This window comes from Lycorma delicatula, chromosome 10 (genome assembly GCF_047948215.1).
Source record: "Lycorma delicatula isolate Av1 chromosome 10, ASM4794821v1, whole genome shotgun sequence".
Taxonomy (NCBI): domain Eukaryota; kingdom Metazoa; phylum Arthropoda; class Insecta; order Hemiptera; family Fulgoridae; genus Lycorma; species Lycorma delicatula.
The window spans coordinates 84,571,677-84,860,034 of record NC_134464.1 but is presented as its reverse complement, the minus strand read 5'-3'; the positions used below and the strand labels follow the sequence as shown (position 1 = coordinate 84,860,034).

The 288,358-nt window shown below is 29.2% G+C and overlaps 2 protein-coding genes and 1 long non-coding RNA gene across 3 annotated transcripts; 1 reads left to right on the top strand and 2 right to left on the bottom strand.

The window, feature by feature from the left end:
* The first annotated feature begins 91,095 nt into the window (after positions 1-91,095).
* LOC142331546 (uncharacterized) lies at positions 91,096-281,682 on the top strand. Its single transcript, XR_012758034.1, has 4 exons — positions 91,096-91,238; positions 99,122-99,214; positions 242,099-242,189; positions 281,331-281,682. It is a non-coding gene; the product is annotated as an uncharacterized LOC142331546 (long non-coding RNA).
* LOC142331544 (uncharacterized) lies at positions 98,968-114,285 on the bottom strand. The gene is made up of 4 exons (XM_075377531.1): positions 114,240-114,285; positions 105,492-106,022; positions 101,410-101,678; positions 98,968-99,221 (listed from the first exon to the last, which is right to left on the bottom strand). Exons 1-3 carry the CDS (start codon positions 114,270-114,272, stop codon positions 101,424-101,426), a joined length of 819 nt encoding a protein of 272 aa, XP_075233646.1. The 5' UTR covers positions 114,273-114,285; the 3' UTR covers positions 98,968-99,221; positions 101,410-101,423.
* Positions 139,124-235,127, bottom strand: LOC142331618 (uncharacterized). Its single transcript, XM_075377647.1, has 7 exons — positions 235,098-235,127; positions 233,374-233,537; positions 232,208-232,559; positions 230,717-230,936; positions 153,658-153,725; positions 141,635-142,162; positions 139,124-139,369 (listed from the first exon to the last, which is right to left on the bottom strand). The coding sequence occupies exons 1-7, from the start codon at positions 235,125-235,127 to the stop codon at positions 139,175-139,177; spliced, it is 1,557 nt and encodes a 518-aa protein (XP_075233762.1). The 3' UTR covers positions 139,124-139,174.
* Positions 281,683-288,358: the final 6,676 nt, after the last annotated feature.

Genomic DNA, 288,358 nt, shown 5'->3' with positions numbered 1-288,358 from the left:
TTTCTATTATCAAAACCTGTTATTAATTTATAATTTTCTTTAAAAGAAGATACATGTTAAATATATGTAATAGACAATAGATATACAATAATAGATAATAAACAATGTTTAAGCGTTCCATATAATAAAAAAAAATTAAAATTTGTTACAAAACTCTTACCGGCCTGACTTCATTTATTAAACAACGAATAATCATTAGAATTGTATTATTTCTGTAAATTTTATATGTATTACAAATAAATGAAATAGGGCCAGTAAGAGTTTTGTAATTGTATTTTAAATTGAATTGTTTTTTGTTGATAGTCATATCATTCACTTCATACCATATTTTTTCTTTTATAATAAAACTAGTTTAATGACCTTTACGAATCAAAAATCCGTGATGTAATTTTGAACTTATTACTTTGTAAGTGTAACCCTGGATTTTTATCGTTAAATTCGATTTTACCAATCGAATTTATTTCTGTTTTATTTATACATTTTTTTAATAAAATTAGTATAATCTCTTGTAAACTAATATTTTTATTTATTTATTTATTTTTTTTTTTTAAGAAGTGGTTGGAGAAAAAAAGTTTGTTTCATCTTCAGTACTTTCATTTACATAAGAGCATTTACCATTAAAAAAAGCTTAGTATATTTATTTTAAATTTTATTGTTTCAAGTACATTAAGTTTTTGTACGCTATCCAATACTATCAAGTACTGCTATCTAGCGGCGCGGTTTGTAAAGGTACATTAAAAAAATGACATATTCTAGTCCCGCGGTTTATCAAATGGAAATAAAAAATGTTGTCTAAAAAAGGTCGAGGTATTTTTTAGAAGTATTCTTTATTAGTAATCTAATTGAACTGAAATATATAATTCTTTTACGCTTATTTTTTTCCCAATTTTCATTTCACTGTTGAGTTAGGTCATGTTTAGATCTGTAAACGTAGTTCGTTGACTTCGTCGCCTCTTATCGACGATGTTCTAATGAACTCAGTGATAAACCAGAAAATTCTAGCTTTGCTAAACATACATTAGGTAATAATGGTCATACATACAACCCTAATACATTTATGAACATTTTAGGCATTTCGTATAATTATTATGATACATTTAATTTAGAAAAATATTCATTCACAGTAATCATAAAAAGCTAATTAATAAGCAAAAATATTTTGAAAATGATAAATTGTGCAAACGTGCTCTGAATATATATATATAATAATTTAAATAAATAAAATATCATTCTTACAACACGGTTACTGTTAATTTCATTCTATTCCACCAGATTACACTTTACATTTCAACTCACCGTACTGATAATTAGCAGACAGTGATGACTGCTTAATTATTTTTATTGTTTAACTTTATTTTATTATTCTGACGATAGTCTAAGGACTGAAAGATCTTGAGAGACACATTTAATTTGCTGGTAAGGTGGATTTTCACTTTTAATTTATTAAACATATCAGCGGTAACCATGTTTGAGAAATTTACACAATAACGGTTTACCGTACGTCTTAAATAATTGTTCGACAGTCAAACAACAAAAAATTTAATTTATGAAATACTCTTACCTTAAAACATTCTATTTTTTATGCATGAGAACTCTATTTGTGGGGCTACTGCAGACCACTAGCAATAAAAAATATTAAATCGTCACTATTTTGATTAATTATACCAAGGAACGAAATATTTGTTGTCAAAATTTATTTAAAATGTACTTTAAAATGATGCGTCACACCCTACGCTTTACATCTAAAGTTTTATAGTTTCCACCATGGTGCTTTGCGGGTATAATAAAGTCGTACCAAAAAAAAAAAAAAAGTAGGTTGTCTTAAAATAGTAGGATCTGCCAAATTTCATTTATGCATATTAATTGTTGAACTGTTTTTAGAATTGAGTGGCTTTTTAAGTAAAATCGTTTTGTAATAAATTAAAGTCCTTTTTTTAACTCGCTTTAGGAATAATCAAATCTTGCAACTGCTATATTTTTTGATCTATCGTATGAAAATCAATGAAATTTGGTACACGTATGTAACGTCGATGACAATACAGCACTACGGTGTCGGAATTTGATATGAACCAACCCCTACACCCCCCACGCACTACCCCCTACGCTAAATTCATGCATTTAGTTGAAAATTTTCATTTCTTATGACCTATCGTATGAAAATGATTGAAATTTTGTACACGTATGTAACTTCAATATGTAAAAATAAATATTTTTACTTTTTTTAGTCTTAAAAAAAAAAATTACAAAAATATATTTGATTACATATAAATAATTATTTTTTAAAAAAGCTTTTATTTATCTAATATTAATATTAACATTAATAAAAAAAGGAAACAAATTAGAAAAACTCTCTAAAAAGTAAAAAAAATAAGAATTAAATCAGATTGTGAATTTAAAAAAAAAGAAATAATATATTAACAAATATAAAAATGCATTGAAAAGTAAAAAATAAATTATATAAATATCTAATAAATAACCAATAAATAAATGTAATAATTATTAAATTTTACAATTAAAAGTAATGAAAATGTTTAGTTAAATAAAACCGTGGCGCAGTTTTTATAACAATCTTTTCGAATATTTATAGACATTTGCTGTATTTTAAAACATATTTTTTGTTTAATGAGGTTGTTTAGTATATGTATATACTTTATTTATCTGTAATAAAATAACTCAGGTATTAATTCTTTGATGGTTCAAATTTGCACCGAAATGACCTTTAAGGGTTAATAAGATTAAAAATAAAAAATAAAATTTAGAAATCTTGCACAAAGTTATTACATTTTGACGGTAATCTGAAAAATTATTAATTGTTATCATTATTATAATTTTAATCGTAATTATGAATTCGTTAAATAAAAATTCATAATTAATTAAAATTAAACTTTTAGCAGAAAGAGTGCGTTCAATTTGGCTTAGATTACAAGCAGAATTCGAAGAAGAACTTCAACTATGTGAGAACACGTTCAAAGAAAGCGATTGGGTTCATTTTCCCAGATTAATTGTTGTAAAAATAAATGTTGTGTTGTTTTAAATAAATTATTAAAACTGCGCCACGCTTTTATTTAACTAAATATTTTCATTACTTTTAATTTTAAAATTTAATAATTATTACATTTATTTTTTTTTTTATTGGTTATTTATTAGATTTTTTATATAATTTATTTTTTACTTTTCAATGGATTTTTATATTTGTTAATATATTATTTCTTTTTTTTTTAAATTCACAATCTGATTTAATTCTTATTTTTTTACTTTTTAGAGGGTTTTTCTAATTTGTTTCCTTTTTTTATTAATGTTAATATTAATATTAGTTAAATAACGGTTTTTTAAAAAAATAATGTTTTTTATAATGAAGGTATTTTTTTAAACACGTTTAAACAAACTTCACGTCAACGACAAGTGCTTCTGATATCGCTGATGAACATGACATTCCCATCATTGAAGAACACTGCTATCTGTTCTGTTGATTCCATCAGAACATGTTTATTATAGTTTAATGGAAATCGTCATCGATTTCTATGCGTTTTGTACTCAAAATCCCCTTTAATTTCGGAAACAGATGATGATTTTGCCTGTACTGGTGTTGGTCTAATACATCCCATGGAAATTTTTTCAACTGTTCTGTCGTATTTAAAGCTACGTGAGGATGTAACTCCAAAGGAGAAATCGTGAAACGAAACCCCTCCCCTTAATAACAGGCTACGACGGCTTACATAGCGTCGTAACTTTTTAAAGTTTGCGGTATCTTAGTGTTGATGTTCTCTTTTAAAAGCGGATAATAAATTAGAGGAATAGCTTTGCGGTTTCAAAAACAAAATCCGATGATGACAGATAGACATCAGATTTCATAATTCAATATTCAGATTTGGCACGTTCCCTACCCTTCCATACAATTTCGATGAATTTCAATCGGGTGAATATTTCCGCATTTAAGAAACGATCATATTTCGCAATCTGATAGACTGACGATCGACACAATTAATGAAATGATACTACAAAGTAATATCTTTGATTACAAAAGATTTCAGTAAATGACAGTCCCAAACAAGTTAAGTAAGACTCGTTCCTGACCGGGTTGCATTCCGAAGAGTCAATGTATGTTATTACATGCAAATAAATCTTGCTTAAAAAGTGACCATCCTATGTTAATAACAAGTTACTTTCATCGTAATGTAAACAACCAGCACACTTAAACTCGCCAAGAGGTCCTGAGAAGCTCAAAAAGTTTATTTTAAATTGAGAAATCATCGTAAAATTTCTCTTAAGATTATAAATTAAGTAACAGGGAAAATTGTGTAAATTTGTGAGAACAATGAACGAACGAATTAACCAACGTAATGAAAAACTTTAAATCAAACCGTTACACTATTTAAAATTTAAATATATCAGACGATAAGTTAAATCAACTTATCGTTAAACGTACGATGGAAAAACGTGAGGGACGTTTTACCTTTTAATGTAATATGTAACTTCAAAAACAACTTGAATTTTATTTTTTATCGGTACTTAAAGAATGTAGTCTGACCACTAAGTAGCAAATTTATCAGAAAACAAGTGTGTGTGTGTGTATCTGTGTGTATGCATGCGCGTGCGAGCGCGTGCGTATATATATATATATATATATATATATATATATATATATATGTGTGTGTGTGTGTGTGTGTGTGTGTGTGTGTGTGTGTGTGTGTGTTTGTGTGTTTGGTCATTGCCGCATATTTTTTTATTGTAAATCCTTTTGTTTAATTCCAACCATTTTTTGGAATGGAACACATAACTATATGTTCATTTTAACTAAAAATCTTTTGATTTTAAATTGTATAGTGATATAAAATAACTAAAATATCCGTCGCGGCTTCGCCCGCGTAATATATTTACTTGCGTTTATTGTTGCCGTCAATTCTTTTTAAAGTCCATAAATTTTATATTCTTCAATTTTATATCTTTTTAATCAAGTAACCGGATGCAGGTGCAGCCAGTCGTGTCGCACATACAGTAACAGTGGCAGTGGCTGTGTTGGTTGAATCGCCGCGTCGTACAATGTTGCACCCCTTAAAAGATCGAAATTCAGAAAAACCCCAAAATGACTTATTTCTCAAAAGCCCCAATCTATGGAATATCTCTTTAGTTTAACCGGAAATGGAGAATATTTGCAATCATTGATCAACATTTTTTTTACTTTTTTCACCTCTTTCAAGGTCGCATTTCGAAAAATTTAGAAATTATTCATTTTAGAAATTCACATTAAGTTTACATACAATAAAAATAAAGTTGATATCTTCATTTGAATCTAAGAAAAGACAAAAGATAGTAAATTTCATTGTTACACCAATATTAGTATCTATTAACCCTTAATAGGAATTAAAAAAATCCTTTCTTAATTTGTATACAAATTTTGTATACACGTTCATTTTTAGTAGTATTTTCTGGGCGTTGATTATGAACCACTCACAACATGTTTTGTGACAGATAGATAGATGTTTAAGATAATATCATATAATAAAAAGAAAAATATTAATAACAAAAAAAATAAAATTATAACTAAATAGTAATCTCGTTAAAGAGAAATGAATCTAAACAAAAATAAATAATAGAAATCTTAAGAAATACGTAATTTTTACGTTTACAAACTGATGATACTATCGTAGATTGATGAAAGGGTGGATGAGTGTCCAATGAGGAGGTGCTAAGGAGGTCGATGTTGCGAAGCTTTGTCTCTTAAATATTTTAAAGTAAAGAAGAAACAAATGGGTTGATCATTTGTTAAGGCGTGATGGGTTAATTAAAACAATAATAGAAGCTATTGTGAAGGGAAAAACGCTAGAGGTAAGCCAAGACTGGGGTGTATCAACATTACGGGTGACATGACCACTCTCCACTGTATCTAGTGACGATGATGGTATAACAATTGAAATGCAAACCTAGTTAAATATTTTAATTTTTTTTAATATTTTCTCATTACGATAAAATAAGATTTATTTAATTTAACTTCCATAGTTCAGTGGTTGTAATAATTAAAGTCGCATGTAATTTATTTGATTTTATTAAAACAGAAACATAATTAAACAAACATATTTAAAAACAACATTCTTACTAAAAAAAAATTATTCAACAATATATTTATAACAACAATATTTGTAACAAAATAATATTTACTTTATCGTCTTTTTATTAACATCGGAAAATTCTTTGAATATTTCTTATATACATAAATAATTTTTTTTTTTTTACTTGTAGTTTCTAGCAAAATATCTTGGTGTTATATTTTTGTTTTTTAACTAATTCACTCTTATACATCACAAATACAACATTACACAAACTTAGCTAGACACGGATGTCTCACTAACATATTTTACTGCATTATACATTAGTTTTAAGTAACATTTTAATCGTATTTCTAACTAACAAACTGTCGATCTGGATTAATAAAATAGTACTAACAAATCCTACAAACTATCTGAAACAACCTTCGAGTAAAAATATTACAAAGCAAGGCTAGGTAGTAAAAATATTACATCTAAATTTATTGTCTTTGTTGGGATAGTCATTAGGCCGTAGCGTATAAAGTCGTTTTTAATTATACATTATCAGCTGGTGTTATTGTATTTCTACTACTATGAATAAAATCTAATGAAATTAAAAAAAAAATAATTTTTTTAGTAAAATTCTATAACTATATTCCACCGTTTTCGCCTACGTTTTATGCAATACTGTTTCTGTGTACTGTATGGCTAGTTGCCTATATCCAGGAGTAATATTTAATTTTAATCTGTAATAAAATTATATTTTTTTTACTGTCTATTAAAAGCAGTATTGTATTTTGTTTATTTCTTACTTTAATTTTTATTTGCTTATTTATTTAAATACCTAGTTAATATTTATTTATTTTTTCGTTTAATTTTTATATATAAATATATATTTTTTTAATTTTAATTATTTTTTACACACTTTCGAATAAAGGTAATTTTTAACTTTCGTTATTTATTACACTATGATTTGTTAAGTAACATTGATAAATTGACCTCCGCACTTAGAAAGATTAGAGAAATGTAAAAAAAAACAATAATGGGAAATAATATTTTTAACAGGATTTGTAGATTTTATTATTATGTAAAAAAAAACAATTCAATTTGATATAACGGGTTTATATTGAACCCCATTTCGTTTTGAAGTCCCCCATATATTACAGAACATTAGGTGCTAAGTGTTAATAAACTACAAAGGCGTGTAGGTATAACATTACTTTTGACATATATATCCGAAATAAATAATTTTACGTTCAGGGATAAATATTGAACCATTTTAACTACGAATGATACGTATATATATCATAATCATTGTATTCTATTAGCCCGAAACTTCTTCTAATCGGATTATAATTATGAAAAGAAAAAGTAATTCTTGGCAAGTAGAGAAACAAATGAGAAGAGTAAAATATTACTCGGTTCAAAACTGGCATAAGAAGATTCAAAAACTGGCGTGATTATTTATTTATTTACTTGTACAGTAACAACAGACTTCGCTCACTTACAGTTACTAATGGATGATAATGAACTTTGCAATCTATGAAAATTCCCATGCCTGACCGGGATTCAAACCAGAAACCTCCGGATGAAAGGCCGAGACGCTACCACTACGCCGCGGAGATCGACAATTATTGATGTATCTCCACTTGGTTATTTTGTTGGAGAATCTCAAAATAGCAACAGAACGAATAAAGGTACAGGGCGAAAAAACAACAGGTTTATTAATATCTTTTGGAAAAACAAAATATGACAAAAATCAAGAAGTTTTAAAAGACCAGGTATGAAAAAATATAAAGAGTAAAACAATTTAAATATCTCGGAGGCACTAAATAATGGAACGGTCAACAAAAATGAGGTGAACAAAATGGAATTGACCTAACTTCTAACACAATACGTACAAAAATCTATTTCTGTAACTACAACATTAAGGTATTTGAATACGGTGATTCATCCAGAATCCTTATACATTGCAGAATGTTTGAGAATGATTGATATATGGACTTTTTAAATGAAATCGAAAAGAAAGTAAACAGATTTTTAAGGAAAATATTTCGTCCTATAAATGAAAATACACCTTTTATATATATTATAAAAATATATATATAAAACTCTGTACCTAAAAAGTAAAATGTCTTACCAGAAATTAAAGAAATAACAATTAAAAGAATAACAGAAATAATGCATATGAGGAGATTAGCCATATTTTAAGGATTAATGATAATAAAAGTAAAAAAAAAAATTCTCCTCTTTTATGTGGGAAAGAAATTTATCTTGTGAAGTTAAGAAAGACTTAAACATTACAGGAATAGAAATTCCGGACTTCAAAAATCGGGATGATGAAAGAAATAAAATAAATTTAAAATAGAAGAGTCTTGTGGCAAAGAAAGAGCTCGAAAAAAGAAAAAAGCCTTGTAGTAACAGAAAAATTCAGGAAATTACCTTGAGAGAATTAAAAAATACTGTCAGAAAAAAATGAAGAAGAATGCTAAGAAAAGTGTTAAATGTGCCACTTGTAGTCCAAAACAAAAAATTGGAACTTAGTTATTATTTTTTTATAGTAATATTTAAACGAAAATGACAGTGAAGTGTAATGTTCAGTTATAAAAGTATAATGTAATATGATGAACAAAAATTAACGGAATCGATGAGATGTAAGAAGTTTCGACTTCTTATTATTTTATAAATGACACCAATGTAATTATATAGTAATTACAATAAAATTTATTTTTATTACTTATAATTAAATTGTAATATATGATTTTATGATATTCAATTTTTTATAGATTTTTATAGAAATTTTTTGTTCATTTATTATTTTTTTATAGCAGATATGCGAATTCAGTATTTTAATTCCAATTAATTTCACTTAATACAATACTAGAGCACGACAATAGCACTACCAATCAAATAAGTTCTGAAAACTTCACTTATCGAAAATACTCGAACATTTTTTATTTTTTTTGGATATCAGTATATTAGATATACATATAATGATTGTAAATATTTGTATATATTTCTTTCTATATATTTACTAAACTGTAATTTTATGTAGAAAAATTATAAAAAATCAAAAGATATTTAAATATTAAATTATACTATAAACGTTTACTTTTAATAGTCAACATATGATAAATAAATAAAAAATAATAATAATTAAAAAAAAAACCAGTAGGTTTCATAGTTTAATCTGCATCATCAAACTGAAAAATATTGCAAAAAAATAAATATGTACAATATTATTTTGTTAATAAGCGTATATGAAGTATTTATATTCTACATTTATAATAGATTTTTTATTTAATGTTAAATGACTTAATATGAAACAAAGGAAAACATATTTCACTTATTTAAAAAAATAATTAACCTGATGATGCAATTTAAAAAATTCAAAACGCGTTGGTTTAAAAATAATGTACTTATAACATCCTGATCTCCGTAGGGGAAGACACACCCGCCTTATGACGATCCCGGTCGCCAGACCATCCCCTCCGTTCATAGTTCTGAGATGGGCTTTACCGTAGGTCGTCATTCAGACCTTCTAAACTTGACAACACAACACAATACAGTCATCAGCTTGGTCTCTGTCAAGATGCCACTCGATGCAAATGCTTCGGCAGACATTTCCATCAGTGTATTTACACAACCTACTATCGCCTTCGCATGGCTTCTGACAACAAGATCTTCTACCATAACTTACAACCCTCAACTATCAAATTAACAGATTAGCGGAAGTGCGATCCCCGCGCCACCATCTAACACCGAGGGTTTTAAACAAAAACTCTTCCTATATCTAAATTCAATTAGACTAAGCACACAGATCATTATTTGAATCTTTAAACTTCAAAAATATTATCCTCATATTAACAAAACAAGTGTTGATCGAACATCCCAACCCCGTAGGGGAAGACACCCGCCAGTGCCGGTCGCCACCCCCTCCCCCGTTCATTGCCCTGTTGGGCTTTAACGGGAGGTTAATCACAACAACGATAATTTTGCCCTAAAATTCAATTTGCTCAAGATCCTTTTGATTTACTTAAAAAATGAAGATATAAATTTACAAATTTAATAAACCTCTAATGAATAGATACCCTATGTTGTTTTATGTACTTAAATCAATTTTAATGCTTAAATATAAGTTATTTTGTATAATTTTATTTATAGACTATATTTTTCTATATTTCTAATTATCTAAATTATGCCTCGCCTTATGTATATAATTAATTACATTACAACTTAAACGGTTAACAGAAAAATTTAATTTTTGCTTACATAAATGTTTGTATAGCATTTTAAAATATAGTGCGAGTTTTTACATTTTAAAAGTTTGATATATCATTTATTTATAAATTATAATTTTATGGTATTATGCTAAAATTATGAAAAAAATTAGTTTCAGTGTAAATTTATAATAGTTATATAAATAATTATTTGGTTATAATCGTTAAGGTCTAATAGTTACATTTACTCGTGCTCTACAGCGTAATTAACATCAGTTTTTTTTTCAACATAGTCAGTTTAAAAGAATAATACAGAGTAACCGGTAATTTTTTTTCTTTTAATATAGAAATCCAAAGATATAACAATCTAACTTAAGCTTGCTTACTATAAGATTACGGATTTAATACACTTATACAACTTACCCGCGGAAACTTCTTTCCCTTTCTTTTTCCTGTTTAGCCTCCGGTAACTACCGTTTAGATAATACTTCAGAGGATGATATGTATATGAGTGTAAATGAAGTGTAGTCTTGTACATTCTCAGTTCGACCATTCCTGAGATGTGTGGTTAATTGAAACCCAACCACCAAAGAACACCGGTATCCACGATCTAGTATTCAAATCCGTGTAAAAATATCTAGCTTTACTAGGACTTGAACGCTGTAACTCTCGACTTCCAAATCAGCTGATTTGGGAAGACGCGTTCACCACTAGACCAACCCGGTGGGTTACCCGCGGAAACTTCTAGAATATGTTAGCAATCCATTATTATTATTTATTTATTTATTTTTTAATTATTATATTACAAATCTAATTGTAAATTAAGAACTTTTAGTTTAAAAAAAAATTGTACATTGATTTTGTTTTCTTTGGCATATAGAGAAACTTTAGATAAATTGATTTATTATACATTTATTAATAATAACAATTACAATGTATAATAATTATCATTGTAATCAGTAATAATGTATAAGGAAATGTAAGATCATATCGCTTGACCGATTATATTATTATTATGCTAAGAAAAGAATTACATGTAACGTATTTTGTATCTATAAAAATTATAAAATAAAAGCTATAATGGAAAAAAATGTTAGAATATTGTATGAAGTTTCGAAATCAATACAAATTCTAGAAAATAAAATAACAGTTAGAAGAGATAATGATTTGAACTCATTTCACTTAAAATAACTAAAAAAATAAAAATTAAATCTGTATTTAAATTAGTATTTTTAATACTAAATTAACACAAATTACTTTTGTGTATTATTATTATTTTTTTTAATATTTATTATTATTATTATTATTATATTAATAATAAATTTTTTTTAAATTAATTTATATCTACTTATAAAAAAACGATTTAATGTATAAGTTTTGCAAGTGCTAAAGATTGCATTAATGAATGTTGGTCGTGTGCAGTTAAATGTCCCATGTGATTATTTGCTTTAGGTAAATAATTTAGTAAAGTATGATATTCTAGTGAAGAATGCCCTCCGTATAAACCTAAACCATATTCTAGGCCGGCTGCTGCTGCTGCTGCATCGACTAACACTGGTACCGGATAAGGTCTAGGTACTGCAACACGTACTGCTACTGGTACTCCCACTGGTACACCGACAGGTTTAGGAATACCGACTGGATATGGTCTTGGTACTGGTACGTGAACTGGCACTGGAATCGGTACGACGTTTGCACCCACATGTTGACTACGAACAAAAAATAATAAAATTAAATTTATATATTGTATCTTTGTTACGTAAATTTATTAATGCGATGTACATTACCTATTTTTCATAAATAATTTAGTTTTTATGTTACAGTGACGCCTGTAAAGCACTTGAAATACAACCCTCACCAGTCGCAATTGCTTTCTCTGAGGCAAGATGTCCCTGTCGATGGCAAAGTGAAGGGGCATCCTGTATCCCTGTATCCGGTTGACATTGCGTGTTGATATCTACTTTATACCGATTTTCTCGAGTCCACCAAATAAAATTTTATCACCAATAACTTAATTTCGAAATTTGTTATATGTAATACATAATACTGTAATACTTTTTTTTAATTTTATTATTATACCGGGTGATTAAAAAAAGAATTCACAAATTTAAAATAATATAAAAGTTTATTGAGATAACCTACAGATTCGGTTGAGTTCTCATTTCATAGAAAAACACATCAGCTTTGTCACCCAACATTCACTTTCGTTCCATATGGCTCCAAATTGTAATGCGATATACATCCCACCTGAAGTCGATTTCATTCCAGACTGTAACCAGCAAGTCGTTCGTTATTTCGAAGTCTTAGCTCAACAAGATCAGCAGCCAAACGTGGTACATAAACCTTGATCTTTAATGTAACCTTACAAGAAAAACTCTATCGGGCTCAAATATGGGGAGCAAACAGAAGCCAAACTGATGACTATTGTGTTATCAATTTTAAAGGATCTAAAAGAAGACCTCCGGCAAAACCCATCAGGACTAGGATAGATAGGGATGGTGTGGCGATCGAGATCGTCACAAGGCGGTTGTCAGGTTGTCCAAAAGTGTTTTTCTTAATGAGAAAACGAAGCAGATCCCGTTCACTATCTTAAGCTGTATCTCATTAACCAGTACAAGTGCAGGAAGTTTAACATTAAAGCTGTATTTATTAATAAGCTGTATTTATTAATCGGGCATTAATAATAAATTCCCCCTTATTTGATGACAAATACCTTTTGAATTAGTTTTTATTCTTACGTGTCCAGCTTTTGGGAATTACTATTGTGCGATACTTAACTTCAAAATTTTTGAACGCTTTTTACCAAGATCATTTTTCACAGTTTCAAAACTCCGAGTTTATAGTAACAAATACGTTTTTGGAGGCCCTAAATTTCTTAAAGTAAATCAAGAAATATTTGATCACCGAGAAGTATCAGTGATGGCTACATTAGTATCCGAATTATTTGGCACTGTATTTGTTAAGACAGTTAAATAACTTGTTTTTAATACAGCAACCCTGCCGGCCACCGTGGCGTGAGTGATAACGTCTCGGCCTTTCATCTGCAGGTCCCGGGTTCGAATCCCGGTCAGGCATGGCATTTTCACATCCTACAAAAATTGTCATTCATCTCATCCTCTGAAGCAATACCTAACTGTGATCCCGGAGGTTAAAAAAAAAAAAAATAGTAACTCTAATAATGTCTTGATTTAACGCACAAATTTCCCGATTTTATGTAATTCTTGTTGTTTTTAAATCTCTCACGCGCGCACGTTTGCATGATGAGTTTAAATGCCTGATAAATTTTATTCTTCTTCAGTTAATAATCAAAAGATTAAAAAATATTGAATATATATTAATTTCTAATAGTTAACTTCTAGTTCAACTATTTTTATTAAACTGTCTGTTTAATTTTGAACACAGGTGATTTTTTAGATTAAAAGCAAAAGAGTATTTTATATTTTCGTTTTGAAAATAGTTGTATCTTTAAAAGGGAGTAGCACACTGACAAATATCTTTTTAAATCAGGAATCCTAATAATTATTAAGATTTAAATCGTATAAGTTCTTACCTTTAATTATAATAAATTCATTCATAACTTTTTTAAATTTTTATGTTGTTCACGCGTAAATGAAAAAAAAATTCAAATCAATCAAGTTTTCCTTTAGTTTTGTATGAAATGTAAAGATAACATGAAAATAATTTATTCAATTTAATAACATTATTTTAATAATATATATATAGTCTACAGAAAACCCTGGCTAATAAAACTTATGTTATTTGCCTTCCTACTATAATTTTGATGTAAAAAAATATCTATGATTATTTCTACATTTTATTTATCTATTTACCCTTTTACAATAACATCATAATCCTGATATATCCAAATATGTACAAAATTTTAATAAAGGATGATTAATTATATATAAAAGTACAAGGAGATAAATTATCGTAGAATTTGGAGGTGCAAAAACCAATTCTCAAAAAAGGCGCTCTAAGTTACAAACTATGTTACAATGAATTCATATATAACCCGATTTTTGTTATGAAAGAGCGGGCATAAACACCTGTTGTCGTTAGTCAGGTGGAAATTGGTAGGATATGAAAAATTCCATGCCTGACTGGGAGTCGAACCCGGGACCTCCGCACGAAATTCTCAGATGCTGCCTACTCAGCCTTAGAGGTCGGCACATTCTTCGATTTAAACGCAGTTAAAGTGCTTAGAATTATACATATATTAACATATTTTATATCTTTAAACAAATACCCTATTTTTTTTTAATGATTTTTGAGTTTGATGGAAATAATATATATAATACATATTGGAAGGTAATTTAGTAAAAACTTAAAATATTAATAGATGAAAAATGTTGCTCTGGGATTAAGCTTTACTTCCTACTCAATAATGGAGTTACGGCTCAAGTTGTGCTCAAATTTTAAATTATTAGAAGAATCATTCAAATTGATTCAGTGGTTCTTGAGTTTTAAACGATTATTTGTACGAACATATTTTATAAATCCAGAAAGAGAACCTTAATTTCTATATATAAAGATAATATATAATTAAAGAGCATGTTTTTTTTTTTCAAAAAAATTATTCCACTGAAAAATTATAAACAGGAAGAATTTATTGAAATGATTTTACTGTTACTATCTTCACAATAGATTTATTAACTTGTTCGTAATATATTTCCGGCATTATATGTGTTAACTGAACAGCGTAGAAGAATATCTTCTTTGTAATCATTAGACCATAAAACAGAAAGTAATCTTAGTTTAAATATAAGAAAAAAAAATCTAATAAAAGTTTAAGCATTGGGTTTACACTATATTAATCACCTCAATGTAATTATATGGCATATACAATTTAACGAGCTTGTAAGATAATTTGAGACATTTACAGCTTGTAAATTGCAAATCAATTAATTTAGTCACATTTAACAACTGACTTTCTTTTTCTTTTTATTATTTCCGTTAAGAGTAGATTTTATCTTTTAGTAAACTTGGAAAAAAATTTATCCATATGTAAGGAGTGATTCAGATAGAATTTAAAAAACTTTCAAGACATGTTCTACTGGTGAACATTAACACTGGTTTAGAAATGCTTCTTTAGTGAGTGACGTCTTGCGAAATATTTCACCCGATTTCTGCGCCATCGGTAAAATTAAGCCAGACTTTTTTTTAGGACCTAAATTAAGGGATAAATTTGGAGGCTTTTACATGAAATTTGACCAGAAAAATTTTAAAAAATAAATAAATATATCCTAGAAGTATTTTTTGTAGTTTTCAAAAAAATTAGGTAAATGGCAAAAATTGGTGTCGAAAATCATATTTTATATTTGGCGTAATATAAAATTACAAAATGGATAATAAACAATAAAAATTTTAAACATAACGTGTATGGTACTTGATTCTGAATAAAATGGAATGTACTAAGTTCAGAGAAACGAAATACAAACGTAAGAATTTCGAAGTTTATTAAAAACAAAATATAACACGGTGTGACAGATATTTACTATGTATTAAACGAAACAAACTTTTCAATATTAAAAAACAGAAGAATTAAATATTTTATAAAAATAAATAATCAAAACTTTAAAAAAAAATCTGATGGCACTACATGACTTCCTTGTACGCCTATTAAATTGCACATACACATTTTTTTAAAATGAAAAATACATAAATTTTTATTTCATTAATAACTTCTATATAACTATAACTTCTATATTTTTTCGTGTTTTTTTTTTTTTTTTTTTTTTTTTTTTTTTTTTTTTTTTTTTTGTTATTTATCGTCATTTGTTTTTACAATCTGAGGTTAATTATTAAGAAATCAGTATATTTAAATTTTAAAAAAAGTCGGATTCGAACCGATGTGCTTTCCCCTTTTAAGATCCAAATATTTCATTAATTAAACTTTTATTTGGGTATAACTCTGGAACCAATGAAAATAAGAACCACTTATGAATATCGTTGAAAAGCTCTCAATGAGGGCTTATTACTGCAGTTAAGGAAAAGTCAAAAATCAATTTTTATTTTTTTTTTATTTTGGGCTTTTTTGGACACTTTTTGTCCAGTCGATTGCAATCAAAAGGAGAGGTGCCAACTAGATGTTACAACAATCCTAAATCCAAAATTTCAACATCCTACGGCTAATCGTCTTTGAGTTTGCGAATGCGTACGTACGTACGTACAGACGTCACGCCGAAACTAGTCAAAATGGATTCAGGGATGGTCAAAATGGATATTTCCGTTGAAATCTGAAAACCGAAATTTTTCGCGATTATAATGTAAAAATTAAAAATCAAATAAAACAACACATCAGTAAAATAATTTTACAAATCTTTAAAGCTATTTAAATTTAATTTTATCCTACTTGTTTACAATAATTTATTTGTAAGTTGGACATACTAACAACTGATTTCAACAATTTTGTTTTTTGTATTGCAATTTTACAGGAATAAATATACTCGTACGTAAGCATCGAAATACCGAAGCAAAAATTATATGACCTGGCATTCAGCTATTCTAACATCATTGATATTATTCTAGCTGTGTAGGTGTATGAAATAATATTATTGATTAATAATAACAATTAAAATCGGCCACATTTTGATATGATTTGTTTTCAATAAACTTCGAAATTTTTACATTTGTATTTAGTTTCTGTTGACTTTCTTTATACCATATTACTCAAAATCCAATAAAATACAAGTTTTATTTAAACCTTTACGTGTTTATTATTCTTTAACAAAGTTATTTTACGCAAAACATACAACAGTGTTTTCGACTCCAATATTTCTTCTTTTACACCAAATCTCTCGAAATATATTAAAAGTACATTTCTGCGACTTTTTTTTTCAATTTTTCACGTTAGTATAAAACTTTACATTAATCCCCTTAATTTGGGTTTGAAGAAATACAGACTGGCTTAACTTTACCGAAGGCGCAAAAATCAGGGCGAAATCTTAGCTCTGCCGACATTCGCTAAGAGTCTCCGAACCTACATTTATATGAACTTTTTCTTTATTTTCACCAAAAAAACATGTCCTAAAAGTTAGTTATATTCTTTGTGAATCATTCTGTATATTTTATGTAAATTCAATTTTTATAATAATTACCTCTGAACAGTTTCTACAATACTAGCGACGCCTCTTTTTCCTTTGTTTAAATCATTTTGATTTACGTTAATATAATTCGGTAAATCTGGTGTATAGTCGTTGGCTCTTATCTCCTGTAAACAAAAAATAGAACTCAAATAAGTTTTTCAACCATTGAACGTAGAAAAATTAAATATTTAGTTTCTACTTCGGAACGGCGTATTTTTTGGAATCAGAGCATCACACTCTAATTGAGCCCCTAGAGAAGCAACTCAGAAATTTCTAATGTAAATTTTGGTCCTGTTACACGTCATTATAGATGGCATTGAAAAAATATTTTAGTGTAAAATATTTCCAAAATATGGTGAGCATTTAATGTTTTTCGCTGCTAGTTTTAAAACTAACCTGCAATATCCCCTACATATTTGTCTCATACCCACTAATCGTTTTGTGGAGGAGCATTTGCTAAATTTTAGTATTTCAGTATATAACTTTATATGCTCAGCCTAGCTTCGCGGGTTTCACAGACAGGCATCGCTTTTCTCTGCTCTTTGGGGCGTATAAGGAGATCCAGTTTTTGAAAACTGATATATTTATCATAGTCTTGTAAAAATACATAAATTTAACTTTAGTTATAAAATTCACTAAAATTTATAATAATAATTGTTACTATTTTTCATACAACCCATGAGGTACAGCCAAATTTGCGTTTTTTTTAATAGTCTTGAAATTGTTTTCAAGGAACATTAACTACGTATAACGAAAAATTACTGTAATTAAAAAATGTTTACTATTTGTTTTTTCAGTACTTTAATTATTCATTTCGATTTCTTATTTTTATTACATAATTTTAACTTTAGTCCTTGTACTGCTAGCAGATACGCTGTTTGAATTTTTAAAGTTGGTCATACCGTTCCGGAGATATAAGTAGGTTCAGAAAATAACGGATAACCGAATAATCGAATGATCTCTTCTTTCTTTTCTTGTTTAGCCTCCGGTAACTACCGTTCAGATAATTCTTCAGAGGATAATATGTATGAGTGTAAATAAAGTGTAGTCTTGTACATTCTCAGTTCGACCATTCCTGAAATGTGTGGTTAATTGAAACCCAACTACCAAAAGAACACCGGTATCCACGATCTAGTATTCAAATCCGTGTAAAAATAACTGGCTTTACTAGGACTTGAACGCTGGAACTCTCGATTTCCAAATCAGCTGATTTGTGAAGACGCGTTCACTACTAGACCAACTAGGTGGGTTAATCGAATGATCTAGCTACATTTATTTTATGCAAACGTTAGCACTTAACGTGGTAAAAAAATAAGGCGTTTAATTTTTTTAAATTGGTTATGCTGTCTCATAGATATAACTGAATTTCGGAATAAGATAACGTCCGGATAACCGGATAATAGACAGTATAAAAGAAGAACATAAAAACCAACCTTGCAATAAATAGAAACTTTTTGGCGAATTAGAATTTTTTGTATACCTATTGGGTCCTTAACCTTGAATTTCAAAGAGATCAGCTCCTTTTTTATATATATAGATTACTGTGATCATTCTTTTAGATTATTTAGGAGCAAGTATGACTTTATCTACATGAAACTCTCTATGAATAATTCTATCTTCAACTCTACACAAAAAATGAAACAAAACACATTACGTCAAGATTAATCTTTCATTTCATAATTTTCCTACTACATGAAATTTCTTTTATATTTCAATATAAGACATTTTTTTCTGTATACAACTCTATGAGCTAATGTTTTTTGCAAACTTATTTTATATACTAAATCTCAAGGAAAGAGATGTGGTGAACAAAATGTATCACAATTTATTTTTAAATAGTATTCTTAATAGTGTTTCATATCTTACTAAATTTATCCTGTAGAAATCGTAGGATAAAAGCAATATATCTCGTATTAAAATGGCATCACTGTAGCAAAAAAAGGAATCGACCAAGTAACTCACTTCGATACTCCATTTATTTTCAATTGAAAACATGCAGGACTTTGACCATACTTGAGCGGTCTTAATTATTATTTAACAAGTATATACCTGACCAGCGCGAGACAAATACTAGCGAATCAGGATTTTCCGCTACTAATCGGGACATTCCGGTCTAAGCTAAGGGGGTCTGACACACACACAGATAGACACATATACAAAAATACCCTTTAGTAGAATAGGATTTATGAGTTATTATAGATAAGTTTTTAAACTAACTAAAAAACAATTTTTTTAATTTAGGATTAATTTTTTTTAGGATCTTTGTATCTTGATATTTCTTAAATAAAAAATTTTGTTCTTTTGTACAATTATGATGCGTGTAAAGTACAAAAAAGTTACCAATCTTGATTGCTTTCTCTGAGAGTAATGTGTTTACTATACAGCCTATCCTTCTGATAATTGGATTATAGCTCTCCGCTTGGCTTTGTGTTTGTTTTGATATCTGCCTTGATTTATCCGTTATATATAATTTTATATTGAAATTACCAAGATTCTGTTACATCTGATAAGTGTCGCGTCCTGTATTAATATTTCATCTTTCATTATAATTCCTTTCAATCATATTTTATTGCTTTTTTTAGTCTTTTTTTATTTTCAAACTGAATTTCTTTTCTAATAATAAATCTTAACTATAAAACATAATATAATAATAAATCTTGCAAATAAATAATAACTATTACACTAATATCTTCTTTATATTTACTGTAACAATTACATAAACGACTAGTTTTAGTTACTTTCGATTAGTTTTTGTTTTTCATTTTATGCAACGTAACATTTTTTAATCAATAAAAACTTTAATTTTATTATTGTTGTTAATTTAATTATTATTGTTTAAAATGTTATGACATTTTATTCAGTTAAAAAAGTAGTTTTTTTTTCACTTTATAATTACGTTTTGTTATACATCTCGATAGTTTATTTTGAAACCGCTGTAAGATTTAAAAAAAAAAAATTGATCAGATTTAAAATGGGTCAATTTCTGATTAAAATAACGTTCATTAAAATACATACATGAGTAATTCTAACCTCCGTAGGGGAAGACACCACTGCCTTGTGACGATACCGGTCGCCACATCTATTCTCCGTTCTTAGCCTTGGTGGGCTTTACGGAGGTCGTCTTTTAGCCCCTCTAAACTTGGTAACACAACACAGTCATAAGTTTGGCCTCTTTCAGGATGCTGTCAATACAAATGCCTCGACAGACATTTCCATCAGTGTATTTACACAACTTATTATCGCCTTTGTATGGACTCTTCCAGCACGACTACCTACCATAACTTACAAACAACCCTCACCTATCAAATTAACCGATTTGCGGAAGCGCGATCTCCCCGTCTTCCTTTAACACTGAAGGTTTCACACAAACCTGCATCTATATTCAATTAGACTATGCATTCAAACAATACTCAAAACATACAAAAATAAATAAATAGTAGAATTCTTATAATGGTATTACTTGAAATAAAGTGTAAACCTTTCCGTGAAATGGAAAATAAAATGAAAAACATATCCTACCACTTATTAAATGCCGTTCTTGATAAAAATTTCATTACGATTTTCTTTGATTCGTCCAGGTAAATACTGGGGCATTTACTTATTTTTTCACTCGTGGAATAGCATACCTATCAGTTCCTCATTATTTTTTTCTGGTAAATTTACTTTGGTTTTACAATTAACCGGAACCATAAGTAAAATTCATTACAATAAACAAATGAAATGCAAAGAGGCATATATATATATACATATTATACAATATACACTCAAATATATAATAAAGATAAACGATTAAATAGACTGATGAGTCCAAAGAACATTGATTAAGTCCGTATTATAAAAAGAAAACAATGAAAACACCAAGAAATATATCTTATAGTTACACAAAATCGCAAAAAATAGACAGAGAAAAAAGATTAAAATAAATAGTTAAAAAGAAATAAAACTAAATAGCATAATAAAACGAGATATTTTGACGTCATACAATATCCCAATGTAGTGGAATCACCCAAATCTCGAAGAACCTTACAAATCCAACACGTGTAGTCGCTTTAGGTGCTTAAAGTCCTCGCTATTGTCCAAGAGGTTAGATGCGAGCCAGCTCACGTGACTGTTTACTCGTATTTGGTACTGAATCGTATCCTCTTTCGAACGCGCAGCACTCCCTGATAACCATGTATTTTATTGTTTCTTGTAACCAACGGCGTCTATGTTATAATTCTCAAAAACTTATTCTAATATCGCTGAAAGATATAATGTTACTCTCGCTTGTAGTATCCCGCAGTTGGATCCCGTAGGTCCAAATATTTTTCAGGATTGTTGTATACAACAAATGTTTCTTAGATATTGATAATTGCAACCCTTATCTGGCAACCAGTACATCTGTGAAATTAATCCTAAGATGTATCCGTTTTTTCGTGACGTGAGTCCTTCACGTCAGACCAGTGCAGACCAGTTCTTCACGTCTTCCAGGTGCAGCTCCACATAGATACAGATCCAATTCCTCTTATGATCTAATTTTATTACTTTGCATCGTCAAAAATAAGGGGTTATTTTTATTTATTATCTACTGATTTTATTTACTTGAAAGGTTTTGTGTCCTAGATTACTTACAAAAATCGTGATGCAATAGAAATCTTTTATGAAATTTGAAATATCTAGAGAAATTTTATTTTTAGTAAATGAAATAAAAAATAAAATTCAGTTAATTTTCTAAATTTCACTTCCGGTAACCGTAAACGATCTTTCATTGAACGAGATTTAGTTAGCGATTCGAAACATTTCTATCTTAAAAATTATAATATGTAAAATACAACGCGTCCTCTGTTTAAGCTTTATTGCTTGCTTAAAAATAGTATTATCTGGATAAATTTATCATAATTTACTATTATCATAATTCAATAAAAGTTTTGATAAAAGAATTATTTAAATCTATTCAGTGGTTTGAAAGTTTTAGACAAACGATTGAACGTACACATGAAAAATGTACATCCATACGTACATTTTTATTTATATACAATTTAAAAATAATGCATATTTATTTAATTAAATGTAAAATAACCTACCGGGTTGGTCTAGTGGCAAACTCGTCTTCGTAAATCAGTTGATTTCAAAGTCGAAGTTCTCAGGTTCAAATCCTAATAAAGTTTTATTCGAATTTGAAAACAAGATCGTGGATACCGGTGTTCTTTGGTGATTGGATTTCAATTAACTACACGTCTCAGAAGTAGTCGACCTGAGTTTGTTCAAGACTACAAATTTACCGGTACAGTTAAATTATATTGATTGATAAGTCGCTAATTACTTTAATTGTTGATGCGGCTATAAATAAAAGCATTAAAAAAATAAAAATAAAATATTTATTAAATTTATACATACCTCAAAAACAATAGCTAATAAAAATGCGTACGAGAAATAAATCTTTACCATGGTTAACCAACAGATTTCGTTAGTATAAAAGACTCTTCAAAACTGATAGTTCCTTAACCATCATAGGTATTTATATATCCTTCCTATAATCGGATTTTTACTTCCTCTTTTAATAGAATATTATTTTAATTAAAATAACAACAAAATAAGAAAAACAAAAAACCAATTAATAAATCTTGATATAATTTAATATGAATTAATGTATTTAATTATAATTGGTATTATTAATATAAATCCTTACACGGTATCATTAATTTAAAACACATAGATGGAAGTTAAAATTAATTTTAGTTAAGTGTAGACGTGCTTGAAAGTATCAAATAAAAACACTGAGTGATATATTTTAATAAAAGTAAAAACACAATTCTTTTTGTTTTACTTTCATTGAGATTAGACATATAAATATAATTATGATCGTTTTTTATTATTGATTTTAATTTCAATTTAATGTAATTTATATTATAATGTTTGTGCAGTAAATTTGTCTATTTAACTCTCATTTATATTTAGGTAATAGCTTAGTTGTAAACATTGATCAGACATAGATATATAAGCATTCCGTCGCGGTCAGATGATGTTTGGCCGACCAGAGATCGTTTCGGTCACCCTTCTCGTCCAGCCAAAGGATTCTAACATCTGGACCCTCCAGTTTCTATTAAACTCATGCTTGTGAAAATAATAATGATAAGTAAAAATTAAAGCCTGTTCAGTTTGTAAAATGTATCAGTGTATTGTAATTTCTTCGCAGTAACAGTTTAGTCAGTACAGGCATTAACTTTGAGTAATCTAAGAATGTGTATAACACACACCAGTTACAGTAAGTACTACACACCCGACAAACACCACTAAGAAGTGACCGTACTTCGTTCCTCTTTTAAAAAAAAAAAAAAATTACGTTTAAATTACGTCTTTTGTTTTTTAGTCAAGTAACCGGAGGTTGATGCAGCAAGTCGCGTCGTAAATAGTTAGCAGTGTTGGTTGAGGCGACGCTCCGTACAGCGTCACAACCCTTAAAAAATCATCGAAATTAAAAAAAAACCAAAGACGGTTTTAAGATATTTATCTGAAGAGTATTTAAAAACCCCAGTCTAGTGAATATCTAGATTATTATAATCGGAATTGAGGAAACTTTTTCTGCATTGTTCAAATATTTTTACCTTGCTTCACCGCTTTTAAGGTCAAATTTCGAAAAATCTGAAAGTAGTTTTAGATATTCACTTGAAAATTACACGCACCAGAAATCAGGTTGAAGTCTTTATTTCAAAAAATAGTAAATTTCAATGTTAATCTATTTTAACCCTTTAAATTCAAAATTTTTAAAATCTCTACCGGGCACAAATCTTAAACGTTGACGAATCTTGATGAGATGATATAAACTTATTGGAAATAGAATCCTATTAATTTTAAAGATACAGGAAATGCAGTTAATGACAAAAATTCGGTTTTTGGGTACGTTTTCAAGGTTTTTATATTGTAACTTGAAGGGTGACGTGTTAGAAAGCCAAAATAGATTCTTGCGAGAACCACAGAGTAATCTGTGTGGTATATTATTAGCAGATGAAACATTTATCTTATTTTTATCTTATTTATTGTAGTTGATTAAATTTGAATTTTTTTTTGTATTTAAAAAAGTTTTTAAGTTGGGTGACAAAATATGAACTAGAAATTATAATTAGTAGAAATATTTGTTCGTAATTTGGTATCGGTATTGGAAAATCGAATATAAAGAACAATTTAGTAGTATTTCTTCTTTATTAAACTATATGTTTTCAATTAGGTGTCGTCCGTAGATTCCACGTAATGAGCTGCTCCCCAATTGTCCCATCATTTATGAATTCTTGCTCGAGATTTATTTTGGTTTCTTTGGGATCGTAGACTTTTCATCAATTTCAGTGCTTATTTAATGGCACAATGCATATATACAGAGTGATTCAAAGAAACGGGAAATATTAAAAATTAAATAACGTTAATGAAAAATTTTTTTTTAGAAAATGAATTTTATTTCATGTAATTGTACAAATGTTGCCATTTTAGGATACATACATTTTAGTTTATTTTTTAAAGTTGACATCTTCCAGGTGACCTCCTCTTCTACATAAACACTCACGAAGTCTCTTCGTTAAATTGTTCATGGTTTGACGTAACATCTCAACTGGAATTTCCGCAATTGCTTCTCGGATCTTTGCCTTCAGTTCTTCCGTTGTAGCAGGTCTACTGTAAAACACTTTACTTTTAAGGTGACCCCTCAAAAAGTAATCGCAAGCTGACAGATCAGGCGATCTGGAAGGCCATCTAATGTCACCATTTCGTGAAATGACACGTTGTCCAAATAATAGGCGTACAGCTGCCATCGATATTCGTGCAGTATGTGACGTTGCTCCGTCTTGTTGAAACCAGGCTGTGTTAAGAATTGGTGGAAATCTCTTTTGTTGTTCCACAACAAAGGATTCAAGCATGGCTACGTAACAAGCCGACGTCACTGTAATCGCAAGACCGTTGTCATCCTCAAAAAAATAAGGCCTATAACACAGTAAGATGACATAGCACACCACACGATCACTTTCTGGCTGTGCAACGGACGCTGGTGTAGCTGCGTAGGATTTTCTTGTGCCCAGTATCTGAGATTTTGCTTGTTAACAAATCCACTGAGGTGGAAATACGCTTCGTCTGACATCCAGAGTTCGTGAACAAACTCTTCGTTATCGTTTATCTTCTGAAGCATTACATTACAGAATTGTGCTCGCACAACTGCATCGTTCGGTTTCAGTTCCTGGACGATCTGCAACTTGTACGGATGGTATTGCAAGTCCTTCACTAACATTCTTCGAACACTTGAACTATGCAGATGTAAAGATGCTGAGAGACGACAGATTGACCGATGTGGACTTCGTGTGACAGCATCTTATAAAGCTTGAACATTCTGTGGTGTACGGACGGTTCGCTCCCGGCCTGGAGGTTTCTTTTTCATTGCCGAACCAGTTTCCTCAAAATTAGATATCCATGTTTTAATTGCATGTGCTGATGGAACACGGTCGTGCCGTTCCAGATTAAAGGGGCGAAATTCTCTACGTGCTCCCTCCACACTGTCATTGTTTTTGTAAAACGCTTTGACAGCAAATGCACGTTGCATCCACTCCAAGGATCCATGACAACTAAATGGCAGGTTAGGTTAGAGAGGCTGGCTCCACTTATCAAGTGGTAACAATCGCCCACGGCTACCAACACAACTTTCAAAATTTCCCGTTTCTTTGAATCACTCTGTATATGCATAATATATATATATAAAAAACTGTATAATACAAAGTGTTGTTGAAATACGGAAAGCCACCAAAAAAATTATTCGTCGGGCAGAGAGCTGTATCCACGATGGCGGAGGACATATTCTGCATTTTATAAAATTATTTCTAGCTTTGTTTTATTGTTTGTGTTTATATTTGGTATTTTTTCTAAAATATTTCATTGTTTAGTTTTGTAATATTGAAAATTTTGTTCCTTTAATACCTAATTAAAAACTACCAAATTGATATGTTTGATTATAATAAACTTCATAATTCTTAGATTTATATTTATTTTATGTAAACTAAATTCATATAATTTTACTCAGAATCAAATTCTCTACAAGTTTTGTTTCAAACTTTATGTGCTTATCCATTTAACAAAGCTATTTTACACCAAACATAAAATGATTTTTTCTCGATACCCAGTCTTTTGTTTTTTGCCCTAAATTTCTCAAAAACCACAAAAAATACAGTTCTGGAACCTATATCTTTTTCACTTTGAAAAAACTCAAATACGACTAAACAATAGGCACCGAAATAGGATACTGATCCTACCAAACAAATACGATAAAAAATACTTCAATGATAATTCACATACATACATTCATATCGCAAATGACACTTCAAGTTTTACGCCTCCGCAGATTACGTCAGTAACCAACAAATCAGAATGCCGTATTTTTCTAACCAATCACAAGTAAGAATATGATTGACCAATCTAAATGTCACTTCTACACACCAATCACAACTGTCAAAAGAACTGAAAAATTGTAAGGTAATAAATTCCAGTCAATCACAATCCCTGTGTTTTAACCAATCGTAAGGTGTGAGTCAAAATTACCAGATGGATTACAACAAATTTTGATCGATAAAATAAGTACAGTCCCTCAATACTGATAACAATACACTTGTATACATTCAAAAAAATTTTAATTTAATCAGACCAAGACTGAGAACCATCCAGACTACAAATAATATTGACCAACCACATGAGGGAGAATTACTATTATCACCATAACCTAATCCGATAATCATTAAAAAAAAATATTTTTAGCCAATCCAAATTTCTATTTAGTATGTGATACAATGTCTTTGTATAAGTCTATTACTTTTTGAGAGATGGAAACAGTAAACTGATTACAGGCAATTGATTAACGTGTAAACAGTTGAAGTTTTATGTACCTTTAGCAGCAATAGCCGTACATTTAACACTGAAAATGAAGGGAGTGTGTTTTCTCTGAACAGGGAATTAAATTTACAAATTGATAGTAGTTCATTTCATATATTATTTTTTCGAGTTGACAACCTAATGGCATACAGCAGTGCTTCTGTTTTTACTGCTCACCGGAAACAATGTTGGTCGATACATGAGGTGATTTCACAAAAAAGTAATTTTTGACGATTTTACACAATGACACGTCGGAGTGTTTAGGTTTTACTAATGAATCGCGATAAGTACGAAATAGATCCGGGAAATTGTTCATTAAAGCAGTAAACACAGCCTAACTGATTGATCACTAGTCTCGGTACGTTTTTAAATAAGGACCTTCAGTATTGAAATAAAGTCTCACTCGGTTATAAGGAATAGTAGGTAACTATTCCAATATAATAACGAAATTAATTACCTTATTAGAAAACTTACTTTACAACATTTTAAAAATAATTTGGGACTTCTGTTTATCCAGTGTATAAGATTTTAATATATCAGTTTGTGTAGACAAATATGTATGTCGTTCGGTTTTTAAATTTCAGTTTTTGTTTTTCCAGTGATTAATAGGAATCTATATTATATCTTTGGTAGGTAAATTTTCGAATTCGCAATAAATAAATGTGGACTGTTTATATTTTTTTGAGTGTAAAAAATGTTTGGTAAATAAATAATTTACGGTAATCGAATTTAATAATCTTCATAATTTCATTTTTGCAATTTTTCGTTTTAGTTATATTTAACTTTTCAAATGCAAGTTTATTTTTACGGGTTATGGTAAAAATACTTGTATGCAAAGGTTAGAATTTTTTAATGATATTTTATATAGGTTGAAACTGAAGTAAAAATATGAATAAGATTAAGGTAGTAACTTTCAATTATTTTATAAATAGTGCAATTTTTGAAAAAAAAATTATCTGTTTTACCTACATAACAGTCACATACCGTACGTAGAAAGATTAAAGCAAAAATAAAGCATCACCCAAACACGATTCTAATCCTCCCAAAGCAAAGACGATAAAAAATAAACCAGTGACGATACACATTCGCCCCGGCATATCGCAGATTATACTTAATATACTACGCTCTCATAGATTACGCAAGGAACCATTTAATCAGAATTTCGTAATTTCCTAACAAATCATAAGTACGATTACGATTGACCAACCAAAAAATGACTGCTTCCTACCAATCACAATTATAAAAGAAACTGACCAATTATAAGGCAGTAAATTGCAACCAATTATAATCCTTGTTTGTGTGTGTGTGTGTACGAGTATCTGACGAAACTGACGAACGAATTAGACAATCTGAAATCCTAATCCTAATCTGAAGTCCTAACAAATCCATATCCCGTCAAAGCCTCGAGTTAGATATTCCGAAAACAACAATCACAAAGTTTTACACAAAAAGTTAAAATTAAACGCATATAAATCCAGTTACTGTAGGAATTGAAATCTGATGATGTAGAAAAACGTTTCCATTCGCTGTTGAAATTTTCCACAAAACTAATAAAAATAAATCATTTTTAGATGACGAAGTTTTTACTAATGAATCTACATTTCATATTAACGGGTGGTGTGTTAACAGATAAAATTCACGAATATGGGTATCTGAAAACCCACACGTAATTTTTTAGAAACGATATGATACGCTTAAAGTTAATTTTTGGTGTGGTGGGCTGAAAAATCGTGTAACCGGACCTTTTTTCTTCGCTCCAAACACTATTAATGAAAATATTTTATCTCGATATGTAAAATAATTACTACTTCTCTCAACCGGATGAACTCGAAAATTTACAACGTATAAATTTCCAACATGGCACACCTTGAATGCATTCGTCAGCCAGGGTTTGAATGGAAAAATTGGTCATTGATGGATAGGCCGGCAATTACCTTACCTTGGCTTCCAAGGATTCCAGACTTGACAATCTGTAATTTTTTCTTGTGGAGGTACACAGAAAACATCGTTTACTCGCAAAAATAAGCGACTTACGTCACTTAAAGGAAAGTATTAACGAAGCAATTGTAACCATTACATATGTTAATTCGGATATAGGCAGCAACTGATATCGATTGGACATTTGCCGAGCGATTAATGGTGCACTTATTGAAATTTATTAGTTACGTAATAAAACTGTTTGAGATGAAAAATTTTATAAATAAAAAACATCAGTTGTATTTTTTTTTTCATTTAATCCATGTTCAAAACCACACCATTCTTTATGAAGGTCCTGTACATAAATTAAAAATGTTGATTGATTTCTATTTCTAATTAAGAAACAAAAAAAAATGCAATTAATAAATAATATTGTTAAAGTTAAATCGATATTGATGTAATAAAAAATAATTTAAATAATTTTTTTAACCACCTTACCAGCAAAAAATTGATGTTGATATTGATGTAAAAAACCATTGATTGATATTGATATAATTCGCTTAATACCTTTTAAAAGTATCCTGCAAGTTACATAAATATCTAACGTATTGTTTTGGATTACAATCTACAGAAAACTTTCTTTTTTTCTGTTTTATTAAGGATAATCCTAATTTATTTTATATTACTGGAAAATTATTAAATACAATTGGGTGTGTTATAAAAAATTATAGTACTTGAAAACAGAATTAAAGGGTAAAAAATAAGCATAATGAAAGAAAGTAAGGAAGTATAAACGTTCTACACTATATATAAAAACGAAAATCAGATAAAGAAGAGCAACATAACGAATAAAAAAAATAATAAATTTATATAAAGAGAAATGTTACAGGCAACTTAATATCTTTTACAAAATACTATTATACGTAAATTACCTAATATAATTTAATAGGTCGTGTTTTTTTTTTGTTTTAAATGATATAATTTTACAGACTAGGTTATCTATAATAATTACGCATTATTGTTTTTGTATAATATATATTTCAAATTAATTATATAACTATAATGAAAAGATAAAAAAGAAAATAACAGATGGTGACCGATTTATTCTATAAAAGATGATGAGGAAGTAGGAATAAAGACAAGCAATATTTTCGTAATATTATAAGAGGTATGTACTCGTATTTTATAAGGAACTAACCACCAACTACATGTCGGTATCGATATATATTTAAGTTCAGACATAGAAGTCAAATATCATCAGGTACTCCATTTTAATATCTACTAGTGAAAGGAAAATAAGTTCTTGGATCGTAACATTAATTCTTTATAAAGAAAACATCGGCATATTATAATAGGTTTTACTTATATGATTAATTTTTTGTGTTATAAACGTGTTCAGGTTACTGTACATCCGTGCTAATAATACACTTAGGGTTTGTTTTTAATATTACAATCAGGGGTGGGTGGAAAGTGAAAGGTTTTAACTATAATTAATTTGATTTTAGACATTAGTTTTGTCGTTAATGAACCTAGGATAATAAAAATAGATTATTTATACTTTTAATATTTACGTTTCCTTATACTGGTTTGTTGTAAATATTATACGCTAGTTTAATCCAATCGTAATGGGAAGTGAGTTAATGCAATTTGTTTATTAAATTTTTATATTTCCCCAATAAGGTTTGTTGTTACTATATATGTTCCCGATATATGTCGGGAAAGTGTAACGGAAGTTATCGAACAAAATTTTGGATATTAAAATTTTTGAAAATATCGACGTATCCCCTCGTAATTTTAAAAATAGAAAAAATATGACAACAAATTTATTATACTCCCCTGGCATTGGTTATTATTTATTCTTATATACTGAAAAATAATTATGTATGAAAATAAATTTTCGTAAGATTCCTTTTTATTGGTGAGTGGGGGTAATTTTAATCATGAAGTTTTATTGTAAAATTATCATTATAAGTGTAAATAAACAAAAAACCTTTAGGAATTCAAAATATTGGTATTTTTTTCTACTTATCTAAAAAATTTTAGATGATTAGTTTCCCATCCAAAAAAATCACTTTCAAATTTTTTTTCTACTAATAGGTTAAATTGAAAAAATTAATAAATTTAAAAAAAAATCTACTAAAAATTGTAGAACCAATAAAGATTTCTTATTGGTGATAAGGAGGATGAATTTTTCTGAAATTTCATTCTAAGTTTAAATAAACTAAAAAATTTTTAAAAATCGATAGTTTTAAAGCCCCCACCCAAATATTACCCACAAAGTGTTGTTTTTCGGTTGGGATTGCTTGTGCTATTTTTATGCTTAGGAAGACATTTTAAAAAAGGTTAAAAATATGCAATAAATAAAGATAATTTTTTTTCAATTTTTAGGAAAGGAGAATTTTGAGCCAAAACCTTTTTAAAATTGTTATAAATGCATGCTTGAACTGAACTTAATATAAAATGGGGTTATTTTTGCGAAATTAGGGAAAAAATGATCCCAAAAACCTGTCTAACCCCCTGGAGATATGGCCAGAATAACTATATTAAAGGGGAAAGTATGGTGATTATGTCAGAATTTGGGTATTGGGTTTTTTTGTAAATCATTATGTTTTATCATTACCTTTTGGCTTTTTTATCTCGGAACTGATCAAACCGATTTTCTTCAAATTTTGCTAGAGTATATCTATCTATATGTGGGACATTGATAATTTTTTCTTCAAAATTCGTTATCGTGGTTATGGATATCGCGAAAAAAACAATTTCGAATTTCTTCAGACGTTTTAGAAAAAGCTGCAAATGGTGTTATATGTCTTGACCGGTGTACCAGGAAGAGTTATGCAATACTTTACCAGTTTTTATTTATGTATAGGAATGGCACACTGAATAGCTATGCTATTGATCATGACTTTTTGAATATTTTTTAATTTACCTGATCAAAATTTCTTTATTTGTATATGATCATTCCTGACCACAAAACGGCTGATAAATAAAAATATTTTGGTCCTGAAACGTCCATATTACCCTAAGGGAACAAGTAAATATTAGTTATGAACGTATATGTGTTAGTTACAACAGTCAATAAAGTCTAAATCGTATATTTTTGGAAGAGGTAAATCTAAACTTAAACTAAAATGTTGTTCAGAAAAAATATTTTTCTTCTAAGAAGAAAACAGGTTTGTTTTTTATGACAAATTTTGATAATAAATGTGAACATAAGAGCATTTGCTAATAAAAAAGCTGTAGTATGTATATTTTATTATTTCAAGTACATTATAAAGTTTTTGTACGCTACCTAGTACGAGCAAGTACTGCTACCTAGCGGCGCGTTTTGTAAACCTACCTTTTTGAGGAAAAAGTCCCACGGTTCATCAAATGGAAGAAAAAAAAGATTACTATTTATTATTTGGACGCTAAAATGATTGGGGACTTTGTTAGAAAAAAATGGGAGTAATACGAAAATTGCAGTTTGAAAACAGTTAATTGTGAAAAGAATGTTGTATAAGTATTTGTTCCTAACCCATCGGGTTGGTCTAGTGGTGAACTCGTCTTCCCAAATCAGCTGATTTGGAAATCGTGAGTTCCAGCGTTCAAGTTCTAGTAAAGTCAATTATTTTTATACGGATTTGAATACTAGATCTTGGATGCCGGTGTTCTTTGGCGGTTGGGTTTCAATTAACCACACATCTCAGGAATGGGTCGAACTGAGACTGTACTAGACTACACTCATGCATATCTTCCTCATTCATCCTCTGAAGTATTATCTGAAAGGTAATTACCGGAGGCTAAACAGGAAAAAATAAGAAGTATTTGTTCCTGCTGAACGCGTATTGTATGGTATGTATCCATATTATCATTTACTATTTTTTTTTTGTTAGATCCGATCAAGAGATCAATATCTCATATAGTAAAATTTCTCGTTATTAATCTGAATATTTTGATCTCGATAAATAATAAGGTACTTACGTATTAACGCCACCGCAGCTACAGCTTTATTTAAAAACAAAGTAGTCAATCGGATTTCGGTGGAAAATGGGCCGATATAGAGTTTAACATAAATAAATAAATATTTATTTTATAAATATAATTTAACCAAACTTAACCTACGCTCGCTAACCGTGAATAATTAACAGAAGTGTTTTGATTATTTAAATAATAAATAATTGCAATAATTACTGAATTTATTAAATAAATACTCAGAAAAATTAACGGTGTTAATTAGTCAAGGTTAGCGAGCGTAGGTTATGTTTGGTTAAATTATATTTATAAAATAAATAAATATAAATAACCATTTATTAAAATGAATAAAGAGACTGTTCATTTTACACCGAAATCCTATTAACTACTTTGTTTTTAAATAAAGCTGTAGCTGCGGTGGCGTTAATACGTAAGTACCTTCTTATTTATCGAGATCAAAATATCCAGATTAATAACGAGAAATTTTACTAGATGAGATACTGATCTCTTGATCGGATCTAACAAAAAAAAATTAGAAAATGGTAATATGGACTTTCCCCTGTAATTTTAGAAATTATTTGATATTTCCCAAGAAAATTGCAGAATTTTTCGCAAAAAAATACCGTACTGACGTCAAAGAAGAAAAACTTCTCGGATTACGGAATTATACAAAGTAAAGTTGGTAATTATTTTCAAATAAGTTTAAATTTCGAATATCCTCTTTGAAAATTTAGCTTACAACACTGCAATTTTGTAAATCGCAAATTTTGTTAATTTTATAAATTTTACGTATAAAATTATTATTTAATTTTTAATTGACTTCTCAAAGAAACGTACGGTATTACTTTCGGTCGCATTGTGGAAGTGGAAAGTGAAAATCAATTTCTTTTACGTTTTAACTTATGAGGAGTACGAAAATAACTTATAACACTTAAATTTAATTTTTACTTTAATAAAAAGTGTTATTAAATAACTTTAATAACATTTAGCTATGTATTTCCTTATACATTTATAAGCCTAAGTATAAAATTTTATGGCTAGTAAACCAAAACTACTAGATCGATTTCATTTAAATTTTGATTTGCGGGAATGTATTTGAAAGCGTGCATCTGAAAATTGGTTGAATAGTTCTTGTATGACGTTCAGTTTAATACTGAGAGAATTTGAGGTTATGTTGAACGTGTTGTGGTGTATTTTTCGTACGCGCTTATGCAGGAGTCATAGAGAGTGGTAAGTGAGTTGAAACTTGATGCTTGTGTGTATGGTCTGCTGGGTAATCGAACGTATATAGTGCGTTGTACTCAGAAAATCAGTGCGTTTTTATCTGCGACATAGTGTGGGCGTAAGTCAAAAACAAAAGTCTTCTTGCGTAGAACTGCACAAGAGTTTTTTCTGTTTCTTTTCTGAAAACAAAGTCTAACAATATAGCTGTGTTTATCAGTTACAAAATCAACAAGTAACTTCTTAATAGCCATATTTTACTTAGTTTTTATTTTATAGTAATATCATTTCTGTAAACAGAAGATATTTGGTACAGAAAAATTTAATTAAAATAATTGTTTTATTCTGTTCTTAAAGCGACTTTTCTTACTTATAGCTAGTATTAAGATCAAGTTAGGTTTAAGAAATTGGTTAAATGTAAGCTTTCCACGTAAAGGTTAGAAATTTAAAACCATTTTTAAGTAAACAAAAAAAAAATATAAGAAATATTTTACTGAATGATTCCAAATAGAACTGGTGTTAATTTCATTAGTAGTGGATTTAACATGGTCTGTCTCGATGTTAATTAATTATTAACACCATTCCCCCGTGAAATTATTTAACCGAAATTATGTAATCGAACCTTCTTTTTCTTTATATACGTATCTCTTTATAGGGTAGAAAGGTTTTGGTTCCGGAGATTATTTTATACGACTACACTTATCATATCGTTATTTGTATTCAGGCTAGCGTGTACACCGTTAAATATGTACAACTCTTATTTCCTGATTTTAAGTAATACCGTCTATACTGCCTGATAAACTATGAGAAATTAAAGTCTTGATATAAAAAAAAAAAAATACAAACAAATGTTTATTTATTCATTCAACCAACAATTTTACCACAGTAAATTGACTGTAATGCAGTAATTTTTTTTTCTAAGTTTTTATGTACCTTCTTTTTACACATCCTATAGCAATCCTTTGTAAATAACTTCCTTTATAAATATAAATTATTTCATTGTACAAAGGTGAAATATTTAACTATTCATAATTATTGTAAATGTGAAGAAAACTTTCTCTGTATGCCATAAAGTGATAGTATTTGTTAGAAATTCTTTAAACGAAGCCGAGACAGTTTTACTAACCGATATTTAACGAATGTAATTATTTAATTTTCTAATTTATTATAACAGTTCTTTAGTTGTGATTAAAATCTTTATATTTTCATTGTAATAAACGAAAAAGAGATCTATAATTATAATTAATTAAACGTTGAGTTTTATCATTTGATGAGAGTTCATTTTAATAAATAATTAATCAAGTGCTGCTATTTCTTTTGAGGTTATAGATGGCACAAGGGTCGCTGGTCAAGTAACAGGCAGAATGAAGATTGTGCCGTAGTCAAGTTTACAGTGAATTGTAATTAAAAAATTTTTAAATCAAATGTTGATGGTAATTTTTAAATGCCGTCTTCGCTAGCAAAGTGAAATCCTTTACATCCTAAACATTTTGGGGTTCAATTATACAAATAGATTGTATATTAACCTACATATTTTGTAAGGTGAATAAATAAAAAATAAAGCTGATTTTTAAGGATATTCAGGATAAATTCGTGTTATTCAAGGGAAGGTTTTAAGCTATAGATCGAGGCCCTAGACCCATTTGGGGCGAATATTTGAATTTTGCTTCTTGGGCGACGACCTAATATATTTTTTATTAGGTTTTTCAACGTCGAGATAATACACTATACGCTATAAGCTTTCATCAACAGCTCTCTTCCTTGACCCCTTCCGAGATATAGGGAAGTTTAGGATAATGGAAAATTGAAGCAAAAGGGATATGTTCATCTACAACAGAAGCGTATCAAAGCTTCTATATCAAAAACAAGGGAAACGTTGGAAGAAAAGAAAGATTTTCAGGCTTTAATTGTTATTTATTAGTATTTTCTCACAACCATAAGGATAACGAACACAAAGGGTTCAAGGGAGTGAAGCCCTCTGATTAGATGGGAAGGACGAGCTAACCGAACCTTGACCGGCTAGTACATATATAAAACGTGTACTTATGAACCGGATGCCTTTGCATTTAATAAAAATTATTAATAATTGTTGATGTGAAATGGTTAAAATGATTTAGATGATTAATGCAAATGGCGGTAGGATACTACTCAAAGATCTTTGATTTACTTTGGCTAATTGGCCGTTATATATATATATATATATATATATATGAAGATTTCTGGATCCACTGATATTTAATTACAGTTTGTCCAATCTTGTATACGCATGGTAATTAACTGTGCCCAATAGAATCATCAAACTATTCCCACCAATACCTGCGTGATAGATTATTCAACTTAATTGGATTTAGATTGTTCCAGGGGGCTGAGCCCCCTGGACCTACCTGTGTTCATTAAAATCATGCTTTTGAGGATATCATGGTAAATAAAATTAATGCCTGCTCAATTTTAAAAAGTGAACTGCGTATTGTAATTTCTTCAGAGCAACAGTTTGGTCAGGACTGGACTCAAAACTTTGAGTGACCTGAAGTATGCGGGTTTCAAAATAGCCGTCCTTCGTACGTGTAAAAATGTATATGCTTTTGTTCTTAATATTACCAGACAAGCATTACTATGAGGTGATTTTACTTCGTTTCTCATCGTCTTTTTTAATTTTATGTTTTTAAATCAAGTAATCCGGAGGCAGGATCTGAATACTAGATCGTGGATACCGGTGTTGTTTGGTGGTTGGGTTTCAATTAACCACACATCTCAGATTGGTCGACCTGAGACTGTACAATACTACACTACATTTACATTCATACAAGTCATCCTCATTCATCCTCTGTAGTAATACCTTAAGGTGGTTCCAAAGGTTAAACAGAAAAAGAGAGGGAAGGTGCAGCCAGTTTCACCGCACATACAGTAACAGCAGTGATTATGGTGGTTGAGCCGCCGCGCCGTACACCGTCGCATCTCTTAAAAACTCGAAATTAAAAAAAAATGTTTTTTATATATTTTTCTAAAGAGTGTTGACAAGCCGAAATTAAATGAATATCTCATTTAGTATAGTCGTATTCTAAGAATTGGAAATGGGGAAAATATTTAGTCATTCTTCAAATATTTTTTATGTTTCACCACTTTCAAAGTCGAATTTAAAAAATCTAGAAATGGGTTTATAGATATTCATATGAAGGTTGCACTCATCAAAAATCATGTTGATATCTTCATTTGTTCCTGAGAGAAAAATAAAATAGTTAAATTTAATTTTACCCCATTTCAACCCTTTAAAATCGAAATTTCAAAAAAACCTTCTTAAAGTGCACTTAAACCGTAAGAAGGCCATGTATATAAATTCGGATCAATTTATATTCAGTAGTTTTTGCTGGGTATTGGTTATGAACCAGTCGGGACATCTGGTTTTATAGTTTCTATATATAGTTTCTGGACATGTACTGGTGAAAATAGTGAAGATAATTGATATATATAAATAGGTTCGGAGACATAATAGGATGGCGAAAACCTTCGCCCTGATTTCAGCGTGTTCGGTAAAATTAAGTTAGATTGTAATTCTTGGAATCCAAATTAGGGTGTAAGTTTATTGGTTTTATGTAAATTTGACCTGAACAATTGCAAAAAATAAGTTCCAGAAATATATTTTAGTGGTTTTCGAGAAAAGTGGGATGAAATACAAAAAATTGGGGTCGTAAACATACGGCTTTATATCTGGCGAAAAATGGAACTGTTAAATGGATAATAAACACAAAAAATTTTTAAACAATACTTGTAGAGGAATTTGATTCTGAGTAAAATGGCACGAATAAAATTCAAAGAAATTAAATTCAAACGTAAGAATTTCGAAGATTATTAGAAACAATATGTATAAAAGCAATATATATTTTGGTCAGTTTTTATAATTATTTTTTTCATTTTTGAATACATATGTTTGATAATAAACGGTTAATCAATTGTAAGTTTGGTTTTTATAGCTTAATAAAGGAGGGATGCTTTTTTTCAGGTTAATTTACAAAAGAGGGCGAAAACGAAAAAATTAGTTATTCAAGAAGGTTCCAACTGGAAAAATCCACTTTAATAAATCGCGACAAAAAAAAAGTTTGGCGTTAATACTCCAAGGAGTGGAATAGGTAGTTATTTTGGGTCAATTCTCTTAAATTTTATGAACCTAACCCTACTTTATATTGCGCTCAGTGCATGCGTGCATGCTAATGTTACTATTTCTTTTCTTTTAATTTACCTAAAAATTCCTCCTACCCTAAAACATGGAAAAAAGTTATCTTTTTATTTATTACATAATTCTCAACCTATTTTTACTTCAGGTACAAGGAAGTATACTAATCGCGAAAAATTTTGGTTTTTAGATTTGAACGGAAATATTCATTCTGACCATCCCTGAATTCATTTTGACTAGTTTCGTCATGACGTCTATACGTATATACGTATGTATCTCCTATAACTCAAAAACGATCAGCCGTACGATGTTGAAATTTTGGTTTTAGGATTGTTGTAATTTCTAGTTGTGAAACTTCCCTTTTGATTGCAATCGACTGAATGAAAAGTGTCAAATAGCCCAAAATCCAAAATATTTTGATTTTGGACTTTTTCTTAACTGAAGTAATAAGCCTTCATTGAGAGCTTTTCAACGATATAATAAGTGTTATTTATTTTCATTGGTTCAAGAGTTATAGCCAAATGAAATTTTAATTAATGAAATATTTTTATCTTAAAAGGGATGGTACATCGGTTCGAATCTGGCTTCATCTCCTTTTTTTTAACTTTTTATTTTTTTTAAATTTAAATATATTGATTTATTAATAATTATTAACCTCTGATTGTAAAAACAAAATGTACAATGAATAATTATTCAGTAATAACAATAAAAAAGAATTTGAAAAAATCAGAAGTTATTAGTGAAATAAATCTCATTTAAAAAAAAAATATATATATATATATATATATTTATGTAATTCAATAGGTGTACAAGGAAGTCATCTGGTGTTCACATCAGAAATTTTTTCTAATGTCTTCCTAGGCATAGTACTAGTGTAAGCGTCCTAACAGAAAATAATACTTTTCGGGCAGTATTGACTGTGGGGGAGCAGATCAAAGTTTAATAATATCGATTTTTTAATATTCTTAATTAATTTTTTGTTCAGTTGAATTCATTTAAGTTTCTTCCATTTAATATAGTTAATGTAGAAATATCAAAAAACTTTCTTGAAAGGTGATTTTGAAAGGTGTATTTTTCCATTATATTCGAATAATATAATGGAATAATATAATGAAAGTTTTTATAGCTTCATTGGTTTATTTAAATACTAAATTTTTAGTAATAAGAAATTATAACATTACATCATAATTCACCCTCCGCCCACCAAAAATAAATCTTAGGTAACTTTTTATTTTTTGTTCAGTTGAATTCTTTTTAGTTTCTTCCATTTAATATAGTTAATGTAGAAAGATCAAAAAACTTTCTTGAAAGGTGATTTTGGAAGTGGGAGAGTAGAAAAAAATACCGATTTTCAAAAAACGTTTAAATCCTTTTTAAAGATATAATGATAATTTTATTATGAAACTTCATCTTTAATTTAAAACCACCAAAAAAAGAAATCCTAGGTAACTTTTTTCATGTATTTTTCCATTATATTCGTATAAATAATCATTGCCAGGAAAGTATATAATTTTGTTTTCAGCTTGTTTTTAATACATTGGTAAATGTTTCAACAGTTTTGTTATTCGCGTACTTTCCTTTCATGATTACTTTTTTTATAGTTTAATAATAACAAGGAGAAGGAAAAAGATGGTTTTATTTTAATAGTTACTCGTTGAACAAGTGTCAAGGTCATGGAAGTCACGTGATAAAATTATAACGGTATGCGGTAGTTTAATCTTTGTTACAGTAAAAAAACCGGCTGATCGCATGTTATTCACCCAGAGATTCACTCGGTAACTTGTTCGGTTGAAAGACCTTTTACTGGTCGTTGTAGTGCATATACCCTCCATTATCCCCTTCTCCTCATTCTCTCTCTGTTACAGTGTTGTACTAAAATACGACTGCCGCTAGGTCAATGCTATAGAAAGCGAAGTGGAATCTTCAAGCCGAACTCCTCTTGATATAAAACAAGTACATTACCGCCTACTATTCATTTACTTATCGTTGTTTACTCTCACTACTTGCACTTATTTCTCTGGTTCATGCCATTAAGTATTTTAGGAGACTTTTAACGTCAATATCTCTTCATCATCATGGTGTCTATTTACGAGGTTAGTAAATCATATTTCTGTGTAATTATACTTATTTTATATATTATCCTTTTTTTTTAAATTAAATTTTAATAACTAAAAATTTTTTTTTAATTCTCTTCTATTAATTTTAATTGACAGAAAATTTTCCTAACTGATCATAAAGATTATGTAAAAATTATTCGTTTTATGTATTTTTTTTTAATTAATCTTTTTTGTATAATTAAATTATAATAAATAATTTTTATATTATTTTTTTCTTAATGAATTAATTTACCACAGAAGCTTGAAGCTTATCCGTAGGAATATGGAAATGGAATTTTGTAGCGCATGAATAATGGTATACCTGAGCGGGATTCAAACCCGGGACTTCCAGGTGAAAGGCGGAGATGCTATTACTCCGCTACGAAGATGGGCGGATTTAATTAATAGATTATGGTTTTTATACAAATTCCTCAGATTCAGTGATGATTGTTTAACATTTGAATTGGTTGTACAGTTTTAACATTTTATATACATTTTTTGTAAACAGTTTTTGAACATTTTCTTCTTTTGAATTTATTTCAATTAATAACGCTCATTATTAATTTATTCATAAAATTAATTATGTTCAAAAAAATTAAGGAAAGGTTTGGTTTTTTTTAATATACTGTGAAATATAAGGAAATAATCAGATAAAAAATTTATTTGAATCTGATGTGGACTCCACATGATTTCCTTGTGCGTCTATTAAATTACATATACACATTCATTTTAATGAAAAAACACATAAAATTTTATTTATTTCACTAATAACTTCTGATTTAATTTTTTTTTTATTGTTATTATTGAATTATTATTCCTTATAATTTTTTTTTACAATTTGTGGTTAATAGTTATTAATAAATCAATATATTTAAATTTTAAAAAAAAAGTTAAAAAAAAAGAGATGAAGTCCGATTAGAACCGATGTGCCGTCCCCTTGATAAATTCAAATATTTCATTAATTAATGGCTACAACTATTTGGCTATAACTATGGAACCAATGAAAATAAGTACCACTTATGATATATCGCTGAAAAGCTCTAAATGAAAGTGTAATTGCAGTTAATAAAAAGTCGAAAATCCAGATTTTTTGGGTTTTGGACTTTTTTGGACACTTTTGTTAAATTCGATTGCAATCAAAAGAGAGGAGGTTCATAACTAGATGTTACAACAGTCCTAAAACCAAAAGTACTACATTTTACGGCTAATATTTTTGAGTTTTGCGAAATAAATAAGTACGCACATACGTATAAACGTCACGCCGAAACTAGTCAAAATAGATTCAGGAATGGTCATAATGGATATTTCCATTGTAATTTGAAAACCGACATTTTTCGCGATCACGATTTTTCCTTTACTTCATACAAGGAAGTAAAAATGTAAACTTCTGGACTTGAAAAAATGAACAGCTTGATGTTTAATCTATGTATGTTAATTCATTTTTTAATTAATAGTAGAAATTATTGAGAGTTTTTTCTAATCTATTCATAAAATTAACCAATTAAAAGAGGTAAAACATATTCTCACTACTAAACACAACTGTATATTTTTAACAAATTTCTTTTACAAACACAGCCTCTTATTTTATTATTTTAGTCATATTCTTTGATTTATGGTCACGTAGGTGTGGGTTTCATGGTATTATTAGGCGCGACCGCTATCAATAAATGGTTTTGGGGAGTATCGTTTAATTTTATGTTCTTTAATCCAGTGATTCCCAAAGTGTGCACCTCGGGGTCCCGGGAAGCCGCGACCTCCTCACAAGGAAGAGATAGTACAAAATTTACCTAGTCTTATTTCCATTTTCAATTCAATATGCGGCATCTAACGAAGCCTAAGACTTCTAACGAAGTCTATTTTTGTGATCTAGAATATGTTTTATTTATTTTTATTTAATCCTTACAAAACATTATTTGCTATTTCGTAAAGTGTACTTGTTAGAATGAAGGCGCCTTAGAAAAATTTTGATTCAGCAAGGGCGCCGAGAATTGAAAACTTTTGTAACCACTGCCCAATAAAGTTCGCAATTTTTACTTTATATATATATATATATATATATTTTTTTTTTGTTTTTCTTTTCTCGATTTAGGTCATCTATGGACTGCGTGAACAAGTTTACGTATGATATTTAATCTTATTATTACATTAATTATTCGTTTTTTTGAGAATCAACTGTTTTCTCTTCTCAAACCAAGCCAATTTTTATTGACTTGTTCTGTTAGTTATTGAAACCCATTGAAATTCTTAATTGTGTCTTGAAATATATTCCTATCTTGTTTCTTTATCGGTGATATTTATTTCTATTGTTCTTTTGAGTTTTGATGTACGTGTAGATAGATTTTGTATGTCATATATCATTCATAAGAGTAATGTTGTTCTTATATTATTTATGAAATATGTTCATAAATAATATATTGTTTATTTAAAAAATTTAAGATCAAATTTACGTACCGATCAATAAATTAAACCATTTAATTTTATCTTATACATTAATCGAATTTAAAAGAAATATATATACGCTCGCGCGCATACATACACACATACATATGTGAAAATTTCATATTATATGAAAATTTCCATAAAACTAATTTCACTCGTAATTTAAACTGTATTTACGAGCATAGTTAAGTTACTATATATTTGGCATTTTACCGTTATGAATAAATTTGCATACTTAAATTCTTTTCTTTAAAATTAAAATCATAATAATTAAAAAAATAAAATGTTAAAAATAAGGATTAACAGTAATGCAAACCTAGAATTATTATTTTAATGAAAATTCTCAATCCAGTTCTTTATGAAAAAAATAATTTTCGAAGTTAAAAAATTATAATTTAGACTCAATGTTTTTGTTTACACACACACACACACACACACACACACATGCACATATATATATGTTTATTTTTTGGGGAAAGGGCTATTTTTTTTGTCTGCTCGGCTATTAAAAAACTATATAAATATAAAATGTCTTAACTAAAGTCAAACTAGTTGTTTACTCTATACATTGTTATAAAGTTTTACTTTATCTTCAATTAAAATATAAAATGATTAATAATAATATATATTAGATAAGTAAACCTGATTTTATTGGATTAAATAAAGATTCTAATGATAATAACTTAACCTAGCTCGTATCTAATTCATATAACACTAAAAAAAGTATATATAAATAAATAAGTGTTTTATTTGGTTTCAATTTTAAATTTTACATTATAGTAATACATAAATAACACAAATGCACAAAATACCCCAATTCCTATCTTAATATCAGTTTTAAGTCCATCCTTCACTTTTCTTAATTTGTAATTTATTTATACAATTTTTAATTTACATTTTAAAAATAGTTTGAAAATTTGTAAAAAAATTCTAAAATTACAAAAAAAACGATGCTGACAAGCATTGCTCTTTAATATAGGATAATTAAAGCGCGTGTGAGTGACAATTTTGTATATAGTATAATTTTGTTTTCGAATTTTGACTAGTTTCGGCGTGACGTCTGTACGTACTTACGTACGTATGTATCTCACGTAATTAAAAAATGAATAGCCGTAGAATGTTGTAATTTTGGATTTAGGACTGTTGAAACATCTAGTTGAGCACCTTCCCTTTTGATTGCAATCTACTTGACCAAAATTGTCCAAAAAAGTCCAAAATCCAAAAAAGAAAATGGGTTTTAGACTTTTTCTTAACTGCAGTTACGGACAAAAAGCTCTGCATTGAGAGCTTTTCAACGATATATCTTAAGTGGTACTTATTTTTAATGATTCCAGAATTATAGCCAAATAAAATTTTAATCAATGAAATATTTGGATCTTACAAGGGGAAGGCACATCGGTTCGAATCAGACTTCAGTTTCGTTTTTTTTTTTTTTTTACTTTTTTTAATTTAAATATATTGATTTATTAATAATTATTAACCTCTGATTATAAAAAAGAAATTACAATAAATAATAACAATAAAAAAAAAAGAAATATGAAAAAAATCTGAAGTTATTAGTGAAATAAAATTTTATATACTTTTCATTTTAAAAAAATTGTTAATGTAATTTAATAGGCGTACAAGGAAGTCATTTGGCGTCCATATCAGATTTTTTATATGTTGTACAATAATGGTGCTTGAAGATTGTCTGTCTTAAAAAAAATGGTGTACAATCGACTTCTCTACTAATAAATATTTACCACTTTATTTAAGATTAAAATTTGTTAAGAAATACAAATTTGATTTAAATTTATTTTATAAAAAAAGGATATTTTGTATAAAAAATTTACCAAGTATTTTGCTGTGTTTATAAATGGTTAAGAGATTGTAGCTAACACTTTGAGTAGGTTGGTCTAGAGATAAAATCGGCGTCACGGATCAGCTGTTTAACAGCTAATTTTAGAAGTTGAAGTTGTTATGACATAAATCTTAATAAAAGTAAGTTACCTTTAGACGGATTTAAATACTAGACAATGGATACTAGTGTATTGTGTTTGTTCGAGTTCAATTAATTATCATCTCAGGAATGGTTGGTCTGATTCTGTACTAGACTGCAATTCATTTAATTGTAACCTTATTAATTTACAATAAAAATTGAGTTTTAAATTTCTAATAAATTGGAAATTTTACTAAACCAAAATAAAACAAGATTTTTTTGGGGTTTAGATAAATTGTTTCGAAATTACTGGAAGTACAATTCTGGAGGCCAGTTTTTTTTCAAATCTCATGTAAGGTAGCTAATAAATACATTAATTTTACTTAAATAATTTGTGTCCGTTTAGTTGTAGTCCAGAATTATCTGACCTTTAGAAGAGAAATCCGGGTGAAAGTTTTCATTAGCCGTAACTCGAAAACAGATCGTTTTTATATCTATGTTTATATGAATTCTTTTCATTTTTTGATAACAGGAATGCGCAAAAAATGTTCAGAAGAACTTCATTTAGCAACCGTTATGTGTAATTATTTATGTATGATAACTGCCAAAAAATTAATGATTGTAAGCGACCTGATTTGTGTAACAAATAATTATTGAGAACAACAAAACCATTCCCAAGAATAACAACCATTCTGTGCCAGGATTACTAAGGAAAGTGTAGAGTGTAATGGTTTCATGTTGCCTTCTTCACTGATCTAAACATTCTGTTTCATATTGGCGTGAAAAGTCCGCTGAAACACAGGTGAAACTCAGCTTAAAAAAAGACATCTTCAGTCTGTTAACTCACGGATCAAATGTAAAATAAACATCATTTCTCTTCGAGAAAGCAATTTTGATTAGTTTTTTTTATACCTCAATTGCTTTATGCAGAGTGATTTAGGAGGAAAGGGAAATAACTTGAGGACTGATTCTAGAGCTTGAAATAACGAAAGAAGTTCTTTCAAACATACTTCCGAAAACGTTTTGTTATTAAGTTATGGATAGAGAAACGTTACGCCCAGATTTCAGTGAAATCCCCGTGAAATGAGGTCATACTGAAATTTCTAAGGCGTTACATAAGCGATAAGCTTGATGGTTTCTTATTTTACCTGAAAAATCTAATAAAATAGGTCCTATAACTGTTTTCCCGTAGTTTTCATGATATCCAACATAAACAGAAAGATCTGTTACGAAAAACACGTTTTTTAGGTTTGAAGTTCAATAGCTTTGTTAAATGGCTAATAAATGCGTAAATTAATTATCAAAATTTGTACCGAATTTAGTTCTGAGAAAATTGGTGTAATAAAATATATGAAAAAAAAAAAAGTCAACTATTATCATTAAAAACAAAATAGAACAAAACTTAACAGAAAAATAAATGAATTTTTAAAAATAAAAACATCTCATTTTAATACAATATTAAATTTAGACTTTTGAATTTTTAATAATCTTTGTGAGAATAACCTAATAATTAATAATTGTGATAATAATCTTTGTACACTTCCTAGCGCACACGTTTTATTTGAATGTCAACCGGTACATGGTGATGAAAAAGAAAACATTCTTCAGCTGATACAGTTTAGTCCTACAACGAGCACACGAAGAATTTCTACACTCAGCCTTCCACAAAGTAAGGAATGGAGAAGGTTACAAGCCCACGGACTGCGTTCTTGTCACGTTGAGAAAGTTCAATGCCTCCAGCTTCGTGACCATGCCAGAAGACTGCCAATAGTTTAACAGTAATTACCACTTAATTCCGTTCATACTAGTTTAATCAAATTTCCAGCAACGATTTTCGGTGTGTCATGATCGACAACCAATTAACAGGCTCTTTCATACTAAGAAAACGTGTCATGGGGAGAAATTGACTAAAATTTTTAAATAATTAATTTCTTACACCGCGTAAAAATTTCTCATTGGTGAAACGAACTGAAATGTACTATCAACTTCATGGGAGCACCAACACATTTCACAAATGAAGTAAGACAAATCTTACATAAAAAATTTACTGGTGAATCGATTAGACGTAAAGGACCGGTAAATTATCACCTAGATCGTCAGAAATTAGTCCCTTAGTTTACTGTTTATGGGGACGGATGATGTGCGAGGTGTACAAGCAAAAAGTAGAAACACTGGATGAACTGATCGCTCACATCCTTAATACTGCGGTGCTCATCGAGGAACGGGAAGATATTATTACGTTGGCGACAAAATTTAAGGAAACGAAAAGTGAATCGATGTCAGTGGAAGAAGTTTTTAACATTTATTGAAAATTAATCAGTATAAACGAGTGTGTATATTTTTTTTTTTTTTTTTTTTTTTTTTTTTTTTTTTTTTAAATAAATTAAGAGTAAGGTATAAGTTTATTGTTCCTTGGTAGAAGTTTATAACTTCCTTGTTCTAAGTATTTTTTTTTCTTGTTTAGCCTCCGGTAACTACCGTTTTGATAATTCTTCAGAGGATGAATGAGGATGATATGTATGAGTGTGATATAAATGAAGTGTAGTCTTGTTTGTACATTCTCAGTTCGACCATTCCGGAAATGTGTGGTTAATTGAAACCCAACCACCAAAGAACACCGGTATCCACGATCTAGTATTCAAATCCGTGTAAAAAGAACAGGTTTTACTAGGACTTGAACGCTGTAACTCTCGACTTCCAAATCAGCTGATTTGGAAAGACGCGTTAACCACTAGACCAACCCGGTGGGTTAATTGTTCGAAGTATTGTAATCACGAAAAATCACGGTTTTCAGATTTCAACGAAAATATCCATTTTGACCATCCCTGAATCCGTTTTGACTAGTTTCGGCTTGACTTCTGTACGTACATATCTCGCATAACTGAAAAACGATTAGCCGTAGAATGTTGAAATTTTGGATTTAGGACTGTTGTAACATTTAGTTTTGTACCTCCCCTTTGGATTGCAATCGACAAACCAAAAGTGTCCAAAAAAAACCCAATTTAAAAAAAAAGATGATATTGGACTTTTTCTTAACTGCAATAAAAAGCCCTCATTGAGAGCTTTACAACGATATATCATAAGTCGTGCTTATTTTCATTGGTTCCAGAGTTTAAACCAAATTAAATTTTAATTAATGAAATTTTTGGATCTTACAAGGGGAAGGCACATCGGTTCGAATCCGACTTCATTTCGTTAATGATTTATTGATCATTATTGATTTATTAATAATTATTAACCTGTGATTGTAAAATTATTTTTACAATAAATAATATTCAATTATAACAATAAATTAAAAAAAAAAAAAAATGAATAAATCATAAGTTGTTAGTGAAATAAAATGTTATGTATTTTTAAAAATGTGTATGTGTTGTTATTTAATAGACGTACAAGGAAATCATGTAGTGATCACGCAAGATTTTTTTGTTTTTTTTACAAATTCATAACATTTTTCTGTCAAGTTTTGTTCTATTTTGTTTTTAATTATAAATTAATTTTTTTTCATACAATTTATTACATCACTTTTCTCAAAATTTAATTCTCTACGAATTTTCATAAAATTTTACCATTATTTATCATTAAACTAAGTTATTGAACTTCAAACCAAAATAGAACTTGTTTTTTGTCACCGAATCTTTGTTTTTTTTTTATTGGATATCATGAAAACTACGGGAGATGCAGTTCTGGGAATGTTTTAATGGATTTTCAGTTTTAAAAACGTTTGCAACCATCAAGTTTACACCTTATACAAGGCCTTAAAAATTTCAGTATGATCTCATATTCGGGAGAACTGAAATCCGGGCGAAATTTTTCTGTAAATGCAACTCTATAACAAAGTGTTTTCAGACATAACTTCATGCAAACATATGTAGCATGAAGTTTTTTCCTTAGTTCAAGCTCTAGAATCAGTTTCAAAATCATTTCCCTTTCCTCCTGAATTACTCTGTTTGTACTTAAATATCAAACTCCCAATAGATTGGAACAGAGAATATAAGGAAATAAACTAATATACCTTTCCTAATATGAAACAATGCATTTTATACATTCGCACATCTCAGTAGGGGAATTCTATAAGATAAAATTCTAAAACAAGACCTGTATTCTCAATAATTTTTATGTACAAATAAACACTTCATTTTATTAAACAATACGTAAGTATGTCTTTAGTGACACAATTGTAACAGTGATGAAAAAATCCCTTAACAATAACAAGGATCATGACTAATTTACTAGAAAAGTTAGGATTATAGTGGTTTCCAGTATACCGTTGCATATTAACATTTCAAAATAATAATATTGTTTATTTTTATAGTAGAGTTCACGAGAATTAAATGTGAAAATATCGGTAATACAAAAATTATTTTTACGATTTGAAATGTATTCAAATCTGATTGTTTTATTTATTTATTTTTTTATTTTTTGAAAAAGTAACGGTGAAAATAAATAGTTTAATGTAATATTTATACAAATATCAATTTTTTTTATTTGTTTTTTTTTTTAATTTCTTGTTCATTGTGTAATAGTTTTAACATTATAAAGCGAAAGTAGTTTTTGTAAAGAAAGTAATAAATTGTTTTATTAGTAAACTATTTAATTCTTTTTGTTCTATTGTTATTTTTTCACTATAAAAACTTACCCTATTAATTAAATTGTTCTGGTTGTAGAGATAAAAAAAAGAAAAAATCTAAGAATATTTGTATTTATCGTACTAACAGGTTTCATCTAACATAATTAAACACATTTTCTTAATTAATTTATCTAAAGGAAGTTATATTTTTTCCTCTAAAAGATTCTACTAATCAAAAAAAGGATTTAAATAGATTATTTGTTTTGTTCTTTTTTTTATAATAAATTAGTTAACATTTAGTTTCTATATATATATATATATATATATATATATATATATAAAGAGAGAGAGAGAGAGAGAGAGCGAGAGGGAGTATTTAGACTTAACATTTATTGTCTGCTCATTTAGATTATTTGTATAAATGAATAAACAAATAATTATCATTACTAATAGTAGGTAACTCCCTAGAATAGCCAGTTTGGATGGTTTGTAAAATAGTATAAATTTGTACAAATTTATATTTTGTATTAAGGTGTATGCGAAGTAATTATGCTTTACGCAGCACCTGTTTAGGCGAACAGAATGAGGTGAAAAAGCTTCCGCGATATTCTGTTGAGGGTTCAGCGTTTCCTGTTACTGTTACGGAGCGCTATAGGACTATTTCACGTGAGGCAGTTCTAGTTGTCACGGTTGTTAAACCAATTAATGTCCTTGCATCGGAATGCCAGTTAGTTACGTTACGCTGCGATAAAATCGGGTGAACTGACTGCGCAGCGTATTTGGGAAGTAGAAGAAAAAGGTTTTGGTATTTTTCAGAACAGGTGAGATAAGACAGCAGATGAGCGTTATATGTATGGTCTCTTTCCATTTGTAAGGCTGTTAAGAGTCTCATCATGTATTTCTCCGAATCGATAAGTTACCCATTTTCTTTTGGGGGACGGCATATTTCGATAGGCTGGATCGATTTGGCTTGCCTGACTCGGGTCGGTGTCCCCAATGCTTAGTATCGGATGGATGATGCACATCAAGTGCTGTACGTCTGTTCAAGACATTAGTTTAGAAATGAAGAAGTTTGGGAGCTTGAAAATATATGCTTGAGTTTAGATCTGTAGGTGAATTGGAAAGTTAGAGATGAGTGGCGCATTATTGAAAGATTTTTAAGGTCTTTGGCGCTGGAAAGGACTTCAGAGGGTGTTTAGTGAATAGTAAGAGCCTGGGTGGTTAGAACTGGTTTGGATGGTTTTTCGTCGGTTTTTCGAGTATGCGCTTTTTTGTGTAATTGTGTTCAATTTTTTTTAGGTATGTTCGTGAGTTAATTGGTAATTTTAGTATTTTAGGTTAAAATTGCGATGTCGCGAACAATTTTTGTGGGTAGAGATAAAATTTTTGTTCAAAAGCTCAATTTATAAATTCTTAGTGGTTATTAATATTTTGATGTGGTTTAGTTGAGTTAGAAAAATATCTTTTGTTAGTTGATGGGTTTTTAACGCCGATGGAAGTGTTTTTGGAGGCATTTTCAACGATGGCATCCTGATAGAGGCAGCATTGATGACTGAAATATATGTAATCAGATACTGAGGGTCTAGAAGATGACCTCCGGTAAAGCCCATCAGCTCTAGGAACGGAGGTGGTTGTGTGGCGACCAGGATCTTCACAAAGCGAATGTCTTCCCTTACTGGATTAGGATTTTGTAAAATGGTATAAAAATTATTTTATCTACCTGTGAAGAGAAAAGTAAAATTTAATTTTGTTATGCTTTTTATCAAACTTTCTAAAGAGATTGATGAGAAATTTAAAACCGAACTGTTACAGACTGAACACAGTTATGGTATTTTATAAATAAAATGATAAACTGAAAATGTAAATTAAATTCTGTATTTACATTAGCAAAAATTATCATATTTATATTTTTACAAAAGATATTCGAGAAAGCACCCTGCGCGACAATTTATTTTTACTCGTGTGGTTAGGGTTCAAATGTAGGGAAATATTTTCATATTCTTTGACTTTTAATCTGATTTACTTCATATAGTATATTGCACATACAATAATTGTCATCTCTGATTACTGCATGTCAAATAATCTTCTATATTAAAATAAATTGGGCTGAAAACCTACTTCTAGTCCACGTGGGCGTTCTACTGGACGGATCTGGCTGATTTTTTGTATTCTGCTCAGAATGATCCACAAATACAGGGTCATTCACGGGAACCGGATGTTTTTAAAATAATCAAAGTGATGTCCATTTTGGGCAATACATTTTTGTAGCCTTTCACGGTAACTGGCCTCAATTCTTTGCAGCATGTCTACATCAGTCTGGGTGACATGATGACGAATTGCGATCTTTAGGTCCTCCAATGTACGCGGTTTGTTGCCGTACACACGCGATTTCAGAAACCCCCACAGAAAAAAATCACAACTACTTAAGTCGGGGGGGACCGAGGGGGCCAAGGAATGTCGCCGAATCTGAAAACGATCCGTCCCGGAAACAAGTAACGGAGAACAGCCATCATTGCCCTCGCTGTGTGCGCTGTAACTCCATCCTGCTGGAATAACACATTTTGAAAATCGATTCCCCGGTTTCGTAACTGAAAAACGTATCCAACATCGCAATGTAACGATCAGCTATTAAAGTTACGACAGCGGCATTTTCTTCAAAAAAATATGGTCCAATAACACCGACCTTTCCTATTGTACACCAGACAGTCACCTTTGGGCTATGAAGTGGTCTCTCGTGAAGCGGATGTGGGTTTCTTTCTGCCAAATACCGGCAATTCTGTTTGTTGACGAAGCCATTCAGATGAAAATGGGCTTCGTCACTCATTAACAATGATTTTCAATGAATTTTAAATGATAATCAATGATTTTAGTCTGACAATGGCTTGCCTTACTCGTTCGATGTTCTCCGGAGTGCTAGCAGTTCGTCGGGGACCCGGTGGTTTTTTCTTCAATATTGAACAACTAGTTCGAAGGTTGTTTACCCATCGCAATATTGTGTTACGAGAAGGGACACTTGCATTACGATGGATATTAAACTGACTGTTCAGCGGAAATCTCGCTGAACAGCAGTTACGGATTCGTCATTTCGCACAAAACTGTCATACGCGTACAGGCGTTGGTCTAGCATCCATGGCTCCATCTCAACGACTAAAATGTAAATGCTATGAACAAAGGAAACGTCAGACATCAGCCACGTGCCCATCCCACCACGAACGCCCGAGTACAACCCACTTCAAAAACATCCGGTTCCCGTGAATGAACCTGTATATCATCATGCGTTATAGGATCTCAAATATGATTCTCCTTTGAGAGATCCTCAAAAAAACCCTCATTTATTGCATAATTGAAAAACTTTCCGAATTTATTACTCAGGAAAATCACTTAGAAGGTCTGTCGATGCTTGATGACATATCTGTGGGCCATACCGAACAGAGTAAAAATATATCCGTCCAGTAGAACGTTTGGACGGACTGGAAGTAGGTTTTGAGCACGCATTTTACCTATGGTAGGAAAGGAAAGAAAAATTCAAGTAGGTTTAGAACCTTTGACTTGTTCGTAAATGGAATAGATTTATAAGCAGATTTAAAAAAATATATAATATTACTTTGTAATCAGAACGCTGTGGAACAGCAAGGGGCCACTAGTAATAATCATAATAGTGATAGGCTTAATGTTCTTTGTTTTTCCCTCATTAATTTGTACCTTCTAAAACTTTGTATTATATTATTGTGTTTTTTATTAATGGGAATTTTTTTTAAACACAAAACTTTTATTAAACAAATATATATTTTTTTTAATTAAACGTAAATTTTTCCTTCTAAAACCATTTTTACATGGTTCAATTTTTTTTGGAGGGGGATGAAGAGAAAATTTGCCGAGAGCTTTTACTGCCGCACGTTTTTGAGACGGTAAAAGATGTATCTAAATTATAGACACTTAAAAAAGGTTTCCGGTCGATGGCGATAAATTTATCAAATCATTCCAAATTTTTATATTTATAATACGAATTCGATAATTTTAATATTATTACGAAAGAGAATTGAAGAAAAAAGGAATAGACCTATTATAATCGTTCGGTCAATAGGCTTCTTAATTCTGGAACAGATTGTTTTTGAGTTGTTTTAGGTAATTACATGTAATTGTTGTGACTTAATGTAGTATTATATAACAGGAAAGTATTGTTAATCTTCTCTGTAACTATGAGTTTGCTGTAACTAATTCATTTTCTATTTGACACAATTCTATCAACTCATTGTACAGCCTGTAGCCTAATGTTTTTGTTAAAATACACTCATCTCTCACTCTTTCATTCCCTCTCACTCTTACTCTCTCGTTCTCTCTCACTCACTCTCACTCGCTCTCTCTCTCTCTCTCTCTCACTCTCTCTCTCTCTCTCTCTCTCTCTCTCTCTCTCTCTCTCTCTCTCTATCTCTCACTCACTCTCTCTCTCTCTCTCTCTCTCTCTCTCTATCCTCCCTTTCCCACATTGCTTCTATCTTTTCTTCCTATTAGACTATAAAAAAATTCTGACAAATTGTTTAATAAAATATTTTTGAAACTTAAATAAATAAAATATACATATCCTCTTACCAAAATAGACGAGAGTAAAAATTTTACTGAGTTTTAAGATTGTATATTACTTAACTATAATAGACGAGTTATCATTTGTAAAACCTACAAACGTGTGAGATACTATTTAATTTATTTTAATTCATCTCATAAAATAAATAAATTAAAAAAGGTTTTTTTGTTTACTTTTATGAGTGCCTAGACTTTAACATCCCGTCACCACGAAATTCTTTAATTTTTTTTTATTTCAAGTTTTTAAATTTTACGGTCTTTGAATTAATCCCGTAATTTTTTTAATTAAAAAAAATTGTATTTTAATTAAAAGTAAATCATTTTTTTCTACGATGTTACAAATATTTGAAAAAAATCTGTAATGTTAATGATCATATTTTAATGGTTTAAGCAAACGGAAATGAAACAGCAGTCACTTCAAAAAGGGGTACAGATACTTTAATGAATAAACATACCATTCCAGACTTGAAAAGGAAAGTAAAAAAGTAAAGTAGTTTCCTGTTTTGTAATTTACTAAGCCGAATTCATTTATTCAAATCATTTATGAATGAAGCGTGACAAACCACGCTTAAATTAACAAATTCCATTTGTGTTTTAAACATTCTATTACACGTTAAAAAACATTTAAGCACAAATCAGTACATAATATCAATAGTGATACACTTTACTACCTTATATTGCTATTCAAATAATCACGTTCTTTTCCTATATACAATTCATTACTTCCTGTTAGGTTTTTTTTATACTTTATTTCGAGTTTTTTATTTATTTTGTAAAATTTTAGTAATAAGCCGCATTTTTATACATATTAATTCATTTATTCTATTTAATTCAATTAAAATAAATTAAACTTTTACTTCAGTTTTTTTAAATTTTAATCGTTTTTCAAGAAAGTGTTGTGAAACAAATTTATTACTATGCAATAGCGTTTTTTATCTTTAAAAAGTTGTTATAATATTAAGAAGAAAGTATTTATGTAGGGCTACCACAAAAAAGGGTTTAAAATAATTTTGTTTTTTTAAATATTTGGAAAGTAGTAAGCGTAAGTTAAAACAAAATTGTAACATTTTTATTTAATTTTTTAATTCAATAAAATTCCTAAATTTGTTTTTTAGGATATACCTTATTGTTTTAACATTGTAAAACAAAATATGTTAAATTTATCCTTAACCAAAATTTAGATTATTTTTTACGTTAAAATTGATTTTAAACAAATTTATTGATTTGGAAACGAGAAAAATTTTGGGTCACATGTAAAAAAATCAGTATTTTCATATATTTTTGTTAAGCTTGTATGTTAGTTGCCGTAACCAAACAGTTATAAGCGTCCTAAATAAGTTACCATTCACTACTAGAAATGATTTTTAACCATTCTCAAGAATTACAAGCGTCCAATGCCAAGCTTACTAGTTGAAACGGAAAATGAGGAGTGAAATAGTTTCCTGCTCATCTTCATCATGTGGAATAAGCTTTGTATGTTGGCAACCCAATCTAAGAAATGAAGATGATGACATCTATAACACCTTCACTGTGCTCATTCCAAAGACGGGGTGTATATTGAAAATCAGAGAAAGTAAATGAATTCTTTTTTATCTTCTGATACTTTTTATGTATTATATAAATTATGTGTAGTAACGAATCTATTTATTCCTTGCTGTTGAAAATAATTATATAATTATGGGGTGGCCCAAAAATAATTCCAGTTTTAAAACTTAAACTAAACGCAGAATTTATTCGAAAATGTACAGCATTTTTATGTATACTCGTAGGCATATTATCCGGTTATGAGTGGAATATAATGTCTGAGAAATGTCCTCCAAGATTCTGCTGCCATATCGTCATTCTTTACCTGAAGTTTGTCATTACTTTCAAACATAGGTCTGGTTCGATTTCTGCAGTTACTCGTCGAATTTTTTCCTTTAGTTCAGGAATTTTTTGTAGAGTTTTCATAAACCTTAGACTACAAAAATCCGCAAAATAATCTAATGGTGACAGATTGCATGATCGCAGTAGCCTATTTTGGTGAGCATTATGCGGGTTGATTACACGGGAATTTCTCATGTAACAAATCGAGTGTTTCTCCCGAAATGTGGCATATTGCACCCCCTTGTTAAAACCACACGTTATTGTTGCTAATTGAATCTAATAATGGTCAAAAAGATTCAGCTGCGGCAACGTTCACTTTTAACCATTTCCTACCTCATCCTCGAAAGTATATAGGTAGATAACTCCACCCAACCAAAATCCATGCCAAATAGTGAATGTCAGTGGATATAACTGAACCTCATGAAGTGCTCGAGGATTCTCTGTACCCCAAATTCGAAAATTTTACTGTATACTGCTTGACGCTGCAAAATAAAATTAGCAAACTCTCGGCGCTTAAAATGATCCCTTGGCTTAAGTTATTGTGTTAATACGCATGATTAAGAAAAAAATATTCATAGGCCTTAATTCTGTATATATGTCTGTTAACAGAATTTTAAACAGAGAATGAATGGTACTATTAAATAACTTTTAAACAGTAAAACATAGAAATGTGAAATTTAGCAAATTCTTCTATTTCGAAATGATCTATTATCAGTATGAAACCAATAGGAGAACAAAGCACTCAGGAGCGGGGAAGCAACCCAAAAATGTTAAATGAAAAGGATAGGTTGTGATACATCATTTTAAAGAATATTGAAAAACAAACAAAAATTACGTAAAAAATTTAGATAATCCTATTCAAAAAAATGGTGGTCAATTATTATTTCTCATAGATAATTTGAACACTACCTCTTTAAATAACTGTTTAACGGTTAAACACTAAAAAAGAAATAGATAATAACTGCTTTTTCCTTACAACTACACAACCTACCCTTTCCATTTAACATTTTTGGGTTGCCTCTCCCCTCTTGAGTGCTTTGTTCTCCTATATTGGTTTCATACTGATAATAGATCATTTCGAAATAGAAGAATTAATTAAATTTCACTTTTCTATGTTATACTGTTAAAAAGTTATTTAATAGTACCATTTATTCTTTGTTTAAGTTTCTTAACAGACATATATACAGAATTAAGACCTATGAATATTTTTTTCTTAAATTGAAATTCTTTAAATCTGTAGAAAATTTTAATTTAAAATAATACTAGAATTTTTATGTACAAAAATAATGATTGAAGAAATTTCCTGTCTTTTTCTTTAAGCTGCTCTATTTCTGTGGACAAGTTTCCAGTTAGACGACTGTAAATAATAAAAAAGGTGGTATGATTTAAACAAATTTTCTATTAATTTTATTTGTACAAAACAATTAATACTATAATTTGTAGTATAATGCTGTGATTTTTTTCCCAAATAAACTCAATTTGCCGTAGGCAACAAAACTTTGGTATAACTTTTCCTTTAAATTATAGTATACATTTTTGAAAAATAAAATTAAAATAAAAAATACGGAAAATTAATTAAAAAGTTATAAAATTAAATCCGTATGCTATTAAATATTAAATTACATTCTACTATAATACGTAACGTTAAGTATAATGTAAGACTTTTTATAGCTTATGCTTGCTAAAGGAAATAAGAACTGAAGTTATTTTTCTCACTGAATTATACATACTTTAGCAAATCATCATGCTAATTCCATGGAAATGCAACGACACCTTTTCTTTCCTTTTTTCACTAAAGGTTTAATAGTAACAAAAATAAAATAAACATAATTACTCTTAGATGAAGTACTTTTAACATTACCAATTATATCTCAGATGTTTTACATGCTTTACAACTATAAAAAATGGTAGAATATTTAGTTTGAAGCAAAAAATTAATTAATCTACTTATTTCGGTGGAAAAACGTCTTATATATACAGTTTCTTCACTTAGCAAAGGAAAATGATAATATTATAGTAGTGGGTTGAACTTTTATTAGAATGACCAATCATAGAGCTTGATACGTTGTATGATATTCATGAATAGCCAATCAATCATATTATAGATTTAACATAATGTGTAACAGTTTGTAACCGTGTAATAGTTTTTTATTCATCTTTTATGTTCATTATAGGATGGTTGACTAAAAATGCTGAGTGAGTAGATGATTGTAATACATCACATTGTATTCACTTCTCATTGATTTTTCTTAATCAAAGGAAGTTTTGGGTAGAGTAGAGTAATAAAATGTTTTTTAAGATGATATTTTCCGTCTAAATTACTTTTTTTTTTTGTTTTTGTGTACATTATAAAATATAGTAATTTATTTTTATTAATTTGTTTATTTTCGCTTTCTTTCAGATGTACATTTTTATATTCATTATGATGTTCACCAGTAACATTGAAGGAGGAATCATATATCAAAACGAACAACCATCACATTTATTATCACCATTTGTTAAAGAATACAACGCATTTCCGGTAAAATTGGTAAAAGTAACAAATACAGTTGCTGTCCCGGTACCATATCCGATACATTTAACTAAAAATGTACCGTATCCAGTAACTGTAACAAAACCACTACCGTATCCTGTACCGCACCCGGTACCAGTACAAATAACTAAACCTATACTGATACAACACGCTGTACCGTTACCGCTTATAAAGCCGGTTCCTCTTCCCCAACCGGTTATACCGACTAATTCAATATCATCTTTAGGACCGACAAATAATAATTACTTACATCATCTCAACCATCGAAATCAACAAAATCAAAATAAATTTCCAGAAACAATAAAACATGTTGGTCATTCAAACACAGCTACAAATGGGAATACAGATTATCATGAATCGGGCAGTGATGAAAACGATTTCGATTCGTATTCTCCACATTATTACGATTATGGTTCTAATAATTTTTATAATAACGGAAAAATAAACGATTACGGTATACCATCACAAGATTTTCTTCCTCCATCATCTTCAGCCGAATTCGGATCTGATGAGTTCGGAATACCTGAAGCGGATGACGACGAACACAGTCATGAATTCGGTAATGCTGAAGCAGCTACTGATCAAGGGAATCAGGAATCATCAGAGAAGAAAGTGCTTGCCAATCCACCCAGACAATGATAAATTTTAAATTAAAAATTAATTCCTTATTTATCGATAAATGAGAGTTGATGTAAGCAAATGAAATTATTTTGCGTTGAATTCTAAAGTCTATTGATTAGAACAAGGTGTTTACAAATCCTTTTTTTCTGAATTTAAACATTCCACTACTTGAAGGAAATCAATTAAAATATAAATGCCAAAACTAAAAAAAAATTTCTTTTTTTTTTTTTGAACGTAAAATTTTTTATATTTTACTCCGGCAATATTACAATTGTTACATTGGAGAGATGTTAAATGAACATAATTGAAAGTTTGATAAAACATTAAAAAACTTAACTTTACGGAACTTCACAAAATTTAACCTTTTCCTTTTTCCCTTTTTCAATTTTCCCTTTTTCTCTTTTTGCCTTTATCCTTTTTCCAGCGCATAAATCGGCCCAGTAGTTTTTTAGTCTACAGCGGACGCACATACGAACATTGCCTTTTATGTATATAGAAGAAGAAAGTCTGTTTGCATATTTGTTTGTTTGTTTGTTTCGCAAATACTTCGATACCGGCGCCACCTAGCGGGTATAGTTTTGCATTTTTTTTCATGTAACTAATGTATATTCTGAATATCAGCCAAATAGATTATAAATTCAATTTTTCCAAATATCTCAACCCCCAGCGCCAACTACAGGTCCATTTTTTTGGAGAGGTACTTCTTTCCAAGTAAGTAACAGATATTCTGAATACGAGCCAAATCGCACCATAAATACAATTTTTCGAAATATATCGACCCTAGCGCCACCTACCGGGTCCAAACTAATTCAGAAACTTTCGCGGGCGTGCTCACAACTCGCCAAAGTTTCATTTCAATCGGATGAATGGAAAAGGATCGCATACTGGACGGACAAACAAACAATCAAACATTCATTTATATATATAAGATTATAGCTAAGTCCTTGCAATAAATTTTTTATAAATTTTGAATGTTTCTTCTTTTTTTCTCCTTATTTTATATCTTTCGTTGGTCAGCGGATTATAGAACTCCATTTTTGTTTTATATCCTCCACCACTTCTTCGATATAATCTTTTCAACTCTCTACCACTATTTGTAATGTCGTTTTTAACATTTTTGTTTGGTCATCATGCTGGACCTCTTTTCAATTACCTTCTCGTTCAACACTTTAAATACTAATCCGTCTTACCACATTCTTGTAACATCTCCAAATCATCTGGGTTTTTTATGTCTATGCTATGCCCACTACATATTGTGTATTTGTAAAAACTCTTTCTTTTACTTTCATCATACAATCCCTTTTGTTTTACTTAATATGCTTTTGACAAATTCAATATATTCATATGCGGCGTTTGTAGTCTATTTTCTTTCTCTCCTTTTTTTAACCCATGTATTTGCGTTTTTATCAAACACAAGTTATGTAATATTTCGTTACATTTGTTTGGAACTTTGTCCATAAAAATCATTCTATTCTTTTATAAAAATTTATTGAACACTGTATACTCTGTGTTCTTCTTCGGTTCAAGAATTTTGTTTTTTTCTTTTTTTTAACTTTTTATCCTTTTAATTTTCTTACCCTTGCTGTAATAATACAAAATATCAATGATTTTTTGAAGTTCATTTGTAAATAACTATTGCTAATAAGATAATATTAATTGATAAATATATCAGGTTTGTGATTCTCTAAGGCCGGGCTTATCTGAAATAATTTGATGGTGGTACGACTAAGATACTACAACATGTTTTTTGAAAGATGTAGAATCATGAAAAGCGTGTCATAAATGTCAAAAGCGTGTCAAAGGTCATAAAGGCACCGCCACCGCGTGTCAAAACTCAGCTCCACCGATTTGATGCAACAAGCAAATTTTTATCAAGAATCGTATCTTTGTAGTAAAAGTGCAGCATGTTCCACTTTTGTTTGTTGTTAATGAATTGTTTATTTGGTAACTGAGCATACTTTTTTTTTTTTATAAGTTTCTTTGTTTATTACTGTGTTCGTACGAGTAAAATATAGATAATAAAATAAATGAAAAAAATATAAAAACTAACAATTTGCATATTTTAAACAACATTCTTAATTAATACGATTAAATGACGTACGATTACAACAAAAATTACGTGTTTAAGAATACTGAACGCACTTTTCTGGTTCATATTTTCTCTCCAATATGGATTCACTTAAAAGCGTCGTTTTCTGTCATCCCTATCGTTAATATTTGTCAGGTTTAACAATGCTACAACATCATAGTCATTACCAGAAGACGAGCTCGACGAAATTCTCGTAAATACAGACATACAGATATCAATTCATTAGGTTTGTTGTTAGTAATAATAACGTTGCAACGTTGAAGTGCATTCATATCAATTCCTGCTCGCTTTTGGTGGATGCTCTTGCTAAATGAAAAATATTATAGATATTAATAGCACATCTCATTATCAACCAATATAAAAATTCTCATTTGATTACATCTATCATTGTTTGTGAATAAGGTATGTATAGGATTTTGTTTATTTTAATTCTTCTTTAAACAAAATATTTTGAGATGAATTATTTACAATGTTTGGCCAGTAGTTTTATAATAGTTACTGCTATATTGGAAGGATTAAAATTCATGAAACAATTCCAGTCCTTATGTTTTGTTTAGTTCTGATAACAAGAAAAATCACAAGATATATTTATTTTTTTGTCAATATTCTCTTGATTTTCAGCCAGATTATAAATGTTCGGCCTGGGCGATAACGCGAAAACGTTTTTAGCCCAGAAAAATTCAGACCAAAAAGAGGAGGTATAAACAAAATATTATTCAGATAATGAATATTTTTACTTAAGTTTGAAAATTAATAATTCGTTTCATTGTATTACTAATTAAATTAAACAATTTCGTATCAGATTTTTTTTTTATGTTAATTATGTTTAAAATGTATCGTTTTTATGACTAATTTGTTTTAATAATACTTTTTTGTTCGTAAGTTAAACGTATAAAAAAATTATATATATATATATATATATATATATATATATATATATATAAATTTTTTTTGTCTTCATTCATTTGACTGGTTTGATGCAGCTCTCCAAGATTCTCTGTCTAATGCTAGTCGTTTCATTTCGGTATACCTCGTACATCCTACATTCCTAACAATTTGTTTTACATATCCCAAACGTTACCTTCCTCTGCACAATTGTTTCCTTCTACCTGTCCCTCCAATATTAAAGCGTCTATTCTAGAAGACCTTAATGCGTGGTCTTAATATAAGTCTGTCTCTTCTTTTAACTATATTTTTCCAAATGCTTCTTTGTTCATTGACTTGCCGTAATACCTCTTCATTTGTCACTTTATCCGCCCATCTGATGTTTAACATTCTCCTATAGTACCAAATTTCAAAAGCTTCTAATCTTTTCTTCTCAAATACTCCGATCGTCCAAATTTCACTTCCATATAAAGCGACACTCCAAACATATACTTTCAAAAATCTTTTCCTGATGTTTAAATTAATGTTTGGTGTAAACAAATTATATTTCTGGCTGAAGGTTCAAAAAGTTCGTTTCGCCTGTGCTATTCGACATTTTATATCGCTCCTGCTTCGTCTATCTATAGTAATTTTTCTTCCAAATAACAAAATTTTTCTACCTCCATAATCTTTTCTCTTCCCACATATTTTTACATTCAGTAGTCCATCTTCATTATTTCTGCTACATTTCATTACTTTCGTTTTGTTATTGTTTATTTTCACGCGGTATTTCTTGCGTAGGACTTTATCCATGCCATTCATTATTTCTTCTAAATCTTTTTTACTCTAGCTGGAATTAATATATCATCAGTAAATCGTAGCATCTTTATCTTTTCACCTTGCACTGTTATTCCGGATCTCAATTGTTCTTAACATATTAACTGCTAGTTCTTTGTAAAGATTAAAAAGTAACAGTGATAGGGAAATGCCTTTTCTAGGCTTTTATATAGACCTAGAAAAGGCATTCGATTAACGTTTTGGAGTCTCTTCAATACGATTCTGTAATGTTCATGTACAAATGTATGTATAAACATTTTTCGTTCGCTCTACCGAATACACATCTTAACTGATTTTGACGAAACTTGGTGGGGTGATGTGAATCTGTTGAAAATAGATAATAGCCCTATTGATATTCAAGCGAAACGGTTCGCAGGAACCAGAGTTAGAGCCAAAAAACTGGATTTTTGGATACGTTTTCAAGGTTAACTAAATCTGGAAATCCACCCTAATGACGCGCTTGCAGCGACAAAAATTTTAGTTATTGACCATTTTTCAAGTAATTTTATTTCAGTCTGAATAATAATTTAAAAAATAATTATAATAAATAAATATATTTCTCTAATTTTTAGCTTAAACCTAAAATATAATTACTAATACCTTAGTAATATAATGAAATTACAAATTTTTAGTATAAAAGGAAAGAGTAAGTTTAAGTACAATAGGATTTGATTTGACCATTCAGGTTTTTCTATGTCAACTGATTCAATTAATCCTTAATATTCTGAAAATCTTTTTAATACCCGAATATCTTCTACACTTATATTAAAATGGAGTTCTTAAGAAATTGCGTACCTTATTCGTATTCCTATAACATATTACATTTATAAATTATTAATCAGAATGTTTCCTTAATTAGACCGTAACAGAATTGTGTTCAAGTGATAATAGTGATATAATTGTTCCGGTGAGATCTCGATTTATTATTGGTTTTCACTTGGAAATTCAGAATTTAACATTTCTGAGCCATCCCGTTACATGTTTATGTTAAATTTTAACTTATTAAACTTGAAATTAGTAAGAAAGTCTATTTTATTTCATTTGTATAAATATAAAATATTTTTAATTTAATACAGTAAAACCTCAGTTAACGGTACCTGGATTTAACGGAATCCTGTCTAGAACGGAAAATTATCCTGGTTCCATGAATTTTTCCGAACATATGTTGTTAATTTTCCTTGAAATAACAAAATCCTGGCTGACACGGAAACGGAAAAAATCTCACGAGTTAACGGAAACGCTTTTTGAGAAACATGTAAAGTACTGTATTTATGCAAAAAAAAATCCGTATACCCACTTAATGCTATACATAAAGTACAGTACTAAATTTTCCCACGATATAAAATAGAATACGTAAATTGTACAGTACTTTACATGTTATGTCAGTACATTACATACAGTACACTACGCGTACAGACGGTACTTACGGTATTACGTACATACAGAACGCTATGTTACAAATTATACTGCATAAACGAAAATAAAAATTAGTCGTGTCAGAGTTGTAACTAATAAATTCGCATTTAGCACTACATAAATATTCACATTTTCAGTAACTCGTCGCCAGTGATAATAAGCGAACCCACTAGGTTGGTCTAGTGGTAAACGCGTCTTCCCAAATCAGCTGATTTGGAAGTCGAGAGTTCCAGCGTTCAAGTCCTAGTAAAGCCAGATTTTTACACGGATTTGAATACTAGATCGTGGATACTGGTGTTCTTTGGTGGTTGGGTTTCAATTAACCACATATCTCAGGAATGGTCGAACTGAGAATGTACAAGACTACACTTCATTTACACTCATTACATATCATCATCATTCATTCTCTGAAGAATTATCTTAACGGTAGTTACCGAAGGCTAAACAGGAAAAAAAGAAAAAGTCATAATAAGCGACGACAGACAGACTGTTAAAACCTTGTACAGGCGATGGCACACAGTCATCGTTGTTTTGGCTTACAGTAAACTAGCCTTTATGCCTACTGCCCTGTGAATCATAACTTAACACACTCTCATCATTCGTTACCTCGAATCACAATTTTTGTTTAAATTACACTATGCCACTATACGTAACTTATCCATGTTCGTTTTTTGTTCATTACAATAAATTCTTCTTTATTGTGCGTGTGTGTTGTGTTTGTTTTCCATTCATTTGCTGAATTTGTCATTTTAATTTTAATTTCTTTTATTAATACCCATCCTTACAGTTCATTACCTAAGTACAAAACTGAACAGTGCAATTGATAGTTTAATGTTCTTCCGGATACTGTATATTAGGAAGAACATATTGTATGGCATCGAAAAAAGGAGTTGTGTTGGACTTAAATACAAAAATCAACGTAATCGGAACCAGCGAAAAAACAGACTGTCCGTTAAAAATTAGTCGAAAAATTTGCATAGGTAAGACTCAAATCTATGAAATTTTAACAAATAAAAACGAGTTAAAAACTGAATGGTTAAAAGGGTGCTGTTCAACTATAAAAGGCATATACGAAAAATTGACAACGAAGAAATTAACAAAATTGTTTGGAAGTGTTTTGTGAATGCGAGGGCAAGAAAGTTACCGATTTCAGGAGTAATTGTACAACACCAAACAAAGGAAATTTCAGAGAAATTAGGTAGCACCAAATTCAGCGCTTCAGTTGGTTGCTTGGAAAGTTTTAAAAAGCGGCATCAAATTGTGTAAAGGAGTATGTGGCGAGGCTGGAGATGTATGTGACGAGACAATAACTAACTGGAAAACAAAACCGATGAGCGTTCAGGAAGACCATCAACAAGCGCAACACCGGAAAACATCGCGAAAGTGCGAGAGGCTATTGTTGCAGATCGTAGACAAACAATCCATGATGTTTGTGCAATCGTACAAGTGTCATATGGGTCCGTGCAACGCATCTTGTCGAACAATTTGAACATGAGACGCATTGCTGAAAAATTCGTACCGAGACTGTTGAACAGCGACCAGAAACAAAATCGCGTAGCTGTCTGTAGTGAATTGAAAAATTCAGCAAGAGATGACCCTAACTTCATCTCCAACATCATAACCGGTGATGAGACATGGATATACGGGTATGACCCTGAAACTAAATAGCAGTCATCGCAGTGGAAGTCGCCAAGTTCACCGCGGCCAAAAAAAGCAGCGAAGTGAAGTCCATGATGATTGTTTTTCTCGACATTAAAGGCATTATCGATAAGGAATTTGTTCCTCTTGGTCAAACTGTCAATGGGATGTTCTACTGTGAAGTTTTGTAGCGGTTACGTGAAAGCATTAGGCGCAAATGTTCAGCTCTGTGGAGTAACAACAGCTGGGTTCTGCACTATGACAACACGCCCGCGCACACATCGCTAGCCGTTCGGAATTTCTTGGCTTCCAAAAAAAAAGTAGTGATTCCCCACCCACCCTATTCGCCTGACCTTCACGCGTGCGACTTTTTTCTCTTTCCAAAAGTAAAATTTCAATTGAAAGGCAGTCGTTTTAACACAATTGAGGAGATTCAGGAAGAAGCGCAGAACGTGCTTCGAACACTTATACCTGCAGACTTCCAGCGATGCATGGAATCATGGGAAAAACGCTAGGATCCGGTATCAATGCCCAAGGGGATTACTTTGAAGGAGACAGTGGAAATTATAAGTTATGGTAAGCTATTTTATTTTTATGGTAAAATTCCCCGAACTGTTGGGTAGCACCTCGTTTTACATCAATGCTATAATATATAAAACTACAAGTTTTACGTATACCTAAACCTGAACCTGAATATTCATTTGTGCCATAGCTTTTAACACCGCTATGGATAGTAGAAGCTACATTTAAAATTTCGGCTTGATTCGTGTGGCCTTTTCTGAGATATCGCTATACAAACAAAATTTTTACCAAATTATAAAATGAAAAATAAATATTTTTGAAGTCCATATTAATTACTTGAATACAAACACATCGGAATCAATCTACCTACCGGAGTAATGGCGACTCGGCCTTTCATTCTGAGCTCTCAGGATCGAATCCCGGTCAGGCATGTCATTTTTCGAACGCTACAAAACTCAATTTCCATATTCTCAGGTATAAGCTTCTGTTTTAACAGGTAAAAAAAAATGAAATAATGTGAAGGTAAGTACAATAAAACAAAAAATCTGGCAGTGTATTGCATGACTTTCCCGGGTGTTAATAAAAATTAAAAGATTAGAGCCCTCAAAAAAAAAAAAATTATAGGTGGGGAATAATTTAAGAATAATTTTTCTAGATATATTCACATATATATTTTAAACTTTACAAATTTTCTTAAATAAAGTTTTCTCTAAATCCAAAACCCTCTCCAAGAAGAGCTAAAAAAATAAAAAGTAAATTTTAAAGAATTTTTTCTATATTTTAGGTAAGTTTATAAAATGCTTCTTCTATAATTAAAAAAAGAAAATTGTAGACATTCGATAGCTATATATGAAATATAACGTTTCAAAATATTTTGAAAAATATTTAAACCGAACGGAGATACGGCAAAAGAACAAAAAACCATATGCTTCAACTTTACGAGGCGGAGAATGATCTTTTTTAAATTATGTATCCATTGTAGGTAAAAAATTCGCTTCAATAAAATTCCTCTGAAGAAATTCGAAATAATGTTTTGCCGCGATATGACCAACCCTGTTAACGAATTTTGTTTTTTAAATTAATATGTTCAATGTTCCTTGTATAGAAATACCTGAACAAATTTGAAAGAAATCGGTTAGGTCAATCCCGAGATATACTCGTGAGGCTAAAGTAAATGCGACATATATACGTACCTACATCCATACATATACATGTATTTTTTGTCTAGGTGAACTAGTTGAACCCTAAAACGTAAAGATATACAAAAAAAATCGATCCCCATTTTTGACAATTCACCATACTTTGGTGATCTTTAATATACCTTTAATATCCCTTTAGTATCCCTTTAATATAATTATTCTTGGTTTATTCGCCGAGAAATTAAAAAAATTACTACACAATAATTCACGATTCACGAGCCAGTTGAAAATAATTTGGGCATATAATTTATGTACACGTTGAACAGGATAAATCGATTTTATTTTTTAATTAATATTATTGATACCTGGTTGTATGAATGCAGAGTGTATCACAAAGTTCTCCCGGGACTATCATAACTTATTCTACTCGTGAAAATAATTGAAAAAGTTAATATAAACATATGTCCTAAAATGCTTCGTTTGCGAGTTACGGCTAGTGAAAAATTTCGCTTGAATTGAAGTTACCCCGGTAAAATGAGTTCGTACTGAAATTTTTAGAACATTAATTAAGGGGCAAAACTAGTGATTTCTTATGGTTTTTAATCTGAAAAATCGAATAAAATTGGTACTGAAACCGTATCTGCAGTATGTTTTGAGAAATTTGGGGTAAAAAACAGTAAATTGGGGTAAAAACATGTTTTTTATGTTTGACGTACAATAATTTTGTTAAATGGGTGATAAACACATAAAACTTTTCAACAAACTTCTACAGAATTTAATTCTGAACAAACTAGATAAGTTGAATAAAGCAAAGAAATGTTTGAAAAATTTGAATTTTATTTAGAAATACACTAGACCAAATTGCATTGTACGTACCAGTTTGTAATAAATGTTCAAAAATGAGAACGCTGTTTTCACCACATTTCTTGATACACTTCTATACTGCTCCTTTTTTTCTCTTTTTAGTTCTTTAGGGCTTTAAATTGTTCAGCCGCATCCATAATGCAGACAATTAATTCCTTACAAGAATGTATTTGTGTTCTGTATAAAATATTTCTCATCCATCCCCAGAAGCAAAAATCTAAAGGTGTTAGATCAGGCGATCTTGGTTGCCAGAAATGTAGATCTCCACAATCGGTCCATTTCTCAGGGAAATGATGATATAAGTGTACTTTGCGTCTCTGCATTAGAGGAACATCTTCAAGCAGCAGCGGCAATTCCTCTTGAAAAAAAGTGCAAGTAGACCTCAGCATTTAAGCGGCCAGGTAATATGAACGATCCAAAGAGCTGATTGTGAGAAGGTCGTCCAACCATATATTGACGCTAAATCAATGATGACATTTATTTTCCATTATTCCATTCTATTTTATTCCATTATTTTCACGAATAGAAAAAGTTATGAAAATCCCGGAAGAACTTCGTGATACACTCTTTATATATTTCCCCCATCTAACTTGCTTAAGGTAGTATGTAATGTTCATTCAGTTTATTTTAACATAAGCTTCAAATAACCATATCTGTTGTTATTTTGCATATTTTTCTGACATTTTCATGTATCTTCTTATAATATAACGTTACGAATACTTGAAAAGCGTCTATTCTTTTCATTTTTTCCCCTATTTCCAATGTTTTACAATGAACTATCATTACAGTTTATTCGTATAAATATTTTCAAGAATTTTTTGTAAATCTACTTTTATATATACGGTTAATTTACATTATAAAAGCTCTTTCTTTACTTGTGTTAATCCTCTTTTAATATCTCCATTAATTAGTTAATCCTTTGTAATTTTAAAGCTTTAATAATATTAATATTCTACAATATAATGATATGATACATTTACCTATTTTAAAATTAAATTTCTCATTATTTTCCTTTTTTTCATTTCATTTCTCTCTCATTTATTTTGAGATTGAAGTTTTCTAGTGCTAATTATCTTTAGGTATTTCTTCTAATCCTTTTTTTATTTCTGAATTTTGTAGATTTAACTTTATAATCAAAACAGTTTTATTTCGTAACTTAATCTTTTTAACTAAAAAAAAACGAGAAGTACCTTTTTACAACTTCAAATTAACATGACTTTACGCTTGTGTGAAACATATAAAAATAATTCTACAAATATTTCACATTAACAAATTAAATGTAACTAATGACGGTAATTGACAGTAATGCCCATTTTGCAAATATATTTACGAAGAATTATTTTTTAAAACTGGTTTTTTTCGTTTTGATAACCTGAATTATAAAATATGTTTGCACACATTTTACATATCAAACTAAAATTAATGTTCGTAATACGTTTAAAATAATTAAATGTTTAAGTAATAAGCTTAATTTATAATTAAATTAGAAATTTAATTATATATTGTAATTTAATTACATATCAGCTTATTTAATATAAGAACATTTATTCAGTATATTCTACGAAAATATGATTTTTAAAGTAAATATTAAACACTTATTAGAAGAAGGTGTAAAAGAGCAAGAAAGATAGGTGTTAGATGGTGTAATAAAAGGTTAAGGAAGAATGAAATGCAGAAGGTTTTCGAAGAATAACAGAGAACTTCTTACTGTTAGCTCGACCTAAACATTACATAAACTGGACGAGTGATAATGAAGTAATAAAGATTATAATTGTATTATAAAAACATTTTTAATACAGTACATTAATAAAAACAAAAAAATATGAACAGGATTTGATTGCTTGAAATAAATTAAAGTATCTTAATTAAATACTAGGGAATGGTAAATCACGAACTACAGTGTAAAAATAATATATATTGCTACATAATGGCACTTTATAAACGTTTCTATTTTAATTATCGCTTACTTGAATTATATTTTTATTAATTTTTTTGAATATGTAGTTCTTTCGTGTTATTATATAGACTGAGATTAAATTTTTAATTATATTAAGTAATTAAAGGCTAAAGGTAATTAATATTAAATAAGAAAAAGTGAACTGTAAAAATGATATAATAAAACTGTTTCGTATTACTTTTTATTGTAATTAATAATAAAAATCTTTCAATAAATATATTAAAAAATTAATGATAATTTTATAGGTTTCTATATTCAGTAGAAAAAAATAATAAAAAATTAATTAAATATAACATAAACATTTAATTAATTACTCTTTAACACGTCATGAAAATAAAAAAATAAAAATTTAAAGAAAGAAAATTTATTTTATTAAAAAAGTATAATAATTAATATATTAATTAAAAATTAAATTAACCTAGTGGCTCCTTGCTGCTCTAACGTTTTACCACAAAATAATGTTATGTATTTCAAAAATCGGCTAAAAGTATAGTGGACCTGTGCTGCTTCACAGCGTTATTATTACAAAGTAATATTATATATTTAAAAGAATCGGCTAAAAACCTATTCCATTTACAGTATATCTCACCCCCACCCACTTGTTTATCTCTTTCTCTTTCTTTCAGGCAAAATGCGTATCAAAGTCTATTTCCAGTCCGTTCAATCGTTCTACTGAATAGATCGGCTGATGTTTTTTTATTCTGATCGGAATGGCCAGCAAATATGTCATCAAGCATCGACAGACCTTCAAGATCGTAAAACTTTACGACCGATCGAGAAAATTATTTTTCTCACAAGGAAATTGAGTAATAAACTCGGAAAGTTCCTCAATTAAATAATAAATGAGGACGTTTTGAGGATTTCACAGAAGAGACTAAAGTTTGAGATCCACTTGATGACATATTCTGAGCAGAATAAAATTAATCAGCCGATCCATCCAATAGAACGCTAGACAGACTGGAAATCGATTTTCATCCCTATTTTTTAACATATAAGATTATTGATCTCCGTGACGGGATTTCGAACCCGGGATCCTCCCGGGTTCGAATCCCGGTCAGGTATAGTATTTTTAATAAGCTACAAAATTAAATTTTCATATTCCCAAACACAAGCTTCAAAACTTTTCCGGTGAGTTAATGAATTAATTAATTCATCAAGATCTGTCACCGAAATTAACCAGTTAATAAGTAATGTATACAAAGTTAAAGAAAAAAAATGATATAAACATATTTTAAGGATGAAGAGGGAAAAAACTAATTTCAAATACAATAAATAAAAATATAAAAACAATAGATAAAAGTAGACTGTGTTTCGTAAATATTTAATGGTTGCATCTCACAACAAAAAAAAAAACAAAAAAAACACCAGTATTTTATTACAAAGGAATCGGAAATCATTTCATTCATTCACGCATGAAATTTAACGTAACTAAGATGTCAGTAATTTCTTAAGAAATTAGGGCAACTATTTTGTGGGCTAGTCTAGCCTTCATCTATTCAGTCTAAATTGTTCAGTAATACAGCTAAAAGAATTGCGTATCATAACAACTTGATATAGTTGTTAATAGCCTAAAAAAAAATCTTACAAATAATTTGATTTGTATCATACTTTTCATTCTTATTTATTTAATAGTAGAGCTACAATAAATTGTTTATTATATTTGCCAGTGAATTAGAGATTTAATTACTTGATCTACAATAACTGTAATCAAGGATTAATTTATTTTAGTGTAGTCAATCTTTTTAAATAAATATGTGCAATCATTTCATTAATGAAATTTTTTCAGAAAACTAAATAAAATTCCCTTTGTTTGATTATTTTTAACATACCTTGACTTTGAGCTCGTGTGAAACTCCCAAAAGAAAAATTATAAAAAAGTGCCTTATAAATTATCGGTTTTCCAATTATTGCCTTTTTTTAACTGACAATTTTTTTCGTTTTAAGAAATTAAAAAAAAAAAATATTTTTTATTTATTTTATATTTATAACCTGAAGAGGAATATGTACATTTTAAATAAAAATACACATTACTGAACCGAAATTATATTTGAAAAAATCTTATAACTGTAAGGTGAATTATTGAGTTAAGAAGCGTTTATCAAGTTTTAATTCAATTTAATTTCTTCTAACCGAAAATTTAAGTTCTCTAACCAATCAAAATATTTTTAGCGATCTGAAAAATAGATCTTGTGATCGATAATTTTTGTATAAATCCTATATACCATCAAAAACTTTAATGCTTTTTGTTTAAATTACTGTAAGCATTTTGCCATACTCTAAAATTATTTTACACTACTTCAAATTATTGCTTAAATCTAGCACGGGCGTATCCTGGGTGGGCACGGGGACCATGGCCCCCGTGACCCACCCTGGATTTTGAAAACCCAGTTAAAAAGAATTGAATCATTTTACCAATACTGTATTGTTAAAACAACCAGTTGCAAGTTGCAACTCTGTAATAACGTTAATATATATTTTTCTTATTGGTAATTCTGAGAGACGACGTCACTTGGTCTAATGTACATTCATGACGATATGTAGATTGATATAGATCGCGTTATCGATCGGTGTGCTAAGATTTGTAATAATCGAGATGAATTTATTTTGTAAATTAATATTATTATTATTATTGTGTGAAATAAAAGTTAAAATTTTGGTTTGTAATGGATTAATTATAAATATTGAAATAAATGAACAAATAAAAATTTATTTAATTTAAATCTTCATCTTATTTTTTATCCCATCTTATATTATTATATATTTTTGATTGTTTGCTTGACAGTTTTGGTTAAGTTGTTAGGACTCTACAGTCCGAGTTTAAAGTTAATTTAGCTTCTGGATTCCCCGTGAAGGTTACTTCGAATATCTTACATCTTATTTTTTATAAATCGAAATAAAATTGATGAAATTCAAGTAGTGTTTTGGTTATGCTGAAACCGTCCATTTTGCCTCTTTTGCAGCAATTGCTTAAACGTTTTTTCATGTTTAAGAATAATTTAGAATATAGTATGTATCCGATAAAAGTTGATTAAATATTATACACCTAACCCAATTAGAAAGGAGTATGAAAATGCGACCACTTGCCATCAGTGACCCTTATCTAGTAATTAGCTGATTTATATACACAGAGTTTCATAATGTTGAGTTTCAAAAATTCATTAACAAAAAAGTATTTTACTCATAAGAATAAAACAAGTACTGTACGAAAGAGTACTTGAAATAGTTTTACCCACATATACTAGGCAGTTAGTAAACCATTTGATCGCTAGGCGTCGACAGTAGAGAAAATGAAGTCGTTTTGTGTGTTAGAATTTCACTTGTCAAAGTCAGTAATTTCTGTGCAACGTGCGTTTCGGTTGAAATTTCATAAGGAGCCACCAAGTGACAATTCAGTTCGTGCATCGTATAAAAAATTCAGTGAAACTGGTTGCTTGTGCAAGCGAAAATCAACTGGTCGTCCATCAACCTCACAAGTCACTGTCGAACGTGTGCGTACAAGTTTCGTTTGCAGCCCGTCAAAATCGACTGCGGCTGTAGGCAGAGAATTATGCAAACGTTTATTATGCAAACGTAAACGTTTGTTATGCAAACCGTACCGTCTTCAATTAATCCAGCGTCTTTCTGATGGAGATAAAACACGTAGGCTCGATTTTGTTTACAGTTACAGGAAAAAATGTTGTTAGATGAAGGTTTTCTAAACAAGATAATTTTCAGCAATGAAGCTACTTTCCATATCAGTTAGAAGGGCTGTTGTCGTCGAATGGCTTCGATGGTTCGTAATTCATAACCTTATGGTGGCCCTGAAAAGGGCCGCTTTTGTCGTTGATTGACTTCGACAGCTCATTATAATTGCTAACCTTACGGTAGCCCTGAGCAGGGCTGTTGTCGTCGAATGGATTCAACGATTCGTAATTCATAACCTTGTGTAGCCCTGAAAATGGCCGTTTTTTGCGTTAGCTCTGAGAGGAGCTGTTGGGTCCAGAAGCTGGTCTCCGGCGAAGTCGGGGAGTTGCGGCTCGTCCACTGAAGTCCGACCGGGCTTTCCATCAGCGGCAGCTGGGTCCCCACTACAGCGTGGCAGTGGTGGCCCCTGAAGTCCCGCAGTGTCGGTCGTCCTTCGCCGGCGCGGTTCTCCCCGAGCGATCCCACGCTGGGCCGGCTCCTGCTGCTGAGTCCGCCGGCCAGAGCGATTGAAGCCCGGCGCGCTGGAGCTGGAACGGGATGGTAGCGTCCGCGTAAACAACTGATTTCTGACAACGAGTTAACTATTAGACCAGCTCAAAAATGGCTTAAACCTTTTCTATATATAATATATTGATAACATTAAATTTTGAACAAAATTAAAAATATGAGACCGTAGTTTTCGCATTTTGAATTTGTATGTTTTTATATTGTGGTCGTGGAAAATTGAGGTTTAGTAGAAAGAAAGTACTTATTAAGTAGTTTAAAATTCCAGAATTTTAAGTCAGCCGGATTCAGGAATAGGGTATATTCAACATTATCTCAACTCTAGAAAACCCGTTGACTAAAAAGAGTTGAAATTTTGTAATATATATGAGATCTTTAACTTTATTTTTGACCCCATCAGTTAAGGGAACACTACAACGTTCATTATTTTCTTGTTTTAATAAACTATAAGTTTTTTTTTAAATGTTTTAGCCTTGTTAAATAATATTTTGTCAAATCACTTGACTTATAATTAAACTTATAATTAAGTAAATAATTTCTTCAATAAATAGAATTTTAAGCCTTTTAAAACTAGTGTGCTGAACAAAACCTGTACTTAAAAATATCAATCTTTTTAAAATTTTTATATTGAAAATTGAACCATATCTAGTATTGTAGAGAACATAGGTAACTTTTAGAATAAGAGGATCCAATGGGACCAAAATTAAGAATTCAAAATTATTTTTTTTTAAATTTATGTATAAAATCTATGGCTCGAAAATCTCCAAAACTATTCGATCAATCTCATTGAAATTTAGATATCCTGTACTACTACTGTATGTGAAGTTGTACATTTGAGAATTTGATGAAGATTGTTTCAATCGTTCTTGAGTTACGCTTAATTTAAGATCGAAAGCAATTTAAGTTATGTTGACTGTATAGTGGTGTATTTTTCATACGCGCTTATGTAATGAGTCACAGTGGTAAGCGAATTGAAACATGATGCTTCTGTGTAGGGTGTACTGATTAATCAAACTTGCGTTATACTCTGAAAATCATGTGTTTCTGACAGCGAAATAGTGAGGACGTCAGAAACGAAAAGTCGGTCTTCTTGCGAAGGATTGAGCAAAAGGTTTTTTGTTATTATACTTTAAGGTTTATTTATTAGTTAAATTACGTTTTTCAATTATTTGAATATTTCTGGAAATGTCAATAATATTGTCAAATAGAAAAATGATCGGAGAATGAAATCCATGATTTGTTATTATATATAAATATTTAGGTTCAAACTCATATGCAAAGATATAAAGAGACACCTTTGTCTCTCTCTCTTTCTTTTCTACTATTTTTTTTTTTTACAACAAACTATAGACAGCCGTTGTAGTTAAATATTATTATAGTGTTCCTGTTTGTAATTAATTAGTTATTGTAATCTTCCTATTTCCTGTTAAGCACCGTGAATTACCGTTCATATCAGGTATTACTTCAGAGGATGATATGTATGAATGTAAATGAAGTGTAGTCTTGTACAGTCCCAGTTAGACCATTCCTGAAATGTGTGGTTAATTGAAACCCAACCACCAAAGAACACCGGCATCCACGATATAGTATTTAAATCAGTATAAAAGTGGCTACACTTTTATACTGCCGCAAAAATGGCCGCACTAGAACTTGAAATCTGAACTCTCACCTTCCAAATCAGCTGATTTGGGGAGACGCGTTTACCACAAGACCAACCCAGTGGGTCTATTCTAATCTTACTTTTGATTTATTTAACTATTCTTCTTCAGTTATTTTGGGACATACTTTTTGTAAATTTTTACGTATTTGTTGACTATTTCGTGGAATGGACCAAGAAAACATTTTTTTTTTTTAATTTTGAAATAAATTTCATGTTTTTTTATGAAAGTGAATTTAAATCTGGCTTATTGTTGAAGTTTGTAATTATTATTATTTTTTATTATTCTTTGTTATTTCTATTCTATTTTATATATAGATGGTAATTTGACATATACATTATTAAAGTTATGCCATACTGTAGTCAGTTATATAATAGTTATTATATATAAGTAATACAGAATCGGATAGCCTACTGTGAAAAGTGGAATAGGACTCGCGTTAGAAAAAGAAACGAAATTATAAAATAAAGAGGAGGAAAAAGGAATCGTACAATAAATCACTGTATAGAAGATTCAGTTGTTATTGTAATAGTTTCAGCTTATTTGGTGACACAATATAACATTAGTTTTATTATTATTTTATAAAAATTCTCCGGTATTACAGCTATCTAGTAGAATACAAGCCTCGTAATCGACACACATGTCCATTTTAAAATTACGTAGCCGCTACAAATCAAAATAACAGTGTATTTATCATCCGCGCTGCGTTGATACTACAGAATTACTTTTGAAAGGCTTTATAAATGGAATAAAACCATGAAATGATAGAAGTTTTTATTTTTTATCCGAACGAGAAGGTTGTTCTTATACCGGTATTGCACTGAAGATTTTTTAACTATTTATTTTTTGTTAACAAGAGAAATGTGGTTTTCATTATTTTTATTAATAATACCGGTAAGTAATATTTGTTTATAATTATGTATAAGTAAATTATAAAAAGTTTTATTAATAAAAAAATAAAATATTCGTTTAATAATGGATTACTTTGTTTTTTCATTCGATCAAGTCAGTTGAGTGTTCTTGGATTACAGATTGTGTCTTTAATTATTACAGTCTTTTTAAAATGTTTATGTAAGGGATTATAACAGATAATGAATTTATAATCTTTATATTAGTACTTCTCAAATGTTGCAATATTGTCGTTTTTACTTGCCTGGCATCGTATATCTAGAGCTATACTGCAAAAAAAAAGAGTATGGTAATCCGGCAAAAAAAAATTAGAAATATATCTTATGCATTTCTCGATGTTTCATGACCCAGGGACCTCCATAAAACAAATAAAAGTGGGGGAGGATAATAAATACATTTGTAAGTGGTGTTGGTGAGTTTGAAGCTTTATAAATTTTGATCGGATAAACAGATTTTCATGAAATTTGGCACAGAGTTTTTGTATATGGTGACAATTTTTCGGTAAATGTTTGGGGTTAATATCTCTAAGGGATGGGATAGATAGTTTTTGAGATCAATGTTCTCAAACATTTGCTTTATATTAGTCTCAATACACGCGTGCATGTTTATCTTAGCATTATAAAATATTTCACCCAAAATTTTTCCCTTTTCCAAAAAACGCAAAATCTATCTTTTAATTTATTGCATATTTGTTAACCGACCTTTTTTGCCTTCCTAGGCCTAATAGTTGTACAAGTGTTCAAAAAAAAAAATACTTTGGGGGCAATATTGGAATTGAAGAAGCCGATCAAAACTTAAAAATATCGATTTTTGCAATAAAAAAAATTTTTTTTTTATTTAAATTTTTTTAACTTTTATGTATCAGGTAATCAGGACACATTTTCATGTGTCATTTTTCCAATATATAAGAATAAAAAACTAATACCAGAAAAATATTACAACTTTGTTGTCAACTTTTTTTGTTAAAATTCAGTTCTTTATGTTACGTAGGAAAAAATATTTGTATTTTGAAAAATAAATAACTTACATTAAATAAGTTTAAAATTGAAATATTAACGACAAAATATTCAAATAGATTGGAACGCCGATTATGCGGATTGAACTTTAAAAGGTCGAATAATCAGCAAATCCATAATTAAAAGATTAATAAAGTTTACCATACGTACTACACATATTATTCTAATGTTTAATGGATATTACACTTAATAAAAAGACGAAAATATAAACAAAAATAAATTTATTTCGGTAAAATTAAAAAGATACGCACAGTGCAATAAAAAAAAAATCCCTTTCGGCTCGCCGGAAGGCGGAGGTAGATTTCACCGGTTCTAAGTGGGTGATAAAAAATATTTCCACCTTAAAGTTAAGAAAAAGTTCAAATTCACTGAATACGACAATTGCATGTGAAAATTTTTTCACATGTTTAGCATACAAGCCCCATCATCTTAGAACTCTAGCAAAATTTTAGTCATTCCTAGCCGTAAGGGTTGCTCATATCAAAAATTGTTTCAGACAAATTTTTAGGTAATGTTTAGAGGAATAACGATCACTTTAAACCCATTTGACATTGTGCCTATTAAGGGAGGTATGATTTTTTATGTCGTCGAAACCCCACTTTTTTCACCCCCTGGGCCAATGGTTGGTGATATCAAAAAACTTTAGTTTGATAAGATTTAGGCCCTTATCAAAAAAATAGTAGGAACTTTAAACAAATGTTTAATTTCGAAAAAGCCCCCATTTCCACCCCGATGGTCCATTAACAAACTCGACCGAGATTTTGGGACCAGTTATTTTTAAGAAACAATTTGAAAGTGATTGGCGCAAAATTACAGCAGTTATAGTGTCGACAAGAAAGCGAAATAAATATATATAAATGTATATATAAACTTTTGAGTTGACGGTGGTTTTGTGGTCTGGAGGATGTGAAACGCGAAGATATGTCGAAATTTTCCGGAAGTCGTGTCATGGCACCTATTACAATAGATAGCTTTCTTATGAAATCTACGTAAAAACAGATACTGTAATATGTTACAAAAAATTCAATAATAGAAAGTTGTTAATAAAAAAAAATCAGAATTTACAAAGCTACCTGAAAGAAATTAACATTTACTATCCTACTGTTGTATAAAAAATGTATTTAAAAACTTAATAAAAATGTGTAAAAAAAGATGAACTGAGTTAAGTTACGATGTGTTATAAAAATTTCATTTCTTAAAAATTACAAAAATTCTAAAAATTACATTACGTTTAGTAGAATGAACTTATTTACAATCAATGATTAAAATATACCTTTAAAACACTATATCTCTTCTTTTAAAACATTTTTAATATGTACTTGCTTTAATGTTGATCTTCATTTACGAACTGCAAGATCATTTAATCGTTGTAATTAAAGAATCTGTATAGAATAGCATTCATTTTGCAGCTCAAGCCAGTGGGCTTTCCATGGCCCGCCTTTTTTACATTTTCGTTACAATAATGTTACATGTTTTATATTTTATTACACATGATTTTGTTAATTTTTTTATCAACTGTAACTAAATAACGTTCATGAATTTAGCATGCTAACACAGCGCAGCAGTCTGGCGCATCACGTGGTTCACTCGGCGCCAATAGCAGCTAAAATAAAAATGTGAAAACGTACATCAAACAAACACACTCACGCACTATCCTTTTCACTTTCTTGTACGAAGCAAAGGAAGTATTGTGATCGCGAAAAATTTCGGTTTTCAGATTTTAACGGAGATATCCATTTTGACTAGTTTCGGTGTGACGTTCATACGTATGTATCTCGCATAAGTCAAAAAGAATTAGCCGAAGGCTGTTGAAATATTTTGATTTAGAACTGTTGTAACATCTAGTTGTGCAACTCCCCTTTTGATTGCAATCGACTGGACGAAAAGTGAACAAACAACCCCAAATTTTTTCAAATGTTTTGAAAATGTTTTTGGGATTTTGGACTTTTTCTTAACTGCAGTAATAAGCCCTCATAGAGAGCTTTTCATTTATCATAAGTGGTACTTATTTTCATTGATTCCAGAGTTATAGCCAAATAAATTTTAATTTATGAAATATTCGGATCTTATAAGGGGAATGCACATCGGTTCGAATCAGACTTCATCTCCTTTTTTTTTTTAATTTAAATATATTGATTTATTAATAATTACTAACCTCTGATTGTAAAAAAAATTACAATAAATAATAATTCAATAATAACAATAGAAAAAAAGAAAAAGTATCAGAAGTTATAAATGAAAAAAAATTTTATGTACTTTTCATTTTAAAAAAAAATGTATATATGTAATTTAATAGGCGTCCAAGAAGTCATGTGGGTCCCGATCAGGGTTTTATAGGAAACAATATTTAAGTAAGATTGTCACATTTTTTCAGCTTTATTGTAATATATTGTAGAAATAATTGGTATTAAAAATAAAATAGTCAAGACTTTCATTAAAATTTTTTATTAAAAAATAAATAAAAGTATTTTTTGTTTATTTCGAAAAATATTGAAGTTAAAATAAAATATATTTATTTATAAAAAACTAAATGTGATTTGTTTTTTTGTTTTTCTTTTTAGGTTTTAATAACAGAGATAAACGCTGGATATAATAACGATCCAAAACCAGACGTCGGTAAACGAGGAGCAACAAGCTTTACAAATGTATATCATGGAGAATATTCCCACCCACAACATTTTCCGGTAGTCGTACCTGTACACGGCGGACCAAGATATTACAATTACAATCATCATCCGTACAAAACAATAACAGTTACAAAAGAAGTACCCGTTCCAGTACCGCATCCGTATCCGGTTACCGTCGAAAAACACATAGCCGTACCGGTTAAGGTCGCTATACCGGTACCTATCGATAGACCGATCGCAGTGCACATACCGAAACCTTATCCGGTACCCGTTGAAAATCCGGTACCGTATCCGGTTAAAGTACCAGTTAAAGTTCCTGTTGCACATCCGGTACCTGTACCCGTACCGACGCCGGTCCCAGTACCGGTTTATGTTAAAGCGACGCCGATATTGAGCCCACATCATGGATATCATGGTTACCATGGTTACCACGGTTACGAACCGTACTTAGATTATCATGATGCTGCGTATAAGAGAGAAAGTGGTGAAAGCGGTAATGAAAAAAGCAAAGAGAGCGAAAGTAGGGAAACTTAATCGTAAAATATCATTTTAAATATGTGTTAATAAATAAAAAGTGATATTAAATTTATTTAAATAATATAATTTTTTAATTGTATAAATTGTGATATATTATCATAACACAATAATTAATTTTTACTTTTTATTCTATTTTTTGATTAATCATCTAATAAATAGTGGTAAGTATATTTAATTAAAAAATACAGTCAAACCTCCCTAAATAGAACTTCCTTAATTCGAATAACTACATAAATCGAATATTTCCTTTTTCCCTTGAAAAATCCTCTTTAAATCGAATTAAATCACCTTCTTTATTCGAAAATTTCGAGAACTTGATACACGTATTGTTTCTTTGATGAAACAATTTTTTTAAACATAACGAATTTAGATACTGAACACGTTTCCAAAGAAGCATAGATAACAGTAAATTCAGTTTAATAGTGTATAAAATCAAGACGAATTAGTAGACTCTTTTTCAATTTCAGAGGAAGAATGGAGTGTACTTTTTAAAAACTTTAACATTAGAATTGACGAAATTTCATTTGACTTGTTAGCACATTTTGATGATGATATTGAAGTTAGTGCCACTCCAACCGATGATGATATCATCGCATCTGCGTCACATTCAACCATTGGTAAAGATTCCGATGAAGAAGACAAAACAGGACAAATAGAAATTACAATTATTGAAAAAGACGCGATCTCGGCAATAAATAACCTTCGAACATTCTTCGAAAGTTCAAGCGAAATAGAAGATGGTGTATTTAGTGCATTAGTGGAGATTGAAAATGCACTTGATTTTTAAATCTGCCAGAAGAAAACTCAAAAATAATTTACAGACTTTTTTCAAGAAATAATTAAAGGTATTGTACTGTATTTCTTTTTTTTTCTATAATACTGTACACATTTTATCTTTTTAACGTGATTTAGAACTATAGGATATTATTATAGATTAACAATTTTTATTAAATTATGAAACTCTTCTGTACAATATTTGAGTTTCATTTTTTGCCTCTCTAAATAGAAAACTCCCTAAATCGAAAAAAATTTTGGTCCCTTGCGATTCGAATTAGAGAGGTTTGACTGTCTATAAATTAAAGTATTCTTGGTTTTAATTCTTGGATATTACCTTTTTTAAATCTTTTGTTATAAATTTAAAAATATATTGAAATCCGGTTAATGTGATCACCGGTTATTCGGAACAGTCGTTCCATTGGAACAGTAATGTAAAATGTAAAAACAGAAATATATTTATATAATTCAGGTAAAATTACGCTGGTTACACAGCCAAAAATTCCGCTTATAATGCATATTAGTTCATGTTTTTCTTTATTTTATTACTAATGTAAGTCATTTAACCGTCGTTTAAACGCTACAAGGAAGGATGCAAATTTTTCTTTACTACGTAAGAGTAAAATTTTGTACGTATTTGTTTTCGCAGCATCTAATTTTTTCAAGGTACGTGGAAGTAATGACGAAATGATCTAAGATATTTTTCAAAAACTGGACGAAGTTGAAAGTGATGCACACCAAAAGAGGGCTTTTCTTTTATGCAAGAAAGAAGCCCTCTAACAGAATTAAAAATTTGTGCAAAATTTGTAGAACACCAGGTAATGAAAGGGAGACAACAGAGAAAGTTTTTTAAAGAAGTTTAACCAAGTAAAAGACATTAAATACCAAAGAAGGCAGTCATTATTTTGACTTTTGTTTATTATCAAGCTTTGTTTTTTATTAATAATGTAAAACTAAAAAAAAAAAAACAGTTTAATAATTTTGTAATTTAATAATGTTGTTATGTAATTTTAATAATGTATTACGTGTAGAAATAAAATTCCGAATAAAAAGAAGTTAAATTGTGTTAATTAGTTTGCATTGTATTATATTTGTGTATAACTCCTCATTTTTTGTTAATATCGCTTAATAGAACCATACGGTTCCGATCCAGAAGTGTTACAATTATCCGGAATCCATTGTGTAATCATTAAATTACAAATTTTGAAAATATCTTTAAATTTCTTAACCTTAAATTTTTTTTATTATTTATTAAATCATTTAAAACAGTTTTATGAAATATTATTTTTACTTTGTTATAACAATCTAGATTGTGAATATTTTTCAAATTTTTTTATCATTAAAACGATATCTTTACATAAATAAAAAAATCCTTTCTGAAAATAGGTAATATTTTGAAAAAAAGCCAAAATAGGGAAGTGATAATAAAAAAAATAATTAGTTGTTAAGCTCTTAATAGCATACTTGTAGAATTTTTTCGCGTTATACATACGTATTAAATGTGGTTAAGACAAAATGAGACGAAAACGGGTAATTTTCTTTAGTTTTTGTTTTAATTTTTACCCGACTTCGTGGAGTGATAATATATTTAACTGTTATGCATGCTTGTTCCCTTCCGTAATTTCACTGATCCAACCAATTATGAAAGCGGGGATGAATTCACCATTTTTACGCCATTAATCGCCCGCTTATACAGAAGTAGAGTAGTATGAATATTCAATTGTTACTAAGCGTGTAGATATTCTTAGAAAATCCACCAGTACAATTCATTCTACTTTATTATTTGTCATGTAGCTTGTAATAACAATTGTAACAATATTGTAGCTTGTAACAATACCTTCATAATTTATAAAGCAGAGTTAAGATATTATTATCGAATCATTAATAAACAATTATTATTACTATTATTATATATATATATAATTTTTTTTTTTTGTATTATTTTCTAAGAAAAAATGTTCTGCTGAATTATTAAAATCAATTTGTTAAATTATTATGAGCTATCAGCTTGGTTTCTTCGATTATAAAATCTGTTCTAATAGAGGATATTTGTTTTAAAAAGCAAGCCATTTAAAAAAAATATGACATTCTATATTAAATGCGATTAGTTATAAAATATTACAATTATTTGTGCAAAACAATATTGAGATCAAATTTTTTTATTAAAAAACATTAAATGTTGAAAATTTCCACCATTTTCATCAATGCTATCCTTTACCTTATTTTCATATTCCATTCAACCGTTCGAAGTTCACCTCTTACAATTTCTTGTAATTCTAGTTTTCAGTTCTTCATTAGTGTGTGGATTATTTTTGAATACACAACCTTTTAAATATCACCAGAAAAAAAATTTGCGCAGAAAGATCAGGTGACTTAGCTAGCCATAAGCCAGTCGATATTATTTTTTTACTAAAGAGATTTCTCCATTATTTCTCTTGCCGTTATTGAGATTATATGTGTAATGTAAATTAATGAACCAGTCTATGAATGAATCAATCTGAAAGTATGAATCTGTTACATACAAAACATATACGCAGTTGGTGTGCTCTGCGCGCGCGGATATTTATATACTTTTAACTAGGAAATTGTGAAAATTATTGCAGTGGTTTATGTTATTGCTATGATGTTAACAAGCTGATCTTTATTTCGTATTTTGAAGAATTAATTCATCATTACATTAATCACGACCAGGATTTGAACTAGAGAACCCTGGATTAAATGCCGGATGAAATCTACCACTGCGTCACAGAGACCGGGAATTTTAATTTACAAGTATTATTTTCCCGGTGAATATAGCTAGAATAGCTGTATTCTAGCTACTTACAGTTACCGATAGATAATAATAAGTTTTGTAGCGTGTGAAAAATGCTATTTATGACGGGGATTCGAACCCGATATATTAAAGGTGATAGTATGATGAACATGCCAAAACAGGAATAACGGATTTTTTTTCAAATCATTACGTTTTAGAGTCCAATAGTTCAAATAAACTAAAAAAAAAAAAAGTATGTGTGTCGCACCGCCTTTGGGCTTATATCTCGGAATAGACCGAACCGATTTTCTTCAAATCTGGTTCAAATATTTCTATTTTGGGGAAGTTATCATATTATTTTTTTTTCAAAACTCGTTAGGGGGTGGGGAACCGTGAAATAACCAATTTCGATTTTCTTCAGTGGCATTTTAGAGATAATTTTATTAAATCAAATTTTGTTAGTTCAATGTACTATATATAAATAATCCAAAAAAATATTTTTTTCAAAAATTTACCCTCCCTTCTTAAAATTGAAATATACGTTTTTTGTTTATTTACCCTACCCTCCTTGGTTTAAATATTCTTTTGAAAGTTGTAAACTTTTTTTGAAAGTTTATACTTTATATATAGAACTATCAAGAAATGTCTACAATTTTTTTTTTTATCTTCAGTCATTTGACTGGTTTGATGCAGCTCTCCAAGATTCCCTATCTAGTGCTAGTCGTTTCATTTCGGTATACCCTCTACATCCTACATCCCTAAAATGCAGAAAAAGGTTTTTTTACAGACCCTAAAATGCTGAATAAAATGTTAGGAATGAAAAAACTGTGCAAGCTGGGTATTGTATGATGACCGGCGTAGCCGGGAAGGTATTTTATAACGTAAGTTTTTCACTATTTTTAAAAACATGTTTATATGAGATTGGATAATTTGTAGTCCGAATATGTATCTGTCATTAAAATAAAACCCTTGTTAATTTTTTTATTCATATTCAACTATTAAATTTAATTTTTATTTACGTTTTAATTTCATTATCCTTTATCTATTTCAAATTTATCTTTAAATTAAATTTTATAAAAGTGATTTTTCAATCGTATTCCATGAATACGAACCCGTGTCAGTTTTTTTAAATTATAATTAGTTTATCTTTTACTGGTCTATTTCAAATAAATAACAGGTCGACAGATAACATGACAGATATTTTTAATTAAAAAAAAAAAAAAGAAATTAAAATTGCACCGTTTCGTTTATTATAAATAACACCCATAAACACAAAACGTGGACAGACTTTAAATTTGTATTTTTTTGTAATAATATAGACATAAAATAGTGTTTATACTCATAGTTAATACCTGGCTAACATGCAATTATCATGCTTGATACTCATTAATTTTTGCTAGATTCTACTGTTACGATCACGTTTTCTTCATTATTCCAGTTTTTTAGCTCGTGAAAAAAGAGATTTATTAAGCATTAACCTTTAAGTAACTAACGAGTAAAACCATTTTACCCATAATTAGAAATATCATAAATAAAAAATAAAAAAATATTGGTTTACTAAAAGTTAAACTTCATCCTATCTTTTTATCAATTACCAGAAGGGAAATTTTAATAGAAAAAAAGTTTTTTATTTTTACAAAAGTTAACATTGATATAATTTAAAAATTATGTCATAAAAATTAAGAAAAAATTGTATTTTACAAAGTAATATAATATTTCGTTTGGTTTAATATTTATTTCTTCCCTGTAGTTTTTTTACAGAGTTTTCGAAGATATGTACGGTATTGCTTTCGGTCATATGGCGGGAATTGGATTGGGGTGGGGGGTGTTGAGATATGATTAGGAAAATACCATTCACATAAATTAAGGTTACTTTATATATAAAATTGTGTGTGTGTGTTGTATGTGAGTGCGCGCGCGCGCGGCGGATGTGTGTGAGTGAGATGTAGATAGATAGAGAGAGTGAGTGAGAGAGAATCAGAGAGAGCGAGAGAGAGAGTGGGCTAGTGTGTGAAGTTTTGTGCTTAGTAAATCTCCAAAACAACTTGAGCAATTTCATTTTAATGTAGATAAGCTGTAGTGGTGTTTGTTAGAATTTGATGATTGGTTCAGTTATTTTTGAGTTACGCTCAGTTTAAGGTTAGAAAAAATTTGAGGTGTCAAGTTAGAAGCGTGGTTTATCATGATGCCGCAACTTGGAACGTTGACGTTTCTTTATCTGCGGTATCTATTGTTGGCAGTATTAAACCAAATCAAAAAAAAAAAAAAAATTAAAATGTTAAAACTAAATTAAATTAACGAAGTCCGGTCTTCTTGCGTAGAATTGCGCAAGATTTTTTTTTGTCATAAAATACCTCCGATTAGTGGTTAAATTATGATTAAATAATAAAGGTCGTTATAAGAAAGTAAATTTACGATTTAATAAATAAATAAATAATGAGAGAGATTATGTAACTATGATAAATATTAATATTTATGCTATATATGAATCGTTGGAAAGTTCTGTAACATTTTACGTACTTTTTCAACTGGTTTGTATTTCTACCACGGTCATTTTTCTTTCATATGTAAAAGAGCGATAATTATTTAGGAGAAACGATTCAACAGAATGGATTAGACAAAAATATGATCCATAAAAGAATCGGGAAAAATGAAAAAACCTACCAGAATAACTAAAAAGAATAATAAAAAAAGCCTTTCCATAAATCCAAAAATAAAACATTACATGATGCATAAACATTATATTACACTAATTAAACCTTGAAGTCTTCACATACTGGCATTTTTAAACCTGAATAGTAGAGAAGAAATAAAAAAAAAAAAACTGAAACAAAGCTGTAATACTATTCTGACTATGATTATTTATTCTTATGTAGTGGAAAAGTAAATTTATACATGAAAAAAGATAAGATTTTTTTTTTTTTGGGAGTAACTTTTGATGAAGTTTTATTTTAAAATTATCATTATGTGTTGAAATAAACCCATTAAAGTTTTAAAAAATCCGTGGTTTTTTACATTTTTTTCTGCTCTTCCAACTCCAAAATAACCTCCCAAGAATATATTTTCTTTCTGCTTTTACTTTGTTAAATGGAAGTATTGAAAATTTCCAAAAATCGATATCTACTTTTGAACTTTGATCGGTTGCCGATCATTTGGATGTTTTGTACTAGGAAGAAAGAATAAATCTAGGAAGACAAAAAGAGATTGGTTAAAAAATATGGAATAAAGAAAAACATTTATTTTTTAGATTTTTAGGGAAGGGGGAATTTAGGAGCAAAACTTTTTGAAAAATGGTAAAAGTATGAACGCATGTATTGAGATTAATATAAAGTGGAGTTTGTTTGAAAAATTTTGAAAAATTGACCAATAAAATCAGGTTGGGCTGTGTCGGAACGCATGGTCTAACGTGAAACGTTACACATCTTGGATAAAGTTCCTCCGAGCTGTAGACCAACCAACGAAGAGTTAAAAGAGACAGCCACCTTTTTGAACAGAACTGAAAATCCCCAATAGAAAATTTTATTTCCTTCATTTGGCCAACTCTACAGATAAACTGATCGGTCTGTATGTCAGCGAGTCACTTTTAGTATATTGGATTGAAATAAAAACGAGACATTGACTGCGTACTAAATTTAATTTTAGCATAAAACAGACGACGCTAAATTACCATTTAGTGCTACTAAAGTACCACTAAATTGGTACATGATATTTATTTCGACTAATATTCGATGACAATTTTGTTCGACATTGATCTCTGATATAAGAAGTAAAAGACTTAATAAGGCTTAATAAAAAGCGGTAGAGGTGCTTCCCGGTCGGCGTCGTTCACTGAGCGCGCCGAGCCAGCTTTGCGACGCTCCCGAAACATCGTTCGGCATCGGATATTGGGGTACCTGTGTATGGCCCATAACCTCCCGTTTCCAACGATATGCGTAATTTATATTTCCTGCTGGTTTTTGCGCGAGCAAAAGCTGACATATTGAATTTTTATACTTTTTTACATGTTTACTTTAATTTTTTATACATAAATATTGTTCAAAATACACTTATTATTACTTAAATCGATCTATGTCAACAAAATTTAAACACAAACACACGAATCACCGCGCTATCACGTCTAAGTCGTGAGCTACACTGAATGGAAATGAGCGAGAACACCAGTTTTGGCCGATTTGCGCTACGCCCTCTCACTGCCAACCCGCTTGCAACTGAAGCAGACTCATTTTTGCTGTTTGGGGCTATTATTAAGTGACTAAGAAATTTAACATGAAACATGAGTTACTCCTCATATTTACAAAATAATTTCAAACAATACCAATAATTCCGTGAAAGGGATTCGTCAAGAAAATAAAAAATTAATCTTCTATTCTGATCGGTACAAAATACAATATATAAATCACGTCAGAAATGGATAGTTATGATACTGTCGATAAAATGTTTATTGATCCAGCATTTTCCTAGATAAATTTAGGGAAATCAAGTTTGTCTTGATTTGTTTGTTCTCACATCACACGAGAACCACCCGACCGATTGTTTTCAGATTTGTAGGATACATTCTTCAAAGTCATTTAAACGTCAAAGGTGTGTGTAGTTTAGTTACCATAGTAACTAAACTACATTATTAAGTGACTAAACTACAGTAATGTAGTTTAGTTACCATAGTAACTAAACTACATTACTGTAACTACAGTACTGTCATTTGTAATTTAGTTTCTTTTTCAGGTTTCTATAAAGTCTGAATATTTTAACTGTTATTTATCAATATTATTATCATAAAAATGAGGGGTAACGAACATTGCGGGGATCCAGGGTTCGGGGTCACCTGACAAGACGGTAATGGCGAACTAAGCGAGCTCTGCGACCCTGGGGTAGGCCCAGTGGCTCTAGGAGGCTCCGGGGTTGATCCCGGTGTCGGCTCCGGGGTTCGGCCCAGGTGAACCCCGGAGCCTCCTAGGTTAGGTTAAGTTAGCTGCGCATAAATTAGAATTCGCCTAGGCCGACCTAGCCCCGGCTAGACAGCCAATCAGGTTGATCAAGTGGTAAACACGTGTTCCCAAATCAGCTGATTTGGAAGTCGAAAGTTATATGAACGCTGTAACTCCCGACTTCCAAATCCAAGTCCTAGTAAAGGCAGTTACTTTAATACGGATTTGAATACTAAAACGAGGATACCGGTGTTGTTTGGTGGTTGGGTTTCAATTAACCACACAATGATCGAACTGAGATCGAACTAGATTACACTTCATTTACACTCCTACCTATCATCCTCATTCATCCTCTGAAGTAATACCTGAACGGTAATTCCCGGAGGCTAAACAGGAAAAGAAAAAATGCCCCGGCTAGACAAGTTCTTTTAAATAAATCGGTATGAAGAATTTTTAAATGATTCGGTATTTTATTAAAAATGTTATTACCATTATCACTTCAAGGGCTCCTTAGTTTCTAATAATCTGTGTTTAATTAGAAACAGTTTTTATTGTTATGTAATTATAATTAAACGACTTAAAATTTGTGTTGTGTTGAATTATTTTAAAAGATAAGGAGTGAAGTGGTTTCCCATTGCTTCTTCAAGTAAGTAAGTAAATAGCTTATCAACAGACTAACATCAATTTGCAAATGATATTCAAGCTTTATTATTTATATTTTATTTTTGTTCACTACGAATACCAGCTATTTAATGAATATCATTACTTGAGAAAGTAATTATAAATTTTACTCGTAATACATCAAGTGGCTTTATATAAATTTTACCCACAAGAAATAATAAGAAACATAATGACTGTAAAGTTAAAAAATGAATATAATAATTATGTTGTGAAGAAAAAAAAATCACACAATACAAAAAATAATAATATATACCTTAAAACTTTTAATTAAATAACTCATTTGTGAAAATTGTTATTTTTCCATAATATTTTTACTAATTTTTGTATCATTTGATTTATTATGCATTTAAACGTCATTGTCTAAAAGACTTGTGTGTAGTGCTTATGAACATATAGATAAAAATTTATATTTAAAAAAAATTAATATGGAAAATAATGAATTATTTAAATAAACTCTCGTTTAAACAAAAGTTTATTGAAAAATAGAAGCGGCGATAGTTAAATTTTTTTTTGTATTGTACGCAAGATAAGATGGATGATTCGTTGTAATTGAAAAGGGATGGACTCGGTTGTTGTTTTGGCTACATTAGTTAAAACTGCGCATAAACGTAAAGAGCGAGTCTGCGGTCTTCGCATTACAACTGCTTCCTTCCTAGTGACGCATTGTTTTGACTACACAGTGTAATGTATTGGTGCTTGTTTTATTTTTATATAACAATTATTTAAAAGTAATTGTGTTCTTTATTTGGAAACTTTATTGCTTGTAAGTAGAAGTTTTTATTTTGTTGTATCATATATAATGTGTTAAATAGTATTGTTAGTTAACATTTTAAAATATGTTTTGCTTAAATGCAAATTCGTTTTGTCTTGTTTTTAATCGTTTCAGTTGTACAGAAATCTGTATAGGCGTAACCCATGATTTATTTTTAACTTTTTTGTCTAAATCTTTAACGTCAACAGGTTCTTTTAAATTTTTTTAGTTATTTTGTAACGTGAATATATATATATATATATATATATATATATATTCTACTACTGATAAATTGTTTTCTAATCGTGACTATTGCACAACCCATTATTTTACGTAAACAACAATGTTTTTAAATTAAATTCTTTTTTTTTGTATTTAATTGTTGACCAGTATTTTTAACACTTAACACCCAATTAATCAGTTCATTTTGGATTTTTTAATGAAGTATTCATTTTTAATAAAATTTTCTGTTGTAAATGTAACATAAAACATCAAACTATAAAATCATACACGCCTAATTCATTATTCGTAATATTCTACATTACTATAATAAATAAAACGGAATTAAATTATTTTTCCTTGTAGTATTTCAATTCAAATAAAAACTTAATTTTATTTTCACTCAGTGGAAGAAGTTGTAAATTAACACATTGTATAGAAAGAATAAATTTTACATTAAATTGCGGTTATACATTTGCTCCTCCACTCCAGATTTTCTTGTGATGCATGTAAAATAAATTCATGCAATCGACATTACCAACATTTTGATGGATTTAATATGTTGATATGCAACCATACATTTGGTTAGATAAAAAAAAAGCAGGAAACCAGTTTATAATAGCATAATTGTTATGCTTTAAAGGCGTTTATGTCATTTACACCAGCATAAAAGTGGTAACTGCCTTTACCAGGATTTTAACCTTCGTAGTCAAGAGTTCTAAAATTCAGATTCTAGTAAAGTTATTTTTACACGGATTTGAATACTAGATCGTGAATATTGGTGTTCTTTGGTAGTTGGGTTTCAATTAACCACACTTCTGAAGAATGGTCGACCTTCTTTTTTTCCTGTTTAGCCTCGGGAATTACCGTTCAGATATTACTTCAGAGGATGAAATGTATGAGTAGTATAAATAAAGTGTAGTCTTGTACAGTCTCAGTTCAACCCAACCACCAAAGAACACCTATATCCACGATCTAGTATTCAAATCCGTATAAAAGTAACTGCCGTTACTAGGACTTGAACGCTGGAACTCTCAACTTCGAAATCAGCTGATTTGGGAAGACGTGTTCACTACTAGACCAACCCGGTTAGGTTAAGGATGGTCGACCTGAGAGTGTACAAGACTACACTTCATTTCAATTCACACATATCATCCTTATTCATCTTCTGAAATAATACCTTACGGTGGTTCCAGAGACTGAAACAGAAAAATAAAGTTCACACCAAGAGCCATTATATTTAATATACATTGACTTTGTAAATTGAAATTTTACTTGCTTAAATGTTATGGTACATAACAGAAGGAACATAATTTATATTGGTAAAAAAAAAATTACTCCAGCCAAATTTTTATACATCTCAATACTTTGGCTCCATGAATGTAAAAAAAAATTTAACATTTTATTTTTTGATCAGCGTAACAAAATAAGATAACGCTTCTTTTTCCTCAATTTATTAACAATTCTCTTTAGTATGCAGCCAAATAAAATATTTAAATTATTTATATATTTATGATTGTCATATAGTTTAAGTATGTTTAACGTGTAAAATTTAGATTTTATTCTCATATGCCCTATTCGGTAATTCTAGAAGAGATATATATATATATATATATATATATATATGTGTGTGTGTGTGTGTGTGTGTGTGTGTGTGTGTGTGTGTGTGTGTGTGTGTGTGTGTGTGATGTGCAACAGTGTCCCACTTAGGCAGTGTTCTACTTAGGCAGTTAGCAGTTTAATCTTTTTTTTTATTAAAAAGACAGTAATAGGTTTTATCATAGTTCTGCCTCGATTTTATTGTTTCTAAATTAAAAATTACAGATTATGTAAAGTTAGTGAATTTTACTGAAATTTTTTTAGCTATAACAGTGGTGTTTTAATGTTTTCAAATAATCCAAAAGGATATCATCATAAGTTTCTTTCACTTACCAGATATTCCCCTTTTTTTTTTCTTCAGTCATTTGACTGGTTTGATGCAGCTCTCCCAGAATCCATAACTAGTGCTAGTCATTTCATTTCGGTATACCCCCTACATCCTACATCCCTAATAATTTGTTTTACATATTCCAAACGTGGCCTGCCTACACAATTTTTTCCTTCCAATATTAAAGCGACTATTCCAGATGCCTTAGTATGTGGCCCATAAGACTGTCTCTTCGTTTAGCTTTATTTTTCCAAATGCTTCTTCCTTCATCTATTTCCAGCAACACCTCTTAATTTGTCACTGTATCCACCCATCTGATTTTTAGCATTATCCTGTAGCACCACATTTCAAAAGCTTCTAATCTTTTCCTCTCAGATACTACGATTGTCCAAGTTTCACTTCCATATAAAGCGACACTCCAAACATATACTTTCAAAAATCTTTTCTTGATCTTTAAATTAATTTTTGATATAAACAAATTATATTTCTGACTGAGGGCTCGTTTCGCTTGTGCTATTTGGCATTTTATATTGCTCCTGCTTCGTCCATCTATAGTAATTCTACTTCTCAAATAACAAAATTCTTCTACCTCCATATTCTTTTCTTCTCCTACTTTCACATTCAGTGGTCCATCTTTGTTATTTCTACTACATTTCATTACTTTTGTTTTGTTCTTGTTTATTTTCATGTGATAGTTCTTGCATAGGACTTTATCTATGCCATTCATTGTTTCTTCTAAATTCTTTCTACTCTCAGCTAGAATTACTATATCATCAGCAATTCATAGCATCTTTATCTTTTCACCTTGTACTGTTACTCCGAATCTTATCTCCAAATGTTAAAATTGTTCTTTAACATCATTAACTGCTAGTTCCATGTAAAGATTAAAAAGCAACGGTGATAGGGGACATCCTTGTTGGACTCCCTTTCTTATTACGGCTTCTTTCTTATGTTTCTTCAATTATTACTGTTGCTCTTTGGTTCCTGTAAATGTTAGCAATTGTTCTTCTATCTCTGTATTTGAACCTTAATTTTTTTGAAATGTTGAACATTTTATCCCAGCCTACGTTATCGAATGCCTTTTCTAGATCTATAAATGCCAAGTATGTTGGTTTGAGATTTATACCCACACAAAGGATAATCTATGTTAAACTGTTATTAAAAAAAAATTGCCAAGATAAACTCACACTTACAGAATCATTTAAAAAAATTAAAATCATATTTTAATTGTTTAACAATCATTATTAGTCAATCTAATACAACTATAAAATTAGTTAAAACATAAAATAAATATGCATAAATACATAAGAAGCTAACATAATTGTACTTAGAATTCATACTGCATTAATCAGTTACCGTAAACTTCCATCATCCTTAGTTATTATCTGTTTAAATTTTCTTATCTTTGTTTTTGTTTACTGTTTTTAATGTAAACATTTTCTTTTAAATTGAAAAGAAAATGTTTACTTGATTAGATAATTGAGTTATCTAATGTATGATTTACCAGCATTGTCCTATTTTCAAGTTTCGAAGACAAATATTTCCCCCTCCTGAGATTTCAATTTAGTTTTGAAATACAAAAATCATCAACGTTACAGCAAATAAATGAAACAAAAAAAAAATCAATTTAACCCAGAAATTTTCTCAAACAGACAGTTGTACAATTTGAACACACCTGTGGAACAGAAAAAGTTCATTTACGGGAAATTAACTGAAGGAAAAATATCAAATCAGAACAGATGAAAATAAAAAAAAATTATAATTTGGTATTTAATATCTAATCATTTCTAATTTTCTCACTTCATCCAGTCTTTTTAAATATTCCTGTACCATCACATTTCAGTAGTGTTCGTTTTTTTTATTTTTCTGGTTCCACATTCTCCATCTTTACTACCTTTAATTGTTAAACTACTTATAAAAATTTGTTTATAATTCTTAAATTCATATTTCATATAAACCTGGTTTTGATAATTTGCCTACTTTATGTTTCTATTTAATTTTTCTAGCTGAACAAATATTCTGGTTTAAATCCTTGTAAAACATTTCAAGGACCTAAAAAGTAATGTAATCCTTTACAAGGATTACATTAGTAATATAATCCTTGTATTAGTAATGTAATCCTTTACAAGGATTACATTACTTTTATATGGATTTGTATGCTAGATTGTGGATACCAGTGTTCTTTGATGGTTAGATATCAGTTGAACACATATATCAGGAGTGTTCGACCTGATTTTGTTCAAAACTACATGTTATCTGACAGCACATTTACACTTACATTGCACTAGATCTGTAGCTACAACAGGCTTGGATAGCCAGTAATAGTAATTGCATTTGCCTATAAAAATGAACACACACACACCCAGACCTGACAATAGCTGGGAACCTGGATGGAGAAATTTATATATATATTTATATATTTGTATTTATTTATGTTTCGTTTTTTCTTTGTGAATAGACCATCAAAGGACCACATAAATATCATAGTCTTTCTTTCTTCCCAGAATTTCTTCATCTGTTCTGATTTGATCTATTTACTTTCTTCAGTCAATTTTCTTAACTGGGATTTTTCTCTTTGTACAAGAACTTTCTTTCTTTCTTTTTCCTGTTAAGCATCCAGTAATTACCTTTCAGATAATACTTCAGAGGATGAATGAGGATGATATGTATAAATGTAAATGAAGTGTAGGCTTGTACAATTTCAAATCGATTATTCCTGAGATGTTTGGTTAATTGAAACCCAACCACCAAAGAACATCGGTATCCACGATCTAATATTCAAATCCGTGTAAAAATAACTGACTTTATTAGGATTTGAACGCTGGAACTGTCGACTGCCAAATCAGCTGATTTGGGAAGACGCGTCCACCACTAGACCAACCTGGTGGGTGTACAATAACTCTCTATGTTTGAGTAACTTTACTAAGTTGAATTGAAATTTTTCATTTCTGTTTTTATGTGTTTGATTTAACCTTGATGGTTTTTGTATTTCTAAATTTTGTGGAGGATTTTTTATTTGATCTAGATTTATTCATCCTATCATATCTCCAAGAAATTTTAATGTGCTTTTTTTTTACATCTGTTTCAAGTGTATTGATATTTTGATAACTTTCTTTATTTGATTTTCATTTATAGGAATCTCCATCCTTGTCAGTTCTACAAAATTTTCTGAGTACTATCTGATGTCAATTCCCATGTCTAATTTTGGTATTGACATAGTTTTTTTTTCTTGTTATAGACATTTTTAGTTAAAAATGCTTTATTTTCTAATTTTACTGGTTTGATTTGTAAGGAATTTTTATCTGGTTCATTATTGCTGATTATTTTTCTTAAATATCTTAGTTGTTTTTTCATTTCCAATTTGATACGGATTATTTTCTTGTTGAAATTTTTAATATTTACCATGATTTGTTAAAATAAATTTGTAAACCAGCCTGTTCAGCTATTATTTTTTGTTCTTTAATTTGGGTAACTCATTAGTGAATACTGAATATTTAACTGTTATCCCTCTTTTTTTTGGTGCCCAATCTTATTTTTTTATTTTGTATTTATTTCTGTTCTTTGTTATTCCTTAGTCTGTATTTATTGTTTTGTGTTAATATTTTTTTATTTCTTTTCATTTATATTATATTTTTTTACTTACACTAACGATTATTGTCTATATATTGAAATGATCCTTTGTTTATACAGGTTTTTACCTTTTGTGGATAGTTTTTTTAGTTTTATTTGCTATTTTATGTCTACATACACTGTGCATGACAACTGCAATTACAATATTTATTAATGTGAGCTTTGAAAAATTTGTTGATATGATTTTTATTAAATCTAAGCCCTGTTGTCAAACTATATCTTGATAAATAATTTTTTTTGTTTCTATTTAATCTTTGTAACAAATTTTTCTACAAGTTTTTCAAACTGTAATGTACAGTTACAAAATTTCTAAAAATTAATGAATAGCCAGATTTTATAAATGAGGCTGAGTAGATTTTCTAAATTACTTAATTTTTATCTATTTTTGCCACCAAAATTACAAATGTTTATTGTTAAATGGGTTTTATAATAATTAACAAATTTAATTAACAATAATAGATTGTCATAAAAATTTAGTTACTTAAAAATAATTTTATTTTCCTTATATTTGATGAACAATTAATAATTTAAATTTAATTCAGTTGAGTGTTTTCCCACGCCACAATGTGCTTGGGTGGCCAAGAGAATATGTTTGGATGTTTATTTGAATAGTTAACGCAACAGTTAACTCTTTCTATTCTGTGTAAAGATATTCTAGACTTTTGAGGGAATATGAATAGAATGAATGCTCTGGAAGAACCCAAGGTACTCTATTGGATAAAGCTTTTCACCTCATTCCACAGTCCTTCTTTGAATAGATCATGTAGTCCCCCCTTAACTTTAATGTTTTCCTTTGGGTAAACCATCAGGAAGAATCTGGGAATTTCTTTGAGTTATTATGGCATTCGTATTTATGCGATTTGATGGGGACAGCTCAATGTACCATCCTATCCATAAAATGCTGTTTCCTATCTGCTGAATGTACAAAAACCCAATACTGAAACTGAGAAACTTATTTTGTAATATCAGTATGTATAACAACCCTTCCTAAAGAAAAATATAAATATCGTTTAAAAATGCTTTATGTGAAGTTAATTAGTTGAATAACATTTTTTATGTTTTTTCCAATCATTTTATATTATTTTATCCATTTTCAAATGTTCTACAGCAAATAAAAGTACGTTAATATAGCTAAAATTGTTATGTTTTGATGGATTTATGTATATGATCCTTAAAATACATACAGTTTTTTATTTTGACATTCATTAATTCTTTTATCTAATTATTTTGGATGGTATAATAATTTTGGACAAAGCTGATAGCTGTGACCTAGTGATATCTTGAAGTTCTGGGTTCAAGTCCTGATCAACCATGATATTAACCATCTGCTAAAAATGTTATACCATATTCCCTTTTGTATGTTGGCAACCAACCATTAAAATTCTGCCGTATTTCACTTAACCAATCCCTGAACTTTGGGAAAATAGATGTAAAAAAGATTAAAAAAATTTTTGGACAAGCTAATAATCTTTTATTGAATAGATTGAATTCTCTTTGAGCGATTATGGGCAGGAAATTTATTTAAGATTGGATTGAAGATTTTTTGCTAGAGCGATTACGGGCAGGAAATTTATTTAAGATTGGATTGAAGATTTTTTGCTAGTTTCTCAGGCTTTAATGAAAACCATGTATTCTGTTTACTTGCATTATTTGAGCTTCTAATGATATGACAAAAAAAGTTTTTAGAAATTTCTTTAAGTAAATTTTCTTCAGAGGGAGATCATATTATAATAAAGGGTATAAATATTACATTTGCACACAAAATAAAAGTTTTGTTAAATTATACATTTTAAACTCAAATTAATTTTTGCTCAGTTTTGATGTTAGCTTAACATATAAGTTATTATGTGATGGAGTCATTTTGTTTTCTTAATGAAGTACTAATTTTATTATTTAAGACTACTTTTTTATTTAAGTAAATATTTATAAAAATAATTTTGGCAAAAAATTATTTTAGCATTACTGTACATTAATTAATTATTTTACATTAACTAAGTTACAAAATATTTACAAAAAACAATATTATATGAGGCAAAAATATTACAAACATCATAATTTAATAAGTTACAGTTTTTTTTATACCCAAATATTTTAATTCAGTGTTTCATAACGTTTACAGCAGCACGAGGTAGACAACGGCGCTATCTATGATGAAATATAAGAAACTGTTAAATCCTTGACTTTGCTACTGGAATGCGCCACTGCAGCATAGGTTCGTACTGTAAAACATACAAAATTATAGATCATGTCAAGTTACTGGATACCCTGAAATGGTTATATATGTAACTACACACACACACACACACACACACACACATACACATGTATTTTTTAACAGTATTTCATATGTAGTTTTGTATCACATTAACCACACTTCTCAGGAGTGGTCAACTTGAGTCTGTCAAGACTACATGTTTACCGGTTCATTTACCCTTACACTGCAGACCTGGCAAGTCGGTAGCGGTAATTGCATTTGCTTATACACACACACCCAGACCCGGTAATAGCTGGAAAACTGGTTACAGATTTAGTCGAAGTAATGTTACATTGTTACAGTGATATTAACAGTTATGTTTTAGTGTGCAATATCTGTCACAAATGATGTTAATATTAATAATTAATTTCCAATAGTGTTGAACTGTTCTGTCGTCCATGCTTTTGGAAATTCCAGCCCTTCCCCCGTACTTAAAATTTATTGATTTAATTATTTTATTTACTTTGCTAATTACGGATTTTTTGTCACTTTTTTATTTTCTCTGAAACCAAAAACACGGAAAAAATTAATTATTTGCATATATGTAATTATATGATACGTTGGCATCTATTTCATACTTTTTCGTAAATTTTAGTCTGAAATAAATTGTTAGATTTGTTGGTAAGTCCTACGGACATATGGATGTTTTAAATTTTTGAAAAGAAAAAAGAGGGTTTTAAGGTAATATTTCTATTTATTATTTTTATCGATATCAAGTATTCATTTAATTATGGCGTTAGAAGAGATTTAAGGTAGCGTATGAAAAATGCCATGCGTGAACGGTATTCAAACTCAGAACCTTACAGTAATTCTACAAAGAGGTTGGGCGAGAAGACTTAAAATTTTAATTTGTTTCTGGTTTTTAATTCAACCAGAAGTAACATCAACAAAACGATATAATAGTATAGTATTTAAAAAAAAAAAAATATATATATATATAAATATATTTTTTTCGGAAACCTGTGCAATATATATATTACACTGAAATCATGTGTAATGTGACCATCATTCCATTTAAAAAATAAAATTGAACTCAATATGGCAGATCTAAGATGGCTGACTATAATTTCGAACACAACTCAGAGTAGTTTCTTTGATATAATAAACAAATAAATTCATTTTGGGAACTTAGTCACACTCAGTTTTCTATAATTAATTAAGCCGTTTTCAGACTTTCGGACACTGTGTGTGTGTGTGTGTGTATATATATATATATATATATGTGATATAAACACACACAGGTGTTTCTAAATAGGGCTGGCTACACTTTTACGGATTCTAATTGTAAAACTAAATAAACATTAAGGATACTAAGGATAAATTGACATTTATCCTTAGGATAAATGGCAATTTCTCCTTCGTTCTCCTACTGTCCGCAATTTCGTAATTTTTATTTCAAGTTCGGATAGACACGTGTGGACAACACGGATAAATCCACATGTGGATTAATCCACATTAATATTTGGTAAGCCTCGTGGTAATAAAGTTTTAAAAATCGGCAAAAAATCAGGGCTTAAATACCTTCGCAAATTACAAAATGGCGGCCATGTTAATTTTTCAATCCGTTATATTCCCATAAATATTATATAAAATTTATGTTATTTCTAAAATATTAAGCTTTTTATTTTGAACAAAATTACATTTTATTTTTTAAAATCAGTTCACAAATAGTCAAGTTATAGGGGAAAATTGATGTTAATTTTGTGTCGTAATTATTATGTCTATTATTGTGAGAAAATTATTACTTAATTTTATACTAATTTACAATACTAGAATTAACAATAAATAAAAATAATTAATATTTAATCGAATTGACCATAAAGTGGAGGACATGAAAACAGACACAAAATTACATCAATTTTTTTAAGAAAGTATTACAACTTTATCGGCAATTTTTATGCTGTTCTCATTAAATTTTCATTGATTTTTCCTGGGGCTAGTTTTTCTCTTATCCGTTGATGTATACTTCCCTATTTTGTCGTAATTATGTATTGTAATATTATGAACAGATTTAAGTAAGTTTATGTTAGTTTGACAAACTTAAAAGGTGATGTAAATAGTATTTATTTAATGTAAATACTAAATTCTACTTTAAATTTTAAAAAGCGTACATTGTTTAAATAACTGATATCTGCCCTTTAAATTTTTCTTACCTTATTATTTTTGATTATCTCTTATGTTCAGAAAATTGATTTTCATCATGATCTGCATTTATGGAATCCGCCTTTGTATAACCAAAATAATTATTTACAAATGCTTTGTACGGTAAGACTGATGATGCTGAATTTATATAATGATACGGTAAAGCATACGATCCCACTGATCCTAATTGATATTCTAGTCGATTGTTCCCGTTAGGAATAGAATATAATTTTGGCACTTCATTACCAAAACTTCTTTGCAATGGAACCTTGTAAAAAACCTGTAAAAAGTAATTTGTTATAAAAATGTTCAATCAATTAATTCATTCTCTCTCACACACACACACTCTCTCTCTCTCTCTCTCTCTCTCTCTCTCTCTCTCTGTGTGTGTGTGTGTGTGCGTGTGTGTGAAAAATAAATTTAAAAACCTACAGACTTCACAAAACTGAACTAAAAACTGAATGATAATCCTTTTTCACTTCATTAAATCTCCAATTTTAGAAGTCTTTTCAAAGTTTTCTTAATTAAATTTAAAAAATGAAATTTTTAACGTTCTCTATTTATAATGATTTGCTATTAGTAACAATAAAGAGAATGCTCAAATACCCCAAAAAAAGTTTTAGCATTTAAATAAAAAAGATATGTACATTGTTTTTTTGTTGTATTTTTACAAAAGACAATAGAAATGAGAAAAAATTAATAAATATTAATATTTATCAATATAAATATTCCTTATTAATGTATTTGAGCTTCAGAAAAATTAAACAACTGTAAAAAAGGAATTAAGTAAACCTTTGTATAAGACACAAATAGTTACTACAAATCGAAATTCGATTATTATAATTTAGCAATTGTAGATTTTATTCCGTATGGCTTATAGACAGAGGAGAACCGGTATATTCAACGTGGTATGGTCGTTGGCTATGGCTCATAGACAATACGAGCGTTCTCTAAAATTCCTTAATTTGCATTGGGTTTAGGGAAGCTTGACATTAACGACGGTACCGCACATCCCATCTCAGCCGATCAAGCCAACCCTGTTCGGACTGTGATAAAATGACAGAAAGGGCATTGCACTTATCAGCACTTATCATTCGTTATGGAAAAAAAATGTTTTTAAGCATATTCTAGATGTTGCGACAACGCTTAAGTACGTAAATCCGCCTTTAGAGGCACAAAAATTTTAAAAAGAGAAGAAAACCTGGTCCTACAATTTAAATCAAAGAAAGAATTAATTATATACTATAATTAGATTTTGAAATTCTGTTAACTTGTATTTGTCATTAAACTTTGTCTTCTATTATCCATTCAAGATGTATTTGCCATGTATTCTAAAGTTTTATTAATAGACAGTATCCCCGTCACGACTTCACCCGCGCTATTTGATTACTTGCGTTTCCCGTCGCGGTCAAGTAATGTTCAGAAAGGGAGCTCTGCCCCCTGACCCCTTTGTGTTCATTAAACTCATGCTTGTGAGAATAATAATGATAGTAAAAATTAAAGCTTGTTCAATTTATATATATATATATATATATATATATATATATATATATATATATACTTATTAATTATATTCATTTATATTATACATAAACAATATATAATATTATTGATTTTATTATACATTTATTTTTTTATTCCGGCTTCGCTCGCAAAATACATAATCAGAATTACAAATATTAATTACCATGATAATGTTATGAAATCTCATAAAGATTGATTCAATAGCTGTCGCATGAAACAGCAAAAATGTAAAAAACAATTTATGTATTTTTTTACCCCTTAAAATATTAAAAAACCGAAAATTATTTTTAGATATTCATGTGAATTAAATTTGCAAGCCCAAAAAAAGTGAATAATCTCGTTTAATATATTAAGAAATGGGGAAAATTTGCAATCTTTATTCAACATTTTTTAACTCTCTTCATCCCTTTCAGAGGTCGAAAAAGTCATCCCTTTCAAAGGTCCCTTTGAAGTTGATTTCTTCATTTGTTACAAAGAAATCAAATCACGAGTAAAATTTGATGTTATTCCATTTTAACTCTTAAAGGTTGGAATTTCATACAATTTAGAAATAGATTTTTAGATATTCATATGAAGGTTACAGATACCAAAAATCAAGTTGCTATCTAGGCGTACATTTTTTACCGAGAAATTCAAAACATAGTAAATTACATCTTAACCCTTTAAACTCAGAATTACAAAAACTCCTTATTTAGTGTGGACTTATACAGTAAGAAGAACTTGTATACAAATTTTTATCAATTTATTTTCAGTCGTTTTTGCTGAGCGTTGAATATGTCAGTCACTAGATGGTGTTTTTAATGTGTATAGATAAATAGTTTATTTCATAACAAGTGTATGATTATAGTAAATAGTAAATAAAATGACAGCTGTGGGACGATTTCAATTTCATTTGACGCTGCTGGGTGAGGTTGCGGCATGTTTGAATTAATGTTATAATAAATGTATACAATAATTATCTTGTTAGCCGGTTCCCGTCTAGGCAGGGAGCTCTACTACCTGGACTTCGACACGTTCGTTATCCTAATGGAAGGAAGAAGAAAAATTAATAATGAAAAGAACGTTATGTACAAAAAAGAGAAGAGTAAACAATGAAGAAAGAAGTACACAGATTTTACTAACACTTAAAAAAAAACTTAACTACAGAAGATTAAATATTTTACAGATATTCATAATTGAAAAATTAAAAAGTCATTTTACTTCATTATATTTCTGTTACCATGGTGACAGACATATAATGAACTAAATGGATTAATTCTTGTTATATGACTGCGCAAAAAGGAGTGTAATGTATTTAGGATGTATGTGTGTACGTACATATGTATGTATGTCTGTCTCTCTGCCTGTCTGTATGTATGTTCCACCGTAGCATCTCAACGGCTGAAACGATCTATATGTATGACCCCGCGTTGGAATTCTTACTTTACCGGGAGTGTCGTAGGCTGTAGGCTACATATACATAAAAATATATATGTAATAGTGGAGATTTGCCGGTTGAAGCGCAAACTTTGTATTAATGAACTGTGAGGCTCTATCACTGTGTGAGCTGGGTTTCAACTGAATGATTCGAATCAATCCAATGAATAAATTACATTCTTAATACAAAATGAATGAAAATTCATTCATACAGAATTATTATTATGAATGAATTTATCCTTATTATAAAATTATAAAAGTAAATTAACGTTAAATAAAATAATATTAAATAAATTTAAAAAAATTTCTGTTTAACGATAATAATTGACTTCTTGTATGGATTGCGTATGAGGTAAGATGATGCGAGCACCTCGTTCGAGACTAGACCAATCATCACATCAACTAGTAACAAACCGGGTGTCCCTGGGGTACTATTTTGGGAGGTGTAATGGGGTGCTCTTATAATTATCTCTGCAACCAAACTCCCAATTTTCAAAATTGAAACGGGGCATTTGCTAATGTAATACAAAATCACGATAGAACCAAACCAGAACAAAAAAGCAGTCGTGTTTTTTTCATTTTTAATATTTATCTGTTGTTTCTTTAACGAATATCTTTAATTAACAATTTGATCCCCAAGGGGAATACGGCGTCGATATATGACTTTAAATCTCCCCTGGGATAACACGAATGTATCTGAAAATCCGAAGGCAATCAGTCAGTTGGGGTTTTCGCTTGATACTGTTGGAAACAAACTTTCGCATTTATATAAAATTATTAAAATGAAAGTTAAAACTTTTATATTTTCGACTTTTTGAAAACGACGCAAAATTAAAGCATTTAAGTTGTTTATACTTATTTTACTTTGATTTAGCACTGACTTGTCAAAATTTAAAAACGGATTGAAATAGTATTTTTTTTTTTTAATTTTTGTTTTTAAAGTTGATATTATTGGTATTTTCTTAAATTATTTTTTTGATATTTACTTTATTTTCGTTCACTGTCTCCATATCCTCTTTAAATTATCTCTAACGTTTTGTCTCTCTATATGAATAATTTTTTTCTATTGATGCCGTTTAGCGAATGAATATACTATTTATATTTTAATTATTTCTTATAAATATTAATAAAAAATGTTTAATCATTGACTTACCTGTATAGGTACAGAGTACTGTTTATCTGAATAAGTATCATACGCCGGTCTAAATAACGGTAATGGGTATGATAAAGCCTTATTACTGTTTGAATGTAACGCATTCGTTCTGCTACGTACGTAATCATCTTTAACTGCTAACACTGGTTTTGCGGTTACGTAAATCGGACCGAAGTATGGTTCTTTTGTCGGCTCGTAATAATTACCGGTATCATAATCATCTTCATCCGATGATTTCATACCCGGTGTTTGTGCAAGAGAATTATAATCGTTATCGTTTGTATTAAGATAATCATCGGAATATAATATATCTGATCCTGGTGCACGTATCACTTTTCTAACGGGTCCGTGATTTTGTATAACGTGCGTGTAACTAAACGCTGTTCCATCATCATTTCCTATATCATATTGTCCATCTAATTCTCTTTTACCATTGGATTTCTTTTCTGTAGGCCTGTAACTACGTTTATCCGTTAATTTCTTTTGCTTATTCTCATTTTTATTTTCACCATCTACGTATGCTATGATAACCTGTATTAAAAAAAAGGTTAAAAAACATATATAATTAATGTATTTTAAGGTGTTCATTATTAAACCTAGATTACGTTATGTACGTACATATAATTACATTTTTAACATAAGGAGCCTATCTATATCCCAAGACCCACCGGGTTGGTCTAGTGGTGAACGCGTCTTCCCAAATCAGCTGATTTAGAAGTCGAGAGTTCCAGCGTTCAAGTCCTAGTAAAGTCAGTTATTTTTACACCGATCGTGGATACCGGTGTCCTTTGGTGGTTGGGTTTCAATTAACCACACATCTCAGGAATAGTCTTAACTGAGACTGTACAAGACTACACCACTTCATTTACACTCATACATATCATCCTCATTCATCCTGTGAAGTATTATCTAAAAGGTAATTACCGGAGGCTAAAAACAGGAAAAAGAAAGATCTATATCCCAAGAAAATAACAATTCAAATAAAAATGCATGTATCAAAGGAAAATGTATGTATTTTAATAGTCAGCACTATTTAAATCATAAATCTTGACATGAAGATTGATTTTCTTAACTATATGTATATATGTAACTATATTGTGTATATATATATATATATATATATATAGTAACTGATAATATCGCTGTTTTGCCCACGCGGTAGAACTTCAAAAATTGGTAGTTTTTTAATAGGTATGTATGGGGTACACACTCTCATCGCTATTCAAAACTTACCAGATAGAACTAAATTGTTAGATTACAATTTTGTTCACAAAATCAAATTTTTAATGAAATCAGGAACATATTGATTGAAGTTGTTCAAAAACTACTTTGTTCCCAGCAAATCAAAGTCCAGAAGTTTCGTCATTTCAATTTTCTCATTGCAATAATTACATATTTTAATCAAGTTACTTATTTAATTATCTTTCAAATTCAGATAATCGGTTACAGGGTGATTAATAGATTCTATTTTTTTTTTTAAATGTTTGATTCGATTTGGTGGATAAAAAATGATGGAAAAATATTTCAAACGCATATGTCGTTATATATGACGTTCGTCTATATGAATGATTCTTTTTCTTGTTTGCTGCATTCAATGAACTTTATAGAAGAAGGAAAATGATAGACGTAATGGTATCCAATTAACGTTGTTACTGTATGAGCAGTAAAATTAAAACTGAAAGCGTATCGTATTTTAATAGTTATCATTCGAGTAATATTTTAAAGGCTAACCAATTCACGTTCTCCAAGAGTTAGTTATATGATACTCGCATAAGGAATTTAAAACTTTACATTGAAATTTCTTTTCACTAATATTTAATCCAATGTTTTCATTTCTTTTGATTTCTATTCTTTTTTTTTAGCATGCGTTTCACAGAACTTTAAATATGCGTGCGTTTCATAGAACTTTAAATATATTTAACATTTTTTTTTTTTTGTTTTTATTTCATATGTGGTTTCCATTTTCTATCTTAAAGGGTACTCATAATGTGCTTTACTGGTAGCTCAAAGTTATTAAAACAGTATGTTGAGAGTGATATTATACAATAAAATGCCGTTTGTAGTGTATTCGATTTTTAGACAGTTTTATTTAATTATGAATTACGCATCCAAAATACTTCGAGAATTATTTTCATAATTCCGTAGGAGTTATATAAATGTATTCAATATTTATTTTATATGAATGTAATTATATGTTTTATCCTTACATTTAAGTCGGCGTGACGCCTTAAAATCATTCTAATAACTTAATTGATAACATCAAAATTCAAAGTTAGCTAATGGTAATTATTCGTTATAAAAAGTAACTAGATTTAAAACTTATCCTGCAATATGACAGAGTAATTATTTGAAATTATAGCTGATTAGTTATCATGTAAACAACTTATTCCAATTGTCTATTTTGAATGTTTGGTGGTAAATTCATATTTAATTAATATAATGTTTTGATTAAATATGTTGTATTGAATTGTTAATATTTGTTAACTGTATAATTATTATCCTGTAAACTAGCTTTTTAGGTTTCAATTAACAGCACTGCTCGCACTCTAGTGATTGGTATGTATACCGATCTAAACAATCTAAACAATGCTTGCTCAGATAATAACTTATTGTAATTAGGCCTGTTTTGTTACTAATTTTGTTAGATACTTAAAAATTTTAGAGAGTATTCAAACAATACAAACATGTATAGTATTCAAACAATTCTTTTTCGAAATTGATTCAGGGAAGGGAAACCAATTAAAATATCATTAAAACCTCTGTTAACTTATTAATTTTTCTTTATATAGTGAAAATAGATTTTATATGAATTACTGGCAGACCCGTCAATGCTTCGCTGTTGCTAGACTTGAGGACGTATTAAATAAACACAATTGAAAGTTTGATAAAACATTAAGAAACTGAATATTACGGAACTTTACAAAATTTAGAATGTAAACAAATTCAACTGTCAAAACAACACTACTACCTATCGGATTTAAACTATTCTCTTAACATAGTAGTCGGTTCAAAATATCCCTAACTTTCTTTCTACTGATCAGATCGAAGATTTCAATAGCTTTAAATCTTCTCCGCACAACCATTATGAAAAAAACAGCGTGTAAATCGGTCCAGCAACTTTTTAGTCTATAACGGACACACATACCAACATTGGCTTTTATATATATAGAAGAATAAAGTCTTTTTGTATGTTTGCTTGTTTCGTAAATATTTCGACATCGGCGCCTCCTAGCGGGTATAATTCTTACAAAAATCTTTCTTTTCTCGTAGATAATATACATTATATTCTGAATTTGAGCCAAATCGGTCCATAAATACAATTTTTCAAAATATCTCGACTAAGCGTTACCTAACGGGTCCATTTTTTTTTTGCAAAAATATTTCTTTTAATATACATTCTGAATATGAGCCAAATCGATCCATAAATAAACTTTTTCGAAATATCTCGACCCCCAACTCCGCCTAGCGAGTCCAAACTAATTCAGGAACCTTTGCGGACGTGTACATGACACCTCAGAAAAGTTTTATCGCAATCGGATGAATGGTATAGGTATATATATATATATATATAGATTTCTTCACTTGTACTCCACACACCCGTGCACGCGCACACAAACACAATCAGTTCTCTAAGTGGTCACTTAGAGAAAGAGATTTTGTATCCTTTTATTATTAATACGCTCTAATTAAGTTGAACCTTAATGGCAGTACGTTGTAATCAGCATAAAATATTAACTTTTACTATTATTAACAAACTGGAAACAAATTACTTAATACTTATTTCAGAAACCTAAGAACAGAGGCAACATCGAATAGGTTATTCAATCGTGATAATATTAGACCAGTTTCCGTAATATTAATAAAAGTAGGTTTTCCTAATATCTCTCCCCATATCAATAGGTTTCTTTTATTGATTTTATAATTACCAAAATAAGATTTAAGCATCAAATATCCCAAATTTTGAATAAAACGTTTTCGATTTTAGGGGCTTCCTTACATTGAAGGGAAAATTTAGAAAAGGTGTTTATTTATAAAGAAGTGATCACTAACAAAAAAGTAAAAGAGAATTGTTTAAAAAGATTGTCAAAATAAAAAAGTTTATGAAAGTAATGAAAAAAATTGCTACTCATTTTGAGTCCGAAATATTGCTAAAGCTAATTTAATTTTAATAGCCCTTTATGTGATTAAGAAAAATACAAAAAAAAATGTTTTAATAATTATAAGAGTTAGAGCTAAAAACAAAAAAAAAGATATATTTTTTAGAGAGGGAAATAGATTTATAAAAAGGTTTCTAAATATTTTCAAACAAAAGTTAAGCTTAACAAATTGGCTTAAGTCAATTTTTCTGTAAATCTTAGACCCCCTCCAGTAAAAAAAAAACGTAAAAATTTACATAAAAACCTTTCTTTGTTTAAATTATGGGGTATATAATTTTGGAACATTTAGATATTTTTTGATATCCCTACATGATGAATAAAATACCGAAAAAGAAATTAAATATTAAAACTGAAAGGGGGTTTTTTAAGAGAATTTTAAGAGATGAGGGTTGATTAAAAAAAAAAAGATTGGATTATTTATGCCTTATAGGTAAAAAAGCCACCAACAAAGTCTTTTTCTAAAGTGCCTTTGAAGAAAATGTAATTTGTTTTTTCGTTATATCCTCCATCTCCTGAACGAATTTCGAAAAAAAAATTAGTACGATCGAAACATATTAATTTATAACATTAATAAAAAATATTAATATTAATAAGATTAACACGATAGAAATATTTGAGCCAAATTTGAAGAAAATTTGTTCAGTCTATCCTGAGATATAAGGCTAAAAGCAGTACGACACATAGGTACGCACACACATATTTATGTTTTTTTTTTCTATCTACGAGAAGATGAACTTGTTGGACCCTAAAACGTAAAAGTTTGTAAAAAAAAACTCTATACCCAGTTTTTGCCATGATCACCAACCATACTTTCCCCTGTAATATAGATAGCTACATTAGCTATATTCACCGGAAGTTAAAAACGATTTAAAAAATAAAATAAAAAATAAAGTTAAATGCAATGTTTGATAAATAGTACTACAGTAATAATCGCGAAATCTTTTGTGGAATCATGTGATCATTACTACTTCTCTTTTTCTTAATTTTTTAATTTTCCAAAATATATTAATTCCCATTTTACTTTCCCGGCTATACATATAAGAAAAAAAAATGAAAGTAAGTTAAAAAAGTCAATTAAGGAGTATTTGTACGTTCAATAATTTACACCGTCATTAAGAAATATAAAACATTTTTTCCGCATCGCATAGTATGTATGTAATACTGTATATTGTAATTATGGATTTAAATGGATTGTATAAATATGTAATACTGATTTTACTAAATACTTTCGGATTGGATGAACTTGCTTTTTCCTGTTTAGCCTCCGGTAATTACCTTTCAGATAATACTTCAGAGGATGACATGTATGAGTGGTAAAGCTGATTTGGGAAGACGCATTCACCACTTGACCAACCCGGTGGATTAGACTGGATTAACTGATTTTGTTCAAACTCACCATACTTACTATACTTAAAACTTAAACTCCCTATAATTACTACAGTTTACCAGATTATATTCAACATATCATCAACTTTACACCTCATCCTGTATCCTATATCTTCAGAGTACCAGGCTGATCGATTCTTTCAGATGCTCGATGGATTTAATCTTTGGATTAGCTGTGGTGATGAATGTAAAGCTATGTAGCGAAATAGTAAAATATTAAGGTACTACCAATTCTTTAATACATTATAATCAACCATTATAATACATTATTATCAAGCTCACTACAACTTATTTAAAACCTAAGTTATTCATTACAATTCAAATAATTCGTCGGAAATGCCTTTCATCTGAGTTATTGTATATAATTATGGACTCAACCTAACAATTTAACCTAACATCTAAGGTTAACTAGACAAAGTTACCGGGCGAAGCGAGCGTTAGGTTTTGTTAATATCGTACGAAGTTCAGTACACGGAATCGTTGGTTAAAACTAACCAAAAATAACCTTTACCTAACTTTCACCTAAGCCTAATGTAACTTAATTTAGTCTCGGGTATGGTCGACCTCAGTCTGCACAAGACTATATCTCATTCACACGTCACGAACAAGGGACGGGGCTGCATACGGGCCCTGAATACATAAAGCTGCATGTGATATCTGGAGATTACCGGAATATTAATAAGAAATGAATAAATTTAGTCTTAAGTGAGTATAATCACATTGTTAACCTAATTAATAAATTTAACCAAATTATTTAATCCAAAAGTAATGTATATTACATTACATTTGTACCTTACTAGGTACTTTTTCGTTTCTTCCCTTTCAAAGATTTGCAAGTTTCTCACCTGGAGATAATTGAAAATATCAGGAAATATTGATATTAACAATAACCAGGTTGGAGATATAATCCGATAACACACTTACTTGATCCTTTATTCCGGTCATTTTAAACATTCTCCATATTAACATACTTTACATATTAAAAATATAAGCATTATTGCTTATAATTATAATATAATCAACCAAACTTAACCTACTCTCACTTCGATCGCTAACCTCGACTAAATAAGGTAATGCTTTGATTATTTAAATAATAAATAATTACAATAATTACTGAATTTTTTTCCTGTTTAGCCTCCGGGAATCACCTTCAGATATTACTTCAGAGGATGATGAGATTGATATGTATGAGTGTAAATGAAGTGTAATCTTGTACAGTCTCAGGTTGACCATTTCTGATATGTGTGGTTAATTGAAACCCAACCACGAAAGAACACCGGTATCCACGATCTAGTATTCAAATCCGTAAAAATTTAACTGCTTTTACTATGATTTGAACGTTGGAACTCTCGACTTCGAAATCAGCTGATTTGCGAACACGCGTTCACCACTGGATTTTAAATACTCATGATAATACTGTTAATTAATAGAGGTTATCGAGTGTAGGTTAAGTTTGGTTAGATTATATTTGTAATTTTATTTATTTATTTTCTTATTTCAATAAGGCGTATTTGTGGCTCCATCTAAGAACTAACTAACGGTCGCTTTGTGGGCATATAATGAATTTAAACTTCATTACTGAAAAAAATTTAAGAAATGCAATTCTATAGTGGTCCTTTATTTATTTATTATTTTTTTTTATTACCTCAACCGGCATAAACCCATTATTTAATTTAAAAATAATAGTAAAATATTTTTTTTTTATAATAGATTTTAAATTAAATCATAATTTTTAAAAGAAAATAGCTGTTAAGTATTTTGAAATAGTTCAAGATAACCAGTTTTAGAAATATAGTTTCAATCTCTCAAAGCTGGGAGTAGTGAACAAACCTTGTTGCCAGTTTTTTTATTAATATGCTTACAATCTTTCTTTTTCATTAATTTTTGCCTTCCTGATCGAAAATATGAAATAGACGATGTCAATAAGTAAAGATTGCAGACTTCTATTTGAAAATTAAATTAATTACATAATTTATATATATATATTAGTTTTATTTCTGTTTTGATTTGGAAAAGGATCTTTTATCAATTTTAAATGTCAATTTTAATTTTAATCTCTAATTTGCAACGAAAGATTTGAAAAATTATAGAGCAACTGATGATGCGAGGTACTCGCGAATGCACTTTTGCTTGGATTATGGAATAAGGCTTGGATTATGTCATCCTATTTTATTTTATTAATTACGTACTTAGGTTGATCGGATTAATATATATATATATATATATTTATATATATTATTCAAGATCAGTTGTTATGACTATATTGATTGATTTTACTTACAAACTTTATTTATACTTTATATTTCAATATTAATTTATATGAAGAATTATCCTGCTGAAGATGGATGAGTAGCTGAAAACATTAGAGGAAATATACTAATTAACTGATAAGGTGATTTCAATATTATATTTAAATTTTGTATTTCATTTACCAACGGTGTCACGTTTACAAAATTCATAATATTGGCTTTAATAATCATTTGAGGTCACAGTTTTCAGAGTTACACAGCTATTCTGTCTATTCTTCTAAATAGTTACTTTCCGAATTTTAATGAATTTTATGAACTATTATTACATTTTTTTTTTTTTACGGACTTTTCAAAGAAAAGAACAGTATTTCTTTCGGTCGCATATTGGGGGTGAAAATAGATTTTCTTTACATTTTGAAGTATGAGTAGTACAGCAATACCATTCACTTAAATTGGGGTTTCCTTTATAGGCCTATGTATACAATTTTGTGGCTCAAAAATTAACAAAACTACCTGATAAATTTCATTGAAATTTATATATCCTGTAGTAGTTTATTTAAAGTTGTGTATGTGAAAATTTGATGAAGATTGGTTGAGTCGTTGTTGAGTTTATTCAATTTAATATTGAAAAAAATTGAGCGGGGCAACTTAAAAGCGTGGTTCGTTATGCTGCAAGTTAGAACTTTGAAAAACTTTAAAAAATATTTTTTTTTATTTATTAAAAAAAATTAAAACCAAGCTTCAATGCTCATTTTATTTTAATGAGTTTAAATGAAAAATTTTCATTCTCTTTTAATTAAAATTTAAAGTGTTAAATATTAAAATTTATGAAATCAAACAGTAATAAAGTTATACCTATCATTAACAGTAAAATATTTATATTTTATTTAGTATAATATTATAATATTTGTAACTGAAACAATGAAATACGATAAATAATTTATGTTATAACTTACCAGTAACGACAGTAATAAAATATGATACCTCATGGCGCTGCAGATAGAAACAGTGAAGTGTGTGATAATAGTTAAGTGGGGATATTTTTATATACAACATTTCCCACTTTCCCCATTTTCAACAACAATCAAATAACAAAAAGCATCGGAAATAGCGGAACGTATTACATAAAATTATTATTATTGTCTTCCTATTAAATGCGCGTGTTTATTGTTCATATTTTTACAGTATTATTAGTGTTATGTGTAACATGTTGCCTATTCGAAATTTATTTTTGAGAATTTAACCTTAAATTTTATTTATTATTTTTTTTTTTTTAATTTAACAGCTGCCTCTGTAAATAAGTAACACAATTATTATTATTCATGATTAATAATTAAAAAAAAATACATATAACCAGCTGATTATGAGATTGACGTTTATAATCGAGCGAACACTTTTGAAATTTCAATTTATTTTATTATTTTTTAATCTGCCTAAATATAGATCAGTAGTAATAAAAATTTGCTTGAATCATACTTTATTCCAAGATGGGGAAAAAATTGTTCCATTTTTAACTGATTTTAGTATTCAGCCAGGTTACAGTGTTTATGAAGTATATTCAAACAATTATTAAAAAGTAATAGAAAAAGGTTTTTTCTATTTTAACGTATTTAATTATTACTTAACTAAAGTTAACTAAATTATTAGTTAACTTATTTTAATCTACTCTTAAGTTGTTAATTTTGACTTATAAATCAAAATGATAGGCTGGTGTATTAATTTAATAGGTACACATTCATGATCTAATGAATATGTACATGATTGTACATATTATGTTATTTTTCCAGCCTTCGAGTTTCTAGGTTTTTAACTGTTTTACAACCAAAACTATTATTATTTCAGGAGAAATTTGGGACTGATATAGAAAACTTTTAAAGAAATATTTCTCATATAATTCTGATGAATTTGGCCTGGTATATATTAAAAAACAATCATTCATTTTGTTATTCATTAACGATTTTTAAAAAAAAGAACGTAATTTAAAATATGAAAACTTTAAAAAGATTTCAAGAATTTTTTTAATTGGGATTTGATCCTTCTCTGGTAGAACATTTTTGATTTGCTAAGTATGCAAAATGGTAAAAAATTTTAAAAATAAAAATAAAAGGAAATAAAATTTTATATATTTTAAATTTGCTTTTATTCGTAATAATAATGAATTTCAGGTGAAAATTGGGTTACATACCTGAAATCGAAATTTTTACCTAAAACCTTACGATGTAGCTTTAAATTACTGGCGGGAAAAATCTTACAACAAGAAACGATTCCCGTTATGAAGTACGATTGAGTTGTCCGCGGTAAAGATGATCTTCTGGTAGATGATACGTAAAAAAAGGGAAATATTTAAGAATTTTGACCAACTGTTCTTTTATAGATAATCGGTAAGATCAGCGAGTTATCAATTGAATTATATCTATACTAGCCGGTCAGCTAGAGGGATCTGCCTCCTGAAGTCCTCTACATTAAACTCATGCTTGTGAGAATAATTAATGATATATAAAGAGCCTGTTCAATTTATAGTACCGTTCGTCGTACGAGTAAAAATGTATTTTACTTGTTTCTTAGCGTTACACGACGAAGCCCACAAGAAGGTACTTAGTATTAGTTTTTATTTTTTATTATTTTTTTTATTTTATGTTTTTTAGTCAAATAACCGAAGCCAGTCGCATCGAAGATACAGCAACAATAGCTATGCTGGTTCAGCTACCGTGTTGTACCCCGTTACACCCCTTAAAAATTCGAAATTAAAAAAAAATTGAAAATATATTTATCTAAAGAATATTTGCAAGTCCAAATTGAGTGAATATATCATTCAGTATAGTCGGAAATGGAGAAAAATTTCAATCATAGATCAAAATATTTTACAATTTTCACCCCCTTTTCAAGGTTAAATTTCGATAAAACTAGTAATTGATTTTATATATTCACATGAAAATTAACACACCAAAAATCAAATTGATATCTTCATTTTTTACCGAGAGATTAAAAAAAAAAAAAAAAAATTCAATGTTATTCCATTTTAACCCTTTAAACCCAGAATTTAATAATCCTTTCTTAATGTGCAGTTACACCGTAACTTGAACTGTACACAAATTTTCATCAGTTTATCTTCAACAGTTTTTATTCAGCATTTATTAAAATTTTTCAAAACAGATCTTTTCTTCTTGATGCGATAAATATTTACATTAAAATTAAACAATGTAATTTTAATATTCTTTCTCATATAACTACTATAAATATAGTGCAGAATGCTTGTTTATACAACCGTAACTGTGTCTACCGTTGTGAAGCGGCTGTACTCATTTACAGTAGAAGGTCATTTTTTTAATCATTTTAATCTAAATTCATTTTTTCTTAATAGTTTTTTCATTCATTTGCTGATTAAAATTTATAAATGTGTATATACTGAAATAAAATTGTTTAACTTTACTGGAAATTGAAATATTTCGCTATATTGAAATTCAATATCAGAGATTTTTATTCTTAAGTAATTAAACAATAGGTGAAATTCTGTTTTAAACACAGTTGTTTTACCGACTTTTTGAAAAAATTACGGTATTATTTTCGGTTGCATTGTGGAAATGGGTGATGAAAATGAATTTTCTTTACGTTTTATGAGGAGTACAAAAGTACCATTCACTTATAGTGGGGTTTCCTTATTATTTCCTTGTACGAAGTATTGTGATCGCGAAAAATATCGGTTTTCAGATTTCAATGGAAATATTCCTTTGGACTATCCCTGAATCCATTCTGACTAAATTCGGCGTGACGTCTGTACGTACCGTATGTATCTAGCATAACTCAAAAACGATTAGCCGTAGAATGTTGAAATTTTGGATTTAGGACTGTTGTAACATCTAGTTACGCACCTTCTGTTTTGATTGCGATCGACAAAAAATTCGGATTTTGGACTTTTTCTTAACTGGAGTAATAAGCCCTCATTAAGAGCTTTCCAACGATATAAGTGATACTTATTTTCATTGATTCCAGAGTTATAGCCAAATAAAATGTTGATTAATGAATTATTTGGATCTTACAAGGGAAGGTACATGGGTTTGAATCAGACTTCATCTCCTTTTTTTAACTTTTTTTTAATTTAAATATATTGATTTTATTAATAATTTATTAAGCAATGATAGTAAAACGTTTTTTTACAATAAATAATAAATCAATAATAACAATAAAAGTTAAAAAAATGAAAAAAATCAGAAGTTATTTGTGAAATAAAATTTTATGAAATTTAAAAATGTGTATATGTAATTTAGTAAGTATTATTACACATGTGTATTCGTAATAGATTTGTTGGAACATCTGATTATTTAATATTAATTGAAAAATATAATTTAGAATAGTATTGCTTTCGGAATTTTTAGTTTAATTTTATCTACATTAAAGTTAACTACAGAGTGACTGAAAAATATACTCTCACAGATACAACATATACACTGAGGCACACATGCCCGATCTTTAATAAATTGCAAAAAAATTCTTATCGTTTATTAATTATTCCTCTGATATTGTCGAACAATATTCTCTCGAAGTCGGAATTAAACATCATTTCGTTCATTTGTTTTTTGTTGCCAATCATTTAATTGCTCTTTGGTTTTATATAATTCTTCTGATCTTAATTTGTGTTCACGATCTCTGGTTTACAAATCTTCTCTCTCTTTATATTCATCATCCTCTCTTAATCGTTTTATTACTTCCTTGGTCTTAACGTTTTCTTCCTCTTTATATTTATCATCTTCACTTAATCTTTTTATTCTTTCTTTGTTTGCAACATTTTCTTCCTGTTTTTTTTTATTTTTTGGTTTGCAACATTTACTTCCTTATTATATTTATCATCTTCTCTTACTTTTTTTATTCTTTTCTTGTTCTTAATATTTTATTTCTATTCATAATCATCTTCTTGTCGTTTTTTTTGTTGATATATATTTCTTCATGTTATCTTTCTTTGTCCTGTATAATTGTTTCTTTTTCATTTTTGATTATTCACCAACTAATCCAATAATAAAAACTGAATATTTTACATCGTAAGGTCAAAATTAACATTGTAACCAGTATACAGGAGTTTACTAAACGGAATAGTTTAATTATTATTAACTTTTATTTATACGACACACCAGAAATCTGAAACCTTTGTTAATTACCAACTCACGAAGATACGAATAATAGTGATCTAGTAATACGAGTAATAAAGGGACTTTTACTCTTAAACTAATATTTCAGCAATTGCGTAATTGTCCACTTTATTAAAGAATTGGAGGATTGTATTCTCATTTTAAAATGAAATAAGTTTAAATGAAGTGCAGAAAAAAATTGAATAGGCGTACAAGGAAATCATGTGGTGTCCACATCAGATTTTTTAATTTAAAAAAATGTTTTTTTGTTTTATATAAACTTTTAATAATAATATAATAATAAAATTTCATCATAATTCACCCCTACTCTTAAAAAAGAAATATGTAAATTTTTATTGGTTGTACTTTTTTCAATTAAACTTTTTTTTAGTTTCTATTATTTAACATAGTAAACGTAGACAAATCAAAAAACTTTCATGGAAGGTAATTTTTTAAGTGGGGGTGCAGATTATAAAACATATCGATTTTTTTAAAAACTGTTTAAACTTTTTTCATGTATCGTTATTTTTCTACTATATAAGAATAAATAAACAATGCCAGACAAGGATGTTGTCTGATATTTTTCTTTCTTTATTCAATGCAAATTTTGTCTATTTCAGTGATTTGCTATCTGATTTTCTTTTATATATTTTATTGTTAAGTCGATTTCGATACATCTTTTTTTTATTTTAAAAGGAAGATTTTTGTGGTAGTCCCCGTTGTTTGAATTTTACAAATAAGTTAATTAGATTTTTTTAAATTGTAACATTAAATTACCCTTTTTTTCGATTTAGATCATCTACGGACCCATGAACAACTTTACGAAATATTTTTAATATTTTTACTCCAATAGCTTTTATTTTTTAATGGAACTGCTTTCTTTCCTCAGACCACGCCAAGTTTTTGATTGGTTTTGTTAGTTCTTGAAATCAATTGAAATTCTTGATTTTATCTCAAAACTTTTTTCACTATTAACCGGGATTTTATTTTTTGCGTATTTATACCGTCGATCCATTTATTAGTTTTTTTTAGTTTTAATTTACTGTAGAATACATTTCTTGAGTCTTGTCAATCATAAGAGAAATGTGGCCATAGAATTGGATCATTCATTTTTTTGTTATATCGGTGAATTTTTCAGAGTGTGAAGAGTTTTTTATCGGTTCGAAGTTTGTAATTATCATCGGTTTTCTTTGGGTCTAGGATTTTCCTGAGGATCATTATTTGCGTTAAAGTACTTGAGTATCGCGTGTTGTTAGTTGTCTCAAGCATTCTGTTGCACATAAGTATTTGGGAGGATGAGGTTTCTAAGTTACTTTTGTAGATAATTAATAAGTCTTTTATTTGTCCTCATCATTGCTTAATATTATGTCTACACTAATCGTCTGTAGCAGTGATTCCCAAACTGTGCGCCGCGACGCCCCAGGGAGCAGCGGTCTCTTCACAGGGGCGCCGCGATATATTGTAAAAGCTTCATAATTAATCGAACCAAGATATTTATAATTATTAATTAAATGTTAATAAAGTAAAAAGATAATGAAGATACACGAGTTTTATTTATTTTTATCTCTTACTTTCGCGTAGTCATACTTTTACTTAAGAGTAGGGCGCCATGGAAAAGTTTTAATTGAAAAAGGGCCCCGCGACTCGGAAAAATTTGGGAATCACTGGTCTAAAGCTTGAATTTCTTCAAAGTAAATATTTAAGATAAAAAAATATTTCATTTACGTAGTTTCCCTTGTTTCTTTTCCTGTTTAGCCTCCGGAACCGCCGTAAGGTATTACTTAAGAGGATGAATGAGGATTCTATGCATGAATGTAAATGAAGTGCAGTCTTGTACAGTATCAGGTTGACTATTCTTTTATTGATCTTATCAACGTTCAAGTTTTTCTGGTCTTTATTAATTTAATGCGAAGGATTTATTTTCATTTTTACAATATGTTTCTGTTGGCATATCTCTATTTAAAAACAAATTAATTAAAAAATTTAAAAACGTAATAATAATAAAATCAACCTTAACAAAACGGCACTGGAAGTTGGATAATGTAATTTTTATTTCTTATTTAAATTTTGACACGTTATTGCAAAATAAAAAATTATCCAGTTGTTTATTAATAGTTGTTTTTATCGGCTCGAAAATTTCCAAAATTACTAGATCAATTTATCGAACTACTACGCTACGATAGTTTATCTAAAGTTATGCATGTGAAAATTTGATGATGATTGGTTGAATCGTTCTTGAGTTACGCTCAATTTAAGTTCCGAAATAATGTAAGCGGGGCAAGTTAGAAGCGTGTTTCGTTATGATGTTGCGAGTTGAAACGTTTACATTTCTTTTTTTGCGATATCTGTTATTAAAAATATTAAACCAAATTAAACAAATTATAAACCAAATTAAATTAACTAAAAGTCGGTCTTCTTGGGCAGAACTGTGCAAGAGTTTTTAAAAAAAGGAATTAAGTAACAGGAGGCTAGAGGAATAGATTTACCAATGGAGGAAATATATATTAGAAAATTCACCAACATTATCTCCAATTTTTTCTTCAATTCGTATTAGGAAAATTCGATGAAGTCTGAAATGAATCTGTTTTTTTTTTTTCAAAGCATTTGGTTTTCTTAATACCTAGTCAGCTTATTTCACAGCAATAAGCAGACGAGACTGCTGTATTTTTAAGAAATGAATCATGAAAAACCATGATGTAATTCGTGAAAGTGTTTAGTGAAGTAGTTTATTAAATTTTTAAAACCTTATATTTATTTATATTAAATTATTTAATTCAGTAAATTATTCAACTGGACCGAAATAATCGTACGCATTCAATTTTTCATTTCCAACCAATTTACTACTTAGTTATAATATTCAACAATAGAGAATTCTATAATCCTTAGATAATGATTATTATTGTGGTAACTAAATCTTATTATGAATAAAAATTTATTACATAATTCTAATTGAATTATTAAAAAATTATTATAATAAAACATGATTTTATCAGTTACGATTCGTGCGTACCTAATTCATATTATTCATCATATGACATCTGTTAGTTATGCAATGTTGAAAATATATTCAAATATGAATATAGACAAACATACACACACACAAAACATTTTTTTTCGATTGACATATACTCCCTTTCTGTTGTGTTTTTTCCTATTTAAACCTGGTTTTCTTTTTAAAATACCTGATTACATATTTCGGCGTTAATTTTTATTTTTATTTATTTTTTTGCGTACTTCCAATAACGTAATTTGATTATACAATGAATTATCATTCTATAATAATTTATACTCTTATGTATACTGTTATTAAAACTTTTATAATTAAATGCTAGCAAAAGTATTCGGTTTCGTACGACTGATAGTTGAAAAAAAAAAAGATTAAACCCATTACCTACTCACATGGGTAAATATTATTCCATTAAATAATATTTAATGGACCATTGTTTTCGCGTAGGTGGAAGGAGTATTTAAAACACGAATGAAGTAGCGTCAGTACGAAGCAAAACGCGCATATAGGTTTGCCTGAATTTTTATTGGCAGCAGAAACGTATTCATTATCCTTTATTCTCTTACTACCCTCGCTCTTCAGCAACGACACATATCCAGAAGCAAGTAAAATGAACTACTGCGCGTCAAATTACTACACCTTTTTTTCTGTTTCCTGTTCAGCCTCCGGTAATTACATTCAGATAATACTTAAGAGGATGAATGAGGATGATATATATCAGTGTAAATGAAGTGTAGACTTGTACAGTATCAGTTCGACCATTCCTGAGATGTATGGTTAATTGAAACCCAACCACCAAACAACACCGGTATCCACGATCTAGTATTCATATCCGTGTAAAAATAACTGAATTTACCAGGACTAAAACGCTGGAACTCTCCACTTCCAAATCAGCTGATTTGGGAACACGTGTTCACCTCTAAACCAATCCGGTGGGTTAAATTACTACGCCTTTTCTTTTTCTTTTTCCTGTTTAGCCTCCGGTAACTACCGTTTAGATAATTCTTCAGAGGATAAAAGAATGAGGATGATCTGTTTGAGTGTAAATGAAGTGTAGTCTTGTACATTCTCAGTTCGACCATTCCTCGGATGTGTGGTTAATTGAAACCCAACCACCAAAGAACACCGGTATCCACGATCTAGTATTCAAATCCATATAAAAATATCTGGCTTTACTAGGACTTGAACGCTGTAACTCTCGACTTCCAAATCAGCCGATTTGGGAAGAAAATTACTACGCCTGCAAAACTTAAGTCTTACTGTACATTGAAATAACTAATCACTTTTTCGCGTTGTAGTCTCCTAACACTACAGTTCTAATATTAAACAAGATATTTAATCTCAAAAAAGAGGATGTCTTTTGATTCATCATCAGTGACCTCATTTGAATCGAATTTTATATGCGATATACTCATACTCCTATATATTTATATATTACTTTCCCGTCTAGACAGCGCTATAATAGAGCTATAGCTCTAGAAGGTAATGTATTGTAATTTTATATTTATTGTAATTTTATATTTATTGTAATCTTATATATTCAGAACTACTGGACCGATTTTGACCAAAATCAATGAGATTACTTCTATATTTGGGGTACTGATGCCATTAAATTTTCAACTTAAAAGGTCAAGGGGGTTAGGCTGCAGAGCAAGGTCATCCTCAGTATATCAAGATTTCGCCTAACTAGGTCATATGTTTCTGAGACATATTTTGTTAATTAAAAAATAACAATATTTGCAAAAAAAAAACGTTTTGCAAAATCGCACTCCTACCCAAAAAAATGCTCAAAATACTGCTATGTTTTGACGTCACAGATGAGCGGTAGAATTAAAAATATGAGTAATATTTAAAGCGTAAAAAAGTAACTCGGACTGGCTGGGTTTCGAACTCGATCGCCCTGTTGATTCTTTACCTGGTGCATTAAGTCTCGCGGCTACACCGGTTTTCCGACCATACAAGCGAAATTTTTCTATGTAAGTTGTGAAATTACATTACTTTAGTTAGTGCCGACCGTCGCCGCTAGTATCGCTACACCCGCGCGAATTAAATGCCGTATGTGCGCACGCCTTAGAATCATTAAATTAAATAAACGAAAAAATATTATATTTAAATAAAATGATAAATATTTTAAATTAAGTTGTGTGGGTAAGCCGTGCATCTAAACAACCCACAAATGTTAGTCCTACAACTGCGTTGTCAGCTTTTTTCATTAAATATGTATGCATATTATATATTTTTATGTAAATATTACAATGTGTGCGTGTATATATATATACACACACATATGTATTTATATTCCTTAATTGAGTAGATAATCTGATGTTGCATTATATCTATATGTAATGCGGTCTAACAAATTCAATTTGAAGTTTCGTAGCCTTTCTATAGATAATGCCCTAGTGAGAGGTAATACTGTCGTGGAAAAAAAAACAGATTTTCAACAACATTCCTCCTGAAACACAAATTACAAAATATTTTTAAAATATTCCATATGACACTAAGCAGTGATATTTTTTTTCTGTGAGAAAGTTCTCTCAGAATCCTTGTAAATCCTGACAGAAGGTTGGCATTGCTTCCTAGTTGAAAATGTAGTTTTAGCATTCTGTGGGGGCATGAGCATGTACTTCGCTTTTAAATCTTTTCTCGTTTTGACTCTGAGATCACGTAGTAATCATATTTCATTAAAAAGTATTATAAAATCTAAAATCATACCTGAATTCCTTTCATATCGCTGCGAAAACTTTGTGACAACTGTTTTTTCTTCTTGTCGATGAAGCTTGTCGATCGGAAAAATCACTTAGTAGTTATTTTCCTAGTATGGAAATGACCTCTTACAATTTATTAAACCTAATAACATTTATTTGAAGATTTTTCATACATTTCCCTTGCAAAAATTAATCTAGAATAAGTGCCTTTTCGTTTATTTGATTTCGTCATTGACGAGAGGTCATTGACCTTCATTTGTTAAAAATTGAATAATAATTTGCAGTACAGTATTCTTTTGAACTTCCTGCTAAGATATGAGAAGGAATAGAAAACAGTATTAATGATAAATTCAGATATGCAACATAAACATATTTATCCAACGAATCGTGTCGACATTGCACTCATTGTAAAAACAGAGCATGGAAATTTCTATTATAATTATATGAGTTGTATATAACTCTTACTATAAATTACATGTGTAAGTCAGGAAAAACCACTTTATAATCTCCGATGAATTAAAATGTTTAATATTTTAAGAAATTTGTGAGTAGAATAACTTCTTAGGTAAAAAATATGAGTAAGAAGAAATTCTTAAAGATATGGACTTATAGCTAAGAGAAAGAACTTCAGTTTGAAAATAAATTAGATATATTGAAATGTGACAAAAATGAGGGTGGCTTTTTAAATAGAAGACGTTTAACAAATCTTGGAAGAATTTTATTATATATGTCGTAAAATTCAAACGATGGACGAAATAATGTAGACATCAAAAGTAGATTGGAACCAAAAAGGAAAGATTTGAAGTAAAAAAGAAAATCTGTTAATATCAAAATAGACCTAGGAATATGAATGAAATTTTTGAAAAATATTTCTGTTGGTGTTACTTTTTATGGTGTGGTGTTGAAACATCATTTTTGAGCGCTTCCACTGATTTGTTTTGCTATACGATAAACGCATCTTTGCCATTTTAGGATTTAAAAAACTATTGTCATAAATTATGGTAAGAAAAACCGGTTGTAACTTTTGCAAAACGATCACTAAAACAATAACATTAAGTAATGTTCCCTTTTTTTCCCCTCTGGTATAAATTTGGAATTCTACGAATATTTTAAAGAATTCTCCCTAATTTAATTTAAATTTATTCCACATATTACATCGGATATTAAATTATTAATAATACGGTTTATATTTATGAGAGTTAGGATTCATTTTCTTGTGTATTTATTTATCGCTTTGAAGAATTACATTTATTTATTTTACACCGTACTATTATGCTTTGAACGATCTTAATAAAACTTTAAATTTCTCATCATTATTAAATACGAGGTTTGTTCAAAAAATAATCAAACTTTTTTAATTACGCGCCAAAGAAGATATTTAGTGAAGTACGGTTGGTAACATTGGGTTCCGTATAACCTCCTTTGTAACCACATGTTCTTTGATTGTTTATATCTCGTTTATCTTTTGTGTGATTGTTGTTTGAGTGCAACGTGTCGATTTTTGTAATGCTTTTTTCGGGAGCAACGATACAACGTATAATTTTGCGTGAAACTGGGGAAAACTTTCACAGAAACTTTCCAGTTTTGAAATAAGCTTATGGAGATGATGCTCTGGGTCGTACGCAAAGCTGCAAATGGTTTTTCACGATTTAAAAGTGGTCGTCAGTCAGTTAAAGATGATTCTCGCCCAAAAAGGCCTTCGACTTCAAATGATGACACACGCGTCCAGAAAATCAATGATCTATTGAGTGAAAATCGCTGATTGACTGTCAGAGAACTTGCAGAAAGGGTTAGCATCTCGTTTGGATTATGCCATTACATTTTGACTGAAAAATTGAACACGCGTCGAGTGGCAGCAAAGTTTGTTCCTCGTTTGATGACCGAACAGCAGAATGAAAATCGTGTGGACAATTACTGCCAACTCCTTGAACAAGCCGATGACGATGAAACATTCATCCAAAGGATAGTAACGGGAGACAAAAGATGGGTTTACGGCTACGTCATTAAGACAGAAGTTCATTCATCAAAAAATTGATATTACAAAAATCACTACAAACATTTAAACATGTTGCACTCAAATAAAAATAACACGAAAACTAAACCGGATACCAACATTCAAATAACATGTCGTTTCAGAAGGTTATGCGGAACACACTACTGCCAACCGCACGTCACTAAATATATCCGTTGGCGCATAATAAAAAAGTTCGGTTATTTTTTTAACAGACCTCGTAAATATAATTCTTACGTACATTTCCGTCTAAAGAATAACATCATCTCTTCCGACTTTCTCAAAAAACGTAACGATTTTTCAAGATTGAAAAATGGGCTGTCAAATCACTGTTTGGGGTTCGTTCATAAGTATAAATAATGTAGAATGATGTTTAGAAAATTAAAAATATTTACTTATCCGCGCGTTTATATTCAGAAATGTGCAACCGAAGCAAAAAATAATGATCATTTTTATTCTTAAAAAAAAAAATCCGAAAAAGTTTTAATTATTTACCGGCATTGGTTATTTATTCTCTCATAATAGAAAAATAATTATTCTTGAAAAAAGTTACCTAAGATTTCCTTTATTGTGGGGGGGGATGTAATTTATGATGAAGTTTTTTTGTAAAATTATCATTATATTTTTAAATAAACAAAAGTAAAAATAGTTTTAAATATTCAAAATATCTGTATCTTTTTCTGTTCCCCGTCTACAAAATCGCCTTACAAGAATTTTTTTTTTGTATGTTTGCTGTTAAATAACAGCAAACCCCTTTTTCCCCCTTTTTAGGGGAAAGTAAAAATGAATTCCGCTGAAAAATCTACAGCCCATGAAAAGTTACCTAACATTTATTTTTTGGGAGTAGAGAGTGAACTGTAATGAAATGTTATTGTAATAATATTATTAAAAGTTTAAATAAAACAAATATATATATATATATAATCTATTTTGAAAAGTCTGTAAATGAAATGATTATTATTTGTTTTATTTAAACTTTAATAATATTATATGTATATTTGAAGAAAAGTACAGTATTACTTTCGGTCACATGGTGGGTGAATATGAATTTTGTTTACGTTTTGAGAAGTACGAAAATATGATTCACCTAAAATGTGGTTCCTTATATATTTATTTATTTATAGGCCTATGTATAAAATTATGTGGTTCGAATATCTCCAAAATTACTTGATCAATTTCATTGATATTTACATATACTGTAATAGTGCATTTGAAGATGTGTATGTGAAACTTTGATGAAGATTGATTGTGTTGTTCTTAAGTTACGCTTAATTTAATGCCGAAAAAATTGGAAACGTTTTTGGCTCGAAAATCTACAAAACTACTAGATCAATTTCATTGAAATTTATATGTGCTGTAGTAGTATCTGAAGTTGTACATGTGAAAATCTTATGAAGATTGGTAGATGTTCTTAAGTTATGTTCAATTTGAGATAGACAAAATTTGAGCGGGGCAAGATAGAAGCTTGCTTCGTTATGACGCTGCAAATTATAACGTTGATATTCCTTTACCTGTTGTAGCTATTGTCAGCAATATTGTTCGCGATATTCTGGTAGCGTTATCTACTTTGAGGGACATGATGACTGGTTATATGTTTTTTATATCAGGGTTATGTTAACTGTGTACTGGTGTATTTTTAATACGCGCTTATGTAGCGAGTCACAGTGGTGGTAAGTTAAAACTTGATGCTTGTGAGTATGGTCTACTGGTTAATTGAACGTATGTAGTACGTTGTACTCAAGAAAATCAGTGCGTTTCTAATTAGGAAGTAGCGAGGGCGTCGGAATTATTAAATTATTACTAATTTTCTTTTTACAGTACATTAAAATTATTTTTAAATTATTATTTATATTTGTGTATAGTTTTATTTTAATTTGCTTCTTGATTATTTATTTATTTCTTAATTAGTTTTCTTCGTAAAAATTTAGATTAGAATAAGTTGATACTCTTTTAAAGGGGAACAAAATGAAACAACTTTTAAATCTATTAATAATTAAAAAACACGACTACACACAAAAAAATTAAAAAAAGAAACAGGATGTCCGGCTAGTGCAGGTCATTAACGCGACAGTGTAATGCAGAAGTGCGGAAGTTCTAAATTTCGGCCTATTACCATTAGAACCGTGACTTTATGCCAATGTGACTTGGGTAAAATATTTAACTTTGTTTAAATGACTTTGCTTTCTGTTTCCTATTTAGCCTTTGGTAATTACCGATCAGGTAATACTTCAGAGGATGATATGTATGAGTTTAAATGAAGTGTAGTCTTGTACAGTCTCAGTTCGACCATTGAAACAGGACCACCAAAGAACACCGGTATCCACGATCTAGTATTCAAATCCGTATAAAAGTAATTGCCTTTACTAGGACTTGAACGCTTGAACTCCCGACTTCAAAATCAGCTGATTTGGGTTGTTCAATTTTTTTTTTTTTTTAACCTCTTGGTCCGCAGTTAAGCATTACTGCAGAGGATGAGATGAATGATTGTAGCGTGTGTGAAAAATGCCATGCCTGACCGGGATTTGAACCCGGGAGGTCCCGAGTTCGAATCCGGGGGATTCGAACTCGGGACCTCCCGGGTTCAAATCCCGAAAACGGGTTCAAATCCCGGTCAGGCATGGCATTTTTCACACACGCTTCAAATCATTCATCTCATCCTCTGAGGTCCGGAGGTTAAAAAAAAAAAACACAAAAAAATGATTAAACGGTTCTGTACTATAAACTTCACGTTTCTTATATCTTGAAAATGACATTGTTAATTTCGTTTGAATTATTTTTTTCTTTCAATTTCTTAAATTTAAATATATATATAGCTTCTACCCTCCAGGTAATTTAAGGATTCCAACGCGGAGTCAATCATCTAAATCGGCTCAGCCGTTGAGCTACTACGATGGAACAAACATGCATACATATACTCTAAATACATTACACTCCTTTTTGGGTAGTCGTCTAATAACGAAATGTCTGTCTTCTTGCGTAGGAACTGCGCAAGATTTTTTAGAATATATTTTTTAAATTTAAAACGCAAGTTTCTATAAAAAAACCTCACAAACAAAAAATATAAAGACTTTTTGTACTATAATGTTTAATAATATTTATTTTAAATAACTTTGAATAAATTATATATTATATTTGAAATCTGATTATTAATTACTCTATTTTTTAGGTGGTTAATTGACCACATATGAGTCCTGTTCGTTCAAGTGTGAAATACATTTTTCTCAATCGATTAGATTAATTGATTTACTGAAAATTGGTGTACTATTCCTGAAATTTCAAAGGTGCAAACATGCAATTTACCTTATAAAACTCACCAGACTCCTTGTCTGGTAGATAAAAAAGTGAGCTAATAGTAATTAAAAAGCAACCCGATAGAATGTTTCTTATAAATTCCAAACATCTGTGAAAATAAAACATTTAACGTGTTATTCAAAGTATTATATATAATAAATATCAGAATTTATTGCAGTACTAGTTATAATCTTTATATTTTATGAAATTCACATTCCTTCTCGTTTTTCACCACATCAGTAGAGAGATGACCTTTCCTTTGACAGCAATACAAATCATTGGTGATATAAGTACAATTACGTAAGCCGTTCTATTGTAAAATATTAGACTGATACTATTCTTAGTTTCCGGTAGAGGCATAATCATTATATATAAACAGCATATCCATGTATATATTTGTATCGATGTCTACTTAAAACTTGAGAATCACTTGACCCATCTGAATTTTACTAATTTCTTTTTCATTGAAATATTATGATCGTTTTAAATAAAGATGATTTATACATATTTAAATTCATTACCGAGTAATAAAATTGTAACAGAGATAGAGAACTTTTCGTTATTTTAACCCCATTGTCTTTAAAAAGTCTTTTAAAAAAATAGTTTTATTTACTGCATTTATAATTTGATGGATGAACAATTCATATATCGGCCATTTAATAGAAAACTGTATTATGCTGTTCTTTTTATAGATAGACAGATTATTTAATTTTTACTTGCAAGCGCTATCTACGTACTATTAAAATTATTAAAACTAGTCTAGACAGGGGGATTTGCCCCCCTGGATCCCCACTGTGTTTATTTTCTTCCCGCTACTAAATTATCAGTGTATTGTAATTTATATTGAGCAACAATTTGGTCAGCATAGGACTCGAAACTTTGATGATCTGAAGAATATAAGTATGTGGATTTCGAAATAGTCAGCTTCCTTCTTAAAAATCCGGGAAAAACGATTTTGTTCGGTCCTAGGTAGTTTGCATACCACAAAGAGGTGATCTTTATTTCTTATTTTTGACTTTTTTTTCGATTTTTTGAAGAAAAGTACGTATTATTTATCTGTCGCAGAGTATGAGTAGACGGGTGGAAATAAAAAATGAACTTTCTTTACGTTTTGAGGTACGAGGAGTACGAAAATACCATTCACTTAAATTGTGAAGTTTACTTATTTTTAGGCCTGTGTATAAAGAAAGAAGAAAATTCAAATGATGGATGGATTATGGAAAAGGGAAAATATGCGGAAATAAAAAGATTAGCAAAGGATAGAACAAAGTGGAGAGCAGCAGCCGTACCTGCCCTATATAGCAGAACACTATGAATAAATGAATGTATAACGTTTTTTTGCTCGAAAATCTCAAATTACTAAATAAATATCTCTGAAATTTTGATATGTTGTAGTAGTGCATGTGAAAATGTGATGAAGATTGGTTGAGTCATTCTTGTGTTACGCTCAATAATTAAGGTTGGAAAAATTTGTGCGGGGAAGTTAGAAGCGTGGTGGGTTTGCCAGTTGGAATGTGAAAATACAAATAAAATATCAAACAGTCTGTCTTTTTGCGTAAAACTGAGCAAGATTTTTCTTTTTTTCAAGTAACCGGATGCAGGTGCACACACACACACACACACACACACACACACACACACACACACAGTACACAGTAACAATGGCAAGTAGCAATGGTATTTAGTAAGCCGCTGCGCCGTACATTACCACACCTTTAAAAATATTTTTATCGATAACCGAAAGAGATATCGAATAAAAGAAAAGGGACCTTTTTTTTGCAGAAAAATTGAATTTCAAGTACGTCAAGTGGACTCTGAATTCAATTTGACCAATGGTTTGTCCATAGTAAAATTAAGTATCAGCTAGAAACAAAATAAAATAGCACGATCTTGCAATAGTCACATTTCGTAACAAATATAGTTAATATATGTGTTCTGGGTATAAAAACTATACTCACGCGAAATTTCAGCTCCATCGTTGAGTAGTTTTTGCGAAAAAAAGAGTAACCGACTCATAGACACTACTAGATTTGTATATATGTCGCAAGGAAATGAAAACGGAGATTTGATCAAATCCCTAAGGTAGATCAATTCACAGAAGATGTTCAAATTACAACTCTGTGGGTAATTTCACTAAAGAAAGTAAGTGATCTTGAACAAGCGGCATGATGAAGAACCTCGTTAATCTGACGAGGTTAGCGAGCGAACCGAACGTAGGTTATGTGTGATTAGAATATGTGATTTCGTGTAATGAAGTATCGCGCGCTATATCAATATAACCTTCTTTCTTTTTCCTGTTTAGCCTCCGGTAACTACCGTTTAGATAATTCTTCAGAGGATGAATGAGGATGATATGTATGAGTGTAAATGAAGTGTTAGTCTTGTACATTCTCAGTTCGACCATTCCTGAGATGTGTGGTTAATTGAAACCCAACCACCAAAGAACACCGGTATCCACGATCTAGTATTCAAATCCATGTAAAAAATATCAATATAACCTAACCAAACATAACCTACGGTCGTTAACTTCGTCTAATTAACGTTAAATATAAAAATTATATATATTTTTTTTTATCTATTTAGGTGGCCAGCAGACAGCTTCATTGTATCTTGACTTGTTTTAACATCTTGTTTTTAATTTTAACATTGTTTTAACATTTTGTTTTTAATTGTCATTGTATCTTGTTTTAATTTTAACTCCGTGAACTGATAATCTACCTTAGAGATTTGATCAAATCTTTGTTTTTATCATCTCCCTGCGACATATATATCAATTAACGTCAGTAAATAATTTGCGAAGATGTATTTTATTTTAATGATAATTTTTATGAAAGCAAAATGGCTTTCGCTTCGATGGTTTTATTTATTTCAGTTTGTTATAAGAAATTATTCATGTATAGAAATATTATGAAGTACATATTACAATGTAATAATGTAACGTATATATAGAAACAAATTAACTATCCATTTCTGTGAGAGAAATTATTGTTTAGCTATAAACTATCCCTTTCTATTAGAAAAATGCATTAATTTTACAGTTTGCAATCTCCTTTCGATAGGAAAATTGCATTGGTTAACGGTGGGGAATCGTACATCGCTGGTAACAGTGCTTAATGAATTGTACTTATCGGTAGTGAAGTTATAATACTAGTTTGTAATTACTGTGGAGTTTGGGAACGTTCTTCAAGTGTTTGTGTATGATGAAACTTATTTAAGATCTCTATAAATGTAACCGATTGTGAGTAAATTTGCGACAAAAAAAAAAAAAAAAAAAATATTTTTAGAGAACCTTTATTTCAAAAGCTTACGTGGCTTCGAATTAAATGTTTAAATAGATTTCTTTTGTTGTTTTGCAGCGTGACAGAAAGTATAGTACAGCATTCTTCGGTGGTTATTTTCTAACGATATGAGTTGCCTCCCGAATTTTATTTTTAAATTAATAATGTATTGAGGGTCTATTTTGCGATGTTCAGCGTGAATTTCGTAGTCGATTTCCTAGATGTGCGGCACCAAGTAGCCAAACACTGCGACGTCCAGCCATTCGCCTCGAGGAAACTGGCTCAAGGTAGGACAGTAGAAGTGGCCGGCCCCGTAGCGTCCGCACAGCCGAAAACTACGCTTCTGCGGGTGCAGATGTCCAAAATAACACCCAACCATCAACCGGACAACGCAATTGGGCATTACAGCGAATTTTGGTGCAAGACCTACAGATGTTACCATACAAAGTGCAAACAACAAATGCCTGCAGGCCGCCAGGCACGTGCGCAGTTTAGCCAAGTTTTCATAAATTTCACCTGCGAAAATGAGAATTTTCCATTCAATCATCATGAGCGAAGAAGCGCATTTTCACCTATGAGGATATGTGAATAAGAAAAATGTTCGTTTCTGGGGCATTGAGAATCCGCGTATAATTCACGAAAAGTCATTACATCCTGTCAAAGTCATAGTTTGGTGCGGTATTTACGGAGGAAAAGTCATTAACCCCTATTTCTTTGAGGATGACCTTGGCGACACTTTGACTGTTACTGGTGCGCGTTACGGAATCATGATCAATAACTTATTGTTGCCAAAAATTGACTAATTGGGTTTGAGAAGCATGTAATTCCAGCAGGACGGTGCGACCGCGCACACAGCATGAGCAACAATGAACATTCTGTAGACAGCGTTTCCCGGTTGCTAAATCTTTCGTTTTGCCGATTTAAATTGGCCCGCAAGATCACCTGATTCCAGACTGCTTTCTTTGGGGGTTTTTAAAATCAAGGGTCTACAAGAACAAGCCTCAGAACTTGGCGATCCTAAAGGAGAATATCCTACAAGAGGTGGAGAATTTGTCGCCAGTCTTTTAAAGAAAGTAATAGAACATGTTGTGAAACAAGCCCGATTGTGCATCGACGCTGACGTTGGCCACTTGGCCAATATTATTTTCTCGATTTAATGACACAAAATATAAACGTTTTAATAGATGTAATCAAACAACAGAACCGATATTTTTCATTTTCAAACAAAGTTACAACCTTCAGAAATAGGATGAGGACTTTTGTGCCACTCTTTATTTTATACGAAGAATTGTATTTGAAATATAAACATTTTATTTAATTATAGTTATTTTGGTACCAAATATTACAGTGGGAAAAATACCACTGAAAGATTTTTAAATCATATTTATAAAAGTGATTTTCATCCAGAAAAATTAGTTTTGTTGATTTTTTATTTTAACTGTTCCAACCGGTCGATTTTTTGTTTTTTTATGGTTCTGGAAATGGGGCCTTTTTAGTGTGACATCTAAAGTTCAATTCTGATAAGTAAGGGAGTGTGCAGAAGACGCACCAATACCAGTTTCCGATTGTAGGGATAGATGAATGACAAGAATGTAGGCATGTCAACCTTTTCTTTTACTGTTTAGCCTCCGGAACCACCTTCAGGTATTACAGAGGATGATATGTATGAGTGTAAATGTAGTGTAGTCTTGTACAGTCTCAGGTCAACCATTTCTGAGATATGTGGTTAATTAAAACCAACCGGCGAAAAGATCTAACCGGCGGGCTGACCTGTCCGACTAGACTTATGGCCGGCGAACGGGGAGGCCTGTTTGAGTAGAGAACTCCCTGGGCTCTGCATTGTTTTTTGTGGATCTGGCCCAGGGGGTAGGGTGAAAAAAACCACCAAAGAACACCGGTATTCACGATCTGATATTCAAATTCGCCTTTACTAGGATTTAAACCTTAAAACTCTCGACTTCGAAATCAGCTGATTTGGGAAGACGCGTTCACTACTAGACCAACCCGGTGGGTTAATCATGCCAACCTATGTAGTATAAAGATCCATTTTTCTTATTTTTTAATGTTTTAACTTGTTGACTTTATTTTAAGTATTTTATTTTTTCTTGAGTGTTTATGAGAATATGAAATCATTTAACGCTTATTTGAGGATTAAGGCTAATTGATAAACCTCACAGAAAGTTATTATTTTAAACTATAACTAATTCAAACCGATTTTTTTTCTCCCTCTAAATAAGGTTAACATGTTTAAATCTAAATAATTATTAGGTTTCTTGTACTAACTTTCTTGTAGAGGAATAAAATTCATTTTTTTTTTTTTTTAAATAGTCTCCAAATTATTGTTATTTTAAGATTTTTTAGCTACATTTTAAGATATATTAATACGGAGTATCCTTCCGACAGATGATATTTTACTAGTTTTTTCCTGGTTACGTAAATAAATATGAATAAAGTATTACCATAATGGGAATGATTTATGCTTTGTCACTGGGCTAAATTTTAATTTCTACATTAACACATAGTTGAATACTAACCCTACCAGTTTTTTTCTATTTAATTGGTTTTATTCATAAAAAAAAGAATAATTCTTAATGACTGCAACATAGCAGAATTTTATTACATTTTATGATTTTCTTAAAAAACTAGCTTCTCGTATTATTTTGTTATCTAAATGTAGTGTATATGTTTTCGTCATATAATGAAATAATGTTTAGAAAATCTTTGTGTGTATTTGAACCGCAGGACACTTAGTTTAAGGAAATTGGCTTTAATATCTTTTACCATATATATCTGTATTACGCAACAGTTTTTTATACTCAACTGGTGTGACCAATTCAGACGATTATATAGCAACATTTTATTTTTATTACTTCCGTTAAACGTTTATATTTAATATTAACCTAATTGGTTTTTACTTAATTAAGTGCTTTTTTCATAAATTTTTGGTATATGAAAATAATTTTAATTATACATTTGTTTTACCGAATTTTGAAGATAAGTACAGTATTATTTTCGATCGTATGTTGGGAGTGGGGAGGGGGATTAAAAATGAATCTTCTTTACGTTTTGAGGTATGAGGAGTACAAAAATACTATTCACGTAAATTAGGGTTTCCTTTGTATTTATAGGCCTATGTATAAGTGTTTGTGGCGCGAAAATATCCAAAACAACTTGATCAATTTCATTGAAATTTAAGTATTCTGTAGTAGTGTATCTGAGGTTGTGTATGCGACAGTTTGATGAAGATTGCTTAAATCGTTCTTGAGGATACGCTCAATTTAAGGTCAACAACATAACCAACACACAAAATTACCTCAATTTGAGGTTATGTTGTAGTGGTGTATTTCTCATATGCGCTTATACAGTGAGTTACACTGATGAGTGAGTTTAAACTTCATGCTTGTGTGTAGGGCGTACTCATTATTTTGTAATTATTTCATCAAATTAAGGTTAAAATAATTAATTTTCTTATGAATAAAAAATATCTCTTAATATTAAATAAAAAAATGATACCTCTTTTGATTTTTCTTACTTAATTTATGTTTTGTATATTTCTTGAGCAAAAGTTTTTTTTATTTTTATTTTATAACCGTTTGCTAAAGTTGATACTCTAATTAAACAAAAAAATTTCTTATAAAACACTGTTTATGTAGTTTACTGATACACGCATTCTTTATGAAATCATAACTTCAATTTTATTTTACTCAAAAGTTATTGAATTTAAAATAAAAATGTAGATGATGTTTTCTTTCGGCTCTTTATTACACAGTTTTATGTATTTATTTTATTTTTTAGTTATATTTGAGGTAAACAAAAACTACTTTATTATTTTTACTTTCTTGTACGAAGTAAAAGAAGTATTGTAATCCCGAAAAATTTCGGTTTTCACATTTCAACGTAGCAGCATAGCAGTAGTATTTAATAACCAGTTTTCTTTAATAACGTTTCCTCTGAAACACCTCTGAATAAAATTGAAATTTTCTTTTTCGTGATATCCTTCTACTTCCTACACGAACTTTTAAAAAATGTAATATAATCAGTGCCCCATATATAGAAATATTTCAGCTAAATTTGAAGAAAATTGGTTAAGTAAATCTTGTGATATAAGGTCAAAAGCAGTGTGACACACATACATACATACATAAACTTTTTCGGTAAAGATGGACTATATTTGGATTCTAAAATGTAAAGCTTTGCAAAAAATCCGATTCCCCTGACATGACCGTGATGATACGAGGATGATTACCTTAGGGGACATGACCACCCTCTCCGTTCCTAGCCCCGATGGGCTTTACCGGAGGTCATCTCTTAGACCTTCTAAATTTCAGTTTGGCCACTGTCTGAATGCCACCGATGTAAATGCCTCCTCAGACATTTCTATCAGTGTATTTACACAACATACTATCTCCTTTTATGGTCTCTTATAACCCTCAACAATCAAATCAACTGATTTGCGGAAGCGCGATCCCGCGCCTTCCTCTAACACACAATCTTTAAACACCAAAAATATTATTCTCATACCAACAAAACAATGTTGATCACAATAGTTTTGTCCTACAATTCAATTTACTCAAAGTCCTCTTTGATTTACTGAAAAATCAAGAAACAGATTCACAAATTTAATAAATCTATAATGAAAACATTCCCTATCTCTCTCTGCTCCGCTCTGGTCCGCTTTCGGGAACGAGGTCGATGTCTATATCCTTCCACACCGTAGATCAATCACAGAGTTCTCCACACATCCATTCTCATCCTAACAGTGGATATCTCAACTAGCTGATGCCAAAACTAAGTATTTACTTTTGGCATCAACTAACTATTTTGGCTAAGTACTTGACATGATCACCAAACTTTCCCGTTTAATATAGCTCTTTAGCTGTATTCGCCGAGAAGTTAAGTTACATAAAAGAACGTTTAAAAATTAATTTAGCCTACTTTTCATTAGCTAAGGATTTTCTGTGGAGTAATTTTATGTCATATTTTACTTATCATTACTTTTTTTATTATTTTTGTATTGTAACGTATTGCATATGTTAATTAAATGAGATAAAATAACTACTAATATGAATATATTGAGTAATTCATGAAGTTAGGACATCTTGTACTGGTGAAAATAATGAATAAGGTCTTATAAACATAGGTTTGGAAACGCTTTATTAGCGAAAGATTTCGCCCTGATTTCTGCACCTTTGGTAAAATTAAGTAAGACTGTAACTCTTAGAACCAAATTAAGAAGTAAATTTCGTCGTTCTGTATTAAATATAATCTAATCTAATCTATGAATTCAGGAGTGGTTATCCTGAAAATTGTAAAAAATAAGCCCTAGAATTACATTTTTAATATTTTTCGAGAGGTCTAGAGTAAAACTAAATATTTGGGTGGAAAACACACTATTTTACGTTTGGCGTAAAATAAATTTTTTAAATGGGTAAAATATATAAAAGTTTCAAACAAAACTTGTTGAGAATTTAATTCTTAGTAAAATGATATGAATAAAGTTTACAGAAACTAAATACAAATGAAAGAATTTCGAAATTTATTAAACAAAACATCAAAATATGATAGATTTTAACTAGATATTATTTGAAGTAAATTTTTCAATAATACAAAAAAAAAATTTAATATTTTTGAAAAATCTAAATAAAAAAAAAACAATAAAATGTTATAATTATCTTCATATACTGCTGAAATACAAGATCAAACTTAATAATTGTGAAGAAGAAAACGTAATTCAGTACATTGAACGTAGCCCGGGTATCAGTACCAGAAGAATTTCTGACCGTACTGGTTTACCACAAGATAATGTGTAGCGAATACTTCGAAACCAAAACATTTACCCCTTAATTTCTGTCCCAAGAATTACAGTTCGGCTTAATTTTACCGATGGTGTATAAATCAGTGCGAAATATTTTGCCATACATCACTCGCTAACGAAGCATTTCCAATATACTATGTTTATAGTTTATATGTAATTTCTTCTTTATTTTCATTAGTAGTAAATTTGTTACATTCTTCGTGAGTCATCCTTATATATATATATATGAACTTGTGTTATATAGGTGAAAAAAATAATTTAGATCAATTTCATTAGCTTGGGATTTTCAGTAGAGTAGATTTTTAGTAGAGTAATTCTTATCTAATTTTATGCCATATTTTTCTATCGTTGAGTATTTTAGTATATAACATTTTTGATCAAACGAAAAGAATACTTCATTACTACAGTATTCAGTTCATTTCATATTAATTTTGTTGTATAATAAAAGGATTTATAAAATAATGAAAAATGCACAATTTTTTATGTATAATCTAATAATTTAATACTTAAAGTTATAAGGAATTACAAGGTACAGTCAGTGTAACAAGAAAATTGATACTAAGATAATGATGATTATAATGATGATGATGATGATGATGATGATGTTGGTGAAGCATTTTGGTTTGAAATTAGGATATAAAAAAAAAATTAATTAATAATATTAATGATTGTATACTTCGTAGCTGTGAGGTTCATATGAACCGTATTCATGACCTTTGTATACTGCTACAGGTACTGGTTTCTGTACGTAGACTGGATGTGGTACTGGAACAGCGACTGGTTTTTCAACATGTACTGGGTATGGTTTTGGTACTGGTACTGGAACTGGGTGTGCTACTGGTACCTTAACTGGAACCTGAAAAAGATAAAAGGTAATTTTTTTTATTAAATTATTTTTTTGTTAATATTATTTAGAAAATTAAATTTAGAATATCAAAAACATACTGTTATATATCCTCGTGTTTTTCATCAGTGTAGTATGAAACCTTTTCACAGAACAATGATTTTCCATTTCCTTTTAATTTGTTTCTTTTTCCGCTTTCTCGTATAATAATACAAGTACTTTTATTCAGTCTTAAAATTCGTATGTTATATTCATGCACTTGACTTTAAATGTAATTGCTGTTTAATAAATAACAGATAATAGAAATGAAATATTTCATAAATTTTCAAAAATATTTGTAATAGGCTTAAGCCTAAACTAGAATAAAGGCACTTTAATAACAAACAAATTGCATATACGCATGTTAAATTAATAAGCGCATTATGAAATAAACCTTAAATTAATTCATTTCAATATTTAATATTATGTTCGTGTGTGCACGCGTGTATGTGAATTTTATACACTGATTAGCCATCTTTTTTTTTTTTTTACATTAAATTTACATTAAGGCCTGATGATGTTTTATATAAACATTAAATTCATAATTTTTATTACTTTTAAATAAATTTGTAATGAACATATTTCATTTTATATAATCCAGTTATAGAAAAATATATATTTGGATCAAAGAAATTTCAAAAAGAATGTTATTTATTTTTTCAGTATTGTTAAAAATTTACGAATCTTGCTTGTTTGTTTTAACCCAAATAATAGGAATTTCATGTCAGTATTAGTTGTATTTAGCTCAATCAAATTATACTTGAATAAATTTAGAATTCATTTCTTAAAAAAAAATTACATTTTATAAAATTTATTCATGATCATTTGGTATAAAGTATAATACAGAAAATTCTTGAGAGCTATTCATTTACGTCTATTCAGATGTAGACAAATATATAAAAAATTAATAAAATATAAAGACATAAAATTTTTTATTAGAATATGGCATTTATTTATTTAGTACATTTAACGCTATAACATGCTTAAAAATGGGAATCTAACCCGGGATCAGTATATTTAAATAAAAACCTACTGTAATTAGATATGTAAAACTACATATCGTAACTATTTGTAATTAAGCTAATAGAATTATTTTTTTCATTAAATTTAGTATTAATAAATAGCATAGATCGTAAGAGGAGCTTTAGCCTAAAAATAATAGTTAGGTGAAAAATCTGCTTCATTTTCTAGCTAATAATAGATGCAAAAATTACTTTGAACTTGAATTCCAGTGTACTTGAAAACAAAAATTTGCACGACAGCTGTAAGACTGTTTGCATTGTACGGAGCTGAGTGCTGGCCTAACAGAAAAACGCGCGAAAAAGTCTTGCACACCATTGAAATGCGCATGCTGCGGTGGTCACTCGGCTTAACTCGATTTGACCACATCACAAACGTTGATGTGCGTAAAGCAACAGAGGTTGCGTCTGTTGACCGTGGACGCACGATCACGATGGTTTGCCTATGTTTTGAGCAACAAAAACCAATCGGTGACCAAAACTGCATTCAATTTGAACCCAGAACGACGATCATGCGGATGACCTAAAAAGCGTCGGCTAGATAGCGTAAATAAGGACATCAATCCGGAGGATGTTGCAATCCGAACGAAATGGCGGGCACATTTTATATCAGTAGACTCCGCCCCTAGGCGGAAACCATGTTAAGAAAAAGAAATCTATGCAAAGCTTGATATTTCTAACATTATTTACAACTATATTTAAATAATAAACAGATTAATGATTTTAATTACGAATCACATCTGAAAAGGATCGGACCCATTTTTTATAGACAGTTTTATTAATGTATTTTATTATATATATTTTTTATTCGACCCATTTTTCTTCTTAAAATGACATTTTAGTAAAGAAATTCCTAGCCAAAAATACTAATGTAAATTTGGATTTAGGTGGTTTCCCCTGTTATCTTCTTCATTGAAGTATGCATACTAATACAAAACTTTTGGTTACATTCTGCTTTACAATGGAGTATAACTCACACAGTTTTCTCTACCGGGATTGGTTAAATAATTATCATAACTATTTGAAAAGCAATTGTGCATAATGTTTCTTATAATTCCAGATTTTTTTATGTGCATCATAGCTGTTATATATAAATCTAGGATAGATAAAATGAACTACCATATTAAACTTAAAAATAATCGGCTATTTCAGCACAATCTAATTAAATTCAAAAACTTAATACTGTTTAAAATTAGTAATAAAAATATCTTATATTTACCTTGACTGGGTATGGCACTGGTTTTTCAACATGGACTGGGTATGGTTTTTCGACATGGACTGGGTATGGTTTTGGTACATGTACTGGGTACGGTCTGTCGACTGGTACAGCTACAGCAACTTTAACAGGGTATGGTACGTGTTTTTCGACCGGTACTGGTACGGGATACGGGTGTGGTACAGCCACTTCTTTAGTAACGGTTAGTGTTTTGACGTGACCGTGTTCGATGTGACCTTGTTCTAATCCGTGACCGTAAAGGTTATTATAACCTCCATAACCCCCTCCAATTAATCCATGATAACCGTAGCCGTGTCCTCCTATTCCGTATCCGTGTCCTCCTAATCCGTAACCGTGGCCTCCTAAACCATACCCGTGTCCTTCTAATCCATAGCCGTGCCCTCCTAATCCGTAGCCGTGTTCCAGTCCGTATCCTAAGCCGTAAATACCTCTCTTCTGTTTCTCTCCGGTTTCATTATCTTCTTCTTTAGCTGTTACTACAATAGCAGCGAGAAGCATGCAAAGAGCGACCTGAAACATAAATTTTTGTGTTAAGATGCATCAAGAAGTTCTCCCGGGACTCATAATTCTGCTTGTGAAAATAATGAAAATGTTAGAAAAATTCAAATTTTATTTATAAACAGTCCACTAGACCAAAGAGCATCATTATACGTACCACTTTATAATATTTTTTTTTCAATTTACCCTACACCACTTTGTTCAGAATTAATTTCTTTACAAGGTTTGTTTAATGGTTTTACGTGTTCGTTACCCATTTAGAAAATTTAGTTAAACATAAAAAAACAGGTTTACCCAATTTACGGGTTTTTATTTCAGATTTCTCAAAAATTGCTGCAGATAGTTTTTTTGGACTTATTTTATTTGATTTTTCAGGTGAAAAACCACAAGAATTCATTCATTTTGTTGCTAATTGACGTTCTAAAAATTTCAGTTCGATCTCATTTCACCGGGGTAGTTAAATTCGAGCGAAATTTTTCATTAGCCGTAACTCGTAAACAAAGCTTTTTAGGAAATATGTTTATATGAACTTTTTTCTATATTTTCAAGGGTAGAATAGGTTATAGATATAATAGGTTATGAAAATTCCGGGAGAACTTTATGATACACCCAGTATATTAGTTTATTTACGCGTAGTTATGAAGAGATAAATTTTTTTAGCTTTACAAAAGTTTCATGTTTGACCGGAAATTGAAACCCAATAACTAACCGATGAAATACAGATACGTTAAAAATCTGTCATTGAGATCGATTGTAATAAAATATGAAAATTATATACATCTACTCCAAAGACTACGTTATTACCTTGCATAGGTAAATCAAATTGATATGCAACACATTGATCAGCCGTTTTGTAATGCTTCATGAATCATTTCTAAGTACCGTTTAATGTTGCAATTATTTTTAATTCTGTTTAAGTGATAAAATTAGTTATTTAAATTGGTCGCCATTCAAGATATTTCGGTTGTTATTGAGAAAACCGATTAGGAAATTACATCTATATTATGTGTAAAATTAATATCTTACTGACTAAACAAAAAAAAAAAACTGTTAACCGGATGAAAGTTCTACTATCGATCTTATTTGTTCTTAGAGTGACTAGTCCTTAGAATCGCCATTAATTGAACCCCAATAAGTAGCTTACAGCATATTTTTCTTGTAATCTTCTACGTCTAAATATATATATAATGTTTAATAATTTGGACGTACAGAAAGACTATGTAGCACTGAAGAAGTGTTTTCTCCTACATATTCATTATATACTTCAAAATAGTTATTTTTTCTTTTAATTATATTAATATAAATTAAGTAATGTAATTAGTTAGTAATTTTTTTTTCTATATTTCAAAAACAAACAGTTTTTGCTGTTCAGGTATATTAAAAATTATACCACTTGGCCGATGTTCTTAGTTTATAAAATTAAAATATTTACTAGAAACTTATAAGTAAGTTAATTTTTCATTAACGTTTTATCTATTCATTTTGTTGCATGATTTTAATTTTATCTTTAAAAGAAATGAATCATTATTTAATGAGTTCATAATTAATTATTAGTTTAATACCGAGTAAGTTCTTGTTTTTTATTGTGATCATTTTGATTTTATGAAATTTCTATTTAATGCCTATTTTATCTGTTTGATGTTAAAATTCCTTGCAAATTACCTTGCATTCTTGGTTTAAAAATCCCATTTTGTATTTAATAATTTAGATTAAGTTTAGTTGTATTATTATTTTTATTAATTTTTTAGAGTATATATATTTTTTTATTTTTAAATTATGTTTTTGGAAAAGTTATAAGATTTAAAACAAAATTACTTAAGGAGAAAGTTTTCAAATAATTTTAATAAAGACAAAAAAAGGATCAGTATAGAAGTGACATAATATTTCATGATATCTTATTTAAATTCCTGATTTTTTTTAAATTGTTGAGAAATAGAAAGATTTAAAATCTTCTCACTGTCTTGAAATTTACTGTGTTTATTGTAAGTTACGAGATAGAGATAATTTATGCCAATTTATATCTTGATCTGATATCACTTGCTGCTCTACTATCTGTATTAATAAAACAGGAAATGATAAATATTTACTGTTTTATTATATCACTGAAATATTTATGTATATCATAAATATAATCCAGTATACGGCAATAGAATATCATAATAGTATTGTATTTTTTGTTCAATTCATAATTTTTTGAAAAAAGCTCTCAACATTGTTGTAAAACTTTCTTGTCATTGATTATTTATTCTTGTATAGTGGGAAAATAATTATACATGAAAAAAGTTACCTAAGATTTCTTTTTTGAAGGTAGGTGGTAATTTATAATTAAGTTTTATTCTAAAATTATCGTTATATGTTTAAATGAACTAAAAAATCTTTAAAATTAAAAAAAATCTGTATTTTTAAAATGTTTTTCTGCTCTCCATTTATAAAATCACCTTCCAAATTTTATTTTTGATTTTCTACGTTTATTATGTTACATGGAAGAAACCAAAAACAAAATTCATAAAAAAGTACAACAAATATAAGAAAAAGTACAACGAATAAAAATAAACCTAAAATTTATTTATTTGTTTGTTGTGTGGGGTGTGAATTATGATGAAATTTTATTACTAATAGATTATTACTTAAATCTTTAATAATACTAAAAGTTTAAATTTCCAAAAAGTTATGAAAAAGTTTTAAAAAAATCGATAATTTTAAACTTTTATCGGCTCCTTCCCCCAAATAATGCCCCCAAAGTGTTTTTATGGCTCGCTTGCACTACTAGTATGCTTAGGAAGACATTCAAAAAAAAATCGGTTAAAAATATACAATAAATAAAAAGACACCTTTTTCTGTTTTTTGGGGAAGGAAGAATTTTGGGGGAAAGTTTTTTTTTTAAATGGTTAGATAAGCATCCACGCATGTACTGACCTAAATATTAAGTGGGGTTATGTCTACAAAAGTTTGAGAAAATTGATTCCAATAAACCACCTACCCCTCTGGAGATATTGATCTCAAAATTTTACCAACAAATTGCCCCATATACAAAATCTCTATACAAAAATCAGTCAGAGTCTCTATACAAAATCACATCAAAATCGTTTTGTTCAGTAAGAAAGTATTATGCTTCAAATCCACCAACATTATTACATACTTAAAATCATTACCCTCCTTTTTCATCCTTTTTGGGATTCCCGTAGTCATGAAACGTTGAGAAATGTAAAAAAAACCTCTACCTGATTTTTTGACTGATCACCATACTATCCTTCTTGGGGCATAACTTTAGAGTTATGGAAATAAAAATTATAATAATAATTTGTAGTTATTAAAGTTTCATTCAAATAATTATTATGGTTTATATATTATATATTTCATAACAGTTTATTTAAATGTATTTATCTGCAGGTTGATGAATATCGATATATTACTTTGTAGTGATTTCGATTTTGTTAACGGTCTTAGTACGGTAGAGACATATTGTGAACTAAAAAATCAAGTCCACTGATTGCACCAAGCTCGATGCGTCTAGTATAATTTAAAATTCTTGTTGCCGACCTTTTCTTAAGTTTTTATCGATGAAATTTGTTCAGACAGATATTATATAAAATAAAAATTTCTTTAATTTGTTATATTATTAATGTATTATTATTATTTATCCCTACCGTTGTGTTTACAATGTTATTATTTATCTTACGTACTTAGCTTCTTTCTCTCTACCTGTGTGTGTGTGTTTGTCTAATTAACAAATCTGATCTAATGATTTATGATTGTGTATAATTTAGTTTGTTATTAAAACAAGGGACGCAGCTAATTGAGTAAAATAAAGCTGCACGATATATCCCGGAAACTTCCGCATTATCATACCATTCACTATTAGTTGGAAAAAAGCAATAAATTTATATTATGTACCTACAATTACAGATTATATAAGAAAAACGTGTTCAATATACGTGTCTCATCTTAATGTTATGTCGATTGATCATAATAATAATAATTTCGTATTAGTTACTAAAATTAAATTGCATTTTATATGTTGTATTTTATGTATTGATGTATTTATTTTATATATATATATATATATATATATATATATATATATATATATATATATATATACTTACTAAGAATAATGATTTGTAATTTATTAATTTTCTTTAATTGAAAAATAACGATTCATCATTCAGAATCATTTAAAATAAAAAAAATAATATAAAGGAAATTGATTTTGTTTTAATTTTATTTATTGTTGAAATGTATTGTTTTCTCTTACAATTTTACGTTACATAATAATCATTGTTCAATGGTTTTTTTTTATCTTATTTATTTTTTGTTTCCTGATTCTAAATTTTTGTTTTAAATCATTTATTTTACTGTTTTGGTACATTTATTACTTTTTGTTCTTTTTTCTTCTTTTTTTCAATTTAACTCGGTGTTTCATACAGTTCAGTACCTTTTTTATCGATAGCTGTGCTAGTTATCCTCATTGCTTTGAGAATAATACTGGTAAAGAAAAATTAAAGTATTCAGATAACAAATAAATGAAAACTAAATTAAATTACAAAAGATATAATAGTAGCAACTAAAGTACACAGATTTTTGACAAAGAAAAGCTCACAACTTACACCCAAAGGGGATAGGACCGTGATATATAGTTTAAAATCTTCCCTGGGATAATAAAAATATACCCTGAAAATTTTAAAGCAATCCGTCGGTTGGTTCTCGCATGATTCTTTGAAAACAAACAGACGAACGTTTGCATTTATATATTATACTATCTGCTGCTAGGCTCTCCGGGCGGGTTGCTTTGGCGGGCGGCGACTCGGAATGGGATTATTAAATCTCCAAAATTGATTACCTCTTGTTTAAAAATATTTTTTTTTTAATGATGAAAATTGATATAAAGAAAGTTAAATTAGAAATTTAACTCTAGAAATTAATACTAACGATTCGTGATTTTCCCCTAGTGATCGGTATATTTTGGTGCCTACGTTTTGATTGTAGTTTATTATTTATGAAGAAAAACAATCACATAATTAAAAAAATATATTAATAATATATATATCGATATATATGCGATATATCGATATATAATAAATAATATAACTAGTATACACCTGACTACCACGAGACATGTACTAACGATCGGGATTTTCCGCTACTGATCGGTACTTTCCGGTACTAAACTAATGGGACGGGCACGCAAAGAGAGATACATACAAAATACATACAAATACCCTTTAGTAGCATAAGATAAAGTATCATGTTATTAAACCAGATATTTAATTATAAATTTAAATAAATATTTTATTATGAGATAATTTTGTATTAAAATAATTATTAAGTTTTTTTTTATATTCTTATCCAAAATCTGGTATTTAAAGATTAAATCGGAATTATATTTTTACTTTCTTGATGAATATAGCTTGAGTAGTTATATTAAAGGGAAACGTAATCATATCAAAAATATTATATAAGGGTTTTCGCAAATCTTTATGTTTTAGGTTACAACTATTTCATCTAGACAAAAAAACATACATATATCTACGTATGTGAGTCTCACTACTTTTGGCTTTATATTGTAGGATTGATCAAGTGATTTTTTTTTTCAAATTTGGCTCAAATATTTGTGTGTATGAGGTATTGATCATATTATTTTTTTTATTCGTTAAAGGGGCGGGGATATCTCCCCGCCCCTTTAACGAAAAAACAATTTCAATTTTTGTTTCGTGCCATAACTTTTAATTTTTATTTAATCTTTTTTTGCTTTTTCTTCATAACTTAAAGGATGATTAGAATTGAAGTAGTTAAGTACTTATATTATACTTTGAACCCACAGTAAAAAGTAATTTTTTTTCATTACTTTCATAAAACTTATAATCTATTTTGTTCAATATTTAATACATTTCTTTTGTTAGGGATCACTTTCTTATGAATCGATTTTTCGTCAATTTTAAGGGGCCAGAGATTAAGGAGATCCCTAAAATAAAAAAATTAAAAAAAATTTGGGGAAAATTTGAAGCTTAATTTTATTTTGGTAATCATGAAATATTTTGGCAGCTTTTTTTAAGTATTTTATAAATAACAAATTTAAAAAAAAATTTGTATGAAAGAAAATTAAAAAAATTTAAAATTGTAATGATACTGGAAAGCTTTGCTCTATTTTTTCTAATTTGAAAAATATATATAGAGTATGTTTTAAAGATAAGGTGGGAATTTTAATTTCAAAAAGAATCATTTAGTCATTCAACAATAAGTTATTTTATTATATAATATAAAAAAAGTCTTATAAAACCATACACCGTTTACATAATTATCTAAAACTGCAATTTATATTACAGTAAAGATACTGTTGTACAGTGAAAAGTAATATAAATTGTACGCAATACATGTCAGATGTCATACATATTTCAAAATGATTAAGTCAGTTGATTTATCTTACTCTGGACACTAGAACGCATTTTAGTATATGTTACATACAGCTTATTACATAATCGGTGTAAGTGTTCCCCATATTTAAACATTATATTAACGGAAAATTATATAAATATAATTGTTTTTTTTTTACAAACACATTTTCGCATAATCTTTAAATATAGATATAAAAAATTGCAATTTCTTCATTGTTTTGAGATTATTTACATTTTTTATGAGTACTATCATAATATAACACTTCGTGTGTCATGATTATTTAACAAAAATCTTTTTTTTATATAATACTTTAATTTTTATAAGTCTGTTGGTATCATATTACATTTTGTTTTTGTATTTCTCTCTGTCGGTGTTTTTTGTGTCAGTTTTTTTGTAATTTCTTTTTAGACCAATCATATTTAATTTTTTAAGCCCTATAATTTTTTTGTAGTAATTACAGGATTTTTTTTATTTAGATTTCTTTTAAGGAATATTAATTTTAAACATTAATTACGAATTTTTCATATACAGATAATAAAGAAATGGTGTGCCATTTTATTTAACAGTTAATGAGAGACATAAATATACTAAAATTTTGTTACTATGTAATTACTTTGCAAATATGAAGGTGGGTCGACTGTGTTCTACTAGTCAAATTACAATGGTGTAATTATTAATGTACAGACTTATTCAAACCAGTCCTTATCTGTATTTTCCGTATTTTCAACTAACGAACAGTTTCATTTTGGATTCAATATGAACGTGTGTTAACACCTTTTGTCTCGGATTTTAAATTCGAATTCGGATTATGCATTGTTAGAGGAATACAAAAGTATACCGTTCACTTAAATTGGGGTTTCGTTATATATTTATAGGACTATAAAATGTTGTAGCTTAAAAATCTCCGAAAATACTTAAGCAATTTCATTGAAATTTAGATATGTTATAGTGATGTATTTGACGTTGTGCATCTGAAAATTTTATGAGGATTGGTTGAGTAGTTTTTGTGTCAATTTAATGCTCAATTTAATGTCGAAAATCTTTGAGCGGGACAAGTTGGAATCGTGGTTCGTTATGATGCTGCTCTTTAGAACGTTGACGTTTCTTTATCTACATCTATTGTCAGCAATATTAAACCAAATTAAAATTTTAAAACCAAATTAAATTACGAAGAGACGGTCTTTTTGCGCAGAACTGAGGAAGATTTTAAAAATTTTAACCGGAGTTTCCTTTTCATAAATAACATATTTTTGTGATATACTTGCTAGAAATATTTTAGTAAAAAATTAAAAAGATTTAAAAACGTTTTTTTAAATTTTTGTTCAACTTAGCTAGTTATAAGTATTTATATATTATTCTTTAAATGAAATTATGACAAAAATATTATTTATTCTTGGTAAAATCTATTGCACGGATTTATTAGGCTTGTTGAAAAAATTGCGTATCCCTTTGGATTGGTAAACATACGTGATTGCCCAAATCTGGTTTGATTATTTTTATTTGGTTTCACTTGTGATTTTTGTGTTATCAGAATTAGGATTTCAGAAAAACAGGATTGCTATTTGTAAATAATAAATAATGCACAATCTGATGATTTTAAATTTGAAAATATATTTCAAAATATTTTTCTTAAACAGAATATTTGTAAAAATTTTTAGTCATTTCAAAATAATGAAATATAGTAAACTATTGTTCAAATAATAAATTTCAGAACGTAAAAATATAAATGTAATAAAAAAAAAGCTAAACGAGTTAATTATGGAGACATGTATATTATTACAGACAGGCACGTGGCATTTGTTATCTATTCGTGCTATATATGAATATAATAGTAGTATTATTTCCGAATGGGAAGTTGTCTATAAAGATTTTATATTACATAGAAAATGTTTCAATATGCACTTTCTAACAACTTCTTTTTTTACACTACACGAGCGCGTGTTTACAGAAGGAAAGATAGAATATTTTTCTCGTCTAAAGTTTTCTGACTGGTTTAGAAATCTTTTGAATTGACCATTACCCTAAATATCATTTAGCATTTTTATTCTTGGTCTTATCATTAAGTACCTTACGTATAAATGATATTTTTGTCTGTATCAAGCTTCGTAAGCTTTCCTATTATTATTTTTTTTTTTTACAATTTACATTAAAAGAAAAACCAGATCTAATTTCCTTTTTTAAAAGAGAAATGTATTCTTTTTCTAACCTTCCTCGGGCTTATAGATTTCTAACAATAAAAAAAAATTCTTTCTACTAATAAAGAAAAATTTATTTGAAAATTATATAAAATTCAGTTTAAAGGTAATATTTTATTTATTTTAAAATTGCAATTCAGAGCCGTCAGTTTTAACGTTTTTTTTTTTCTTAGAAATTTATATACATATAAATTTCTTATTGAAGTACATCCTGAGCGAGAGATTAATTAAAAGAAGAATTTTCCGAACAGTGTTAAAAGTTGCAAGAAAATTTACTTATTTAAAGATTTTTAGCTATTTTTAAAAACGTAATGAAATTTTTTTAAATAGCTCTGAAACTCGAAAACAAAAAAAAAATGTTTTAATGAGTAAGTATGGTAGGCATTGCGTTTGAAATTTTACAAAAGTTTTATATGAAAATATAAATTTTTTCCTATATTAAAAAAGAGTTGGAAAACAATCATTTTCACTATAGAGAAATAAAGATTAACACAATTTATATAAATACGAAGATTGAAACAAATAAGAAAATTAAAGGAAGTAATATATAAAAATCGGTTCGGTAATTTTATATAAAGATATCAAGTTACGTAAAACATACGCAGATTTTGTTATGTAAATAATAGATTTAAAATATTACTTATGAATTAATTTAATATATAAATGTCAAAGTTTGTCTATTTGTTTGTTTGTTTGCAACAGCATCATGCGTGAATCAACCAACCGATCGCTTTCAAATTTTCAGGATACATTTGTGTTATCCCAGGTAAAATGTTAAGCCATAGATTTATTGACTTATTAGGGGCCTAGCCCCTTTGAGAGTGAAGCTGTAAATTAAAAATATTCATTAAAGAAACAAAAATTATTCCTTTTACTTTATTTTATTTCTGTAGAGAAATATAATGAAGTAAAATGACTAATTCTTTTTCTTTAATGGTTCAATAACTATAATTACTACTATTATGAATTTTGTAATATAATTTATTTTCCCAAGTTTTGTAAATTCTTTATACTTCCTTCTTTATCGTTTCCTCTTTTTTTATACGTCGTTCCTTTTATTATTCATTTTTTCTTCATCCTTCCACGTAATTTTTCCAATAATTTTCATTGCAGTCCACTATTAATTACTGTAAACTCATTGTAAATATAATATCTAATAATATAAGTGCGAGGTTTTTTCACAACCAGGAGGATAATAAACGCGTAAAAAATTAAATTATATTGCGGTTTTGAATACTAACACTAAAAAATTGAGGGTAATAAAAACGTCTGAGTTCGTATAGCGATATTAATTCAAAATCGGTTGATCTAACTCTGGATTAAACAAAATAAAAGTTTTTTTTTATTGGGCTTAGAACCTTGTTTTCTAGGTTATATGATAGAAAACTGCATAATGTAAGTATTTATTAAAGCAGTTTCTTAGTGGCCCAGTTCGGTGTTCAGAAACTCATAAGTTGGTGTTATTTGATGTATTTTCTGATCGAAATATATATATATATATATAATTGTTGATATATATTTCTATAATGAGTCTACCTAGAGTATACTATTAAAAACTTAATGTCTATTTATGAAAATTTCTATACAGTGGATAGAAATAAAAATATAATCGATTCTCTACAATTGAAATTATGAAAATTTCTAGTAATCGAATTCAAGGCTTCGGTATTGATGCCGTTGAAGTAAAATATCTTAGTTATAGCCTACGTAGTTTACGTATAGTAATTAAATAAGTACGCGATTCATCGGTCCAGTGCTAAAATTGGCTGATCTAATAATTTACATCCTGATTTCTAGTTCTGTTGATCTCTTTTTTGACACCCGGCGAAGGTCTGGAATATTTTAATCTATCATTTCATCTTCCTTTTTAAAATAAGCATAAAGTATATTCGAGGTCGTAATAATAAAATATTAAAGGAAAAAAATAATTTCCTTTGAAAGCCTAAATAACCATGGAATTACTAGTCCCTTTTTTAAATAGAAACAAACACAATATTTTAACTGTATAATTAATCTGCACAATCTATTTTGATGTATTGTTATTAAACAAATAATAATATAACAATTTTGTTTTTGTTGCACATAAATAAAAAACGAACAGTTCATTATTGAATATATTTGTGTGTAAGTGTGTGAACTGTTATTGTCTCAGATTTAGAATTTGATTTCGGATTAAGCGTCAATAAAGGATTAAAAAAAATACGCGAATCGCAACAATAGGAGATTGGGTTCACCTCAGAACGGCTACCAAAATTAAAATTTTGTAATAATCATTACGCAATAACGATTAAGGTATTAAGTTGTTTCCAGCACACTAATCTAAGGTTTACTAAAATGCATAAACTATATAGATATCAGTTTTGTAAATCAAATTTTATGAAAATAATGGCGGAAAAACTAACTTTTGAATAATTGAAAAAAAAAATATATATATATATGTCATTAAATCGTCAAAATACGAAATAAACTATATGAAATTCTTGTAAGTAGAAGTTAGATATATTTTTTTTTTTTTTTTTAGAAATGAATTTATAACTCAGATTATAGTATGAATATTAATAATAATAACGAGAATGTTTGTTTGGAAAAGTATTACTAGACTTTTCATCGAGTTTAGTGTTATAATCAAAAATATAGTGCTATGACGAATTTTTTTTTTTTTTTTTTTTTTGTAATAATGCAGTTAAATTTTGCTTATACAATTACATTTCCCGCCAAAGGTTTTTTGTTTATTTTTTATCATTATTATTCAATTTCTCTTTTAGTTTACCGATAAAATAGTAAAAAGAGATGGAGTCAACATTATGTTGAAAGAAAACGCGAACACGGTTTACAAATAGCTTGTAATAAACTTTTTTGAAAAAATTTTTTTTTAAAATGCACTATTTAAAATTATTAATAAAAATTAATGTTACTTACCTGATAATACATTCTGTTCATGATTGAATATATGTATATAATTCTACCAAAGTAGTGTTCTTTTATTGCTGATGTTTTCAATAATAGTAAATAAAATGATATACTGAAGATCTGTTCTTGTTGGAGGTCTTTATACCATAACGAATTGTGGGGGGGTTTTCTAGAAGTTGTAATGTTTTAAACGGTGGTAGTAATGCAATTATCTAGCCAATGTATATCAATGCATTATTGTTTATTTGTATTTGTGTGTCTGTGTGTAAATGTGTACGAATGACCTTGTCTCTCCCCCGTCTTTTCCTTGAAAGATAGGGAGGTACTAACCTCTACCAGTAGTATTACTTGGATGATGGAAGAAGAAAGGGAGAGGGGTTTGGTTAACGTAATGTACTAACATAAGAAAGAACGGAACACTACCACTAAGTTGTATAGTTTAATGTTACGTTAGGTTTGTGTTAAATAAGACTGTTTTGTGTGTGTGTATGTATATATGTGTGTGTGTGTGTGTGTGTGTGTGTGTGTGTGTGTGTGTGTGTGTGTATGTATATATGTGTGTGTGTGTGTGTGTGTGTGTGTGTGTGTGTGTGTGTGTGTGTGTGTGTGTGTATGTGTGTGTGCGCGCTTGTGCGTGTGTGATTTGGTGAAAATAAACAATCCAACAGGTTTAAAACACAGGATGTCTTCCGTTTTTTAACTAGTTTTAATGATCGAGATACTGACCTGAGTAGCCGGTTAACAAACCAAACATACTTTTTTTTCTTGCTAATTCATGTTAACCAGTGTAAAGTGAAAAAATGCCATTGTATAATTTATTAAGGTATAACATATAAAGTATTCTGTTACGTGAATCTAGCCCAGAATATTCAATTTCAAAATGTTATTATTATTTTCCAGTTATAAGGGACAACTTTCATGTTCGTTATTTAGTAAGCTTTTATTGTTTTAGTATTAAAATTCTATAATATTATGTAATAATATGGTTTTATTATATATGACTGTCTTCAAAAAATAATTTAAAAATGTAAAATCTTTTTTTGTATAATTTTTACTTTTTACACGACTGCACAAAAAGGAATATAAGGTATTTAGGGTGTATGTATGTATGCTTGTTAGTTTGTTTATTCAATCGTAGAAGCTCAACGGCTGAACCTATTTATAATATATATATATATATGTGTGTGTGTGTGTGTGTGTGTGTGTGTGTGTGTGTGATTAATTAAATTTTAAAAAATTGAAAAAAATAATTATACTATATACAAAACTGTCACCCACAGGCTGTATAATTATCCTATATTAAAGTGAAAAAGCAGGTCAGCACTGTTTTTTTTATTTTTTGGCAGTCGTGTTTTTAATTTTTAATAATTATATTTTGTTTTTATAATTTCTTTTTCATAATTTTTAAAGTAAAAGAAGAAATGTATGATAATCAGTCAAAAAATGCGGTATAGGTTTTTTTTTTACATTTCCGACGTTTATGACACAAATACATCAAAAAACAAAACAAAAAAATTGGGGTAATGATCTTACTTATGTACATATGTTGGCGGAGTATTTGAAGCTTAATAACTTTTTATTGGATAAACAAATTTTGATGAAATTTCATGTAAACTAGTGTTGTATGTAGGGCAATTTGTTGGTACGATTTGGGGTCAGTATCATCAAGGGGTAGGTGATTTTTAGGAGTCAGTTTTCCCATATTTTTGTAAACATAATCTTATCATATATTTTTTTTTTGCTCGAAAATTCTATCTTCTCCAGAAATCGAAAAAAAAATCTTTTTTTATTTATTGCATTTTTTTAATAGTAAATTGTAAAAAGTTAAAAGTAAATTTATTTAATAGTAGTTGTACTAGTTCAGCGACCCAAAAACAAATCATTGGGGCAAAATTGGTAGTAGGGCAGTCGATCAAAGTTTAAAAATATCAATTTTTTTTAATTTTTCAAAACGTATTTGGTTTATTTATACTTTTAATATTACAAAAAGTTTATATAAAACAAAAAACACATTTAAAAGTTTAAAATAATAAATTTTAGTAATAATATTACAATAAAATTTCATCATTTTCAACCCCCACCTACAAAAAGAAATTTTAGGTAACATTTTTGGTGCATTCTTTTATGAAACCTTTTTACTTTCTTCTAATTAACTTTGTAGACGTAAAATAATTTAAAAAATGCTTTTTCAAGATGAATTTGGAGGCGGGGAGCAGAAAAAAATAAAGATATACCGATTCTTTTAATTTTGAAATCTTTTTGGATGAATTTTTAAACATATAATGATAATTTTACAATAAAACTTGGGATAAAGGTTTTACAATAAAACCGGGATAATCACAAATTATCCCGGACACGGGCAGCTTCGCGCAGCAGACGAACGATTCATTCGTCGAACGATTTATACTTCTCGAACGATATATTCGTAACGATTATTTCCTTCGACATTTCCTTTTTTATACGAATGATTTATCTAAAACTATTCATGTATTTTGGGGATAAACGAGGAAAAGACTGAAGTTAGAGCTGTGTTAAAAAATCACAACTCAAGAAACAGCTAAAAGTGTTCAGGATTTTTAAGCTTTTCGTTGTAAAAGTTTTTGTTGTTAGTACGCTGATTCATGAACGTTATTTAGTTACAATCGGTAAAAACATTTAACAGAATTATGTGTAATTAAACATAAACCATGTAACATTTTTGAGGCGGGCCATAGGCCCGGTTTTTTTTCTAGTATATGTAAAGAACGGTGTACGGATGGAATTGAACACTTCCTCTTTTTGATCTGAGGTGGGGGCGAAAGACTGATCTTTGAGCGAGTTCGTCCTTAAGGGATTCATGATACAATGCAGTTTGTAAAACCTTCACCTCTGTCCATTTTGTCAGAATTTTGAATTTTATTTATTCCATTACGATATACTCCTTTTTACCGAAAGTTTAGTTTAATTAAAAATCTATAAATACAAAAATTAAATTAAAATAATTTTTTTTAAATAATGAATTGTAGTAATACATAAATAATCTGAAATTTTATTAGAAATTACAAAGAACATAACATTCTTACTTTAATGGATTGATTACAGAGTTACGATTCATTTATTTGTTGACTGGAAGTAACAGAAAAGAACTCTTCAAATTTTGTTCATCCTAGTTCACAAAGAATCTTTTTTATTATTTTTTCTTTTTAAGAAAAAGTTACCTAAAACATTTTAAAGTTTCAAAACAAATCAAGAAATATAACATGATATCCGAGGAACTTTAAGTACATAATAAACAAACATTATTACAGTCAAAATTATTAATTTATTTTCAATGCAACAGCAAGTCTTCGTCTAATTACACCCTCACCGCGTATGGGAAGATACCCGCCTTGTGACAACCCTGATCGCCATATCACCCCCTCCGTTCCTACCCCTGATGGGCTTTACGTCTTTTAGACCCTCTAAACTTCATAACATAACACAATCAGTTTAGCCTCTGTCAGGATGCCACCGATGTAAATGCCTCAGCAGACATTTCCATCAGTGTAGTATATCCTCTTCCAACCATGACCACCTACCATAACTTACAATCTGAGCTATAAAATTAACCGATTCGCGGATGTTAATTACAGTTAAATTACGATAGATAAATTTTCTAGAATGTGAAGAATGCCAAGCCTGACTAGAATTTAAACCCAGAATCTTCCGAGTGAAAGACAAGACGCTATCACTTCAACAAGGAGGTCGAAAAAAAAAATCTAGAATATTTAGAATATTCTAGTATTCTAGAATATTTAAAATTATAGAGTGGCAAAAGTGAGATTATTCTTAATTTTACCTAGGTGAAGAAATCACCGAGTAATCTTTCGCCAGCTAATAATCGCTAACGATAGATACGTTTCCAAACCTATGTTTATATGAAATTTGTTCTTTATTTTTATTAGAACATGTGGTGAATGTTTGTTATATTCTTCGTAAATAACTATTTACATAAACCTGAACAAATTTTTGTGTTTATTATTTAAAATATTTTCAATTTTTCGATGCTTTTTTTTACTTCCTTGTACGAAGTAAAGGAAGTATTGTAGTCGCGAAAAAGTTTTATCCTTAGATTTCAACAGAAATATCCATTTTGACCATCCCTGAATCATTTTGACTAGTTTCGGCGTGACGTCTCAACGTACGTAGGTATGTATCTCACATAACTCAAAAACGGTTAGCTGTAGGATGCTGAAATTTTGGATTTAGGACTGTTGTAACGTATATTTGGCACTTCCCCTTTTGATTGCAATCGAGTGGACCAAAAGTGTCCAAAAAAGTCCAAAATCCAAAAAAAAATAGGATATTTGCCTTTTTCTTAACTTCAGTAATAAGCCTTTATTGAGAGCTCTTCAACGATATATAAGTGGTACTTATTTTCATTGGTTCCAGAGTTATAGCCAAATAAAAGTTTAATTAATGAAATATTTGGTTCTTACAAGAGAAGACATATCAGTTCGAATCAGAATTCTCCCTTTTCTTTTTTTTTAACATTTGTCTTAATTTAAATATATTGATTTATTAATAATTAACCTCTGATTGTAAAAAAGATTTTACGATAAATAATAATTCAATAATTACAATAAAAAGAAGGAAAAAAATCTGAAATTATTGATGAAATAAAATTTTATATAAGTTTCATTTCAAAAAAAGTTTTTATGTAATTTAATAGGCGTACAAAGGAAGTGTCCAATCACTCTATATCAAGACTCGAATCAGACTTCATCTCCTTTTTTTTTAACTTCTTTTTTTTAATAAAAATATACTATAATATATTATAACCAAAAAAAAATAATAATAATACAAATTTATAACCAAAAAAATAAATAACAAAAATAATTTACAATAAATAATAATTCAATAATAACACTAAAAGAAATATGAAAAAAGTCAGAAGTTATTAGTGAAATAAAATTTTATGTACTTCTAAAAAAGTATATATGTAATTTAATTATTACATATGTTTATATTCGTATGTCATAGATTTCATGAAACATTTGATTATTTAATATTAATTGTAAATTATAATTTAGAATCTTTTTATTTTTGGATTTTCTAGTTTAATTTTATCCACATTAATGTTAACTACAGAGTGACTGAAAAATAGACCCTCACAAGAACAACACACACTGAGGCATACATGCTCGATCTTTAATAAATTGCAAAAAATTCTTATCTTTTTGTTCACTACTCCTGTTGAATTAATAATTGACGTTAATAAAATCTGATAGTTCAAGAACTGCGTAACTGTCCATTTTATTATAGAATTGGAGGATCGTATCTCACTTTGAAATGAAATAAGTTTAAACGAAGTGCAGCAAAAATGCGTCTATGTAATTTAATAGGCGTAAAAGAAAGTCATGTGGTGCCCACATAAGATTTTTTTTTTATTTCGTTTCGGCCATTATGGACTACACTAAATATCTTCATTTTTTCTTCTCTTCTCAGAACTTTTTCAACTTTTTTCCTCTCTTTTGACCACATGTTTTTGGTTTTTCTTTTTTTAATCTCTTGGAATCCTGTGATTTGTTAGATTATTTTTTGTAGGTTTCTGTGTCTAGTGTTAGTTCTTAATTGATGTTTAGGTTTTTATGTTTGTTTAGGTTCTTTTGTATCTCTCTGTTCCAAGTAATCTTTTTTTTTTCTTTTTTCTATAAAATTCAAAATTTTCTTTGCTATTCTATTTTAATTCATTCTTTTGATATATCCAAAAAGTTTTATCTTCCTTTCTTAAAAGTTTTGGATTTTTGACGAGTTTTGCGTTTCGTCTTAGTTTATAGTTTCGTCAGTCTTGATTGGTCCTATCTTTCTTAGAAATTTTCGTTATATTTTTCAGTCAGTTTTTTTTGTTCATGGTTATTCATTTTATGTTGGAGAGTGTTTCGGGGCTTGATTACAGCGTTGCGGTGCCTTGATATTTGCATTTATTGAAATACATTTTTAGTTTTTTGATTTTTCTGCAGAGTTGGTATGCTAGTTTCATTTTCCTATTTCTGTCTTTTAATGATTCTTCCTAGTATTTTATTAATAAATCTGGTCATGTTTTATAAACATCTTTAGCTTAAATTTCCCCTGTTACTTTTTGGTTTTAGGTTGTTTTTTTCGCCATTAATTAAGAATACATATAAAAAATCGTATAGGATCAGAACACAGTATTCTATTGGGTGTAGCACAGGATTTATATTTTCTTTTTACTTCTAATTTTCTTACTCCTGTGGCCTGTATTTTGTGAAAATACAAGACTTTATATATGTATATATATATATATATACATATATATATATATAATTTATATATATATATATATATATATATATATATATATATTTTATATATATATATATATATAAAATACATTATTATATTTCAATTTGAATATTCTTTAAAAGGAGTTAGCGTTTTTATAATTGGAAAAATTACGCAATCATGTTGCGAAATTTTAAATATTAAAATGTGATTCTAGGAATTTTCGTTGTAAAATTTAATATTGTCATTTGTTAAACGTTATAACAAAATTCATTCATATATTTTTAACCAAACGAAATATTCTGTTATATAATATTAAAAGTTTGCTCTTTTAATTGGCCATCTGGAAATATATATCGTTATGTAGGTTCATAATAATAATTTATGAATATATTAATAAAAATTTACTTTAACTGTGATTTGTATGTATGGTTTTTTATTATACTTGTTTTTTTATTATACAATATTAAATGAAAAGTTTTGATCTCGTTATTTTGAACTGATCAGCTGATGGACTATTTCCTGTTTTATAAATACAATATTAAATAATACAGTTCTGGTATTTAATACGTATTGAATTTTCTATGTACTGCCAGAAGCATTTTTTTGTTTTACGTCTAGTATATTATTTTTGTCTATTTTATTCTAAGTATATGTCTATTTTAAATCTGTTTTTTCTTTTTTTTTAGCACTTTCATCTTTAAGAATACTCTAATTTGTTATATGATGATAAGAATGATGAAATATTGATTTATGTTGCACGATTGATTATATATAATTTTCTTTTAACATTTAATTTTAATATTTTATATAATATATGAAAACTATTTATTATATTTTTAACTTGCACTTCATTATATATAGAGTGTATATATAATGTATAATGAATAGTGTATCATAAAAGTCATTATTATTATCAACAGAAATCCTTCTTTTGATATTTTATTAAAAACAGCAATTTTTTATCTATTAAAATTAATAAGGTAAAATTAAATACTCTTAAAGGTAAACTTTAATCTTATTTAATAAATGAGTGAAATATTTCCGGATCCTATAAAGTTTGAGGATTAATTTGTTATTACGTAAGCTAAGTTACATAATTTTGTTATAAATTTGAATTTATATTTGTAACTTCTACAGAAAACTTGTTACAGCCATTAAAATGATACGCAGAACCGACATACAATCCTCAATAAAAGTTTTATAATCCTACATATTTGTTTGTAGTTTTGTATTATTCCAGATGTTTAGTATCTTTTTTTTACTTTATGTTAAAATACTGCAAAAGAACATTAATGAAAATAGAATGTCTGGAATACTGAATGAAAAGTTTGTTAAATACTGTAATTAAATACATTTTTTATCTGATTTTGGGAAAGGTTTAATGTAACTGTAGGATAAAGAAAAACATAAAAGGTATAAATCTGTTAAGGTGGGAATTAAAGACCTTAGGGCATCGATCTGATTTTGATAATGAAATAATTATATCACGCTAAAACTAAAATAGAGATACAAATTAAAGGAGCTGAGAAAATTAATCTATCTCCTTTAAAAAGAACTGATGTAGACACCACATGACTTCTTGTACGCCTATTAAATGACATGTATACATGTTTTTACAATCAAAGGTTAATAATTACCAATAAATCAATATATTTAAATTAAAAAAATGAAAGTTAAAAAGTAATGGAAATGAAGTCGTATTTGAACACATGTGCTTCCCCTTGTACGACCTCATATTTCATTAATTAAAATTTCATTTGGCTATAACTCTGGAACTAATGAAAATAAGTACCACTTATGATACATTTTTGAAAATCTGTCAATGAGGACTGATTACTACAGTTAAGAAAGCGTCCAAAATCCAATTTTTTTTTTGGATTTTGGGTGTTTTGAACACATTTGGTTTAGTCTATTACAATCAAAAAGGGGAGGTCCACAACCAGATTTACAACAATCCTAAATCTAAAATTTCAACATTCTACGGCTTATCTTTTTTGAAGTATACGAGACAAATACGTACGTACAGACGTCACGCCGAAACTAATCAAAATAGATTCAGGGATGGAGAAAATGGATATTTCTGTTGAAATGTGGAAACCGGAAGTTTTCGCGATCACAATACTTCCTTTACTTCGTACAAGTAAGTATAAACGGAGTACATGGTAACAAAAAAAAAAACGGGAAGATAATAGGAAATATAGAAAAATTCAGCGAAGAGAAAAATTCAAATATTTGGAAGAGTGGATCCAACCGAATAACCAAGAAACAGAGAATGTTTTTAAACTAATATATTGTAATTATATAAACATTTTCATTTATCAGTCTCAGTACACTGATCAAGCCGCGAACAAGCGACAGTATATTTTAAAATATTTAATTGATTTTATCGTATAATTAATTACCTACTTCCTTGATAATACATTGCTTTTTTTTAATATTAATTATCGCTATTATGTAATAATATGTCATTTCTTTCTCACATATGAAATACAAGGCAATAATGCAACATACCACTAAATATTGAATTTCAATTTTGTACTAGATTTCTATAATCGTATTATATGTTGTAGTTGTAAGTAATATGGAGGCCTATTTTACCTAACTTGCAAATTAACTAACGTGGTGTTAAATATTATGAAATATAGACCTAATTTTAATATAATACTCTTTTTTAAACTATTTTATAACTTTATTACGGAATTAAAATATTATTTTAGTTTTTTTACATCTTAATTAATTTAACATCTCTATTAAATTATAAGGTTTGACGACAAAAATTATTTATAAGTATAAAAGTTTGAAGAAATAACTTGAACAAAATTTTATTAGTGCAACTTTTTCAATACATAAGTTAAAATATTTTAGTTGTCCTTATCTTCTGTGATTGGTTGTTCTCACACTGTTGTTATTGCAAGAAGTTTTTCCTAAAATTAACCAGTCATTTTTTATAGAAATTTAAATACCTGTCCCCTTAATTGAAAAACACGAGTGAAAAGTTTTGAAGAAAATTATTAAAAAGAATATATTATTTTTTCGATTTGTAATTTTAAAAATGTATTGTTTTGGAAAAATACAATCAACTGCTGTTAATTTGTTCGAATTAAGAACAAATGTTCGAAATAAAAAAAAATATGCCTGTTCCAAATATAGAAAAATTCGTATCAGACAGATGTATTTAGTATTTAATAATAAAGAATTATTGTAAAGGCAGTTGCTTTTATATAGATTTGAATGCTAGACAGTTGATACCGATGTACTTTGGTGGTTGGAGTTCAATTAACCAAACGACTCAGGAATGGTTGGGGTGAGTATGTACAAAACTACACATATACATACTTTTCACGTCATACATATAATCCTTATCTCATTGGGTCATGGGGAGGTTGCTTATTGTTCATTTGTTCAATAGATTCCAACTTACACGTTAGGAATAGTAATAATGTTTTACTGGTGAAAATAAAGAAGACAGTTCGTATAAACATAGGTTCAGAAACGCTTCGTTAGCGAGTGTCGGCTGGCGAAAAATTTCGCCCTGATTTCTGCGTCATTGATAAAATTAAGCCAGACTGTAGTTCTTTTACAAATTAAGAGGTAAATTTTGTGATTTTATATGAAATTTAGTTTGAAAAATTGAAACCAAAAACTTTTTTGTTTTGCATTTAAAGGCTTATATATGTCACACTTTGATATGTTTTGTTTTTAACAAACTTCATTCTCCGGAGGTTATTCATACCATTTTACTGGAATCAAATTCTCTAAGTTTTCTTGCACAACTATAATGTGTGTATTATCCATTTAACAAAGTTATTTTCTGCCAAACATAAAGTGGTATATTATTCGATCCCAATTTTTTCTTTTGTTCAATTTTTGTATAAAAATACTAAAACATTTTCTCCTTAATTTGGATCCCAAGAATGTTAGTCTGGTTTAATTTTACTGGACAACATCTTTTGCTAGCCGAAACTCGTTAACGAAATTTTTCCGAATTTACATTTATATGAACGTTTATCATTTTCATCAGTAGAACATGTCCCATCAAAGATTGAAACATTGTTACAATCTTTGTGAATCACTCTCTATTAATTAAAACGAACTGAATTCTCATTCGGGTGATAGAAATATCAAATAATGATTTGGCTATATTCATAAAGTAAAAGACAGAAAACATTGCTATCATCTACTTTGATAAATAAATGGTTATAAATGAATAAAAGTTTTGCAAAGTCGCGAGGAATTACATATTAAATTTCTCTCATCATAGACATGTAGGTAGAGCAGGATAAAGGAAAATGTATTGATATTTTTTCAATTACTAAATTAAATAAAATTTAAATTTAAATAGAAAGTAACAATTTTCTGGTTTTTTTGTGAATATTTCTTAAAACATTTTTTTTTAATTCGCAATGTTAACAAACAAAACTTATTTAGAGGAAACACACAAACACAGACGTATGTGTCCCTCTACTAGATCATGTTTGAATAAAAACCATTACGTAAAATATAATTTAAAAATAGCTAATTTAATATTTTTGATGACTAGTTCGAAGAGAAATTCAAAAAAGCGACTAATTTCCTATTTTCTTTTTAATTAAAAGTTATTTTTTGTAATATAGTATAAGGTTAATTACACCAATCAAAAAACAAGATCTGTTTAAGACAAACGATAAATTTTTGAATAAATTTTAATAAGCAGGTTATATTTTATTTTAATTCCAAACAAATAACGAGATTTTATACAGTTATGTAATAATGTTTTTCGGATAGTAATGAGAGTATAATATTACTACTGGAATTTTAATAATGAGCAGGTTAAACATTTTTACTTCCTTATACGAAGTAAAGGAAGTATTGTGATCGCGAAAAATTTCGGTTTTCAGATTTCAACGGAAATATCCGTTTTGATGAATCCATTTTGACTAGTTTCGGCGTGACGTCTGTACATACATATCTACGTAACTCGCATAACACAAAAACGATTAGCAGTAGGAGGATGAAATTTTAGATTTAGAACTTTAGAACTTTAGAACTATAACTTCTAGTTGTGAATCTACCCTTTCGATTGCAATCGACTGAACCAAAAATTAAAAAAAAATTGATTTTGGGCTTTTGCTTAACTGCAGTAATAAGCCCTCAATGAGACCTTTTCAACGATATATCACAACTGGAACTTGTTTCATTGGTTCCAGAGTTATAGCCAAATGAAATTTTAATTAATGAAATATTTGGATATTACAAGGGAAGGCACATCGGTTCGAATCAGACTTCGTGTACTTTTTTTAACTTTTTTTTAAATTTAGATTATTGATCTATTAATAATTATTAACCTGTAATTATAAAAAAATTGCAACAATAATTATTCAATAATAACAATAAAAGAAAATATGAAAAAATCAGAAGTTATTGGTGAAATAAACTTTATGTACTTTTAAAAATGTATATATGTAATTTAATAGGCTTTATTACATATGTATATATGTCATAGATTTCGTGAAACATTTTATTATTTAATATTAATTGAAAATTATAATTTAGAATCATGTTATTTTTGGATTTTCTAGTTTAATTTCTGTTTAATTTTATTTAAATATTTTTATTTAATTTTATGTGCATTAAAGTTAACTACAGAGTGACTGAAAAATAGACACTAAGAAGAAAAACATATACACCGAGGCATACATGCCCCATCTTTAATAAATTGCAAAAAATTCTTATCTTTTAGTTCATTACTCCTCTGATATTGTCGGATAATATTCTCCCTAAGTCGGAGTTGATCATAATTTCCTTTGTTTTTTTGCTGCCAATCATTTAATCACTATTTGATTTGATGTAATTCCTTTGATCTTTAATCGCTCTTTAATATAATTCTTCTAATCTTAATTTGTGTTCATGTTCTCTAGTTTTCAAATTTTATCTCTTTTTATATTCATCATCCTCTCTTAATCGTTTTATTCTTTACTTGGTCTTAACGTTTTCTTCCTCTTTATATTTAAAATCTTCTCTTAATGTTTTTATTCTTTCTTTGTTTGCAACATTTTCTTCCTGTTTTCATTTTAACTTTTTTTTTTTTAATTTAAATATATTTATTTATTAATAATTATTAACCTTTGATTGTAAAAAGATTTTTGCAATAAATAATAATGCAATAATAACAATAAAAAAAAAGAAAAAATTCAGAAGTTATTAATAAAATAACATTTTATGTACTTTCAAAATTGGGTATATGTAATTTACACATAATTTTTTTTTTTTATTATGTACCAGTATTTATTTTCTAACGGCAATACTAAAGTATTGCCGTTAGGAATTGAACAAACTGCTGTTCTTTTTAAAAAAATTAAACTTTTGTGAACGTATTCTTTTTTACCTAAATGAATGTAAACATAAATGATTAATGTAATACACTTCTACTTTCCTGGAACTCGTGCTGCATAGCAAGAAGGAAATTATGGTAATCAGTCAAAAAATGAGGTATGCGGTTTTTGTTACATTTCCCACTTTATAACCCAGGGACAACAAAACACAAAAACGTACGTATATTCATAAGTACGTACATGTAATGGTGGTTTAAAGAATAATAACGTTTGATTGGATAAATAAATTTTGATGAAATTTTGAACAATCGGAAATATATTGGTAAAGTTTTGGGGTCAATATCTCCAGCAGGTGGAGAATTTTTTTTGCGGTTCAATTTTTCCAAAATATTGCTAATATAACTCCACTTCATTAAGCTCACCTTGTATTAATTACATGAGTATATGCTTATATTACCATTTTTTTAAATATTTTGTCCAAAAATTCCGCCTTCCTCAAAAATCGAGAAGTTATCTTTTTATTTATTGCATATTTTTTAACCGATATTCTTTTAATATTTCCTAAGCATTAGCAATAGTGAAGGCGAATCCAAAAAAAAACTTTTGGAAGCAATGTTGGGGTGGAAGTTGGCGATCAAAGTTTAAAAATATAGATTTCTTGAATTTTTAAAACTTTTTTTGGTTTTTAGATTTGTAAAATTATTAAAAGTTTCAGTAATAAACTATTAGTAATTACACGACTACCCAAAAATGAGTGTAATGTACTAGGGTGTATGTATGTATGTATGTAGGTTTGTTCCATCGTAACAGTTGAACGGCTGCACCGATTTAAATATATGACCCGGCGTTGGAATCCTTACGTTATCGGGAGTGTCATAGTCTGTATGTATATAAATAAAAATGTAAATGTTCGTTTGTTCAAAATCTTAAATAATCCGAAGTGTTTCACTGATTGCTTTGAAATTGTAACACAACGTTGCATTCCAGTACGCGCGTACCTGTGACAGGTAAAAACTTGCTTTTTTTGAAAAACAGCGCTATGTGTTGGACGTAAAAGCAACACACGCTATACTAAATATTATATGATTCCATTTCAATGTTTCCGATATCTGAGTCCGTTATAGACTAAAAAAAACTAATGGACCGATTTACGCGAGAGGAAAAAGGCAGAAAGGGAAAAATCGAAAAAGGAAGAAGGGGAAAATGGAAAAAAGAAAAAAGGGAAAAAGGAAAAACGGGAAAAGGAAATGGAGTTGGAAAGGAGAAAAAATAAATGAGGAAAGGGGGAAAAGAGAAAGAGAAATGGAGAAATGGGGAATAGGTAATATGGTAAAAATTAAAATGAGAAAAGGAAATAGGGAAAAGGGATAAATGAGAGGGGGAAAGGGAAAAAGGGAAAGGTTAAATTTTGTGAAGTTTTGTAATGTTAATTTTGTTAATGTTTTATCAAACTTTCAATTGTGTTCATTTAATATATATATATATATATATATATATATATATAACTCCAATCTAGCAATAGCGAAGCATTGCCGGTTTTGCTAGTATATATATATATATATATATATATATATATATATATATATATATATATATATATATGTATGTATATGTAAACATATTCTGTTTAACCTTCTATTTTAATTCACGCTTCTCAAATTTTCTTCTTTTTTTACCTTTTACTTCCATTAAATTATCATCTTTAAACTTTTTTCCTGTATTTCAAATACCTCCAACTCTTTTCCCTTTTTTTAGCTTTAATTTTTCTTTTCCATCCAAATTCATTCCAAGCAAATATCTCACAAGATTTTTTTTTTCATATTAAACTCTTATTTTATTACATATTTTTTGTTTCTAATAAATTTTCCTTATCAATTATATTCTTATTTTTGTTTTCATTATTACATTCTTATATAAATATTGTACTTAAATAATTGTACTCTTTTACTTGATCACTTCTTGTTTCTTGTAGAAATTTATCGGTTTTTTTGGCTACTGTCCTTATTATTTTAGATTTTTAACATTCATTTTTATACAATGTTTTGACATTGACTGTCATCTTCTAGTTTTTCCTATTTGTGGTGAAATGCTTTTTCAGTTTTTATAAAACATACATTTCTTCCTTTATCGTTTTTCCCTTGCATCTCTTAACCTTTGTTAAATATAATTTTTTGTATACTAACATATTTTCTGTAAAAATTTTAAATGAACAAATATTGTAGAGATACTTTTAATAATTAACTAAAATTTATACCTATTTATTTAATAAAAAGGTACCATTTGTACTGTTTCATTAGTTAGTCGTCTGTTTGGAACCTGCAGAAGAATGTTTACTGGATGCGAAATTAAATTATTTGCCCTCTGATTACTCACAGAAGACTGATCAAGCCCAGTTCTGAACTCAGTTTATTTTATTTTGATTAATTATTAATGAAATTTTGTTTTTAGGTACTGATATAATAACAAGATTTATCGATGTAGATGTAAATAATTATCATTTTAAATTACGTTCAATAAATATTTATTTTATTATTATCATCTAGTAATTTTAAAACCTTATTGCATTATAGATTTTGGGAGCCTGGTATCTATCTTTCAAGAAAGATATTAAATTTTATAAGGAGATGTATGTAGATATAATACATATTTAATAACGATAACATACTTAGCGTTTTATTAAAATGAAACAAAGCAGAATATGATGATTTGACGAAATAAATTTATTCATCCTACTTAAAGTTTTCATCTAATCAGAAATTTCATTACTAGCAACAAAAATATATAAATTTCGTTAATTGGAATTGTATTCAAGTAACTAATATTATATTTACATTAGAAGTAAATGTTACAATTTCATTCATATTTAGAGTAGTAATGCATACAATGGGACAATGTTTGGTACTTTAATAATGAGGAAAAACTCCCGTACTTGTCCGAATACTGACCGAGGATTTTTTCTACATTTTTTTGCATAAAATGGGGGGTTGACCTACATGCGGATCCGACTTACAATTGGTTCGACCGGGAAAGTTGTTTTCGTAGTCTATTTTCGTTTCTATATCTATGTGTCGAGTACTTGTTACAGTTTATATTTATAATAATACGAGTAACAGCCTTCAATTATTATTATTAAAAATACATAACTGAGGGAAAAGATTGGATAGATGAGTCTTTGGTCAAAGATTAACTTAAAACGGTCTGGTCTTGTATAAGAAGACAGCGATTCATGTTAATATTAGACGCATTCATCGATCATTTGACTTAAAATATAATGACGGAAGAAAAAACTAAACACGGATTTAGTTATAATACCTGGTGGTCTTACATCACAGTTACAGGTTTTAGATGTAGTTGTGAACAAGCCTTTTAAAGATAATCTTAAAAAAAATTATGATTGTTGGATGCGAAGCAACAATCTTCAGATAACTCCTACTGGAAGAATAAAATAAGAACCTTTGAGCTTATCATGTGACTGGATAAATCATGGAACTCGATTAGACAAGGATTTAAAAAATGTGTTGCATTAGCAATACATTAGATGAAGATAATATATTCTTTAAGAGAAAGAATCAAATATTGAAAACAACATTTTATTTTCAGATGGCTGTAGTGATGATTATAGCGTCAATTGTAGTCTTTATGAATTCTTGTGAACTGAACTTTTTAATGTAATTTTTGTTTCATAAGAATACAGAAAAGCAACTTAAATAAAAATTTAAAATTGCAATGATTATTCTTTTAAAATACTTTGTATTAAAAATGTTGTACACAGTTTTACATTAAATTTTTTCCCCTTTTTTTTAATATTTTTATTTATAGTCGCATCAACAATTAAAGTGTCATTAGCGACTTATCAGTTTATTTTAACTATGCCGGTAAATGTGTAGTCTTGAACAACTGAGGCCGACCATTCCTGAGACGTATGGTTAATTGAAACGCAACCACCATAGAACGGCCGACATCCACGATCTAGTATTCAAATCCGAATAAAAGCCTTTATTAAGGTTCAAAACCTTTATTAGGACTTGAACCGTAGAACTCTCGACTTCGAAATACTGATTTATGACGACGAGTCATTTATGACAATATTCATATCCTTCATTTATTTATGACAATATTCATATCCTGCTGCCGTAGCTCACGGTCTTCTGCCATTCAAATCGGTGTGCCTAACGTTTCTCCATTCGCCTCTTCAATTTGGTCCAGCCATTTTTTCGACGGTCTTCCTCGAGACCTGCTGCCTTCGATTTTTTCCTGTACGACTGTCTTCTCAAGACTATTGCCGGGCCTACGGACTATGTAGCCGAAAAAGCGGAGAATGCGCTAAAAGCATATTACTACGGATAGCTTCCTCTGGATACCCAACTCGTTTATAACAGAGTTGATTCGTCCTGTTTTCCATCCATGCGCTACGTAGAATTCTTTTGTAAGCCTTTGTATAAATAGGCCTATTTACGTAGGCCTTTGTATAAAATTTATGGCTTGAAAATCTCAAAACTACTAGATCAATTTCATAGAAAGTAAGTGTATCTGAAAATGTGGATGTGAAAATTTAATGAAGATTGGTCGAGTCATTCTTGAGTTACCCTAAATTTAAGACTCAAATTTTGTGGCTCGAAAATCTCCAAACATGAGATCGATTTCATTGAAAGTTAGAGAAGCTCTAGTAGTAGTTTATCTGACGTTGTGCGTGTAAACATTTGATGAAAATTGATCCAGTCGTTTTTGAGTTACATTCAATTTAAGGTCGAAAAAAAAAAATTATGATGTTCATTATGATGCTTGTTCATTATGATGCTACAAGTTGGAACGTTGTAGTTTCTTAATCTATTGCTAACAATATTAAACCAAATTAAAAACATATTAAAACCGAATTAAATTAACGAAAAGTCGGTCTTCAATTTTTTTATTATTTTTTTTTTTTTATTTGAATGATTAATGCATCATATGAGTTTTCGCTTGAAAACTCATCTTCCTTGCATAAGCTTTTATGCAAGGAAGATAAGATGGAAATCTTATTGTAGCGCATGAAAAATGTCATGTTTGACCAGGATTCGAACTTGGGACCTCCTGATGAAAGGCCGATACACTACCACTCCGTCGCGAAGATCGGCTAATTATTTATATGAATTTCTTTATTAAATCGAAACAAGATTAATAGAGAAGCTAGAAAAATAAGAATGTTATTTTTCGAGATGTGATGTTACAGAATAATTTTGTAAATCGTGATAGAATTCTAAATAAAATGATTTAAAAAAAAAATTTATAAAAGAAAATGTCATTGCAAAATACTTTAATACAGAGTGGTTCAAGAGGATGGGAAATAATTTGGAACTGATTATAGAGTTTGAATTAAGAAAAAGGCACATACAAACACATCTACGAAAACGATATGTTATACAATTACGGCTAGCGAAAAATTTCACCCGGATTTTATTTCCCCCGGTGAACAGGTCCTGTTTTAATTTTTACAAATTAATAACATTTTTCTGTAAAGTTTTGTTCCGTTTTGGTTTTATTGAATTTTTTTTTATTTTCATATACTTTATTAAACCAATTTACTCAGAATTAAATTCTCTTCAAGTTTTTTTTAATAATACAATTTACGCATTAATTAAGCATTTAAATGTTATTGTTTTTCAAACCTAAAAAAAAAAATATTTATTTCACCGAAATTTTCTGTTTTACATTGGATATCACGAATACGACATTACATACAGTTCTGGGACCTATTTTGTTCGATTTTTCAGATCAAAAATCATCGAGTTTACACCTTATATAACGCTTAAAATATTTCACTAAGACTTCATTTCACTGGGGGAATTGAAATCCGGGCGAAAATTTTCTCTAATCGTAACTCAATAACAAAGCGTTTTCGGACTTATGTTTGTATGTACTTTCTACCTTATTTCAAACTTTAGAAATTTTCCAAATTATTTGCCTTTCCTCTTGAATCACTCTGTATATTAAACAACAAACTTAGATAGCGATGTATTATTAAAACGACTAGAGTTAGTGAATTTGATTTTAGAAAAAAGAGTAGAAGGTAAAATATATTAGAGAAAGATAAAAATTAAACAGAAAGAATACATAAAATAGATAACTTATGATATGTGTAAACAGTAGGGTTAGAAATTGATGCAGAATAAAGATAGAAAGAAAAAAATCATATCAAATCTATTTAATAGATTATTTTATTTTAAAGTATAAATAATAATTGTTGACATATGAAAATGATAAATAATATTCAATATTTGAGCATTATTTTCTTATTCGTATTCTTATATAATAACTGTAATAACACTATTTATAAGTAAAAGGGGTTATACATACCATGTAGTGTTTGTTTTCATTCCGTAATAAATAGAAGCAGTCCACGTAAAGAAATAGTGAAAACAGATATAATATACGATGGCGCAGTTATGATTTACTTTACAAGTTTTATTATGCTGTAGATAGTTACTATTATTAAACAAGGCTAGAAGCCGGCTATTTAATTCATATCAAACGTATACCGCTAATTAGTGCTAACTAGATTACATTTCTTTTTTTTTTATTTATATGATCTTCTAATGGTTTTTTTAATTTATTAATACAGTTAGCTTTCTTTCATTTTCTTTTTTAGCACAATATTATTTTCCGTTTTGACGTAACTATTAAACGACATTAGACAAGTACATACTATTATGTAATAATTTATAGTTAGTATACCTGAGCATTTTTTTGTCGATTATATTTCTTTTTTTTCTGTTTAGCCTCCGAAACCACCGTGAGGTATTACTTCAGAGGATGATATGTATGATTATAAATGGAGTATAGTTTTGTACAGTCTCAGGTCAACCATTCCTACCCACCGGGTTGGTCTAGTGGTGATAGTGTCTTACCAAATCAGCTTATTTGGAAGTCGAGAGTTCCAGCGTTCAAGTCCTGGTAAAGGCAATTACTTTTATACGGATTTGAATACTAGATCGTGGATATCGGTCTTCTTTGATGGTTGGGTTTCAATTAACCACACATCTCAGGAGTGGTTGAACTAAGACTGTACAAGACTAAACTTCATTTACACTCATACATATCATCCTCTGAAGTAATACCTGAACGGTAATTCCCGGAGGCTAAACAGGAAAAAGAGTGAGAGAGGTCAACCATTCTTGAGATGTGTGGTTAATTGAAACCCAACCACCAAAGAACACCAGTATCCACGATCTAGTATTCAAATCTGTATAAAAGTAAATGCCTTTACTAGGATTTGAATCTTAGAACTCTCGACTTCGAAATCAGCTAATTTGCAATGACGAGTTAACCACTAGATTAGCCCTAGATATGTAAATGTATTTTTTTTCTGCATTTTTATTATTTATCACGTGTAAAATTATTTATTTTTATATATTCCCATTTATCTGATGAATGCAATATAGATTCGAAAACATCAATTCGTAATATATAAAATGTGTTCAAAAAGTTCGTTTCACCCTCTTCTCTTTACGTTTTAACTGTTGTAGAAGAAAAATTAAAATTTCCATCTAATTTCTAGACTATAACAATCTTTCAATCAATAACACCTCACTGATTTTTAGAGACAATAGTAAGCGGGGGAGAAAGACGAAGATATTTAATGTAAAGGAAGGGAATATAGATTATTATTTTAAAACCTATTTAAAAATAAAAATTAAATAGTACGAATCGGAATTTGATAAATTGATCTATTAAAAATGGTTGCTACTCAAAAGTTACACCTTTTATTGCAGTTTAAAAAAATGAAGTAAAATGAAAACTAGTAAATTTATGGCATTATGGTTATTGGTATATGGTTAAAACTAGTATATTATGGCTAGTGGTTATTGGCAAACCACTTGAGGTTTCTAGTACTGTATGTAATGTTTTGATAACTGATATTAAAAAAAGAATTAACCAAAATAGATCAATAAATAACATCGGCTATGGTTGCACAGTCTGCAAATGTATTCTTAAAAGGCATAATGCTATACATTTAATCAACAATTTTTAGCGAATTTTCTAAAGAATTCATAGAAGTCACTATTGCGCATGACCCAGATTATTCTACAGAGGTATTGGTAGGAGGTGGGAACCAATTTTTCTTTACGTTTTGGAGTCTTGTGAACACTATTCTGCAGTTTTTACACACACACACACACACACACACACACACACACACACACACACACACACACACACACACACACACACACACACACACACACACACACACACACACACACACACACACACACACACACACACACACACACACACACACACACACACACACACATGTATAAAGATTTTTTAGACTGCTGCTCAATCGGGCGCAAATCTTAACCGATTTTGACAAAACATGGCGGGGGTAAACCTATAGGGAATAGAGCCGTATTGATTTTCCAGCGAGTCAGTTCACAAGAACCGGAGTTACGAGCCAAAAAACAGGGTTTTTGGGTATAAACTTTCAGCTTTTTTTCCTTCAACTGAGCGCAATTTTTAACGGTTTTGATGAAACTTTGTTGGATGATGTAAACCTAATAGAAATAGAAGCCTATTGATTTTAAAGCGAATTGTTTTACAAAAACTCCGGTTTTACAAAAACTGGAGTTAGAGCCAAAAAAACTTGGTTTCTATTTGAATAATTAAAATTCAAAATATCATGTTTGAAAGTCAAAATCAGATTTTTTTAGAGCACATCCAGGTGCGAGTTAGTTTCTTTAGAGTACTTAAATTTCGTAATAATCCAAAATATGACCTGGTATAAAGGAAAAGGGTTGGAGTTCAAAGTATCAGTTCTGAAGTTTTAAATGTTTCGATCTGTTTTGGGTCAATTTGAAACTTTTATTTTTTGTGAGCACAGTTCCAAAACTATACAAATTGTGGGTAATAGTATCAAACTGGGTTGTTGGAAAGTAGTAGTGTTAACCAACCGATGCACTTACAACTCGACAATTACGTGAAAAGGAGGAAGAAAAACTCAAATATACAAATATAACGTATTTATTGAAATAATACACCTCGCAGTACTATCAAAGAACACATGATACTAACGTAACAAGAAATACAATAAAACATCGAAAGCAATATTATTCCCAACATTCATTACAGCAGTGCAACATCCTTTAACTAAAACCGGAAATTGTGGCGCGAGTGGTAGCGTCTTGGTCTTTCATGCGGAGGTCCTGGGTTCGAATCCCGGTTAGGCATGGCATTTTTCATACGCTACATTTTTATATCCCACACACAAACTTCAAGCTGATGTGGCGATATCACCTAGCAAAAAGAAAAAAAAATCTGCACTTCTGACATACTTACTGCGCAACAGGGGTCTTGTTTTTCTGTTAACCTGCTTTGGGCTGCGTATAAAGAAAAGTACATCACTTCGGACTGTTTCTTTTTTCCCAGTAAATTTTCATCCTTTTTCAGTGTTTCCTTCTTCTTTGCCCTACCCATTTTATTTTATTACTTTTTTTAATTTATTTTCATTCTGGATTTCCCTCGGTTTGTTTTTGATTTTATTCTCAAAATGTCTGTGTTGTGTTTTTCTTTATTAATTTCTAATTTACATAAGTTTTTCTCTATTTCTGTAAATCAGTTTATTTTAAACTTTAAATAAATAATTCAAGGGTTGCTTCTGTGAAAAGCATTGGATATGTCACCATTAGTCTTTTACCTATCCAGTTTATATGCCCATCAAATACATTGTAATAATTTGTTGACTTTTTACAGTTTTAAAGATTCCATTTTATAATGATTTATTCTTATTTTCACATTACATACTTTGTAGAAGGATAGATACAATTTTTAGGCAAATGTTCTGCAAGGTAGATATGGACCTGTAGTTTTTCTGATTGCTGCTACCGTTTTCGATGTTGAATTTTCAGAAAATGTGTTCATTTTCTCTAAATATCACAAGTGCAATATAATGCGATATTTATAGTATTATTATTTAAATTAATTATTAATATTAATAATAATTTTTAATTACTGCTTAAGTGATTTGTATCTGACGTCTCATTTTCAAGCGTACGATAACATCTACCGAGTAATGATTTCACATTGATAATTTATATATCCTTTTTTAGTTAAGTGGTATGTATTTCTTAGTAAAACATTTGATAAGATTTTAAAAGAGCTCCTTTCTAATAAAACGTATTTAGAAAATTTAATTCAATCAAGTTGTAACATTAATAACATTTTTATTATCATTAACGTTGGAGTTTATATGAATACTTAAAGTTATAATAAAAATAGGAAATTGTTCTACACTTATATGTCATATTTAAAGAAAAATTTTCAATTTAAATAATCCATTAATCGGCGGTATTGATAGGTTACAAGTAAAAAAGTTTGAAAAAATTACAACTTTTTTTTGATATGGGGAGATTTATTAACTTTTATTTTCAAAAAATCTTTATTAGTATTATTTTGTTCATTACCATTATTTATCAGCCTTCGGGATGATCTAGTGGTAAACTCGTCGTTGAAATCGCTTAACAGTTGATTTTTGAAGTCGAAGGTTCTGAGGTTCAAATTCTGGTAAAGTTAGTTGCTTTTATATGGATTTGAATAATAAATAGTGGATACCGATGTACTTTGGTAGTTGGGGTTCAATTAACCTCACATCTAAGGAATGGTCGGCCTGAGCCTGTGCAACAAAACACCTCATTTACACGTAATCATCCTTATCTTATTGATCCAGGGGGGATTACTAATTGTTCCCTAATTGAACAGATTGTAACGTTCATGTTAAGAATAAAAAATTAATTAAATGAGTATTATTTGTGGCGGTAATTTTTTTTGTGTATAAAATGAAAGATGAACACGACTAATATTTTCCTGGATTCCACTTCTCTGTGAGATTTAGAACGTCCTTTAATAATTTATCAGTTCCATAACTGGGTTTTGTAATATAAACAATTAATCCCTTAAATACACAGCTGAAATACCAATTTTCATTCTTTTAGGTAAAATCATCCGTGAAATGAAATTAAAGCTCACTTATGAGTATGTAATATATGTGCCTTGGTTCAAAATTCTGTGACCAAGATTATATCTTTTTTTTTTAAAGTAGGAACCTGAAAATTTCGATAGATATTTTTCCCTCCTTTATATACTATAATTAACCGGAAAGGGCGAGTGAGGCAGACCCCTGACCAGGGCTGCTCTGGTGTAGACCAGGAGGCTGGTGTGTTCATTTCTGGACCCTTGTGTGTTCATTAAAGTCATGCTTGTAAGAATAATAATGATAAATAAAAATTAAAGCCTGTTCAGTTTATAAAAACTATCTATACTATGTGTATTGTAATTTCATCAGAGCAATAATTAGGTCAATATCGGACCCGAAACATTGAGGTTCACTGAGGAATGCGGGTTTCAAAATATTCGTCTCCATCTTAAAAATAGAAGTTGTAGTTGGTTACCCGTCCTTTATGCAGATAAAAATGTATTTCTCCCAGTTCTTAGCGTTAGCCGACAAATTCCGCTAGGAGATAACCGCACTTCGTTTCTCTTTTCTTTCTAATTTTTTTTTATTTTATGTTTTTTACTCAAGTAACTGGAGGAAAAGTTACTATTCCAGCCAGTCGCGTCATACATACAGTAACAGAGGCAGTGGTGGGTTGGTTGAGTTGTCGCGCCGTACGCTGTCGTACCCATTAAAAAATTGAAATCCAAACATACCAGAAAATGATTTATCTGAAGATTATTTGCAAGTCCAAGACAAGTGAATATCTCGTTTAGTACAGTCGGATGTAGGATAGATTTGCAATCATTTTTCAAAATTTTTATACCTTTCTCCCATCACATTTCAAGCTCAAATTTCAAAAAATCTAGAAATGGATTTTTGGATATTCACCTAAAAATTACACACACCAAAAGTCTAATTGATATCTTCATTTGTTATAAAGAAATTTAAAAAAAAAAGTAAATTATAATGTTATCCCATAATAACCTTTTAAACTCGGAATTTTAAAAGCTCCATTCTCAGAGTGCACAAATGAAAACGTGTACACAAATTTTCATCAATTTATCTGCTGTAGTTTTTGCTGGGTGTTGATTACGAGTCAGCCAAGATATTTTGTTTTATAGTAAGGTAAAGTAAAGAACATAGAAGTATATTTATTTTTGTGAAGACAGATCTATAGAAACATAATAAAATTCGGAATAAATTTCTTATTGATTAATCATTTGTAACAAATCGTTATGTCTTACTTCACAGGGTTTTAATGATTTTTTTTTTTTTCATTAAAAAGGATATTTATTATATTTAGTATATATATATAGAATAGGAGAGAGAGAGAGTGAGAGAACATGTAATATTGTAATATTTATTAAGTTTTACTTTTCATTTTGTAGTGAACAAAAAACATTAAATATCACATTTAATTGAATAAATAACCTTTCTTTTATTTAATTTATCCTTTTTTTAACGGAAAATATGTTAGAATTGGTTGTGATATTTACTTTTTAATTGAAATAAGTTTAGTTTTTGTTCATCATGAAAATAAAAGTTAAGTAATACTGATAATTCCAAGGTAAAATATTTCTTAATAATTACTACTTACGGATTTTCCTTGTGAAAGTAATTATACTATTCACTCTTCAATGTTTGTCTTTTGTTGACCTATATTATTTAGAAGTTTAATTTTAATACAATTCAGGTTAAAGTTTTTTTTTTACTACTGGTGTTGAACACTAAGATTCTTATAGTAAAAATATTATAAGATTTTGGGGAAGGATGATTCCTACTGTATTTGGACAAAGGATTTATATAATATGATTTATTATCGACAGAATAAGGTACATTACTTTTTTTTCTTTACTCTTTCAGTTTTTCTTCCAGTCTTATTATCTCTTCCAGTCTTCCTTATTGTCCTGACCCAAACATAGCTCCAAAAGTTAAAAAATCCTCGATTAGAGTTGCTTTCTTTTAAAGTAATGATGATAATTATGCACTTTATTTCTGCATAATTACACTGTGTAGATAATAGACCTGTTCCGGCATTCCAGCGCTTCCTCGGTCATCATATTTCTCTCCTTCCTAACGGAGCTTAGGTAAAAGTCTGTTTGGGAATTCTTGAATCCTCAATTCTTGCTACATATTCCTTCCATCGGTTTCTGTAATTTAGGGGCATCGCTAGTGCCCCCTCTGGCAAGTATGAAAGATGACAGAGAGGCAGCGACGCTACCTCTTTTTTTCTCTTTATAATAGTGATTTTCGACACCTTCCGTACTTTCAAATTCATTTTATTAAATAAATAAGAATGATTTTGGATATATGAATTCCGTTTAAGAATTCTGAATAAAAATTTTATCTTATGCGTGAAACAGTTTTTTGATTAGAATTCTTATTTTTTTATTGGAGCGCATTAAAGTTCCCTAGTAACTACTCTCTTTCCGGCCTCCGTGGCTCGAGTGGTAGCGTCTCGGCCTTCCATCCGAAGGTCCCGGGTTAGAATCCCGGTCAGGCATGGCATTTTTACAAATCATGCATATCATCCTCTGAAGTAATACCTAACGGTGGTCCTGGAGATTCAGACTTGCAAGTGAATCGATTGATCATCAAATGATCATATAATACTTGTATTTATACATTATGCGTGAGAGAAAAAAAAGTAAAAGAAAGCAAACGTTTAATCAACTATTAAAATAACATAAAACCGGAAAATCTACGTGTTAACAGATACCAGTATTCTTTGGTGGTTCACTTCATTTAATTCATCTTCTGAAGTAATGCCTTGTGGTGTTTCCGGAGGCTAAACTGAAAAGAGAGAGGTTATGATAATCTAACCAAACAAAACTTACGATCGCTTCGCTCGCTAATCTCGTCTAATTAACAGTAATATTTTGATTATTTAAATAATAAATTCAATAATTATTGCTTTTAGTATATTAATATGTTAATATGGAGAATATATAAAATGACCCGTATTTTAATAAATTGCTATTATTAAATTCTCCAACACAAGAGGCGATTAATCAAATTCACCGGTATGCAAAATCACCGGATTAATAAAATTTACTGTAATATATATATATATATATATATATATATATATATATATATATATTAAGTTTCATAATTTAGACGCGGATTGCTTGTAAATAAAAGACGCCATGATGGATCCAAATAAGTATGATAAAAAAATAAAGGAAAATGATCGTGTACTTACAAAACGTACATTTTTAAACTAAAAACCATGTTTGTTTATATAGAACATTATCTTTTGAGTTATAAATAAACTCGGTTGACAATCTGTGAAGAAATAAGAGGAAATTCACACACAATACACAGCTAATTTCATTGAATTTGTCATTGATTGTGACCTTAATTAACATGTACAGAGACGAGCACTGCCTGTCGGATTACAAACTAACTTGTGTGCTGCGTTCACAGTACTTAGCCTTTACGTATTTTATTGTATTTGTTTAATAGTGTCCTGTCAAGAAATAGTTTCTTTTTTTGTTTTACATATTTTGCTATATGTTATTATACTAATTTATATATGTTTTGATAATAATTAAAAGTTTGTTATGAATTTTAAAAGTTGGTTAATTTTAAATTTATTTTATATCTAATTTGCGATTCTAATGATTTTTTTTTATTTCCTCTTTACGAGTATATTCTTCAGCAATTTGAGTAAAAGTAAATACAAATTAACATCCTATAAAATTAAGAATTTTTCATTTTGCATAAAAATTACTTTTTATGGTCTAAACACAACTGGCGACATGCCTACATTCGTAATTATTTTATTTTATTTTTTTATCTCTGACAGAACTTATAATAATAGAATCCTTTTATTATTTAAGTAGAATTTTACGATGGCGGTCTAAAAATAACCAGACAACAGATGTAGTTTGAAAATTTTATTCTGAGTCTACATTTATATGTTTATTTTCCCTTAAGGGCAAAACATTGCTTTCAAACTTTGATTTCTCTTTTCAAACACGAAATCCAAGCCATCTTTTGAAAGCAGTTTACATTTTGCTTCCACGGTTTTATCAATTTCTAGATTCGTCTCAAATTTCCGTCTTTTCAGGTTCTTCTTTTAACTACGGAATTATCCAGAATTCGCACGGAGCTAAATCTGAGCTGTATGGTGGGAGAAGAATCGTTAAAATTTTTTCCGTTCAAAGATTCTCATAGACATGGGTGGCGAGCACTATCGTTATGCAACAAAAGCTCTTCAGTTTTTCCAGGGCTTTATCTGAAATGATTTAGCATTATTCTCAGCATATTAATATACCAGAGAGCATTTAAAGTCGTACCTGTAGGTACCTGAGGTCGGTAAATGAATTCTTAATGATCACAAAAGTTCATGATGACTTTACTCGCGCTGGTTTTGATTTTATGGAAGGTAGTGAAGAAGTTGACTTCTTTCGGGTGCTTTGTTGTTTCATCTGAGGGTCATAACAGAACATCTAAGACTCGTCAATGGTTATCACATTATGCGTATTCCTTCGTTCTTGTAGCGAGCCAATAATACTTCATAGACAAATACGCGGTACTTCATTATACAAGCCTCGGAATCCAATGACACGCAACGCATTTCATATGCATCCGCTCGCTCAGAATATTGTATATACTGTTTTTTTATATGTGTAGCAGTTTCTAACTGCCGCTTACAGTTGCGACGATCATCTCGAATGATGATTGATGCTGTGTTCACCATAACGTCTTTTAATTGACGTGCTCGAGGTTGTTCCGCTCTCGCCATGACTTCCACGCTCTTTTTTCCAGTCAAAAATGCGGCATACCAACCGAAAACAAACTTTTCATCAAATGCTTAACATTTCATACCGATACCTATTATTTTTAATGGACACAAAATTGAATCGCATAAAATTGATCGATATTTTTTTCTCATGATCGGTGGTTACCCAACAAAATTTACACTAACGATCACTGATACTCGATGATTACAAAACAACTTGAAATTAACATGGAAAGTAGACACTTGTATGCATGCTTTCGCAAAGTGGCAGTTGCAAGACTGACTTCCCTAGAAGATGTCTTTTTACTTTTTATATATCTGTCACAAACGCACTTATTTTCGCGAACTGCCATCAACTGAATTGATGCAATATCACCCTAAGCGGTGGTCGTTCGTTCAACTTCATTCCAAGCGAATGAGTTAAAAATTGTATACCGTATGACCGAATTATTTTCATTGGTCATATTAATTTAATTATAGTTTATTACTTAGACACTACCACTCAGCCATCGAGATCGGCAATTAAAAAATTTTATTACACGACTGCCCAAAAAGGAGTGTAATTTATTTAGGATATATGTATGTATGTTTTTTCTGCCACAGTAGATCAACGGCTGAACCGATTTAGATGTACGATCCCTCCTTGAAATTCTTACATTAGCGGGAGCGTCATAGGCTACATAAATATCTACATATATATATATATATATTTAAATAAATTTGAAAACAAGATTACAAACACGCTAGGTAAAATTTTCACCTGCACGCTTTTTAATTATCCTAGATTAATAGATTAATAATTATCCTATTTTAAATGTTCTGAATTCGTAAATAAAGAATCATATTTTCTTTCTTCAAAAATGGACAAAAATAGCCAAATTGTTCTTGATGCCACTTTTAATTAATCTTTTCAGAGGCTGTTGTCTATTTGAATTTTACAAAATAATATACGAATACAAACCAAGATATATTTGAAATATTTAAAAAAAATTAACAATATAGCTTCAAAAATATAATGCAACATAGTAATAGAAAGTAAGGTTAGAAAATAAAACCGACAATAAGAAATCTTTACCAGACACAAGCAAAAATATTGGAGAAAACGGATACTAAGATTAAAAAATATAAATAAATAAGTCCTTTTTCAAGGAAATTAAAACAGCATTATACTATTCAGAATTTTTGTATAAAATTCATACTTATGAAATAGATTAAACTTATAATTTCTATTTTATAGAAACTTATAAGCACAGTAAACAACAATGCAAAAAAGGATCATTATTGTATAAAACTACTCTGACATTAAAGTGGACATTTTAATAGTTAAAATTTATAGTTTTTGCCTGTTTTCATTTTCTCCACTAAATGTAATAAAAATTCGTAATAATAAATAATAATTAATATAAATTATCACCTTGCATTATGGTACTGCCGGTTTAATTGTCTGCAACAAATCGATTATTTGGCAACGAATTTTTACAAATTACGTATCATTTTGTTCAAAATAAAATGCTTAATAAATTTTGTAAAAATTTGATCAAACAAATAATTATTACAAAGATATTTATGATTAGAAAATTAAGACGGCCGTCATTTTGAAATCTTTAAAGGTGACATTTTCAATATTTTTTATTTTGTATAAGACACTAGTCTTAGATTTGTCGATTTTAATTAAAGTAGGTTTACCCGTACCTGAGAAATAATTTTTTTGTTGAAAGTTATAGTCCAGAAGAAAAACAAAGAAAGTAGGATTTATGTCGATATGAACTTTTTTTGCTCATTTTAATGTCCCGAATCAGTTCCTGAAGTTCGGCTGATACGTCCTGGAACAATCTGTATGTGAATAATATAAATATTAATAGTTTTTTTTGGTAAATGAGGGTTTTAGTAATGATTTTTATTTTTATTTAATTTGTAGCACATCGGATTTTGGTGGAAATTGTTTGTTATATAACAAATGAATAGTTTCATTGTCTCATCGGTAAAATTTTATTACAAATCCAAGATTCTTTATTCGAAAATGCGAAAATTTCAATGTTTATATAAACATTTCAATTTCTATTTTAACAACCAACTGATTCTTCTTCTTCCTGTTATTTTTCTGTTCCAAACAGTCCCTAGGTATTACCTAGGGACTCTGTTCCAAACAGTCCCTAGGTACTAGGGTGGAACAGAGGGTGGAACAGAGTCCCTAGGTAATACCTAGGGACTGTTTGGAAACGTTTTTACAAAAAGAAACTTCTTTTTGTAAAAACGTTACCCTTTAAAAAATGATAAGTGCTCTCTAGATAAGACTTTATTGTGTATTTTTTCTATGCTTATAGTTTCTCAATCGGTAAATAGTCCTGTCCCATCTACCTCGTTTTTTTTTAAATTTGGATGCAATATTTTTCTTTTGTATTTTGTATTCCTTGGAAGAAGGACAGAGCCGAAGAAGTTCATGCTGAAAATACTGGAACAAGTAGAATAAGTGGATTCTTGCTGTGATCCGGTAGAGGTAACCTATTGATGAACCTATCTGGCAACACTATTTCCTGTTTGGTGTCCCAGTGGTTGAACCGCTTACTGGGTATGGCTAAAGTTGAGTCTCTCAATCCTAACTAAAATCATATGTAATACAGTATTAATTTGGATAGAAATAACTTTTATTGAAATAAAAAATTTGTTATATATTTCTTTAAATGGATTTTTACAGTCCAGATAAGTTTTTTTCACTTATAGTAGATCGCAGATCGATTTCTGGACTTTAATACTAACTAAATTTTAGTATTTTTAATGAAGCAAAAAAAACTATGTTTTATGTTGCGAATATCAATTACTGGCTCTTTAAATATTACTCTCTCAATATTCATTAGGAGATCAGGTTATAAAATATTTACTTTTTATAGCGGTGATTAAGTACATTAAAAAAAAAATGAACTGACATCACAATAAAAACTAACACAATTATGAAAATTATGTGTCATACAAAAATATATGTAGGAAAAATGTAAATACATATTTTAAGAATCAGTACCTCTTTCAAAAATATCCTGCATGCATCCATGATATTTATAATTATCCTGATAATAAAGTATAAACTAAAAGGAAAGAAGAAATTCAGACTATATATATATATAAAGTCTGAATTTCTTATTGCTGCTTACTGTACTGTATTTACGTATATCTTCTCATTTTTCGTTATATCGCTTAATAGCTAGCCGTTTAATAGGGCCATATGAGTCCTGTCTCGAAGGGGTCCGATTATTCGGAATCCACTATATTTTATGTACTGCATTTATTATTGCTGCTGCAGATATTTATTTAGATAATTTAAATAGTTTAAAGTTACAAAATAAATTTCTGATCTAGGGAAATAATGTGTTAGATATTGTTTTTGTTAATTGCATTATAAGATAACCGGTTATATGTTGTTATGTGTACATCAAAATTTAATATTTAATACTAAATGTATCATCTTGTAGATACAGTAGGACAAATAAGGCTATTATATATATATATATATATATATATATATATATATATATATATACTTGTATGACGTAAAGGAAATATTCTGATCGCCAAAAATTTCGGTTTTTAGATTTCAACGGAAATATTCTTTTCGACCATCCCTGAATCCATTTTGACTAGTTTCGGCGTGATGTCTCTACTAACGTACATTTGTATCTCGCATAACTCAAAAAACGAGTAGCAGTAAGATGTTGAAATTTTGGATTTAGGACTGTTGTCCAAAAAATCCAAAAAAATGTGGAATTTGGACTTTTTCTTAACTTCAGTAATAAGCCCTCATTATGAGCTTTTCAACGATATATCATTAGTGTATTTTCATTGGTTCCAGAGTTATAGCCAAATAAAATGTTAATTAATGAAATATTTTGATGTATAAGGGGAAGGCACATTGGTTCGAATCGACTTGTATCTTCTTTTTTTATTTTAACTTTTTTTTTAATTTATTTTTTTAACATTTAAAAAAAAATTAAATATATTAATTTTTTAATTATTATTAACCCGTGATTATAAAAATTTTACAATAAATAATTATTCAATAATAACAATAAAATAAAAATATGAAAATAGTTATTAGTAAAGTATTATGTACTATTAAAAATGTATATGTGTAATTTAATAGTCATTATTACAAGTAATAGATTTGGTGAAACATCTGTTTATTTAATATTAATTGAAAAATTAAATTTAGAAGCGTATTATTTTTGGATTTTCTAGTTTAATTACTGTTTAATTTTATTTAATTATTCTGTAATTTCTGTTTAATTTTATCTACATTAAAGTTAAATACAGAGTGACTGAAAAATAAACTCTCACAAGAACAACATATACATTGAGGCATACATGCCCGATCTTTAATAAATTGCAAAAAATTTTTATCTTTTAGTTCATTTCTCCTCTGATATTGTCGGATAATATTCTCCCTAAGTCGGAGTTGATCATAATTTCCTTTGTTTTTTTGCTGCCAATCATTTAATCACTATTTGATTTGATGTAATTCCTTTGATCTTAATTTGTGTACACGTTCTCTAGTTTTCAAATTTTCTCTCTTTTTATATTCTTCATTCTCTCTTAATCATTTTATTCCTACCTTGGTCTTCTTCTCTCATCGAGTAAAGTTCTATTGCAGTACTCGTTTGATGTACTTCATCATCATATTTAATTCATCATTAACATATAGCAAAATGATGTTAAAAGTTAATTATTTACAGTTAATATATACCAATTGTAATAATGTTAATTGTATAAATAAATTTCATGTTTGCCTTATTAATAGCTATTAACCTCTGATTGTAAAAAAAAATTTACGATAAATAGAATTCAATTAGTTACTAATGAAATAAAATTTTATGTACTTTTCTTTATTTAAAAATGTGTATATGTAATTTAATAGTCGTGCAAGGAAGTTTGTGGTGTCCACATCATATTTTTTTAGTTCATACAAATTCATAAGATTTTTTTTTAAGGTTTTTATTAATAAAATTTGACTATTTTCTAATTGACTTTATTAATAAATTTTCTCAAAATAAAATTTTTTACACGTTTTGATAATAAAATGTACGCATTTATTGGTTATTTAACCAAATTTTTGTACTTCAAACCTAAAAGATGCTTTTCGTCACAGAATGTTTTAGTTTTACGTTGGGTACCATGAAAACTACGGAAAATACAGTTCTGGGACCTGTTTTATTCGCGTTTTTAGGTGAAAGAAAAACACAAGAAACCATCAAGTATACCTTTAATCTACTAAAATTTCACCGGGAGAACTGAAATCCCCGCGATAACCGTAACTCGATAACAAACTTGCTTGCCGTAACTCAATAACAAAGTGTTTTCGGACATTTGTTTGTATGAACATTTTTCTTTATTTCAAGCTCTAGAATCAGTTTCCAGATTATTTCTCTTTCCTTTTAAATCACCTGCATATATTATATACATATTTATATTGCTATGACACACCGAGTAACGTTATTACAACGCGGAGTCTTACATCTAAATCGGTTCAGCTGTTGAGCTGCTACGGTGGAACAAACCCTAAATATGTTCTCTACATGCACTGCTTTTTAGGCAGTCTTGTAAAAGTAGGAAAAATACAGCAGATAACATTTCAATTATTTTAAATTTATTTTGTGAGTAGCTAAGTTTAGTGATCGCAAATAACCAGGGATTATTATGTAATAAAGGTTAGAGTACGGATTCTTTAGAAAATAATATTCTTTTAGGAAAAGGGGAATTTTATAGAATTAAATGAAAAATTGTTCTGACATGTGGCTAAAGTATATGGAAGTAAGTGTGTGGCAAGTCTAAACTTAATATAATGGACATCATTTCCACTCTTGTAGAATGCTTGATTTACGTAAAATAAAAATAAAAATAAAAAATAAAAAAATAATAAGAAATAAAACTAAACCGCAAACCTATATTAATAAGAACCATAAATACGTTTTCAGGACGTATAAAATAAACATTTTGTAATGATGACTTCGGATTACTTATGTTAATCTCTCCTTTAAACGATACGCGGCGCCACAATACAGTAAATATTGAATTTTTGTAAGGTTTTCTTCTTCGTTGCAATACTAAATTAATTTTTACGGTTTTCTTTTTTGTTATTTGTTATTTCACAAACTGTAATCAAAATTTAGTCACCTATAAATTGCTTTCTATCTCAATAATATTTTATTTCAACAAAACATTGAATTTAAATACATTGCATTCTTTTAAATTAGCCACCCTGGCCGAGATTTGAATAACAAATCTCTGTGCATACAAATGCATGAGTATTTTTTTTTTTTTTTCTGTAACCGAAATATTTACTAGTAAATTTTCTTGGTTAAAACTGAATAGAATCTTTTTTAAATTGTAATTGCATCCTTTAGTAATTCCAGTACGTTTTTTATATATATGTACATTGCATTTGTAATTTTTTTTTTTTTTTAAATACAATGTGGTATTCCAAAATATTTTGTATTATTATTAGTTTTATTTCGATTAAAATGTTCTTTTATTTTGACAGAATAAAATAAATACACATTCTTGTAACAGCGCCTTGTATTTGTATAACGCAAACTGCTATACTTTACTGTATAGTGTGTTATATATTTTACTGGTGTTAAAAATAGTAGTTACAGATTTCAGAAATCTGAATATTAGTCTCTTCTGTTTTAATTTTATAATCTTATTTTTTGTCTGAATTTAAGTAATTATCTTTTTTTTAATTTAGTTATATACTAGTCCTTGAATTTACAGTACATTGCATCACAATATTTATTCTAAATTTATATGTTTATTTAATATAGTTACAATTATACATTAAATTTTTATAAAAAAAAAAATTAATTAATTTATTAAAACAATTTTTATTAATTTTTTTTTATTTTAAATTTATTATATTATTATTTATTTATTTTTTTTTTTTTTGTTATTTCGTTAAGGTTTTAAAATTTATTATTGTACTTCTTAATAAATTAAAATAACCGTGAATGCTTTTGTAATCGTTTAAAAAGATCGTTCGTTTTAATAAAATTCTTTGTTCTTCAATTAACATTATAAATCTTGTTCTTTTTAAAATAAGTATATTAAAAAGCTTTAAGATTTTTTTTTAAGATTGTGATATCTTATAATCTTATAAGGAATTTTATACGTGATGGATTTCCTCTCTCACTGAAGGAGAGTTGAAATCTTCCTTTTAGATAGTGTTTCCTTGACCCGTTCCATGGTCGTTTTTTATATAGATCATTTTTTACTCATTGTCGTCCTCCCTATCCATTTATCCTCGATATCCTTGATGCAAACTGTATCCATTCTAAGGAAATATGCGAGCTTTATAGTTACTATTTATGTAGCTATATTGTAAGTATATTATAGCTATATTGTATATTATAATGTACGTTGTTAGAATTAATCTATTAATAAAAAACAAAATGAATTTTGTTTTTTATTCACTGGCTTAACAGTAGAACTTGGAGCTGAAGCACCTAACGCTGGTTGTGCTTAAAAAGCTGGATTTTCAAATCTCTTCAAATTTATACAATCATCAATAAGTAAATATCATTTTAAATCGAGAATTATTTAGTGGTACTCCTCGAAGAATACAATTAACAATAGTGTGCATTACTTTTCTGGAACGATGCATAATGAGATTATAACGATATAAATAACAAATAATAAAAGAAAAAAAAACAAAATAAATGAGATAACAGATCTGAACAAAACACAATCAATAGTCCTCAGTATAATTTTATAGTTGAATAATTACAGTCGATGAATACAAAATAAATGAGATAGTAGGACTGAACACACAACACAATCAATAGTTCTCAGTAAAGGGATACAAAGTCGAATAATTATAATCGATGGGAGAATTTTCACCTTAGTTATCACACACTAATCTTCTAACCTAAGAAAAATAATATAATCAACAATATTAAATATAAACTAGTTAATCAAGCATAATTATCATATTAAGTGTCATCTGATTTATCATTTCATCATCCCAGTTTCGGGAGTTAATATTCTAGTAATCATGTATCATTTCCCAGGTTCAACACATGAAGTGTTTTCAGCTGTCTAACGTCTAAAATCATCGCCATTGTCTAACAATTTCAATGCTAGATGGTTCACATGTGCATTTAGCCTAGATATCTATTTTCTGCTTATTCGTTGGATTTCCTCACGAACATATGGGATCCCCAGGTAATCGTGGATCTCAGTTTTTCTCACGAACCATGCAGCTTCCGTTATGTTTCTGAGTATTTTTTTTTTTCAATCGCTAGAGGACTTCAATGTTGCAATTATATGGTGTACCCCTTAGTTCAATGCTGCAATTCCATATCGGTTTCAAGAATACCTTATACAGCAATACTTTGTTTGATAGAGCAACTGAGATCACCTTCCCAGCTACCAGAACATCCGCTTGAACCTAATATTTAATTGCATTCTTTTTTTTCTTTTAAATAACCTCTCAACGTCCTACACAGTTCAGATGCAAATCTAGGTACCGTACATTGTTTGTATGCGGGATATAAACATTATCCAGTTGGCTTGAGGGCAGTTTCCTTGCCTTATTGTAGATGTCACGTGATATGACAGCCAGGTTGATTTTTATCTTCCATTTACATAGCCACACGCAGATAAGATTCAAAGCAGATTGCAGTTTATCCGAGGCTAGATTTGCGTCAACGTTAACCACCGTCATCGTTAACGATAGCCGTGTCATTCCCAAAACTTTGCAATAGTGACATAGTCAGGACTGGGAATTTCCGCAGAGAAGATCAACTGTAAAATCTGACCCAAAACTGAACCTTGTTTATCGACACTCCTGTCTGAGTGTCGATAAAATTAGACAACCCCTATTTTAAATCTTACTTGCAAAAAGTGACCATAATTAAAAGTGATGTATTAAACGTGTTTTTTATTGAATAAAACGGTTGAGACAGGTTCGGCATCAACTTGTAAAGAAGTTCAAGTAACCAAACCGTGTCAAAGTCCTGCTGCACAAAAGTTCTGCTGAACAATATTCCTTACTTTCCAGACACTTTTGATAAAATTGATAGTTTTTTATGCTTATTCAGTGGTTGAATGGTCACTTCTAAATCTAAACTGTGTTTAAGTCATTTGTTTTGTACGTGGGAACCATAATTTTTTCTTCGATTTTCTCACAAATCTGTAATTAAATATGAATATTCAGCGTAAAGGGTATTTTACTAAATTGAATATAAAAAATATGTTTAACTAGTAATGCTAGTAGTGATGACTCAGAAATTACGATTTATATATTATTACGTTTACTTATTTAAAAAAAAAAAAACTGGCAACAAAGTTGTACTTTCCCGATATTTCTTATTTATTCTTATACAGTGGAAAAATAAATATAATTGAAAAAATCACCTAGGATTTCTTTTTTGCGGAGGGGGTGTATTATGAGAAAATTTGTTTCTGATGTTACTATTAAAAGTCGATTTAAACCAAACAAGGTTTAAAACAATATCAAAAATATATTTAAATAGATATTTTAAAAATTTTATCAGCTCCCTCACCACCAATATTTCCCCAAATTTGGATCGCTTGCACTACTGCTATACCTAAGAATTAATGAAAATTCAGTAAAAAAATATGTGCAATAAATAAAAAAACTTTTTTTCGATTTTTGGGGAAGGTGGAATTTTGGAGCAATCCTTTTTGAAAAAAAGATAAGATTTAAGATAAGATAAACATGCACGCATATACTGAGCTTAGTATTAAGTGGGGTTATGTTTGCAAAATTTTGAGAAAATAAATCCCAAAAAACTATCTACCACCCTGGAGATATTGACCCCAAAATTTTACCAAAAAAATTTCCCCATATACACAAATCTCTGTACGGTTTATGTAAATCGTTTTATCCAGTTAAAATTTATTAAGCTTCGAACATGCCTTCACACGTACATATGTACGAATATATGTACGAACAGATTACCCCTCACTTTATTTTGTTTTTTCGGTTTCCTGGGTCATGAAACGTCGAGAAATGCAAAAAAAAACCATACTCAATTTTTTGACTGATTACCATACATTCCTTCTTGCGGCATAGCTTTAGATCTATGATGCCAGAAAAGTAAAAGGTATTGGGATCAAATAAATAACAAACGTTTTGAAATGTTCATTAATTCGAAAAATGGATGAAAAAATTTATTATTTTTGATTATAATACTTCATTTTAATCTTTCTTTCATAAAAGTAGGGTTTATAAGCAACCTGAATGAGTTTTAAGTTACAAATGAAAATGAACTTCAATTTTTCTTTATCAGTATTATTCTAATAAACATGTGTAACAAACACAGAGGGTAGTCCAGCGGGCGGAGCCCTCTGTCTAGACAAGCTTGGCGACTAAAGGGAGCTCTGGGGAATGGTGACTGAAGCATGCTCTGCTGGAACGCGGGCGAAGCGAAATATGCAGTGGGTGAGGACGGAACCACGATTCGAGGGTACAGGGGGCGGGACCCCCCAGAAAAACTGGAATGGCGAGCGAAGCAACCTCTATGGCTCCGGGGTTGGCCCCCTAGCCCGAGTGTTGCCCCTGGGTTGGCTCCAGGGTTCGCCTGGGCCCCGGTGGTCCAGGTCTGGTTAGACGGCCGGGCGAGGGAAGTGAGCCCAGATAGGTTGGGGTGTGCAGAGAAAATGAATTAGAAATTGGTGTTATAGAGGATGACGAAGAGGATGAAAAGTGAGATACAATAATAGAGAGATCTGAATTTAATAGAGAATTAAAGGATTTGGATGGGAGAAAGTCTCCTGGGATAGACGGGATACCTGAAGAATTACTGGGCAGTGTTGGTGAGGAAGCAATAGATAAATTATACAAATTGGTGTGTAATATTTACGGAAAAGGGGAAGTTCCGTCAGACATCAAAAAGAGTAGTATTTTATAATTACAAACAAAGCAGTAGCAGGTAAATGTGAAGAATACAGAACAATTAGTTAAACTACTCACGAATCAAAAGGTTTAACTAGAATTCTGTATAAGAGAATTGAGAGGAGAGTGGAAGAAATGTTAGGAGAAGACCAATTTAGTTTCAGGAAAATTATAGGGACAAGAGTAGCAATTTTAGCGCTCAGATTAATAGTAGAATGAAGATTAAAGAAAAAACCAACATACTTGGCATTTATAGACTTAGGAAAGGCATTTCACTGGAATAAAATGTTCAGAATTTTAAAAAATTTAGGGTTCAAGTATAGTGATAGAAGAACAATTGCTAACATTTACAGGAACCAAACTGCAACCATAATAAACGAAGAGCATAAAAAAGCAGTAATAAAAAAGGGAGTCAGACAAGGATGTTTCCCATCCCCGTTACGTTTTAATAACTAGCAAGCAGTTAATGATATTAAACAACAGTTTAGATCCGGAGTAACAGTGCAAGGTGAAAAGATAAAGATGCTACAATTTGCTGATGATATAATAATTCTAGCTGAGAGTAAAAAGATTTAGAAGAAACAATGAGTGACATGAATGAAGCCCTATGCAAAAACTACGAAATGAAAATAAACAAGAAAAAAACGAAAGTAATGAAATGTAGTAGAAGTAAAGTAGATAGACTACTGAATATAAAATTAGGACGAGAAAAGATTATGGAGGTAGGAGAATTTTGATGTTTGTGAAGCAGAATTACTAAAGATGGACAAAGAAGGAGCGATTTAAAATGCTGAATAGCGCAAGTGAAACGAGCATTTAGTGAGAAATATAATTTGCTAAATCAAAAATTAATTTAAATATCAGGAAAACATTTTTATAGTATATGTTTGGAGTGTAGCTTTATATGGAAGTGAAACTTGGACGATCGGAGTACCTGAGAAGAAAAGATTGGAAGCTTTTGAAATGCGGTGCTGTAGGAGAATGTTAAAAAAATCAGATGGGTAGATAAACTGACAAATGAAGAGGTGTTGCCGGAAATTGATGAAAAAAGAAGTATTTGGAAAAATATAGCTAGAAGAAGACAGACTTATATGCTACATTTGAAGGCATCCTGGATTAGTCCTTTGATACTGGAGGGACAGGTAGATGACAAAACGTTTGCAGGAAAGCAACGGTTGGAATATGTAAAACAAATTGTTAGGGATGTAGAATGTGGGGGGTATACCGAAATGAAACGACTGGCACTAGATAGAGAATCTTGGATAGCTGCATCAAACCAGTCAAATGACTGAAGACAAGAAAAACGACATCTTTAAAGCTAATTAAAAATTAATCTTATCTAAATTTCTTTTAAATTACTTTTTTCATAAGTCGGCAATTTAAAAGCTGATTTCAATGATGTATTTTATACAACGAGAAACCAAGTTTGAATCTTTTAAAAATTAAAAAACACGACTGCCAAAAAAAAACTAAAAAAAGAAGGGTTCATTACCTAACAATCAAAATCGGAAACTTCTGGTCACGGATTCTAAATTCGCATTTAATTTTCAAGTGAGCGCATTCTGAACGCGTTAGGCCGGCTGGTGACAAACATTGTTCTTTGATATAGTTAAAGAGCATGCGGGTGATAGTTTTATATACACTAAATTTTTTAAATTTATTTAAACATATAAATTAAGGTAACGTAAGGATTCCAACGCGGGATCATACATATATATCGGTCCAGCTGTTGAACTGCTACGGTGGAACAAACATACACATACACCTTAAATACATTCCGTTTTCGGCAGTAGTGTAAAAACAAATATTATTTAATTTGTTTAATAGTTCCATTTAAAATTCGATTGATATCTTTATTTGTTTTAGCCTCCAGGATCAAAAATTATTATAAAAGAAAAAAAACCCGAAAGAACTCTTCATTTAAAAACTCACTAATAATTTTATTGTTTTTTGTTTATATTTCCAAATAATCTTAGTCTTATGTTCCAAAATGTTAGGGACAGTAACTCAACGGAAATAAAAAAAAAAAAAATTTTTAATTAACTAAAATTGTTTAAGTTTAAATAATAGAGAATTTCACCGTTCAATTATTACAGCGGGTTAATGTTTTACCTTTTAATTCATGTTTTAAATACAATTAAATATGCTTACAACTAGTAAGTTTTATTTTTGTTCATTCTTTGTGCTAATCAGCTCATGCTGTCATGCAACAGTCATGAAACTGATTGGATTCACGACTATCGATCGATATTATTCTGGTAAATATTATAATGAATTATATTCAAACCCTTTCCGTGTAAATCTAGATTATAATCATTTCTTGTATTATAATATAACATGACAACTTTAACGAACAGCAAGTTAATTGAAACAAAGCTGGAAGAAATGCATATCAAATACGGTTACAGTTTTTATTTATGTAAGCATAAAAAAACATAAAGGTTAACTTTAAAAATTAAAGCTCTCACACCTTTCGCAAATGATAGAATCTGGAAAATTGTAAGAAAAAGACTGTACTGTTTGCAATAGTTATTGTGTTTTATTACGTAATAAGAAAAGAAATTCTCTTTGCTGTGAAATGAATGAATGATATATTACTGACCTATAGAGAATAATACAAATTACTTTTTAGGTTCACTCATTAATATTCTACTGGTTTTGCCGCTGATTGTATTTATAACAATCATAATGCCTCAATTTTACCTAACGTACAAGTATTATATGTTACTTTTATGGAAGGTTCTTCGTTATGAAAAGAATATCTTCTTTTGTGTTTAATTTTCATTGTATTTCTCTTCTTTACTTTCATATTATGTTTCTGTCATTTATTATTTTATTTTTTTTTTTTTTTTTACTGCTTACAGAAACGCATTCATTGTGTAAAAATATGTCTGGTTAATCCAAACCGGAATTTTTGTTTTTACAATTTGACAAAATTCTTTTCTTTATTCCAAGTTCAGTTCCACAATGATCTGAAGTTATTGAGATGAGAGTAATGGGCAAAAGTTAACCTCAATAAGCTATTTTTGTACGATTTTCCCGCTTGAGCATTTGTTCCCAAAAATTTAACTTATAATCAGTAAATTAATGTAAATGAATTTAAAAATAAATAAAAGTAATATATTACAACAATCCTAATTTTTTAAATTATTTTATCTGATTGATTCGTTAGTGTTTTTTTTTTCGTTAATCCAACCGATGTCGGTAAATATATTGTTAGTGAATCAATTTAATCAAAGTGTCAAAGTGGTAGGTGAAAATGTTTGGTGGGTTACTCCCAGTGCCGAATATACCTACTCTATGGTCAGTCATTACTTTAAAAAGATATCTTCGTTAATTGTTCAAGATTAATTCATTGGATAAATTGTAACTACATTCTTTTATACTAGTGATAGTTGACATATGAAGTAAAGAAACGGCTTTATTATTTTAAAACTGAGGGGTACTAGGAGATAGAAAACAAGTGCGGATCTGTATAGTTATAAAATTATTACCTTTAATGTATTTGAAATTTTTTCCGCCATATTGAATCTGACTTTTTTTTTAAATAGGAAGGTATATATATATATATATATATATATAAGCGTCTTGGCCTTTCATTCGGAGGTCCCGGGTTCGAATCCCACGGTCATGCATGGCATTTTCACACACGCTACAAACCATTCATCTCATTCTTTGAAGCAATACTTAAGGGTGGCTCCGGAGGTTAAACAAAAAAAATAAAGAAAAAAAAAGGTATATATAACCACCGGGTTAGTCTAATAGTGAACTCGTCGTCGCGAATCAGCTGATTTCAAAGACAAGAATTCAAAAGTTTAAATCCTAGTAAAGGTACTTATTTTTATACGGATTTGAATAGTAAATCGTGAATACCGATGTTCTTTGGTGGTTGGGTTTCAATTAACGGGGAATGGTCGACCTGAGACTGTACAAGACTACACTTCATTTACATTCATACAAATCATTCTCATTCATCTTCTGAAGCAATACCTTACAGTGGTTCCGGAGGCTAAACAGAAAAAGGAAGGTGTATTACTTTCCCGTGTAGATAGCGCTATAGCTCTAGAAGAGAATTATAATCGGTCCAATTTGAGCATATACGGTTTTCACCGGATCTCGACGTTTTGACACCTAAGGAACCCAAAAAACCGGATGAAATTCGGACGACTGGACCAATTTTGACCAAACTTGGTCAGATTATTTCTATATATGGAGCATTGATTCCATTAAATTTTCTACTTAAAACGTCAAAGAGGTGAGGCTGTACAGCAAGGTCACCCTCACTATCTGGTGATTTCTACTAATTAAGATAATATTTTTCTAGACGTATTTATAAACAATATTTGCAAAAAAGATTTAAAAAAATCGCAGCCCCACCAAAAAAATGCTCTAAACTACTGCTATTTTGTAACGTCAAAAGTGAGCGATAAAATTAAATAAATAAATAGTATTTAAAGTGTAAAAATGTAACTCGGTCTGGCTGGGTCTCGAACTTCACCGCCGGTTGAATCGGAACGTGGTGCGTTAAGCCTTGCGTCTACACCAGTCTCTGCTGACTGTACAAGCGAAATTTGTTCTACGTAACTTGTGACATTAATTAAGTTAGTGCCGATCGTCGCCGCTAGTACCGCCACACTCGCGTGAATTAAATACGGTATGCGCGCGCGTTTTACTTAGAATCATGAATTAAACGAAAAAATATTGTATTTAAATAAAATATAAATATTTTATATTAATTTGTGTGTATGTGTGTCTTTCTTTCTCTGTGTGTGTTTGTCTGTCTGGCTCTGTATGTAAGGGTATGGGTATGTGTGTGTGTGTGTGTGCGCGCGCGCGCGCGTGCGTGCGTGTATAAGCTGTGCATCAGAAACAATTCACAGTTGTCAACTTTTTTTAAAGAAAAAACCTATCTATTTAAAAGCAGACATGAAATACATGATTTTAATTTTTAATTTTACAAGAAAACTGATGGCGGAAACCTTTTCTTGATAAATACCTTCGAGTTTTAGTTATAAACAATTAAACTTTAAAAAAACGAAAATATCGCGGTAGTAATAAGACGATGTAATTATCCCCCTCATATAATTATTTTTTATCTATGTTTAATTTTGTATTATGTTTCTGTGGACTTTATTTATTTCATTTTATTTAGAATCAAATTTTGTACAACTTTATTTAAAACTTTATCTGTTTATTACCCATTTAATATAGTTATTTTATATAGTTTTTTTTTTACCCCAACTTTTTCTTTTTTAACTGAGATTTCACAAAGATTACTAAAAATACAGTTCTTGGAATTATTTTTTTCAAGATTTCATATAAAACCATTACATTTATCTTTTATTTGGTGGTCCTCAGAATTAAAGTATGCCTTAATTTTACCGAAGGCGCAAAAATCAGGGTGAAATCTTTCCCAGCTGACACTCTCTAACGTCGCGTATTCAAACGGATGTTTATATGAACTTTTTTATTTTTTTCTCATCAGTAGAGCATTCCTTAAAGTTTTTTATATTCTTCGTGAATGATCATATACACACACACACACACACACACACATATATATATATATATATATATATGCACACTATAGAAGATTAAATGTTAAATACTTAATTGATTAACTTAATTATCTCCTTTTATTTTATATCGGTAAGTTTTTATGGTATGAACTATAGAAGGCAAACAAACGATTAAGTCGCTCTTCAAATACATTTCCATTTATATTGTATCTAACTTTTCATTTAAGTTCATCTCAAGTCCAAAGTTATAGTGTTGATAAGGTAATAGAAATTTATTATGTAACAGTACCAGGTTCGTTCGGTATAAATTCCACTTATATGTTTTTATTGTAGGCTGTCTAATCGTAATATTAAAAAAAACTGGTTTCGTTTAATCAGCAATACATGATGACTTTCCGTTTTGTACTATTATTATTTTGTTTTTATTACCATTACATAAGTCAGAAGGGACAGCAAAATGTTTTAACAAAACTTAATTGTATGTCGTAATGTAAACAGTATTATAATTGATATGCAAAGTTCCTAATTATTTTTATATTATTCTTATTTAAGCGAATTTAAATTATCCAGTAGTATTAAGAATAATAATAATAGTATTTTATTAACACAATATTGTACAGTATAATAAACTTGAAATAAAATTATAATGCAAGAATAACATAAAACTAAAATGTTTTTTTTAAAAAACATTACAATGAAATTTACCTCGTCATTAAATTCAATAATTAAACTGAAATGATTTAATAAAATGTACCTTTTTCATTAAAAAGTAAATTTGTTTTATAATTTTATAAAACATTTTTTTTTCATCTGAAACTGAAGTCAATGTATTTATTGGTTAAACTATGTTTTTTTCTATAACTTTCAATATTTTGGTAAATAGTTTTTATTTTCCTGGCATCATAGCTCCAGAGCTACGCTGCAAGAACTAAAGTATGGTAATCAGTCAAAAATTCGGTATGTGCTTTTTGTATTTCTCAACGTTTCATGAACCATGAACCTCTAAAAAATAGTAAAAATGCGCGTAATGTTCGTACGTACGTATAAACGCGTTTTGGCTTGTTTGAAACTAATTATTTTTCTGCTCAAAACTTTTGACTGGATAAATTGTTCTTGTTGAAATCTTATGTATATATGACACAACTCGATATATATGAGGGACTCGTGTATATATGACGTTTGTTGGTGTAATTTTGTAGTCAATATCTCCAGAGGAGGTTTTTTTGAGGGGGAGCCAATTTTCCCAAAATTTTGCAAACAACTCCACTTTATATTAGTACGTGCATTTATGCTTATCCTACCATTTCAAAAAAATCTGATTAGATCACCACATGATTTCCTCGTACGTCTATTAAATTACATATACACATTTTTTCTGCACTTCATTTAAACTTATTTCGTTTGATATTGGGGTACGATACTCCAATTCTTTAATAAAAGTGGACAGTTACACTATTGCTAAAATATTAGTTTTTAATTACATAAAATATTTATACAGTTATTAATTCAATAATTTTACCTGGAATATTAGCTTAGAGTAAAATTTCTTTGATTACTCTTTAAATAAATTGTTTACCAATTAATCCAATAATAAAAACTGATATTTTCTATACCGTATGGTCAAAGTTAATATTTGTTAAAAGTACACAGAGTTCATTAAACGGAATACTTTAATTATTATTAACTTTTATTTGTACGACACACCAGAAATATTGTGCATATTACGCACAAGTGAAAAAAAAAAATTTCTACAAATTGAATACAATTCAAAAATGTATTTTATTTTTTCTTTCAAATAATTAAATAAAATGATTTTTTTTTAAATATACAATTTTTATAAGCATTTAAGAAAATCCAAAAATATTACGATTCTAAATTGTAATTTTCAATTAATATTAAATTATCAGATGTTCACCAAATTTATTACATGTAATTATGTAATAATGCCTATTAAATTACATATACACATTTTTAAAAGTCCGTAAAATTTTATATCACTAATAATTTTTTAATTTTTTTTATCGAATTATTATTTATTGTAAAAATTGATATACAATACCGGTTTAATAATTATTAAATCAATATATTTAAATTAAAAAAAAGAAAAGTTAAAATATCAATTAAAAAATTTAAAAATACAAAAGCAGATGAAGTTTGATTCAAACCGATGTGCCTTCCCTTTAACATCCAAATATTTCATTAATTAAAATTTTAATTTCGATTGCCATCAAAAAGAGATATGTACAACTAGATGTTACAACAGTCCGATATCCAAAATTTCAACATCCTACGGCTAATCGTTTTTTGAGTTATACATACCTACATATATACAGACGTCACGCCGAAACTAGTCAAAATGGATTCAGGGATGGTCAGAATGGATAGTAAAAAAAAGTTATAAAAAAAAATTAGATGATAAAATCTGAAGACCGAAATTTTTCGGGATCACAATACTTTCTTTACTTCGTAAAAGGAAGTAAAAAATTGTCCCAAATTTTACCTTAAAAAAAGCTACCTTTTTATTTAATGCATATTTTTTAAGCGAATATTTTTAATGTCTTCCTAGGCCTAGTAGTAATGCAAAGACAAGAAAATAAATACTTTGAAAACAATATTATGGGTGGTGGAAGCGACCCAAAAGAAATACTTTGAGGTCAATATTTGTGGTGAGAGAGCCTCAAAGTTAAAAAATATCGATTTTATTTCCCCGCCTAGCGCTATAGCAATAGAAGGAAAAGTGTGGTAATCGGCCCAATTTGGACATGTGCGGTTTTTACCGGATCTTTACGGTTTTACACCTAAGGAACCCAAAAAAACCGGATGGAAATTTTCCGGGTGTTCGTAAATACTTGTGTTAGATTCTAGAACTATCTACTTTTATACGTGTGTTAGATTCTACTTTAGATCCGTAAAGAGTAATTGATTTCAATTCTAAATCGTGGATACCAGTGCTCTTTGGTGGTTGAGTTTCAATTAACTATACATCTCAGGAATGGTCGGCCTGAGACTGTACAAGATATAATCTTGTACAGTCTTCATTTACATTTACTTTTTTCGTTTACATTTATTTTTTTCGTTTACATTTATCTTCATTTACATTTTTCGTACATATCACCTCATCCTCATTCATTCTCTAGTAAGTAATGTCTTACGGTAGTTCCGGAAGTTAATAAAAAATACAGACAGAGACTGGAGCAGTTGTACATCAGTGCTGTAGTCGTCTATTATGTTGTAACATAACAGGTAAGCGCTAGAATTTAATAAACGAATAATATTTAAAGTGAAAATGTAAAAAAGTATTTAAAGTGGCCGCTAGTAACATCACACCCGCGCGAATGAAATACGGTATGCGCGCGCGCTTAAGTTAAAATCATTAAATTAAACAAAAAAAAAAAATATTGTATTTAAATAAAATGATAAATTCAGTTGTGTGTGTAAGCTGTGTATGAGAATAAAGCTGCGTGAAGGGAAAGTCCTACAACTGTGTTGTCAGCTTTTTTTTTTAATTTTTTAAATGTTTCTTTGATTTATTTAAACTTTTAATAATAATATTGCAATAAGATTTCATCATAATTCACCCTCCACCCCACAAAAAAGAAATTTTAGGTAACTTTTTACTGAGTGTACATTTTTTAGTGAAATTTCTAGGAGTTTGTTCCATTTAAGCTATAAAAATCATAAAATTTTATTGGAAGGTGATTTTGATGGTCGGAGAGGAAGAAATAAAAAACTTAAATTTTTTTAATTAATTTGCTTATTTTTTTATTTTATTTAATCATAATAATGACATTTTACAAAATATACATCATAAATTATCCCTAGCCCCCAAAAAACAATGTTAGATAACTTTCTTTTTATTATTTAGATTTATTTGTATTTTTTTTGCACTATATAAGAATAGTAACAAATGCCAGGAAAGTATTACAACTTTGTTGTTAACTTTTTAACTAGCTGTTGTGCTTAATAAAACGATTAAAAATAAATATATATTTTTTTAATGACCAACGATCCTTTTTACATCTGAGGGTGTAATAAACGAAAAATTTCAAGTGATAAAAATTAATGCTAATTAATGATTTAAACTAGTAGACAATTTTGACATAAATTTCATTAAAACATTTTTATTTTATATTTAATAATTATGATTTCTGTCCAATTTTTCGGAATTAATTTTTTTTTTTATTATCTCCGCTAGGGATTTATTTAAAAAGAAATCATTTTTAAGATAGAAGTATTAAAGCAAATACGAACTGAAAAAATCTTTGTTTGAAAAACTATTACGATTTAATCGAGTATTCCGAAAAAGCGTTTTATACATTTAATTAATTATCCTTAGTTGTAGCATCTCAGTCTTTCACCCGGAAGTCCTGGGTACGATCCCGATCAGACATTGCATTTTTCATACGCTATAAATTCCCATTCGGACTAAATGATCACAGCAGTCGATGCCTGCACATCCATTAAAAAAAACTAAAAAAACAGTGAAGTTTATGTTACTTGTTTCTTGAAATCACCACTCTTAACATTACATAATTCTTCTGTTTTAGATAATGTTATAATAATAATTCAAAAAGATGTATCCGATAGCAAAATATTTACTCGTTAAGTTTTTAAATTTTACATTTTTCCAGTAGTAACCGTACAGTCTTTATCGAGAACATTCAAATGGTACGTGGAGATGACTGTCGCATTTTACAAAGAAGGAAGGATCCAGATTCGGATACCACAATGTCTGATGATGAAAAGAGGTCCTTTTTAATTCGTTTATTTATTTTATAAGTCGTAAAATATATTATATATATATATATATATAAGTTATTTATTTTGTATTTAGTTATGCAATACGCTAATATTACGTTACGTAATATGCTACTGCATTCAAGACCTTTCATTTTTGTCCCTCAATTCATCTTTAAAAAAAACATAATATTGAATAATAAATCTTTCGAGACGACAAAAGAATCGAATCGAATTCATGAATAAAAAATATATTTTAAAAAGTAAATATATTTATACCGCTCCGTCAATCTCCGTGGTGGTATGGTAGCGTCTCGACCTTTTATCCGGGGGTACTGGACTCGAATACCGGGATTCGAGTCCAGTACCAGGAATGATATTTATTATAAGCTAAAAAATTCCGCATGCTTATTCCCACGTGCAAACTTCAAAACCTTCTGCGTGAATTAATTCATCAAAATAAAAAAAAAAACTCTTGCATTGTTTTGCGTAAGACATACTTTTCGAATGAAAAATACATCGCTACAAAGTCAACATAATCCTTAGATAAAAAATACATATCCAGTCATCATGACCCTCGAAATATGTAACAATACCTGAATACGCCGAACAATATTTCTAACAATAGATACCCCACATAAAGAAACGTCAACTTTCGAATTTCAACTTGCTTCTAACTTCCCCCGCTCAAATTTTTTCGATCTTAAATTAAGCGTAACTCAAGAACTACTCAATAAATCTTCACCGCCGGCCTCCGTGGTGCGAGTCGTAGCGTCTCGGTCTTTCATCCGGAGGTCCCGGATTCGAATCCCGGTCAGGCATGGCATTTTCACACACGCTAATAATCATTGATCTCATCCTCTGAAGCAATACCTAACGGTGGTCCCGGAGATTAAACAAACAAAAAAAACCAATCTCACCAAATTTTCACATTTACATCAGACACACTATTATAATATTGTAACTTCAATGAATAGTAGTTTTCGAGATTTTCTAGCCACAAATTTTATACATAGGCCTATAAATAATAAATATATTTGAGAAAACCCCAATTTAAGTGAATAGTATTTTCATATTCCTCATACATCAAAATGTAAAAAGAATATTCTTTTCCACCTCCCTCCCCAATAAAACCATGCCACCCAAAAGTATTTCGGTACTTTTCTTCAATAAGTCGTTGAAAAACAAATTACCTGAATAGTAGGAGTATAGTTAGGGTAGCGAGTAACCTGGGTGGAGCCTATCTAGTAGTTGGAAAAAGATTTTTAAAATTCAAATTAGTTAATTTTTTTATCGAAATTGAAGAATGTATAAATTTTCTAAATCTATTTCTTTTTCATTTTATCGTTCTGTGTTCTTTACATAATTTTCGTTCATTTATACGTGTTATTCGTTCTTTTTTGCTTCTTCTAAGTTCATCTCCAATGATGACCTTTTGACTTAATTCTTCTACTTTCGAATTCAGGTATTGGATCAGTTCTATTATTCACTCAAGTGATCTTTAAACTGGCCATTTATTTTCTAGTTTTACACTTTGACAGAGTTGTTTATTCATCCTGTCTAATCGTTGGTACCAAATTCACAAACTAACAGTACCTGTTGATTATTATCTAGCCACTAATCCACGAATTCATTGAAATATTTCTATTATTTTTCGTCGATCTCCATGGCGAAGTGGTAGCGTTTCAGCCTTTCATCCGGAGTTCCCGGGTTCGAATCCTGGTCAGGCTTGTCATTTTTTACGCTGCAAAAATTCCATTCCCACTGACAAGCCTTCTTAGGCTTACGCGTAGAATTAATTCATCACGTTTAAAAAACCTTTAATCTTCTAGTACCTGATCGTAGATATAAAACCACTCTTTTTAATCCACTTTAGGTTTAATTAAAGTTTTTGATAATAATATTCATTTCACCGCCAAGTTGTTCATCTGAATATGAAAATCTCCATATCCTCTGCTTCAAAATGTACCTCAGTTCTGATTTGAATATGGCAAAACTAGACAATCTTTATTTGAAAAATGCTTACAGCGAACTTTTGTTCCAGTAAAAAAGTAAATAGCTTATTAAATCGCGTCTTTGAAAAAATTAATATTTATTTTAAATCCTATAGTCGTTGAGAATTAATTGAATTGCTCTTTATTTATTCACTGTGTTGTCTCTGAATGTATAATACATATTAAAAATTTTGAGTGTTTATGAACTAAATTAATTTTTCCATATTCACAACCAGGATGGTAAAATATTAACATCTCTTCTTCAATAAATCTATCTATATATTAATTCTTTAATTGTCGAGAATTTTTTAAACTACAATTCTACATTGCTTCATATACTTTTTAAAAAGAGTTTGCGAAGGTAAGGGAATATAGTTTCCAAGTTACGCAGTGCATTAGCGTGAAATGGACTTGTATAGGAAAAAACTTGCATTAAAGGAAATAAGTTGGTTCTCGAAAAAATCATTCTTTTTTTATTTAAAAAGAAAAAAATTAAGACATATTTTTATAAAATTAAGAAAGACGTAAACAAAGCCGCAATAGAAATTGCGGATTTACAAAATTGGGAATTAATCAAGAAAAAAAAATCTTGAAAAAAAGGGTTTTCTACAAAGAAGAAGCTCCAAAAAATAAAGAATAATGATGGAATAATTTGAAAAAAGAGTCGTGAAAAATGTAAAAGGTACTGGAAGGAAAAGAAGAAGACAATTGCTCAGAAAATTGTCAATCGTGTTCCATAGTTGGCTGAAAAAAAGAGAATAAATGTATAAACTTAATATTAGGCTTTTTCATCATCAACAACTGTTGTTTCTTGGCGGTAGGTCCCTACGCTACCACTGCCTTTACCCATTGCTGTACCTAGCCTTCTCCTTCATCCTCTTTACAATCTTCTCCTCATCTAATTATTTCATCTTCTTCTTTCTTCCTTTCTTTCTATGTTTATTGACTTCCAATGGAATTTTCAAGATTCTACTTCCTCTTACCAGATACGCTAACTAGTTTCCTTTTCTTTTGGGTACTTACCGCATAAGTGTTCTTTGTTCTTTAATCTTGATCGTTACTTCCTGATTTCTCACTTTATTCACTCAACTTACTTTCTCCGTATCCACACCTCAGTCCAGTTCATTTTTCTTTCTCGTCATCCATGCTTTACTTTCATACAAAAAGACACTCCTTACATAGTACTTGGCAAATTCTTCCTTAGTATTGGCGCGAGTGGTAGCGTCTCGGGCTTTCATCCGGAGGTCCCGGGTTCGAATCCCAGTCAGGAATGGCATTTTTACACGCTGAAAAATTGTCATTTAGGTTCATCCTTTATAGCAGTATCTTCCAGAGGTTAATAAAACAAAAAAATAACTCTTCCTTAATTCTAAGTCACAGAGATAGAAGAACAATTGCTGACATGTACAGGAACCAAACAGCAACAATAACAATTGAAGAACATAAGAAAGAAGCCCTAATAAGAAAGGGAGTCCGACAAGGATGTTCCCTATCTCCGTTACTTTTTAATCTTTACATGGAACTAGCAGTTAATGATGTTAAAGAACAATTTAGATTCGGAGTAACAGTACAAGGTGAAAAGATAAAGATGCTACGATTTGCTGATGATATAGTAATTCTAGCCGAGAGTAAAAAGGATTTAGAAGAAACAATGAACGGCATAGATGAAGTCCTACGCAAGAACTATCGCATGAAAATAAACAAGAACAAAACAAAAGTAATGAAATGTAGTAGAAATAACAAAGATGGACCGCTGAATGTGAAAATAGGAGGAGAAAAGATTATGGAGGTAGAAGAACTTTGTTATTTGGGAAGTAAAATTACTAAAGATGGACGAAGCAGGAGCGATATAAAATGCCGAATAGCACAAGCTAAACGAGCCTTCAGTAAGAAATATAATTTGTTTACATCAAAAATTAATTTAAATGTCAGGAAAAGATTTTTGAAAGTGTATGTTTGGAGTGTCGCTTTATATGGAAGTGAAACTTGGACAATCGGAGTATCTGAGAAGAAAAGATTAGAAGCTTTTGAAATGCGGTGCTATAGGAGAATGTTAAAAATCAGATGGGTGGATAAAGTGACAAATGAAGAGGTATTGCGGCAAATAGATGAAGAAAGAAGCATTTGGAAAAATATAGTTAAAAGAAGAGACAGACTTATAGGCCACATACTAAGGCATCCTGGAATAGTCGCTTTAATATTGGAAGGACAGGTAGAAGGGAAAAATTGTGTAGGCAGGCCACGTTTGAAGTATGTAAAACAAATTGTTGGGGATGTAGGATGTAGAGGGTATACTGAAATGAAACGACTAGCACTAGATAGGGAATCTTGGAGAGCTGCATCGAACCAGTCAAATGACTGAAGACAAAAAAAAATTCTAAGTCCAAATTTATACACATATTAATTTCCTCTTCTTACTAAAGGTTTCCTTTGCCATCGCTGTCTTTCCTTTTATTTCCATTGCGTTCATCCAGTCTTTTGTTACCATACTTTCCAAATATCTGTAATTTTCTAATTTTTTATTTATTCTTTCTACACTTGTCCTTACCACTAAATCCTTTTTGTTCTATATTTCTATTACTTTAGTTTATGCTATATTTATTTTCAACCCATAAACCTTTTGATTCCTTCCTCCACGACTATTTACAATATTTGAATCATGTGCGTGCCGTCATCTAGAATTACCATCCCTTTAACAAACCTTATATATCTTACTTTTCGTCTGTAATACTTATTCCTTTTTCTCTTTCTTTCAATATATCCCTTATCATATCTTGAAGATATGATAAGGGATGTTTCTCACCGACACTGTTTAAATGTCAAACAGTGTCGGTGAGAGAAATCCTTTCTTAACACATCAACCGAGATTCATGCAGTCAATTATATCCTTATTTTTCTTGCTGCTGTTTGTCTCATGTATGTAATTCCTTAGGTTTTTTGTGTAAGACTTTTGTATATAGATTTATATATGATAATTCGTTACATATTGAAATTAACAGCAAAAGAGTTCGCAAATTACAAGTTCTCGCGCAGTTCTGCGGATAATGAAAATCTTGAAATATCACTTTAGTGATATCAGTAATACCTACGTATCTAACAGTAGCAGTTGGGATCTTTTCACCTTCTCTTAGTTTAGTTAGAGATGTCAATCATCTTTTTAGAATAAATTGTTGTATTACCATCTATTCGTAAAGCAATCGATAGCAAAAATATAATCGCTCATCTAAATTTAACGACAGCGACAATGAGAAATTGAATCTCTACACTTTGTTATGCAAAACTATAACTTATTTTAATGCAAACATGAATAATTTCAGAAATAAATTTTTATCGAAATTTTATTTTTGTCTTTTTATGTATATATATATATATATATATATTTAAAAACCTATACTTAAAAATCTGTATTGGTTTTTAATACAAGTTACGGTAATATTATATTATCTTATACTCGTATATTAGTTGTATACGTATTTATTGAATTTTAAGTACAGTTCTACGTAAAAGAAAAGCAGTCATAAATGAATGATTAAGCTTTCAAATGAATCCTCTGCAGGTTTGTTTTTTTATGTTGTATTACATGCTTGTTATTGCTAAATCTAGGACATTATCCTGTAATTGTGCGGTATCCTATCCTCTTTATTTTATTATGTAATATCATGAGTAAAACATACAGAATGGAATGCGTGTCGTTGTATACAGTTACACTTTTAATTCGAGCAGTCTAAATGGAGTATGCCAAACAGAGTTATTATTTTTTTTTCCACATCATAATTTATTTTCTTTATTATATATATATATATATATATTTTTTTTTTTTTTGTTGTTGTTGTTTGTTTCCTATAAGTTATATAATTACAATTTCATAAAATTAAATCAAATTAGTGGGTTGGATTACTTTAAATTTCACTAATCAAGTACTTAATAAAAAAACGAAATATTAGTCAAAATAAAAATAAAGGTTAACTTTATCAATCGTTTCTGGAATTCTTCCTTTATTGGTAAAAATGAAATTTATAAATTATTACTATTATATTTATTTTCTTATTCAAAGAAATTTATTTTTTAATTAGTAAAATATTATAAAAGTTATCACAAATTCTGATACTGCAAAAGTACTCGGTATCATAAAACTTGGTTAAAAAGTTATTTAATATAGATTTCTGATTTGTGGTAGTGTAAGACAATAATTACTATTACTTAATTATTTATCAATTATTTCTAGGTTTGAAGCGCGATAAGCCTTGAACTATAAAAAAATATTACAAATAACATTCCGCATAAGACTCGTATGTCTTAAACTGAATTGATTTCTTAAGGTGAATTGATCTTAAAAAAAAGAAAAGGTACAAATCAGTATATTCTTTTTTTGTCATATTTTTTGTTATAATTAAAGTGGTAGTCGAGTTCCTTGAGCTTAATAACTTTTTTGATTGGTTGAAATGACAATCTAGTTTTATAGTTTAAGTAAATTTTTTTGTGATGGGCTTTTAAACGTTCTTTTGTTTTTCAACGTATATACGTATTTTTGTCGAGCAAAAACTCTCACGATCTTTGTGTTAGGATTGAATTCTGTCTCCATCCTAATAATACTTAATTTAGGAAAAAAATATTTTGGCATGTTGATACAACCAAAAGTTAAAAAAAGAAAAAAATATGATGGGGTCAACACATGATTTCATTGTATGCCTATTAAATTACATATACACATTTTTTTAAATGAAAAGTACATAAAATTTTATTTCATTAATAACTTCTGATATTTTTTCATATTTTTTTTTTATTATTATTGAATGATTATTTATCGTAATTTTTTTTTACAATCACAGCCTAATAATTATTAATAATAAATCAATATATTTAAATTAAAAAAAAAAGTTAAAAAAAAGGAGATGAAGTCGGATTTGAACCAATGTGCGTTCCCGTTGTAAGATCCAAATATTTCAGTAATTAAAGTTTTATTTGGCTATAACTATGGAACCACTGAAAATAAGTACCGCATTATATACTCGTATCGTTGAAAATCTCTCAATGACGGCTATTACAGCAGATAAAAAAAAGTCTGAAATCCAGTTTTTTTTGGGATTTTGGGGATTTTTGGTTCATTCGATTGCAATCAAAAGGGAAGGAACACAACTAGATGTTACAACAGTACTAAATCAAAAATTTCAACATTCTATGTCTAACCGTTTTTGAGTTATGCGCGATACATACATACATACGTTTAGACGTCACGGCGAAAATAGCGAAAATGGATTCAGGGATGGCCAAAATGAAAATTTCCGTTGAAATTTGAAAATCAACATTTTTCGCGATCACAACAATTTCTTTACTTCGTAAGGAAGTAATTAAGGAAAAATTAAAAAATTTTATATAAAGTAAAAAAAAAAAATAACAATTTTATTACTAAAATGAAAACTTTTGAAGCTTTTATATAAATAAAACCTCAATTTTCCATTTTTCATTTAGATATTATTTTAAATTATTTTTTATTTAATATTCAAGTCTGCCTATTCTTTAAGTTATAAAATTTCCTCCTGGTATTTTGTTTTTTTTTTCAGAAAATTTATAAAAAGTTTCCTATATCCCAACTTACCAAATAAATTTTGAAGTTTATAAGTTTAAACCGTCTTGTAGATAAAAAGCCAAACGAGTTCAAAGTGTGAGTGTGCACGCACGCACGCACACATATACATATATATTATCGTGAAAGACCGAAATTAGAGAATGTATCAAATACGACGGTGGAGTCGGTAAAATATTTTCTTATTCGGGCTTTGGCTGGTATATGTTGACAAACACAAACAAGGTATGGTGGAGGTAGAAACGATAACTACAGCTTTAAATAAAATCACCGATTTAGTTAAACAGATTACGAGAAATCCTTGTAGAAAAAAATTAAGTTTTAAGTTTAAGCCAAACATAACCTACGCTCGCTAAAGTCGTCTAATTAACGTAAAATATACAAATTATGTATGTTATTCTCCAATTAATTAATCAAATTCACTGCTTTCAACATGGAACGATAGTGAAAGTTGAATAAAAATATTTTTTATAAAAAAATTGAGCAAAGGGCAAACTGTCTAACCATTTATTTATATCGCTATCGTTCATCCATACAGTTAACATATTTTGAATATTCTGATTGGCCATTTCAATTTATAAAATGCTGAAAATTTGATTAAATTTGTTTATATGCGGTTAATTTGATTAATCGCGTCCAGTGTTGGAGAATAACATTTATAATGTGTATATTTAACGTTAATTAGATGAGGTTAGCGCGTAACCCACCGGGTTGGTCTAGTGGTGAACCCAAATCAGCTGATTTGGAAGTCGAGAGTTCCAGCGTTCAAGTCCTAGTAAAGGCAGTTACTATTATACGGATTTGAATACTAGATCGTGGATACCGGTGTTCTTTGGTGGTTGGGTTTCAACCATCTCACACATCTCAGGAATAGTTGAATTTAGACTGTACAAGACTATACTTCATTAACACTCATACATAACATCCTCTGAAGTAATACCTGAACGGTAATTCCCACAGGCTAAACAGTAAAAAGAAAAAAGATGAGGTTAGCGCGCGAAGCGAGCGTAGGTTACGTTTAGCTTAAATTTAACCATTTTTTAATAAATTTTCTCTTAATCTATTTACCTTTTAGAGATTGGTATTGGGTGACTTTTATTTATCGTTTTGACCCCCCCTTATTGGCTCATCCATGTTTGTCGACATACCGGCGAAGGTCCGAATAAGCAAATATTTCGGTCTTCTACCTACGTATTTGATATGTGTGGATATTAACGGGAGAATATGACATTTTCCAGATATCGATCTTTCATGGGAATATATACATATACACACAAGCACACACAAAATGTTAAAACTATGATATTAGTTGGGTTATTCCGATTTTTTCACGATATTTCGAAAATACGCAAACCCAATTTATTTTTTTATCTATAGCAAATTTTCACTAAAAGTCGCTTAATTCTGAGGTATGATATTAACGTCAGCTCATTTAAGTTAATATAGTTCGTAGTTAATGAATCCATCGTTAAAATTAATTTTATTTACTTCTATAACTTTAGAGAACTTCTGTTCTTCTCTAACTAACGTTACAATTTGTATTGAACACTGAAACAATTACATCATCAGATATGAATTGTATCAAAGCAACAAATACTTTAATTCAGAATATTTTATTATAAAAAAAAGGTATTTGTAGAGAATAATTTCGTTACGAAATTTTTCATTTATTTCTTTAAGGGATAAATTTAGCGGCCTATTATTTTATCCTACATACATAACTTAAAATTTAGCTATAAAAATAACTATAAAAATGTAGCTCACATAATACGATGTACTTTTATAACTAATAATTTATTACCAATTGTGTAAAAATTAATATACAATATTTAATTCCATAAATAAAATAAAATTACGAAATAAATTTAATTAATAATTTGTAACTATTAAGCTAAATATAGCAAAGCTAAATGATTTGTTATTTCCTCAATAATAAAAATATGTCAGAAATTAATGATTGGTAATTTTTAATGTTGTTTCGATCGGCCGTGAGAAGGTTTTATTAATTTCCTCCCAGCGGCATTATGTTATATTACATTACAGAAATTTTAGATGATTTACTGTTATTACTTTTGTTTTTTTTTTGATACAGGTTTTTTATTTAAAGTTACATGTTACATCACTTATATAGTAAAATTTGTAACGGATGTACGAATTTTCAAATACGTCTGTTTTTACCTTCATATTTTAAGGAAAGGAAAACGATTTGATTACACGAAAAATCCAAAAGCATGATAAGTTAAGAATTTGTTCCTTGCAAACTTCACTTTATATATATCTACGGCTGTCCCACTTCTCCAATCCAAGCTTCCATGGAAGTCTATCCTGGTAGTCCTCTACATTCAAACCCTCTGTTACCATCGCCTCGGGCCGACCATCCAAGTACGTCTTAGCCATCCCCAGTTTCTTTTGCCAGATGGTACCCCCATTCCAAAACTTTCTTTGGGAGACGCTCCTCCTCCATTTTACTGACATGCCCAAACTAAACCTTCTGCGAACATCATCTAAATTTATTTCACATATATCAAAAAAAGCTATTTTTCGACCATTTTTGAAGGTCAGGGTCAGTCTGTAGATTCATCTGCTTTTTGTCGACTGCTCCCATTGCTCCTGTCAACTGTGGACAAGCGATACCTCCACGTCCCCCATATCACCTTCTCTATACATTTCCTCCCTATGAACCTGTACCCACAACCCAATCGTTACTTGCCACAGAATATGGCATATATATATATATATATATATATATATGGAATATATATGAATATATATATTCATTTGGAAAGAATACTCCGCTGAGAGAGTGTGAAAGAAATATTATATATTGTAATATTGTGTATGTGTATGTAATATTTCTTTATATATATATATATATATATAGTCAGGGAACTAGATTTCAGATTACCTTAGCCCTTTTCTCTAACCCAGCATTCAACTTTGAAAATTGCGTCTGAGATAAGTAAAGAAAGATTTACAGCCTCGAAAATCTATAATGGTTATTCGGTCTACTCTACTACCTAAACGGTGAAAATAATTTGAATTTTATGTCAAAATTGTCTTTATAATATTTTACAGTAGTAAAATGAAGTTTTTAGTAAGATGAAATGGTGATAAAATCCTTATTTTATCACCATTTTTATGCTTTGTGCTTCACGCACAAAGCATAATTAGACGTACTATTTTACTCTTTTCAATTAAAGATGTTGACTGAGTTAAATCAATTCAATGTGAAATTTTTCCGCGATTGGAAATTTTTATTCATTTTTATTCTTTTGATAAATTAAACATCCAAATTGTTAACTTCAGGTCTGTCTATATCATTAATATTTATCGGTACAGTTGTGCATTAATATTGAGATTAACAAAACATTTTATATTTTTTAATGGCATACCGGACCAATTTTTATCAAAACAACGTACATTATACTTATTATTGGCTTTTGTTCACCATCTTTTGCACCATTTCTGCTGCTGTTTTTTCTTCCGGTTGTGTCACGTGGTTTTATTAAACCCACTGGTTTCTATTAGTTAAAAAGTTATATTAGAATATGGCCAAAAAATGTACTGGATTTGAATTAATGGATTTAAACATTTTTGTTTTTTATTTCATAGAATTTACAAAGTATATACATATGTATGAGGCAGTGTTAACTCAAACTTAAAAATCTATACTATTATTTATAAAAACTAAGAGAGTTTTTATTTGTTTGGGATAAACAAAAAAAACTACTCCATCAATCGCAACCAAATTTTTACCCATGGTTCTTGGCATAACTGAGAAGATTTTTAGATATATTTCATCTCAAAAAACCAACCGATGAATTGGTTAAAAAATTTCAGGATAAATTCGTATTATACTCGTACCATGGAAGGTTGTAAGCCACAGACCGAGGCCCTAGTTCTCTTGAAGGTTAAAATATTAAAAATATTCATTATTTCTTCATCCGCAAGAAGGATGAAGTTGTAAATTAAAGATATTCATTAAGGTTAAAAATTAATCCTTTTACTTCATTATTATATTTCTGTCTCCATGGCAAAGAAATAAGTTATGCATTTTTCGTCATCAAATGTGTGTGTACTTTATTTACCGTAGCTGCTACTATTATTTTGTCTTTTATAATGTTGTTTCTTTTTCAGGTTTCTATAAAGCCTGAATACATCAATTGTTATTTTTTATTAGTATTATTCTCACAATCACGAGGAAAACGAGCAATGCGGGGATCCAGTGAGCGGAGCTCTCTGGGTAGACGGGAATGGCGACCGAAGCGAGCTCTGCGGGTGTCCAAGGCGCCGTCCCCCTTCAACACGGCAATAGGGCGAAGTGAGCTCTGCGGCCCTGGAGTGGGCCTCGTGCCTCCGGGAAGCCCCGAGGAGCTCCTTAGTTCGCTCCGGGGTTAGCCTGGGCCGATCTTGAGGGACCAAGTTCTGAATAGACGGACCGGTAAGTATAAGTATAATTTAGACCATTCTGCATAAATTACAACATAAAATCTTTTTTTTAAAAAATAATAAAATTGTTATTAAAAAAAATAATAATAATAAATTCATAATAGTAGTAATAATAATAATAATAATAAAAACTAGCATCATCATAACAAGTAGTTATATAATTATTTATAAACTAAAACCTCCTTCAGGCAATTTTTGAATAAATTAGACCTACCATAATTTTTTTATTTTTATATGAGAAGAAAGCTTATTAAAATAGAAACAACCTCTGATGTAAGCGATCGGTTTTTACATAATTTATATTTATGATATAGAAATCATTACTTGCCTTAGTACTGCGATCATGAATAACTGTATCTAAATAAAAATTGCCTGCACGTTTCAAGAAAAAATAAACAATACCAATCAAAATTAATGGAATGTATAGACTGTTAATTATTTATTTCCATTAAATAAAAACTCGCTGTACTAGTCCGTTTGCTTTAATTTGTGAAAATGATTATAATTGCAGATAACTATATTAAGAAAACAATATTTATATGATTGGAACGCTGCTATACCCGTCAAAACTAACCTCATGAAAAAAATTAAAGCAGAAATTCATAAGACAGCTGAAAGAATTTTTTTATGCATATTTATTTTTAGCAAGAAAATGTAAGGTTGAAAAAATTACGAAATGTAGGAACGAAGATCGCAAGAACTGAAATCCAGTCGAAAAAATTTATTATTTTATACGTTGTTAAATTTTATTCTATATTTATTAATTAAATTTTAGTTGCAAAAGTCGTTTTTTCTTACTTAATTTCACACTATTTTTAAAAAAAATAATAATAATAGTGTGTGTGTGTGTGTGTATGTGTGTGTATGTGTGTGTGTGTGTGTGCCTCCGCGCGCGCGTTGTTTGTTTATTAACAAAAATTAGGTATGAACCTTCTAAAATAATAATTTAATATAAATTTGTCATAATAACCTAAATTCTGTTGGCCATAATGCAAGCTCATAATCTTTTGCCTGTGTTTATTTCCTCCACTAAATGTAATAAATTTTATTAGTAACAAATAATTAATAAAAATTATCAGTTTGCATTGCGGTGTACAAGCGTACTGCCGGTTAATTGGCTGCAATAATTGGATTGTTTGTCAATTGATGTTTACAAATGAGGTATCATTTTGTTAAAAATAAAATGCGTAATAAATTTTCTAAAAAGTAAAATTTTGATCAAACATATAATTACAAAGGTATTAAAGATTAAAAGATTAAGATTGTCATCATTTTGAAATTCATGAAGGTGACGTTTCAAAATTTTTTATTTTGTAGAACAAGATACTAGTCTTAGATTTGCAAATTTAATTAAAGTAGGTTTATCCCTTCCTGAGAAATAAGTTTTTTTTTTCAAAAATTACAAATTGGTGTCCAGGAGGAAAACAAATCAAAATAGGACTTATGTCGATATAAAGTGTTTTGCTCATTTTTGTGTCCTGAATCAGTACCTGATGTTCGGGGAATACCTCCTGGAACACTCTGTATAACAATGGTAATTTTATAGTAAATATTAATTAATATTGTAATGAAGTTCTGTTATAAAAAAAATTTCATAAAATGCATTACCGGATACAGTATTTTATTCGTATAACGGATAATTAATTCATGAATTCAAAAATCTTTTTTTATAAAAATTGATAAATTTATATTAAACTTGCTATTTTGGTGTGAAACGATTTTTAATAATATTTATTTATTTATTTTATTGGATTTCCGATGTCTGAATCGCGTGAACAAACTTTACTTTTCCTTTAAATCTTTAAAAACTTTCTGTCATCGTTTTTCTTAATATTTCTCTGTGTTCTTCTGTGATTCTCATGCCGTTGTTTCCTCTTCCATCTTGAGCCATTTTAAATCTTTTAAACTTATGTATTTTTTTGCTGAAAATTTCTCTCTCTAAAATTTCTTCTTCTTATTCCGGTCTCTTGGAGATCCTTTACTATCTCTAGAAGCCAACTGGTTTTACTTTTTAGATTATAAAATAAGTTAAAATGCTTTCTTGTCAATCATTCTTTATTTATTCTCTTTAAATAATAGTAAACTGTTATTCCCCTAATGGATGCAACTCAAAAATATCAATGGAAAGCCAATTGTAATAAATCATTTTAAAGAGCATTGTAAAAAAAAAAATTGTGTAAAAATTCAGGCTACGATAACCCTAGCTGATATGGCGACTATTTAACTTTTTTTTCACAGCTAGTTTGAAACGTAGTCTGCAATATCCTCTTAAATATAGTTCAAACTGAAAAACTAAATAAAAAGAATTTAGCGAAGTGCTCCGGCCTGAAAATAATTTCTCTATGAGACCAGTACTTTGGGTGTGGTGCAGTCCACTTTTGAAGCTAGATATGAAAAAATATTAAATACCGCTATTTTAGTTAAGGATAACTTATTCTGAAGTTTGTTAATCAAAAGTTTGTTTTTCAGTGACTTTTAAAATGATTTGTCACAATCATTTCCATTTGAAATTTTTCCCCCCCGGTGTAAAGTTGTGATAGTCTAACCAAAAAAAAAAAACAAAATATACCGTTTCGACACAGGAACAAATATATATATATATATTTTAAATATTATATTTAAATAATAATATTAAATAATATTATAAAAACAAAATTTAAATAATAATATAATATATTTTTAATATTTTACTATTGAGCAATTATTTAAGCGGTAGTCTAGACCACTTTTGAAAATAACTTGGCATAAATAGGTAAGATTTGCTAAATTACATCGTTTAGAATTTTCATAAAAAATACAAATTAAATTAGGGATATAGGATGTAGGGGGTATACCGAAATGAAACGACTGGCCCTAGATAGGGAATCTTGAAGAGCTGCATCAAACCAGTCAAATGACTGAAGCCAAAAAACAAAACATTGGGTCCAGCCCGCCACCTTCATCGTGGATGATGAATAATTTAAAATTAATAAATAAAAACTCACATATTCAGCAATGCTTGATGTAATGTAAAATTTTAAAGAAATAAAAATGTGATTACTCAATGTTTTTTACTAAGATGAACTAAACTATTCTGACTAAACAAAATTCTTATTTTGTACAAATAGAACGTAGCTTAAAAGGTAGAATATCTGCAGTTATATTTGCAGTAGTATCTACCTATGTGGTAGAGTTAAACGACATTCCAAAGTCGATTTAAGAATGGTTAGGTAAAACGATACCAATGAAATTATGATAGTGAATAATTTTTTACTATAAATATACTTATATTTAAAAACATTAACAAAATTAAATTGGGTAAATAAAACTTTCAGGAGAATTTTTTTAGGTAAATTAGTAAATAATTCAATAGACATACACTACAATTCGATTAATAATTTGTGTCACTTCTTTCGGCCTAATTACATTAGATCGTAGGACATATCCACTAAATTTTTCTTTACTATTATTTTAATAAAAATTATCTTTAAAACATAATCTTAATATTATAATTTTTTTTTTTTTTTTTTTTCTTCTAAGACCATAATGGATCACTTCGTTTATAATATTCAGTTCATTTTTTTTTTTTTTTGGCAAGTTCTTTCTTTTCTTGCTGATTTGTTGTTTTTCAGCTTTTCTTTTTTGCCAGTTATTTCTAAGGGTTTCAGATCTTCTTGCCCTTTCTTATTCAGAGTACACCCGGCTTATTGTTTTCTTGGGTTTTTGTAGGAATCTTGTTTCTTTATTTTTTAATTTCTCATAGTTTCCGGTTTTCCTTTTTTAGGTTTTCACGGGTTATGTCTAATTCCTCCATGTCTTTCTGTACTTCATATAACCAGTTCGGTCTGCTTTTCTTGTTCCAGAAAAGTTCGATTATCCGTCTGATACGTCTGGTCTCTTCCGTTCTGAAAATATGTTCTAGAAAGGAAATTCTCTTCTTTCTAAATTTATTAGTTATCGGGATGATCGTGTTGTAAATCTCTTCGTTTGGAATAATTCTCCAAATCCCGTCTTTTTTAATGTTTTTTCCGTTGCATCGTCGTAGAATCTGTCTTTCAATCTTTTCCAGTTTGTCGGTAAACCTTGTCAGTAATATTTGTATTAATTTATTTTTTATACTATTTTTTCCGACCACGCTTATGATGTAATACATTAAAAACATCTAAGTTACAAAGCGTACTAGTCAGAGTTGTTTTCTATGAGATTGACGATGTTCACTGTATAAGTAGTCAATACTCGTAAACGTTTATAAAAACTTAGCTGACGCGCAGGATGGGGATGAATTGCTTGATCGGCGACTAGTTTTTGGTATCTACGACATCCTATTGCAGTGTACTATCCCCTCCACCAGGGCCGGCCCTAGCGATAGGCAAGGTAGACTACTGCTTATGGCGGCAAAATTTAGGAGCGGCAAAACCGCCTGAAGTAGAGCGCAAAAAAATAACCACAATCCACAAAAATAAATTTCGATTACTTGAATCAAGAAAATAATATTATTTGCTATTTATTAGTACAATAGTATTATTATTGTTCTAGTTTTGTTTATTGTTCTAAAAGTATATTTAAATTATCTCTGAAAATAGTAGGTAATAGTTTTAATTTGTAAGTTCGTTGGCGTTAGCTCGTTAAAAATGTAAATTTTATTTTTCAATAAATCTATGTTAGTATTATTGTCTTAATTCAATTATATCTCAATTTTCTGATTAACATGATTATTTTATGATTCTGGTTTTTTTTTAACTTTTTAATTTTTTTGAAGCTTGAGAGGTCGAATTTTTGGGGTTTGCCTACGGCAGAAAAAACGCTAGGGCTGGACCTGCCTCCATTCTACTATTAGCAGTGTCAAAATTACTTCAAACACCCCAAATAGAACTATTGCATTCCTATATATACGTTTTCTAAGCTTTGACAAGCAATATGATGAAAATGATTAAGATGTATCTTGTAGAACTGATCATCTCCAGTATTTCGGCAATGTTTAACGATATGTTTGGATCAATCAAGTAGATAACAGGATACCACTTGCTCCTCATTTTTCTTTTAAAAATTTTTGCTTGGATTGTTTTTTTACTTTAAGAATAGCTCGGTAATGATTTATATCTGATGTCAGGTCGGATATAAACTTTTCGGATTATAATATCAACATATTAAACGTTTGATTGCCTTGACCGTTTATTACGTTTGCAACACTGTAGAAAATATAAAAGAGGGTTTTATCAATGACATTACCACTTAAGGTAAAATGATATTTTATTCTTATGAAATAATAAATTATATAATTATGATTATTTAATAAATATAATTTTACAATATTTTGTACTCGAAATAGTAATTCAATTATATCAAAGATGGCCGGTCATTCGATTAGAAAAATATAATTTATTTAAAGGATTGGGTAAAAAAATAAAACAAACAAATTATTAATTATATTAGACGGAATAATAATCTTTTTACACATGACATTTTAGAATAATTAATGTAATTTAACAGACCAACATAAATTTACCAGAAAACGTGGATTTTTTTCTTTCCATTTATAGGTTAAGTGATTAAATACATGTTTTGTCATTTATTTATCTCCTTCCCGCTTTTTTATATTTATATAGATTGTCATCGCTCTAATTAATAATTAAGTCAGTTTATAACGATGCCGTAGAATATTGCGTGTATAAGAATTATGGAATAATTGTCTCGTAAAGAAATATTTTTCCTGTTTTCACAATACATGTAATGACAGGTAAAGCGAGTTAAATGTATTTAACATGTACTACATTTCGTTTTATTTGAGATAAGAGTGTGTACGTACCCATATAAACCGATGAGTATATATACCGGTTTAAGAAAAGAAACTTTATTAATAATATATATTTTATTCTGAATATTTTTTAAATAAACTCTAATAAGAATAGATATAATTTATTTTGTCAAGTTGACTTTTTTATCTGTTACTCTTTAATTGAAGAAGAAACTGTAATTTAATAAAGTATGTGTTGAATTCCTGATTTAGCATCAGCATTTCCTGGCAAATTTAACTAGAATAGCTTATATTAAAGTGAAAAGTATGGGTGATCGTGTCAAAAATGGGGTATCAGGTTTTTTTGTAACTCTACGTTTTAGAGTCTAACTAGTTGATTTAACCAAAAAAATATGTACGTATGTGTTACACTTTTTTGATATTATATCTCAGGATTGACCTAACTGACTTTCTGTAAATAATTTGGCTAAAATATTTCCATATATAGGGCATTGAACAAGTAAATTTTTATTCAAAAAAAAGTCAGGGGCTGATATCGCGAACAACCGATTTCAATTTTCTTCAGAGGCATTTGAAAGAAATCTTTATTGAAGAAAATTTGAAGCAACACTGTTTCAGATTGAAAAAAAATCAACCCCCTCTCTTAAAACTGAAAAATATGTTTTTTATTCTTTTGTTCTACTCGTATCTCCCTTCATTTTTCAAAAGCTTTTTCATATATAGAGCTAACAACAAATATATACAATTTTTTTTTTTAATTATTGATCCCGGACCTAAAATGCAGAAAGGATTTTTGAAAATTTTATTTTTTTTTTTTTAGAATTTATTGATGGGGTGCTAGGTTTAGAGTTTATTACTTAAGCGAGTTTTTTAAGCTTAACCTGTTCATGAATATTTAAAAAAATGTTTTTTTTAATTTATTTGCCACCTCTAAAAATATATTTAGGGTCAACTCTTTTAATTTCTATTTTTACAAAAATGTTTTTTAGTATCTTTCTTCATCACTTAAAGGGCTATTTAAATTTTAAAATAGCTATGACATTTATATTATATTCGTACCCAAAATGAGAAGCAATTTTTTTTATTACTTTCATAAAAGTTATACTATAATTTTTTTAATATTTTAACATTTTCTTTTAAATTACCTTTTTTTTTTGTTAAGGATCCACTTCTTTAAAAATTAATTTTTCCATACAGTATAAGAAGCCCTTAAAATAAATAAAAAAAATAAAAAAATAAAAAACGTATTAGAAATTTGACAATTTTGATGGTTAAATCTAGTTTTGGTAATTATCATAATCAATAAAAAAGCACCTCTTGAATTTGAGCTCCCAAACTTTAAAACATTTGGAAAAATCTTTTCTATAGTTTTTGATGCCAACGTTTATAAAACTATTTTTGTGAATATTAGCGTTATTAAAAGAGTATTTTTAATATAGCAAATTGTACAAAACCATGACTTTTTAAGGCCATTTTATTTGACAGTTTCGTAAAATTTTTTAAAAATTTTATCTTTTTCCAATTTTTTTTAGGTTTTACTACTATATTTTTAGAAATTTGTAAAATCTTTTATTATAAAATTTTTACGATTTTACAATACTACTTTTTTAACCGGCGTATTCGGGAAAATTATTCAACATTTTGCCAGCTTTTTTTTATCAGTTGTTACTTTACTGTTGTAACATACACTCAATACATACACTCAGACTGCTGAACCAATCTGAGACTGTAGACCAATTAGTTAACTGCTTGGAACACCTCACCTACTGGTAGATGGACACATACGGGATGGACTCGTAAATTTATTCCAAGAATAGATGTGTGGGTGATTCCTAGTGTTAAATTATTATACAGTGTATATATATATATAAACGGCAGCTGAGCAGGGCACATATCTCTGGGCCCCCAACGCGTTTGTTATCCTCATGGTTGTGAAAATATTAAAAATTTTACAGATATTCATTAAAATAAAATAATAATTAGTCATTTTACTTCATTATATTTCTACAACCGTAGTGACAGAGATATAATGAAGTAAAAAGATAACTTCTTGTTTTATATCTTAATCCTCTCAAAGGGGGCTAGGGCCTCTATACTTAAAACCTTGCTTGGTAAAACAAGAATGCATTCTAAAAATTCAAAAAGAAATCGTTGATTCTCGCGTAATGTTGTTGCAAACAGACATGTCCACAAACTTTCACATTTGTGTATATTTAACTGTCATTATTCACTTTGAATTGATAATCACACATCGGCTAATCTACAGCTCAACCTAATAAATAATGATGGAAAAGATAAATGAATTCGTTAAGAAATATTTTAATGTTAAAATGATTATGAACTGTTTATTTTACCCCCTCTCTCTCACACACACACACGCGCTCAATCTCTCTCTCTCTGTGTGTGTGTGTGTGTGTGTGTGTGTGTGTTCAAAGAAATATTTTATTGGTTTATTTTGATTTATACTTATTCATTCCTTTATTTAGAAAGAGATAAATTTCATTTACATGTTCATTGACAGGTCCATTGATAAATTGAATTTAGCTTTCCTTATAGTTGCTTTTTTAATATTTGTGATGTTTCTTCATCCCATTTATTCCATTCAAATTTATAAATTATTTATTTGCGTGTAAATAGAATATCCATATATATATATATATATATATATATATATGTATATATAGGAATACTCATTATATATATATATATATATATATATATATATATATGTGTGTGTGTGTGTGTGTGTGTGTGTGTGTGTGTAACTTTTTTTATTCTGTCAGCCATTTATTTCTTAATTCATTACTTTTACTTATGGTCAGTCTGTACGGACAATGTTAAGACTTTTTTTTTTTATGTATGGCAGATTCCATTGTAACTCGGTTCCTAGTCGTAAATTCTAACTGAAGCATCACACTGTTACATTGTTGAAGAATCTATTGCAAGGTTTCCCTCCTTTAGAAATATCTACCTCCATCAGAGAGGGATGTATACTTTCCTAATTATCCCTCTATGACTCCAACTTAATCATATTTTGATATTTTGGGTCTAATAATTTAGTTTACGTTTTTAAAAGATTATGCCACAAAATTCTTTCTGCTACTTTAGATTTGTTCTTTATCAACACATATCTAATTTTCGATATCCTTCTGTAACATTATATTTAAATATCTGTATTCTTCTTGTATTGTCTGTCATCCATGCTATCTAAAATGCTGCACATCGTACAAATTTAAAAAAAAATAAAAAGTTATTTTAAAAAATACATAAAATCTTGCTTTCATCAATTTTCTATTGATTTTTACTTACTTCATCAATTCGTTGTAGTTTTATTACGCAGGTAACAAAATTTTACAACTTCTGGTAAATTATATCCATCTTTTTAATTCCTCATTATCTTACTTTCTATTACATTTCATTATCTTTGTTTTACTCTTATTTATTTTCAAACTATATTTGTCACTTAGTGAATCGACGCAGTGCAGAATTTTTTTCTAATTCATCTTTCGTTTCTACCGAAAGAACATAGCCATTAGTAAATTTCAACATTTTTATAATTTCTCTTTGGATAGTTATTCCATTCTTAAAACTGTCCTTCAATTATTGTACTGCTTCTTTTATTTACAAGTTGTGAAGAGCATTTGCGAGAATCCATATCATTATCTCGCTCTTAACTGCCTTTCTTCATTTTCTACTTTAGATATTCTAGAGAATGACAAAGAAAATTTTTACAATAATTTCTTAAAATGTCAGGTTTACGCGTTAGATCGTTAATTTTCTTGTTAATTTAACAAAAACAAAACCTCATGTATAAATAGAGTTCTCTCATGCGGATTTTCCTGGTCTGTATTATTAGTTGTTAAAAAAATATAAAAAATTGTAAAATGTCTTAACTCGGTTATTTTTTATCAAACATAATAAAAAGAAGTACAAATTTAATGGAATTTTGGATGGTTCTCAAAAATTTTAAATTAAATTTGTTTCACAAAAATTTTAAATTAAATTTGTTGCAGTTATCATTAGAAGTAAGCTAGAATTTAATTTCTAATCAACAATATTAATAATAATCTGGAATATCTATAATGACTTTTTTGCAGTTTCGAATCATATCACCTTTTTTATCACTTTTCAGCTCTTCCCAATCTATATGATGATTTAATTTCCTAGGACTTTTCAAAATTTTAATAAATTTGTAAAATATAACTAAATATAATCTACTAAACAGTTCCTTAATATTAAATATTTGGGGGAGCTTGGTTTAAAGTAATTTAAATGATTTTAGTTTATTGGGTAATATAAAAATATTACGCATAATTATTACGTAATTTATTAGATATAGTACCGACTAGAAAAAAAACAGTGTAAAATCCAGCCAAGATCCGTTTGAAAAATTGAGAATATCGAAATAGCAATAAGAAGACGACTTGATATTCCTAAGCCGTGTGTGCAAAATGAACGAACATAAACGAAATAAACAAATATTCATTAAACTCTGGGAACAAAAGAGCAACCATGGGTTACCTACAAAAAATAAAGAATTACATAACCTAAAGATCCAAGAATTGGAAATGAAAAATAGAAAGCTATTTAAACAAAAAATAACGACATGTTTGAAATTGTGATGATGATGGAAAAGAATTACATCAAATGGTCGGAAAAGAGAACGACCAAACATGCGGATAAAATAAAAAAGAATATAAGAGAAAAAAGAAGAGATCAGAAATGTTATTTCTGAGGTTCATAGTTGGCCTAAACAGCAAATAAATAATAAAAATAATAAATAAAAATAGTGCCGATCTCAGTTAAATATCTCTGCCTCGTAGTCCGCCATATTTGAATTTCCTTTTTTTATTTAAGCATTATGTTGACTGTGTAGTAGTTTATTTTCATACGCACTTTGGCAGTGGGTCACAGTGGTGAGTGAGTGAGTAGAAATTTGACGCTTGTGTGTAGGACTATTAGTAAATCGAATGTATAGTGCGTTGTACTCTGAAAATCAATGCGTTTCTGACTGGAAAGTAGTAAGGGCGTCGAAGTTATTAACTTATTAATTTCTTGTTACATTATATTAAAATAGCTTTATTTTATTATCTATATTTGTGAATAGTTTTATTTTATTTTGTTTCTTGATTTTTTTTTTTTTTACTTATTTCTGTTAGTTATTTCTTTATTCGTTTTCTTTGTAAAATATTTGATTAGAATGACGTGATACTTTTTTCGAAAGGGAAGAAGGTAAAACAACGAAAATTGGTTTTATTGCCTAGGAACGACGCAAGAATTTTTTTGTTTGTTAATCTTTAACAGCTTATTTATGCATTAATCACTAATGATTGGTCCCTAGTAATTATGTGCACCTAGGATGTTATTTTATATTGCTTAATCATTTTTTTTTTTTTGCGGGGGGCCATAAAAGACCTTATGATAATTATTAGTATCTTTCAATAACTTTTGTTACACAACGATGATAGTACGTGGATTAAGAAACACATTGCAAAATTTACAAGTTAAGTTAAGAAACTTTTGTAATTTAATTCACTTTTCGCTTTAAGCTCACAAGAGTAATTCTATTTTATTTAATCCCGTTTGTAGGTGGTGTGCTTTAATTGGTAACATGAATTTAAAGTGGTTTAAACGAAATTAATTAACATATTTGTGTCTTGTCTTTTTACTTGTATAAATATATATATATATTTTTTAATTTATTTTCTACTTAGCAACGTTAAAGTAGTATATCTTAAATTTTCAGAATCGAAAATTTTGTAAATTTAGGAGGAGAGTTTAATTTTGGAAACCTTTCTCCTAGACGAAATGCTGTCCAAACTTATATTCTTTTATCAATTAAGTTATGTATGCTTTTATTTATACAATATTCTGGTATTTTAGGTCGATTAATTTCATGCAGTCCGCCATTTAGCCTTGCGCTACTTCCATCTTGAATTATTGTAGATACCAAATAAACCGGAGGCGTCAACCCTAAAAGCCTGTTATAACAACTGTGATCAGAAAGTGAAGAAATATATACATAAAAAAAAAATTGTTAATCACACGGTTTCTATTTATTAAAATTATTTCAACTGGTTTTTTAATGAACTTCATAAATAATCAAAAAATAAACTCTGTGTATGTGCGCGCGCGCGCGCACGATATCAACCTTATGTACGTTATTTCAGATCGACACCTTTACCTACAAAGCAACTTGTCCTGACTGACTGATTCATCAACTAGCAGAAATTACTGAAGATAAATTGATGAAAATTTGTATGCACCTTTTTTTTACAGTGTAAGTGCATACTAAGAAAGGAGTTTTGAAATTTCAAGTTTAAAGGATTAAAATGGAGAAACAATGAAAGGTACTTTTTTAAGATTTATTTCTCGGTAACAAATGAAGGTATCAACTTGATTTTTAATGTATAATTTTCAAGAAATTAAGTTCTGGATTTCCCTAAATTTTACCTTGAAAGAGGTGAAAAATAGGTATAGAAATTTTGAAGAATGATTGCAAATTTACTGCATTTTCGACTATATTAAACGAGATATTCAGTCGATTTGGACTTACAAATATTCTTCAGATAAATATTTATATACTATTTTCTATTTTTTTTAATTTTAAGAGGAAAAAACATAAATTGTTTTGTTCACAGTTTTACTGTTTTACGCGACCGCTATTAAATCAAACTTGATGAGATTTGGTAACATTGTTATGGTAATTTATGTTTATAATTCTGATTATGTTTTTAGCGAGCAAAGCCGCGAAGTGAAATTCATATTCAGTTACTGGGTCCTGTATTGACCAAACTGTTGCTCTGAACAAATTAAAATAAATAATTACAATAATTTTTATAAATTGAACAGGCTTTATTTATATTTTTAGTAACCATATAGCGCGGGCGAAGCTAGAGGATGCTAGCGTATATATAACATTTCGAAAAAAATAAAATGGAATCCCTTACAACATTTTAAAAAAATATCTGATAATATGAAATGTTAAAAATAAGATTTTTTTTAATAATTTTGTAAAAAAAAAATATTTTTGAAAAGTTATTCAGCTTTGATATTTTGAAAAAATATTGTATCTATCATAATTCTATAGGATTAAGATTGGGCGGATTATTATATACAATTGTTTGAATATCGTAGTAAAATAAAACCAGTTAAATTTGGTTTTATTATAGTATGTTTTTTTATCAATTTTGATCTGTAATTTTATTAAAACATCTGTAATCTCAATTTCTAATTATTCTGTTTTAATGATTGTAATTTATTATATACAATTACTTAACTTACAGTCCACCTGCATAAATAAAGTAGAATTAATATTCTTATGTTTCCCAATTTCTTAACCTACATATCCCTATAAGGTGAACCATGGGAGCTACACTTATCTTTTTAATAGTACAAGTATAGAAAGGTATTAAATATAAAAAATAATTACATTAATTGTACATATAAATCAGGGATTTAAAAAAGCAGATCTTGGTACACTTAGTGAAAAAAAAACTGGAACATTTTTTATTTTAAAATTCAAGACACTCCATTAGTGAAGCAACCTTTTATTTACGCAATTGGTCATCATGCTATAAAGTCTATAATTTTTTTTACCTGTTTTGAAAATTAGGAAAAAAGAGGAATGACACGTGTTATTAGAACAAAAAATAGTCCTTATTTCAATCTGCCGACCGAATAGTGGTCTTCATTTCTCTTCTGAAAGGATTTGGGTTTGAATCCCGATAAGAATTGTAATTTTTCATACACTACAAAATATCTTATAATGTATTTATTTCTACCCACAAGTTTTGAGGTATATATGGTTAATTAATCATTACAAAAAAAATTCTTATCTGTACTGTTCAACCAATAATTGTTTATTTAGTTTTTTGAAGTTTAAATCGTAAGAAATATTAAATTGTATTTATGAATTAATATTAAAATTTTGAATGTTAGGATGAATTTTCTTTGCTATTTTTTTATAACATATCTGTTCTTAAATCTAGTTAATTATTTTATTTAAATCATAATTATTAAAAAAAATTAAATTAATAAAATTATTTGTCTTAATCATTATTACTATATTTATCAAATTCGAGAAATTGTGAAACTAATCATTTGTAATTCTGAATGAATTTCTAAAAAAATTAAAAATATATAAATATGGTAAAGGTAATTTGTTTATTAGTGTCTAATAAATTTTATTTTATAATAATTTGAGGTCAACAAATACAAAAACATTTACCGATTTATGTAGCTTAAAACGCTCTACAAGTCCAAAATCTTTTATTAATAAATAAATAATTAATGTAGAACAATATTGGTTATTAATCTAAAACCAAATTGGGCGTACCCGATATTATTTTTTGAAATCCTTTCAAAATTATATCTTTTATTTTATCATTTTCTTTTCGGTATTACATCGGCAGCATATGTGCAGATTAAAATCCTTTTTTGTAACATAATTAAAGAATTGAAGTTAAACATAAAAGTATAAGGTTAGTGTATTGTCTTAACACTTATTTTAGCTGTATAGGATTGAATTTTTTATTATTTATTAGTTGAGGTATGAGACTAAATATATACAGTATATATAGATATATAATAATTATTTTATAAAATATTTTTATATACATATTTTGTCAACCATTGTAACAGTAATATAGGTGTTTCATCAAAATATTTGCATTATAGGAGCGCTTTCGTAATCTTCAACTACTTCATCAGAGAATAATTAAATATAAAGTTAAAAATAGCAGTTTTCACATTTTTATTGGTGTTTGAAGGCCACAATCTCAAAAATCATTATTTTTAACTTTATATATTTATTATTAGTGTATTTGTTTGGCTGATGGTGTGTTAAGGAATACGAAAGCACTTCCATACTTTAGTAAAATAATTTTTTTAATTGTATTTTGGTTGTTTTAGAAAAATGTAATCTGTAAAAATCCTCTGTATCTATATATATAAGTGTGTGTGTGTGTGTGTGTGTGTGTGTGTGTGTGTGTGTGTGTGTGTGTGTGTGTGTGTGTGTGTGTGTGTGTGTGTGTGTGTGTGTGTGTGTGTGTGTGTGTGTGTGTGTGTGTGTGTGTGTGTGTGTGTGTGTGTGTGTGTGTGTGTATGTTGGATGTAAAATAACGAAATATACAAAAATAACTAAATATCTTTTTTTTAAAGTTAAAAAGAAAATACGATTTTACTGTGTAACGTAAATTTTTCTTTTTTTTGACAACCTTAAATAAAGTACTTTCGAATTATTTTTTATCATCATTTGAAATGTAATTTTATTTTTTAGATTATTTTATATACAAGTATATAAAATAAATATTTGTAGCTCTTTATAAATATTTTATATTTTGAAGATAATCGAGAAAAAAAATTAAACAATGTTGATCGTACTGTCATATCAAATAATGAATTTTTTCGATGAGAAACGAACTGATCTATTTACAAACATCATATTTTGTATTAATTTCAATTTTTTTTTTCTTTTCATAGTTTTTTTAAATTTATATAGTATATTATAATTCAATATAAAGAGGATGTATCTTAATCGGAAAATAAATACACAATTATTTTGTTGGATTTTAATCCATATTTATTTACAAAATAAAAATATTTTTTTAATAATATATTACATATACGAAACGTAGAAAGGTAAAAATGGTAAAAATGTAATGGTATACTTAATATCTAATGGTAAGTTGGGTGGTGAAGGAGGGAATGATTGTAGAAGGGGAATGAATTTGGTTGGTGATCAGTTTGGGAAAAGGAGGCAGTTTACAGTTTTTGTTTTTGGGTTTGGTTTATTTTGACTTAGTGATGGTAACTGCTGTAGCCGCCACTGCTTTCGTATCCGTGACCACCGTAGCTTGAATATCCTCCATCATAACCTCCATAACCTCCATAACCTCCGTAACCTCCGTAGCTACCGTAACTGTCGTGTCCCTTTACGAGTACAGGTACTGGTTTGTGTACGTAGACTGGTTGTGGTACTGGAACGGCGACTGGTTTTTCAACATGTACTGGGTATGGTTTTGGTACTGGTACTGGAACCGGGTGTGCGACTGGAACCTTGACGGCGACCTGAAGAAAGAAAATATTAAAGATTAATGACAGTAATAGTATAATATTAAATTTTATAAGTAACATGCGGTGTAACAAATCGACCTAGATTACGGACACTTTACAGAAACAGATTAAAAATTAAAAACTTACTATAAAATGTATATAAACGACATGTTTCATACATTATATATCACTACCATGCCTCTCTGTGCCTTTCCTAATGTATAAATTATTGTGCCTTATGTATAAATTATTCCTAATCTGTGCCTTATTGTATAAACTAGAGCCCATTTAAACGATAACTGGATAAAAACAAAAATACTAAAAGTAATAGTAGTAAGTCACAGTTTATCTGTAAAACGTCTCCCTTCCCTACCTTTTATTGAAATAATTCTATAATAATGATCAACAAGTAAATATATTTGTTAAATTTGTTTAAATATTTAATTTAATGTGTAATAAATATAGAAATATATTACGATATTATGTAATAATAAAAATTCGTTTATTTCACAAACGAAATTAGCTGTTTATTAGTCCGGGCGCATTTTTTTTTTTTTAGATATTACTTTGTTTAATAATTAACGGTTCGTTAATTAATTCATTTTTTATGAGACAAGAAAATATTGCAGTTTTTTACTATTGTACGGATAACCCTATTTAAAATAATACTGTTAATTGAACCCTAAAGACAAAATTATACTACTAAGTAGATGAGATTTGTTTTATCATATAGAGTATTATAATTTAGAAATAGTGTGAATCTGAAATATAAAAAAAGTTGTGTATTATGTTAATATAAAAGTGTGTGTAAATATTATAAATTCATAAAATAATGTATGTAATCTGCTAATGCTTTAAATTTTATGAGTTATAAATGAAACACAAATGATGTGTTATGATACGAGACAATAATAACTCATAAAAGTAGACATCCACCCGGAGGTCCTGAGTTCGAATCCCGGTCAGTTATGGCACTTTTCATACGCTACAAATTTTCATTTGGGCTAAATGATTACAGCAGTCGATGCTTGCATGAAAAATATGATCAAATACTAAGCTTAATTAGAAAAATTAAGTAGTAACGTAATTTCCCATTGAATAAACGACAACCAAACTACAGATAGACCTGTAAAATATTATTATCTAAAACCTTTTCAATAGATTGAATAATGTTATCATTATTGAAGTATAAAATTCATTCCTGTTTTTTTTTTCAGATAAATTATATGTACTATTTTTAAAAATATATATATAAATTTAAATAAAAAGGAATTAAGTCAACTTACCTTAACTGGGTATGGTACTGGTTTCTCAACTGGGTATGGGACTGGTTTTTCAACTGTAACTGGGTACGGTTTTGGTACGTGTACTGGGTACGGTCTGTCGACTGGTACGGCTACTGGAACCTTAACCGGGTACGGTACGTGTTTCTCGACCGGTACTGGAACTGGATACGGGTGTGGTACTGGGACTTCCTTGTGGATTGTTACGGCCTTGACGTATCCTTCGTGGGCGTAACTTCCACCTCCGATTCCACCGTAACTGCCTCCGTAACCACCTCCATAACCGCCTCCATAACCTCCGTAACCGCCGCTGCTGTAGCTACCTCCGTAACCGCCGTGACCAAGACTTATACCACTAGATAATCCGCTGTAACCATGGGATAATCCGCTGTATCCATGGGACAGTCCGCTATATCCTTGGGATAATCCGCTGTACCCGTGGGAGAGTCCACTGCTACTAAATAACAAAAGAAATTACTTTTTTTTACTTACTTCTTTATAACAATCAACTGCAATAGAATTTTTTAATTATAAACTACTAAGTTGCTAATTTTGAAGTTTTTTTAACGCATAATTATAAATTATGCAAAACAAGGAAAGTAGCATATTCTATTACAATTTTTGCTTGAAATTATTTCAATTTGTAATAATTTTATTTCTTAAACTTTAATAATTCTCTAAGGGTTATTTCTTCAAATTTATTTTAGTAAATAATTTAAAAATACTTTCTTTATTTTATTAAAGTTTTATAATAATTCATAAAGATTCGTTCAATCATAAAGGATTTCTACTCGGCAGTATCTCAGTAGAGTTCCGAAACTTTAGTCGAATTCATGTAAAAAACTGGATTATATTTTCATGAAAATTCAGTTGATGTAGAATATTTTGTATTGTTTAAATTTTATTACCGAATGATAAACTGCTTTTTATGTTAAATTTTTCCCTCTTATTTTCAGGATCTTTCTGTAGCTAAATTTTATTTTATTTTTTTTAAGATAAAAATATTAATTATCATTATATATAGTTTTTTTTTTTTTTTGTATTTAACTAATAATCAATTACTTATTTAAAAAAAATAAATCCAGATTTTTTTCATCTGTTTTAATCGTACAAAATATAATGAATATAGTTCTAAAAAAAATTTCCAAAGTTTTTAGTTTATAATTTACCTGTAACCTCCATGACCATATCCAAGTCCGATTAACCCTCTCTTTTCTGTTTTTGTGTCCTTTGCTGGTTCAGCGGCAACATCTGCTGACTTTGGTTCAGCTTCTACAACTTCTTTTTTAATGTCTTCGGCGAAGGCGAGGGCCGCCAACAACAAGGTGCACGCCTGAAAAGAAATAAAATTATTATTTTTATTAAACCAATAAAATATTATTAGTTTATTAATATGTTTAAAATCGTTATAATTTTTTAATTATTATTTTGTGTTTGAATGTAATGAAGGGAGAAAAGATGCATTTTTTCAATTGCTTAATGAGTAATAACTTATGAGATAAACCAAGGTTGGCTTTATTAAATAACTACGGTAGGAAAACGTAATTAAAAATATATCAGGTCACTGACTTCTTTCACTTTTCCTATGTTACTATACTGAAGTTTATGAACTGGTAATTCCATACTAGGTCTTCTTAAAATGTTTTATTATTGTTAGATTAAATAAACAATTTATTTGTAATTATAGTTAATTAATTTTTTTTTATTTTGGTGAGATTAGAAAAAAAAGTTGCTTTCATGGGAATTATTCGTGAAAAAATATGATTTTATACATGTTCTAAACTCATGTGAAGAAATCTTTGTTTTTTTGTAATTAAATTCGTTACATAGATGAGGAGAACCAATAAATAATTTTTCCCCTCCCACTTTAAATCATTTATTTACAGATAAATTTACCATTAATTCAATTAGTTTTATTTTTGAAATTTATTAAATTCATGTAATGTAATGTACGAGAAATGTAATATATTCAATTTTGGAAAAGAGTTATACTGTTTTTATACAAATAATAAACTTTAAATATTTTGAATGCCTGAAGAAAAAACAATTTCCGATATTATAAAAAGTTGTAATTTGATGAATACACTTTTCTTTTTATAGAAAAAAGTTATTGGGTTCAATTAACAGTATTATTATAAGATAGGGTTATCCCGTACAATAGTAAAAAACTGTAATTTTTTCTTGTGTCATAAAAAATGAATTAACGAACCGTTAATTATTAAAGTAATATATAAAAAAAAAATGAGCCCGGGTTAACAAGAAATAAAGAATTTTTATTATTACATATTATCGTAATATATTTTTATATTTATTACACATTAAATTAAATATTTAAACAAACTTAAAAAATACTTTTTTTATTTAAAAAAGAAAAGTACAGTATTACTTTAGGTCGCATGATGTTTTTGAGTGGGGAAATGAATTTTTAATATGTTTGAGGTATGAAGAATAAGAAAAATACCATTCACTTAAACTGGCATGTTTTTATATATATTCATAAGCCTATGTATAAACTTTTTTCGCTTGAAAATCTCTAAAACTATTAGATCGATTTTATTGCAATCTATATATGCAGTAGTAGTGTACTAAAGTTGTGCATGTGAAAATTTGATGAAGATTGGTTAAGTCATTCTTGTATCAGGCTCAATTAAATTTTTTAACTAGAAAATTTTCAAAACGACTGAATAAATTTCATTGAAATTTAGATATCCACAGTTATAAATGTGAAAATCTGATGAATATTGGTTCATTCATTTCTAAGTTACGCTTAATTTAAGATCGAAAAAATTTGAGCGGGACAAGTTAGAAGTGTGGTTCTTTATGGTGCTACAAATTGTTTTTTTTTTTGTAACTCAAATAATTTTTCTTCAATATTTCCTTTATGAGTACAAACCTTAATATGTTTTAATGTATATCCTGCCATAATAAATGTCTATAATTTATAAATTTTTATTAAAAATTTGACTTATTTCTAATAAAAAGTATATAAAAAACAATTATACGTGTTTATTTTATTCATCATATTAATTGGAATTATTATATTAATTAATTATTTATGTAGTTTTTCTATAATGACATATCATTAATTAGATAGAAAACTGGTTAATTGAATATATATATACGAGTATATGCAGACCGGATGCTGTTGTAATTTACATTACGGTTCATAAATGATAATAAATGGTATATGTTATGTATGAGATTATTCTCATGGTAGTATAAAGCGATTGTATTACATAATATCAGTTCATAGCCTAAGGATCTAGAGCTAGTATCCGTTCATAGGTGAAAGGGTAGTAATAAACTAGGAAGGAGTAGGGATATTAAGGAGGTTAGTAAAGAGGGGAAGTGACGAGGTGGTCAGGTTACGTTACGGGGTCAGACTTACATACATTTTACCGACTGGCGAAAGTAGTAAAGTCGTTATGTTATGTTATGAATCAAGTTTAAAAAAAAATAATAAATGAAAATGAAGAAGGAGAAGAAGAAAACGTAAATTATACTGCTTATTTATAGTCGAGCAAGGTAATCGACTCTGCTTCTGTACAAATTTAAACTGGTAAATTATTATGTGTAAAAAAAAATGTTACATATTTTTTTTTTATACCCTTTATGAATATCTTAAAAGGGAAAGTTAAAGTTTAAACAAATAAAGTATAGTTTTTTTTTTAATTTTTCTTCTATTTAAGTTACGTTATGTTGCTACCAGGTTAGTTATAATTACTGCGACGTAAACTACTGATAAGTGATGAATTGCTACCTGTCATTCTTTATTTATTTTTTATTTTTTTATTCCATTCATTGAGAGTAGGTCATTTATTTTAATTACTATTATATTATTCCAAAATTTTCGTCATGCTACAGTTAAGTTGTCTCCTTTATTATATTATGTTATTTTAGACCTATATTTTTTGTTAAAGCCTACCCTAGTACCTATAATTAATATTTATAAGAAAAAATTTCAAAGAAAATATTATTTTATGTGTGTGTATATATATATATATATATATATATATATATATATATATATGTAAAGATATTACAACATTATATTACGAAACCAGTATCTTTCTTGTTTGCCTAATTTTACATACATTTATATATTTGATAATGTGTATATATATATATATATATATATAATAAAAATAAATTTCCTGCGTAATTTATAATAGTGTAAAAATTATAATTGTAATATCAACATATTTATAATTGAAAATTAATATATATAATAGCTTTTTTAACTTTCTATTATTTATTTTAACTTTATTTTATTGTGTTGTTTTATAGATAAGGAGCTTCAACTGCTAAGTCTTTAGTTCATTTCGTGTTTAGGATTTAGCATTTTTCATGGTTTAAAATCATGTATATTTTTCAATACATATATTCCGTTAAACCAATACGGTTCTTGTTATAACAGTACGAAAACAACCACTGTTTTGGTTTATAAAATGTTGTATTTCAATTTACAGAAACAGTGATTATTCATATATCTTTTATTTATTTTTTACAGCTAATGATACATTAGAGGGTGATTTTTCTTTTTTAAAGCTATATCAAATCAAAAAAATTTCATTAATTTTTATTAATTTTGTAATAAAAAAATTTTCTACTGATTATTGTCAATAATTATCCACAAAAATTTGTTAGAAGTGTACTAAAAAAGGGATAGTGGTTAGTTTCCTTTCTCTGTTGGAATCATACACAATCAGATACATTTAGGTCTGGAATATCATTTCATTATTACAGATTTAAAATGATTATAACTGTACTGGAATGTGTATTTTATGATTAGGAATCTAATTTTTTTAAGTAATAAATTATTTGTTGTAATGTTTTAATATATAAAGTAGTTAAAATATAATAAATAGAAAAAAAATATTTTTGAAATCATACACAATGCATCTGAGATTTAAGAAAGTAATTTTCTTTCTATAAGGATAATGATGTTGGTCTTTCTATCATGTTTTAAACCTGGTAATGAATGCTTATTGTTCTTGAAATTTTATATATAAACTTTGTTACCTGTTTTTCATGTTAGATCTCTTATATTGGTAATTAGATATGGTATTGATAAATAATGATTTATAAAAAAGGGGAAAGTTTTATTTTTAATATATATTTTCTTGTATTTATATAAAAAAAAATATATATACGGAATGTATGATACATACTCGTATGTATTTAATGAAAAAATAAGGGATGTTTTTTCAGCTTAAGATATTGAACAATTTTTTCATTCTTAGTAACTATACCAATTTTAGTAACAATTTATAACATTTTACGATATAAAATTTAATTTAAAATAACCCTTTTAATGTAATATAAATACAAATGAATGATTAATTTGTAATGCAAATGTTCTATTTTATTTTTGGAATGTTGTTACTGTATATTTCAACCGGAAACATAAAAGATAGTTAGATTTTAAAATCTTAACATGATAGATTTTTTAATTTACTCATTAATATCTTTCAATTTATAATTTTCAAAATGGTTTGAAACAATACAAACATTTATTTAAAATTTTCTAAAATTATTTATTTTTTATTTTATGTGCGTTGGTCCTATACTTAAAAGATTATTTCATATTATATTGGTATAATATGTACGCAGATTATAAGATTACAAATATTTAATTAAGAAAACTGGAGAAATATTTAATTACATTTCTCCAGTTTATAATTTAAAAAATAATATTAGACTAAAATTGATGGATCATTAAACTGTTATTCATCATTCTGATTAGAAATATAATATCTATGCAAGATGTAATGTAAATATTAATTTAAATATAAAATTTAATTGAAAATATGAAAAAGTATATATATTATATGTACATGTATGTAAGTGTGCGCGGGCGTGCGTGTGAGATTAATTTTTTTCTTATAATTTTCTAAAATCTTTTTGTTTTTTCGTAGAGTTTCAGTGTATAGTACTTATAAATCCTGATTTACCCGTATAAAACAAATACATTAACCTAACTGTAATGATATTTTTATTTTTTTTTTACATGACCAAATTTACCTCATAACATGGAAATTTGAAATTGGAAATTTGTTGTATAATTTTTGAATTTATATACATTATGCATAATTTAAAATATTATACATTTATGTTTTATGGTTAATATATTAACCCTAAAATACTTGCTACAATATAAGGTAACATAATAAACTGTTTTTCATTAACTAAATTTTAGCTTTGTTAATAAATTAATGAAATTCGTACTGATTATTTTATGTAATACAGTGAGAATGGATTTTAAAAACGCCTCTTTCTATTTCCCTGTTTCAACACACGCAGACACACACACACACAAACACACACATATATATATATATATAATTCAATTATAAAATAATAAGTATTTGTATAGGTAAAATATGAGACCTACAAATTTTAAAGTAAGTTTTTTTTAAATGAAAAAAAATCAATATATATATATACACTTCGGTCAACCCGAATTATTTTTTTAATATTTTTAACCAAATTATATTCTATTATTACTACGGAGCTTTTTTTTTGCAATACTTATTTAATGTAGTTTACAATGATGGTGGAAAAACAAAACATTGAAACCCGAAATAAAAATTAGTTCTTTAACATATTAATGCACAATTTTTTTTCTTTTATCTTATGTTTAAGAATAATTGGATCTTTTATTTGTGATAATTTTGTTATTAATAATTTATATTAATTTTTTAATTAAATTTTTCCTAAAATGAATTTTTTAATAATAATTTAAAAAATTAAATTTTTATGTATATATTTTTTTATTAATCTAAATGCTAGTTTTAATTCTTCCAAGTTACATTTGGTTTCAAAAATGTAATTCACTTTTTATTACAAAATGTAATTATAATATTGGTTAAAATTCAGTAGCCAATTTCATCCCTCTCAGACACGTATATTATCATATTGAAAAATATAACTTTAAATATATTAAAATCAAAATATTTTTAATAATTTAAAATTTTAATTGATAATTCTTTAAAAAGAAATATTATACTAAAATATTAAAAGCTTCGTATATATCTTTTACTTAATAAATTATTTAAACAAAATTTAGTTCCAATTACGGCCACTAGTCAGTGATGCTCACATTTATTAGCTTTATAACTATTTGAAATTTTTTTTTTAATTTATTTATATTCGAATGTTTTAAATAAAGAAAAGTATTTTTTTTAAATTTTTTAAAAAGTGTACCAATTACGATTTTTTTATTTAATGTTATATAATTAAGTAAAGAAAATTACGAAAATTCTCTTTTTGTAGTAATACATTAGTTGTTTTAAATATTACTTTATATTTGATTATTACAAAATCTTTATAAAAAAAATTATTTTATTTTTATTTTTTTTTTAAGATACATTAATATGCTTGTGTTTAAAAATAATGTATTTCTATAAATGAATTATTTTTATTGCAGAAATAAAATATCTGTTATAATTTATAAATGTATTATTATCATGTTTTCATATTAGTTAAAAAGTTTTTTTTTTTTAATTAAATTTCCATAGATTACTTTACAAGTTAACTTTATTTTAAGTAAAAACTAATTATTTAAAATTTTTAATTTAAAAAATGTATATATTATTTTATAGAATAATATCGTTTGTTTTATATAAACTATAAGCTGTGCTTATAAAACGCTTTGATCTCATACTCTCATATAAAAAATACGTATATAATATTTATATACTTACGATTATCTTCATGGTTTGAAATCCCAGTGAGAACTGATAACAAGTGGATGCTCTGGCCATCTTATATAGGTAGGTTATCTGTATACCACCTTGGTTAAGTTACGTTGAGTCGGGTAGGTAGTTGTAAGTTCACTCGTAATAGGAAGAAAACGGGTAGGAGAGGGTAGCTGGTGAGACGGACTCTAAGAGGGGGGGAAGTAAAGTAACTTGCGTACCATACCAGTACAGTGGTAATCCAACCTATCTGACTTATTACGTTTAAAAATTATATTATAACTCCCTCCTTATTTTTGCCCTTCCCTGTAATAATAATAATAATAAAATTAATAATAATAATATAAATCGCTTCCCTTACTTAACATTGCATTACTTTTTTTTTTTACAAGAATTCTAATTTCTATTTTTTTTTTTTTTTTCAAGGAATACATACCTATTTGATATCTTCCGCCACACGCCTTGATGTACAACCGGTTAATTTAACACCATAGGTCAGTAATTTTTGTCATGTCTTTTCCAATTGTAAACAAGCCAGTAAATTATAGTAAACTTAAGTAGATTGGTTATTGTGTAATATTACAATCTCTAATAATTACAAAAAAAAAATTATTAATTTTTATTTTGTAATAATAATAATAATAAAACAAACCCCTTTTGTAATTATTAAAAACAATATCATAATTTATTATTAATTTTTTTTTTACCAGGAATTAAATATATATCACATTTTATTAAAATGAATTAAATATTTTTGTATTAATTATTTTTTGGTTTATTATTTTTTTTATTTCATAATTTTCATTGAATAATTTCTTCTTTTGATTATATTGTATGAAAAACGTTATAGGTCCATTTACATTTTTAGTTTTGAAATTAATAAATTTTTAATGTTATTTTTGCCTTTTTTTGGTAATAAATAAAGAGACTTTTCTACCAAAAAAAAAGCTGGGATAGTATTACATAACTTTTTCGGCTACGTTGATCAAGACATATACATACCTTGCACAGTGTTTTGTTTTGCAATTCAATCATTAAAAATCTAATTTTTTTACATTAAACATTTAAATATATGTAAGAAGAGTTTATTCATAACCTTTATATGAATTTTTATAGATTTTCTTTTTAAATTAATTCTTCATTTCTAATAAATATTGTTTTTTTTTTTTGTTCTACCTCTTTTAATTCTATTATTAAACAAAAAACGTTTTTCCGAATCTTTTTAAACTTTGTTGCCCCCGCATCAATGGGACATTTTATTGATTTTAATGATTTTCAAAATAAGATTTAAGCATCAAAATTTTCATTCCTTAGCAAAGTGAATATAGTTATGTGAATAAAATTTCCTTAGAAGAGGGAAGAGATCCTTGCTGCCTTTAAAACATCAAAGAGGCCGATGAAGATAATTTATTAATATATTAAAGGGGAAAGAATGGTGTATAAAAAATGATGTATATAATTTTCTGTAAATTTTTACATTTTAGGGTCCTACTAGTTCATCAAGACAAAAAAAAAGATCGTGTGCGTGTATGTTTCTGTGTGACGCACTGCTATTGACCATATATCTCAGGATTTACTGAACTGACTTTCTTTAAATTTACCACAATTTATATATAGTTAATCATATAATATTTTCTTTCAAAATTCGTTAAGGTAGGGAGGGATATCGGGAAAAACTCCATTTTGATTTTCTTCAGAGACATTTTTGAGAAAACTTTATTAAAGCAGATGCGTTACCTAAAATCCAAATGAAATATCCTAAAAAGTTTTTTCAAAAAATCAACCCCCACCTCTTAAAATTGAAATATATTTCAATTTATGAAAAATATACCCTTCGCTTTAAATATTTTTCAAAAATGTTTTGAATATTTCTACTTATATGTATATTGAGATATCAAGAATTGTCTACATTTCTTAAAAATTGTAGATCTCAGATTTAAAATGCAGAAAAGTTTTTTGACTATCTTTGTTTTCTTATTTTAGACCCTATTAAAGGAGTGATTTAGAAAAAACTTTACTTAAGGATATTTTTTTAACATTAACCTAAATAAGCTTTTTTTATAAAAATTTCTTAAAATTTATTTTGCATCTAGAAAATATATATTGTGTTTTTTTTTTTTTTTTTTTTGTTTTGTGCTCTAACTCATTAATTTGTGTTATTAGTTTTTACTAATTTATTATTTATTATTTTCAGAGCTTACTACTGTGGTACCGATCCTAAATGAAATCAGGGTCAGCCTACGCTTACCCTAGACTGTACTACGACCATTTGGGTCTTCTCCGGAGTAAGTTGAAGATTCTTCGGGGAAAGAGATTTTTTTAGGGGAAAGTGGTAAAAATATCGATATATTTAGATAAATCATCGATGTATCGACTTAAATACCTATGTATTTAATTCATACATCGCAAAGTGTGCAAATGTTCAATTGATCGATCTATCGGTATATCAATTTCTTTTTACTTCCTTGTAATTGCGAAAAATTTCGGTTTTATGATTTCAACGGTAATATCCATCTTGATCATCCCTGAATCCATTTTGACTAGTTTTTGCGAGACGTCTGTACGTACGTTATGTATCTCGTATAACTCAAAAACGATTAGCCGTAGAATGTTGAAATTTAGGATTAAGGACTGCTGTAACATCTAGTCGTGCACCTCCCCTTTTGATTGCAATCGACTTGGCCAAATATGTCCGAAAAAGCCTAAAATCCAAAAAAGTGGATTTTGCACTTAACTGCAGTAATAAGCATTCATTGAGAGCTTTTCAAGGATATCATAAGTAGTACTTATTTTCATTGGTTCCAAACTTATAGCAAAATGAAATTTTAATTAATGAAGTATTTGGATCTTACAAGGGAAAGATACATCGGTTCAAATCCGATTTCATATACATATTTTTTTAAACTCTATTTTAATTTAAATATATTGATCTATTAATAATTTTTTACATCTGATTGTAAAAAAAATTTACGATAAATAATAATTTAATAACAAACAAAAAATTAAAATATATCAGAAGTTTTTAATGAAATAAAATTTTATGTACTTTTCATTTTTTTTTTAATGTATATATATAATATAATAGGCGTACAAGAAAGTCATGTATCGTCCACATCAAATCTTTTTTATAAATGTCTTGGATTAAATTATTTCTCTCATATATTTCTGAATTTATTAAAACAAATAAATACATATTCTTAAAGTTTTATTGAATTTTTAAAAATATTTATATTAATTCGGACAAATTTTACCCGGATAAACTAGATTTTATTCAAAATTATATCTACTATTCACTACGGAACAGTAAAATGTTAAAATTTTGGATTATTTTTTTTTTTAATCGGAATATGTAATTCTATTTCCCAATCTGATAAAGAAAAACTGTCCCGATCCTGATAACCGCTTTATAAAGAAATAATTAATAAAAACTAAAATTCTTTCGGTCGGTTGAAACAATCAAAAGTTGTATTCGTAATATAAAAATGAAATAAAAATCAGCCTTACCAACAACTTATATTATGTCTCTAGCGCTTTGATCATTCGAAAATCCTGAGGAGAGAAACGTTTTATAATTTAAAACATTAAAATGAAAAACGTAAATTAAAATTTTAATGTTTTAAATTATAAAAACTTTCTCTTCTGAGGATGTCGAATGACCAAAAGCGCTAGAAACATAATATAAATTGTTGGTAAGGTTGTGTTTATTTTATTTTTATATTATAACTAGTTTCATATACCAACAGTACCATGTTTGGAAGATTTAACTCAAAAAGGTTAGAAAAATTAATTTATACAAAAATACAAATTTATGGATAGGAGTTGTTCAAAACTTTTCAGTCTTTCTAATATTGCGTCCTATAGGATTTCCGAGGATTTTGTTTTTTTTTGTACGAAAAAAAGGATCTATCCAATTTTCAACGGAATCACCTTTTCGAAATATAGCCCCCGATATTATCCTTTATTTTTTTAAAATTAATAAAACCAATCTCTTATTTCAAATTAGCTTTCATACCTTGTATTTTATGACTAAGCATGTTAAACTATTCTAAATAGAGATTATATGCCAAATCGAGAACGATTCATATTTAACATACGAGTAATTTTGAAATAGTTAATTCAGTATATAGAATATTTCAACAACTATATAAACTTTCATACATAGCACATTACTTAGGGAATTTTCTCATCAACTTGAAATTATTTTTTTTTCCGTAAAACAAGATGTTAATGCTGCTAGAAAGTTCACATGATTACCTAGCCGCTGTCCGTAATTTGAACCGAACTTAACACAAGGTAATTTCAGAGATTCATGAATTTCTTCGTTCCGTACAGACTACACAATCCCTCAACTATTTAGAATTGCCTTACGTTTGCGAGGAAATCAATCGATTCGGTTCAAATTTCGAACAGCAGGTAAATAATCATGTGAACTTTCTAGCAGTAAATCTCCTAGACACTGTGAGGATGTCCGATAACTGAAATACCTTGACATGCTGGGCACGGGGGACGATATTTCTTGATAAGCATCTTCTCAGTGTCTTGATGGAGAGTGATTTTCCTTCTTCTTCTTTCATAAGCTAATTATGTACTGCTTCGTTTGTTTTTTTTCTTTTCTTTTGTAACGTTATTGATTTTTGCTTTGTTTTTCGTTAGACTTTTATAGATTATTGTACTTTTTATGGATATAAATATATGAACTTTTGTCTTATGTATATTGGAGACCCCTCAAAAAATGCTTATTGCAATTCTTTTACTTATGATTTCTTAATCGGAACTGATTGTAAATAAACAAATTTTGAGAGAAGAAAGATTTTAAAGCGTTCTCTTTGTTGTTTTATAAAATATTTTTTATGTTACGAATTATCATTTTGAATACCCTTCGTATCTGGTAACTACTAAACACTAATAAATTAAGAAATCCCAAGATTATGTCCTATTTATTTGTAAGATAAAATCTACATCCATTTTGCGGACCCCTTTAACCTGAACGATTTTTCGGGCCTTTTCATACCTGAAAACTCTGTTTTTTCTTTCTTAAATATAAGAATTACACTGAAATTTTGTACTATATATAAAATTAATAGTAAGTAACTTATATGTGTATGTTACGTGTCTTTGTAACGACATAATAGTCCTTTGTGCTAATAAATTTGCGTGTAGATATCTTTGTGTGCATTTGTGACTCGTGGTGAGTGTGTTTATGTGTTGGCGCGCGCGCGCACGAAAGCGAGCTTCTTGTTTTAATTAGACGTTTATATCCGCTTGCTGAATAACAGGAAAACCTTACAAAATAATGTACTTGTTTTTAATTGTCTATACTATTCACGTAATGAATGAAATATTTCATTACATATGTTCTTGAAATGGAATTCAATTTCAGTGATTTTTTTTTCTTCATTTTTATGACATTTTTACGTCGTCCTTGATCTGTTTCACATTTTTTTAATAAAATTATAGTAATTTAACCGTTAAAAGTGTAATTATATTATTTAATTATATCATAAAATTTTAATCGAATAATAATGGATTTATACTGATTTATATTTTTATCAAGTGGATGGGTGATAGAGTAATCTATCAATTCAGAAGGGGGCAACGTATTTTTCAAAATGTCTGCTCCTCTGTAGGGATCTCCGATGTTTCAATAGACATTTTTTGAAAGACATCCTCCTTAATCTTTGATAGAGAACCCGAATCAGGTTTCAAAACCCGGAGAGCAAATAATCTGGATTCACCCGAACTAAATTGGTGGATTACGCGGCATTGATTAATAAAAAAAGAAGAAAATCTGCTATTTAAAAAAAAAATAGCTTTCTAGCTAACAAAACAAAAATAGCCCTAAAATAAAACAAAAAATAAAAAATAATATAAATAATAATAAAAAAATAATAAAAATAAATAATAAAATAAAACAAAACTAGCCCTTCTAGCAATAGTCATATTTGTTATTATAAAACCCTATATAAAATTTGTATGTATTTGTAAATTCTGGAGAATATTTTTCAAATCTCTGAATGTTGACAATTACGCCCAGACGTTTATTTCATTGTTAAATTTACATGAATTTACTGATGTTTGTTTAAAATTTAGGAACAACTGAACCGATCTGAGTAATTTTTTTTACGGTTTGTTTTTAAAATCAAACTTTGAGGATGGTGTTAGCTGTAAATTCATCCACATAATCCTTTTATTGAATAAGCATTACAGCTTTAATAGAAAACGTATTTTACAACAAATTTTTTATCAGTAATATTTTGAGTCGATGAAATATATAAAAATATATAAAAAAAATTAATTTAATATTTATTTTTACTTATCAAAATTGGATGAAACGATTTAATTGTTTCTCAGATTTTGTAAATGAATATATCACCTTTTTTCGAAGCAAACCTACTTATTTATTATGCTTGTAATTAAATTTTTATATTTAAATCTTTTACTAAAATGTTTTTTATTTTTATATTAGCTTTTCCTTTTGTGGAAAACTGAAGCAAGTTTTCCTTAATTCAATTTTTTCTCATTGTCGTACAAGTTTAATTTTAATTTTTGTGTTTGTTTTTCTGTTTGTAAGGGACTTTACAGTCCCTTGAAACAGGAAAAAACCTGATTTAACAATACTTGCAGAATTAAATTCTTAAATAGATATTTCAGTTTATAGAATACAATTTAAATCTTAGTTTTTATTTCGATTTCACATTAAATAGTTACCATTGAAACACCACACACCATTTGATGAAAGAGAATTTTTAAATTTATTGCTGTGTAGTTGAAATATGTAAAAAATAAATCCTGATTAATTTTTAGCGGATTTCCGAAGAATTTATAGAAATCGCTATTGCGTAAGGCCATATTTTCTAAGGGGGTATTGAGGGGACCCACTTTTCTTTATCTTTTGGAGCCTTCTGAATACGCTTCTGCAGGGTTTATATACGAGATTTTTTTATCCGCTCTAACGGACGCAAATCTTAAACGATTTTGACAAAACTTGGGGGGGGGGGGATGTAAAACTATTGGTAATACATCTCTGTTGGTTTTCAAGTGAATCTGCTTACAAAACGCTCAAAATCGGGGTTTTTGGGTATATTTATAACTGTTTTTGCTCTACTAGGCGCATTTTTGAACTTATTTTCATGAAACTTGGTAGGATGATGTAAACATAATAGAAATTAGAATCCTATTGATTTTCAAGCGAATCGGTTTGCAGGAACTGAAGTTACAAGTAAAAAACTGGGTTTTTATATACGTTTTTAAGGTTTTAATATTGTAACTTGAAGGGTGACATATTAGAAAGCCAAAATTACATACTTGCAAACACTGTTAGGTGCGGGCTGATTTCGCAATAAAAATTAAAATATCAAGTTTAATGACAAAAACAGATTTTTGCGAGCAACACAAAGTACAAGCGAGTTTCGTTATATTACTTTAATTTCGTAATAATCCAAAATGTGAAAAGGAGTTGTGTTCAATAACTCAGTTTCGAAGTTTTAAACCTTTTGGGCCAATTTGAACGTTTTATTTTTTGTGAACACGGCTCCAAAACCACACAAATTATTGATAACAGTATCAAAGTGGGTTGTTGTCAAGTAGAAGTGTTAAGCGATTGATGCAGTCGCAATTTAACAACTAAGTGAAAAGGAGGAAGGAACAAAACACAAATATACAAGTATAATGTATTTATTGGAACAATACACAGTACCTTGCAGTATTATAAGAACACATAATACTAACAAAATATAAAATATAAAAAAATACCAAAAACAATTTTATTTTCAAAAATCATTATAGTTCATTCTATTTATGAAAAAGAGCAAAAATAATAAACAACTATATAGTCCACTGATATATAGACCTAATTACTGTACCATGAATTAAAACATAATAGTTAAATCCTATTAATTAAGGCAGGTCAAAAAAAAAATTGAGAAAAAAATTTTCTTTTTGGGTTTATGGAGTTATTTCTTCTTTATGCTTTCAGTCTGTTTTACTGCACTGTTTTTTTTTGGTTGTTTTAATTATTTATTTTTTGATTTGTTTGCTTTTTTTTAATTATTTTTTGTTTATGGATTTTTGTAATATTTTGGTTATTTGCTTTTTGTGATTTAAAAACTAAAGTTGTATTTTTGCAACAAAACAAACATTCAAGCGGTGAAACTTAAAGCAAATAGAAATTTATCAATTCATATAATCCTTTTTTTGATATTTTGAATAGGATTTGTTTTCCTAATATTGCAGAAATAGTTTGTCTTTTATTTATTTGCTAGAAATACATTCAGTATAAGATATTAGGGAGATAAAAATTAAATGTAATAAAATTAGATACAATTTTCGTCTGATTTTTTTTTTTTTTTTTTGAGGTATAACTAAAGATTCCTTTTCAAATAATAACTAATAAATTAATCTCCTGTTCATCCGAATACCATGGTTAAGTAGAGTAATTTAACTTCAATTTTTTTATTTTATATTAAATTATAACGTATTATATTATGGTAATATAATATATGTTACCATTCGTGTATTTACATTATTATAATTATTATTATTACTCTTTTATTCCTATCGTAGAAAGAACTTCATCTGTACAAAAAAATATATAATAGATAAATAATAAAGTTGATTAAGAAAAAATCTATTTATTATGTAATTTACTTAATACAATACTGATCGTTATCATTTTGTCCTTCGGTATTGTAAATTTAAATTTTTGTATTACCAAATAAATAATATCGCGTGTTATACGTAGACTATCAGAATTTTTTTTTAAACAAGAAAAAATTAATTTTTTTTTGCAAACAGGCTTCACTTTATTTTGTAATAACATTAAAAAAAAATCGTAATAATATTGACCAAAAATTCTTATATAATTTACATATAAGAATAAAAGTATTTTTTCCTGCAATCCACTCGAAATAAAAGCCAATTCTTACAACATATTGTTGAAAAAATATTATGCGGTTATTCTGAGATTATTTTAAATATTAATATTATTATTTATTTTTGAACATCAATGACGTTTGCGGTTATTTAAAAATAACTTACCGCTGATAATTTTTCAGGATCACAAAAAATTGAATATTTTAATAAAAAATTTTTATTTTTATTTCTATATCTTATAATTTTTTTTAAATACTTTTATTTTTAGTCGGATTTATAATTAAAGTCGTTAGAAAGTTATCAGTGTAATGTAATTGTACCGGTAAATGTTTAGTCTTAAATAAATTCAGGCCGACCATTCCTGAGACGTGTAATTAATTGAAATCCAACCACAAATGAACACCGATATCCACGATCTAGTATTCAAATCCGAATAAAAGCATCTACCTTTATTAGGATTTGAACCTGAGAACTTCGACTACGAAATTAAACCAACCTGTTGGGTTATTTTTTTGTTTAATTTAATAAAGATTATCCAAACATAATGACCAAACAATGATGACCAAACATCATTGTACAGCATATTATGCACGTAGTAAATTGTAAAACAACTTGTTTTACAAGTTTCAAACATATTATCGAATTTCTAACTAAGGCCATGTAAAATATCAGAATTTATCTAATAAGTTTATTAAATCTTTAATGTGGTACTTTAAAAAAAAAAATAAGCAAAAAAAGAATCTTGGCAATAATGTTTCTGAAATTTTCCAGAATTTCAATAGAGTTTAAAACTCAATGCTTCATTAAATTATTAATTTTGAAATTGTTGCTGTTCATTAAATTATTTACTAATTTTAATCTATTTTCTCGGTAAAAAAATAATAAAAAATAAAATAAAATCATTTGTCGAATTAATGACAATTTTAAAAAACCCTATTAAAAGATATCTTAAATTACAATATTCTGTATTATATGTAAGCTCAATGAAGAAAAAGATGAACAATTTAAAAAGATATATATATCTTGTATTTTAGTAATGTTTATTGTTCTGAGTGTTTGTTTTAAAACGCAACTCAAGCAAAGTACATAATAGAAAAAAAGTTAATTCCGTAATTTTGAATGAGAGGTTGGCAGCACTACCTATTGTTATTGCTTTATAATATGCTGATATAATTTTTTTTTGTGAACAGGTATTGCTTTTAATTATCTGTGCTTTTTATTAAGAAGAAATGGTTTTAAACAAGTAAGAAAATAAAAATTTATTGCGGAATTTATTTAAGAACTAAATTTTTTGTGCCAAACAGCAATTCAATTGCAATTCCTGAGTTATAATATACCAAATAAATCTTGAGTTCATCGTTTGATAAAATATATAGAGGGACTGGTTCTGTTTGCAATGAGAGACATACCCGGAAACGTTCAGTTCTTAATCGCGAAACATTGAAAAATGTTACGGTAAGCATTATAAACAGCCTAATAAATCATTACGAAAACTTGCACAACAAATAGGGAATACCACTGTCTAGTGCCTTTAAAGTTACCTTAACTTAAAGCCATACCGAATTCATACATCACATGAATAATACCCGGTCAATTAACCTACTAGGCTTCACTGCTGTTAATGATTTAAGCAGTTTATTTGAGAGAGAATTAAAGTGTTAGATAATGTATTTTTTAAAGATGAGCCTTTATTTCATTTGAATTATTACGTTAATAGTTAGTGCTACTGAAGCTCCAATATCCTCACATCACCAATTCACGATCTCTTCACCCGCAGAAAAGTTTGTGATGGGTCTGCAATTTTCAGGCGAAGAATAATAGGCCCCATATTCTTTAAAATACATTCTTAATGCAAGAAAGTGTAACGGAATTTATTGCAAATGTAGAATTAAATGCGAGAGGTTCGTGGTTTCAACATGTCTTACGCCAAGAACAAAAATGGAGCTTTTGAGAAATTTATTTAGTGAAAGAGTAATATCGACTGGCTTATGGCCAGCTAGGTCACCTGATCTTTCTTCTTTAGATTTTTTCTCTGGGAATATCTAAAAGGTTGTGTATTCAATTATAATCCACACATGATTAAAGAACTGAAAGCAAACATAACTAAAAAATTACAAGAAATCGGAAGAGGTACACTTCGAAGGTTGCATGGTATGTGAATAAGAGAATAAAGGCTTGAATTGATTATGATGGACACTTTCAACATTTCTTATAAAAAAATTTGATCTCAATATTGTTTTGCATATGTAATTCCAATATTTATAACTGAACGCGTTAAATATTTAACATTATTTTTCTTTAAATTGGGTTGCTATTTTGAGTTGTATTTTAAAACAAATATCCGGTGCTTACAAGTACCTTTACGCATGAATAACTGTATAAAATTAAAATTTAAGTTCTATGTTTTGTAGAGGTTTTTATACAAAATTTTTATTTATTTCACGGTTGTGTTGATGTAAATGTTTTCCTACTGTATAATCCGTATAGGGTGGCAACATTATTATTTATATTAATCACACAGAATGTTATAGCAACAGTGTAAAAACTAGGGTTACCAATTTATTTTTTTTCTCAATTTTCTACTAATTAAATAATATTAAAAATTATTAAAATTCACCTTACCAGCACGTTGAAATATCCTCTAGGTCTTTCGGTTTACTTGAAAGCCATCATCAGGAGTTAAAACATCAAATCGAAGTCAAAAATAATAAGTTAAAATGTGTAAACAGTCATGACTGTACAGTCCTAACAGTAAGGAAAAATTTACTCTGGTGAATTAAAATGAAATCAAACGGAACCATGATATCAAGTAGATTTTTAGATTAAACTAAATATTTATATTTAGTATATTTTCAAATAATATATCATCTTTAAACACTTTTGTTTATTAATTTAATTTTTATTACAGTAAATATGATATTTTTCTAAATTAGAAGTATTATAAAATTTATGTATGTATGACCATATATGTTTGGCAAAGTTGGAGTTTTCTGATTTGTTATTACGTAGATTTCATATGAAAGCTCCCTATTGTAATGGGTACCATGTTTCGATATCAAGAAAATTTCGACATATCTTCGCGTTTCACAACCCCCAGACCCCAAAACCACCGTCAGTTGAAAAGTTTATATATATATATATATTTTGAAAAATATAGTTAAAAGAAGAGACAGACTTATAGGCCACATACTAAGGCAACCTGGAATAGTCGCTTTAATATTGGAAGGACAGGTAGAAGGAAACAATTGTGTAGGCAGGCCACGTTTGGAATATGTAAAACAAATTGTTAGGAATGTAGGATGTAGAGGGTATACTGAAATGAAACGACTAGCACTAGATAGGGAATCTTGGAGAGCTGCATCAAACCAGTCAAATGACTGAAGACAAAAAAAAATATATATATATATTTCACTTTCTTGTGGATACGATAAATGCCGTATTTTTTTACAATCACTTTCAAATTGATACATAAAATATAACGACCCAAAATCTCGGTCGTGTTCGTTAATGGGCAAAATCGAACCATCGGGGTGGAAATGGAGGGTTTTTTCGAAAAAACAAAATATCACTATAACTTTCTTATTAAGTTAAATATCGAATTCGTTTAAATTTCCTACTATTCTTTGGATAAGGGCTTAAAACGTATCTTCGTAAACTTTTTTGGTATCACCAACTGGTCCAATTGGTGGTAAAATGGGGTTTCGAAGACAAGAAAAATCATACCTCCCTTAATAGCCACAGTATGGAATCGTTTCAAACTGGTCGTTAGTTCTCTAAAAATTACCTAAAATTTTTTTCTGAAACAATTTTTGGTATGATCAATCCTTACGGCAAGAGATGAACAAACTTTTTCTGGAATTATAAGAAGATTGGCTTGTCGTATGATAAACATGTGAAACTTTTTTCACATGCAACCATTGTCGTATTGAGTAATTTTTCTTAAATTTAAGGTGGATATCTTTTTTATCCTCTACTTAGCACCGGTGAAATCTATCTCCGCCTTCCGGCGTGAGGAAACAGGTTTTTTTAATGCTATTTATGTGTTCTTTTGCGCGGAGGGAGAATTTGCGATTGGTCATACTCAGGTATATCTTGTCGCAATCCTCACAAACAAGACTGTATACTCCTTGTTTATAAAATTTTGTATCATTATTATATGATTTTTTATTACAATTATTAATGTATATAATTAATTTATTATTAGTAGAATATGTAGGTGTTATACAATTTTTTTAATATATTTTTTTCAATTTTTTGACTAAAATGTGTATATTCATTTTTTATGTATATTTTATCATTTTTATCTGGTAATAATTTTGTATTGTTATTTAAATTTATTTTATTATATAATTTTTTTATAGTACCAAAATTATAACCGTTAGCAACAGCAATGCTTTTAATTGTATGTATTTCTTTATTTAAGGAAATTTTATCATGTTTGAGGTATTTTATGTCTCTATATAACAATTTATTAAAAACAGCCATCTTTAGAGACCAAGGATAAATAATATTAACGTTAATATTATTTAATTAATTAACATATCAACCGTACCATGTTTGAGAAATTTATTCTACTAATCCTGAGAATATTAATTTTACAAATTCAGCTATATTTTAATGCCTTTCGACGTTTTAAACTTCCTGAATCAAAAAACAATAAATATTGGTTACAAAATTGTCTTTTGAATTTTGTTGATAATTTATTTTTTTAATGATTTTTCTGAGTCATTTTTCGTTTTCCAGGATGGAAATGGTACTTAAATCTTATTATAAGGTGTTAAGAAGTTGTAGACCTTTATCCTAAAAAAGATTAGCTTTAATATTTTTTTTCATTTTGACCTGACGTTTTTATTATTATAGTTTCTTTCTTAATGGTCTTCATCAGATTTGAAATCCTTTAATACATCGTTTTAGAATTGTTAAAAATTGTTTTATTTTTTATTGAGAATGCATATAACAGAATAATGTAAGTCTAGTTATTTAAAAAAAAAAAATTAATTGTCAATATTATGACAAATATTTTATTTATATTTATATTTTTTGCCTATAAAATAGGTCTATATATTACTAAATAAATAAACAAACAAATAGGATTAATTTTACATTTTGTAATTTGAAAAAGGTTTAAATTTTGAGTTCTACGAAAATTCCTAAAAATGTCAGTAACATCATTGTCCGAATTCTTTTGTTTCTTAATGATTAAAAAAGTACCACGTTAAAGAATGTTTATTTTTTATTATCTTTCCAGAATTTGGTTTACATTTTTATTTACCAGAATAATTTTACCGAGATATGATATTTTTTCTTCTTTTTAATATAATGCGAGTTGTTAATTTGATTAGTCTAAATTCGAAAGCTTTTCTTGTATTAAGTTAGATTTGTACAATGTTTTATAACTTCGCTAGTTAAGTATAAATATTGTATTTGTAAATACAAATATAAAATATTATAATTTTTTTTTTTTTAATAATGAACTGTTCCATTTTAGATGAGAAAGTATGTGCAAATGTAGACAGCGTGCGTACGATTATTATTTCTGCTATATAATAATCATTCTAGTTGTGTTGTTTATGTAGTCATACACACAAAACGCGCGCACAAATACACACACACAGATGATATTATTAAAAACTACTATCAGAGCAGTTACAATAATTTATTAATAATGAGGAAGTAATAAAATTCCCGTTCTATTATTTAATCAGAATGAAATGAATTTATATTTACATAAAAATAACACTGATTAAGAAAAAAAAACAAATGTAATTAAATGAAAACAGCTGTTTTATATTATAATTTTATTCATAATATTACAGTAATAATAAAAACCATAAATATATTACTGTTATAATGTAATCATATGATTTCTCCATTTTTATATTTTATATCTTAATTAATTAAATTGATAAATGTGTTAAGTTAATTAGAGTACATAAATATTTACTTATTATATTTTGTTCCATTTATGAAACAATTAAAATTAAAGGTAATTTCGACTTTTGAAATATATTGTTCAAGTTTGGGCTTATTTGATAATATGAAATAACTGTGTAACTTTTAATTTACTTTTCTTGTGTCACGTAACTTTTTTTATTATTGAAGCTAATGAACTTGTTTTTTTTTTTTTTAATAAACTAATCTGTTATATGTTATAATATTAGCAGCTTCTATGTTAATATATATATACATAACTGTTAAAAATAATACGGAAGTTCTTTTATTACGTAATACTATTCGACAGAAAGTAAAGTATCTAATTGCGTGTGTAAATTTTACACACGTTATATTATGTTTATCATTAATCGGTGTCTTATATATATTCCCCGATAAAGATAATTAAATAGAACCTATGGGACATATATAATGTAATAGATCGTAACATGATTAGCCCTTCACCAGATCTAATTACGAATTTGTTTTTCTAATGATGAATTATTACGTTAGTATTTGCTTGTATGTAGGCGGTAAGGACTAAAAATTACTTCTGAACCGGGAATCATACTCTGAACCTTACGTATCATATTAGTCGATTGATTTACCAACTGTTTTATTAAAAGAAGTTGAATTTCAATTACATATTAATAAATTGTATGTGTGTGATTTACACATGTATGCGTGTATGTATTTATATATTTATGCGTCTGTGTGTATGTGTGTGTGTGTGTGTGTGTGTGTGTGTGTGTGTGTGTGTGTGTGTGTGTGTGTGTGTGTATGTGCGCGCGCGCGTGAGTAGGTGCATTGTGATCGAACAGCTTGATTCTAATTTGTAGATTACAGTCTATGATTTGTCAAGGTTACAGTCTTGATTTTAATTTGTAGATTGGTAGATTAAAGTCTAGAATGTGGTTCAATTCATAAAAAATTAGTTATTATATGATAATCTATTAACTCATCTGATTATAATGGGTGCGCATTGATGAAAATATTTAACGCTTTCGGCTATAATGAGTTATAAGTCAATTATAAGTGTATAATTGTCAATCCCAGTCTTGTCTAAACAATCATTAAAAAATATTATCATAATAACTTCTTTTTAAAGTAAATTGTATTATGAAAAAAAACCGTGTCTGATAAAAATATAAATTTTTAAATTTACTTTTTAAATAGTTTTCATATTAAAAAATAGACCACCAATTTTTTTTTTTTAACGAACGGTTCTTTATTGAATTCAATATTTGTGTGAACACTTTTTGTTTGAGATTTTGATTTTGATTCAACATCGTTAAAAGATTACAAAAAAACACGAAAGACCGTGATCGGCCGTCGGTTTCACCTCAAAATGGCAGCCAAAATTAAAATTTTGTAATCATTACGCAAACTGTTAAAATTAACGGTTAAAACTATAAAGTTTGTTCAAACGCACTAATGTAATATTTACTAAAATATATAAATATAAATTTTGTAAATTAAATGTAAGACCCCCAAAATGGCGGAAAAACTAATTTTTTTAATAACTGAACAACAATAAAATATGGCATAAAACCGCCAAAACACGAGATAAATAAATTATATTAACTTAGGGTACGTAACGTAAGTAGAAGTTAGAGGTAATAACTGTTAGAAATGAATAAATAATTGAGAGAACCGTAATAATAATAAGAATGCTCATTCCTGAAATTCATTGATAACCAGTTTTATTATTACTTTCCCGGCTATAGCGGTGTATGCAGCTAAAACAGCTACAATTATAACAGGATATACAAAATATTTACAGATTATTACAAGATATTTAGATCTCTTAATAATAAATGTAAAAATTGTTTTTTTCTTTTTTTCCTTAAGACATTTTTTTTTAAAAATTGCTTAAAAATAGATTTAAATCAATTATAAATAAGCTGTGAAATCTTTTTTTATTCCATTTTTCCCAAGTTCAAAAATTCTACTTTTATGGACTTTTGTACGAATGTATGTTGGTCTATATTTCATCTTAAAACTTTGGACCACGTCAACCGCTGTTATTCAAACTGACAAGCAGCACTATCTTCAGGGGAAAGAATGTATTAATTTTTTTTTTTAAATAGAAAAAGGGATGTTTTGTCCGAAATAAAATTTTGAATCTTTATTAGAGGGTATTTCAGTAATACGATTTAACTAATAGCTTTTATTAATTACATCATAATTGATGAAGTCATTTTATAACCAAAGTTTCGTTATGGCCTTCATGCGAGTACCAACGCGATTTGGTCTTTTATTTTATTCTTACTTTTATATTTTTTGTTGTATTAGACTGGCCTAAGAGGGAAGCACTTACAGCTAGACAGAAAAATGTTATTTGTTAACCAACATCATATGAATCAAATGAATGCGTATTTTCCAACATTATTTATAAAACTTGATTTGATGAAAAAGTTTTTCAAAGAAATGAATCGAAATTACCAGGATTTCTTATACATTAAGAGCAAGTTTCCCACGATCAGTTAGACGACCATAGATTACATGAACTGTTGAAGGATTCTGCTTGAGAGTAGTTGGAATGAATCTGAGAAAGTAACACTGGTATTATTTTAAAATATTGAAAAATCATTGTTGGGGAAAACTGTTTTGAATCGGTGAATGAATTTTAAAACTATAAAAAAAAATTGTATTGCAATTTTCTTTAAAAATACGTATCCTGCATTCTATATTAGAACTTTTTCCAACTGACGCACGTAATAAGAATGGTGAATGCGTTAGAATTTATCAATGCTGTTAGTATTGCCAACCTACACAATAGAACTTTTTTTAAATATTTCTAAAGTAACATATATTTTAATTTAGTTTTTTACGTACTTTTTTCGTTTTTCCTGTGTAAATTATTGAATATACACAGCTAAATTTTATATTTCTTTTAAAATTATTTTCAATAATTAGCGTTTTTGTTTCTGAAAAGAATGTTTATTTGGTAGAGAAAAAATAAAAAGATTTTCTATCTATTTTTCGTCTGTTTTGTTTCAATAAAAAACGGATTTTTAAAAGTTTTATTTACTTTTATTGGCTATATTTACATTAACTTTCTCAGAATTAAATTCTCTGTAAGGTTAGTTAATAAATCTCTCGCATTTATTTATTCATTTAACAAACCTGTTGTACTACAAACCTAAAAACAAAAACTTGTTTACGATACCAAATTTTGTATTTTACGTTGGATATCTTAAAAACGACAGTTATAGTTTAGGAGTTTTATCATATTTCCCAGGTTAAATAACATAAGAAGTACCATCTTTACTTCTTAATTTCGACCACAGAAATTACAATAGAACATTTTTTTATTAGAAGAGCTGAAATCCGGACGAAATTTTTCGCTAGCCGTTACTCGAAAACAAAGCGTTTCTAGATCAATGTTTATATGAACTTTTTTCATTATTTTTACCATTAAAACATATCCTGAAAGTTTCTCAGTTTTTTCATCGGACACTCAGCATATTTATAATATATAATTGTACTGATCTATCGACATAAAATATAATAAAATCAACATAGATATTTTATATTGACGGTCAATTTTTTACGGTAAAGATATGTGCGGATGTTAATCGTGATTTTTACCAACCAAACTGCTATTGCACATTTTTTCCGTCTTAACTAGTCGATATTTTGATGAGAATATTTTTTATATGGAGTTTACGTCATCAGTTAAATGTATTGGAATGAATTTACTGCATTTCTTAAATACAGTGTTCTCTTTTTACTAAATAATTATTTAATAATTGGCTTACTTCATAACGGTAAAATAAAATAATTTTACATTTAATTTTCATGATGGCAATTAATTTTATAAATTAAAATTCAAAAAATTCTTTTAATCTCTTTGTTAACAAAGACAGCCATTGATCAATTAACAAAGAATGTTTGTTTATTGTGGTGTAATATTCACTTTTTTCTTTTTGTCATCAGTTCCTTTTTTACGCAATAATTTATTCTTTTATTTTTTTTTTGTACTAATCTTTAAATCTAAACGTATTTATTATTATTATTATTATCTTGCAATTTAATTGTTTACCTCACATACTTTAATCGTTTCTCAAGTTGTTTTTTTAATTTTTCCTTCTATTGTTATTAAATTAACTAAATGGTAGTCTTTGAAAATATTTTAACCTACTCTGTTAGCCTATTTTTTTTTTTATTTCGTAATTATATGTCACCATAATATTTTTTTTTATTTATTTAATCAAAAAATTCTTAATTTTCACTTCTACTTAAAAAAAAACAAGAAGAGGTTAAAAATGATTACTACTAATATATTTCACTTTTGTATTTCTGCTTCAGTTATTTTATGAAATATTTAAAATTTATTTATTTGCGTTTAATAAAGATACTTTGTCCTGATTTTAAATATTTTATTGGATGATAAAAAATAATATATTTAATTTTCAAAATGATGAAGAGTGATGAAAATAAAAAGCAAGGACGGTCTAAACTTACTCGGAAGATATTTCCCTTTACCTAAAAGTTTTTCAGTCTCGATGCAGTATATGCTGATATCATTAACTTATATATATATATGTGTGTGTGTGTGTGTGTGTGTGTGTGTGTGTGTGTGTGTGTGTGCATATATATATATACCACGATATGTTGTTTTATCCGTATATGTAACATATGTACATATATAGATAAAACATATCGTGATTAATCATTAATCAATGCCCAGCAAAAACTGCTGACATTAAATTGATTAAAATTTGTATACACACATTCTTCTTATAGTATAAGGGCACATTAAGAAAGAATTTTTTGAAGAAGGATTTTAAAGGGTTAAAATTGACCGTAGATTTTTTTTTAAATCCGGCTATTTTATGAATTCCTCGGCAACAAATGGTATTAAATTGAATTTTGGCCTGTATAATATTCATTTGAATATATAGAAAAAACTAATTTCTAGATATTTACGAAATTCAACCTTGAAAGTGATGAAGAAAGGTAAAAAAAAAAATTTGGAACAATGATTACAAATTTTCCTCATTTCCGACTATACTTAACGAAATATTAACTCGATTTGGGCATGAAAATATTCTTCAGAAAAATATCTATAAACTATTTTTGGGTTTTTTGAATTGCGATTTTTTAAGCAGTGCGACGGTGTACAGCGCTGCGGCTCAACCAACACACCACTGCCACTGTAACTGTATGTTCGACATGACCAGCTGCACTTGAACTCAAGTTATTTGACTAAAAAACATAAAATAGAAAAAATAATGGGAATCTAATTACGGTCACCTTCTAGTGGTTTTTGTCCGGATAACGCTAAGAACCAGGCAAAATATATTTTTACGCGTTGTTCCGTTCCACGTCGAGCCGTCCGGTGCTGCAATCTAATGGGTGCTAGCGCTAACCGGAAGTGAAGCTCATACTAACATTCTACGTTAGAATCCCGCGCAGGGCGGTAGCAATTTTCATTTCGTTTGGATGGACAATCAGTGTTACTCATAGTTACTAGCATTCGGCGCTCGAATCTGATCCAAAGCGGTCACGTCATACTCTTAGTCCGGATGGACTCCATTCTTTGTTCGGATGAACGTTAGCTTTAATGTTTTATTTAATTTTATATTTTTTTACTTTTATATGTCAAGTTATACGTTATGTTACAATTCATTTCATTAACTGTCAAGACGACAATTCATTAAACCATTATTCAACAAGCAACAAGGCGTAGTCTTCATTCATCATCTATGAAAAAATATTCCAACCTCGCTCTATAACCAACCTGCTATAATTAATAATTTTTAGATGAAGGCCGACTATTTTGAAACCCGCATTCTTTAGAACACTCAAAACTTTCGGGTCCTGTACGGATCGAACTGTTGCTCTGAAGAAATTATAATACATTGATATTTTTTATAAACTGAACAGGCTTTAATTTTTATTTATCAGTATTATTTTCACAAACATGAGGATAATGAACACAGGGAGTTCAGGGGGCTGGACCCTGACCACGACGGGCTATTCAATAACCATATACCGAAGGTAAAGCTATATCGTGGATATCAGCTAAATTATAACTATATGAAATATCGGTAAGAGTAAAAAGGTTTCAGCTTTAGTAATCTTATGTTTAAAAAACGTTGGCAGCAATTTTATTTCCGTGTACATAGAAGATGATTATGAAGTACCAAAGCATTTTAGATAACTAGGTCTAGAAATACAAAAAATTCGATAAGTAGATTTTATTACAATTATTTACTATTTTCAGACTCAAACTCTCAGATTTAAAAGCAGTAATACAAATAAGTTACTTTATAAGAATAGGTTTGAAAGATGAATAATGAAAATTGAAAAAGTTTACAATTTCTATAAAATCCTTAATTTTTTAACTTTAAGAATCATTTATGTGATTAAATGTTATTTTTTTTAATAGAGCTCAAAGTAGTTCAATTAAAATTTTCAGTACGTTCACCACAAACCTACAAACTTCTTGGCCTCCTCATCCATTCCACCTGTTTCGACTACACGCTTTAATAGCATCAGGGTTCATAAATAAAAGCAGATAAGTCTAATATGAAGATTTTTGGTCCATTTACTTCCGATATCAAATCAATTAAACGCCAAAACCATACATACCAACGAACAGAATTTACCTAGAGCTATGCTAAAAGAAGAAAAGTATGTGATAATCAGTCAAAAAATGGCATATTAATTTTGTACCATTTCTCAACGTTACATAATCCAGGGACCCTAAAAACAAAAAAGGTAGGAGGTAATGTTCAAAAAATTGTTGGAGAGTACGTACCGTATATACGTAAAAATAAAAAAAAAAGTGGGGTTGATATTCGTTCATTACGTAAGTATGTGTGTTGAGAAGAAGAAGAAGAACGAAGACCCACTATGCGACCCGACGTCACGGATACAAGTCCGGAAAAAGAGCCCAGCAGAGAAGCACCGTGAAGGGCAGCCATTGAAGAAGTGGATGAAGATCTTCTCCTTATTCATTCCTTTATCTTAATACTTACAATTAATTAAATTATATCAGCAATTGCGACTCCCTCCGGAAAAGGGGGCGCATTGCTCCCTCCAAACAATTAGTGCCCCGTTGTGGCGTATTCCTGCTAGCCTATGAAGCGCTCGCACCGAAAGGACTTCAGTGGACGGTCTGAAGGGGAAATACATCGGGAGCATAGGTTTTTAAAAAGCCTAGTATCCCGCGGTCGGAGCCTGAAATGGGTTTGAGAACGCTGGTTCAAACGGATATGGAACGCTATTCACAAATCCGTCCATAAAATTATAACAAAACTTTAAACTTAGACCCGACATTAAAATAAACACTTGAAACACGTCCGATTAACAGAATCATACAGCAGCAATTGAGACTGTCCAGGCTCTGCGATTCGAAGGGAGAAATTTGTGAAACTCCCGCCACTTTTGCGTTCCGTTCCATGTGTGTTGGCGTGTTTGAAGGTTAATAAATTTTGATTGGATAAACCGATTTTGATGAAATTTTGTACAGAGATTTCTCTATATAGGACAATTTGTAAGTAAAATTTTGAGGTCAATATCTCCAGGAAGGTTGATAATATTTGGTTTGATAAATTTTCTCAAAATTTTGCAAACATAATCCTGCTTTATATTAAGATCTATATGATACGTTTATCTCCCATTTTTAAAAAATGGTATATTTTATTTAAAAGGTATAATTTTATTTATTGCAAATTTTTTTAACGAATTTTATTGATCTCTTCCTAAGCATAGTAATAGTGCAAGCGACTCCAAAAAAATACTTGGGGGCAATATTGGGGGTGGAGGAGTCTATGAAATTTAAAAACAATTTTTTTTCTTTTTGGTTTATTTTAAATTACAGTACTATTAAAATGCTAAATAATAAAGTTTTTAATAATTACATCATTTTACCCCTACCTATAAAAATTAAATATTAAGTAACTTATTATTGGTCGTACATTTTTCAATGGGATTTCTTTTTGAAGGTGATTTTAAAGATGGAGGAACAGAAAAAAAATATCGATTTTAAAAATTTTTTGAACTGCTAAACATATATTTTACGATAAAACTTCATCATAAATTATCCCCTCCCAAGAAAAAGATCTTAGGTAACTTTTTTCATGTATAATTATTTTTACACTACATAAGAATAAATAATTACTACCAGGAAAGTACTAACTTTCTTGTCAAATTTTTTCATGTCTCAACGTTTAATAATCTTCTGAGACCAAAAATGTTGAAAGATAATTTTTTTTAAATTTATTTTACTTAAAGTCTTAGTTATTTTACATCTTATAGTATAACTGTTAGTACAGTAAAAATATGTATACCAGTTTACAAAGTTCAAGGATTAGCACCTTTCTATCTGTTAATTTTTTCTTTTCTTTTCTTTTTTTTGAAAATGTAATGCTTATAATTAAATATAACTACTCTTATGATTTAACTTAATCCAACAGGAAATAAATATATAATATAATAATGAAAAAAAGCCAATAAACTTGAATCTTTAAAAGATAAAATATATAGTTTTTCTTTTCGTTGAAAAAAGTAACAATTATCTGAATTTCTATTAATAATCTCATTGTTTAACAATTTATTATATTATCAATAAAGTAAATTTAATGTTGGCGAACAAAAACTCCTAATTTTTACTTCCTTGTACATCGTACAAAGAAGTATTGTAATCGCGAAATTATTTCGATTTTCAGGTTTCAACGGAAATATCTATTTTGACCATTCCTGAATCCATTTTGACTAGTTTCGGTATGACGCCTATACGTACGTATATATCTTGCATAACTCAAAAACGATTAGCCGTAGAATGTTGAGATTTTGGATTTAAGACTGTTTTAACATCTAGTTGTGTACCTCCCCTTTTGATTACAATCGACTGGACCAAAAGTGTTCAAAAAAGCCCAAAATCCAAACCATTTGGATTTTGGAAGTTTTCTTAACTGCAGTAATAAGCCCCCACCGAGAACTTTTCAACGCAAATCATAAGTGGTACTTATTTTCATTTGTTCCAGAGTTAGAGCCAAATAAAATTTTAATTAATGAAATATTTGGATCTTACAAGGCACATCGGTTCGAATCCGACTTCATATACATATTTTTTAACTTTTTTTCGTATAAATACAGTGATCTATTAATAATTATTAACATCCGATTGCAAAAAAAAATTACAATAAATAATAATTCAACAATAAGAATTTTTAAAAATCAGAAGTTATTAATGAAATAAAATTTTGTATACTTTTAATTTTAATTCAAAAATTTTTACAAACGTTAATAATTATTAATAAATTAATATTTTAAATTTAAAAAAAATTAAAAAAAAATATATATGAAGTCGGATTCGAACCGATGTGCCTTCCCCTTGTAAGATCCAAATACTTCATTAATTAAAATTTCATTTTGCTATAAGTCTAGAACCTGTTTTCACTTATACTACATACCTACTTGAGCAAAGTGAAACAAAATTAATATATAAACCAATACAAAATGATACGAATAGCAAAATACAGCAAAAAAATGTGATGCACTGTGGTGTCCACCACAATGCAATTGTGTAATTGGCCACTTTATTAAATAATTGGAGGATCGTACCTCATTTTCAAATGAAATATTTAAATAAAGTGCAGCAAAAATGTGTGTAGGTAATTCTGTTTCCAAATTTTCAATTAATTTTTAAAAATTATGAGTAAATTCTTGAATTAATATAATATGAAAGGATGTTATACGAGTATCATGAAAGAATTATACCTTTTATATGTAAATACTAGCGTTCACCCGTCGCCGTTTCGCCAGTGATATTTTTTTAATAGCAAATGTATTTATTTATAAATAAAAATTATTTAATCTAGAATACTGTTTTTAGATTATCATTAAATCCCTGTCGCAGCATTTAATGAAAATTTTGGAAAATTTTTTTTGTTTTGGTAGAATGAATAAGCAGTTTCGTGAAATTCCTCTAGAGCTCTGCAGCAAGCCACATAAAATTGTTCGTGATGGAAACAATCCTCTCTTAACTCAATGCCTGCCAAATTTAACTATTGTCCTTGAGACTTATTAATAGTCATATTTAGCATTCCAGTTTAAAAAAAAAAAACTTGCGTAAGTAAGTATACTATACTTACTTGCGTTTCCCGCAAGTCTTGGTTAGGGGATATTTAGCCGGTCATGGCTCGCTTCGTTTGCCTTTCCCGTCTAGCCAGAGGGCTCTACTTCTTGGATTTCGCGGGTTAATCTTATGCTTGTGAGAATAATAATGATAAATAAAATAAAAGCCTGTTCAGTTTATAAAAACTATCAGGGTATTGTAATTTCTTCAGAGTAACAGTTTGGTCAGTACAGAACCCAAACCTTTGGGTGATAGAACCTTAGAGTGATCTAAGAATGTGGGTTTCAAAACAATCGGGCTCCATCTTAAAGATATTAGTTTTAACTGGTACACGTATGAAATAGGAGTAAACATGTATTTCGCCCGGTTATTTGCGTTATCCGAAAAACACTACTAGAAGGTGACCATAGTTCGTTTGTCATATATTTAAAAAAATGTTTAATTACATATATATATCATGTTTTTTAGTCAAGTAACCGGAGGCAGTTGCAACCAGTCGTGTCGCACATACATTAATAATGACTATGTTGGTTGAACACCCCGCGCTGTAAACGTCGCACTCCTTAAAACATCGAAATTCAAGAAAACTAGAAAATGGTTTTTAAATATTTAAAGAGTATTAGCAATCCCCAATCTAGTGAATATATCATTTATTATAGTCAGAAATAGGGGAAATTTGCAATCATTGTTCAAATTTTTTACCTTTCTTCACCCCTTTCTAAATCGAATTTCGAAAAATCTATAAACTGGTTTTTAGATATTTATATTTACATTAAAATTATACACACCAAAGATCAAGTTGATATCTTCATTTGTTAACGAGAAATTAAAAAAATAGTAAATTTCAATCTTACTCCGTTTTAACCCTTTAAACTAGGAATTTAAAAAAACATCCTTTCTTAGTGTGCACCTTAAATCGTAATAATAACGTGTTTGCAAATTTTCTTGATATTAAATTTGTGTTTACAAATTTTCATCAATTTATCTTCTGTAGTCTGTGCTGGGCGTTGATGAATCAGTCGGTCAGGACAACTTGCTTTACAGATATACATTTTTAATTTTAAGTAAGTAAACATTATATTATTGTTGATGTGAGAGATTAATACGAAAGTGAGCGCGAGCGTACACACACAAACACACACACACACATATATATATATATATATATATTACTGTGGTAATCTATAATAAAAAAACATGTCTTATGTAATTCATAATGAACGCCCAGCTAAAACTACTTAAATTAAATTGATGAAATTTTTTTTCTAAACGTTCGTCTTACAGTGTAAGTGCACACTAAGAAAGGATTTTTTTTAATTTCTCGTTTAAATGGTTTAACAATGAAATTTACTATTTCTTTTTAATTTCTCGGTTAACAAACTAAGATAGCTACTTAATTCTTGATGTGTGTAATCTTCATATGAATATCTAAAACCGATTTCTTGATATTTTGAAATTCGACTTTGAAAGGAGTGAAGAAACGTAAAAAAATTTCGAATGATGATTGCAGAAATTTTCATCATTTCTGACTATTCTGATGGAGATATTCGCTCCATTCACTCGATTTACGCTTGCAAATTCACTTCAGGTAAATATTTAAAAACTGTTTTCAGGTTTTTGAATTTTATTATTTTAAGGGATAAAAAAAACAAAATGGTTTTTAATATTTACGGTTATATGCTACCGCTATTGAATCAGTTTTTATGAAATTTTATAACACGGTGATTGTAATTTATGATTTTAATTCTGATTATGTATTTCCAGAGCCGATTCAATTATAGCGCAGGCGAAGCCGCGACAGGGATGTTCTTATATATATGTACATATAATCCAACGGGTTGGTTTAGTGGTGAACTCGTCATCGCAAACCAATTGATTTCAAAGTCGAGAGTTTTAAGATTCAAATCCATCCTAGTACTTTTATACAGATTGGAATACTAGATCATGGATACCGATGTTCTTTGGTGGTTGGTTTCAATTAACCACAGTTCTAAGGAGTGGTCGACCTGAGACAGTACAAGACTACACTTCATTCACATTCATACATATCCTCATTCATTCTCTGAAGCAATACCTTACGGTGGTACCGGAGGCTAAACAGAAAAAAGTATACGTATATATACATATATAAAGTTCCGTATTTATTACAACTTTAATACGTGAAACATCATATATTAAAGTTATAAATGTAATTTTTTTTTTGTCTTCAGTCATTTGACTGGTTTGATGCAGCTCTCCAAGATTCCCTATCTAGTGCTAGTCGTTTCATTTCAGTATACCCTCTACATCCTACATCCCCAACAATTTGTTTTACATACTCCAAACGTGGCCTGCCTACACAATTTTTCCCTTCTACCTGTCCTTCCAATATTAAAGCGACTATTCCAGGATGCCTTAGTATGTGGCCTATAAGTCTGTCTCTTCTTTTAACTATATTTTTCCAAATGCTTCTTTCTTCATCTATTTGCCGCAATACCTCTTCATTTGTCACTTTATCCACCCATGTGATTTTTAACATTCTCCTATAGCACCACATTTCAAAAGCTTCTAATCTTTTCTTCTCAGATACTCCGATTGTCCAAGTTTCACTTCCATATAAAGCGACACTCCAAACATACACTTTCAAAAATCTTTTCCTGACATTTAAATTAATTTTTGATGTAAACAAATTATATTTCTTACTGAAGGCTCGTTTAGCTTGTGCTATTCGGCATTTTATATCGCTCCTGCTTCGTCCATCTTTAGTAATTTTACTTCCCAAATAACAAAATTCTTCTACCTCCATAATCTTTTCTCCTCCTATTTTCACATTCAGCGGTCCATCTTTGTTATTTCTACTACATTTCATTACTTTTGTTTTGTTCTTGTTTATTTTCATGCGATAGTTCTTGCGTAGGACTTCATCTATGCCGTTCATTGTTTCTTCTAAATCCTTTTTACTCTCGGCTAGAATTACTATATCATCAGCAAATCGTAGCATCTTTATCTTTTCACCTTGTACTGTTACTCCGAATCTAAATTGTTCTTTAACATCATTAACTGCTAGTTCCATGTAAAGATTAAAAAGTAACGGAGATAGGGAACATCCTTGTCGGACTCCCTTTCTTATTAGGGCTTCTTTCTTATGTTCTTCAATTGTTATTGTTGCTGTTTGGTTCCTGTACATGTTAGCAATTGTTCTTCTATCTCTGTATTTGAACCCTAATTTTTTTTAAATGCTGAACATTTTATTCCAATCTACGTTATCGAAAGCCTTTTCTAGGTCTATAAACGCCAAGTATGTTGGTTTGTTTTTCTTTAATCTTCCTTCTACTATTAATCTGAGGCCTAAAATTGCTTCCCTTGTCCCTATACTTTTCCTGAAACCAAATTGGTCTTCTCCTAACACTTCTTCCACTCTCCTCTCAATTCTTCTGTATAAAATTCTAGTTAAGATTTTTGATGCATGACTAGTTAAACTAATTGTTCTATATTCTTCACATTTATCTGCCCCTGCTTTCTTTGGTATCATAACTATAACACTTTTTTTGAAGTCTGACGGAAATTCCCCTTTTTCATAAATATTGCACACCAGTTTGTATAATCTATCAATCGCTTCCTCACCTGCACTGCGCAGTAATTCTATAGGTATTCCGTCTATTCCAGGAGCCTTTCTGCCATTTAAATCTTTTAATGCTCTCTTAAATTCAGATCTCAGTATTGTTTCTCCCATTTCATCCTCCTCAACTTCCTCTTCTTCCTCTATAAAACCATTTTCTAGTTCATTTCCTCCGTATAACTCTTCAATATATTCCACCCATCTGTCGACTTTACCTTTCGTATTATATATTGGTGTACCATCTTTGTTTAACACATTATTAGATTTTAATTTATGTACCCCAAAATTTTCCTTAACTTTCCTGTATGCTCCGTCTATTTTACCAATGTTCATTTCTCTTTCCACTTCTGAACACTTTTCTTTAATCCACTCTTCTTTCGCCAGTTTGCACTTCCTATTTATAGCATTTCGTAATTGCCGATAGTTCCTTTTACTTTCTTCATCATTAGCATTCTTATATTTTCTACGTTCATCCATCAGCTGCAATATATCGTCTGAAACCCAAGGTTTTCTACCAGTTCTCTTTATTCTGCCTAAGTTTGCTTCTGCTGATTTAAGAATTTCCTTTTTAACATTCTCCCATTCTTCTTCTACATTTTCTACCTTATCTTTTTTACTCAGACCTCTTGCGATGTCCTACTCAAAAATCTTCTTTACCTCCTCTTCCTCAAGCTTCTCTAAATTCCACCGATTCATCCGACAACTTTTCTTCAGGTTTTTAAACCCCAATCTACATAAATGTAATATTATAATATTTTAAGTTATATTACTACTTATGCAAGGTGTTATTTCCTATTATTCTTTTCATGCAAAAGATTAATGTCTAACTAATTTTCGTATTATCGTAAAAATAATTCTTGATATTAAAGGATAGAAAATTAATTTTTTTCCTAATTTTAGACATTTTCGAATAATTATGGACTTCAACATTTGTAAAAAAAAAATCATGATGCATTCTTTATATTACGAAAAATGAATCTTTTGAAATGTATTAAGAATAAATAGACAAGATGTATCATATGCTCAATATCAGCTTTAAAATGGGTTTGTACACAAAAGAGCTTGTTTTTTCAAAATATCAAGGGCTATCCTTCGAAAACCTATTTATAGATTTTTTTTACCTTTTAGGAAAGTTTCTAATATATTTAAAACGTTTTTCCAGTTTACTAAATTTAATGTTTAGCAAATAATAATTTTTCAAGCGCAGTCATCACTCTAAATATTTCATGCTTTTTTTAGCAGAGAAGATATAAATTATTTAATTTGGCAGTTAAGATAATTTAACTTACTCTCCGAATGAATGTTAATAGATCACAATATAGATGTTTAATTCTCCATTTATGAACCACTCGTGGATTTTATTAAACCGCTTTGTTAATTTTCAGAAGCTATTATTATTACCATTTCATTGGAAGATCACTGTATAGTAATAAAATATGGAGATATTACCCCAGATGTAAATATTTCACAGATGTAAACAGTACAAGCTGTATAAAATTGGAACCTAGATAGAATTTAAAAAAAAACCGGAACTATTATTGTAAAATTTTTTTTTGCAATAAAAATTTTGTTTAGATAAGAATTCGTAATAAGTAGAAATATTCTGAGGAAGAATTCTACAACTTTATAGGAGTCTGTCTGGTCACGCCTTATTAAATGATAATTATACATCTAAGTAGCCCGCGGTGAAGTATTATTTCTTTTATGGATATCTGTTATTAAGTTGACTAGCCTGAGAATTTAATTTATAGTTGACTGACCAAACTGGTGGTAAGCTATCAAGAATTTATTCTGATTCTTAATAATTAGTTTTTGTATAGTTTTAGAAATACTAGTATGTTTACTTTCCTGTCTATGTCTGAAATAACAGAATAATGTAAGGGAAAGTGTTTTAGTTTACCGGGAAGGTAAAGATTTTACCTTCCCGGATATTTTTTTTATTAGTCGCTGCTCTGGGGTCTTCCCGGATTTAAAAGTAAAGAAATAACCAGGCTTATATTTCTCTCTCACTCGCTCTCTCTCTCTCCCTCTCTCTCTCTCTCTCTCTCTCTCTCTCTCTCTCTCTCTCTCTCTCTCTCTCTCTCTCTCTCTCTCTCTTCTCTCTCTCTCTCTCTCTCTCTCTCTCTCTCTCTCTCTCTCTCTCTCTCTCTCTCTCTCTCTCTGTGTGTGTGTGTGTGTGTGTGTGTTCTATTTTCCATAATACCAAACAAAATGCAGTAAAAGTCATGAAATTTTGAAAAATGATGGGTTTTGTATATTTATAACATTAAATTTTAAAGAAAATCCCCAAAAAGATGATGTAATAAGTATCTTCAGTCCATCATTGTTACCCGAGATTGGTCCATTTTTTATGAAAACATTACCGCTTATGACAACTATTAGTAAAGATGTAAAAAATGATTTTAAATTTCCTCCAAGCACTAAAACGAGAGTGAAAACAATTTAAAACCTGATAATGATGAAGTGACCGACAAATTATTTATTGTGGTATAAGAAATATGTCACAACTAAATTCTGGGCTGATGAATTCAGCATGGGAACGTAAGCGATCACAGAATTGAGTATGATCTGCGTTCGATTTGTAGTCATTCCTTAATTATTAAATCGTCAGTTAGCCTAGACGTACAATAAAAATCAAAGATTTGTGCTTTTCCAAGCGGAAACATAATAATGTTTTATCTTATTCAGTGTTTTTTCGAAGATTTTGTAAAGAAATAAGGAGTATTTTTGTTTTCTCGTCAGACCGGTCTGCGGAAAGATTTACAGAGGTGATCATAGCTAGCATTCTACCCGGCATAAGCATTATGTCTGAAAAATGAAGGGCGTAAGGAGGAATATGAAATATCTCTGAAATGCGGTTGGACCGTTATAGTGTCAATCATTCAGTGAATTTCGTTGATCCTATTACGTCTGAACAAACCAGAATTATTGAATTGCTTTGGGCTGCTGAAAAACATAGGAGCAATCAAGCATGCGGGATAAGTAGGGCGATGATAGATTCCTACTTATGTGAATTTACATGGAGAAACCGTCACAAAAAAATGAATTTCCTTGATCAAATGCTATAATATATATTTGTGTATATCCCTCGTAACAAAGGTACGTTTGATTATGGTATAAGTAATAATTTACAAGTTGCGAGTCTAAAAAGATCCAAAAATTGGTTTCCTCGCCCCCTTTATTTCTTAAAAAAGATAAATGTTGTAGGTGTAAATTTTTTGCCTTTTTCAATTAGAAATGTATGAAAGTAGTTTGGTGCTGGAACGGAACGGAATGCAAGGGCATTGGGAGTTTATTATCTCCCTACTAATTGCAGAATTCGTCCCTTGCTGCTGTGTCTTACTTTTTATCTGGTAGGTCATTATTTTTTTAGCGGCAGTTTTAGATTTTATGTGTTTTATTTATGGACGGATTTGGGATTTGCGTTCCGGTTCTTCAGACCAATGAGAAATAATTGATTAGGGCTGATCGTGGAAGACCAGATGGGTATGAGCTTCGTACTTCCGGCATGATTTCCCTTCAGTCTATCCTCTGAAGTCCTTTCGGCGTAACAAGAATTTTCCTTCCATGGTAGCCCTAGTGTTTGGAGGAAGCAATGTGCTCCCTTTTCCGGAGGGAGATGAATGTCCTAGCTGGGGACATGATTGTAAGAGTTAGGTGAATGGTATATTACAGTTGTGTGTAAAACTTTCGTGTTCGCGAGTATTGAGTGGGGAAATTGATTTAATCGTTTTATTCGGTCAGGTGTAGATTTCTTTTGAAAAAAGAAAAAAAATTAATTTTAAATTTTAAAACCAACCGACGCATATTTGTCTGGGAGGGGGGATCGCGTGGCCGCCGTCGTTGTGCTGGTTCACTTGAAATAGACATAACCAGAAAGTATGTTCTACAATGCAGGGAAGATATATTATATGTTGTATTATACAACACACGATAATAAACCTCATTACGGACAATATGAGAAACTCACACCCGTTACCTGTGGAACCACGGTTATGTATTTGCTTGGATGAGATGAATGATTTGTAGCGAGTGTGAAAATGCCATGCCTGACCGGGATTCGAACCCGAGACCTTCGGATAAAGGGCCGAAACGTTACTACTCGCACCACGGAGGACGGCCATGTTTAAACCTACTTACATATTAAGTTTTCATAAAATTTAGCTTGTAAAATTTTCGGAGATTTATATCTAATAAGGCAACATGTATCTAATGATAACCTTGTCCCCACAACGCATTGGACGCTTTGGAAAATCACGCTTTGCGTTCCCACATAAAAAAAAAAATGTTTGTTGTTAGAGCCACATGGATCACAACTTATTTCGAAAATCCTGAAATGGCACGGGGTAATTTTCTATAAAATTACCCCGTCGAAATTTTAACACAAAACTGTAAGATACCGTTCACCTAACTCTTACAATCATGTCCCCAGCTAGGACATTCATCTCCCTCCGGAAAAGAGAGCACATTGCTTCCTCCAAACACTAGGGCCACCATGGAAAGAAAAATATTTTAATTTATTAAAAAATTTCTATAATTATCCCTTTGTTTAATTAGAATTAAATATTTGAATATATTTGCATGACTTTATGGTATTAATATAATACAAAAAAAAAAAAAACAGTAATGAAAAAAAATTGAGACCTTTAACTCAGGAGAAAACTAAAAATTAGTTGTATAGATAAAATTCGAAATGAAAAGGTCATAAGACGAATACAGCAAATAGGTTTGTGGCAGAATCTTGTAGGGACGAACTAGGTTAGTAAGTCATACATTAAGACACCTGAGTTTAGTTAACCAGGCAAAGCAGAGCACGGAGAAGGTAAAAATTGCACAGAAAGAGACAAAGAATGTAATATACAGAGTGATTCACGAAGAATGTAACAAACTTTCAGAACATGTTCTACTGATGAAAATGAAAAAGAAAATTCGTGTAAACATAGGTTCGGTTTGTTAGTGAGTGTCGGCTGGCGAAAATTTCTCCTTGACTTCTGTGCCTTCAAATTGTAATTCTTGGGACCCAAATTCAGGGATAAATTTAGTGGTTTTTATATCAAATCTGAACTGAAAAATTGAAAAAAATAGGTCCCAAAGCTATTTTTTTAGCAGTTTTTGAGAAATCTCTCGTAAAAGATAATGGGGTAAAAAAAATTATATTTGCCATAAAATAACTTTGTTAAATGGATAATAAACACATAAGTTTTAAACAAAACTTGTAGAGAATTTAATTCTGGATAAAACTGTATGAATTCTCAGTAAAAGTCCGCAGAAACTAAATAAAAACATACAAATTTCATGTTTATTAAAAACAAAACATATCAAAATGTGCAATATTTGTTAAAATATTGCATATATATTGCAAATATATTTAAAAAAAATTATTAATATTAAAATATAAAAGAATTAAATATTTTAGAAAAATTAAAAATTAAAATTAAAAAAAAAATCAAGTTAATCAATTTATTAAACTGAAATAGTGTGTTTTTCGATTCCAATCTTTTGTCTTTTTACCCCAGATTTTCGAAAACTATTAAAAATACCGTACTAGGACTTTTTTTTCAGGTCAGATTTCATATAAAACCACTAAACTTATCTCTTAATATGAATCCCAAAAACTATAGTCTGGCTTAATTTTACCGAAGGAACAGAAGTCAGGGCACAAATCTTTCGATCGCCGAAGCGTTTCCGAACCCATGTCTACATGAGTTTTCTTCTTTATTTTTACCCTAAAACATATCCTGAAAGTTTGTCACATACTTCTTGAATCTTTTAGTATAAAACATATTAAAAAATGTAGAATTTAGGAATGTGTAGATTTTTTAAACAATTCGTTTTAGAATGGTTATTTCTTATTAGTTAAGGAAAGTTAGTAAAATATATAATAAAATTAGGGTACCAAAAGTTTATTTTCAATTTTATTATTAAAATAAAAATTATTGGATTTTAAGTTCTATGTGAATGCTAGAAAAGTTCAACATCGTTTTCAACTGTTTTTAACGGCTGCCCAAAAAAGAATGTGTAATCTATTTAGGGTGTATATTTGTATATTTTTTCCACCGCAGCACCTCAATGTCTGAACCGATTTAGATGTATTACCTCGTGTTGGAATCCTTACGTAACCGGCAGTGTCATAGGATATATATAGTAGTGGAGATTCGCCGGTTGAAGTAACAACTTTAATGAACTGAATTAATAAACTGTGAACTATCGGCCTGTATTACTGTGTGAACTAGGTTTGAACTGAATTATTCGAATCAAACGAATGAATAATATTATAAAAATAATAGAGTTAAATTTGCGTTAAATAAAATAATATTAAATAAATTTCTGTTTAATAATAATGGGCTTCCTGTGGGGCCTGCGTGTGAGACTATAATGGTGAGGTGATGCGAGCACCTCGCGCGAGGCTAGACCAATCACCATCAACTGATAACAAAGGGGGTGCCCTTGGGGCACTATTTCGGAAGGTGCAATTGGATGCTCATATAATATTTCTACAAACAGTCGTCCGATTTTCAAAATTCAATCGTTATACAGAGTGTTCCATATAAAACGCAACCCAGCCTTATATTGGTAGGTATTGAAATAATAAAAAGGCATGTGTAAATGTAAATGTAATTTTTATTATTACCATCCATTACCTTACGTTTAGAGTAAATGTTGGAAGTGGCCGCCATCTTCTTGAATACAAGCTTCAATTCTTTTTACAGCGTTTCTTGCAACTTTTTTCAAATTTTGTGGCTGGATATATAATACAGCTTGTTCAATATTGACTTTCAATCGTTCAAGTGTTCGTGGTTTGTTGCCGTAGGCTTTTCCTTTGAGGTAACCTCATAGAAAAAAATCCGCCGCAGTCAAATCTGGAGATCTTGGTGGCCACAAGCCTCGACCGATAACACGATTACCAAAGCATTCCTCAACGAAATCATAAGTTGAACCTGCGTAGTGCGATGTCGCACAGTCATGTTGTAGCCAGCAGCGTCTGTCTTCCTCTTCCAAGAGTGCAATGAACTGAAATAAAATATCCTGATATTGCTCTGCATTAATGGTGTACTCAAAAAAAATAGGACCGATTATTTTCTTCCGCGATATCGCGTACCACACGCTCAACTTCAGCGGGTGTAATTGTTTTTCGTGATAAACGTGGGGATTTTTAGCGCTCCAAATTCTACTGTTTTGGCTGTTTACGTAGCCATCCAAATGAAACCGTGCTTCATCTGTGAAAAATAACGAATCCATAACATTAATTCCCTCACGCAGAAATCGACGGAACCGTTGACAATATTGTAGCCGTTTTTCTTTGTTGGGCTCAAGAAGCTGATGAACCGTTTGAATGCGATAAGGTCGTAATTGTAATCGTTTGGTCGCCCGATGAACAGCTGATTTAGACAAATTAATTTCAGCAGACAAACTTCTGATCGATCTATTTGGCGAGGCGAGTAATCGGTCTTTGATTTCAGCGTCTGTATTCAACACTGACTCAGATCTTTTATGTACCTTGTTATTAACAGAACCAGTCTCTCTAAATTTTGCGACTAACCTTAATACTGATGTTTTGTTAGGAGCTGATTTATCTGGGTACTTATGGCGAAACAAATCTTGCACTGCAACCGCTGATTTCGTACTGAAGTACGACTCGACAATGAAAACACGTTCATCTAGCGAAAACACCATCTTGTCTCTATCAATACACTGAACGTTATGATTGCATTGTTGTTACTATCGGTAGTGTTCTACTGCGTCGCCGCGATGTTCAGATGTTGGACGAGTCCATTTCAGTAAAGAGTAGGGAAGTATGCTTGACTTTTGAAATTTCATGGATGAGTGATTGATGGGTTGCGTTTTATATGGGACACCCTGTATTTGTTAGTAGATTGAAGGCTAACGTTTGCTTGCATCAGGTACACTGTCGATCTAACAGATCATGGTTATTCGGAAATCTTAGCAACCAAATCTTCCGATATTCAAAATTCAACGAGGTATTTGCTAGTGTAATACAAAATCACTATGGAACCAAACCAGAACAAAAATTAACTGATATACTCAGAAATGAATCTTATTTAACGCTACACAGCATACAAATGTACAGCTTACAAAGCTACATCTATACTAGAAATTAATGTGAAAGCATATTGTTAGACAAAACTGTATTCATACATTTAGTGACGACAAAAAAGAGGTAATATTCATTTCCTCACGCTCTTTTATTATCCTATATCAATTATTATCCTATATTAAAGAGCAATGTTATTTTTTGGCAGAATTGTTTTGTAATTTTTAATATTTATCTCGTTTTTTACAAATAATTTTAATATTTCAAACTTATTTGAAACGTTGCATTATTGGCATTATAATATTAAACAAATATATTTAAATTTAAATACAATATGCCAACGAATGGACGTTTTACTAATTAGAATTGAAATTTGAAGTTATGTAACTCAATGTATACATTTTTATAACATTTGTAATGATAAGGTAGTGTTTTTTACGTATTTACAAAATCTCAGCTATCTTTGAAATAAAAAAAAAAAAAAAAAAAAAAACTAATAATAATTATTATTGTCCTTGCTATTCTATTTTAATGTAGCAGTCATCATTATTTTTATTTTTGTTTAAAAAATACGTTAGTTACAGATTTCGTAAAACTGTTTTATATTCTTTCTACCTTAATTTTCCCTGTAACCTCATTTCAGATTTATTTTCTTCCTAATAGCGAGTTGGTTCATCGTATAGTAAGTAGTTAATAGAACTATTTTTATTAATTAACAACATTTTAAGATTTTTATTATTCGATTTGGTTTCATTTTTAGTTTCATTGATTTAATTATTGGAATTTTTTTTCGTTTACGGTTTTATATATCATTAAGTATGTTGTGTGTGTGTATCCGTACGCACGCGCAAGTATTGTGAGTGTACACGCATTTGATTTTCAAACGATGTTGAAATTTTAATTCATGGTCATTTAACCTGTTTATTTGTTTTGTTTTTCTGTATGACCAGGTCGGATTTCGAATTTCTAGGCTATAATAACTATTGTGACCTCTAAAAGAAAAAAAAAAAAAATAAATAAATAAATAAAATCTTTCTTTTTTTCACACGTGATCTATATAATAATTACTGTTATTTCTTAAAATAAAAAATAAACTTTTTTCTAAATGTTCACATACCTTTCTTTTTAATTTTGTTTAAATAACGTCTAACAAAAAAAAAAATCGTTAATCTTCAGAAGAATAAATAACATTTTTATTCAAGTTTGGTTATTATTATTTTTTTTGTTTATTTAAAAATATTTTTTGAAGATTTTTATTTAATTTTTAAATTAAATAATTTTTGATTTTGATTTGTTTTCTTAATTTCGACAAATATTTTAAAACATTTTTTGGAAAAATATGGATCTTTTTCATAGTAAAGATTGCTTCAATTTACATTAACAAGAGATAAATATTAAAAATTCAAAAAAACGACTGCCAAAAAAAAACATAGCTCTTTAATATAGGATAATTAAAGAACGTGCGGTTGATAATTTTGTATGTAGAATTTATATGTAATATAATTTTTTTATAATTTTCTAAATTTAGAAAAAAATAAATTTGTTTGACATATTCGGCCAGGATGCTTCCGATGCGAATGCCACGAGTGACATTCCCATTGGTGTACTACTTTTAATGAACTCAAAACAAAACACATCTTTCCGAGTCTTACCTAAGACTGATATGACTTAACTAAACAAAGGAAATGAACTACCTACCCGTAGAAGGTAAAAGTGAGTTCAACAGACAGCAAGAAACATAAAAATATTACACGGAATAATAACAACACAGTAACATTGAAACAAAACAAAGGACAAAAAAACATAATTTATAAAACAAAACGTCAACAAAAACGGAATACAAGAGAAATCCAAACAGAAATCTAGATCCCCTCAGCAATCCTTTCCTTTGCCAAGTACACTACAAAACTCTCCACTATTGTCCATTCGGCTTGGCTCCACAGTTTACACGGAGATCCAACGCAGAACTGATAAGACCAAACTGACGGATGGTCTCCGAACGCATTAACTCGTACTTTAAGTACTCATAAAGAACATGGTAGATGTCATCCAATTGTCCACACTGAGGACACATCCCAAAATCTACCAGGCCGAATTTCTGCAGTCTGATCCTAAGAGCACCAACACGCTGCCTTGGGGACATCCCTTGGACAACGTCTTGCCAACTTCATGGCTGTCCTCGCAGGGCAGCACATCCCGATGACTGAAGTAACATTGTATAACATGCAATTCACTCACAGTACATTCTCTTTTTGAAGTTGGTGAATAGCAGAAGGCTACCATAAATTATAAAATGCTCTGGAAATTTTCAGGAAAATTCCCAGGACATATTCCGTCCCACTGGTCGTTAACATACTCATCGCACGAAGTATGGCGTCCTCAGTACCTTTTCGGGGACGAAAACCATACTGAGTCTCCATCAACAATCTTTGCGAGGTTAACCTCTCATTTATACGCAGATACAGAACCTTTTCAAACACCTTACCAATATCCGGAAGCAACGTCAAGGGCGTATGGGAAGAAGTAAGAGCAGGATCCTTGTCGCCACCTTTAAACAACAATTGTACAATCCCCTTATTCCAACACACAGGGAAGTTCCAGCAAACACAGTTTTTTAAAAATTCTTGTGACAACACTCACGCTCACGCCAACCGAGCGAAGAAGCTCTGCCGTTATTCCATCAAAGCCTGGGGCTTTTGCACTACCTAAACTACAGATAGCTTGACTCACCTCAGCCTCGGTAATCTTTAAGAACCCCCGCGGAACTGAGGGAACTCTCGCCGCACCGGCAGATGATATGCGGTCTCTCCAGCTTTACTATTATCAAGTAGTAAATCGCCTAGTAATCTGTGTAAAATTTCAGAAGTATCCGAAAATACACCAAACCTGGTTGTGAGAGAAGTTAGAAGAACGTCCTTTCGTCGTTTTTGTCCCAAGATCCTATATACTACGCCCCAAGGATCCCTGTTCCCCTGCTCATGAACAAAGGAACGCCAACCTTTACCTCATTCAAAAACTCTCAGTAATAAGCATCATTTATTGTGTGACGCTCATGCAATAAATTTATATGCAAAACGCCTCGCCGGTCAAAAAAACAGTTGCAAGCACTTTGCCAGCTGACAGCCGAGTCTTGGCTTTCACAGAGGTTGCCTCCCTCATCTACTGCCATTCCATGCTGGTTGGCTTGTTTGAATTCGGACGTGTAATGATGGATCCAAGTTTCATCGCAGGTGACGATTTGATTTAAAATCCTTCTTCTGTAAACCGTGCTGAAAGCTTTTGACAGACCTGCAAATGTTTATCTTTTTATACAAAGATAAGGTATAAAAAGATAAACCAAAAGAAAAAAAAGACCTGCAAATATCTCAACTTGTGTTCTGATGTCAAAAAGCGAGGGTCCCATCTGGTACTCACTTACCTAAGGACGTAATCCTAGGACGAAAAATCCTAGGACTTTTTTCATGATTGTTTTGTCAGCTTCCATAACTTAGTCCAACCTGTGATGCAATTTCGGAAACTGTCAGATGTCGATCGTCTTCAATAAGGTCACGAATCGTGCGAATGTTCTCCTCCGTAAAGCTGGTCCGAGGACGGCGATCATATCCCTCATTTTCAACCGGTTGATGTCCTTCCTTGAACTCCTTATGCCAGGCAAACTCTCGACAGTTTTTTTTCCCGAACTGTACAGTCAATCTTTGAAGAATTTCTATTGCTTTTACGCCTTCATGAACGAGAAATTTCTCGTTCATGAAGGCGTATAATGATAATGCTTTTCGTAGTGGAAAGTTGTACCTGTTTTTCTGACATCACGAGCGCTACTGCGATACGAGTGTGAACCAGACACCGTCTGGTCTCCCCACTCCTGACATCTCCCCCCCCCCCCTATTGCACTCTAGAAGCGGCCGCCCGCTCACTTTAAACTTACGTCCTTAGAATGAAAAGTCTCGTTTATATTTTATCTACCCTCGTGTGTGTGTGTGTGTGTGTGTGTGTGTGCGCGCGCGCACACACACACACACATACATACATATTTATGTAGCTTGTGACACTCCCGGTAACCTAAGGATTCCAATGCGGGGGGCAAACATCTGAATGGGTTCAGCCATTGAACTGATACAGTGGAATAAATATGCATGCATACATTACATACATACACCCTAAATACATTACACATGTTTTGGGCAGTCATGTAAAAAATGTTTAAAAAATAGATTATGCCTTAGTTAAAATATAGATTATGATTTTATTTTAATAAAAGTTTAATTATAACTTAGTTTGAGCCCATCGGTCTGATGTAATGGTCCTCGTCGCAAACAGTTGAAGCCGAAGATTATAAGGTTTGGCATATAGTAAACGTTAGTTGCTTTTATACGGCGATTTGAATACTATATAGTGGATACCGGTTTACTTTGGTGGTTGGGGATCAATTAACCACACATCTCAGGAATGGTCGGCCTGTGTCTGCATAAGCTACATCTGATTTACACGTCATACATATCATCCTCATCTCATTGGCTCATTGGGGAAGGGGTATTGCTTACTAGTTGAACAGATTGCGACGTACACATCAGGAAAATAAAAAAAAATTATTTATCTAAACCGAATGTATATTTTACAATAACCAAAGATCAATAACCTTTTTTTAAAAAAAAACATGTGTAACTAAACCTGTTTGTATGCATATTTCACAAAAAAATAATTTAAACTAATCTTGTCAATGCATAATTTTGATTAAAAATTCGTTAGCATTAATTTTTTATAATTGATATTAAATCTTTTGTGTTTTTTTTATTATTAAGATGTACTATCATTTTTTGTTAATTATAGGGCAATTTTAATTTGTATTATTATACATTTTCTTGTTTTCTTTGTTGTAGTTTTGAATTTACTTACATTACATCACAATAACAAATGTGTAACCTGTATGAAATTGGCGTTAGCTTAAACAAGAAACCTACTTCGACATATAACATTGTAAATGTATTAGTAAAAAAAGAAAAAAACTTGATGTACATAATTTCAAACAACTTTAAATACCACTTTCGTCGCGAAAGAGTGCATAATATTTACGTAATAATGTAATATTATTTTACAGTATGTTTCTTCATTAAAAAAAAAGTAAAAGAATAAAACTGGATGTACTTTTTTAATTATAACTGTGTAGCATGAAATATCGCTAATAAGAGAGATTAAAGCTTTTTATTCGGTGGAGATTAAAAATAATATTATCCAATTTAATTACTGTTTTATATTGGACAATATTATCAAAATAAACGTGTTTTTTTTTTTCTTGTTAATGTTCAAAGTTATTTGTTTACCACTTAATAATTTTAAGTAAGATTCATTTAGAATATAAACAAAAAACAAAAAATACCAGTTAAATGTATTTTTATGTACTCGTATAAAACAACTTATTTATTTTATCAAAAATAACTTAGTTATCGCTGTCTATTTTTTACTATTTTAAAATTAGGTTGTACCGAGGAGTGTTTGTATATTAATTTCTTAATTTGTCGTACATATTTAATCGGCGGGTGAAGGTCACACAACTATCCTTCCATATTGTTTTACTTCCTACCGCATTTAGCGCATCGAATTGAAATATGTATTTTTCATTATAATAATAAAGTTGTACTATTATAAAACTTTATTAAAAAGTGATAAAAACATTTTTTCCAAATATACAGAAAAAATAGGGTAATCCGAAAAAGAAAATTACAGTTTTATGGACATTATTCAGAATGTCGGGTTCAAGAATAGAGATAGAAGAAAAATTGTTAACATTTGTAGGAACAAAACAGTAATAATCGAAGAACATAAGAAAGAAGCAGTGATAAAAAAGGGAGTTAGAAAAAATATGTTTCCTATCCCCGTTACTTTTTAATAACTAGCAAGCAGTTAATGATAGATATTAAACAACAGTTTAGATCCAGAGTAACAGTGCAAGGTGTAAAGATAAAGATGCTATGATTTGCTAATAATATAGTAATTCTAGCTGAGAGTTAAAAAAGTAAAAAAGATTTAGAAGAAACAATGAATGACATAAATGAAGCCCTACGCAAGAACTACGAAATGAAAATAAACAAGAACAAAACGATAGTAATGAAATATAGTAGAAATAAAGAAGATGGACTACTGAACATAAAAGTAGGACGAGAAAAGATTGTGGAGGTAAGAGAATTTTGTTATTTGGGAAGCAGAATTACTAAAGATGGACGAAACAGGAACGAAATAAAATGTCGAATAGGGCAAGCGAAACGAGCTTTCAGTCAGAAATATAGTTTGCTAAATCAAAAATTAATTTAAACATCAGGAAAACATTTTTGAAAGTATATGTTCGGAGTGTAGTATGTTTAGAGCATATGGAAGTGAAACTTGGACGATTTGAGAAGAAAAGATTTGCTTTTGAAATGCGGTGCTGTAGGAGAATGTTAAAAATCAGATGGGTGGATAAAGTGACAAATGAAGAGGTGTTGCGGCAAATCGATGAAGAAAGAAGCATTTGCAAAAAAAATAGCTATAAGAAGAGACAGACTTATAGGCTACATCTTAAGGCATCCTGGAATAGTCGCTTTGATATTGGAGGGACAGGAAGATGGGAAACATTTTGCAGGCAGGCAACGGTTAGAATATATATGTAAAACTAATTGTTAGGGATGTAGGATGTAGGAGGTATACTGAAATGAAACGGCTAGCACTAGATGAGGGAATTTTGAAGATCTGCATCAAACCAGTCAAATGACTGGACAAAAAATAAATGTAGATTGAACAATCAAATATTGACAAAACAAATATTTAATTTGTACATGAAAAGAGCCACAAATACCAACTGGTTTAAAGAACTAGAAACAGGTCTAAACTCATTGAACATTTCTGTGGATCTGCGTAAAGACATAGATATAAATTTAGAAGAGTGATACGAGAATTTAAGTTTCCAGAGAGAAAGAAAAAGAAGAGTATAAACCTGAATAGATGGACGAAAGAAAGGCGACAACAACGGAGCAAACGTGGCGTGAGTGGTAGCGTCTCGGCCTTTCATCCGGAGGTCCCGAGTTCGAATCCCGGTCAGGCATGACATTTTTACACGCTACAAAATTATCATTCATCTCATCCTCTGAAGAAATACGAAACAGTAGTCCTGGAGATTAAAAAAAATCCACGGATCAAAAGAATGAAAACCTTTTGGGAAAAGAAAAAATTTGCAAACATTTATACGTTTACAAATACTATGCAAACGTATTTCGTAATGGTCGGAACAAAACGAAAAAAATTAAGTTTTCTTTTTTTATAATACATATAAAATGCACAAAAGAAATTTATTATACTTAAAAATACAGATTGTATAAAAAAATAATGTCGTGATTTTAAAGCTATTTCATATCTCTTAACTTCGGCTTAGAATCACAAATGAAAAAATACTTATATTTTTCACCTATAAGTGCTCAATGTGAGAACTTTTCATCTCAGCACTCATCCGATTGAATGAGAGTTCGTCCCATACTTTAACCAACATATGTGAAGTTATGAAAATGATTGCTGCTTCAATTCTGTATCTCAAATCGGGTAGATCGGGTAGGTAAGGGAGGCACATACTCAAGATTCTTTACAAAATTCCAAAGAAAAGAATCACACGGCGTCAGAACGGATGACTTTGGACAACAACGCAAAATTTGATTTGAATGAGGTGTGGTTTTAACAGGATGGGTGGCATATGTCAAATAGCTACTGAAACAATTTAGTTATTGCGTCAAATGTTCGATGATTCGATAACTTCACGAAACGGTATTGTCAACTGGCCACCAATATCATGTGGTTTGATTCTCTTAGACTTTTTTCTCTAAGTTTATGTTATATCAGAAGTCTATAGCAATAAACCAACAACGATTGATGACTTAAAAGTAAAATATTCAGGCATTATTAGTGGAATTCAAGCCGATTTTATCAAAAGAGTCACTAACTTTTGTTGATAGAATTTGCTGTCAAGCAAAGCCGTATGAATGATATTGTTTTTAGACCATTTAAAATATTATAAGCTTCAAAATAAAATAAAAAACAATTGGATTGCTATTACAAATAATTTTTGGGCTGAAAATGTAAGACCAAACACTTTAATTTGTATTAAAATTATCAATTTAATAAATGTTCTCTTTTTATTGAACTGCTTGATCTTTTCATGGTTTCTGAAAACTCACCACGAATTTTCCAGATATGAAGATTCCACATTGACTTTAAAATCGTGCTTTAGGTCTTAGAATGATAGAATTGCATTTTTTAAAACTTTTTTATAATCAATGAATTTTCTTAAAAAACATAAAAAATATGTTCACGTACGTAAAACGAACATATATGTTAACATTCATGGAAATACTTTTTTTTTTTTTTTTTTTTTTTAATCTGAATAAAATTGAGATACTGATCTTCCAAAGTCTTATTCATGTGAAACTTTTATAATATTTGTTACAGCGGAAAAACACCAATTTTTTTAGTCGTTTATAATTAATAACACAAGCTGATAACACTGCTGTAGGACTTCACAAAGAAGAAATTTTTTGTGAAGTTTCGCGTCAAGGCTTAACGCACAAGGTACTGAATCAACCGGGCAATCGAGTTCGAGAACCAGGCAGATTTAGTTTCTTTTTTACACTTTAAATATTATTCATTTATTTAATTCTACCGCTCACACGTGATATCACAACATAGTAGACGACTACAATAGGATTTTTTTGGGGTGAGAGTGCAATTTTTCAAAACCTTTTTGCAAATGTTGTTAATTTTTAATTGTTAACAAAGAAAAATATGACATTAATTAGGTGAAATCTCGAGATACTGAAGGTGACCTTACTTTACACCCTCACCCTCATGACCTTTAAAATTTAATAGCATCTATATGCCCCATATATAGAAATGATCTGTTCAACTTTGGTCAAAATTGGTCCAGTAAGTCTGGAGATATAAAGTGATTAATTTAGAGGCCAACTTCGAACAAACACACGTACATACGATCATTAACATCCAGAATATTTCCATCAGCTTTTTGGGTTCCTTAGGTGTCAAAACGTCAAAATACGTTGTAAACCGCATATGCCCAAATTGAACCGATTACAATACTTTCCCTTCTAGAGCTACAGCTCTGCTATAGTGTTACCTAGACGGGAAAGTAAATCCTAGTTAAATAACTAAAGAACGTAACGATCTAACTATCCTATCTAGTTGGTTTTGGATTCGATTCCCGAAGGGTCTATTTCAACATTTCAATTTCTTCATTTAAAATATATGTGTGTAACATATCTGATGTCATAATATTTATATAAAATTATTTTCTGTAATTAAATTGGATAAGAATATTTATAACAACCATGTTAGATTAGCTATATTGACAGAAAGAGAAAAAAAAAATATAATTATATATACACCTGTTAATCGATTAATTTTGTTTTCTTTAAAAAAAAAAAAAAGGTTTAATTCTAACCTCAGCTGACCATATCCATGGATGGGTAGATAATATTTGATTTTTTGTATTAATTGAATCTAAAATATCTCAACGGTCATTAAAATAAAAAATAATGTATTTAAATATTGGTCCTACAATATCACACAACTGATCGGCGGTGATGGTACTAATGAGATGATTAGTTGGTTATTTTAATTAAGCTTAATACGAGCAGGACATGTATCTGACATTCATTAGTAAATACTAAATGTTATACAATACTTAAACAACATTGACAAGATCTTGACTCATGGAGTAGAACGACCAGTTGTTTTGCCCCTTGGAAGTATAAACTACCAATTACTACGTTTATAATTGATGCTCTACGAAGAAAAATATTTTACAACAAAATTAATATGCTTCCATGTGTTATTTAGTGGTATAATAACAGTTTTAATATCGATCCAGTTAATTATTGTCATTATTTGTAATGTATAATCGTCTGTAATTTGAAGGAATATTTACTAAAATCGGAAAAAACCCTGTTTGGTCCTTGTGTTAATTACCCGTTTATTGCTACATTAAGTAATGGACAAGGTTTTAAACTCGATTCCCAGTTTTATCTACTGGAATTTAACGTTTTATCTAATTTTTTACCGTATGCAAATTACATACGTTTATGCGCAATATAAAAATATCTAATTTCCCTGATTATTTAATATGTGTAAAAGTAACGAAACGAAATTTTTAAAAAAATGTACAACCGACAATTTTATAACCAACTAATTAGAAATAAATATAAATTTACGTCATCAGCGCTTTTAATTCAATTTATTGTGTCTGATTGAATGCCATATCATTTTTATGTTATCACCTTGGTTATTTTTTTAGGTAGATTTCATAAGAAAACTACCTATTGTAACGGATACTAAGATTCGACTTCCTGAAAAATTCGACATATCTTCGCGTTTCACATCCTGCAGACCCCATAACCACCGTCAGCTCAAAGGTTTGTATATATATATATATATATATATATATATATATATATTTCTTGTGGCCACGATAACCGTTGTATGTTTGCGCTAATCACTTTCAAATTGTTTCTTAAAAATAACTCGTACCAAAATCTCGGTCGAGTTCGTTCCCCAAAATCGGACCATGGGAGTGGAAATTGGGGGCTTTTTCGAAAAAAAAAAACAACAGAATATCATTGTAACTTTCTTATTAAGTAAAATATCGAATTCGTTTAAAGTTCATACTACTCTTTGGATAAGGACCTAATACCTACCCAAGTAAAGGTTTTGATATCACCAACCATTGGCCAAAGGGTGGAAAAAATGGGGTTTCGAAGACAAAAAAAATCATACCTCCCTTAATCGGCACACTATCGAATCGGTTTAAAGTGGTTGTTAGTCCTCTAAAACTTTTGTCTGAAACAACTTTTGATATGACCAACCCTTACGGAAAGGGATGACCAAACGTTTGCTGGAATTGTTAAGATGGGACTTGTCGTATGTTATACATGTGAAAGTTTTTTTACATGCAATCATTGTCGTATTGAGTAAATTTGTAGTTTTTCTTAACTTTAAAGTGGAAATCGTTTTTATCCTCTACTTAGCACCGGTGAGATCTACATCATCCCTTCCGGCATGCCAAAAGGGATTTTTTTTATTCTAAATTAATTAATCTACTTGTATTATAAATTTATTTTTTTGTAACGAAAAACAATTTTTTTCATTAATTCAATTAAAACATCTGAATAATTCTTTCTATATTCAGATCGCCATAGGTGATCTTCACCTTAGATGAATTTCCACCAATCGGCATATTATACAGTTTCGTTCTGCACATGCTGCTTTTTGAGATAGGTTGGCCAGATTTGGTTTGATTAATTCAGGCTTTTGTTCGGAGTGTAGGGCCATTGATGATGTGTGCCATGTCTTATATGTCTGTCTCAGGTACGAAGCTGAACGTACCAAAGTAGTTAGAGAGTTTGCGAGGATCAATTGTGGTTTTGTTCTGCAAGTAAAATGGAAAACCGAAAACGAATGGAACATATTTGCTGGCTTCCTGAGATTCTTAATCCTGCGAAGGATGGTTGAGGGGATCTGATGCTGTTATGAATGTCTAAGTAGAATAGCAACCGGATGGCAAGGGAACCGCCTGGTTGCTTACTTCGCCAAGATAATCGTTTTGGTATCGAGTCCCGGTTAGATGAGGTATTCACTGTTAGGATGAGAATGGATATGTTGAGAACTCTGTGATGGAGCTTTGGTGTGGAAGGGTGTAGGCATTTATCTCGTTTTCGAAAGCGGAGCAGAGCAGAGAGACATAGGCTATATTTTCATTAGAATTTTATTAAATTTAGTTCTTAATTTTTGAATAAATCAAGAGTACTGAGTAAATTGAGTTGTAGGGAAAAATTGTTGCGATCAAGACTTGTTTTGTTGATAAGATAATAAATTGTATGTT

Coding starts and splice junctions, on each gene's coding strand:
- LOC142331544 (XM_075377531.1), bottom strand. CDS start 114,272: ATGAGGTATCATATTTTATTACTGTCGTTACTG. Junction 106,023..114,239: donor TTTTATTACTGTCGTTACTG/GTAAGTTATAAC, acceptor TTTTTAATACAG/GTTATCATAGCATACGTAGA. Junction 101,679..105,491: donor AGTACTCTGTACCTATACAG/GTAAGTCAATGA, acceptor TACTTTTTACAG/GTTTTTTACAAGGTTCCATT.
- LOC142331618 (XM_075377647.1), bottom strand. CDS start 235,127: ATGGCAGGATATACATTAAAACATATTAAG. Junction 233,538..235,097: donor ATACATTAAAACATATTAAG/GTTTGTACTCAT, acceptor ATTTCTTTTCAG/GCGTGCACCTTGTTGTTGGC. Junction 142,163..153,657: donor TGAACAGAATGTATTATCAG/GTAAGTAACATT, acceptor TTTATGTTTCAG/GTCGCTCTTTGCATGCTTCT.